The following is a 258,445-nucleotide window of genomic DNA, read 5'->3' on the forward strand; positions in this document are numbered from 1 at the left end:
TTTTAAAATGTGAAACTTTTCTTTAAACACATTTCTAAAATCAAAACTTTCTAATACATCTTTTTCTTTAGCTTCTTAATGTACAAGCTTTGAACTTCAGTATTAAATATAGATCACTCCCTCCAAATTACCCTTATAGAATAATATTTTTTCTTTTATAAACATCCTTTTTAAAACTCAAAAATTTTCTTTAAACTATTACAACATTTTCTTTAACTTTCTCTTAACACAGATACTCTTAAATGCATTTTCAATAACATTTTGCATGTTATGTAAGCATTATATATATATAAATTATATTTTCAAATTTTGGATTAAGACTTTTTTTCAATTACAAATATCAAACAAATAAAAATCCATCCTAGATCCAGTTAACTCATTAAGTTTAAATCACTCCTTCCAGCTTGTCTTCATGGAGTAAAATCTTTTTCTTCTCTGGAAAGTGTATCAAGTAATTACAAGCCTCTCTTTTTATCAAGGAATTCTTGACCTTGTTAATGTCCTTAAAGAAAAAGTCCCAAACTTGTCTTTTTAGTTGCAGATTTTCTTGAAGCTCTTCTTTCAGTTGTGTTGAGAGATTTATGTTTAAACCATAATAATAAAAGTTAGTATCAGATTTATATTCCAAAATTGCAGTTAATTCCTGTGCATTTTCAGCAATTTGTAAAATTGCCTTAGTAATTTGGTAACTTTCTACACGTTTGCATCTCTAAAGTAGTTTGAGAGGGTTTTTTTATCATCCTTGGAGCACACAGCTGGTCAACAAACTGATGGATTTTATTTAGAGAATATCTCTAATAATTTGCTCCTCCATCTTAACTCTCTCTTTGGTCAAAGAATAGCTTTATTTTATAAGTCACTTAGGAATTGCTAGCAGTTCAGGAATCATAAAAATTAGAAAGTTTTAGCCACCCACAGCAAAGCAGACCAAGCTACAATTTACTGCAATAATAAACTAAAACCACAGCTTTCAGTCTTTATGTTTCTCCATCAGCTTTTCTTTTCTTTCTTTGCTCCATACTTCTTTATTTTTGCTTCCCTTCCTTGTTGTTTAACACTAAAGAAATCTGCAAAATGGTGCAGGTCTTCAAAAAAGCATAGCACACTATGACTAAAAAAAAGTCTCTCCTAAAGATTAATAGTCCTTAAAGGTGATTAAGAAATGAAAGGCACAATTTACTGTCCGTTTGAAAGATAAATTTCAAAACAGCGGCTTCTTCAACAATGAACAGATTGCAGCCACTCCCCTCCAACATTTGGCATGCAGTAGCTTCAAAGTGCAGCTCCTGAAGTTGCTTGCAGACCTCAGCTGTATCAGAAGCTCTTGAAGGATAATTCTTAGACTCTCCCTGAGAAGGGTGGGTCATAAAAACTGAAGGAATGCCAGTCCCTTCAGTTAGTAGTTGAAGAGCTACCGCCCAGGAAAAACCCTTTACGCATCCATCCCTGAGCATGTATATAGTTGGCCATCTTCGTGGGAAGTTGTTTTCTATTTTCAAGCAGATTCCCCCCTCCCCGATTCTGTAATATTCAGAACCTGAATTGCCTATTGTAAGTTAAAAGACTACTTTTCTGTCTGTGACTTCAAATTCCATTCTGTGCTATGTATATATGCATGTATGGATGTATGTTAATCTATTGGAGAATCCAATCTAACTCAGGAAAAATAAGCATTCCCTTTAAAAAATGAAGGGAAGAAAAGGAATCCAAAGGTCATGGTTCCGATAGATGAGACCAATAGAAATAAGAACTCTTGAGGCAATTGCTTTCCTCAAAGAATACTTTTAATGGCTACATAGTATCAGCATGAACAAAGGTGAAACCAAGACTGAAAGTTCCCTCCCCCAAGGTACAATGTAACAAGTTGAACTTCCCACCCCATAATATGTCATAAATCACAATCCCCAATTAACTACCTTGGCAGGCTTTCTAATGGAAGCTCCAGCCCGCCAAGACTCATATAACTTGACCTTGGTTCCCACAGGAAAGTTATTGTTATGGCTAAACTAGAAGAATACATCTCCTTTCTCCCATTGCTGTGGCAACCAAAAACGATGTAAAGATGGTTGCAGACAGAATCATTTGAAAGTTGACAGTCGGATCCCCTAAAGAAGAGAGAAATCCTGTAGGTAGAAAAGGAATTAGAGTCATGTATCATCCCTAGGCTTATTTGGATGTTTATCATAAAAAGTATGTATTAATCTATCAGTTTTTACATCAGCACTTTTTACCCAGGTGGCCTCTGATAGTGGGTAACCTTTCCACTGCACTAGATATTGTAACTTTTCCTTATACAACCTAGAATCAAGGATTCATTTTATTTCATAGTGAATCTCTCCCTCCATGATGAGGGGACCAGATGCCTGCTTTGGCAGGGGTCGCAATGAAGTCTCTCTGTATGGCTTCAATAAGCTGCAGTGGAACACAGGGTGAACTTTCCCTAAAAGGGGAAGGAGCTTTAGTTCCACGGTGACTGGGTTTATGATCCGCATTATGGGGAAAGGTCCAAGGAATTTTGGTCCCAATTTTTTACTAGGCAATTTGAGTCTTAAATATTTTGTAGAGAGGTAAACTTTTTCACCCACATGGAATAGCCCAGTGATGGCGAACCTTTTAGAGACCGAGTGCCCAAACTGAAACCCAAAACCCACTTATGCATCGTTGGGTGCCGGGTGGGTATGTCCCATTGGCTGGATGTGGCCAATTGGGTGAGTGTGGCCCATTGAGTGGGCGTGGCTGCAGTGGTAACGGCAGACTGGGTGGGACTAAAAAGTTCAATCAATCAATTCCAACTTTGCAAGATATTTTTTTTTCCTGCAAGAAGTTGAAATTAGCTGATTGATTGAAACTTTTAGGCAGAGGCCTAAAGCGAAAAGGTTTTATAAAACCAAGCTGAAGGCCTAGGACTGGGGCAACAGTGCGTGTGCCCACAGCGAGGGCTTTGAGTGCCGCCTCTGGCACCCGTGCCATAGGTTCGCCACCACTGGAATAGCCTCTGAGGGGCCCTTCTCTTGTCTGCCAGCTCTTTGTATATTTTTGAGGCTTTTGTTAGAGCTGCTTTGGCATTGTCCTAAACCAGTGGTTCTCAACCTTTTTATACGGCGACCCCCGGTCACACGGACGCGCGCATGTGCAGCACCGCCCCCTGAGGGGGAAAAATGGCGGATCGCGTTGTTTGTCAACCCCCATAAAATGGTCGTTCGACCCCAAATGGGGTCGCGACCCATAGGTTGAGAACCGCTGTCCTAAACGGTTTTCCAAGAAGTCATCCATTGATCTAAAGTTTGAGAAACAGGAGGGTCTTGTGGAAGTTCAGGCATGAGAATAAATTCCCTACCAGTAGCTATTTTAAAAGGAATCAGTGAGTCCAGTGCTGCTATGTACTGTGTTATTGTAAGCCACCTCAGCAAAGGGGAGGACGTCAGCCCATGTTGTTTGTAGGTAGTCAACATAACATCTAATATATTGTTCCATCATAGAGTTAGCTTTTTCAGCAGCTCCATTAGTAGATGGATGAAAAGCCGATGAGAGTCCCTGTATGGACCCAATAAGTTTCATAAGTCTTTCCAGAACTTGGCAATGAACTCCAGCCTCTATCTGAAATAATCTGCTTTGGAGCTCCATGGAGTCAATAGATATGCCTGAGAAACATTCTTGCTAGTTTCTTTGCAGAAGGAAGATGAGTGCAGGCAATGAAATGAGCTTGCTTAGAAAAAACATCAATCACAGTCCATATTACCATATTTTCCCTACTTTCCGGTAATTCCATAATAAAATCCATGGTAATTTCTTCCCAGGGTTGGGAAGGGTTTATGACTCACTGCAATAATCCAAGGGGCTTACCTGGATGTTTTTTTCATTGTTGCACAAGTTGCACAGCTTTTCACATAATTCTCAATGTCTTTCTTTAACCCTGACCACCAAAACTGACGTCGAATTGAATGTAAAGTTTTTAGGTAGCCAAAGTGGCCTGTTTGTTTGCTATTGTGGCTGCATTGGAGGCCCTGAACTCTGAGGGTTTCTGGTAGATACAGTTTTGACCCTTTCCAAGCCAGCCCATCCCAATAAGTCAGTATGGTTGTCAGGGCCCACTTCAATACCTCATCCCAACAAAGTAGAACTCGTGGAAGCGATTTCTTCCAAAAGGAGCTTTTATTAGGAGAAGCTGATAGTAGACATAATAGACAGGATCTGAGGGTTTCCCGCCAGATCAATAGGTAAAAAGTATCCCCAAGCACAGTTCATCTGGTCGGTTCATATAGGCCAATCCCAAGGTGTTAAGTTCGTTGTGGGAAAAAGGAGATAACATCAGGCCATCTCTGGACTGCAGCGATGTTTAGACGGCTCTTCGCACCTTCCTTTGCAAACGCGGAGATAACACAGTTGCCAGAGGTACATTCCATTCTCCTCCCCCCTTTCTAGCTGACAACAGGGGAGAGAAGTTCACAGAAGACGAAATGCAGGAACAGCAAAGTGTTACATTGTAGCGATAGATGAAACAAGGCAATAAACCCCAAGTGCTTCCCCCTTCCCTTCCAGGTGTATGGCAGAACCCAGGGAGAAAAGAGAATGTAACATGGGTAGAGAAAGAAAAAAGGAAAGGCCCTTTAACATATGGGTTCTGGCAATGGTTTTATTTGTCAGGAATCAGGAATCGTTTTTTAACTCCTTCTTTAGCCTCTTCATTAATGGGCTATCGGGTTCAGTTGATTTTGCCTGTGATGCCCCCCCTGTTGTTACTTGAGTGATCAACTCTGGTTGTAGAATAATGGCTTTTGTATTGAGGCAACCTGGACAGGACATCAGCTAGCTAATTTTTTCCTCCCGGGATGTATTTTAGTATGAAGTTGAAACGGTTAAAATACTGCGGCCACCAAACTTGTTTAGGAGATAACTTACGGGGGGGTTTCAATGCCTCTAGATTTTTGTGATCACTCCATACTTCAAAAGGTAAATTGCTCTCTTGAAGGAAATGATGCCATGTAAACTGAGCCCCCCTAACCCCGAAAGCCTTTTTTTCCCAGACCGTCCCCCTCTGTTCAGTGTCTGTTTATTTTTTGGAGGTATAGACGCAGGGCTGCAAATCCCCATTCTCATTCTTTTGCAAGAGAACGGCTCTTACAGCCACATTGCTGGCATCAGTTTGGATGATGAATTGTTTTTCAGGATTGGGATGTTTTGAGAATGGGTTCTGCTGCAAACAGTCTCTTTAAGTTCTCAAAAGCAGTTGGCATTCAATGGACCATGGCAGTGGCTGGCAGGGTCATGGCTTTCCCCTGGTTTTCCTGTTTTTAACAGTTCAGTAATTGGCAGAGCAATCTCGGCAAAGGAGGGTATAAACTGCCGGTAGAAGTTTGCGAATCCCAAACAACTCTGGAGTTGCTTACGGGTTTGTGGGGGCTGCCATTCTAGCACCGTTTTCACTTTAGCTGGATCCATCTCAACGCCTTCACTGGAAATTTACCCTAGGTCAGGGGTCTTCAAACCTTGCCCTTTTATGACTTATGGACTTCAACTCCCAGAATTCCTCAGCCAGGCATGCTGGCTGAGGAATTCTGGGAGTTGAAGTCCACAAGTCATAAAAGGGTCAAGTCTGAAGACTCCTGCCCTATGTAATCCAGGCATGTCTGATGGAACTCACATTTTGAGAGCTTAGTGTAAAGTTTAGTGTTCAACGATTTTCTGAGCACTTCCCGCACTAATTTGACATGCTCTGTCATTTCTGTGTAGATGAGGATGTTGTCAAGGTAAACTAAGACCCCCTTATATAGGTGATTATGCAATATTTGATTTATCAATTGCATGAACACAGCAGGGGCCCCCTGCAGGCCAAAAAGCATAACATTGAACTGGAAACTCCTCAAGGGGCTGTTAAAAGCAGTTTTCCACTCGTTTCCTTCCTTAATTCTTACTCGGAAATATGCCTCTGTTAGGTCTAATTTGGTAAAAACTTTTCCTTTTGCCAAATGGGCTAACATGTCCTTCATCAAGGGGAGGGGGGTATATATTCTCCACGTTGACACAGTTTAACCCTTTATAGTCGATGCACAGCCTCATTGACCCATTTTTTTTCCTTAAAGAGCACTGGGGCGGCTACCCAGGATTTTGCTGGCTGGATGAACCCTCTGGCCAAGTTCTTATCAATGTATGCTCTCAGTTCCTTCAGTTTGTGTGTGGGGGGTGTCACTGAGTACATTTTTGGCTTAGGTAATTTGGCTCCCGGTAAAATCTCAATAGTGCAGTCAGTGGTTCGGTGGTGAGGCAGGACATCACATTCTGCCTCGCTGAATGCTTCTGCTAAGACTCTATATTCACTTGGGATGATTGGCTCTCCTGGCGGGGAACTCACAGCGGATTTCAGGGTTTCCAGGGGATGCCTTTGGCTCTCAACTGGGCTACTAATTGGGGTAGGAGAAGTCGGTCCAGTTGCTAATCTTAAAGTCCTCACTCTGTTCTCCCATCAGATCATGGGGCACCATTTGTCAAGCCAAACCAGCCCCAGAATTACTTGCTTCTGTCATTTTCGGGATCACCACAAAATGGATTAGCTCCCAATGCTCCCCTATCTCTAGGTGCACTAGTTTGGTTAGGTGAGTAGCTGGGGCTCCTCCTATGAGAGATCCATTGGCCTGCTCGAACCTCATGGGCATAGGTGGCAATTTTGTCCTAATGCACAGTTTTAGTACAGTAGGGAGGTTGATCAAGCACCGGGTACATCCCAAATCAATTAAAACGGTCAAGTCCATCTGAACCCCTAACTTTGGCACCAATAATTTGGCAGAAAGGGCAAAGGAGGGGGAACAGGCACCAGCTATGGAATTTTTATCTATTCACGCATGGGCTGAGAGCCAGATTTGAGGATGAATCCCAGGCAGTACAAGCTGAAAAGGACATTCACGATGTGAAGCAGAGGGGTCGGCCTGCAAGAGAGTACGTAAGGGAGTTTCAAAGAGAGGCAGGGCGGATCAGGCAGTGGTCCAAACAGTTATTGATCCACTACTTCAAAACGGGGCATGTCTGGAACAGATTGCGGCCAACCTCTCTGCTTCACATTGTGAATGTCCTTTTCAGCTTGTACTGCTGGGTGTTGGTGGTGATCTGGGCTGGCCGGGCACCACCAGCGCTCAAGGTTGGCATAGCACCGATAGTGGTCAGGGCTTACTGGGCATCGGTAGTGGTCAGAGTTAGGAGAATGGCATTGTCGATCTGGGCTACTGGGACACCTGTGTCGATCAGGGCTGATAGAACACCAGTAATATTCAGGACTAACCTGTTGCTGGGGTCGATCTGGGCTTCCGTGGCGTCAGGGCTTCGCCAGTGCACTGGGTTCAACATTAGGTCAGGCTTCGGCAATGGGGAGGCAGCCTACTCCACCGCTATGGGACTGGGACTTCGCCGGAGTGGCAGAGGCTCACAGGATCTCCTATCTTCTCACCCACCTGAGATCACCTGGTGTGTGGCCTGACCTCCTTCACCCATCTCCAGCCTGTCAAACCTCTCCCTCAGACATTCCATTGAGTGGCTATAGTCAGATACTTCCACTCCCCAAACTCGTCCCAGGCAGCCAGTCGCTTTGCTTTCATTGCTACAGGTGAATGGAAGCCCTGCGATGAGATCAGTAGGAACTCGACCTTCCAGCGTGCTCTTGAGCAGTAAAGTAGCGTGTGACTGCCAGATCCTCCCGAGGACGATCACTTCCTCTCTCTGAGTCAGTTTCTCCAACAGGACTTTGTGGGCCTTTGGTCTCACTCCAGCTGCCAAGACCATGCTCTCCACCAAAGCAGCAGCCTACATCCCATCTGCCGCTGTCACTCCAAGGCTCAAGATTGATTCCCCTTTCTTTTCCATCTCTGCGTCTTCCCTGAGTCTTTGTCATCCTCCCAAGGTGTGGCTAGGCGACCGGGGTTCAGGACCCCGTTGGTTAGTGCATTTTGGAGTCTTGGTTTAATGTCATGGTTCTGATAGACGAGACCAATGGCTACATAGTATCGCTACGAACAAAGGTGAAACCAAGACTTAAAGTTCCCTCACCCCAAGGTACAAAGTAACAAGTTGAACTTCCCACCCCTGTAATATATCATAAATCACAATCCCCAATTACTTTGGCGGACTTTCTAATGGAAGCTCCAGCCCACCAAAACTCCTATAGCTTGACCTTGGTTCCCACAGGAAAGTTATAGTTATGGCTAAACTAGAAGAATACATCTCCCCCCTCCCATTGCTGTAGCAACCGAAAACGATATAAAGATGGCTGCAGACAGAATCGTTTGAAAGTTGACACCAACTTCTTTAAGAAAAGAAGAAAAAAATCGTATCACCCCAATCATCTTTTAATTCTCTTAAAACCTATACCTTTTATTACTACATATAAAAACTATGGATGAACCAGATCATACTTCCCTAATGTAATATAAAATAGCCCATACCAGAATAGGAATTCTTGTTTTTTAGCCTAGGTAAGTTATACAACTATTTGTACTAAGTCAGGCTGTGGATTAGTTTGAAAATCAGTATTATTTGGATAATTACTGTTTATGCAAACTAAGTGTTAATACACTATATCTTGCATGCTGTATGCAAATGTGACCTTTTTGATAATGAGCCCAGAAAACTGAGGAAAGCTTGAAAACCAAAACTAAGCACATCAAAAAAATTTTTTTTAATTATTATTTATTAAAGCAAACCTATGACGAATGAAAACTCAGAAAACTTGGATCATACATACAAAGGACATTAAAAAGCATTTAAAAAGCAGAGATCCAGAGGAATTTAAAACTATTTAATAAGAATCTTAATAAAACCAATTCTTCAAGGGGGAGACAAATAGTGGACAGGGATAAAATACAGATAAATAGATAAAGAAAAGTAGCAAAAGGAAGTAGGGATATCTTAAGAAGTATTAAAAGGAAGAAAGGAGAAAAAACTATTAGTAGAGGATGCTCTTTTGATTGAAGAAATCCTAAAATCTAGTCATTTGTAGCATTTTTATCTCCATTTGTACAATTTAATAATTGAAGAAAATGAAAATTCCTTTAAAATGCTTCATTTTAGCATAAGAAGACATTCTGAAGATCATTGAGAAAAAGAAAAAAAACTCCTCCTCCCTGGTGTAACGTGTGTGTATGGAGAGATATTTCAGTGCATCTTTGCCCAAAATGGTGAACAGAACTGAAGAAGCTTCTTGGATGAGAAGTGAAACGTCTTCAAAGAAAAACAAGCAGGTCCAGTTGCTCCTTGAAAAAGCATCTTTGCATCTTCCAGCCCTATGATTCTATATTCTAATTATGTCAACAGGGTATGGAAAATAACAATTTTAGGAATAGCAAGTTATATCCTCTTTATGAGACAAAAGTTAGCACTTTTTCTTCCCATTTCTATTTTGTCAAGTAGGGCATAAAAATGACTGGACAGAATAAAGGTGGCTAATATTTTTCCTTCTATTTCCACTTAAGAAAGAGGAACTTCAAGCAGCCAGAAGAGCAAAATCCCGCAAGCCTTCAAATTTACATTTCTTCCTCAGATGTGTTTGTCTTTGCCAGATTAGGGCTTTTTTTTTTTCCAAATGCAGCTGACTTTCCCCAAAGTAGTAGAATTTAGGGACACCTTATAAGGATCAACAACCAGTAGGGCAGCAGCAGGGTTTCACTGACTTCCATCTTCACTGGTTCGTAGGAAAAGAGTCCCTTGACTGACTTCAAGTGAGTGCCTCAAAAAGAACCTCAGACAGATATGTAGCACATTCCTTCAAGGCTGGTTACAAGTCCCACATTTATGAAGTAGCAAATGCTAAGCTATGTCCATTGGTCATTTCTGCAGCCAGTTCTTCCCCACCCCCATTTCTTATTGCCTTTGTTGAGCATTTGCCTGAAAGGGGGCTGGCAGGATATAGGGAAGAAAAGCGCCCCAGGGTCCAGATGGGGAAGACATTTCGATAGGAGCTATAGCTGATAGCACAAGTCTTGTTGAATACACCCGCAATATTTTCCTGTAAGCAAAATAAGAAATACAATGTAAAGCTTCCCTCTCATCTTTCCTGTGCATTACATAGCACAAAAGATCCTGCAGGAAAGGAAAATAAAACATGTGAGTCACCTGCCACCTCACATACATGACCACACATATATTAGAAAGCTTCTGACAAGTTGACTTGCCTTGTATATCAAAATAAAAAGTCTCTAGAGACTTCCGGTTAGGTGTCGCGGCGTGATGGGCGCAGGAACACGGAACTCTGTCTTCCGCGTTTGATTTTGCCCCGCTGGGGACCCTAAAAAGGATTGAAAGTCACCCAGGAGAGGCGACAAAGGAGTGGACCCTTGTTGATCGCGGAGGGGCGGCGGCCCCTCTGTTTGATCTGTGGAAGCCCTCCAAACCAGCGGGGGAAAGACTGGCTACATTTGTGTGGCCAGTCAGAAGCTGCTGACAACTGAAAAAAAACAGATTTTGAGCAGCATGGGTAGAACTGGGTGAGACTTTATCCTCTCTTTATGACTTCAAGACTTTTTCCTGGAAAACACCGCCCAAAGCAAAGAATCCTCCCTGATGAGAGGGGGAAGAGGAATTTATGCCCCATTCCCTTAGGAAAAGAAAAGCAGCGAACTAATTGCTTGGGGGAAAACAGAGAAAATTACAAGATTAATTTGGAATCAAAACAGATATATAGCTTTGAAATTTGGGGACTAAAAGTGCTTTTGAGACTTTTTTTAGAAAAGAGACTTGAAAAGCTTTCAATATAAGTTTGGATTTAAAAAGCGGGAACACGGCGTCAATGACATCTAGCGGCAAACCACAGCACTACAATTTATTATGCTTAAAGGAAATATGGCTTGAAGCCCAGACTCAGATAGGACTTTTGTTGTCCTTGGAAACTTTCACTTCTGAAGACTGTAGCTGGGAAAAGTTAAAAAAATACCTCTTGGGCTGCTTACTGTGTGGCAGAGACGATAAACTATTTTGAACTGGCGTGTCTGGATTACGAATACAAATACTAACTGATTTTTAGAGCTGTGTTGTGGAACTATTTCCCTGTAGAAGAAACACGCATTACTGATTGAAATGATGGAATACTTCGTATAAATCTTTGATTGATCAACAACTTTTAATTGCTTTTTTGTCTCTGGACAGAAAGGATATGTTCTTCATTGGACAGAAAAACTTATATTGCTTATATTTGTTTAGGGGAGGCTTAAGAACGGACTGACAGGCTGGTTGGATAATTTGGAGTTCAAATGACAATTGACTGAAACTTTTTAAATCCCTAAATAGATTGGACTATAAAGACCACATACAAAAACAAAATGGATATTTCATACTTAGCCTTAAATGGTAAAAAAAACATCCCTAACATTTGTCTTCAAAGGTCCCAACAAGAAAATGTTGATGAATCTCAGAAAAAAATTTTTTCTATGTTGAAATCAATACAAGAGACAATTGCCTTAGCTCATGATGAAACTAAAAATAATGCAAAAGAGATAAAAGAACAATTTTCTAATCTAAACCTACAAATTCAGAAAATGACTACAAAGAAGGAACTAGTAACCCAGAAAATAGAAGGAAAATTAGAGGAAGCAGATCCAAAGATGGAGGACCTAAAGGAATGAATCAACAGACAGACTCAAACAAATGAAGAATTAGAAGACATAGCAATAATACCGGAAATGGAAAAGATATCTTACTTCTCAAGATCTCACATTTGTGGATAAGGAAGAAGAGCTAATCAAATGTAAGATAAAGCTGTTAGGAGAACTGTGGAAAATTGGAGAAGGAGGGAGGCTGTTTAATGAATATAAATGGGCTGAGCGTTCTTCCAAAAATACCTTAATCAAATTGTCTTTCTTATTCCAAACAATATACACAAAAATAGAGGAAGAACTACTTGATGATTCAAATGCATTGACTTGGAAAGTTAGTTGGCAAAGGAAGAAAGCTAGAGTAAGACTGAAGAAAATAGAGATTTTGACCCATTAGATGGGATATTATACTATTAAATAGATGTTTGAACATAGTTAAGAGAATAGATAATTGTTAGAAATAAAGGTATTATTATAACTAGAAAGATAGGATTTGTAATCAGAATAATATATTTTGGTATGGGAAGGAAAATATGAAAATGCCAAGAGGGTCTGAATAAGGGAAGCTTTTGGTTACCCAAATATAATTTATTATGAGAAAACTATAAGTGATAGAGACACTTTGAACATTGATGGGAAATCAAAATTTTAAAAAAGCAGGAAAAACAGGATATTGATTGAATAAATGGATTTTAAGTGCAAATGCAATTAAGATATGTTTTGGTTAGAAAAGATATTTTAAATTGACACTATTGATATTATGTATAATATTAGAAAAATGTGATAAAGATGTTGATATTTAATTGTTAACAGCAATAAGAACTGTATTGCCTAGTGTGGAAAAATGTATACCACTGGAAGAAGAGAGGAAGTACTGGATGGTGTAGTACTAGATCGGATCTAGATTGAGAAGTTAATATGTACCACTGAATTACTAATGGACCCAGACAACATGTTGTTTGTTAAGTACTTATGATTGTAAAACTAGAAATAAAATATTTATAAGAAAAAGAATAAAAAGTCTGCACATTTTAAGGATAATGTAGGAATTCAAAAAGGAGGGACTTGCTGCTGTTGAAATGGGCTGAACCAAAAATTTTAATGTGGAGAAAAGCAAAGTTTTACATTTAGGTAGGAAAAATCAAAGGTATAAGTACAGAGTAAGCGGGACGTAACTCAAAAACAGCAACTGTGAGAGGGACCTGTCAGAATCCAATTATATTTCATCTTTAATTATCAAATATAGAAACTCCCAATTCTGCCTTCTCTGGATTCTGCCATCAGAGGGAGAGAAGGGGGAGAACAAAGGGGCTTTATGGCCCTCACTTCCTTCAGTACACTTCAAAGAGCTGAATGCTGAATGTGTGGTTATTGTAACATCAAAGCGTTAGCACTAGAGGACCTTATCATAACAAAGCAGGGTATTTGCCTTTCATGTAGTTACCTGAAGTCTCCATCCAGACGGAAGAAAGAAGAAAGGGGGTGGAATTGTGATTCTTGAAACTATCACTGGAAGGGGGGTTGATTGGGTGGGACTACTGGGGAACCCTTTAAAACCTTGAATGGGAGAGCTTGAACCCCAAGTCCTGTCTAGCATGCCTGCAACCATTTTCTCTTAATAAAGGATTCCTGTTGGAAGAATTATTCCAAGAGTTCTGTCTTCTTAAGAGGCAAAGTGGGGTGGGTCCTTACATTAGACAGGACTTGCAAAATTAATCCACCTGGAAGGGAGACCCTTGCCGGGGGATTTTGCAAAAAATTACCATGTCAGACAATGGAGCAAGAGAGGGGGAAAACTCCCTGGAAAGAGAGCCGCTGACACAGTTGGAACCTTGCCATAATGTTGGATCCTGACGAGGTCAGATTCCTCGGGAGAAGAAGTTGTGGAGACACAGGACCACAAGCCTCGCGGTGGGCGATGAATGTTGAAAGAAAAGTGAGTGGAGAAAGGAAATCAAGTAAAGGTTGACCTGAGAACAGTGGACCAAACACCATAATGGAATCAGGAGATGGAGAAATCCCTGCACGCAAGTGAATAGGGAGGACTGGTAACCCAACGCCAACGTAACTCAACTGGGTCCTAGAAGAAAGCTATTGACTCTATGAAGAGAACTCTCAGCTCCTAGAAGATGATAATACTGAGCCTACGGCCGCCCCAGTTCCTGGAGCCGCAAAGGGAGAGACACCGAGGGGGACATGGAACCTGCAACCCCAGGGACATCTACTGATCCAGGAGCCCCCACCCCCTACCGGACCACAGATGGCAATCTGGACGGAAGACCCTACCACCCACAACGGAGGCACCGATCCATTCCAAGACGTCCACCGTTGGAGGTGAAATTCAAAGGGGAGCCAACACGCTTGGGGTTTTTCCTAACCCAATTCCTCAGCTACATGTAGGAATATGGGCAGGACATCCCCAGCGACAAAGCCCGCATCCGGATCGTGCAATCTGCCCTGGATGGACCAGCCGCGGATTGGGTAGTGAACTTGCATGACTCCAATGCCCCAGAACTCAGTAACTTCAACCGTTTCATGTCCTCTTTGAGAAGACGATTTGAAGACCCCCTAGCTGATCGCAAAGCCCGTGAAAGAATAACAACGATGAGGCAGGGCAAACGCCCAGTGGCCGAGTATACACAAGAATTCCGGGCCATTGCCAGCAAACTGAATTGGCCAGAAGACCTCCTCCTTGGCCATTTCAAAGACGGACTAAACTATGATCTATATGATGCTTGCCTGCCCCGAGGGGACCCACATCGACTTGAGGAATGGTACGTCTTGGCAGAGGAAGCAGAGATCGACATATTGAAGAGGCACCTCCGAGGAAAACAATGGAGCCGCCCCCCGCCTGAGCTGACACACCAACCGGTGAAATCATCGGATACAGCCAAGAAGCAAATGGGGTTTTTCAAGTGCGGAAGAGAAGGGCATCGAGCTGTAGAATGCCGCTCAAAGGCCCCCCAGCACAACCCAGACAGATCCCCAATCAACAAACCCGGAAAGTATTCAGATAAGCCAAAAGAAACGGCCATGAGAATGATGGAAATTGCAGAAACCCCCACCTCTGCTACAACCAAGGGAAAAGAACTCCAGCCTACACAACTATGGTACGTTGGAATGCTCATATGACAGCTCGGAGGGCGAACCCCTGTAAGTTGATGCAATCACACCCATCTTCAAAAACGTGGACTATATTAATCCCCCTCCCATGCCCAATCTGTGAAAGGTGAAATCACTTAATATAGACTCTGGCTGTACCCGCTGCCTCATTAGCCCAACACTAGTGGGGAATCTGGGCATCCCATCCAGGAGACTGGAACAACCAATCTCATTTGGCCAGCTATATGGATCCATAGCAGGGGGGGTGCCAGCTACCCTAGCCACTTTGCCAATACATCTCTCCCTGGGCAACCATGAAGAGGACTTAACGTTTGTGGTGACCCCAGGTATGGAATGCCCAATGATTCTAGGGATGGAATGGTTGAAAAAATGGAACCCCTGGGTAAATTGGAGGACGACAGAAATCAAATTCCCGAAGGGGGACCCTATGGACTTAAAACCCCAAGGGAGGCTACCACAATCAAGAATAGAAAAAAGCATCCATAGGAGAGGAAAAAAGATTAACAGAAATACCAGAGGAATATAGAGACCTTGCTGAAGTCTTCAGTGAGGAGAGGGCGAATGAGCTCGCCCCCCCCCACTGACCCACAGACTGTACCATTGAATTCAAGCCTGGGGCAAAACTCCCGAAGCCCAGATTATACTCCATGAGCCCAAAGGAGAAGGAGGAAATGGAAAGATTCATTAAAAAAAACCTAGAGAGAGGTTTCATTGAGCCACGCAAGCCTAAAGTGGCTGCCCCAGTCCTTTTTAGAGAGAAGCAAGGATGGCTCTTACGTTTATGCGTGGATATAGGGCCACTGAATACATCAGTGAAAGCAACCTATACCCGCTGGCCCCTGTCATGAAGGACATGCTGACACACCATCGAAAAGGGAAAATTTTTTCTAAACTAGACCTAAGGGAAGCTTACTATCACGTGAGAATTAAGGAAGGGGACAAATGGAAGACTGCATTTAACTGCCCCATGGGGTGCTATCAAATCAAAGTCTTGCCATTTGGATTACAAGGGGGCCCTGCAGTCTTTATGCAATTAATCAATGACGTTCTAAGGGAGCACCTGTTTAAGGGGGTCCTTGTTTACTTGGACGACATTCTTATCTGTACTGAAACAAAAGAAGAACACGTCAAACTTGTCAGAGCGGTTTTAAAGAAGCTGCGAGCCGCTCACCTATATGCCAAACTCTCAAAATGAGAATTCCACCAGGAAAGGATAGACTACCTAGGCTATCGCATATCCCCACAGGGTATTGAAATGGACCCGGAGAAGGTCAAAGCAGTACTAAATTGGGCACAACCCCGCACAAGAAAGCAACTACAAAGTTTCCTGGGCTTTGCAAATTTTTACCGCCAATTCATCCCCTCATTTGCACAGATAGCCTTGCCCCTCACTAACTTACTAAAAACGAAGGGAACATCCTCCGTAAAACCTAGCCAGCCACTAACATGGACAATGGAGTGCCAAGCAGCGTTTGAGAGACTAAAGAGACTTTTTTCTGCCGAACCAGTACTAAGGCACCCAGATATGGACAAGCCCTTCATAATACAGGAGATGCAAAGTGATGTGGCAGTGGGGGCTGTGCTATTACAAGAAAATGATGATTGCAGTTATTGCAACCCTGTGCATTGTATACATCAAGAAACTCACGGAAAACAGAACAGCGCTGGCCCGTATGGGGGGAATGGAGGTTATGAGATACGTTGGGCATTTACTACGTGGCGACAGTCCTGGAAGGCAACAAAATCCCCTTCCAGGTGTGGACTGATCACAAAAATTTGGAAGCCCTGAAAACTTCCAGGAAACTCAATCCCAAACAAGCCCGCTGGTCACAGCATTTTCACCAATTCCAATTTAAGCTCAAACATTTACCAGGAAGAAAGAACTTCCTGGCAGATGCTCTATCTCGCATGCCCCAATATACCAGCGCACGAACCACAGACTCTAGACCAATAATGGCAGAGTCACAACTGGCAGCGCCAGTAACCACAAGAACCCAAGCCAAAATAAAACCACAACTGGACAGCCAAACTGGGATTGAATTCAGAAAAAGCTTGGAAACAGATGAATGGTTCCAGAAAAACAAACATGTGTGCACAATGAGAGACAGATTGCCTTGGGTAGGGGAAAAGTTATATATACCAACAACTCAAAGACTAACTTTCATGCACCTTTGCCATGACACAAAATCAGCAGGGCATTTTGGATTTGTAAAAACTTTACACTTAATTAAACGGCAATTTTGGTGGCCATCAATAAAAAAGGAAATAGAAAGTTATGTTGCCAGCTGCCCAACCTGTGCATCAGCAAAGAGGTTGCAAGGGAAATCGCCAGGGCTGTTACAACCAGTGGCAAGTCCCTCAGCCCCCTGGAGGGAAATAGCCATGGATTTTATAGTGGAAGTGCCTGAAAGCAATGGGAATACTGTTATCTGGACAGTCACGGACCTATTTTCCAAACAGGTGCACTTTATCCCTTGCCAAAAAAATTCCCACTGCAAAGGCCTTAGCAAAACTTTTCATCCAGCACATTTACAGATTGCACGGGGCACCCCAACGCATCATCTCTGATAGGGAAGTGCAATTTACGTCTGCATTTTGGAAGGAATTTTTATCCCTCTTAGGGACCACTCAGGGATTGACATCTAGCCACCACCCTCAAGGAGATGGACAAGCGGAACGCTGCCAGTCGGTACTTGAGCAATATTTGAGATGTTTTTAAAATTTCCAACAGAGTGATTGGACGGACTTACTTCCTTTTGCAGAAGTTGCCTACAATAATGCAGTCCACTCCAGCACAGGCTACACTCCTTTTCAAATAGCCAACGGCCAAAGTTTCAACCCTATGCCAGAGTTGAACCCCAAAAGAACCAACGATCCCTTCACTGAAAGAATGGATGGAAAACCTACAAAACACCTGGCCAATAGTCAGAAAATCACTAGATGAAGCTAGGCGGGCATACAAAGCACAAGCCGATAAAAAAAGGGTTGAGCCTACACCATTCATTATAGGAGAAATGGTGTACTTATCTACAAAATACCTAAAGTCCCTACAGCCCTGTAAAAAACTTGGACCAAAATATATAGGACCTTTTCCAATTAAAAGAATCATAAATCCAGTAACAGTAGAATTAGAATTACCAAAAAACCTCAGGCAAATACACCCAATTTTTCATTGCAGCTTGCTGAAAAGAGAGCATCAGTCACCTCTACGGCCAAAAATCCCCTCCTTGACTCTAGGAGATATCATGGAGCAACTCAGTACCTAGTTGCCTGGAAACACCTCCCTGCCTCACAAAACGAGTGGGTCCATAAACGTCATGTCAGAGCCCCGAAACTATTGAAGAAGTTTCACACAGAGTATCCCAACAAGCCTAACTAACTTTTATACCTGTTTTGTTTTCTTGCAGGTGGATCTCTCTTATTTTTAAGAGGGGCCGGATGTCAGAATCCAATTATATTTCATCTTTAATTATCAAATATAGAAACTCCCAATTCTGCCTTCTCTGGATTCTGCCATCAGAGGGAGAGAAGGGGGAGAACAAAGGGGCTTTATGGCCCTCACTTCCTTCAGTACACTTCAAAGAGCTGAATGCTGAATGTGTGTTTATTGTAACATCAAAGCGTTAGCACTAGAGGACCTTATCATAACAAAGCAGGGTATTTGCCTTTCATGTAGTTACCTGAAGTCTCCATCCAGATGGAAGAAAGAAGAAAGGGGGTGGAATTGTGATACTTGAAACTATCACTGGAAGGGGGGTTGATTGGGTGGGACTACTGGGGAACCCCTTAAAACCTTGGATGGGAGAGCTTGAACCCGAAGTCCTGTCTAGCATGCCTGCAACCATTTTCTCTTAATAAAGGATTCCTGTTGGAAGAATTATTCCAAGAGTTCTGTCTTCTTAAGATGCAAAGTGGGGTGGGTCCTTACAGGACCTTGGAGTCCTAGTGGATGATCACTTGACCATAAGTCAGCAGTGTGCAGCAGCAGCCAAAAAAAGCTAATACAATCCTGGGTTATATAAACAGAGGCATAGAATCAAGATCACATGAATTATTAGTACTGGTTTATAAAAACCTAGTAAGATCACACCTAGAATACTGCAACCAATTTTGGTCACCATACTACCAAAAAGATGTTGAAACTTTGGAAAAAGTTCAGAGGAGAGCAACTAAAATGATCAATGGCTGCAGGACTTGGGTTTGGCTAGTCTAAAGAAAAGAAGAAACAGGGGTGACATGATAGCAGTATTCCAGTATTTGAGGGGCTGCCACAAAGAGGGGGTCAAATTATTCTCCAAGGTACCAGAGGGGAGGACAAGAAACAATGGTTGGAAACTGATCAAAGAGAGAAGCAACATGGAATTAAGGAGAAACTTCCTTACAATGAAGACAATTAACCAGTGAAACAGCTTGCCTCCAGAAATCGTGGGCGCTCCATCATTGGAGATTTTTAAGAAGAGACTAGACAGTCACTTGTCTGAAATGGTATAGGTTCTCCTCCTTGAGCAGGGGGGCTGGACTAGAAGACCTCTAAGGTCCCTTGAAGCTCTATTCTATTCTATAATTCTGTTTTATAAAAAAGATATCAGAATAAATCAAAACTGAACTCATGATATTATTGCAAAGTAAAAAGCAATAGTGGCAGATGCTTTTTGTTCTCCTTTGATATTTAAGCATATTGTCAGCAACTTCACGAGAGTTTGGGGACAGCCCACTTTAATGTATTTTAATTCATGTATTATTATTTGGCATATAGCAATAGCTTTTAGGGATGGTGTGGTTATCCACTGACTGAGCTGTTTTGTTAGGCAGGGATAATAGCAATAGATGGAAGCCAGATTCTCTGCCTTCCTGCTCAATAATGCCTGTCCATTAAGGTGAGGGACAAGATCCAGGTATCAAGTTATTCAGGAATGCTTTTAGTGTAGGAATATTATTGATAAAAGTCTTAGCAAACCTTGTTAAGTTTTGGTTGAACTGTGTTATTACTGAAATGTATGCATGATGTTACTTTTAATGATTGATTCACAGTGATGTGTGTTTCTGTGACTGATTCATAGCAATGTATGTTTTTCAAACATGTGTAAAAGAGAATCCACTGCAAGCGGGGATATGCCCATTATGGAACTTGCTTCTGAGCAACCTTTTATTTGTAGACAGAAGTCTTACTCCTTTCCCACCTGTCTGCTGTGGTTCATTGGGTTCCAGGTAAAAGAGCCTAGACTTTCTGGAACAAGAGGACTCTGAAAACTAGACCTTTTAAGCATTAATAACTGCTGGCATGACGGTTCCTTGTGAGCAGTCTAAGAGCGAGAAAGAGCACGCCACCTAACCAGCATGAGGCTCTGCAGAAGACAAATAAGAACTTATCAGTAGGTCCTACATGGCAACAGCAAAGGAACTCCTTTGCTGCTGAAAAATTTGCATGCAACCCAGGAAGAAGGTTTATAAGGGCTAAGTAATTGAGGCATGATACTCATAAGCAAAGACAGGTGAACTGAAGAAAGAGACATTTTACCTGAGGCCAGTCCCCATTAGGCAGCTGTTTTTCAATCAACAGTTTAATTCCCTTTTCCAGAACTCCGACATCTGGGTACCTGCAAAGCAAAATGAACCAATCTGAGGCTGGACAGAAACTGGGAGCCAACGAGTTCTAGTCCTCCCTTAATCATGAAAGCTGGCTAGATGACTCTGGGCCGGTCACTCTTTCCCAATCTAATTCACACACACACACCCCCCCAGGGCAAGCGGAGGAGGTTGGAGCATAATGTGCATTGCCTTGAGTGCACCACATAACGGCAGGATAGAAATCATCCTCCTCCCCTCCTCCTCCTGCTCCCTAGAAAAATGCTACAGGCAGGTTCAAGGAACTTCACATGCAGTTAAATTTAGAGAAAGAAAAGGTAGCACAGGAATCATCTATGTTCAGAAAAGCTCTTTCTGTGTGTTGCAGTATCCCAACTGTAAAAATCCAGGCCAATCTCTTATGAGAATTTCCATTAGAGGCCTGTGATTTGTTACCCAGTTCACAGCAAACAACTAGAAAGGTGGCTGAGGGCATTGCTGAATGGTCTTGTGTGTCTAATAGGTTTTCAGATTCCCATTTCCCTTGAGATTCTATTCTCAGCTCAGCACATTTTATTTGGAATTATAGAAAATGGAATGTGGATGTGAGACTATGGAGAAAATGCTGTTTCAGGAGACATCCTAAGGATACTGTTTTGCATAATCAGTTACAATACCTATACTGGAAGTTCTTGCGTGGACCTGGATGGGAACTCTGTCCGTACAGCTGCCAGATAATTGGAGTATCAAAATAATTGGTGCTACCTGACTCATGATTAGAACAGAGGCCACCAGCCACTAGAAACAGGAAGCTGGAGGCCAGGGGTCCTGCAAGTTCTTACCTAGCAGCCATGAGTCCCAAGAGAGCCCAACAGGTGTTGTGGATCTGCGATGTGGTGCTCTGAACATATCTGCGTTGTTCACAAGACTCAAAGTCCTCTCCCCAACCACCATCCTCCATCTGCTTGGAGACCAAGAACTCACAAGCCCGGGACACTGCCTGACAGGCCACTCTAGGAGAGGAAAAGCAGAAGGACGGAAATCCAGGGCCGCTCTTGCCAAAGGAGGGATTGGAAGAGCAAGGCCAAAAGATTTTACCCTACGATGTTCCTGAGAAGTTTCTTCCATTGCCAATTTTCCCTCCCAGCCAGCAGAAACGAAAGGAGAAGGGGGGGGCGACTCACCCTCCACAGTAGGTCTGCTGCATACAAGCATGTGCTTCCAATCCAAACCATGTGCCATAAGTGAAGCACACACCCCAGCTTCTGAAAGGGAGAAGAAATCAGACAGTATGAAGCAGAAGAGGAGGGAGGGTTAGAGTAAAATACTGGGCAGTCTGTTGTTCATTCTTCACAGCAGTCTGAAAGAGAGGGAGGGAGGGAGGGAGGGAGGGAGGGAGGGAGGGAGGGAGGGAGGGAGAGACCAAGTGCAACCCAGCAAGTGCAACCAGGGACCTCAATATCTGTGCTGAGACATTTTCCTATCCAAATAAATGTCTGAAGTGGACAGCCCTAAAACTGTCAAGCTGCATTTATTCAGAAGATACTCACCCTTCCCAGGACCCATCAGCTCTCTGCTTTTTCTGACAATACCTCAAGCCCTTTTGCAGTATCTCTCTAAGTAAAAAGGAAAACACAACGGGAAACCATTTCAACATATCCACTCTCCATTCTCTCCCTCCTAAGCAATCAAAATTTTCTCTCCCTTTAAGGAATAATGATGTTTCCTCCCCTGGCCCGATCCTGCAGTTTGTCCTCTAGCAGACTTTCTCAGAAGGAAGGTTCAGTAAACTAAAAGTAAACTCTGAAAGAGTCCTTCCTTCCACCCTCACTCCCCTTTGTTTACCTGATTTCCAGGGTTCTATGTTCCGGGAAGAACTTGTGGAAATGCTTCAGTGCCTGCATCACAGCTGAGGTGCATTCCACATATGTATAGTCAACCATGATATCACCTAAACACCACACAACAAGTAGGTCAGCACAGAGTGGTCTGGATGTTGGATGCACGATATACTTTCCTTTCTTCCAGTGAAATTCTGACATGTGATTTATATGGTGAAGCCACCAAAAGCCAAGGAAACTTTTTATTCTACAAAGGCAACAATCCCCTTGGCCAGAATAAACAGTAGCCGAGACTGACATCAATTGTCCAGAAGGGGAGCTGAAGACTCTCTAGAGAAAATAAAGAAGCCATACAAGTCTTTATTCTTACCAAATATCTCTGAAGGATTCAACAGCTCCAGCAACCAGCCCCCGCGCATGGTTTCGTAGGTTGAAAAGCCACCATCAGCATTTTGCATGTTCAGCAACTAAAGAGAGAGGACAAAGAACAATCTGACTTGGCCAAAGAGGAATCTTCAGGAAGCTAAAAAAAAATCAGAAGTTATCTGCCTTGAAAATCTTCTCTAATGGAGCCATCATTCCATCTGGATGTATATTCAGCCCTTATTTCTCTTTATATCACAAGGTATAAATTCAGCCTAAGCTTATTGTTTAGAATAGAATACAGCTGGAAGGGACCTTGGAGGTTTTCTAGTTCAGCCCTCTGCTCAAGAAGGAGAACCTATACCGTCTCAGACAGGTGAATGTCCAGTCTCCTCTTGTAAATCTCCAGTGATGGAGCGCCCACAATCTCTGGGGGTAAGCTGTTCCACTGGCTGATTGTCCTCACTGTAAGGAAGTTTCTCCTTAATTCCATGTTGCTTCTCTCTTTGTTCAGTTTCCAACCATTGTTTCTCATCCTTCCCTCTGGTGCTTTGGTGAACAACCTGGCCCCCTCTGCCTTGTGGCAGTCCCTCAGATACTGGAACACTACTATCATGTCTCCCCTATTTCTTCTTTTCTTTAGACTAGCCCACGGATCGGCAACCCATGGCTCCGGAGCCGCATGTGGCTCTTTCAGCCGTCTCCTGCAGCTCCCTGTCCTCAGCCACAAAGTGCAGTCTGAAAAAAAAAAGTGGGGCTAAAAAAGTTCAACCAATCAATTCAGACTTCTCTTTCCTTCTTCGGACTGCAGCAGAGACAGGCAGCTGTATGTAGGCAAGCTACCTAATCACTTAGCATTTTAACTCTGATGACGTCAGTAGTTTGGCTGATGAAAGCTCAGTAAGTAACTTTTTTACTCACAGGCTTGTTTATATTAAACAGTCCTGTTTATTTTTATCCTGGTGTTTGCTTTTCTTATATTTGTGTGTGTGTGTGTGTGTGTGTGTGTGTGTGTGTGTGTGTCCCAGTGTTTTGTTTTCAGTGAGAAACATGTCCAAGTGGCTCTTTGAGTGTTTTGGGTTGCCTACCCCTGGACTAGCCAAACCCAAGTCCCGTAGCCGTTCTTCATATGTTTTGGTCTCCAGGCCTTTGATCATCTTAGTAGCTCTTTTCTGAATTTTTTCCAAACTCTCAACATCTTTTTTGTGATATGGTGACCAAAATTTGCTGCAGTATTCCAGGTGTGGTCTTACTAGAGTTTTATAAAGCGGTACTAATACTTCGCGTGATCTTGATTCTATGCCTCTGTTTATACAACTAAGGACTGTATTAGCTTTTTTGTTGCTGATGAACACTGCTGGCTCATAGTCAAGTGATCATTCATTAAGACTCCAAAATCCCTCTCATAGTTACTGTTTTTAAGCCAGGTCTTCTTTGTACCTTTAGTTTTTCCTGCCTAACTGTAAAACTTTGCTTTTCTCCACATTGAAACTCATTTTGCTAGATAGGGTCCATTGTTCAAGTCTGTCAAGACCTTTTTGGATTCAGAGTTTGTCTTCTGGGGTGTTGGCTATTCCTGTCAGTTTGGTGTCATCTTCAAATTTAATGAGTTCTCCTTCAATTCCCTCATCTAAGTCATTTATGAAGATATTGAAGAGTACTGGGTGTCAACACTGTAAACATTGGATGTTCCCGCTCTGACAACTGATGAAAATTGCAGTCATTTTCTCTTTGCTTCTAACATACTTTTTCTGGTATTTAGAAACCAGGTGCAGAAGGGGGTGGGTGGGATGAAAGCTTGAGCTCAGCTAGCCATAATAGTAATGCTGCTTTGTGGGAACCCAAGGATGAGCTGATAACATTTTGGTGGGCTGAGGAGCTGGGGAGAAAGCCCACCTTTTAGGCTAATTGGAGAATGTGATTTATGACAGCTTATTGGGGGTGGGAATTACACTTTGTTACTTTGTATCCAGGGAAAGGGAATTTAGTTTTTGGGTTCGACTATGTAGTGCCAATACTTTGTTTCCTGAATAAAATATTCTTTAAGGAAGAATTTTTGCCTTGAAGTTCTTTTGATGGGTTTCATCTATCGGAACCATGACATTGTGCCTAAGACGGAACCTTGTGGTACCCCACTGCTTACTTCTCTCCATGTGAATGTAGTACCATTGAGGACTACTTCTTGAGTACAGTTTGTCAGCCAGCTACAGATCCATCTGGTGGTAATGTTGTCTAGTCCACCTTTTTCTAGTTTACCAAGTAGTAGGTTGTGGTCTACTTTATCAAATGCCTTACTGAAATCTAAATGTATTACATCCACTGGGTTTCGCTGGTCTACTAGTTTAGTCACTTTATCGAAGAATGAGATGAGATTGGTTTGGCATGATCTGTTTTTAACAAACCCATGCTGCTACTAGTTATGACTTATGGTTCTGAGATAACATCTGCCAGCTCTTTCAGAACTCTGGGTTGTAGTCTGTCGGGTCCCAGTGATTTATATTCATCAAGGTTGGATAGGTATTCCCTTACCATTTTCTTGCTTATTTTAATTTTTGATTCTAATATGTCTTGCAATGTTTTGGGTTTTTTTGGTGTGTTGGGCTATAGTTTCTTTTTGTGTGAAGACTGATGCAAAGTATAAGTTAAGCAGCTCTGCTTTCTCTCTGTTGCATGTAATTTCCTTGCCATCTTCTCTCTTTAGTGGGTCTACAATTTCCTTGACTTTTTTCCTGTTAATGTATTGGAAGAAACATTTTTTATTATCCTTGATTTCTGTTGCAAGTCTTTGTTCGTTCTGAGCCTGTGCTTTCCTGATTTCATCTTTGCATGTTCTGGCTGTCTGCTGATAATCGGCCTTTGTTATGTGCCCCTCTTTCCATTTTTTGTATTTGTCCTTTTTATCTTTCAGTTTGTCAGACAGATCTTTGTGCTGCCATGCTGATTTCTTCTTGGATTTCTTGTTTTTCTTTCTCAGTGGTATTGTGCTGGTCTGGGCTTTTGTGATCGCATTTTTCAGGGTTTCCCACGCTTCCTGGATTGTTTTCCCCTTTAAGATTTTCATCCATGGGATTTCTCTGAGTTTGTTAAAGTCGGCTCTTTTGAAGTTCAGGACATTGATTGGATCCTTTTCTATTGCTAGTGTTTGCATTATATTAAATTCCAGTATGAAGTGGTCACTTTCACTCAAGGTTCTGATAATTTTGATTTCCTCTATCACTTCTTCTCTGTTTGTAAGGATTAAGTCCAGTATAGCTTTACGTCTAGTTTGTGGGCACACCTTGTATTGTTGCTTTTATTTGGCTATTATTATTTCTATTTTCTTTTGTTATTTACCACCTAAAGTCATAATTGATCAGGGAAGCCTAAAAATACAGTTAAGAGAGAGCATATACATAACCCTACTTCTTGTCTGAAAATCTCTACATGTAGTCCTCGGGTTATGACCCTAATTGGAACTGGAATTTCTGTCACTAAGCAAAACAATCATTAAGCAAAACATTATAGGACCATGCCATTTAGCAATGGTCATTAGGCAAGGACTTCACACTTCTCTGCCCTGCATGAACTGCCTCTGCTTTAACTCCTCCCCCCCCAAGCTATCTCCTCAATATCTCTGCCCTTTTGGTCGCTCTGCAAAACATGACCAAGATGAAGATAGCTGGGGGAGATGGATTTACAGGAAGAAGTTTACTTTTCTGTGCTCACCACATTTACAGCATCAAAGAGACGAGTGGATGGGATGTGTTCCTTGATGAATGGGCACTTTTCCTGTAACAGTATCACAGACTTCAGACCTTCTGCAGTACAGTCAGCAACGATCCAGCCACAGTCACGAGTACTGAAGGGAAATCCACCCTAGTGATTATTAGACAATAGTGGTTTAGTTTGGTTCGAAGCATAGAACACAAAAGAAAACAAATTTGCAAACTAAAATAGCAACATTTATCAAGAAGAAATAAATGAATTACATACCCTGGTTAACTAAAGTTTATGAAATATGGTGAAAGACAAGTAAATACTTATAAAAAGCTACTGATTAGTATGTAAACTATTAGGAGGAATGAATAAGTTGACTGAGGTGGGAAAGGTAACCTTGAGAAATATGTGTCCTAAAACAAAAAGAGAGAAAATCAAGAATGTATGCTTAAATGAGTATTAATTGAATGCAAAATAGTTAATACAAAAGATGTACATTGAGATTATAAAGAAAACGTCAGCGAGCTGTGAGAAAGAGAACAACTAAAAAGTTATTGTATGTCTTGATGGAGTTGATGAGATTGTATAAAGGAAAAACAGTAAATTACACAAGGCATCTATGTAGCAGTGTCAGAACATGGAATTAAGGATGAAAAAGTGAATGGTAGTGTTGTTGTAATCTAGGCTCAATTATTTTCCCTTTTTTCTTATTCTTATGTTCTAATTTCTCTGACTTACTCTTTCTTTCTCTCTTTCAGCACCTTGCATAGCACTGTTTACCCCCAAAGAGGCGTGTACGCATATAAATTACCTGCATGGCCACAAATGTTGATTTAAACACATTGCTCTAGCACTCAGACATTAGCAACAAGGTCATGAAAATACTGGAAATCTCCAACTCCTTCCTTGAGGTAAAAATTACCAGGCAAGATACTCTATCTGCCTCTGTTTAACATGTATAGCTGCAAGTCTATATATTTATTGACCTGTATCTAGAAGATGGCAGCAATGAAACTCTGCTTCTGTAGTGATGATGCAGATTTTGGCAGCATGGATCTGATAGCTTTGCTTTAGATGCCTTGAGTGAATGAGAGTCAATAACCTATCATTACAATCAATTCCAATGCCACCATATTTTGCCCACTGGGGAAAAGAGAACAATTCTTCCACATCTAAAAAAAAATATGCCTCAATGGCTACAGCCTTTCACTGAACAATCTCATGCACAATCCTACAGTGTGACTGTCCCTGATGTTTTACACTGTTAGATCATTCAGCATAGAAGCAGGAATGCAGTAAACTCCTTCAAACAAAGCAGAAAATCTACTCAACAATTACAAATCTACCTTGCTCGTTTCAGTCTTTTTAATCACCTTAGCTGTTCTGTTCTAGGGTACAGAGAAGCTTTTACAGCTAATTTAAGATCTTGTTTCCACTTTCTGTCATCTTGTATAATCATACCTTGTTCATCTGACGGTAGTACTTTTCATAATTAGGTGGATTATCTGGAATCTGGAAAAGACAGAAAATTATAATGAAACACATCTTGCAGGCATAAACCACAACAAAGCTACTTAGTTCTAGCTATTGGCTTGAGGAGAGAGAACCAGTTTGATGTAGTGGTTAAGATGGTAGACTAGGAACCTGGAGACGGTGAGTTCTAGTCCCACCATAAGCATGAAAGCCAGCTGGGTGATTTTGGGCCAATCGCTCTCTCTTAGCCCAGCCCACCTTACAGGGTAGTTGTTGTGGGGAAAAACCTGAGCTATTTACAAAAATAATAAAGGCAGGATATAATAATAAAATGAGAAAGGATGGGAGGTATCATTTGCTTTCTCCATAGTACTATTTCCAGATTCAGGGTTTTCATTTTTAAGAAGAGCTATGGACTTAGAATTTTTTATCCACTTATTGAGTACTTTCTAAGGATCTGGGATAGGCAGATGTTGTTGGGACTATCAGAAATGGTTTGTTTTCTGATGTGATTAGTTCTTTTTAATCAAATGTGCAACTAGACACAATGTCTGCAGTATGTAGTTTGAAGCTCGTTGAGAAGGAATCCTTCAAGTATAATCAGGACTAGAATGTGACATTTTACCTGTGCGATTCTGAAGTGCTGATGTGCATGTATCAGACAGCTGTCAAATTCAGGGTTCTCCTGGGCACCAGCCTTTTAAATAAAAGAGTTTAACTTGAAGTAAAACAAGGAGATCACTTTAGATTCCGATCAATTTCTACAATTTTTTCTTTAATATTTTATTACCATTAATTTATGTTCAGGATTTATGACTAGAGTGCTATGTACAGTCACTGCAAATCATAGCCAACATAATTATATTAATTATATCCAGTTTAAAAATGTAAATAAAATAAGGAAGGAAAAGAAGCAGAATAAGGCTATCAGCACCCTGAGTGGAAGGTGATGCAGTTTCATTCGTTTCATTTTTCTCTCACAATTGCAACGTGAAACTGAAAGAGCAGCTTTGGGGCAGGGTTCTTTTTTAAATTATGATACAGGAAAGTGCAGCTAGTTAACTTCTCCACAAAGTACATCAAAATTAACAAGAAAAACTTGTAAAAAAGGCTATTACCTCCAGAAAAGCTTGAACAGCAAATGCTGTATCCCAAACCTGTGATCCATTGGTACCCTAAAAGAGAAGATAGTTTGCAATGATGCTTTTTGGCTGCATTCTGAAATATTCAGCATGCATACTGTTTCAGCCAGCAGACTACATGCAATCAATTTCAATTCCAATTCCTTCCCAGAGAACAGTATGCTAAGGGATATTCTTCCAGGAACCCTTCCTCTAGCACAAACAGCCTTCTACCTGGAACCTTAATGTACTCAAGACACTCTCTCTCTCCTGCAATATAACCTTTGATAATCTTTTGCCACTTAGGAATTGCTTTTTAAATATACTCCTTTCCAAACACGGAGCAAGAAAAAAATGTTTGTCATTCCTGCTCTCATAACTTACTTTATCACTCTTATTTTTTCACATTTAATGGCTGGGGTGGAGAGAGGGGCGAGGCTGAGGTGTGGTAGGAATTTGTCAGAAGAAGATCAATCAGAAGAAGAGAAACAGTTCTCCAAATCCCTGATCCCAACTTTCTCTTTGGAAATGATTTTTAGACAGTCACTCATGCCCAGTTACATCCTGGCTTGACTACTCAATGCACTCTAAATGGGGCTCTATTTAAAGACTACCTGGAAGCTTCAATAAGTCCAGAATGTAGCAACATACATGCAGCGATGGGCATGCCTCAGTATGCCCATCTAAAACTTCTGTTTTATAAACTGCACTTGTTGTTTGTTTCCAGGTGTGATTTAAGCTGCTGTTACATATAAAACATTACATGGCATAGGGCTTGCTTGCTTCAGGGACTTCCTGTCTCTTGTAGCATCCGCCTGGCAGATTTCTTCCTGCAGGATTTGCACACTTTAGGTTCCTTGGATTAAACAATGACCATCTATTGGAACTATAGAAGTAGATCTTCCCAGTGGCAGAATCTGCCCTCTGGGAACAGGTTCCCTCAAGATCCAAATGCCCCTACTCTACTATTATTTGAAAGACCTAGGAAGACATGGCTTTTCACTCAGGTCTTTGACATGGGAGACCCTTCCTTTCATCATGCTTGCTATCTTTTAGCTTTTTATTTTTTATTGATTTTATTGTAATTTTTCATTGTTATGAGCCCCCCAAAGTTGATAGGAGTCAGACGACATATAAGTTTAATGAATTACTATTGTTACTGCTAATTTTAAACAGAGCTCTTGGCAGACACTGCAGCAGTCATTACCCTGTGAGATGGGTTCAGACCTCAGCAAAATAAAAATATGCCAGGAATTATTACCTGCATCTTCATGCCATCCAGACCTAGCCTGCAAGAAAAGAAAAAGCAAGCATGAGAGGCATGGAAAAGCACAAACAGGTAAGAGGTCTATAAGTTTCCCTACCATAAATAATGAGTCCACTGCTATAGGCAGCATGAACATTGGGCTTCCAGCCATTCCTGGAAAGGCCTTGTGAATAAGAGACAATGGCTGAACTAGGACTGGATGTGAAGAAGGAAGCAGACTTGGGCTAGATCACTCACCTTACCTACTTACTGACCTATTGCTCAAACTCTGCAGTGATTTCCTACAGGGGTGGGCCACAACACAAATATAAGGACCTTGTAAGATTTTCTACCTGTACTTCAAGAGATATCTCTCTCCTACGATAGCCCTTGACTTACAACCACAACTGGAACCAGAATTTCCATTGCCAAGCAAGGTGGTTGTTAGGTGAGTCATACCAGATTTTATGACCTTTTTGTCATGGATGTTAAGCAAATCACTGCAGTTGTTAAGTGAATCATGAGATCCTTAAGTGAACCCAGCTTCCTCCATTGACTTTGCTTGTTGGAAACTAGGAAGGTCACAAATGGCAATCATTGGACCCTGGGATGATGTAACTATCATAAATGCATGCCTGCTGCCAAGGGCCAAAATTTTAATCATGTGACTGTGGGGATGTTATGATGGTTGTAAGTGTGAGGACTGGTTGTAGTCACTCTTTTCAGTGCTGTTGTAACTTTGAACAGTCACTAAACAAATGGTTGTAAGTCAAGGATTACCTGTATCACCTTAGATAATCCATCTCTATCCAGGAATTACTTTCAAAATGTACTTTGGAGTAAAGTATGGTATCTCCTAAATGATAGTAGGCAGTGGAAGTATTTAAAAGAGTCATATTGCACTTTCAAACTACATAACAGCTTTCATAACATGGTATCTTTTAGCTGTGTTGCACTAGAGTAGAATTCACACTTTGCAAAATAAACTCCAAGATACCTAACCAGAATGGCTAATTCTATAGTCCAACACATCAAGAAGATTCCAGATTGACAAAGTTTGCTAGACAAGTTTGGATTTCAACAAAGCTTTACCAGAGATAGTCAGAGATTCTGGAAACGTGTCCCTGGAATGCAGGAGACTTCTCTCCTTCCACATGCCAGCACACTAGCATGTTAATTGTTTTAGATATCTACAAAGGCAAAGAAAGAACAACTATTATTTTCCTCCTAAAGTCTAAAGTCATCTGAGAGTAATAGCAGTGCTTCTTCACAAATGTAGCTCTTCATTGTTTCAAAAACTCCTAAGAAACCAGTATCTTCTGTTTAAGTGTAGACATAAATGAGAAATATTTCAAAGTACAATCTTTTTCATAAAATCAAAAGGATGTGTTCAACATAGTTTAACTCTGAAGTTTAACTCTGAAGGACAAAAATATTAAAGAAAAGTACCTTGAAACATGGGATCTCAACAAATGCATTCTGGTTTTTTATTTACAAAAAAAAATTTCATTTGTTTTATTTAGAAGTGGATGAAATTTCTAAATATGGAATATTCCCATTCAATGAAAAATGCATGTGCCTACTGACACATTTCCTTTCTTCAGGGTTGTAAGAAACCAGAAATACAGCTGACACCTTCAAGCCACAAAAGAGCCCATTCAGGCTGATGTCCAAACACCATCATGCCTTTCTGGTGTGAAGGATGTTCAATTCAGTTGAATGTCTCATCTCCCTTAAAGCATCCTATGCATCCTTTCCATGCCAATTCTTTCCACACCGACAGCACATACTGAGTAGCAACCAACAATACCATCCCTTACCCCACTGTGGACTGGCCATTACTAGTGTTTCCCACCACTCATCACAGAAAAGTTTCCTCCTCAAAATCAACATTTCTCTTAATTATTGCTATGCCTAGAAGGCACACCGGGGTGGCTGCAGAAAATAATAGAGACAGAAAGAGAGTAGTGGATTAGATGAGATTGTTGGGCAGCCAGAATGTTCAAATTGCTCCTCCACATTTGCAGGAGAAAGAAAGAAAACATTCCCCTTAAGACACACTCATAGCCTCCAGACTTTGGCTAGGGCTGCAGGAGGCTGCTATTTTTGTGGAAGGCGAACACAACAATTGACTGTCAAGAACAATGAGTCTTCTCAAGGGATCTCAGAATTTGAGGCAAGTGCAACCTGATCCCACCAGCAGATACTACATCAATTTCTTTCACTTTCAGTTTATTACGGTCTATAAACAAGCAGAGTGCTCTGTACATATATATCTAGACATCTAGATATAGATACATACTGTATATAGATACAAATAATGATTAAGATGAAGTTAAAATACATTTATAAAACAACCTAACCAACATTTATGAATTTACTACTTAAAATTGGGGAACTTTCTTCTTCCAAGATAGTCAGTTGGATAATTGAATCCAAGTCTAGGTAAGGATTAATATTTAGGTTCAATGGCTAGACGTAGACTTTATAATATTATAGTTCATGATGTGGAGGAGACAAATGTTCTCCTCTCCCTCCACCTCTTTCTAATAGAATATGTACTATCAACCTGATTGCAAAGCATAGTACACTAGGAAAAATGTTTTCAAGAAAAGTTGATAAGAATTCCAGATATTTTCTAAAAACCTCTCTGTTCTGGACAGGGCTAGTGCTTGGGCAAGATAGCACATATTTGCTCCTCTACATTCTTATCAGAAGAAAACAATATCCTAATCAAGGAATAACCAAGGAGAAAATCACACCCCCACTGCTGTATAGAAACAGGGCGAAAACCCCACACTGACCAGCACTGATGATGGTGCTTGCTGAGTAATGAAACTTGATTGCAAACAAAAAATACCAAGCTCAGAGAGCACCAAGGATTCCACAAACTATGGTGTCTCTGATTTTCTGCAGAGCAATTCATGATACAATACAGAACTATTGAGTTAAATGATGCTTAAAAACAACTTACAGGGCCAATGCTGATAAACTTGGTAAATTGGTCATCAGCCTTGATGTGATCATATAATTCCTCCACAGCTCGCTGTCTCAATTTTTTGCTGTGGAATTGCTCATAGATATTGGCTATTGCTGGAATAGAAGCAGAAAGAGACCTATGGAAGACTCAGTTTACCTCCTGAAAAATCGGAAGCAAATACAACAAAAACTGTTATTCAATCTATTTGCAATTTCAACATATACTTCCATCGTAATTCAAATTGTAACTGGGAAAATACAGATTTCTAATTCCATTTAACATATTGCTCCAGGCAAACAATGCTTAGTTTTTACACCTTTCTTAATCTTCATTCCTCACCACCCCCAGCAAAGGCTTTGGCTTACAGTTTTGCCATTCCCTGTTAAATTTACAGGTAGTCTTCTGGTAATGATGGCAATTGGGGCTGAAATTTATATTGCTATACAATGTGATCATAAAGCTTAAGTCACATGACTGCATCACTTAGCGACAGCAAGTCCCTGTTGTGGTTTCTTAAACAAGGATCATGGATTTTTAAGTGAGCACTTCCTTGCAACTTCCTGCCAACGTCCAATAATCAAGATCAATGGGGAAGCCAGCAGAAAGCTGCAAGTCCCAGGTGCTCACAAGGTAGACAGCAGGTAGATAAGTGGCTGCTGCCAGGTGGGGGGAGACAGAGCGAGGGAGCATGCAGGTGAGTGAGGGAGTGCACAGGTGGTCAGGAAGGCGTGGTGCAAGTGCAATGGGACTTGGGGTAGCTGCTGCCGGATGGGGAGGTTGTGCGAGGGTATGTGAGTGACTAGGGAGGTGCTGTCAGGTAGGAGAATAATGTATCTGTTACGCTCACTGTTATTTTGGGGAACCATTAGATACAATGAAATGTTAGGAAAAATAACTGTTAGGCTTATCTTTCTTTTGGAATTACAAAAATGTTTCCTTGACAGCATTTTTATTCTGCAGTGAAATGGAATCCGGCAAGAAGAAAGGAGGGGGCCCCTTCAGCAAGAGGCAGGTTCACATACCGTAGATCACTTTCAGTAGCCAGCTATGTGGTGTGTATAAATCCCCAGAAGCAATATTATTTTTTTGTGCTGGCCAGTCAATACTGTCATAATCTTGTACATAGAGTTCCTACAAAAAAAGCCCGGAAGAATAAAGAATTAGCACTTGAAAATCCACAAGAAATCTCAATGGGTTTCCAACAGGCAAAATTGTTCTTTAAGGAACATGCCAAGAAGCACTGACCTCCAGAATGCCTTCAGGCAGATTCCACCTTACTTTACTCTCATGAGACCAGAAAAAAACAATTGTGCCTGCCCGTTATTTATTTAACATTGTATCCCAAGAGAGATTGGACAATCATTTGTCTGAAATGTTATAAGGTTTCCTGCTTGAGCAGGGGGTTGGACTAGAAGACCTCTAAGATCCCTTCCAACTCTGTTATTGGCTAACAATAACAGAGTTGGAAGGGACTTAGAAGTCTTCTAATAATCCAACCTCCTGCTCAGGCAGGAAACCCCATACCATTTCAGACAAATGGCCGTCCAGTCTCTTTTCAAACTTCCAGTGTTGGAGCATTCACCACTTCTGGAGGCAGGTTGTTCCACTGGTTAATTGTTCTAACTGCCAGGAAGTTTCTCCTTAGTTCTAGGTTGCTTCTCTCCTTGATTAGTTTCCATCCGTTGCTTCTTGTCCTGCCTTCAGGTGCTTTGGAGAATAGCCTGACTCCCTCTTCTTTGTAGCAGCCCCTGAGATATTGGAACACTGCTATAATGTCCCCCCTAATCCTTCTCTTCATTAAACTAGACAGCAACCGTTCCTTGTATGTTTTAGCCTCCAATTCCCTAATCATCTTTGTTGCTCTTCCCTGCACTTTGCCCCACTCACTCCAGCAGAAGAGCCTTTTTTGGATCCCGTCTGCCAAATAATTTCTTTGGCAGGGTCTAAGAGAAGAGCCTTTTCTGCTGTGGCCCCCAACCTCTGGAATATTCTTCCATTGAAGGTAAGGTTGGCCCCATCTTCCTGGCCTTCCAGAAGAGCCTTAAAACCTGGTTTTACCAGCTGGCCTAGGGCTCCAATAGGAGTGCTTAATGCTGGGGATGGCTGACAGTGCAGAAAGAATATCCCCACTATGTCATACTCTTGTTTTTTTAGTCTGTATTTAATATTTCTTAATTTTTAAATTGTTTTATATTGCCTTTTTATTATGCTGTAAGTTACCCAGAGTCACTGTTACAGCGAGATGAGTGTCATATATATTTAATAAATACATTTAATAAATAAATTAGATTAGCCCACTGTAATGCCCTTTTACCTGCTCTTTTCGACAGCCAATTTTGCAGCACCGCTAAAGAACAGGTGAAGGAGAAAAAAGAAACTATGGGCCAGGTCCTGCTGTGCTGCCTCTTGGTAGCGATATCTGGACTACAGCTTACAACCATTAGTTTAGTAACCATTCAAAGTTACAATGGCACTGAAAAAAAAGTGACTTATAACTGTTTTTCACACTTACGACTATAGCAGCATCCTGATGGTCACATGATCAAAATTCAGTTGCTTGGCAACTGGCATATATTTATGACAGTTGCACTGTCCCGAGGTCATGTGATCACCATTTGTATCTTTCCCAGCTGGCTTCCAAGAAATAAAGTCAATGGGGGAAGTGAAGTTCGCTTAACAACCGCATGACTCACTTAACAATTAACTGTGCTAAAAAGGTCATTAAATGGGGCACAACTTACTTAACTGTCTTGCTTAGCAATGGAAATTTTAGGCTCAATTGAGGTGGTAAATCAAGAAGTACCTGTATGTGTATTTTCCTAATTACAACACATTTAGGCAGAACTAAGGATGATTTTCTCAACCAACACCTATTAGTTGATCAAGTGGAAATCTCAGGTAATATAGCGAGATTCTGTATACTGCCTATGATGAAATGTAAACAAATGCTTCATGTCTGAGTATTCACATAAGATTATATGTATCTTGATATAGTATTTCAGTTCAGCATGCTTCTGTTTGGTACATTTATTTTATTATGACTTTTTTTAATTCGATCTCTAGTCTATGACTCTAATAAACTAAAATAGAATAAACAAACAAGCATTATAAAATCAAAGCTGGAAGCAACTTAGTGCAGCACTGGGTTAGTAGTATTCTGTCACAAACTATTATTTTGATAAATGATTTTATCCAGGTAGAGACAAAATCATGTTATTTGCACTCTAGCTCCCAATTTATCACACACATTCAGAAGATTCCAACATTAAGGATTATGCAAAAATTAAAAAATAAGCATTACTTGTCAATACTGCAGTATAAAACATCAGATGTAAAGTACCACATTATAAATAAAGAAAAGTGACAATGCAGGAACTTTTAGAATCACAAAACTTTCTGTGTGTACAATTATGTACTGTAGCTTTAAACATGGTATTGTTTAAAGAAACTGTTGAATTTGATCTTTGCTTTATTTCTTTTCAACCTACGAGGCAATTTGGAAATAAATCTCCATTTGGTTATCAATGACAAAACACTCGCAGATACAGAACTTTTATTATACACATTAGAAAACATTACATTACTTTTTGACATAATCGCCATTCAAACTGAGGCACTTGTCGTATCGTCTTACAAGTAGTAGTCACTCGGTGCCAAATCTGGGCTACGGGGGGTTGGTCAAAAACATCCCAACGGAACTGTTTCAAAAGTTCTTGGATGTATCTAGTGGTGTGTGGGCGAGCTTTATCGTGAACCAACACTACATCGGAAGGCAGCATGCCCCGACACTTGTTATGGATGGCTCGTCTGAGTTTTAGTAATCTTTCACAGTAGACTTCTGAATTGATGGTTGAACCACGCTCCATGAACTTCACTAGCTGTACTCCTTTGGCATCTTCACATTTGGCGGGATTTTCTATGGCACCACTTCCAGTGTGGTGTTGGTTCATGATAATGCTCACCCGCACACCGCCAAACGCACCCAAGAATTTTTGAAGTAGTTCCATTGGGTTGTTTTTGATCACACCCCCCCCCCATAGCCCAGATTTGGTCAATTAGTTTTCTAATGTGCATAATAAAAGTTCTGTATCTGCGAGTGTCTGTCATTGATAACCAAACAGGTTTATTTCCGAATTGCCCTTGTACATAAAGTAACATGATTAAAATATGATTATAGGGAATGACTTTTGACATCGCTTTTCAACATTGTAATGTATTCATTTTAATGGGAGTTTAAAATAAACACACTTTGATGTGACAAATGGTGTGCCTGGTGGGAGTTATATTTTATAAATGGAGAATCACAAGCTATAAATATTAAGGCTGTGTATTCTTTGAAAACTGTTTGGAAAAGATGCTTTGGAATATGAAAGAGCACAAGCACAGCATCTCTTTAAAACAGCACTAAATACATGGGTGCTTTAATGAATGTGTGGAAGCCTGAAAAATGCAGCTGCTTTAAAAAGATGCCATAATCCCATGCATTTTATGGGAAATAAATTTTTGAAGCATGTACACCGCTTCTAAATTGGTCTAATACAACTCTGAAATATATATTTGAGAGCAAAAAGAGGAAAAAAGTCAAAAGGACATTTTCCTATCAAATTTCAATTTTGGAGTGCTTTGGGGACTATAAACTGGGAAACTGGAAATTGGCCCAACTCTGCATCTTAAGCAAGATCAGAGATTCTATTAATTGAAAGTCATTGGATTAATATGAAAGCTATGCTTTGGCAACTACCTGTCGAAGGTTCAAGATAAGTTCATCTTCTTCTGCAGTGAGGCGGATAGCATAGCAGTAGGCCATTGGCAGGTAAACCTGGCGGCAATGACACCAAAGGGTGGAAGGATTAGCTGGCATCCATGAAGGAAACAACCTATGGTGAAGTAGAAAGAAGGAAAAAGCTTGTAATAGTGGATTGATGCTTGCAAAGACAATGTAACAACTTGACTGAAGGAAATCTGCAAAAAGACCATAACAAAACATGGAGTAGCTGCCTATACACACTTCATCCAACAGGCTTTGAAAAATTGGCCACCGGCATGCCCATCTCTAGCATCTATCAGACCTCAAAGAGTCTCCATGAAGTTGTTCAATGTATAAATTTCACACTGGGGACAGTATCAAAAATTCTGGAATAAGATTGTACTCTTTTGGTCTTAGATGAAAACTGTGATATAGTGAACTCCATAATACCAATTTACTCTTACTACTCTAATAGGTATACAAGTTTAGAGAGCCATTTGGTTTAGTGGTTAAAGCATCAGTCTAAAAACCAAGAGATTGTGAATTCTAGTCCCACCTTAGGCATACCTAGTGTCATTCTATGTCTCTATGATTCTAAGGTAGGGACAATAGACATTCCACATGTTTGCTTGCAGATAGATAGATAGATAGATAGATAGATAGATAGATAGATGTTATGTTAATGTTATGCCTATTGTCTCTACCTTAGTATCATAAAGTCATATATATATTCTTTCTTGGGAGTGGGAAGGTATCAGTTGCTTATCTTAAACTTTGAGTGAATTTTTTAAAGTAAATATAGGAAACTTCCTCCTCAGCTTGTAGTAAAAAAAAAAACAGAAGAGAAAGTCAAGCAGGCATTTAGAGGATATTCAAGAGCCCATATCAGGGGGAAAAAATCCAAAAAATGCCATAATGAAATACTACTTTCATAGTAAATATTGAAATAGATTCCACTAATAATGTGACTTCCTAATTCTCACAATGAAAATACAACTAAGAATTCATTGTGAAGCTTTCCCTATAACTCTTACCTCATAAATATTTTTTCAGCAGTTTAAACCTACAAGTTGTCTGTTTTAGAAGGAGATAGGAGCCATAATCAGGGTTGAAAGGTGGTAAATTGATCTGAATGAATAGGAAATTAACTGACTGGCATACAGCATGTGCAAATTCTAAGAAACATCTGTCTTTTGGGAGGGGAGATGATAAACATTTTGGGGAGGTCAGGTGTATCCATACATGTAGTGAAGACAGACAGAATTTTCTTGATGATGATTTACACACCACATCTCAGGAAGCAATGTATTCATTCCTTCCCAACTGTAGACATTCAAGACAGCCAGCCAAAATTTACCCCAGGAAGCAACGCCTACAGCACCACCTGAAGAATTCCAAAATAGAATAATATCAAAACAGCTGTCAACTTTATAAAACATAAACAGTTCATAATTATTACAGAGGAGAAGAAGGGGGAGAATTGATCACTCTAAGAGCTAGGGTTCTCCTTTTTCCCTCTGCCTGTATGATGTTTCTTGTCCTCTCAGTCCAGAAAAGACTCTGCTATCTAATAGGCTGGCTTCATCCTTCCTCTTCTTCTATTAGTCCTGATCATAACAGCAGTTTTTCTGTGGGTCACTCTCTACAGACAGACTTTCAATATCTCCTGGAGTTTCTGGCCAGGAAAATATAGAACATAGAAAATAGGAAGTAAAAGGGTGACCTCAATTTCCCCAGTCAGAGAGAAAGAATAGCTAGTGAGTATTTTTTGATCTCCATTAGAACTAATACAAATATCTACTATTCATTGGACTTGGAGCAGACATCAGAAGAACAAGCCTATTCGCAAGGCTAAATAAAGCAGGGGAACTCTTAGGAAAGAAGAGATGGTGCTTCCTAGGAAAATTGGAGGGTATAAATAACATTTAATTCACAAGAGGTCACCGACTCCCAAAAGTATTTCCTGCAAATAGGAAAATATTAATCAATCAACAGCATTAGCTATGTTAATTACTGAGCAGCTTCAATTAAGCTGAGCATACCATCAAAAGGACAACCAGAGGAACCTGTTAGCTAGCTATTCGGAAAAGGAGGTAGGTTGGCTCATCTCCCCCGGCGGTGGTGGCGGCAACTGCAGAGCCATCTGGTGGTGTTTACACGGCCCTCCACGTGACTGAGATAGGCAGCACTGCCCCGTTCCGCCCCACCCTTGTTTCCCCGGAGCAGAATTGGGGCCGCGCCAAAGGAGCCGGCTGAAAGTGGTGCCTTGGACTACCCCTCCAAGGACGGTGCTTTGGAGGAAGGCCGAGCACGGCACCCTTGCCAGAGAACTAGTCAGCCCCACTAACTAACATGTGAACCCCACGCTAAGAACGGCCCTGCCTAAACTAAGCTCAATCGGACAGGAAAGTTCCAATCCAATGGAGGCTCCTGCAAAGTCAGCTTGGTCATTGGGATCATGCAGTTCAGTGGGCTTCCCCCCCGAGCTATTAATTCAGAACCAGTCAGCGCTTGGCTTGCAATCGGTTGCACAAAACTGGTAGATAGGATTGCAGCCAACAATAGTAGGACGTTAGAGCCGCCAACTTTGGTCTCCACCCCGGTGGGCGGATGAGCAAAACCCCCAAACCTTTTGCATTCCTTTGCAAAGAGAAGACGCCAGTGGCACATGGCCCGGGGGGGAAAGACAGCTCCTGAGGGAGGCAGCCACGTAGCCAGAAGCCAGCGGTCCCAGTGGAGCGACACAGAAGACCTACTGGTTGGTGTGGGAGGCTCCAGCGTTGCCGTGGCGTCCGCAGCCCAGTTCTGCACACCGACGACCAGCTGGACCTGCTTTCACTGCTTCTTTGCAAACAAACGCAAAAGATTTCAGGGTTTTGCTCGCCACTTAGTTCGTACTGCCCAGCATCTGCCTGCCTGCCTGCTTGCAGGCTGCTGTGCTCCTTCCCCGAAGCATGCAATTGCTCAGAGCCCATCCCAAAAGGTGCTGCTTCCCTGGCAGGAGCCGAGTTTGCAAGCTTCGTTGGCAAGCCAGGAAAACCGAAGGTCCGGAGGGTTCCCTCCTGCTGCAGAGCTGCAGTGCCTGGCCCTGGGGAGGGGGTGGGGAGGTATCCAGGGCCTAAAAGGTCCTCCAGGACAGGCTCGGGGCCGGCCCTCTTTCCCTGGCCGCAGAAGAAGGGGAGGTGCAGGCTCTCCACCCGGGCGGGCAGGCGAGCAAAACCCCGAAAGCAGGAGGGAACCCTCCGGACCTTCGGTTTTTCTGGTTTGCCAACGAGGCTTGCAAACTCGGCTCCTGCCAGGGAAGCAGCACCTTTTGGGATGGGCTCTGAGCAATTGCATGCTTCGGGGAAGGAGCACGGCGGCCTGCAAGCAAGCAGGCAGGCAGGCAGGTAGGCAGACACTGGGCAGCACGAACTAAGCGGCGAGCAAAACCCCAAAACCTTTTGCGTTCGTTTGCAAAGAAGCAGTGAAAGCCAGTCCAGCTGGTCGTCGGTGTGCGGAACTGTGCTGCGGACACCATGGCAACGCTGGAGCCTCCCACACCAACCAGTAGGTCTTCCGTGCCGCTCCACTGGGACCGCCGGCTTCTGGCTGTGTGGCTGCCTCCCTCCTGAGCTGTCTTCCCCCCCCCCCGGGCCATGCGCCACTGGCATCTTCTTTTTGCAAAGGAACGCAAAAGATTTTGGGGTTTCGCTTGCCCGCCCGCCCGAGTGGAGACCAGAGTTGGCGGCTCTAATGTCCTACTATCGTTGGCTGCAATCTTATCCACCTGTTTTGTCCAACCGATTGCAAGACGCTGGGCAGCATGAACTAAGTGGCGGCAGGAGGGACGCGGGGCCTTGGCTTGTTGCTTATCAAGACTGTACTCAGTTTGTGCTGCCCAGCGTCTTGTTCTGCCGCCGCTCAGACTCCTTTTTCGCCACTGGAAACATGCCACATTAGCTGGCACCGCAGGGGGTGGTCCCATGGCAACACTGACAGCCCGGGCTGTGCGCCACCTGTGTCTCCAGTCCCGAACCGTGAGCCGCAGGAAATATCCGGACCCAAGTTGTCTGCTGCAAGGACACCCCGGCCACGGCAGCGCCGCCAAACCGTTTTCTATGCAGTTGGCGTCCCCGGGCTGGAGCAGTGAAAGCCGATCCAGCTGGTCGTCGGGGTGCGGAACCAGGCCACGGAGGCCAAGCCTTACTCACCAGCAACGCTGGAGCTTCCCACGCCGACTGGTAGGTCTTCCATGCAACTCCGCTCAGACCGCTGGCTTCTTGCTACAGGGCTGTCTCCCTCTGGAGCTGTCTCTCCCCCCCCCCATCTATGTCGAGACCATGGCGAACAGCGTCCCACAAACCAAAGAAGTTGAACTAACAATTTAAACTTCTTTCGTGAGAAGGTTGAATTGATTGGTTCAACTTTTTTAGTCCTATTTTTTTGGGGCACTGCACGTGGCTGGGAGCCACAGGAGACGGCTGAAAGAGCCACATGCGGTTCCGGAGCCACGGATTGCCAACCCATGCTCTAGGCTGATTCCTCTTTTGACTTCGCCCCCAGGTTCTGCCACTTCTTCTCCTACAAGAACAGAACAATTTACCAGTTTCTGCCAATCCTATTACTTCACTGCTATCAAAGTCTTCAAACAACAAAAGTGTTGGGCATCATAGAAGGTGAGCACAGAAATGAAACTGACTATGTTATTGGCAGAAGGATGTGGAAGATTCAGCTACAAGAGCAAAGATGTGGCCAGACGCAGCCTATGGAACAGATCATGAACTGTTCATTTACAAGTTCCAAACTAAGCTAAAACAGAAGAACAAAGCCAACTTGTTTCTATGATACAATCTTGAGCATTTATCCACCATTTTCAAGGAGAATATCAGGAATTGCTTGGAAGCCTTGAACCTAACTTGACAGAGAATCAGAGGAAATGTGGAACAATATCAGAGAAATAGTTAAGAATGAATGTGAAAAAAGACTGCCAAAAATAGAAGAAAATTAGATGTCAGAATAAGAAGTGGAAATTGCCAAAAAAGAAAACAGAAACTAAAGAAAATACAGGCAAAGAGCTCAGGAAGCAACTTAACAAAGAATTTCAGAAAACCGTTACAAGAAGTGGCATTAATACTAATAAAGACATTGAAGATGGAAAAAGACATGGGGAAAAAAGAACAGTCTTTCAAATATCCCCAAACCCAGAAAGTTTCTAACTTAAAATTGATATGGCAAATGACATCAACGTCAGATAGTAACTGGCTCCAAAAAGATCAAACAAAGATGGAAGGAGATATTGAAATGTCAACTTCCTTTTAGAAGATGAACCCTGTTTATGAGAACATCTAGAATTAGAAACCAAAGATAGATCAGCACACCAATCATTACCCAGTTGGAAGACTACAGGAATTGATAAAATATCTACAGAAACATGGCAAGCAACAGAAGAAAAATCTTTACAGGTCATAACCAAATTATCCCAAAATTGCAACTTTGGAAAAAGACATATTGTCCAACAGATAGGAAGAGGCCAATCTATATATCAAAGAAAAGAAACTTAACATAATATGCAAACTAATATATTATACCTTTATTTTCACATGCTGGCAAAATAACGCTTAGGATCAGCCAATATAGATTAGGGCCTGATATGGAAAGCTGGCTTTAGAAAAATAGAAGAATAAGAGACAGTTTTGCTGATGCAAACTGTATAATCAAGACAGCCCAAAAGAAGATAATAAGTCATCCATGGCTGGGCTTGATTACTGTGACAATAGACACATCACTGGAAGGCCTGAAGGGTCAGAATTGGGACAAATATTCCTGAAAACGGTGTACCAACATGGTCACTAAGAGCTGACATCAACTTAATCCATGAACACAAACCATAATGTATGATTATTCTATAAGCAGAGAAAGTCCTTTTTTCCAAAGCAAATGATGGTAAAATGAAAAATAAAAGCGACATTTTTTTCCAGGCTCCAGCTGTTTTATTCACCTTTGCTGTGGAGGTTATTTCGAGCCTTCACTAAGTCTGGATCATCAGGGCTGACCCCAAGAATACGCATGGCCGTGTAGTTCAGAGCAGTAGAAAATACCTTGGATAAATCCTCAATGTGTCTAACAGACAACAAACAAGAAAAGTGTTAGGTAAATGTGTTCACATAAGAAAATCCAACTGTTTTTCAAGTTCTGTGAATTTTTGAGAACTGGTTAAGCCAAAGAAGGCAAAATAAAAGAACATGGAGTAATTTTATTATAACTTGACTAACAATGGCTATATTTTAGAGCTTTATTTTAAATGCATAAAAGAGAAATATAATGGTACAGATTGAGATTATGTTGAATTACAATTTGCTTGCAGAATCGATTCACCTGAAATTGAAAAAATTAATATTGTAATCCCTAGGCCCGTGGTGGCGAACCTATGGCAAGCATGCCACAGGTGGCACGCAGAGCCCTCTCTGTGGGCACATGTGCCATTGCCCCAGTCCTTGGCCTTCAACTGGGTTTTATAAAACCTTTTCTCTTTAGGCCTGCGCTGTGTGGAAAAAAAAAAAAGGTTCAATCAATCAATTTCAACTACTTGCAGGAAAAAAAAAGATCTCGCAAAGTTGGAATTGATTGCTTGAACTTTTTAGTCCCACCCAGTCTGCCATTACCACTGCAGCCACACGCACCCAATGGGCCACGCCCACCCACCTGGCCACACCCACCCAATGGGCCATGCCCACCTGGCACCCAACGATACATAAGTGGGTTTTGGGTTGCAGTTTGGGCACTCGATCTCTAAAAGGTTTGCCATCACTGCCTTAGGCATTCAGATGATAAATCTGAGGAGCAAAGCTTAATGAGCACTAGCAATAACAACTCTATGGATTTGTTTCCTATTCATCCAGGATGCCATATAAAGATTAGAAATATGATTCTATTAGATACATGGGAGATAATTTGGGTTAGGAATGTTAAGTTTACCCAAGCTCAAAATTTACGAGAAAATTTTTATAAAATGTTTTATAGATGGCACCTTGATCCACAAAAGATGTCTCGTATGTATTCTAATTTACAGCCCAAATGTTGGAGATGTGGTTGTGTGGATGCAACTTATTATTATATTTGGTGGTCTTGTAGAAATATAAAGGCTTTTTGGATTAAGATTTGGTGGAATATTCAAAAAAATTTTAATAGAAAGATAAAATTCACACAATTATTTTTGTTAGGTATTATTGAAGATTGTGATGGTAAAGAGATTATTTTAATGTTGAATTTTATTACGACAGCAAGGTTATTGATTGGGCAATATTGGAGAAAAGACTCCTTGCCTACTTTAGAGGAATGGTTTCTTAAAGTTTCTTATTTATCAGAAATGGCAAAAATATCGGCTTATCTGAAAGACCATTCACAAGATAGATACAACTCTGTATGGAAAAGATGGGTAAATTTTGTTCAGAACAAATATGGGATTAGAAAGTATTATTTAGCTTTTGAATAACTTATTGTATAAAGTTATGTTTAGATTTGTTGATTTTATTGTAATGGAGTTAAAGGGGTTTAAAAACTTTTTAGGATTTATGTACAATTCTTTGATGTTTATTTAATTTTTTATGGTTTTTTGTTGTTTTTAGCTCTGTATTCAGCTCTGGGAAGGGGGGGGTTAGTGGGAGGGGGGAGGGAGAGAGGTGGGGAGGGATTTTATTGTAAACTGTTTATAAAAATTTCAAAAAAAAAAAAGATTAGAAATATGGTGTTATCTGGACTATTTTGTGTTTCTCTCTATCTTCTATTAATTAAAAATTCTAAACAATGTGAAAGACAGAAGGCAATGTCTTTTAGACAGAAAGTAATTTTTCAGCCACACTTGGGGAAGAAAACTATTAGCCCATTTTAACAACGCAGTAAATCTAAAACTTCTTTCCAAGAAATATAACTATATGAAGGACAGCTTTCAAAAGAACACAAGTCTGGACATTTCACAATCCGTAGCTAAGATTAATGTATCTGTTAAGAGAAGCATTGGGAATGACTGCAGGAACCAGCCAGAAGAGGAGTTCCCAGCCCACAGCCGGATAGGAAGCATTTCAAAATATTAATTAACCTGCTATGAATTTGTCTGGAACTTATTTTTACTGTTTTCAAGACTACATGTTAAACTAGCATTAAGTAGCCTTCCTGAAATTCATGTCATTCTCATTTGTTGAGTTTTCAAACTTTGTGGAGCCTGAGAAACATAAATAGGTCTAAGCAACAGAATTTTCACCTATTCCAAACAATGCCAATGTCTGTTTTAAGCCCCACATTCGTACACTTTTTAAATTCCCTCTGCCTTTATTTTCTATTATTTTGGTAATAGAACATAAAATCATAGTGCTGGAAAGAACCTTGGAGGTCTTCTAGTCCATGCCCCTGCTCAAGGCAGAAGCCTTATGCCATTCCAGTCAAATGATTGTCCAGTCTATCCCCTCTTGGCTTCATAAAAAAATCTGTCAATTTGAAGCTAGAGTTACTAGATGGTTATTAAGAAAATAGTGTTTTATGTAAAGAGAAACCTATGCTTATGCTTGAATTAGTGTAGATTATAACAGGACAAATGTTATTAAAAATAATAAACATAGATGTGAACTATGTTGGACCTCAAAATTAATAAACATTAGCCAACATGACCAAAGACATATATGAGATACACAGTAGAATAAGCTAGAGCAGTGGTTCTCAACCTGTGGGTCGGGACCCCATTTGGGGTCCAATGACCATTTCACGGGGGTCGCCAAACCATGCTGTCCGCCATTTTTTTCCCTTTTCCCTAACTGTCCTACTCCCTCTTATTGCTGGCCACACCCACTTGGGGGTCACCACAACATGGGGAACTGTATTATGGGGTCACGGCATTAGAAAGGTTGAAAATCACTGAGCTAGAGGTTATTGCAATAGCAAATAAATTGAATAAAACAAAGTATTGGCAGAGAAGAAAATAAGGGATAAAGAACACAGATAATGTACAAGGATTAGAAAACAGCTTTTTGGGTTCAAGTTGATATCTCCTAGAAATAGAAGAATGTTAGAAATAACTATACAAATAATTCTCAACTAACAACCATTTTTAGTGACCAATCGAACTTACAGCAGAACTGAAAAAAGTGACTTATAATCGTTTTTCACACTTATGACTATTGCAGCTTCCCTGTGGTCACCTTGCTTGGCAACTGACTTGTATTTATGATGGTTACAGTGTCCCGGGGTCACCTTTTGCGACCTTCTGACAAGCAAAGTTAATGGGGAAGCCAGATTATGTTACTAACTTAACAACTGCAGTGATTTACTTAACAACTATGACAAAAAGGTCGTGAAATGGGGCAAAATTTACTTAACAATGTCTGACATAAAACTGAGAAAGATTCTCCAAGGCTTTATAAAATCTTTCACTGTAATAGTAAATTTTTGCAAGATAACAAATTTCTACCACCTTTTCAAAATGTAGTTTTCTTAAGGCATTAAAACCACTCTTGGCCCATTCCTGAAATAGGTACCATCTTCTCCTTAGGAAATCCCAAGGCATTGATGCCCATCAGCAAGAAGAGCCTTTGCTTTTTTATGCTGTTGGCTCAAACATGTATGATATGCCAATTGTGTAATACGCTTACAAATTCACACTGCTCACACCAAGAGCAGCATATCAGTCCCTTCTGAGCCAGGATGGCATTTGCTAGCTGGAAAAAGGAGTGATTGTCAGATATTTACAAAATTTTGGGGGCCATCTCTATTTAGCCTGAGGAGAACTGAACTGTTGCTGATGGTGGTGGTGCTGCCGCCGCTGACACCCTGATCATGAAATAGCAGAAAGTTGCAAAAGTCGCTCTGAAGCACCGGCTTTTGGGTTCTACTCACAGGCCCCATCCTCCATCTGGGAGTTGCACTGAACGCAAGTAGCGCACCATCTCCTTCCTACTTTCTTCTGGGACTGGAATCTTAGCAATATAGCACACAATCAGAAGCCCTTTGGAAGAAGACCAGAAGGAAGGTAAGGTAAGGTAAGGTAAAGAAAGGTAAGGTAACCTTTATTGTCATTTTTTACTGTGGGCACAATGACACACATCAAAAATGAAATTTAGTGAACACATACATGACATACACCTAAGCATACTATATACAACATATACATACTATATACAACATATGTATAGACATACACCCCTACACATACATATGAATATTAAACACTGTCCATCTTGAATATATAACGGAAGGAGGAAGCTTGAGAGTTCACAAGGTTTATACTGTATGGAACGAAACCATCATTTAAACTCACCATTGTCATGAGCCAATTTCTTCTAGTTATATTCTACATTAATGTAATAGATCCCTCTATTCCTTTTAAACCATAATCAACAGTAATGGGTAGCATGTAGAGAAACATTTAATTCTGATGTAGTTTCAGCCAATAAAGCTGAGCAGATTTTTTGCCTTTAATACAAACTGATCATCTGACCAATGCATGACCATCTGTGAGAAGAAGCTCTTGGGATCTTTCTGGTAATGATACCTGGCAACAGAAAGAGAGGTCCTCCGTAATCCTCAGCCCAATGACCATCCTCTGCTTGTAGGCTTGAAAAAAATTTCATCCCATTTAGCGCTGCCTCCGCTGCAGTACAGGCTGTAGGGAGGATTGGGAAGAATTTAGTCTGCAAAATAGAAAGGAATTGGAATAAGAAATGTACCGTATTTTCCGGCGTATAAGATGACTTTCTAAACCATGAAAATCTTCTCAAAAGTCGGGGGTCGTCTTATACGCCCAGTTGTCTTATACGCCAGAAAATACCGTATTTTCCGGCGTATAAGACGACTTTCTAAACCAATGGTACTTAACCTGTGGGTCGCGACCCTTTTGGGGGTCGAACGACGCTTTCACAGGGGTCACCTAAGACCATCAGAAAAGACATATTTCCAATGGTCTTAGAAACCAAGACACCGCTCCTCTATCCGGCCCCCGCCACCGCCGCCCTCCTCCTCCGCCGGCTCCTCCACCTCTAGGGTGCCCTTCTCCTCTGACAGCGCCTGCTCCTGCCGCCGCAACCCCATCACACACGCCTCCCACGCCGCCCTGGGCTGGCTCAGCGGCCGGTCTGAGCCCTGCCAGGTCTGGGCCGCTGCTGGCGCTGCTCCGCCGCTGCTGGCTGAGCTGGCGTCCGGCATGGCTGTGGGGCTGCCGGGCAGGAGCGGCTCCTTCCCGGCTTGCCGGGCTCCGGGCCTCGGAAGCAGCCAGGGGGTGGAGAAGAGGCAAGGCAGCAGCGATGCCCGCATGTGCATCAGAGGCCAGCCGGCTGGGCCAGGAGGGGAGAAGCAGTACCTTCCGAGCGGGAGCTGGCGCTCTGGCCGCACCCCTCTTGCATGCGATGGGCTGCGCGGCGTGGAAAGGGGCTCCCGCGACCCCACTGCTGCGATGGCGCTCAGGCGGCTGGAGGGGCGGGCAGGTGCCGGGGGGGCGGCTGGGAAAGGGCAAGAGGTGCCAGGATGAGGATGGGGGGCTCCAGGTTGGCGGGTGTGAGTGGGCAGCCGACGGCTCCGAGGCGCGTGAATCCTCTGCGCAGCTTCCGAGGCCCCGGATGTGCCGCTGCTTGGCTCTCCACCAGACTCTCCGCCAGAGCCTCCCCCCCCCGGGCAATTGTGCGGAGCTGCTTGTGCGTCTTTGGCAGCGCCTCCCCCCTTCAATCTCCTTCCTTCTCCATCTCCTTCCTTTCCCCTTCAATCTTCCTTCCTTCCATCTCCAACTCCATCCCTTCCCCTTCAATCTCTCTCCTTCCTTCCTTCCTTCCTTCCCCTTCAATCTCCTTCCTTTCCCCTTCAATCTTCCTTCCTTCCTTCCATCTCCATCCCTTCCCCTTCAATCTCTCTCTCCTTCCTTCCTTCCCCCTTCAATCTCCTTCCTTCTCCATCTCCTTCCTTTCCCCTTCAATCTCTTTCCTTCTCCATCTCCTTCCTTTCCCCTTCAATCTTCCTTCCTTCCTTCCTTTCCCCTTCAATCTCCTTCCTTTCCCCTCCAATCTTCTTTCCTTCCTTCCATCTCCATCCCTTCCCCTTCAACCTCTCTCTCCTTCCTTCCTTCCCCCTTCAATCTCCTTCTCCATCTCCTTCCTTTCCCCTTCAATCTTCCTTCCTTCCTTCCTTCCATTTCTATCTCCATCCCTTCCCCTTCAATCTCTTTCTCCTTCCTTTCCCCTTCAATCTCCTTCCTTCTCCATCTCCTTCCTTTCCCCTTCAATCTTCCTTCCTTCCCCTTCCCTCCTTCCCAACATTTTTGAGCAAGGAAGAGTAAGCTTCTCCAGCGAGCATTGTTATATTGTTTTTGTGATTAATCACTATGTTTTAATTATGTTCAATTTGTAACAATGAAAATACACCCTGCATATCAGATATTTACATTACGATTCATAACAGTAGCAAAATTACAGTTATGAAGTAGCAACAAAAATAATTTTATGGTTGGGGGTCACCACAACATGAGGAACTGTGTTAAAGGGTCACAGCATTAGGAAGGTTGAGAACCACTGTTCTAAGCCATAAAAATCTTCTCAAAAGTCGGGGGTCGTCTTATATGCCCAGTCATCTTATATGCCGGAAAATACGGTAAATGATTGGACTGCAGATTCATAAAAGTTTAAAAAAAGAGAACTGGCATATGTATAAAGATATTCACTGACGTCTCCTGTTTTATTCAAGCAGTGCTCTCTCTCCCTGTTTCTGGTACAGCAGAAAGGATAGCAACTGAAACAATGGCTTTGGATTTGCTCCCCAGGCAAACCAAAGACAGACAGAAGTCTCAAGATATCAGCCAGGAAAGATTCATAGTGAATTTATTTATTTACTTGTATCCTGCCTTTATTATTTTTACAAATGACTCAAGGAATTGAACATATCCAACATCTTCCTCCTCCTATTTTCCCCACAACAACAACTCTGTGAGGTAAGCTGGGCTGAGAGAGAATGATTGGCTCAAGGTCACCCAGTAGGCTTTATTGGCTAAGGCAGGACTAGAACTCAGACTTTCTACCCTGGTGCCTTAAGCACTAGACCAATCCTACTGTATGATCAGCCACAGAATCTACTATTTTATGGAACCAGCCAGTATCTGCATGCTTCCTAAAGGGCAATATCCTCCTTCATCCTGTGAGAATTTGCCAAGATCCAGCATACTGATGCCTGAAACACTAAAATATACTCGTAAGAGAAATATGTAGAATATGAGCATTCTTCAAACACTTTTTTGTATATCAGTGGTAGTCAACCTGATCCCTATTGCCCACTAGTGGGCGTTCCAGCTTTCATGGTGGGCAGTAAGGGTTTTGTCCGATACCGAAGCACTTTCCTTTTTTTTAATTTAATTGACTTTTAAAAAAATTTCCATAGCATTATTTAAAAACATTTTCATTAGGTTTTCATAAAATTCCCTGTGACAATTTAAATTTCTGAAAATATACTATTTGTATTGCCCACGCATAAGTTTAGTTCACGTTATGTAAGTGAAACTAAATGGCGCTATAGTGCGACCGCAAACAAAAAAGCCTCGTCTCAGAATAGCTTGCGTATCTCCCCCCATACCACCCAGCTGTAACAGACAAGCAGAGCTGGTAGCCGGCACCCCCCAAACCCAATCCACGATGCGCGAGAGGCATGCGCAGACGACGATACATGGTGCAGGCTCTTTTGTTTGCGGTCGCACTGGTCAGTACGCAGTTAGATTTGTGAGAGTGAGCACTTGTCTACAGCTTCAAACAAAATATTGTGAGTCCATGTCTCAAAAAAAGAAATATGCTCGTGGCTATTTGCCAGAGTATCTGAAGATGGGTTTCATAGAATCTGTTGTAAATAAACAACATCCAATATGTTTATTGTGTCATAAAACATTATCCAATGAAGCAATGAAGCCAAGTTGATTGCGAGAACATCTTTCTACAAAGCATCCAAATGATAAGGACAAGCCCATTGAATATTTTCAGGAAAAATATTTTCATAAAAAATTTCAAAATCGTTCAACAATCATTGCATCATTTAAGAAACAACATGCAGTGAACGAAGATGGATTAATTACCACTTATCGCATTTCACAATTAATTGCAAAAAGTGGTAAAAGCTATAATATTGGAGAAACTGTAATAATACCCTCTATAAAAGAATTTATCTCAACAGTAATGCATCAGGATATACCTGAAATTTTAAAAACGTTGCCCCTAAGCGATAGCACAGTAAAGCGACAAATTGAAGAAATGGCAGTTAATGTTGAAAAAAACCTGATAAGTATTCTCCAAAACTTTTCATTTTCCATGCAATTGGATGAGTCTACCATTGCAGATAATAATGCTTTATTAATGGCATATGTACGTTATTTTGATAAAAACAATACATTATGAGAAGAAATGCTATTCACAATAAATCTCATTACAGATACAAGAGGATTATCTATATTTAATACTGTGAAATCATACTTTACAAAAAATAATACAAATAATACAAATAATATTTGAATAATTGGAGCACCATCAATGGTAGGTCGCTATTGTGGATTTGTTGCTTATTTGAAGGAAGAAGTGCCAAATATTTTATGTATTCATTGTGTGGTGCACAGACAACATCTTGTAGGAAAATATCTAAGTACAAGTCTCCATTCATCATTAACTATAATAATTCGAGCCATAAACAAGATCAAATCCAATGCAAAAAATGATAGAATATTTTGACAGCTTTGCCAGGACAATAATGAAGATTCTATTACGTTACTCTTGCACACACAGAAGTTTGTTGGCTGTTAAAGGGTACATCTTTGGCTCGTTTTGTAGCATTATATGATAGTGTCATACAATTTTTTGAAAGTAATAATGAGACCAATCTGTGTGAACAGTTAAAAACAGTAAAGAATGATGCCTTTTATTTGGCAGATATTTTCAAGAAATTTCATGATGTCAATTTGCAGCTTCAAGGAGCTAATAAAACTCTTATAGGTTGCCAAAGTATTGTGTCATTATTTATTGACAAACTTGAACTACTTAGTTATAATCTATTGAAGGGAGAATTTCATCAGTTTCCTGAATTATCGTCTATAAAAGATGATGTAACTCCAGAGGATATTGACAGATTCAGTAGCCTCCTCAACGAACTTAAATTGGACATGGAAAAACAATTTGAAGATATTTTGAAATTGAAGGTGTATGACTGGATGAAAAATCCTTTTACCACAAATATTGAAGAGGCTGATACAACTTGCCAAGAAGAACTGTTAGAAATTAGATATGATGAAAAAAGTAAACATAAATTCGATAGTGGTGGATATGAAAACCTATGGCAAAGTAAAAAAATGCCTGTCTTATATCCAAATATGTGGAAAATGATATTCAGTTTATTGATATCTTTCCCTACCTCATATCTTGTGGAATCAGACTTTAGTGCTGTTAATCATATTATGACCAAAGAAACTGCCTGAATATTTCTGAAAGAGGAGACCTTCGTTTGTTCCTTACAAAAATTGAGCCAGATATCCAGTATTTAGTTTCGCAGCATCAGCCTCAGGGATCTCATTAATAATTTAATTAATTAAATGTAATTTCATCAGACTTCATGCTTCTATGTATGCAAAGTATAAATAAAAAGATAGGTTTAACTACAGTAAGTTGTTTTATAAAGATTTATTCTGCCAAACTTAGCGAAAGTACGACATAAAGTATTTGGTAAGTAATTATTATTATATGCTTTAACTTGCTGTAACTCTGCTTTATAAATTTTATAAAATAAAGTTACTTCCCTACTTTATAAATCACCATTACTGTGGAACCAGTGGGAGGTTGGAAAATTTTACTACAAACAGAGATACAAAAGTGGGCAGTAGGTATAAAAAGGTTGACTACCCCTGTTGTATATACTGGGAATTAACATTTCTAATCACAGAAGACTAGAAATAAAAAATGAAGTTTATAAGACTCATGTATTTCAGATGGTATCTTTCTAAAAAGAGAAATCTAACTCACTTTTGCATCCTTTCTCCAATTTACAGAGAGCCTGCAATGACATGTTTACATAAATCACTCTGAATCTTCCACAGCTTCTTACAGTTTTGTAGTTTCAGAGGTTTTTGCTAGGCAAATCAGTCTCACCATATTTGCCCCTCCAAAAGAAACTGAATAATAATAGACAAGCTCCCCAGAAATAGGGAGCACTCTCCCACCATTATTATTTTCCCTTCTGCAAAGACTGAATCTGCTTCATGGCACAATTCCTGGATACTTGGGTAACAGTAGAGCTCCACAGATCTTCACAGTGCCTCACATGATCCAAAGATGCACCGTGAAGTTGCTCTCTTCATGTCTGCTACAACACAGACATGTTTTGTAACAGACAAGATGGTCTTCTTCCTAAAGACTGAACTTGAACGAAATTGCTGAGAGTTGTGCAAGTTGTCTGTCCCCCTCCTATTCCATATTCACAACAGCATCAGCCACTTACTGTGTCCAGCCCTAGAGAATGAGCCTCCAGTGCAGTCTGCTCCCGCTCCACACCCTCACCATCTGCAAGATATCGCCACTGCTGTCGACCTTTTTCATTACTCAAGCGCCAGCGGGTTAAATCTGTGGCTGGTTCTGTCTTATATGGGCCTCCTCTTCTCCGCAAATATCTAACAGGAGTGAAAAGCAAACAGAGAGACATCAGCTGAAGCATTCATCCTAGCATGCAAATGAAAAATATCCAAGCATTAGGATCCAAGCAGTGTGTGATGGCTGTTGTTAGGATTCCAACTTTAAACTATGGATTGACTGTGGATAAACTAAAGCTAGCTATAGCCACATGAAACAGAAAATGTAAGGAAAGAAATCCATTGGATAATTATCTGTTTAAATGTGTAATATCAACATCCAATAAAAAATTAAATCAGGAAATAAAACCTCTACTGCTTCTCCCTGCATGCTTCCACCTTATTCAGCTGCTTGGCTTATAGATAGTTTAGCCCCACTCCTGCTCCTCAGCATTTGCATCTCTTCCCTTAATCATACTATGACATGCAAACAGTCAATTATGGGTTATTCATCCAATGGTAATTCAATATGCCTTGGCTTAGTTCAATTGTTATACTCAGCCAATATCCTTAAACTTTTAAGAGTAAAAATGCATCAGTAATCACTTGCACACATTCTGATGGTGTGATATTGTGGATTGTGTCAATTTCCAAAGATGCTATGGGAAAGCATTTTAATTTAAAAGGGACAAAGTTGTTGGACAAAGTTCTAGATACCTCATGAGTAGATGACCGAAAGAAACATCTCCACTGACACCAAACTCTCCTCAAGAAGGGCAAAACGGCTGTTTCCTGGGACTGCCACTTAATGGCCTACATTGGTGACCTTTTTACATGTTTGGGAATGATCTGCTTTCCAATAGCTGAGAATATATGTAACTCAAGGTTAAACTATTGGGTTCTTAATGTTTTCTGAGCTCAGAGTACCAGGAATCCAACAACAGCTTTTTTCTGCAGGATACCAGTCTCCAAGCGGATGTGCTGCAGGTATTCTTACCAAACCAATCTTCTTTGGTCACTAACTCCCTCAGCACCTCTATTTAATGGATTATTTTTCCCATATATCTTTTTCTTTTGCTATTTATACGGGATTTGTCAATTTGACTATGTTTAATCTAGAAAAAGATTATGATTATTCAAGATTTTCTATGACATAGTAGAGAAATACAATACAGTAGAAGAATAAAGATATATAAAGATTCAAGAAAGAATTTGAATGAATAGATATTATGAAACGTTATCAAAATTAACTTGTTTGTGAAACAAAAGGACAACCAAACCAAAAAATCCTCTGCGTGATTTAAATTGTGTAACACAGAGAAAGAGCACAGGGCAAATAATTTATGTATCACAGAATATATCCACTGTACAAATATGTGTGTAAAACATTACATTTTAGGGACTTCCGGTTTGGTATTCAATGAGACGGGTGGAAGAAGCCAGGGCTCTGGTTTCGTTCTGCCCAGCGATCCCAAGGGGTCGGAAAGTTGCCCTGCAGGGGCAACGAAGAAGGGATGCCTCAGGAGTCCAGACCAGATGGTGGTCAGTCCAGACAAACTGAAGAAATGCTCTAAAAGGATGGAGGAAAGGCTGCCTTGTAAGCCCAGGCAGGCCAAGTCGTCGCCAGCCGGAAAAAAAGTGAGGAGCTGCAGCGCTCTGCTAAGCAGCTAATTGTCAACAGCATGCTGAAACTGGGTGAGCCTGTTCTTTTTCCTTTTCCTTTTGGACTTAAAAATGTTGATCCCCTGATTAGGAAGAGCTATAAAGTAAAGACCTCAGAAGGACTAGAGAAGAAGAGAGTTAAAGGTGGCAAGTAACCACAGAAGGGGGAAGGATTTTAAGGAATATAAAAGAACTCTTAAAAACTGAACTTAGACTGACTCAAAGAAAGACTACTTAACCCACAGGATGTGGAAAAAATTTTTTAGCTATAATTCCAAGGGTAAATAACCTATAAAGAACTTTAAAAGAAAAACTTTATAACAATCTTTTAAAACCAGATATTGACAAAACAGTGTACAAGGATATCTAGTGGTGAAAGAAGATACTACAGTAACACTAAATAATAAAAGAATCTGAAAGCGTTTGACCTTGAAACAACACCTGATGTAAACAAAGTGCCTTTGTGTGAGTGTACAAGTGAAAAGACTTTCTACAATTATATTTGTTGACTCTGGATATAACCAAAACAGGAATTACTTGGAGACAACAGACGTTTTACATCTGAGATTCGACTGGAGGATTTGGATTTGGCCTAAAGTAGTTGGCTCGTTCTTTTTGGCTGGATTTTAGCCTAAGATAGTTGGCTGGAAAAATGAGTACATCAAACTTCACCAGACTTATGAAAAAGACGTCCTCTGCACCCTCTGTTGGAACACCTAGCCCAACAACCCAGGAATCTATTGAAACAATGTTGCAGCATGAGAAAATAAACACCACTCAAAATGAGATGCAAATTACATTAAAATTGATTCAAGAATCAATGCAAAAAAATCATGAAGAGACAAAAATAACTTTGATAAATTAAACGAACAAATCTCAGACATAAAGACACAATTTGAAGTCCACTATCAAATGATTGTCAAAAATGAACAAAGAATTCAGAAAATGGAAAATAAACCAGATGATATTGACAAAAATGGAAATACTAATGCAAGAAAATGAAAAATTAGAACAAGCAAATCAAAATGTAGAAGGAGTGGTTGCGATCTTAGAAATGGAGAAAGTGGAACACTACTTAAGATTTCAAAATATTCCTGAAGACAGAGAAGAAAATATAGCAGTTGTGATTATTGATCTCCTGGCAGAGGCTTTGAAAGCAGACAGAGCAGAGATGCAAATGGAGATAGATGAAATATTTCGAATGAATTCAAGCTATGCAAGGAAATACAAACTACCCAGAGAAGTGCATGTAAGATTTATAAAGAAAACAAGAGATGAAATACTGAGAAAAGTTAGAGATGAGCCATTACAACACAGAAATAAAGAAATTGTGGTCTTAAAGCAGTTACCCAAGAGAGTAAGAGATACTTTAAAACAATATCATTTCTTAACTACAAAGCTGATTGCAAAAGGCATAAATTTAGATGGTTAATGCCAGAAGGGATTTTAATTAACTGGAATAATACAAGATACCGATTGGATTCAGTTTGGAAAGCAGAAGACTTTGATGAAAGAAACCGAGCATTCTTAAATGAAGGAGTGCAACATCGACAAGAGAAGAGAAAAGATCAGAAACAAATATAAGAAGCAACTGAAGAATTAATTATACACACAAGAGAACAGAAAGAGAAATCTGATCAAGAGAGAGAAGGAATTTCCAGAGAATAGGATCACAAGATCGACTAGATCTAAATATAAATAACTGAAATGGAGAAAGAAAACGGAATTTTTTCAGTGAATATAAATGGACTAAACTCCCCATCAAAAAGAAACAATTTTTTTTAGAAAACTACAGAAATTAAATATAGATATATTTTGTTTGCAAGAAACACATATACAAAAACAATATTATAAGCTGTTGGAATACCCCAAAATTAGGAAACTTTATCATGCATCAGCACAACAGAAAAAAAGAGGTGTTGCTATATATATTAAAGAGACAATATATTCTAAAATGATTTATTTAGACCAGGGGTAGGCAACCCAAAACACTCAAAGAGCCACTTGGACCCATTTCCCACCAAAAACAAAACACCAGGAGCCGCAAAACCCTTTTGATATCTAAAATGAAGATAACATTGCATATATCCTTTTTTACCTTTATTATAGGTGTGTGTGTGTGTGTGTGTGTGTAATACACACACACACACACACAATTAAAAATAAAAGTAAAAATATGATTCTTGGGAATATCCATACTATTAAAACAATGATCACCGAGAGAATGCTTTAAGAGAATAAAATTATATAAACACACAGATAAAAAAAGGATATATGCAGTGTTATCTTCATTTTAGATGTCAAAAGGGTCTCTCTCTCAGAGCTTCCGGTGGGAGGCGACGGCGATGGCGGCTAGCTTTTAGCCGTCCAGCTGGGGAAGTGTCAGAGCCGCGGAGCGCAGCGCGCATCAGCTGGCCCGCGGCTCGGAAATCCCTTCCCGGGCAAAGGGAAGGGATAGAGAACGCAAGAGTAGAGGTAGAACCCCTGAACCCCCTCTGGATTTATTTCTAGAGGGGGTGAAAGGAGTGTTCCCTCGGAGCTCTTGCTGATCTCCGCCTCCCAGCTGTTTTTGCTTCCTTGGAAGCAAAAGAAACCGCCGCTTCTATCTCCGTGTTTACAGTATTTTGGTGAGTAATTTTTAAACGGACGGAGCAGTTTAAAGGACTTTTTCTTATATTTTAGGTGTTTATTTTTTTATCTTTTGATTTTTACTATTTTTCCTCCTTTTCTTTGTTATATTAGTGAAAGGACTTAAGATGGCGTTTTGAAAGTGTCGGAGTTTTTTTTTTCCTTTCTCTTTTGTTTTACTTTCCCTTTTTAAGGATTGTTTTTTGCTTTTGCTTTTGCTTTTGGCTTAGAATTTTTTTTTTTGAATTGTTTGCTCTTTTATTACTTATTCTTGGGATTTATTCTGGACTTTTAATGATTATAGTTTGTCTCTTTTTAAAAATTCTTTTTTTCTTTTTTTCCTCCTCCCTTTTTGGCTGGAGGGGAAAGGGAAGTGACAATTGTGCTTTTTAAAATGGCTTCAAAGAGGCAGCAGCCTTCCTCAGTACCCAAGGTTATTTCTTCTCCTATAACTTCCACTGCACAGCTACAACAACAATCTAAACATGCACCACCGGCTCAGCCACCACCCTCCCCTCCTCTACCTGGACTTTCAGTGCAAGAGGTTAGAGGCATAATGGGAGAGATTGTAGTTCAAATGAGAGAGGAAATGACTCAATTTGTTTCACAGATTAAATCAGAAATTAAATCTGATCTCAAAGAAGAGATAACGGGGATAAAGTCTAAATTGCAAGAAAATAATAATGAATTACGACAAGATATACTGGCAGCTGTTTCAGGTTTGGCTACTGTGGTGGTTAAGCTCGATGCAAGGCTTGAGGAAGTGGAAGACAAAGTTGACTCTTTAGATGACAAAATTCAAGACGTGGAAAGGAAGGTGGACTCCTCACAAGAAGATATTTTGATGTTTCAATACAGACAAATGGAGTATGCTCTGAGGATTAGAGGCCTCAAGGAAGATATGAATCAAGATTTGATGGAGGTGGTTCTTAGTGATCTGGCGCTGGCTTTGGATATGGATAAAGGAGAATTACAGAGAGAAGTAGAAAAAATTTATAGACTCAACTCCTGGATTGCTAAGCAGAAGAATTTGCCCAGAGATGTGGTGATTTACTTTACAAAGAAGTCCCTGCGGAATGAGATTATACAAGCTTTTTACAACAAAAGATTTCAGATTGCCGCCCAAGATGTCATCATTCTAAAGGAAATCCCATCTAAAATTTTAAGAAGTAGGAAAGACTTTGCTTTTTTAACCAATGAGCTTAAAGCTAGATCGATGCCATTCAGATGGGAAATTCCGATGGGTATCGTTTTGAGCCATGCTGGGACACGTTACAGATTGAACACAGTTGACAAAGCTAGAGATTTCTATACTTCGGTCCTGAGTGCAGGCTCAACTTCATCTGGTCGGAAATCTTTGAGTGCTAAGGAACCTGAGCAGCAATCTGAGGCACTAGATTTGGTTTCCGCAGGGATGATAGAAGTGGCAAAGCAACGCCAAACGGAGGCTAAAGAGCAGAGGATGACTCGTGCAGCTTATAAGCGTAAAGAGAAAGAGCAACGTAAAAAAGAGCCCAAAGAGAATTCTCCTGGAAGTGCATCACCGCCGGTGGGAGGAGCAAGACCCAAGAGTTATGCAACACACGCAGCTCTGTCAGAGTTTGATGGTGTCTTCTCCAGGCTGCGTGCCAAGGGAGATGGCAAAGTTTTTGACCTGGAATGTTAATGGATTGAATTCTCCTCAGAAACGGAAAAAAATCTTTTATTACTTGAAACAACATACCAATGATGTTATTTGTTTACAGGAAACTCATATTCTACTTAAAGATCAGAAATATTTAGTTAATGCTCGTTTGGGATCTCATTTTATATCTCCTGCACCTGGGAAGAAAGGGGGAGTTGTTATATATGTCAAACAAAACCTGCCAGCTTGTCTGGTAGAATCAGATCCCCAGGGGAGATATGTGATGATTGAACTTGGTATTTATGGTAAGAAAGTACTTATAGTTGGACTTTATGCTCCAAATCAACAACAGGAACAATTTTATAAACAGTTACACCAAAAAATAACTTTGCTTGATTATAGATCGGTGGTATTAATGGGTGATTGGAATGGTGTCTTAGATACACAAAGGGATAAGAAAGGTTCCTCTCCTTTTCTTAAACAAGCAAGGCTACCTAAAGCCTTTTTTGATATGAAAGAAGACTGGGAATTAAGGGACTATTGGCGGGAACGTAATCAAGAGGAGAGAGACTTTACTTTTTTTTCTGACAGACACCAATCTTTTTCAAGAATTGACTTTTTCTTGATTACCACGGATTTGTATAATAAAGTAAAGAATGTAAAGATTTTTCCTAGATCACTGACGGATCATAGTCCAGTTTGGATGGAGTTGATTCAAGAGAAAGAGGAAAGAAGATCCTGGAGAGTTAATGAAAATTTGTTTAGACAAGAGAAGAATGTTCAAAAACTAAAGGAGTGTTTAAAGGACTATTTTGCTTTGAATATGTATAAGGGGACTTCAATGTCAATGGTATGGGATGCAGGTAAAGCATTTATGCGCGGTGTTTTGATAAAAATGAATAATTTTTATAAGCGAAATCAGATTCAGAAACGTAGAGAACTTGAAGATGAAATTAAACTAAAAGAAAGGGCTTTGATTCTAAATCCTTCTGATGAAAGTACTAAAGAATCTGTAAAGTTATTAAGGTCACAATTTAATATGTTGATAGCAGATCAAGCTGCAACCAATTTATTATTTATGAAACAAAATACATTTTGTAATGCTAATAAGCCGGGGAGATGGTTGGCTTATCAATTAAGAAAGAAACAGAGACTGAGAATAATAGAGAAAATAAATTATAAGGGTAAACTAGTTTCTCAGAAGGAATTAATTAAAAAATCTTTTTTGGATTATTATCAAAACCTATACAAATCTACTAATGTACAACTGTTAGATATAAATAAATATTTAGCTGAGGCAAGTTTTCCTAAACTGACTGAGGATCAGAAATATGAAATTAATGGTTTAATTACTAAGGAGGAAATCGCCTCAGCAATTCAACAATTGAAATTAGGGAAAGCACCGGGTACGGATGGGTTAACAGCTGTTATTATAAAGCTTTAATGGAGGAGATGATTCAACCATTAAATGATCTTTTTAATGGTATCTTACAGGGTTTAGAGATTCCTCCTTCATGGCGTAGTGCTTTTATATCATTGATTCCAAAGGAGGATCAAGATCTTACTTTACCAAAAAACTATAGGCCTATATCTCTTTTAAACGTGGATTATAAGATATTTGTAAAAATTTTGGTAAATAGGCTTATGAGGGTGGTGCATCATCTTGTGCATAAAGATCAATCAGGGTTTATAACAGGAAGGTATATGAAAAACAATGTTAGACAAATTATTAACTTATTAGAATACTTAGATAAGAACAACCAAGTTCCTGCAGGGCTCATATTTTTAGATGCTGAAAAAGCATTTGACCAACTGAATTGGCATTTTATGCTAAGAGTAATGGAAGAAATGAATTTTGGTGAAAACATATTACAAGCCCTTAAGGTAATATATCAAAAACAAACAGCACAACTTATTGTTAATGGAGGTTTGTCGGAGGTTTTCACAATAGAGAAAGGTACTAGACAGGGGTGTCCTTTATCGCCATTGTTGTTTGTTTTAACATTGGAAATATTATTGATTAAAATTCGAGAGTCTCAGGAAATTAAAGGAATATATGTTAATAAAAAAGAATATAAGTTGAGAGCTTTTGCGGATGACTTGGTTGTTACTTTGTCGCAACCTGATTATTCTGTAGTAAACTTATTACAGTTGATTCACCATTATGGTTTGGTCTCGGGTTTTAAGATTAATGTAAATAAGACTAAAATTTTACCTAAAAATTTGTCGAGTCAGGAGAAGCAGATTTTGGTTAACTCGACGGGTTTTGAGATTGTTAATAAGGTAAAATATTTGGGGGTGATGCTGTCTGTTTCTAATGCAAAACTATTTAAAAATAATTATGAAAGGTTGTGGGTCGGGGTACAGAAAGACTTGAAGAATTGGGAAAAGCTGCAATTATCCCTAATGGGAAGAATTGCAGTGATAAAAATGAATATTCTACCCAAGTTTCTTTTTTTGTTTCAAATGTTACCAATTTTGAAAAATGAGATTAATTTAAATGAGTGGCAGAAGGGTCTCAATAAATTTATTTGGGCAGGGAAAAAACCAAGGGTTAAGTTCAAAATTATGCAAGACTTCCGTGAGAGGGGCGGACTCAAGGTACCAAATTTGAAATTATATTATGATGCGGTGGTTTTAACATTAATTAGTGACTGGGTAAATTTGACAAATTCTGAGATACTTTATCTAGAGGGATGGGATTTACTTTATGGGTGGCATGCCTATTTAATATTTAATAAAAAAATAGATTGGGCTTTTAAATCTCATATTTTAAGAATTTCTTTACTTAGGATTTGGAGAAAATATTATAAAAGTGATTTTAAAGTACCATTATGGGCTATACCTTGGCATGCGATAGAAGGAATAAAAAGAGGGGTTAAAATGGATATGGTGTCTTATAGACAGTTACTTAAATGGGATGGACAAAACTGGCAATTAAAATCACGGGAAGAATTAGCACAAGAAAATTTTACTTATTCTTGGTTCCAATATAGGCAACTACTAGATAGATGGAAGATGGATTGTAAGGTGGGTTTTCTTAGAGAAGATGAAAATCTTATTAAGCAACTGAAGGATCAAAGACAAACCCACATTAAGAGAATTTATGGGGTTTTAGTTGAATTGGACTCAGAAACGGAACTAATTAAAGATTGTATGATTAGATGGGCGCAGAACTTTGGTGAGCCAGTTTCATTGGACACCTGGGAAACTATTTGGGTGAGAAATGTCAAATTTACTCAAGCACAGAATCTAAGGGAGAATTTTTATAAAATGTTTTATAGATGGCACCTTGATCCACAAAAAATGTCTTACATGTACCCTGACGTGCAACCTAAATGTTGGAGATGTGGTTATAAGGAGGCTTCCTATTATCATATTTGGTGGTCATGTAGAGAGATAAAAGCATTTTGGATCAAAATATGGTGGAATATCCAGAGAATTTTTAGAAGGAGGGTAAAATTTACTCCGCAATTATTTTTGTTAGGTATTGTTACAGATTGTGATACAAAGGAGGTTGTATTGATGTTAAACTTGATCACAGCCGCGAGGCTGTTAATTGGACAATATTGGAAGAAGGAATCTTTGCCTACACTGCAGGAATGGTTTTTTAAAGTAGCTTATCTGGCAGAAATGGCAAAGATTTCGGCTTTCTTAAAGCAACAAACGCAAGAGAAGTTTTTTGCTATCTGGGACAAATGGATAAAATTTATACAATTTAGATTGGGTATACAAAAATATTATATAGCTTTTTCATAAGTTTTATTTTTATATATATTATAGATATCTTTTTATATATATAAATATAAAGTTTTTAATTTAATTTTTATTTTTATTTTTTTTTTTTATTATTATTTCTTAAGCCTATATTCTGCTCTGGGAAGCTCAGGGGGGGGGAAGGGAGGGTTTTTGGGAGGGGTGTGGGGTGGGGGGTTTTTTTTATATGTATTGTTTAATTTTTTTTTTTCTCTTTTGTATATGTTGTTTTTTGTTCTGTATTGTTCTTGTTTTTTTTTGTAAAATTTATAAAACTTTTAATAAAAAAAAAAAAAAAAAAAAAAAAAAAGGGTCTCTCTCTGTCTCTCTCTCTAAAAAAAAAAAAAAAAATTTTTAAAAATTTTAATAAAAAAAAAAAAAAAAAAAAAAAAAAAGGGTCTCTCTCTGTCTCTCTCTCTCCCCCTCCCTCTCTGTCTGCCCTTGGTCTGCCACTCCTCTTCCCCCACTCTCTTTCTTTCTCTTTCTCTCTTTCCTCTCTCTCTTTTTCTCTCTCTCTTTCTCCCCCCCCCCTTCTATCTGCTGCTCACCTGGCAAGCTTCAAGCTGTTGTCCAACAAACTCAGGGGTGGGCAACCTCGTCTCTTTTATGACTCATGGACTTCAACTCCCAGAATTCCTGAGCCTAGCTGGGCTAGCTAGCTCTCTCCTGTGCTTCCTGCTTCCTGCAGAGACGCAGCAAAGGGAGGAGCTCCACCCAGTAAGCTTTTCAGCTCCTCAGAGAACACTGTGAGTGCACTCTTTTACACATACACACAGACACACAAAAACACAAACACACACACACACACAGAGAGAGAGAGAGAGAGAGAGAGAGCAGGGAAGCGCAATTGCCTGTCTCTATCTCTCTCTGCAAAGGCAGAGAAGGCTGGGAGCCACAGGGAAAGGCTCAAAGAGCCGCATGCGGCTCCGGAGCTGCAGGTTGCCGACTTGTGATTTAGACGAAGAAAGAAAAATTGTGATGGTAGAAATATACTTACATCAAAAACAAACATTGTTAGTAGTAATCTACACACCAAATAATAACCGGGAAGAATTCTATCAAAATCTCCATAGAAAAATAATAGAAATGGAGTACCAAAATATTGTTTAGTAGGAGACTTTGATGCGATAGTGGATGGAACATTAGACTATAAAAGCAGTAAAACAGGAAAAACTGTAAGATTACCTAAGACCTTTTTTAATATGATAGAAGAAATTGGAGTATAAGATGTTTGGAGGGAAATTAACCCACGAAAATTACAATACACATTTTATTCAAACAGTCAAAAATCCTGGTCCAGAATCGATATGATCTGGATGACATCTGAACTGAGGATAAATATGCAGGAAATTGAGATAGAACCAGGTACATGGGCAGACCATTACCCTTTAAAAGTGATGTGGAGAGGAATACAAAAAACATCAAGATGGTCTTTGAACCAATCTATATTAAAAGAAAGAGAATTTATAGAACTAGCAAAAAAAATGCAGTTTTTCTTCAAAGAAAACAAAAAAGAAGATACAACATTACAAAATGTATAGGATACAGCCAAAGCATACTTTAGAGGTATAGCTATAACATACATGGCAAAAAAAAAAAAAAAACCAGAAAAGACAGCAGTATATACTATTAAAAGAAAAATTTGGAAAACTAGAATCAGAACTGCAAATGAATCCGCAAAAGAAGATTCTGAAAAAAGAAATGGAAACAATAAAACACAAACTAAATCTGTTGGATTCAGAAAAATTGGCACAGCAAATAAAAAGAGCAAAACAATTTTTTTTTTTGAAAAACCAGGAAGATGGTTAGCTTATAAACTTAAAAAACAGAAGAAGAAAATGATAAATAATTTAGTAGATGAAAAAGGTTGCCTACAATTTAAAAACGAGGAAATAAAAAGGTAATTAAAGAATATTACAAGAAATTGTATGACATAGAAGTAATTCCAAGAGAGAGAATGATCCAATATCTGGAAGAAAATAACCTTCCAAAAATTCCAGAAACCTGTAAAATTATGCTACAGGAAAAAATAACAATGATGGAAATAACAGAGGCCATAAGAAGACAAAAAAATGAGAAAACACCGGGGCCATATGGACTACCGGCAGAGTTATATAAAGCTTTACAAGGTATACTAAGTGAACCGCTGAAAGACGTTTGCAATGAACTTTTGTTGGAGGCTAAACTCGCAAATACATGGATAGAAACAAATATTAGCTTAATATCAAAAGACTCAAATTTGACACAGATAAAAAATTATAGACCGATATCGTTACTGAATGTGGATTATAACTTTTATTTCAAAAATGGCAGAGAGACTGAAAAGATACTTAACTGAATTTATACATTCAGACCAAAATAGTTTTTTGCCAAAGAGATAAATTAAAAATAATTTAAGAGTGATAATGGACATATTAGAATATTATGAATTATATCCAGGGAAACAACTGGCACTAATATTTCTAGATGCCCAAAATGCATTTGATAATGTTTCCTGGCAATTTATGATTCAGCAATTACAAATAATGGACTTTGGACAGAACTTTACAAACATGATAAAAACAATATACAATAAACAAACAGTGAAAGTGATAGTGAATGAAGACTATACTGAGAACTTTGAGGTAAGAAAAGACACAAGGCAAGGATGTCCATTATCTCCATTGTTATTTATTTTTACTCTGGAAGTTTTAAATAGAAAATATTAGACAAGATATAGAAATTAAAAGGCTAGAAATATAAATTACAAGCATTTGCTGATGTTTTGGTATTTATTTTAGAAGAACCTTTGGAGATAATTCCTAAACTATTGGGAAAGATAGAACAATACAGAAATGGCTGGACTGAAAATAAACAGAGAAAAAACCAAAGTAATAGTCAAAAACCTTACAGATAAACAAAAAAAAAAAATGTCGGAAAAAAACAGAATTGCAAATAGTTAAAAAAGTCAAATATCTGGGAATACATTTAACAGCAAAATGTTCAACGATAAAAGAAGATAATTACACAAAACTATTGAATCAAATAAAACTGGATCTGGAAAAAAATGCAAAAACTTGCAATTAACAATACTAGGAAGAATTGCTACAGTGAAAATGAACATACTACCAAAAATCTTATTCTTATTTCAAACAATACCTATAAAACTTGAGAAAAAATTCTTGAAGACTTAAATTCACTAATTTTGAAATTTATTTGGCAAGGAAAGAAAGCTAGAATTAAGATTAAAATATTACAAGATGCCAAGGAAAATGGAGGACTTGGTCTACTGGAGTGGGTTTTATATTATCAAGCATCTGTATTAACATTGTAAAAGAATGGATAACTCTTAGAAATAAAAGGCTGTTATATCTGGAGGGACATGATTTACAATTGGAGTGGCAATTGGTATAGAAAAAATAAAGTTCATAAATATTTCCAAAATCATTAGATAAGAAATGCATTATTAACAACGTGGGAAAAAATAAAATGTAAAATATATTTGAAAATTCCAGGGTGGTTGTCAACAATGGAAGCATTTGGACAAGTTAAAGAAACAATGATAAGATGGGCAAAAATTTTTGGATATAATATAGAATTAGAAAAATGGCAAAATTTATGGGAAAGAAATAACAAACTGACAGTGTCAACTTCCTACAAAGAAAATTTATATAAAATGTTCTATAGATGGCACTTGCCACCAGCAAGATTAGCAAAAATATTTAAAAACATGTCAGATAGATGTTGGAAATGTAAACATAAGTCAGGCATGCATTATCATGTTTGGTGGACATGTGACAAAGTAAAGAGTTATTGGGAAAAGATACATATCTGGCTAGAAAAGATGTTGGGAGAACATGTAGATTTTAAACCTGAACTTTTTTTATTAGGTATAAGCCAGAAAAGACTAACAAACAAAGCTTGTATTTGATTTTGCATGTCACAACAGCAGCAAGAATTACATTTGCGCAATACTGGAAAAATGAAGGAATACCATCAGATGAAGAAATAATCAAAAAATACTGGAATGTGCAGAGATGGACAGACTATGAGACTGAAAGAAAAAGAAGAAACGGAATATTATCAAACTTGGGACTTATTTTATTGATGGCTAGAGGAAAGAATAAAGGATTAGGAATTAAATATGTATTAGCAAATGTAAACTCAGACAGCAGGTTGGTTGAAAAATTATTACTGAATGTATGGGGGGAAAACTAATAAAAACTTTTACAAAAAAGTATTACATTTAATTATTCCCGTTTTTTTTAAAAAAAAAAATCAGCGGGTAAGATGATCACAGAAGATTCAAATCCCTTGTCAGAGCATAGAAAAATAGGTCATTTTTTATCATCAATTATATACTGGACTTTGTTTATTTGTTTGTCTTGCATCGCCACAAGTAAAGCATCCTACTAATTTTTCCAAACAAAACTAAAGCTAAAACGACCCGGAAGAATCCTAAAATAGAAGAGATTCCAAAATACTCACGTCCCATCCATCCTGCCACTGAGCTAAGGTTGAAGCCTACAGCCAGTAGCACAAGAGCCGGTATAAAGTAGAATACTGTACAGCCAAGGCTGGACCTATCACACGCCTCATATTTCGACTGTTTCAGCGGCACGTTGGGATATGAAGTCTTTTGTGTGTCTCATGGGCCAAAGCACTTCCTTCTTGAGGACTACAATTCCCAAGAAACTACTCGAAACATCCGATCTGAACTGATATAAGCCCATGAAAGTGCGAGCCAATCCAAGAGAGTTTAGATACAATTAAAGGCGGGGACAGTTTCCTAGTAAAGCTGTTGGTTTTAGCAGTCCGCGGGTATAGAGAAACCTTTGCAGGGGGAGTGGCGTTTGTAAAACAATCGAATAAAGTCCGGTCTCGCAAAGCGAAAACGGAAAACCGAATTATGGCTGGGGTATTGGCTGTGGAACAGTGACGAGGGCGATAGTAGCTTTACCGTAGCAAGCGGGAGGATCCAGAGAAATGCAGGGACTCGGCAAGTCAGAGCGCGCCGCTGACACTATTGCAAATTCAAGGCCGAGGCTACCGAGGAGCGCGAGCCCTTCCGGGCTTTTCCTGACATTCCTTCCTTGGAGCTTCCGATAGGTGGCCTGCCGCGGAGCTTCCATGCTAAGGAAGCGAATCTGGCTCAGATCAGTGACAGGAAAATGGGGATGGGATGAAAGCCGCGAAGAGCACAGAAGGGACGCTTCTAAATTAAGACGTGTAGCGAGAGGGGACTCTGTTAAAGAAGTACAACAATCATGGTTTGGGGCTATAGCCCCTTAGGCAGGATATGATTCAAAACTGCCCAGAAAAATTGCTTTCAAGCCAGCCTAACCAATGAAACTCCCCAGATACAGACAATTGTAGGGCATTAATACCAGATGGAAATCTTCCGTGAAATATCGCATTATGCTGGGGATCTCTTTGTAGACTTTAAAGTGATTTACACCTTCACAATGTTCGTGATGGAACCAAATTTGTGTTCTTGGTTATGTCTAATTCTGACAAGATTGGAGGGCAGTTAACAACGATTGAAACAGTTTGGTTAAGTTACTGAAATTAGCCTGTGGTGTCATTGAACAAAGTTCAGTGTTGTTCCCTATTAATGAAACTGACAGCTTTTTCCATTTAAAGAAAATCATTGTTGACATCCAATGAGAATTTTGTATGTTGGTGGTAATGAGACAGATGTTCACCATATCACATGATTTCTGTCAAAGAACATTTGTTGAGTAAGACTACCCAAATCTTTCCATAAAGTGAACTGAAAAGACTTCTGTATCAGTCAGTATGTATGGTCCTTGATTTATGACTACAACTGGGATCAGAATTTTCATTCTTAAGCAAAGTGATTATTAAGTGAGTTATATAAGTTTATGACCTTTGCCATGGTTGTTAAGTTCATGGCAGTTAAGTGAATCACATGGTCATTAAGTAAATGCTTCTTAAAAGCTGGCTGGGGAAGTAGCAAATGGCAATCAAGTGACCCCCCCCTCCCCATGTTCCAACCCTCATAAATATATGCCAATTGCCAAGCACCTAAATATTGATCATATGACTGAGGATGCTGCAATGATTGTGAGTACTGATTGTAAGTCATTTTTTTCAGTGTTGTAATTTCAAATGGTCACTAAACAAATGGTTGTAAGATGAGAACTACCTATACTTACAGGGGCCTTATTAGGCACGTCACAACAGGGTCCAATCTAAGAAGCAAGAATTACACTAACTGCAGTAGGAACTTCTAGCTCTTATTTATTAGTGAGTTTAAGGCAGAAACTGAACATTTTTAATCTTCCTGAGCTGCACTGCCTTTTGCAAGATAGCTGCTAACAAACTATCTGCTGGTTGATCATGTGTAAAACATTGGTGATTTGATCCAAAATTTTGGGTTTAATATCATAAAAAAACCTATATGACTGATCAATTTGGTTGGTCTCAATATCTAGGAAACAGGCATGGCAGTTTTTTTCCTGAAATAACATTTCCCCAAGAAGAGAGAACAAAGTTTCAATGGAAGACTTTTTTGCTACATCAATGATTTCTATTCATATAAGCTGGCAAGTTTGTTTTACTGGGAAACATGTTTCAAGTTCTTTTCCTGAAATATATTTCACCAGAGCAGAGAATTATTCTATGGGAGTGCTGTATTTCAAGAACCATTTTGTGACAGAAAGCTATCTTGCTTCACTTTGCATGTCGAATGGAACATACTATACAACATAACTGTAGTCTAAACTAGGATTTGGGAAATTCTTTTGTTCAAGGGCCAGATCCCACCTCTGCCTTTGTAGGTGTAGATGGCAAGTCTGCAGGCCAGACAGCACGGTGCCCTTGGACATTGCCAGCTTGTCAGCAAGGAGGCTGTTGATAAGCCTTTACTGCCACCTAGGACATTCACCCATACACGGCCCTCGGCTGAGATATGGCGCTGGTAATCTGCCGCACATTTGCCTGTCTATTCATGGCTCAGGGGCTGTATAAAAACAAATGGCAGGTCAGATTTAGCCTATGGGTCAGAATTTGAAGAAATAAAGCCTTAAAGTTTGGTATCAATATATTTATTACACAGTTTAAATATAAGTTGGAAACTTGTCTTGGTGCATTCCCTCAAACAGAGCACCTTGACATATCAATAAATTGTTGTATGCCCCATTCATCTTGTCCTAATTGTTTTTAACTATACATTTCCTGCATAGGTTTTGGCATCAAGACTTTCTAGTTCTACATGATTGATTGGTTTGCCTAGTTCTTCATGATCTTGACTATTAAGGAGTTAGTAATAGTATAACATTGAGTGACACTGTTTTTGTGTGCTTATTAGTTTCAGAAGTGTCTTTGTGTAAGACGAGCAGATTCTATACAATCTAACAGCAAAAGGATGCACCAATAACCCAACTTGAAAAAAATAGGGTGTATGAGGTGACTGAGACCAGAAGATTGACATTCTCAGTAGTATCCCACTACCTCTGGAAAAACTTTCTTACTAAGCAGAGGTATATTCCTACTCCAATGTTTCAGAATATAATAAACAGTCCTCTTTAAGACAGCATACTGATGGGGCTTCCGGTTTGCGACTGCGGTGCTGGCAGACGTGCGGGGCGATCACTCTGCCGTCCAGTTTTCTCCTGCCGGGGGACCCTGAAGAGGGTCGAAAGTCGCCTTGTAGGGACGATGAGCACAAAGAGGACCCCCAAGTGATTGCGGAAGGGCGGCAGCCCTCCTGTTTGAGGAGGACGGGGAAAAGATCAACCATCAACATGGCCCATCATTAAGCTGCTGACAGCCGAGGCCAAATTCACTAACAAGCAGCTTGAAAGCAACATGGAGGAATTGGGTGAGATTTTACCTTCTCTGTACCCCAAGTATTTTTCTTATTAAAAGCTTCCTGAAAACTTTTCCCCTAGCAAGGAGAGAGGGAAGAGAATTTTTTTTCCTCCCACCCTCTAAAATAGCAGTGTCTGACTACCTGGGGAAATAAAGCACTGAAAAGAACTTAATATAATTGGGCTTACGTCCTTTGGGAATTTGGGGACCCAAAAGATTCCTACTCTTACGGGGACCTCCTATTTATTTACTTGTAAAAAAGAAGAAAAAGAACTTAAATTGGATAAAAACGTAGCCTGGGATTTGAAAAAGACTTTAAATGCTATCGGGGACATCTTGTGGCGAAGCTTGGTACAGCAATTTATTATTTTTGACAAACAGACTTGCTCATAGCCCAGATCTGACCTTGGTATTATCTAAGAGAGATTAAAAACTGAGAGAGCAGCTGGGCAGTGAACTTGGTTTTTAGGAACTGTGAAAGTGAACACTTACTGACTCTTGTTTAATAAATAGCCTTCACTAAAAGACCATCTATAACCATGTCAGAAATGGAGGAGGAGCAGCAAAAAACTTCAGCTATGTTTAAACTTATACTTGAAAAAATTCTTGAAGCCACCGAGATAATCAAATCTAGACTGAAAGACCAAGGTGCCAGCTTAAATCTACAAAGCGGAACCCTGATTGCAACTACAATCCAAAAAACAACAGATGTGGAGGAAATTAGTACCAAGACAGAGGGCCTTAAAGATCAACAAGTACAGTTCACTGAAAATCCAGACAATGAAACAACAATTTTAAAAATGGAAATGATTTTCTACATAAATCAGAAGAAACCTGAGAAAGAAGACCAGATCGAATGGAAGATAACGATACCAGAGTAAATATGGGGATCTGGGCCACCAGGGCGACAACTTAATGATTATAAATGGGCCAGTTCTTCCAGAAAATTGGCAACTAGATGGTCTCCTTTAATTCAAGTAACATACACAAGAATGAAGGAAGATCTATTCGATGATTTAAAAGGATTGGTATGGAAGCCTGATTGGCATAAGAAGAAAGCTAGAATTAGGTTGAAAAAACAGGGTCTTTTGATTTATTAGACAGGATCCTAAACTGCCAACCAGTGAGCTAAAGGGAGACTTTGAGATAAGGGGAAATTTGATTATTAGATTTAAAATAGTTGGAAAATAGTAAAAAATAAGGGATTAATCTGTTTAATACTAAGGACTTAGACTTACAAGGGAAATGAAACTATTAGGAAATAGGTTTGAACTATTGATTAGCCCAGATAATATAGATGATGGACTATCTATACTCGATTATTAAGGTGGTAATGTACTAGGGTGAAAAATAGAAAACGTTTACGAAATAGAAGAATATATTTAAGTAATATGTGCATTTTAGATATTATAATTTTTACGAAGTGAAACAAAGGAAATTTGGGTTACCCGAAACTCAAATACTATGGATATTAAAGTTTAAATTGGAGTATTGTAATTAAAAACTAAAAATTAGGTAAAACTTAATAACAGGATATGGATTATTTATGAAGATTTATTAAGATATGTATAAGCAAAAAATGTATTGATAAATGTGATAATGAAGTTTTCACTGAATTTGGTACAATTAGAAATTTACTAGCTTAAATACAATATAGCAAATGTTAAGGGAAACAGAGTAGAAATATTTGATGATGTAACGAGATATGTACTAAAGATTTTGTTATTGAACTATTGATTAACCCAATCACCACGTTGCCTTCCAAATACTCAAATGTAAGACTGGAAAACCAATAAAATATTATTTTAAAAAAAGACAGCATACTGACTTGTTTGATAGCTGCTATAGATTTACAGTTTTTTCCTCATGTGTTGCAAGTTGCTTAGAATAAAACAAGTAGGTGGCAAATCAGTTTGAGACATCACACGTGGTTGTATCTATTTTATCTGCTCCGTTCCTGCTTTCCCTTAGAGAATATAAGTAGTCCTCAAATTACAACAATTGAGCCCAAAATTTCTGTTGCTAAGCGAGACAGTCAAGTGAGTTTTGTCCTGTTTTACAACCTTGCCACAGTTAAGTAAATCCTGTTATTAGTAATGTTAAGTGAATCTGATTTCCCCATTGATTTTGCTTGCCAGAAGGTAACAAAAGGGGATCACACGATCCTGGGACACTGCAACCATCATAAATATATGCCAGTTACCTAGTGCCTGCCCATGAGGATGCTTCAGTGATAAGTGTGAAAAATGGTCATAAATAATTTTTTTTCAGTGCCATTGTAACTTCAAATGGTTGCTAAACAAATGGTTTTAAATTGAGGACTATGTATATCAGACATGTCAAACTCGCGACATCACATGATGTCACGCAACGTATCGGGATGGTTTTGCCATTACCGGCAATGGGATGGCTGAGGCTTCCGGATGATGCATCCGGCTCATGGGCTGGCAGTTTGACACCCTTGATGTATATAGTAGAACTTTTTTAAAATGGGATTCACCTTTTACGATCTTCTCACAAGCAAAATTCAATGGGAAGCTAGATTCAGTTTACAACTGTGTTACTAACTAAATAATTGCAGTAATTCACTTAACAACTGTGGCAAGAAAGGTCATAAGATGGGGCAAAATTCATTTGGCAACTATCTCACTTAGCAACAGAAATTTTGGGCTCAATTGTCGTAAGTTGACAACTATAAAGTCTGAAGTCAATTCATAAAATTATTCCAAAAGAATGAGTTGAATTAGTCAACTCAGATTAGGGTTTTTATAGATCTCAGAAGACAAAGAACATTTATGATAAAAAAAATCTAGTCTCAAGAAACAGAGGTTGCTAATATCCCACAGCAGAAAAAAATCAAGATGCCAAATGTTCTTGGATCCCCTAGGCCAGTGATGGCAAACCTTTTAGAGACCGAGTGCCCAAACTGCAACCCAAAACCCACTTATTTATCACCGGGTGCCAGGTGGGCGTGGCCCACTGGGTGGGCGTCGCTGTGGTGGTCATAGCAGACTGGGTGGGTGTGGCCAAGGTGGGCATGATCACCTCAATGTTGCTCATGGGGAGGGATGCCTGTGGGGGCCAGGTAGGGTGGGGGGTCTCTGGAAGGTGGGACGGTGGGCAGGAGGCTCGTCCTGCTGGGTGAGGCGAGGCAAGGCAAGGGTGCCATTGTCACAGAGCAAGGCGAGGCAGGGGCTGGGGTGGCTGCTGCCTGACACCATCAGTCGCTGCACACAGAGGCCAGTGAGTGCATGGGTGCTGGGATGCATCTGGCCATGTGGGGGCAAGTTAGTGGGCCGCTGGTTGAAGAGGGACGGTTGCCATCTCCAGGGCATGGCATGCGTGCCCACAGAGAGGGCTCTGAGTGCCGCCTCTGGCACATGTGCCATAGGTTCGCCATCACTGCCTAGGCTTCAAATCTCTTTCATGACTGAAAGTAACTCCATTTGAGATTCAAATCAATCTCTTTTCAACTATGGAAATTTCAATACAAATGTAAACTATACACTAAGGCCACAAATTCATTCCAATATTCATAAAATTCATATTGGCAAATCCTAATATAATTGAACTTAAGTCCATAAAAGAAAGTTTTTAGCCGCCTCTTCTGCCACATTCCACATTGTCCAGAAGACCCTTTTCCAACTCCTAGGTGAAGTGAAGTGAAGAGACAGGAAATGCTCTGTCCATGAACTTCTTTATATTAGTTTTTCTTAGAATTCAAGCCTTTGCCTACATAGCACACATTACATGTCCATAAGGTAGCAACATACAATTTACGGGATACAGTAAATTCTTACATAGACACTATGGCTATGTAAAAAGCAACCATTAGAAATTGTTTATAATATAAGTTCTATAAAATAAAATTCCCATAAAATGTATCATGCATAAAATTGCCCCACTTTTCACAGCAGAGTTCCAGATAAAATCCAGAACCTGAAAATATGATTTATAATGTAGACTACAAATAAGAACTTCATTCTGTGTTGTAAAGCAGAAAAAGAGGTGCACAATTCAATTTAAAAAAGTAACTGAACTGGCTTTCATGGGAATAAATCCTATTAAGATTAATGGAACATCCCCAGGAATAGCAAACTAAACGAATCAAAGAGCAAGACCAAAAGATGCATTCAACTTCATCAAGGAAATATTATCCATCCAAAAATTATCAGACAAAGCAAAGTCTTGTTATTCAGGTCTGATGTCATACATCATCAGTTCTCTTGTTCTACAGTTTAAGAAAATGCTTATTAAGCATCTACCATGTCTAGCAATGCAGACATGTGGAATTCACAAGCTATTTCTTCTTCTTTATTAACTTTAATCAGTTCTTTCAGGGATGCCAGTCTGCTGAATAAAGAGGTATCTCTGTCTCTCCTTTCTGTCCCAACCTGAATAGAGAGAAGCAAAAACATTTTCAAAATCAAAGTACATAAACAGTAATAAAAAGTGACAAATACCTAGAGACTTGAACAGGATATAATGGTTGTAAGAAACCTGGGCTATATATGTTGGATCAACCCAGTTAATCCTAATATTCCCAAACATGCTGAGTATTTTTTGCAATCAAACAAATGTAAGAAAAAATAATTTCAGCTGCTTTTGATGAGCACAGAAAATACGGAACTAAGGAAGCAGGAATCCTAAATCAACAATTTGTTCCATTATAATGGTTGATTGCATAATCAGCCAGATATTTAGACTGGATTTGGCAAAGACAGAGATTGTTGTTTAATAATATTAAAGCTATTCTTGCAGGATGTTGTTATTATAGTTCAGTGATGGCGAATCTTTTAGAGACCGAGTGTCCAAAAACTGCCCCCGCTCTGCCTCCCGCCCTGCCTGCTCCGGCCCTGCCTACCCGCAGGGCTATGCACCGCCTCCATGGCCTGCCACAACAGATTGCCGAGGCAGCCCTGCAGCACCATGGAAGCCACACCCTCCGCCCACACCCCGCAGCATCATCTGCACACTATGGGGTGCAAGGGCAGAGTCTTGTTCTTGCTGCCTGGCTATGTCTTTAGCTGCGCTGCTCCGTGCAGGCCGTGCCTGGGGGCAACTCTCCTCCAGGGGGGGCTGCTGGTGAGGAGGGGACTGTGGGCGGAGGCAGGGCTTGGCACGCATGCCCACAGAGAGGACTCCGATTGCTACCTCTGGCACGCATGGCATAGGTTCGCCACCACTGTTATAGTTGGTCACACAATTAACCAGATATTAAAAGTGGATGTGGCATTTTTATCCATCTACAGAGTCCTTCCCAAGGACCTGGGTTAGGCAGAAGTTGAATGTTTGATGGTGTTAAAGGTATTGCCACAGGAAGTTAGCAGTTCCAAGTTAAGCTGCCTTTTGCAATTGACTGATGGTGATTTTGTCAATGCCAATAGTGTTCAAATGATGTTCCAGTTCTTTTGGGAATGCACTCAAGGTGCCTATTACTATTGGTATTATCTTTGCTTTCTTTTGCCACAGTCATTCTATCCATCCTAAAATGTTATTAATATTGATTATATTATATTAATATTAATTACATACTACAATGCTCATTAATACTACATAAATATTAGTTCAATGAAATCTGCATGAAATAATACAATGCATCAAGACCTAAATATTACAATAAAGGAAAAAATATACCCATTAACCAAAAAAAGTGAGAAAAAAATTGACCCTAAGTAGTAGAGAATGCCAACATTTCAGCCAACCACCATACCTTTTTTACACATTGCCATATCCTGTATTAGTACAATGCCTAAATAAGATTTTAACTGGAAACTAAGCTTGATCAAATGTCTAAAATAAATCATATTTGGATTAGGGAAATACATTAAAAATTACTATGAATGGTGAGGTCAAAAAGATTAAGACAGTTATTGTGGCAGCATTATTCAAGCCCTATCCTTTTTTAATGTGTGTGAAACACCAACTCATATAAAACATGTGGGACATCAATTGTTATGCTGTTATGGCTATCTTGACATTTTACTCTGCCTGGGGATGTGCTGACTACTAAATAATATAAGCTATCATAAAAAATGCAATTCTATTTCTAGAATATAGAAATGTGCTTGGATTATGTCACAATTTTATATGATTTTACATTATGTTGATTCCCACATCTTTCCCAAATAAGTCAACCATCAAGTATTAATTGACAAGAACAGCACTATGGATTAAATACAGTGGCTTCACCTGATCTATGAGATTGCTCTTGCAGGTCACATCCAACTCAAATCTGGTGGTTTTGATGCAGCCACAATACAAGGCCTAATCATAGCAGTTCCACTGGAATAAAAGTGCCAGGTTTACAGTTTGCTGGGGATATGTAAGAAGCTGATTGGGCAGAAATTAATGTTATTGTTTTTGGCTCCTTCCTGTAACTGACTTACACCAGTTCTCAAAAATAGGAAGAGGGTGGTTAAGGGAAGTGAATAGAGTCCAATATTGCAGCCCACCACCATTATATTTTAATTTATAGGTTACCTCTGGACTTCTTGATTTTGGAATTCTGACGAATGGTTGAATAATCTGAGGCATAGATACTAAAGATTCAGGAAGATAAAGAGGCAAAGACAAGGTGTCCTGGAGTGTCTCAGAATCTTTAACTAACAACCGCTGCAGTTGTTCATCAAATCTAGACAAAACAAAATGAAACATATAAACAAAAAATTGATTACTTCCCATGACAGTTCAACAGAGGTTCAAAAAGATTAATAATGAATTTAGACCATCATCATCATCCCAAAAAGGCAAAGATCACATGACATTTAAAAATAGATATTTAAAATTTAGCATCCTGCAACCTAACCTTCAATGGCCAAGAATAAAAAAGAGACCAAAAAAGGAAATTGATATGAAAGGATGCAGCAATCCTAAAAAACTGAATCACACAAACAAGGGTATGGTTTAAGTTTTCTCCCTCAACAAAGAAACCAAAACCAAAATGACCAATGAATTGGCAATAAAACCCTACACCATACATCATATAACTCTTCTTCAAAATAAAATCTATGGCTAAGCTAAGGAATTTACTGGAGTTAATCAAATAATCACCCTTCAAATCTGTAGAAAAATGGTAATAGTAGGTGATGTAGCGAATGTAGCAGTGGAACTTGTAATGAAAGACCTGCAGGAGTCATCTAAGCCAAGAAGATGCAAGCCAGCTTGCTGGACACCAAAGCTGTCTTTGGAATTAGGATGAAAGAAAACAGCATTTGTTTGTTTGACAACATTTTTATCTACGTTCAGTCAATGCCATCAAAGAAAACAGACTGTCTGGGATAAAAGGAGAGAAGATTTCAGTTTCTCCATGCAGCTGAGCCCACAGTTTATTAGAAATAAATGATAGTGAGGACAATTAACCAGTGAAACAGCTTGCCTTCAGAAATTGTGGGCGCTCTATCACTGGAGATTTTAAAGAAGCGACTAGACAGTCACTTGTCTGAAATGGTATAGGTTCTCCTGCTTGAGCAGGGGGCTGGACTAGAAGACCTCCAAGGTCCCTTCCAACTCTATTCTATTCTATTCTATTCTATTCTATTCTATTTTATTCTATTCTGTTCTACTCAATCTTCAATCACTGTAGAAAGAAAGAGCATCCATTTAAAGAGATTCTGCTGCTCAGTGGGACTGCCACTAGGAACACAGGTTTTGGTAGCATGGAGGAATTTATGCCAAAGTGCTTGGATAAGAATTTACAACACTAGCTGTAGATTCTATGATGTGAAATAATGCAAACGAGAAATGAGTAAGGATGTTTTTCTGGAGAATACTGTTGAATCACACATGTGAATTTCAGAGTTTGGAGAGCATTAAAAACATGGATGAAATATATTAGTTCAACCACTAATCAGGAGCTAATAGGATAGGAAAATACTTCTTGAGACCCACTTCTGTACATTAAACAGCTTGGGAAGGGAGGTTACCAGATTTTCTTGTGTTAATGCAGTGCAATATTTCTTGCGGTCAATAGCAAGACGTCGCAATTTTGCCCTGCTGGGGACCCTACAAAGGGTCGAAAGTCGCCCCAAAGAAGTGACGAAGAAGGAGGGGACCCTCATCGATCACGAAAAGGTGGTGGCCCCTCTGCTGGATCCAAGGAAGCCCTCCAAACCAGCGAGGGTAAGACTGGCTACATTTGTGTAGCCTGTCAGAAGCTGCTGACAATCGAATACAAGCACTAACCAGCAATTTCTGACCAACATGGATGGAACTGGATAAAACTTTATCCTCTCTTTATGGCCCTAACACTACTTTCCTGGAAAAAAGAATACCCAAAGCAAAGAATCCTTCCCGATGAGACAGGGAAAGGAAGTTATTGCCTTGCTCCCTCAGGAAAAGAAAAGCTGTGAATTAATTGCTTTGGGGAAAAACAGAGGAAACTACAAGATCAATTTGGAACTAATACAGATCTATAGCTTTGAAATTCGGGACTAAAAGTACCTTTGAGACTTTTTTTTAGAAAAAGTATTTGAAAGTTTGCAAAATAAGCTTGGATTTGGAAAGCTGGAAGACGGTGTCAACGACATCTAGTGGAGAATCATGGCACTACAATTTATTATGCTTAAGGGAAACTTGGCTTGAAGCCCAGACTCAGATAAGACTCTTTGTTGTTCATGGACACTTTCACTTTTGCAGACTGCAACTGGGAAAAGGGAAAAACAAAAACTCTTGGGCTGCTTATCTTGATTGGGGACCTTATTGGACTATAAAGACTACATACAAAAACAAAATGAGTGTTCCATTCTCATCCTTAAATGGTAAAAAATCATCTTTAACACCTGTCTCCAAAGCTCCCAGCTTGATATATCAACAAGAAAATGTTAATGAATCTCAGAAAGAAATTATTTCCAAGTTGAAATCAATCCAAGAGACAATTGCTTTATTTCAGGATGAGACTAAAAATAATGCAAATGAGATAAAAGAACAATTTTCTAACCTAAACTTACAAATCCAGACAATGACTGCAAAGAAGGAACTAATGACCCAGAAAACAGAAGGAAAACTAGAAGAAATGGATCCAAAGATGGAGGACCTAAAGGAAGGAATTAACAGACAGATACAGACAAATGAAAAATTAGTGATAATACTGGAAATGGAAAAGGCATCATACTTGTCAAGATGTCAGAACACATTTGAGGATAAGGAAGAAGAGCTGATCGAATGGATGGTAAAGCTGTTGGAAGAAATGCTGAATTTTGACAAACAAGAAATGAAAAGAAAAACTGAAGGAGAAGGATGGAGGCTGTTTAATGAATATAAATGGGTTGAGCGTTCTTCCAAAAACACTTCAACCAAATTCTTTTCCTCATTCCAAATAATATATACAAAAATAGAGGAAGACCTACTTGATGATTTAAATGTACTGACTTGGAAAGTTATTTGGCAAAAGAAGAAAGCTAGAGTAAGACTGAAGAAAATTGAGGTTTTGACCTATTAGATGGGATATTATACTACTACACAGATGTTTGAATATGGCTAAGAAAATAGGTAACTGTTAGAAATAATAGTATTATTATAATTATAATTGTAACTAGAATATTATACTTTTTATGAGATGGGAAATATGAAAATTCTAAAAGAGTTTGAAGCTTTTGATTACCCAAATATAATTTATTATGAGAAAACTATAAGCGATAGATATATTTTGAATATTGATGGGAAATTAAAATTTTAAAAAAGTAAGAAAAACAGGATATTGATTGAATAAATTGATTTTAAGTGCAAATGCAATTGAGACGTATTTTGGCTAGAAAAGATATTATAAATTGATACTATTGATATTATATATAATACTATAAAAATGTGATGAAGATGTCTATATTTAACTGTATATGTATTAACAGTAACAAGAATTGTATTTGCCCAGTATGGAAAAACGCATACTATCAGAAAAAGAGATGACCAAGGAAGCACCGGATGGTGTAGTATTGGATTAGACTAAGAAAGTTAATATGTACCAATGAATTACTAATAGACCCAGACAACACATTGCTTATTAAGTACTTGTAAAATTAGAAAATTAATAAAATATTTATAAAAAATATATTGAGATTCTGTTCTCTAAATCTCAATTATACTTGGCAGGATTTAATTATAGTTGGCAGGATGAAGTTACAAAACTAGAGTTAAACTGCATTAACTGAAAGAAATCAGCCCATAGGAAATACAGCTAATGAAGCAACTGCTGAGAATTATGGCTAAATGAAATCTTGGCCTAAAGGAAAAATGGGACTCTCCCTTGTTCTTTGAAAAGGCTGGGGAGGGGGGAACCTGCTTTCACACTTGCAAGATTCAACTACTGTAACCTTACAATAAAAGTAGTATCGGTACTCATGGCTTTGATTTCCTGTCTGAACTATCTCGAAGAACTGATATACAAACAACTAATATTTGGAGATTTAGAGATCTGCTCAGAAGAATTGAGGTCACCAAAAATTAAGTTTAAAAGATAAAATCTCGAGGAAAATAGAAAGTGAATTCAAATGGAAGTTTCATTAGGACTTTGAAAATGTATAGTTTGAAAGAACATAATGACAGAAGTATTCAACATACTCCTCTAAGGAATCTGTAGACTTTCCAAGTCTAGATCAGGCTAGAGGGCAGTTCAATCAATGTATATAAAGTATGTTAAGTCTGAGTTTAAAATATGTTATGTTTAACCCACTATGTAGGAGAAATATCTATGCCTGTGGAATCAAACTATATTACACCTGTACCACTGGAAAATGGGCCGTTAGGTGTTTCATAAATTTGATGGAGAGCTTGAAATTTCATTAAAGAGAAATCCAACCTGGAACTAAGATGTTTTCTGACAGCAAGAACAATTAATCAGTGGAACAGCTTGCCTTCCAGAGTTGTGGGTGCTTTATTGCTGGAGATTTTCAAGAAAATATTGGACATCTATTTATCCATGATGGTACAAGGTCTCCTACCTTGGCAGGGTGTTGAACTAGAAGACCTCCAAGGTCCCTTCCAGCCCTATGATTCTGTTTCCATGGTTTTTCTAGATTTTTTAATTTTACCTTTATTCTATTTTTTTTTTTACAAATAACATCAGTCAACAAAAACATGCACAACATTCTTCCTCCTATTTTCCCCACACAAGAACCCTGTACATTGAGCTGGGAGACTGACTGGCCCAAAGCTACCCAGCAAGCTTTCATGCTTAAGGTGGGACTAAAATTCATAGTTTTCTGTTTGTCATAAGAGTCTTGATAATCTTGTGATTTATAAATCTCTTAAGTGTGGGAATGTTGCTAAGGCCTCAGACAGTTTGAACCTGACTGTACACCCAAAGTTCTAGGACAATGGTGGCGAACCTATGGCACAGGTGCCAGAGGCGGCACTCGGAGCCCTCTCTGTGGGCACACGTGCCATTGGCCCAGCCTAGCCTCCGCCCGCGACCCCCTCCTCACCAGCAATCCCCCTGGAGGAGAGTTGCCCCCAAGTGTGCCCACATGGAGCAGCGCAGCCAAGGACATGGCAGCCAGGCAGTGTAGTCAAAACTCTGCCCTCACGCCGCAACACAACACAGTTGATGCTGCAGGGTGTGGGCAGATGGCATGGCTCCCATGGCACTGCTGGGCTGCCTGAGCGATCTGCAGTGGGCCCTGGAGGCGGTGAGTGGCCCTGTGGGCAGGCAGGGTGGGGCGGAGTGGGGGTGGGGGTGGGCAGGGGCAGGACCAGGTGAGCAGGGCGGGGCAGAGGGTGGGCAGGGGCAGGACCAGTTTTTGGGCAGTCTTTAAAAGGTTCGCCATCACTGTTCTAGGAGGAGCTGTGCAACTAGATGTCAAGTTTTCAGATGTGTATATATTACGATTTGTTGAGCATCTGATAACCTGAAAAGATGCAGATTGGTATATCTTTCTTTCTCTGTAACTGTAACTCTCTTAAGATTTATTCAATAAAATACTTTTTGGCATTTCACCAAGGATTGAACCTATTATTTTAAATGAAAAATATGCAGTCTTCCAGCTGGCAATACCCTATCATGACAAATATATGACTACTGATGAAAAAGAAGTTCAACATATTATTACAGCCCTCAAGTCTAGGTAACTGAGATTGTGATTTCTTTCTTTCTCCTCTGGCCATACCCCCAAGATTGGGGTACTGGTGACAATACCTTATGAATTGAAATGATGCTCTGGTAGAGAATTTAAAGTAAAACCCCTATCTTATTTCACTTTCTATTTCGCATATACAACCTGTTTCCATTTAATCCAACTAATATGTCACACAGCCAGCACAGACTATTTGTATGAACCCTTTTCACACTTTTCTAATATATATTTTCTCCTTTATCATCTTTCTCAACTTTCCTTCTTCCTTTCATATTATTCTTCCCTTATTCCTCTTGTAATTGATTGATTTGATTTGCTGCCTCCCAACTCTAGCCAACTAGAATATCAGAACTATAATTAAATGAATGAATACTGAATCCCATCATTTTATGTTTTTTTTTCTGTTCTTTCTACCCACTCATATCCCCATTCTTAGTACTTCTCAACATTTGTAAAGAAAGAAATCTTACCTCTTGCTCTCTGCTTTCTCCAACTGTAGCTTAACAGACAGGCACTCTGGCAGAAGATCTGCTTCTGAAACTGCCAGTGTGAGACCTCTACCAGAAATATTGAGCTCCTTGTTGTTTTTAATTTCTTGACTGACACAATGTTCCGTTGGAGATAATAAAGGAGAATACAATTTTGCCATAGTCTTTAATTTAGACCTAGAAGGCAGGAAAACATAGCTGCTATTGTTGTTGCTATTATTATTACAGTTAAACTGTGTATGCCATCCAACTCCCAAAGACTCTGGGCAACTCACAAGTAAAAACATTTAAAAAGAGAGAACAAAATAAAATAATAAACGATGGCAAAGGTTATGAATACCAGAGGGAAGGAAAAAAAAACCCAACCCACGCAATCTAAGAGGCCTTCGTTCACTCACCAAAGGACTGGATGAAGAGTCAGGTTTTTAAGGCCCTTAGAAAGGTAGGTATCCAAATTTCAGGGAAAACCTCATTCCAGAGGGCAAGTGCTGCTACAAAAAAGGCATACTTCTGGGGTCCTGATAGATGTTGTTTAATTGAATTGGCTGGGGAGATACTATGGGAGACAGGCAATCCCACAAGTAAGCAGGCCAACTGCTATGTACGGCTTTACAGGTAACAACTAGCACTTTGAATTACACCTAAAAGCAAATAGGTAACCAGCAAAAGTATTACATGAGCATATTGAGACATTTTAGTATGTTTGTATATCACTAAAATACCAAATTCAGAACAGATAGGTTTTTATTAAGTCTCGCAACATAAAAAGCAGCAGCCTATTTAGAATGATAAGCAATCCAATTCTTTTTTTTTAAAACAAATTTTATTGGTTTTTTAAATTTTTTAAAACAAAGTATTCAGGACACACCGTGATACTGGGGTAATCAAACATCCTGGAACAAAACATATATACATAGTACAATCAATACATCAAGTATTCCCTTTTTTTTTCCCTCTAATAGCATAGTATATTTAAAATATCCAATTCTAGCTTAAATTTATTCAACCTGAATACCGCAATTCAACCTGAATACCGCAATCAAATTAACTTTAAATAAAAACATTTTCAATTCAGATATCCCTTCCAAATACTGTATATTCCGGCATATAAGATGACTTTTGAGAGCGTCGAAAGAGCCTCCGAACTCGGGGGTCGTCTTATACGCCGAGTCGTCTTATACGCTGGAAATAACGTAATTTCCGGCGTATTAGATGACTTTCTAGGCATGCAACTTGGCATCGATCGTCTTATACACCGGAAATACCGGTAGTTTCCGGCGTATAAGACGACTTTCTAGGCATGCGACTCGGCATCGATCATCTTGTGACCCGGCGTCGATCGTCTTGCGACCCGGCATCGAACTAGGGGGTCGTCTTATACGCCAGGTTGCCCTATACGCCGGAATATATGGTATGTTCCACTTAAAATCTCATTTTTAAACAAAAATATTGATCTATCCTAGACATATCTAAATGTATATATCTATCTATCCTATACATGTCTAATCTATCAATTATTCAATCTCTTTAAGCTAACCGAATAATGTCCAACCTTAAATCATTTCAATCCATTGAACAGAATTCAAAGTTCATCCAGTTAGTTATCATAGCTCAGAACATCCCTATTATAAAACAAGCAAGTCATCTTATTTGATTAACATTCAATTAATTATTAATTCAATCCAAGTCTGAAACATCTCTTTACTTCAAACTCATAACCTTAATCCTTACATCAGTCCATAATTCTAGGTTGCCTTTAATCCAATGCCTGAAATTTCAAATTTCATTTTTCAATCTTATTCTAGCTTTCCTCTTCTGCCAGGCAGGTTTCCATAGCAAAGCTTCCCTTCCAGCTGATGAATCTCTTTTTGTTGTTTGTAGTGTCTTTTGATTCGATAAAAACCTTCTTGGTCTCTGCATTGGCTCTCTGTTTCTCTTGTCCATAAGGCCATGTTGCTTCAGAAGTTCAAAACTCAGTCTTTGCTTTTCCTGGTCCTCAAAATCATAGGTTAATTGCTTATAGGGCAAGATAGAATTCTCTTTATTATCAGTTAAGTCCTCATCTTGTATAATCTGTTTTGTAGAGTAGTCAGGTGTAATCTGAAAGTCAGTTTTAAAGTTTAAAGTAGGAATTCTGGCTCTTAATTCTGTAGTAAACTCTTTTATTGTAGTACATATTTCTTCTTTGGCCTCATAGATCTTTTCCAGTATAAGTTTACAGTCTAAATGTGATTGAGGCTTCTCCATTTTAAGAATAGTTGAAGAAAAAATCCTTTTTCTTTTTTTTTTCTTTTTTAGTGGAGGCTACAGTTGAAAAGTATCCAAGCCCACAGATCCCACAGCTGGCTCAGATTATCTTTTCTCTTAAAAAAATAGTTTGAAGGCCAAAACCATCTCATCTCCAAATAGTCAATAATTCCAATATTAACTTTTGACCAGTAGATGTCCTCAGTAAGCTAACAAAACTTTTTCAAACGCCATTTTTTCCTTTTTTCTATTTTTTAAGGAAAGAATGGAAAAATAAATACTCTACCCATATAATACCGCTCCAAAAAGAAAAACAATAAACAAAGGAGATAAAATATAGTCTTTAAGAAGGTTTTAATTTGTCCTTTTGTAAAACGTCTTTGTTCCCACACATACAAAAGCTGCTTTTTCCAGACCAGGAAATAATTCCAAGAAGTTTTTGCAGGCAAAAAAAAAAAAGAACATAGGGTGAAGAGAGGAACAAAAAGGGTCTCACCCGGATCATCCGCGGTGAGTCTATTGCACTTAGGTGTAAGTGTGACTTTCGGCTGGTGCAGCAGGGTGATCTGCCATCTTGCAGGCTGATCTTTGCTCCTTCAGCCCTAAGGAGATAGCTGGAGACACAGGGGAAGCTGCCGCCCTCCCCTATCTACCAGCCAGCCTTCTGCTCGGTGGTCGCCCCTCCAGGGCGTCTTTTGACCCCCTAGAGGGTCTACCAGTGAAGGAAACTCCGGACAGTGCAGAGAGCAATCTCCAAGCACGTCCGGCGTCTCCGCGTACCGGAACTGGAAGTCAGCAATCCAATTCTTACCAAAATCCCAAGTGAGAGAGCAGGAAACTAAGAACCTTCTTTAATTATCACCACTATCAGATATTTGCAAGCATCCTGGCTTTCAAGAGAGAAATTCCATTAATTTACCACCATTAAGTTAAACATTAAAACACTTCCTTTTTGTCTTTCATTTAATCCAACGGCTTTCTCTTGAAACTGAGTTATAGCATTAAGGCAACCAACCAATTATAAACCATAAATATCTAATGTGAAGCCAGAAATAGAAAGGCATCATAAACAATATGGCAGTGCATTTTCTGTGAGGCTAGTTTGCATACTACTGTGTTTTCCCGAAAGTTAAGACCTACCCCAAAAATAAGCCCTAGCTTGATTTTGGGGGGTGGATCTAATATAAGCCCTATCCTAAAAATAAGATCTAGTTTTGGAGTGAGGTGCATGCCTAAAAATCAAACTAGGGTGGGGGTATGGGGGTAGAGCTTACCACTGCAGCCAGTCCTCCTATGATCGACACTTGCCTCGCTAGAAGGAGCAACTTCATAGTCAGAGACCTTTCTGGAAGGCCACTGCAGCCAAGAACAGAGCTATAGATGCATAGCTTGGTTCTCAGCTGCAATGGCCTTCCGGAAAGGTCTTTGACTGTGAAATGCAGGCCGGAGCTCCATTCTCAGCTGCAGAACGAAGCTGCTCCTTCAGCCCCAGAAGAAGTGGGCCAGCTGAGCGGGGCTGTCAGTGCTACTGCTGTGAGGTGAGTAGAAAAGACATCCCACCCTACCCCGAAAATAAGACCTGGTGCCTCTTTTGGAGGGAAAAAAAATAAGACCGGGTCTTATTTTTGGGGAAACACGGTAAGACAATATCAGTGATGGCTGATAACAATATTGAGATCTTAAATATGAAAATAGGAAAGACCTTTGTCTTACAAGGAAGTAACAGGAGTAGAGAGAAAGCAGAACTGCTTAACTCATTCTTTGCATCAGTCTTTATACAAAAAAAACTATAGCCCAATCTCTCAAATACATAATGTATTTGTGGAGCTGCCACAAAGAAGAGTGAGTCGACTTATATTTTCTCCAAAATCACCTTTGTGGCTCTTCACACTTTGTTAATTTCAGAGAAAAATTGGAGAGATAATACAGGTAGTCCTTGACTTACAACCATTCATTTAGTGACTTTTTGAAGTTACACCACCAGTCAAAAAACAACTTATGACCAGTTTTCACACTTACCACCATCACAGCATCCCCGTGGTCATGTGATCAAAATCCAGGCACTTGGCAACTGGCATATATTTATGACAATTGCACTGTCTTGGGGTTGTATGATCATCATTTGCAACCTTCCCAGCCAGCTTCTGACAAGCAAAATCAATGGTGGTAGCCAATTTCACTTAACCACTGCATGGCTCACTTAACAAATGGAGTGATTCGCTTAATAACCATGGCCCAAAAGTTTGTAAAATGAGGTCCCACTCACATAATAACTGCCTTGCTTAGCAATGGAAATTTTAAGCTCATTTGTCGTCATGAAGTTGAAGACTACCCGTATGCATAAATTACTTAGAAGGAGGTGTGCAGGAATAGTTCAAGAAAATAAGATACAACTCTGTTTTTTTGGGAGGGGAGATGTGAATAAAAAGTGCAAAATAACTCCATCTTAAGTCTGTGTGCTAGAAGAGGGGAAGTGGGGAAACTATCAGAATTTTAAAAACCTGTTACACCCTACAATAAAGTAGTCTTCCTGGAATTCCTATACAGTCTACTTCTTGACCTGGTTGTAGGAAGGTGTCCAGGAGAAGAAAGAAATGTTTTCTCTAGAAAAGCATGTAAGTGGAGTTATACTGCTGATGCTGTGGGTATGTCTGATGTCGCTCACTCTATTCCAGGTGACTTAGAAAGTTATTGTAACTCCTATCTACATTCCTGAGATGACAAAGGGTTTTAAATTTTCATTTGCTGACAAAAGCATTCAGCTATCAAGGCAATCATGCAGAAAATCAGCATATGTCATAAATATGAGAAAGAGTTAAACATGATGACTATAGTCTCATGAGACAAGGATTGATTAATCTGAAAACTTTAATAAGAATTGTAGAAAGAAATGGAGGTTCATCCAAGCCTTTTAATGTAAAGCAAGATCAGCCTCTACTGTAATAGTGTTTATGGAAAAATGAATTTTAGTGCAATTTGCATATAAGCTGGAATATATAACATATATGTGTTTCATTCAAAATTGAACTCCAAATCACATCAGTTAAATTCCTTAAATCAATCATCCAAACCAATATAATTAATTAATTAATTTAGTGGCGTTAATAACACTGGAAAGTTGAAAAAAAGTAGTTAAAAAAAAGATGAATCACTAGCAGAGACACTTACATGCAAGCATACACACATATAAGAATACCTATCTCAGAAATTGAGACCAAGAAAGTATAAGTTGAAAAATAACCAAGGAAGATGGACACTATCACAATATAGCAACTAATATTGTTGGCAATCACAAAGGTCATACATTTCTTGTAATTGGCCACCAGGTTTGCACACACCTCAGGAGGGATTTTGTCCCTCTCCTCTTTGCAGATCCTCTCCAAGTCATTAAGGTTTCGAGGCTGACATTTGGCAGTTTGAACTTTCAACTCCCTCCACAGATTTTCTATGGCATTAAGATCTGGAGACTGGCTAGGCCAGTGGTGGCAAACCTATGGCACGGGTGCCAGAGGCAGCACTCGGAGCCCTCTCTGTGGACACATGTGCTGTTGCCCCAGCCTCACCTCCCCCCGCGACCCCTCCTCTCCAGCAGCCCCCCTGAAGGAGAGTCACCCCTGAAAGTGGCCCACCCGGAACAGCACAGCCATGGACATGGCAGCCAGGCAGCATAGACAAGACTCTGCCCTCACACCCCATCGTGCACTGTTGATACTGCAGGGCACGGGCAGAGGGCGTGATTGCCACAGCACTGCTGGGCTGCCTGGGCGATCTGCGGCGGGTCCTGGAGGCAGTGAGTGGCCCTGCAGGCAGGCGGGGCAAGAAATGGGGGGCAGAGCAGGGGCGGGGCCAGTTTTTGGGTCTCCAAAAGGTTCGCCATCACTGGGCTAGGCCACTCCAGGACCTTAATCTGCTTCTTCTTAAGCCACTCCTTTGTTGCCTTGGCCATGTGTTTTGGGTCACTGTCATGCTGAAATACCCATTCATGACCCATTTTCAATGTCCTGGTAGAGGGAAAGAGGTTCTCACCCAAGATTTGATGGTACGTGGCCCCGTCCATTGTCCCTTTAATGCGGTGAAATTGTCTTGTCCCCTTAGCAGAAAAACACCCCCAAAGCATAATGTTTCCACCTCCGTGTTTGATGGTGGAAATGGTGTTCTTGGGGTCACAGGCAGCATTCCTCCTCCTCCAAACACGGTGAGTTGAGTTGATGCCAAAGAGCTCGATTTTGGTCTCATCTGATCACAACACTTTCACCCAGTTCTCCTCTGAATCATTCAGATGTTCATTGGCAAATTTCAGATGGGCCTGTACATGTGCTTTCTTGAGCAGGGGCACCTTGCAGGCGTTGCAGGATTTCAGTCCTTCACGGCGTAATGGGTTACTAATTGTTTTCTTGGTGACTATGGTCCCAGCTGCCTTGAGATCATTGATAAGATCCTTCCGTGTAGTTCTGGGCTGATTCTTCACTGTTCTCATGATCACTGAAACTCCACAAGGTGAGATCTTTCATGGAGGCCCAGACCAAGGGAGATTGACAGTTATTTTGTGTTTCTTCCATTTGCAAATAATCATACCAATTGTTGTCACCTTCTCACCAAGCTGCTTGGTGATAGTCTTATAGCCCATTCCAGCCTTGTGTAGGTCTACAATCTTGTCCCTGACATCCTTGGACAGCTCTTTGTTGTTGGCCATGGCGGAGAGTTTGGAATCTGATTGATTGCTTCTGTGGACATGTGTCTTTTATACAGGTAAAAAACTGAGATTAGGAGCACTCCCTTTAAGTTCATTACCTGTATAAAAGACACCTGGGAGCCAGAAATCTTGCTGACTGATAGGGGAATCAAATACTTATTTCACTCATTAAATGCAAATCAATTTATAACTTTTTTGAAATGCATTTTTCTGGATTTTTTGTTGTTATTCTGTCTCTCACCATTAAAATAAACCTACCATTAAAATTATAAACTGATCATTTTTTTTGTCAGTGGACAAATGTACAAAATCAGCAGGGGATCAAATATTTTTCCCTCACTATATATTATTGACAGTTTTAAAAGTACTAAGTCACAATTCTCCGCTTGTTAAACTCTCAGCAGCATTCTCTAATATTAACAATTGCATGTTACTATAGGCATCACAGGATGAAACTAATACAATTGATTCAGGCGTTCACTGAAAATATTTTTTATCTTGACCTTGGAGACAACTGCAGCTAGTGGCCTATTCATCCAGATAGTTTATCTCAACAATTCCCCATGAAAATAGCAGATCAACAAAACTGCTTTTGAGAGTTAACTCCCTAGCTAGGATGAATTCAAAATTGTCTAGGAGCTGGAGGTGCAACAAGTAGAGCCTCTAGTAAGAAAACAAACATGCACTGAGGTTCAATTAGATAAAAGATGAGTTTTATCCATATCTTGAGTAAGAGGGAGAAAAATCAAATGATTTTTTTAAGCATAAAAAGGTGCTATGGTTTTTCAACATGTGTATCACATCAATGCTGATTTGTAGATAACATTGTGTGATTATTGAGGGTTCATGCAGTTGAAGAGATGAGAAACACAGCTGAGTATCATCAGTATATCAATGATATCTCAGTGCATGGTGAGGGATGATCTCACACAACGGCTTCATGTATAGATATTGAACAGAGCAGAGAGAGAGTACCGAGTCCTGGGAGACCCCGCAAAGCAGTGAATGAGGGCTGGATCTCTCACCTCCTATTAACACAACTGAGAGCAGCCACAGAGGAAGGAAGTGAACCAGGATAGCACAAAACCCCCACTCCCAACCCTTGAAGCCGCTCCAGAAGGGATACCATGGTCGATGGTATTGAAAGCCATTGAGAGGTCAAGTAGAGCAAGGATGAATGAGCTATCCCATCCCATTCCCGCCACAGATGATCACAAAGCGTGACCAATGCCATTTCTGTTCCATACCCAGGCCTGAATCCTGACTGGTAGGGAATCTACATAATCTGTTTCATCCTCTGGAGCTGCCGCACAACCACCTTCTCAACAACCTTCCCCAGAAAGAGAAGATTGGAAACAGTCAGAAATTATCCAAAAGGGTGGAATTCAGAGATGGCTTCTTGAGAAGAGGGTGGACCAAAGCCTCCTTAAAGTGCTGGGGCACTACCCCCTCCTGTAAAGAAGCATTAATCACTTCTAGAGTCTGCCCGCACATCACCTCCCGGGAAGCTTTCACAAGATATGGATCTAAAACACAGGTCCTTATGTGCATACTCCCTAGGATCTTGTTCGCTTCCTCAGGAGCAACAGGGTCAAACTATTCCTAGATAACAGGGCAGAATCTGCCCCAGGGGCTTCCACCGGACCAGCAACCATGATGAGTGATTTTGTCTTCCAGAAAATCCGCAAATTCCTCAGCGTGCCCCTTCAAGTGGACCTGCTTCCTCCTTTCCCAGGAGGACGCAGTTCACCTTAAAGAGGGTTGATGGTCAATTATGGTGGCTTAATAATTATAATTTCAACCCCCCCCCATAGATATTTACACATTTTGCCACAAAGTACCGTATATGCCGGCGTATAAGACGACTTCCGGAAGCGCTAAACTCGGCGCCAAAGACGGAGGTCGTCTTATACGCCGGAAATACTGGTAGTTTCCGGCGTATAAGATGACGTTCTAGGAATGCGGCTCGGCGATAAAGACGGGGGTCGTCTTATACGCCGGGTCGCCTAATACACCGGCATATACAGTACATCATATTACATTTTCTTCTGTTAAGGATATTTCTTCTGTTAAGGATATTCCCTGTTAAGGATATGGAATCAAGAAGAAAGGAAAGGGACTCAGGACAGTAGTAATAATAGAAAATAGCTTATTTCCAAGCCCAGCTACACTTTCTAGGATAAAAGGCAATTAAACAGAAATCTGTTGTTCGTAAATACAATAGTTACACAAAAAGACAATCCTACCTTTCTTGATTTTGTTGGATCTCCTTCTGAGTTTTTAATCTGGCTTCCTCCCATGAGAAAGGACAAATGAATTTTTGCAATTGTTCCTTTAAAAAATATACATGTATCTGTCCATCTTTACTAACTGCTTCTAAAAGATGCAAAAAAACACACACAGAACCATCAGGAAATTAACAGCAAGCAGATTTTTTCAAGTTCACCACAATTTATTTATACTTACCGTATTTTCCGGTGTATAAGACGACTTTCTAAACTCTGAAAATCTTTTCAAAAGTCAGGGGTCGTCTTATACGCAGGAATATACGGGTAGCTGTTCTCTGAATTTAAAACCAATCTGCCCCCTAGTGGCTAGCCCTATTTTTTTTACAGAAATAAGCACTAACAGGACAAAGCTTTCTAGCAGCAAAGGAGCTCCTATTGTGCTCATCTATAAACAGAAATTCAACATTGTACTGTATTTTCTGGCGTATAAGATGACTTTCTAAACCCTGAAAATCTTCTCAAAAGTTGGGGGTCGTCTTATACGCTCAGTCGCCTTATACGCCGGAATATACGGTATTTATGCTTATTTATTTACACTGGCCAACTCCCAGTGACTTTATTCTTAAAATGAAAATTGCATCCATTTATATAGAATGCTAACTTAACTAAGCAAGGAGATGAACAACAAATCTATCTTTCCTTTTATTTTACTTTTTTCCTTTTATTTTTCCTTTTATTTTAGTCTATGGGTTTAGTGCAGATATAGAATATGAATTGGAGAGCTTATTTGTTTAACGTTTCTACCCTATCCATCAAATTAAAAGGAAACTTTAGAATACAGGAATTAATAAAAAGTATTTAATATAATATAAAAAGCAATACAAACTTTTACTTCTTCACTTAAAATGAAATGTATAAAGAAATCTGAGTACACTTAACAATTTTTATAGAAAGAATACAGCATATTTTTTCATGTTTTTCATTTTTTTCAGATTTTTTCTTGCACAAAATAAAGTAGAAAAATTAATTAAAAAGAAATGAATAAGCTCGGAATTTTTAATGTAAGTTATTCTTTCAGAAATTTTTATTAACTTATGCTACAAACTAGTTGATTTGACTTTCTCTTAATGGCATAAATACGTTTTTCTCGATGTGAATCCAACTAATATTTGATATTTTAAAAAATATCAGCATCTAAAACAGGTTAAATTAAAAGACTGAAAACATAAAACTTTCTTTATAAAGAAGCACAATGAGACTTTTAGAGCATAAAAGGAATGTCCCCCCCCCCATGAAGCTTCCAGAGTTGCTTCTGAGATTATTTTTAAACTGGGGTGGGACTAGTAAATAATAACTAAGTTTAATATTAAATTTAAATAAGATTGTGTCTCAAGCCCATGCATTTTTATGAATATTAACCTGAAAAGAGTTTTGCACCCGATTATCATAAGCATTTCGCAACCAGAGCATTACTACCAAAAATATTATCTCCAAACTGGTGGTAACACTGAAAGTTCAAGAGTCTTTGAAGCCCTGGTGGGAGAAACATTTGAGAGAAAAAAATCCACTCTGCCATGCACAATTTTATACATCTTGTTCATGTCTCCCCAAATAATGTTTTACTAAACAAAACAAAAAATAAAACTTTTTCTAAAGTATAGGGTTCCAAAACTAATATATCAAATACAATATAAGAAGAAATCGGTAACAAAACTGAAAAATAATTGCTCAAAGAATCTTTATTACCTGGTGCTATTGAAAGGTGAGGAGGGTTCCAGTCTCTCAATTTATGGTTAATGCACAGTGCCAAGATATGATCCCAAGGAATTTCCCAAACAGAAGGGCCATCTTTTTCTGTGTTGGCATGTTTCTGGTCCTTCCACTTCAAGTAAGTATTGCTCAACACATTTTCTACCTGAGATTGGAGTATTTCCTGGGTCTGAAGAGAGCTAGCCGTTTGGGACACATACTGGAAAATCATGGCACAAACAGGAAGCCAGGGAGCTAGGAGAAGGGGAGTAGAAAAACATTTATTTTACTATGCCAAATTATGGGGAAATCAGTTCTTGTTTTACATCCCAATTTTATTCAGATAAAATGTCTACAAGAAATCTGAGAATGGCCCAGCCTAATCAATGGCAATTCCTTCAAGACACATTAACCCTTGCCTGCTTATTCAATTTTAAATCTGTATGCACATTAAAATTGCGATTGCCCTTAAATAGAGGTTCTTACCACCGAAAGGAGGAAGATCCATTTGAGGAATCTGAAAGGACAGCAGAGCCTTCTTTAGCCATGCAAGATGGCTGGGTTTGTTCCACTGGAGGTGGGGAAGCCACCTGTTGCCTCCAGCCTCTGCAAATTCAGTTACAGGCCAGGACAAATCCCTGAGATCTTCCGAAGAGGCAACTTCAGCCAGGAACTGTATCATACTGTTGTATAGCTCTATTATGATGCTAGGGTCTTGAGAGGGTAACCCAGCCTTATGTCTCTCCCACTTATCTTGGTAGAAAGCCTGGGTGAAATTATATTGAAGGCCATCTTCAAGGTATTGCATGATGGTTTGGCAGCAAAGTTTGATAGATTGTGGACACTGAGAGACCAGCCACTGTACTGCCTCAGAGAGCTGTGGTTAAAAGCAGAGACAAAAAATTCACAACCTGACAAGAGAAAAGGTAAAGTGCAATCCTGTGTCAAATCCTTCCCAGATTAAGATTCTTGCTTAGACTGAAACATTTTAGTCCACCTCTTATTTTGTACTATTTTGTTATTAGATTTATATTTGTTTAGAAAGTCAAGGCACCATACACAGCAATTCCTTCTCCCATTCCCCACTCCCAACAGCAACATTTTGAAGTAGCTGGACTGACAGAATGACTGTCAGTAATGGCTCAAGTCAGTAAGTCACTTTCCATGACTGAGGGTGGATTTCAACTTGGGTCTCCCCAATACCAGTCCACTGGCATTAGTACTACACCATTATTTTTAGATCTAACAAAAAAGTCAACCTTTTAGCCAACATCTTAGACTTTTGTTCCCATGAAGAATGGAGCAGAAGTCATTATGCTGACCTGATCATTTCTAATATTGTCTAGAGCCGTGGTGGCAAACCTATGGCACACGTGCCACATGCATCAAGCAGAGCCCTCTCTGTAGGCACGTGCGCCATCACCCAGTCCTAGGCTTTCAGTCCCGTCCAGGAGCAACATGCATCAAAATCTCCCCGGGCAAGTGGCTTTTTCAACTGGATATTATAAAACCTTTTTGCTTTAGCCTCCGCCACCATGTACAAAAAAAAAAAAAGTTCAATCGATCAATTTCAACTCTCGCAAAATTGGAATTGATTGATCGAACTTTATTTTTAGTCCCACACAGTGGCGGAGGAAGTGACGTGATGGAGCTGGAAAGAAGGTGCCACTTTGGGGTGGGGAGGAGCAGCAGTAGCAGGGCACTCCATGCGGGGGGGGGGCAATGGTAGCAGGCCATTCCGTGCAGGGAGTGGAGCAGAGCGGCAAGAGTAGGCACTCCGTGCGAGGGGTGGGGTGGGGTAGCAATGCGGCGGTGCTAGCGTGGTGGTAGACCAGTTGCTTCCCTCCCCCTGCCAGACATTTGCCGAAGCCAAGCAACGTAAGGTTGCCGCGCCCACCCCCGCCCAGATGCCCTCGCCTCCCCCAAGCAGTTTTTTTAAAAAATATATTTTATGGGTTTTTTTTAAAAAAAAACAAAACATGTCAATAATTGGTGAACAGTGTGTTGTCTGGGTTACATTTATAAAACAATCATTAACAATTAATTTCTATAATCCATATTCCACATATTAATTTTAGTTGATTTCCTCTTTCCCTAAAGTAACCTCTTTTGCAAACATTGAGTTAATACAATTCTTATTGTTTTGATAAATAACAATTGAATGTATAATTTTTTTCCAATATTCCTAAAAATAATAATCATATTAGTATAATATTACTTTTCTATTCAATCATTCTGGTTGCCTTATCGTACTTCATGTTAGAATCCTTATTTTAGTTTATTTTTCCCATCAAATTCTAGATACTCTTACTGGTGAAGATTTTCTCAAAAATTAATTACATTTACATTTACAAATTTAACTCTATTTTTTCCATATAAGCCATCTCACACTACATTTCTTAAGAAATAGATAAAACAATGAAAAGAAAAAAAGCAAGAAGAGAAGAGAAAAAGAAAGGAAAACAAGTGTAAAGAAACGTAAGAAATAACATACTACTTAAAATATATATCTCTCCTAGACTAATATATATTTATTTCCTTAATTTCTTATTCATTTTAACCATAATTAAGAATATATTTAATCTTTAATCTTTAAACATTCCATTCAATACATTTAGTCATCTAGTCCTTTAACTCTTATTCAAAACATTTTTTTATAATTTTCTTAAATTCAGTCACATTTAAGTATCTAAAACATTTCCTTTATTTAAATCATTTCAACTTTTTTATATTACTCATATCAAGAAAAAGAACAGAGAAGAGGAAAAAGCATACTATATTGTTTAGAGAATTCATCCCTCTTAAAATAGTATATTCCAAAATTTTTCTATTTCTTTAACCATATTCAAACAAATTCAAATTCTATTCTTTTTTAAGTATTCTCTCTGATAAGTCCCATCATCTATTTTCTTGGTTTCCACCTTAATCTTTTTCCTTTTCCCAGTATCTTTCTTAATCAATGTATTTTGCTGAATCAAAAGGTTTTTTCATATGTTCACAAATGTTGCTGTAAATACAAAAAGTAAATCAGTATCTTTGTTAGGGGCATTTGCCCACTCCTTTTTATTTGGAATCTATTTCCTTCTTTTTCTCCCTGCTTTTCTTATTCCTTTTTGTCTCTTCAATTCTGGTGTTTTTCCTGATGTCTCTGTAGCACGTTTTATCCACTCTTTTTTCTTGTCCTCAAGTTTATTTTGTAGTGTTGAAATATGTCTTTTTCAAATCTTGTATTTCTTGTAATTTTTTTTCCACTTGAATTAGATCATACTCCTTTGTTTTGTAGAATTTCATCTTCAAGTCTCTATCCTCGAATTTATGTTCAGTCATCTGTTTTGTCTGTTCCTTCTCTGCTGTATTTTCCTGAGGGGTTTTTTGGTATAAAATTGAATTGGAGATGAGTTGATTTACATTTTCGAGGTTATTCTGAGTTTCTTTGTGATTTGAAATCATTGTTCTTTGAATTAGTTGCAACTTAACATATCTCCTCTTGAAAAATATTCATTTTTTCTTGATAAGTATTTCCTATAAATCTCTGATTTTCCATGATGACCAAAAGTCCAGATTTTTTTTCTCCCCCCTCCCTTGGAAATAGCTTTGGAGTCAGAATTGAATGAATAGTTATAGTCCAGAGAATTTAAAAAAACAGTTCTTTTTTTGTTTTGTTTTTGTTCCTTCAGCTGTTCTTTGTTTTTAAAGCTTTGAAGGTCACAGGCAAATTAGTTTTCCCCTCAGATTTCACCATGACTGTCATAATCCTCATCCACCAGTAGGTGTCAGCACTGGTTCATTTTTCAGATTTTATTCCTCCATGAAAGGTTCTATTCGCTGCTTCTGTTAGCAAAAGGGTGAGGCAAAAAACATCCCTCCCTTCACTCTCGAAGGTTTTTGTTTTGTTTTGTTTTGTTTTTTTGCTTCTTGGGAGTTTCTCCCCTTCAGGAAAGTAGGTAGAATAGAGAAAATCAATGTTCTTACCTAGAGTCAAGCACACTATTTATGATCAGCTTAAAATAGTGCTTTTGACTTCCGTTGCTTGCAGCTTGGGCTGGACTCTGAAGTTAAGCCAGCCTTTCTCCTGTTGGTTTCTGGAAGGCTTCTCCTGGACTGATCAGGTCAACCGCTGTCTCTCCTAGGTCCCTGGGACTTCCTTCCTTCATTGCCACCTCTCTGGGGTGGCTTCTGGCCCATTTAGGGTCCACTAACAGGAAGAAACTCAGCTGGAGGGCTCAGAATCCCGAATCCCTCAACTGCTTCACTGGGTGAAGGAATCGGAAGTTCCCAAGCATTTTTTTTACTAACCTGCCTTTCAGCTGCTCCGTTCACCTTCACTGCTGAGAAGATCTCGTGAGAAGTTAGAAAGTCTGATGGAACTTTTTTTTTAACCGATAGTCCCACAAACACGCGGCAAAGGCTGAGAAGTGAATGGAGAAATGGAATGCAGCTAAAAGGCAGGTTAGTAAAAAAATGCTTGGGGGAGGCGAGGACATCTGGGCGAGGTCAGGCACGGCATCTTTACCCTGCATGGTGGTGGGAGGGTAGGGCGTGTGCCCTTCCCGTGACAGGCCAGCCGCTGCAGCCCCAGGGTGGCCGTGCTGGGCAGCGGTGGGCAGGGGGTTGAGGTGGGGGTTGGCAGGCTGACCAAAGCAGCAGGTGGAGCGCCAGAGGCTCAGGGAGGGACGGTGCTGAAATGGGCGGTCAGGCCATTGGCAAGAGCAACGCAGTTGAGAGGAAAGCGGCCTCTGAAAAGTGTGACAGGTAAGGAAGCTGGGAGCTTGACATGCAAACGGGGACGGGGGGAAGTGGACGGCAACCTACCGACCCTGGCAACCGTCGAGCGGCTCGGTGGAACACTCGGTAATCGGCCCCGGCTGGGATACATGGCGGCCCCGCCTCCCCGCGCAGCCGCACTGACGAGAGCAGCCGCCGAGCAGGAGACGGGCCGGGATGGTCCCAACGGACGGCTGGCGGCGGCCCCGCCTCCCCGCGCAGCCGCACAGACGGGAACAGACGCCAAGCAGGGTACGGGCCGGGGAAGCCCCAACGAATGGCTGGCGGCGGCAGAGCCGGGATTCCCCGCAGCACAGCTGATGCCGACCACCCCGGGAGCCCCCGAATGGCCGGCGAGGCAGACACCATGGACTGGGGACCTACCGAGGGCTCCAGCAGGGTTGGCAGGGGGGGGTTGCTTACCTGACAGGGGGCCCAGTAGGCAGGGAAAGTGCGGCGACGGGAAGGCGGCGCGCAGGCTGGACACACGAGCAGGGGGGTGTGGGGGCAGGGCTCCGTCGGCGAAAGGGAGAGCACAGGAACAGGGTGGGACATTTATCCAATGTGAGCGGATGTCGGCTTGGACCTGGGGGCGGGAACACGGGGCGTGGCACATAGATATAAGACGCTGGGAGGAAACCACTCCCAGTGCTGACTTTATTCTAGTTTCACAATAAAGTGATCGGTGAGTTCAATGTGTACCGGCGTTCCTGTTGTTCTACCTCTCGGACGACACCGGATACATTTGACAGTAAGTCAGCACTCTCCATTTCGTTATCCGGCTCTGTGCCTGCAGAGGAGGTGAGATGGCGGAGGGCACGCAGGGCCTTTCCCCGGCCGAGGGGGAAGTGGAGGATGGAGCTGGGGGTGAGGCCGTGCCAGCGCTGGACCAGACGGTTGAGCAGCCTGTGGTACGGCCGAAGCTGCTGTTGGCAGCGAACCCGGGCCCCGGAGTGGACGAGACAGGGGCTGCGAAGTCACAGGAGGAGTGGTGGCACAGCCCGGCGTTGGCCGGGGTGCAGACCGGCCAGCCCCTGACGCCTAAGCCAAAGCCCGGCCACTCGGAATGGAGAGAGAGGCGTGTCACCTCCGAGGATGATGAGGACTGGAGCTACTCAACGCCCCGGGTCACGATACGATGGAGGTTTTGCGACACCGGTTTGGCAAGGCCAGCTACAGGGGTGCGTCCAACATGTGGCAATCAGAGGACGATTCTGCGGGCCGCACCCCGTCATCCAGATTCCGCCTGAGTAGTCCACGGCTGCGGTTGCCGCCTCCCGCGGGTGGGTCGAGTGTTACGGGTCTCCCGTCGGGCGGCCCGACGGGACAGCCGCAACCATCCCAGGCTGGTCCCAGGAGTGGGGCTAGAGGGCCTGGAGTGAGAGGGGGTAGGGAGCAGCAGGGGCCTGTACCCGGATATGCCAACGTCGGGTCAGGTCAACCCCTGGGGCCATGGGGTCCGGGGAGTTTGTGGGGACCTCCTCCTATCCCTGTCACATTTGATGGAAATGCGGATCATCTGGCGATGTTCCTAGGCCAGGCTATAAGTCATTTAGATCAATATGCCCAATTGTATGCCTCCCAATGGGCCATGGTTGGAGCCATCACCGCTGCACTACGTGGAGAGGCAGCCGCCTGGGCAGCTGACCTTTACAGCGACCATGCCCGTGAGTTGGGGAGTGCGGGCCAATTTTTGGACGCCCTGCATGGTAGATTCGAAGATCCTACCCGGGCGCAGAGAGCTGAGGCAGACCTCCTAGCACTACAGCAAGGGAAGCGCCCAGCTATCGAATACGTACGGGACTTTCGCAGGTTAGCCGGCCGATTGTCTTCATCGTGGCCGGAACGACTACTGGTGCATCATTTCCGGGCCGGGATGGATCCCGACCTGCGCCAAGCTTGTGTATACCGGGGGGTCCCGAATAGGCTGCGGGACTGGTACAAGGTGGTGGTTGAATTAGAGGCGGGCCTTAAGGAGGTACATCGGGGTGTGGGAGACATTCTACGGCCACGGCGCTCAGGAGATAAGCCTCGTGAGGGATTCCAGGAGCCGCCACGAGGAACACCCAAGTCGTCGGGGCCAATTGGGGAAACCAGTTTCCGGTGTTTCCGCTGTAATCAGCCGGGTCATCGAGCGGCCGAATGCCCAGCACCGAGCCCGCGCAAACCCGCAACGATTGGTAAAGCCACCCCCCAGAGGAAGGGGGGGAGAGTTCAAGAGCTATCACCCAGCAGGCAACATCGGCAATGAGGAGGGGCGTTTCGGCCAATCCAGAGCCAGCAGCAGTGGCCTGCTACCGGCCTGGGGACGACGAGAATGGCCCGGAGGATGGGTCCGTCGACCCGATGGTAAGTGGGCCCATTAGGCCATTCATACTACCCATAGTTCTAACGAGTCCGGTGACGGGGGTACAGAGGCCGTGCCAGGCACTACTAGACACCGGATGTACCCGTTGCCTGATCAGTAAGAAGGTCGCGATGGATAGTGGGTTCCGGATATATAGATTGGCACAACCCATTCGATTTGAACAGGTGGATGGGTCACTCTTGGGGGGCATCCCAGCTACTCACGTCACCGAACGGGTACGCATGGACTTAGGAAACCACTGGGAGGTACTACGCTTTATCGTAGTGCCCATTATGACAGAGACTGTCATACTGGGGTTGGCATGGCTAGATAAGTGGACCCCCACGATATGGTGGGAGGGGGGTTACCGTAAAGTGCGTCTGGCCATAGGCCCAAATCCAATAGACGTGGGTACGGAGGAGCAGACCCCGGTGGTCCCAGCGTTGGCAGCCCAGCCTCGGGAGGAGGGGGGGGCCTTTTCGTACCCTGAGGAGTACAGGGACTTAGCAGACGTGTTTAGCGAAAAAGAGTGTGATACCCTGCCCCCTCACCGAACTACGGACTGCGCTATTGAGTTACTGCCAGGAGTTAAACTTCCGAAACCGCGAATGTACGCTATGACACCACCCGAGGTACAGGAGCTCCGTAGGTATATCGACCAAAATCTGGCAAGGGGTTTTATCCAGCCAGCCCGTTCCCGGATAGCGGCTCCCGTGCTTTTCAAAGAAAAGAAGGACGGATCATTGCGCTTATGCGTCGATTTCCGGGGCTTGAATGCGGTGTGCGTCGAACATCTATACCCCCTTCCCCTGATGAAGGACCTGTTGGCACATCTAGGAAAGGGCCGCATCTTTACCAAATTAGACCTTCGAGAAGCCTATTATCGGGTACGAATTAGGGCTGGAGACGAATGGAAGACGGCGTTCAACTGCCCGTTAGGCAGTTTTCAATTCCGCGTTATGCCATTTGGATTACAAGGGGCCCCCACGGTGTTCATGCAGTTGATAAATCAGGTGTTGCATGAGCACCTATACCGAGGGGTCCTCGTCTATTTAGATGATATCCTGATCTATACCATGACGAGGGACGAACATGTCCGACTTGTTAGGCAAGTACTACAGAAACTTCTCGACGCCCAACTTTACGTAAAGTTGTCCAAATGCGAATTCCACCGAGAGCGCTTAGATTACTTGGGGTATCGCATTTCGGGGACCGGGGTGGAAATGGATCCGAGTAAAGTACAGGCGGTACTGGGTTGGCAAGCCCCCAAAACCAGGCGTCAGCTGCAGAGTTTTCTCGGTTTCGCGAATTTCTATCGCCAGTTTATTCCATCATTCGCCACCGTAGTTCAGCCCCTCACAGAGCTGCTGCGCACAAAACACCTTCCAGGGAAACCCCGCCCGAGTCAACCACTGATATGGACCATGGACTGCCAAAAGTCGTTTGAGACTTTAAAGGCATTGTTCGCTAACGAACCGGTACTGCGCCACCCAGATTTGAGCATCCCTTTTGTAGTGCAAGTCGACGCCAGCGATGTTGCTGTGGGGGCGGTGCTACTGCAGAAGAACGAAGACAACGCATTACAGCCCTGCGCCTACACCTCTCAAAAGTTTACGACGGCTGAACGGAATTGGGCCGTCTGGGAAAAGGAGGCCTTCGCGATCCGATTGGCTTTGACGACATGGCGACATCTCCTAGAAGGGGCCGAACGGCCATTTGAAGTGTGGACGGACCACAAGAACCTGGAGGCTCTGCAGTCTCCGAGGCGCTTGGCTCCCAAACATGTCCGATGGGCCCAATACTTTAGTCGGTTTAAATTCATACTAAAATATGTGCCGGGAGGAAAGAACTTCCTGGCCGACGCACTATCGCGGATGCCGCAGTATCATAGTAAGCGTGAGGAGGTAGTTCAGGCACTAGTACCCCGCACACATCAGGAGGCAGCTAACGGTGCAATTCACAACCCACACGGGGATGAGTTAGATAAGGTTAGAACTGCCATGCTGACAGATAAATGGGCAAACGAACATCCAGAGTGGCTGACCAGGCGAGATGGCATAGCCTGGAAGGGCGATAAAATGTATGTGCCTGAAGTTCTACGCAAGTCTGTCCTTCAGAGGTGCCATGATACTAAGCAGGCAGGCCATTTCGGGTTCCTGAAAACCCTACACTTATTACGTAGACAGTTCTGGTGGCCTAAAATGAAAGTCGATGTAGAACGATACGTAAAAGAATGCCATGTGTGTGCCAGTGCTAAGCATCGAATAGGAAAACCCATGGGGCTGTTGCAAACCGTAGCCAATCCAGCCCGGCCTTGGGAGGAGATCGCCATGGATTTCATCGTGGAGTTACCCGAAAATCGAGGCTATAATACAATCTGGACTGTGGTCGATCTGTTCTCCAAATAGGCGCATTTTGTCCCGTGTAGAGGTCTACCGTCAGCACGACGACTATCACGGATGTTCATTCAACATGTCTATAGGCTCCACGGCACACCCAGGAGGATTATATCCGATAGGGGGGTGCAGTTTACGGCACAGTTTTGGAGGGAGTTCATTCGTTTGCTGGGTTCGTCCCAGGGACTAAGCTCAGCGTATCATCCTAGCACTAATGGGGCGGCAGAAAGAGCTAACGCCATGGTGGAACGGTATCTTCGCAGTTATGTGTCATTTCAGCAAACGGACTGGGTGGACCTACTTCCGTTTGCTGAGGTGGCCTATAACAACACCGTTCATAGCAGCACTGGATATACCCCATTCAAAATAGTGCATGGCATCGAGTTTAACCCCATACCCGAATGGTCGCCAGAGACAGGTAACAAACAGACACCCCAGGCGTGGTATGCCCAAATAACAGGGTTGTGGGAACGGGTGAAGGCAGCCCTAAAGAAAGCCGAGGCGAGTGCTAAAACCCAGGCTGATAAGAAAAGGGCGGGGCACACACCGTTCAAGGTAGGAGATTGGATGTACCTAGCCACCAAATACCTCCGATTGCAGGTGCCATGCAGGAAGCTGGGTCCGAAGTATGTGGGCCCTTTCCAAGTGACTAAAGTGATTAACCCAGTCACGGTCCAATTGCGGTTACCTGCCTCATTAGGTAGAATCCACCCTGTGTTTCACTGCAGCCTCCTCAAGCCTGCACATGGGAGGCCCTACCCCACCCAGGCACCGGGGCCAGTCTCGGGGTCCCAGTACGAGGTGCAGGAGGTCTTGGACTCCCGAAAACGGTATGGGAAGCTCCAATACCTCTTACGATGGAGGGGGTACCCACTCTCGGAAGCAACGTGGGTAGGGGAGAGGGATATAAATGCCCCCAAACTGATCCAAGCGTTCCACCATAGGTATCCAGGAAAACCAGGGCAAGACGGGTGTAATGCTGTGTACTCACGCTCTCTCCTCTCTTTTCCAGGAGGAGACATGGTAGAAGGGGCCGCATGTCAAGCTCCCGGGAGCTTGACATGCAAACGGGGACGGGGGGAAGTGGACGGCAACCTACCGACCCTGGCAACCGTCGAGCGGCTCGGTGGAACACTCGGTAATCGGCCCCGGCTGGGATACATGGCGGCCCCGCCTCCCCGCGCAGCCGCACTGACGAGAGCAGCCGCCGAGCAGGATACGGGCCGGGATGGTCCCAACGGACGGCTGGCGGCGGCCCCGCCTCCCCGCGCAGCCGCACAGACGGGAACAGACGCCAAGCAGGGTACGGGCCGGGGAAGCCCCAACGAACGGCTGGCGGCGGCAGAGCCGGGATTCCCCGCAGCACAGCTGATGCCGACCACCCCGGAAGCCCCCGAATGGCCGGCGAGGCAGACACCATGGACTGGGGACCTACCGAGGGCTCCAGCAGGGTTGGCAGGGGGGGTTGCTTACCTGACAGGGGGCCCAGTAGGCAGGGAAAGTGCGGCGACGGGAAGGCGGCGCGCAGGCTGGACACACGAGCAGGGGGGTGTGGGGGCGGGGCTCCGTCGGCGAAAGGGAGAGCACAGGAACAGGGTGGGACATTTATCCAATGTGAGCGGATGTCGGCTTGGACCTGGGGGCGGGAACACGGGGCGTGGCACATAGATATAAGACGCTGGGAGGAAACCACTCCCAGTGCTGACTTTGTTCTAGTTTCACAATAAAGTGATCGGTGAGTTCAATGTGTACCGGCGTTCCTGTTGTTCTACCTCTCGGACGACACCGGATACATTTGACAGAAATCCTCGCTCCTCCCAGAAATTGCCTTTCTTTCCTTACCTGACTCCCAGCCCCGTGCCGTTTCTCCTTTGCGATCCGCCATTGCCGCGTGCAAGTAAACAAAGGAAGGGTTTTTTTGGGGAAAAAAGATCAATCAATCAATTCCAACTTCGCAATCTTTCACAAGAAGTTGGAATTGATTGATTGACCTTCCCCCCCCCAAAAAAAACTTCCTTTGTTTCCTTGCACGCAGTGGATCACAAAGGAGAGCAGCACGGGGCTGGGAATCAGGTAAGGAAAGAAAGGCAATTTCTGGAGGGAATGAGGATTTCTTTTCTTACATGCCCCACTTGTTCCGAGGCTGCTTTCCACTCAGATGCATTGCTCTTGCCAATGGCCCGACAGTCAACTTCAGCACCCTCCCTCCCCGAGCCTCCGGTGCTCCACCTACTGCTTTGGTGGCTCTGTACGCAGAGCTGCGAAGTTCTCTTCTCTTCTCTGCCTACAGAGCCACCAAAGCTGTAGTTGAATGGGCAGATGAGGGGGTAACCTGCCCAACTTGTTCCATGGCTGTTTTCAGCCGAGCCGCATTGCAGCAGCATTGGGTGCGACACACAAGATGGTAAATGGTGAAGTTGGTGGCAAATGGCTGCAGCTGGCGGCAAACAGCCATGTTGCGCAGGTCCACTAGGCCGCCACCCAGAGCTGCAGGCCCACCCAGCATGAAGGAGGTAAAGCGGTCAGCTAGGAAGCCCCATTTAGAGGTGGTAGAGCACGCCCAGGGCCAGCAGGCAAAAGGCCACTGGAGCAGGGAAAGCCGGATGCCCATCGGCATCATGGCAGCCCAGGCCCAGCAGAGATGGGGGGAGGCACGCAAGCCTAGCTGGGACTGGGGGGCCATGGCACCAATGGAGATCCGGCTTTCCCTGCTTGGGGTGGCCTTTGGCTTGCTGGGCGTGGGCGTGCTCCACCACTTCTAAGCGGGGCTTCCTAGCCAGCCGTTTCACCTCTTTTATGCTGGGCATGCCAGGTGCTTCAGGCAGCGGTGGTAGCCTAATGGACCTGCACAAGCTGCTGGTGGCGGCGGCCCGAGGAGTGGGTGTGTGAGGGGAAAAGGTTCCATGTGTGGGCCAAGAGCAAGATCTGCAAGGGGGCCAAGGAAATGACTAGCAGCAACCTGCTCTCCAACCGCAAACAAAAACAGATGGGATGGAGTAGGTGCATCCAGCGGTCTGCATCACGCGCTTCCCCCCTCTCCTATTCTGCCTGCTGGAGGGCTGTCCCGATATTCGCAGTGGGCTACGTAGCCCCAAAGTGCACCGGTCGAGGGGCTGGCAGGCTGTGGCTGCTAACAGACACAGTTGGCCCCCATGCACTCGCTGTGTGTGGGGGCTGATGTCAGGCAGCAACCGCCCTGGCCCCTGCCTCGCCTTGCCCTGCAGCAATGGCACCCTTACCCTGCCCCCTGCCTTGCCTCACCCTGCAGGACGAGCCTCCTGCCCACCTCCTGTTTCACCCACCAGAGACCCCTTGGATCTCCTTCAACCCTGCCCTGCCCCCATAGGCATCCCTCCCCATGAGCAACATCAAGGTGGCTATGCCCAACCTGGCCATACCCACCCAGTCGGCCATGACCACTGCAGCCATGACCACCCAGTGGCCACACCCACCTGGCACCCGACGATAAATAAGTGGGGTTTGGGTTGCAGTTTTGGCACTCGGTCTCTAAAAGGTTTGCCATCACTGGTCTAGAGTATGAAATACTCCCTTTAAAAGATCAAATAATCAACTACAGAAAAACAGAAAGTAAATCATACGTCCAAGAGCAAAAATCATAAATATGTGAAGAAACAAAAATAAAAATATCAATATCATTTAAAATGTTAGTTTCCAAGAATCAGAAACAGATGACACATTTATTTCCAGGATTCTTTATAAGAAAATTTTGCTTTGTTCTAAAAAAACTGATATTAAATACAATATTTAAAATGTAATCAAGAATAATGTGTTCTAATTATAACAGCTGATAGACTTGTGCAAGACAAGGGTGTTTCAGTTCCATGGACGGGTGCCTATGGAATATCTGTCAATAATTCCTTAAAACAACTGTGATCTTTCCAGGAATCATTCAGCTGCCCTTTGCTGCTGCAATGGGTTCCTGGGAAAAGACATGTTAGTTCTGAGCATGGATTAAAAACTTCATCCATAGAAAGTTCTTACCTTGATGGAACCCTGCAAATCATTGACAGTATCTGGGATTTCAACAACACTGTAGTTTGATATAAGTTTAGCTGAAATCAAATCAGGCAGCATCAAACCTTTGAAAAGAAGAAGTTGCACTTTAGTCACAAAATGCAGAGAATAAAGAGGACGATCTTGACGAAGGAAGAGGAGTTTTACTGCCAAGCCAACAGGTAAGCACTGCTTAAACTCAGATGAGGAGGGAAGGTTATGAAAATGTCTAAAACAGGCACTTCCCTAATTCCTATGAAACATACAGGTACTCCTTGACTTATGACCATAATTGAGTTCCAAATTTCTGTTGTAAGCAAACAGTGGTTAAGTAAGTAGCACCCCATTTTATGACTTTTCTTGCCATGGTTATTAAGCAAATCACTGCAGTTAAATGAATCATGTGGTTATTAAGCGAATCTGGCTTTCACCCATTGACTTTGCTTGTCAGAAGTCAGCTAGGAAAGTCACAAATGGCGATCACATGATCCTGGGATTCTGCAACTATCATAAATACATGCCAGCATCCAATTCTGATCACATGACCATGGGGATGCTGCATTGGTTTTAAGCATGAAAACCGGTCATAAATCACTTTTTCATTGCTGTTGTAACTTCGGACAGTCACTTAATAAATTGTTGTAACTCAAGAAGTACCTGTAAAAGAGGGAGGAAGGGAAGCACATTTAGATTCACAAGATTCTGTTGCTATAGCAATCTTAATAAAAATAGTTTTAGGTCTATGTGGCATCTAGGACTGACACACAACTTCTTATTCTCCCCAGACATGCACAGGAGGAAACAGGGACACCTATACAAACAGTCTAAGCTAGGGGGTGGTAATCTTTAAAGACTTAAAGTATATCAAGTGCTTAATTTGATTAATTAGCATGTTTGTGTACATGTTTATGTAATTTGCTCTCCCCCACATATAGATGCACATAGAAAACTTTTCATACACAGTCTCATACGTAGCTTCTCACTATATGAACCGCACTGCTGAACTAACTTTTCCTCTGCTCAAGATAGAGAACTAACTTCATCTGAATGAGAGCCATAGAACTTCCTTTTCTCTTTCCCAGTCCCTTGCAACCTTCAGCACTTAAAAAAACAGCCCTAGCAGGTAAAGGATGAAACATGAGGGCCTCAGTAGGTACTTATGCAGGCTTAGTACTAGCCAACTCCTTTTTTAGGGGAAAATACCAACCAACATTATCATCCATCTACAAAACAATTTATCCTGAGAAGATTCGGGTCTAGCTTTTCTTGACAAAAGCCTAGATTTTCTATTTAGAGTTCTAAATCTACAGTATTTATAAGCTAAATAAATGTTTCTATATAAATTAGTTCAAAGTTCTTTACATACCTTCCTCTACTTCCTTTTTCACACTCTCATTTCCAAGACTAGGGACAAGAACCACAAGAGGTAGTTTTGGTTGGAAAGGTATTACTTGAAGGAACCGTTTCAGCTGAAGTAAGGCTGAAAGCCAATATACATCTTCCTCTGCAGGATCATCACTTCTTACTTGAGGAGATAGAAGAAGGATAAGCCCACTAGTTCCAAGTAATTCTTTCCCAGTTTCTGGGTCTTCAAGTTCAGAAGTGCCAAGTGTTCCACAAGCCACCTACATAGGACATGGAAAACAATTTATTTCCATTTATAGAAATAGCATGTATGTGCCCACCTTAAAACTCAGAAACATTCTTCAAAATCTGCAGTAAAGTTTTGTGAATAAAAGAGTTCTCAAATCATTACAGATCCAAGGATTCAGATTTTTAAAAGTTTCAAATAGAATTTTTTTTAAAACATTCAGATGGCAATTTATTTTTATTTTATATTTCTAAGCCACCCATCTCCCTCGAAGAGGGGCGCTAGTTGCTGAAATAAAGCCAGGGGCAAACTCACTGTCTTCTAGCCTCATATTTTTTATTAAGATTTAAACCAATGTTTCCCAACCTTAGCTACTGTATTTCTGGGAGTGTGGACTTCAACTCCCAGAATTCCACTGCCAACATGGCCATTGATTCTGGCAGGTGAAGTCCATACCCCTGGAAATGGCCAAGGTTGGGAGATATTGATTTAAACCCACCAGTCTTGAAGTGAATCAAAATTCTCAGAGTTTCCATGGCTTAGATCACGGGTGTCAAACTCATGACATCACATGACGTATCCTGACTTTTTTCCCATTTTCGGCAATGGGGTGGGCAAGGTTTTGGCGTGACACATCCAGCCTATGGGCCGGCAATTTGACACCCCTGCTGTAGATGGACTTAAACCTGAGTTTTCCTAGTCCTTAACTATTAACCTAGATTTAGGTTCTGTTTCTGAACCTTTCTTTCACTCTGGCACAGCTGAACTAAAAGTAACAATCAATCCACAGGCTCTGTTTAAGATCCTATTCTCTTGATTATGGATTTCATTTCTTTCCCTATGTCCTGCCTTGCCATAATTTTTGAATTACTGTAGCTACTTTGAGTACAGAATGGAACTGCCCTTACTCAAAACAGAACAGCAATATGTTTTATACTATCTGTGAAGACAGTGGCATCAGAAAATTATCACTTGAACAGACCTTTATGCACACACTAAGACAAGTTTCTTGATCTTCTCGTGCCTGGAGAGATGTATGCAGTGCAAGTGTCTGAATTCTGCTGTTTGCCTGAGGTGCAGATTCCTTTTCATTTCTGTTGATTTGAAATTTAGCTTTCAACCATTCCTTTAGAATTCTATAACCAGAAAAGAAATACTTTCAAAACTGCAACACATATTTGATTCCTAGCACTATGTTCAATTAAAATATTTGTTATTATACAATAAAACATTAATTTATCAAAGATTATAATGAAGACATATTTACTTAATATTAGTTAGACTTTGAACCAATGATTAAAATCAATTAGTTTATAAAAATAAATCCATAGAACCTGTAACAGAAGCATGCAGTGTGAACAACGCTAACCTTTACATCCAAACACCCAGAATCACTGAAGAGGCTCAGCCTTACATGGACTATTCATAATTCTATTCCACACTGAGGGAGATTTCCTCCTAAATACACTGTGTGCACAATTATTAGGCAAGTGAGTATTTTGACTATATCATTGTCATGCATATTTTCCACCTCCAAGCTGTATAAACTTAAATGCTTAGTGGATATGAGTATATCAGATGATGTATATTTGTGTAATGAGGGAGGGTATGGCCTAAGGAGATCAACACCCTATATCAAGGTGTGCATAATTATTAGGCAGCTTCTTTTCCTCAGGCAAAATGGGCCAAGAAAGAGATTTAATTGACTCTGAATAGTCAAAAATTATAAAAACTCTTTCAGAGGAATGCAGCATTCCTGAAATTGCTAAGATATTGGGGCATGATCACAGAATCATCAAACGTTTCGTTGTAGTCAACAGGGTTGCAAGAAATGTATTGAGAAAAACTGCCAAAGATTTGAGAAGAATCAAACGTGAACCTACCAGGAAGCCATTATCCTCCAGTGCTGTCATATTCCAGAACTGCAACCTCCCTGGAGTGCCCAGAAGTACAACGTGTTCAGTGCTCAGAGACATGGCCAAGATAAGGAAGGCTAAAACCCGACCATCACTGAACAAGGTAAGTTGAAATGGCAAGACTGGGCCAAGAAATATCTGAAGACAGATTTTTCAAAGGTTTTATGGACTGATGAGACAAGAGTAACTCTTGACAGACCAGATGGATGGGTCCGCAGCTGGATCAGTAACGGGCAGAGCTCCACTTCGACTCAGACACCAGCAAGGTGGAGGTGGGGTACTGGTATGGGCTGATATTATTAAAGATGAGTTAGTTGGACCTTTTGGGGTTGAAGATGGACTCAAAATCAACTCCCAAAACTACTACCAGTTTTTAGAAGACACTTTCTTCAAGCAGTGGTATAGGAAAAAGGCTGCATTTTTCAAGAGGACCATGATCTTTATGCAGTACACTGCTCCATCACATGCATCGGAGAACTCCACTGCATGGCTAGCCAGTAAAGGCCTCAAAGGTAAAAGAATAATGACATGGGCCCCTTCCTCACCTAAACCCTATAGAGAACTTGTGGGCCCTTCTTAAACAGGAGATTTACGGTGAAGGAAAACAATGCAGCTTTTTGAACAGTGTCATTTTTTTGTAATGTCAGAAATGTTTGTTTATACATTTTGAGTTGTTTATTAGTCTCACTTTAATAGATGCAAATAAACGAGATGGGCAATTTTTCATTTTTTATTTAGTTGCATAATAATTCTGCACACTAATAGTTGCCCAATAATTGTGCATACACAGATATTCTGCTAAGAAAACCAAAACTTCACTTTTTCTTTCTTAAATATTCAGGTTTGAGGTTTATTAACATTTTGGACTGACTGAGAGCACTGTAGTTGTTCAATAAGAAAATTAATTCCCCAAAATACTTCTTGCCTAATAATTTTGCACAACAGTATATATATTTTTTGTATTATAGCAAAATCTTAGAGCAGGCGTTTTCAAACTTGCCCCTTTTATGACTTGTGGACTTCAACTCCCAGAATTCCTCAACCACCCATGCTGAAGAATTCTGGGAGTTGAAGTCCACAAGTCATAAAAGAGCCAAGTTTGCAGACCCCTGTCTTAGGGTTTCTCAAGCTTGTTTATAGTTGTCATATTAGCAACATCTGTTGTTAAACAGAATATAAATAACATGATTTGCAGTTGCAACATGTGTTTTCTCTGCTGTATTTTGTATTTTTGTGTATTGTTTGCATTTTCTCAATCATTTCTTCATTTTCTGAAGTTTTATTTGATTAAAAAAGAGTCTAATCCCATACGTGTTTATGCTGAGAAAAAAATCTCCTTTAATGCGATTTAAAGAATCCTAAGCTAACCAACCATTTAGTATTACTTGACTTGATTTTATATATGGTATAAAGATACCATAGCCCAGTGATGGCGAACCTTTTAGAGACCAAATGCCCAAACTTAAACTCAAAACCCACTTATGTATCGCCGGGTGGGTGTGGCTACGGTGGTCATGGCAGTCTGGGTGGGCCTGGTCGGGGTGGGCATGGCCACCTCGATGCTGTTTGTGGGGAGGGACACCTGTGGGGGCTGGGCAGGGTTGGGGGAGATCCAGGGGGTCTCTGGTGGGTGGGACGATGGGCAGGAGGCTCATCCTGTGGGGTGAGGCGAGGTGAGGCAGGGGGCAGGGCAGAGGTGCCATTGCCACAGGGCAAGGCAAGGCGAGGCAGGGGCAGCTGCTGCCTGACACGATTGGCCCCCGCACACAGCGAGTGCATGAGGGCCAACTGTGTCCGTCAGCAACCACAGCCTGCTGGCCCCTTGAATGGCACACTCTGGGGCTCTGCAGCCTGCTGCAAATACCGGGCCAGCCCTCCAGCAGCAGGCAGAGTAGGGGAGGGGGGAAGTGCATGATGCAGACCACTGGATGCACCTACTCTGTCCCATCTGTTTTTGCTTGTGGTTGGAGAGCAGGTTGCTGCTCTTAGCCCACACGTGGAGCCTGTTCCCCTCGCACACCCGATACACCTTAGCCCCGCCTCGGGCCACCGCCACCAGCAGCTCATGCAGGTCCATTAGAGAAGTTGGAATTGATTGATTGACCTTCTTTCCCCCCAAAAAAACCCTCCTTTGTTTCCTTGCACGTGGTGGCAGATCGCAAAGGAAAAACGGCACGGGGCTGGAAGTCAGGTAAGGAAAGAAAAGCAATTTCTGGGGGGAGCGAGGATTTCTTTCCTTACCTGTCCCACTTGTTCTGAGGCTGCTTTCCGCTCAACCACGTTGCTCTTGCCAATGGCCCGATCACCCACTTCAGCACCCTCCCTCCCCAAGCGTCCAGCGTTCCACCTGCTGCTTTGATCGATTTGCTGGCCCCCACCTCAACACCCTGTCCACCACTGTCCAGCACGTCTGCCCCAGGGCTGCAGGGGCTGGCCTGGCATGGGAAGGGCATGCACCCCACCCTCCCGCCATCATGCAGGGTAAGATTGCCATGCCCGCCCCTGCCCAGATGCCCTTGCCTCCCCCAAGTGTTTTTTTACTAACCTGCCTTTCAGCTGTTTCTCCATACGCTTCTCAGTCTTCGCCGCATGTTTGTGGGACTATTGGTAAAAAAAAAAGTTCCATCAGACTTTCTAACTTCTTGAGATCTCGCGAGAAGTTAGAAAGTCTGATGGAACTTCTTTTTTTTTTACCAATAGTCCCACAAACACGCGGCGAAGGCTGAGAAGCGAACGGAGAAATGGAATGCAGCTGAAAGGCAGGTTAGTAAAAAAAGTGCTTGGGAGAGGCGGGGGCAGGCACGGCAACCTTATCCTGTGTGGATATTGATGCAGATTGCTCATGGACAGGACTGAAGGCCTAGGACTGGGACGATGGCATGCGTGCCCACAGAAAGGGCTCTGCATACGTTCGCCACCAGCCTTTAATTTTCCAGTCTGAGAGTTCTATGCTAAGGAGACAAGATAAGAAAGAAAGCATTTTGCTGTTGTTATAGAGAAGAAAAAAAGTGCAGTATAGAGAGAGAAGCCCACAGTCAAAGATAAGCTCACTGGGATATCTTCACCTAAGCCACCTTTAATGCAGCTGTTGAAGTTTATTTATATAAAACTGATAGCACTAATTTAACCTACAGGCTATCCAGAGACAACTGTCTACATTGGCTAGTAACTGGCCTCTAAATTATAATCTCTCCTCCCTGCTCTATATTTACAAAGCAGGAACTATATTCCCAGAGCTAGCCTGCAAACTGTAAACATGCAAAAGGCAATTCACTTTTCCAGGGCATAATGATTTTGTCCTAGAAAATTTCTCTAGATTTTATCTAAGAATATGCAGAAAATGTTTTTCCAAAGATAATCTGCTCTTGCCATTCTAATCTAGGAGCATATAACCTGAAGAGTTTAATCCAGTGATGCACAACTATTTGGAGTATAGTCTCCACAACCCCTCCAAAATTTGCCATCTAAAGGTAATGTTCAATGTGATAACATTAGGATATTAAATATATGGGAGGAAAATAATATCCTTAATTGAACATAATTTTCATTGAATACAAATATAAAATAAATATGATTTACTTTTTGAATCTGCCCCCTAGATTCAAAGGTGAAATGAGGATATGAAAAATTTAAGCCCTACTGTTGGGCAAGCCATCCCTAGTGGAGGTCAGACAGTATAATATCTCTTCCTGTTCTTCATCCACAGTTTGGAAGACAGGAGTCAATAGGGGGAATTAACCTCTAAATAGTAAAGATTTTTCTCCCAACAGGAAAACAATAGGCAAGGGGGAAAAAGCACATGTGCTTGCTTCCTGCAGCAAATGAAAAAGCTCTCCTCTGGTGAAAGAAGAGCTCTGAGGAATTGAAAATGTGGCAAATGGGCCAAATAAGTGAGAAATTAGTAAGAAGTTGAAAGAAATAGCAAAAGAGGTTTTAAAAACAGAACAAAACTTGTCCTAGAAGACTGAAGTTATGAACAATGTGCTTAGGAGCATATTTAGATAACTTCTTGCATGTTTAGATAACAACAAATTATTACTGGCAAGATATGAGTGGAACAATATCATATTCAATCCTGAGAACTGCACAATCAACACACTAACTCTGACTCTCTTGCACTGTCTCAATTAAAGCAGTACCTGCTGGGATCTTCTGCAGGATAATCATCATAACTTGGCAACACCAGCAGCGCTTTCCAAAAGATCTTTTCTTGTTGCATAGGAATGTTTTCAGCAATTAATGATGGTAGATCTAAAGGGCTCCATGCTGCATCTCTAAGACATACAACATAATATTAAAATATGTAACCATGTTCATTGTAGATTATATTTCCTAAAGAGTGTTTCAGGAAAAAGTAGATTACTTTAAACCAAGGCCATTTAAAATTAAGATGATTGTTGTAGCAGCTATTAAATTAATAGATAGGCTTGTTCTGGAAACAAGTTTTAAAGGGATTTATTGTTCTTTGTTATTAAAGAACAATAAGTACAAAATAAATTCCTTGAAAACTTGTTTCCTTGTTTTAACTGCTACAACAATCATCAAAATGGTTTAATAAACATAACAGTTAAAACATACTAGTTTATAACTTTTTTCTAAAAATATACTCCAAAGTCTTAGGGCAGACATGTCAAACCCACAACATCATGTGACATTGCACAATGTATCGGGCCAGTTTTGCCATTGCTGGCAATGGGGTGGGCGCGGCTTCCAGATGACGCGTCCGGCCCACAGGCTGGCAGTTTGACACCCCTGCCTTAGAGCATGTAAAAATCCATTCTTATAAAATCTTGTTAAAAAGCACTTTTGCAGGTCATGCACTATATCTGTGGTGGCGAACCGGTGGCACACAGAGCCCTCTCTGTGGGCACGCTGGCCATCGCCCCAGTCCTAGACTTTCAGCTGGGTTTTATAAAACCTTTTCGCTTTAGGCATCCGCCACCGTGTGCAAAAAAAAAAAAAAAAAAGGTTCAATCAATTTCAACTTCTCGCGGGGAAAAAAAAGATCTCGCAAAGTTGGAATTGATTGATTGAACTTTTTAGTCCCACCCAGTCTGTCGTTACCACCACAGCCACGCCCACCCATTGGGCCACACCCACCCATTGGGTCATGCCCACCCGGCACCCGACGATACATAAGTGGATTTTGGATTGCAGTTTGGGCACTCGGTGTCTAAAAGGTTCGCCCTCACTGCACTAGATGAAACATACAATAATATAATATTATAATAATAGAGTTCGAAGGGACCATGGAGGTCATCTAATCCAACCCCCTGCTCAGGCAGGAAACCCTAAACCATTTCAGACAAATGGCTGTCCAGTCTCTTCTTTAAAATTTCCAGTGTTGGAGCATTCACAATTTCTGGAGGTAGGTTGTTCCACTGATAAATGATTGTATCATATATATAATTAGCAGTTATCTAAATGCATTTTAAAACTCTTTGTACAGAGACAAATCTGAGGAGCTCTCTGGGCAGGGCAGTCAGTTTTTGATTTTTCTCCTGCATTTTGTCCAGTAATCCACTTCCGGTGACATATGTAACTCAAGCATCTCTTCTCTGTTCAAGCATCACAAAACGTATTTTGCATATAACCAGTATGGATTTTTTTTTGGTTCAAAATATATTTAATTCTTAAATCTCTCATGACTTTAGTCTCAAAGCTTGCAACCTTTATTGTAACATAATTTAATTAAAATTCAACATACTGTAATAATTGTTGATAAAAATGCTGTACTTTCATTTGGTGGATGGTCTTGTTCCGTATCCATTGAAACCTGAAAATAAATACCACTTTATGAATCACTTGCCTGTATCAAACAGCAAACTTTTCTCATTCATACTTAGCCACCACCTGGCGCCCTTTGATTTGTCAATTTATAAGGACCTACCTCTAACGTTCAACCAAAGTCAAGAATAGCTTCCTAGTTCTTGTTGATACAACTAAAAATTGTTACAATGCTGTTGTTTATGCTATGAACAAAATCTGATACATCTTACAAAAAAATCTGCTAATTGTCAAAACATTACAGACGTAGATATAAATTAGAACTAACCATTATTTGCTATGCAAACAACATCCATCAGTTTAAATAAAGTCCTCTTGTAATATTCTCTTTGATAGAATAATACAGCTGCTGGAGCTTGCCGTGCTGGGGGAGAAAGTGACCCTGTTGCCTCCGAAGCTGTTCTGGGGGGCAGCAGCTTGGAGGCATGCAGAAGTCCCCCCCAACCTCTGTTCCTGGCGCAAACGGCTAGGAAAAGGCCTCCGAGGCTTGGATCAGACCCTTGAAAGCTCTGTTCAGGGCGGCGGCAGCTTGCAGCAGTCCTGCAAGGGCTGGATCCAAACTCCGGAGGCATACATAAGTTCTCCCCAACCTCCGCTCCTGGTGCAAATGGCTAGGAAAACCCCTCCGAGGCTTCGATCAGGATCTTGGAAGCTTCCGCCCCTTCCCCCCTGCTGCCACCCAGATTTGAGGTCGGGGAATGCTTCTGCAACCCTCCCACAGCCCGATCTGGGCTCTAGAGGCCTTTTCCAGGCTGCTGCCGCCCAGATTTAAGGCTGGGGGACACTTCCGCGCCCCCCCGGCCCAATCCGGGGCACTTTCCAGGCCTGATTGGGCCGCAGAGGGTGCGCGGAAGCATTCCCTGGTCTCTAATCCAGGCCACAGCAGGAACCACGGCAGAGAGGAGACAGATCTTTTCCAGGTGAGTCCACTGCGGCAGAAAGGGAGGGGGAAGCATGTGGTATCTTAGTGGGTCAGGGAGGCCTCGGGGGCCTGTTCCAGCACTAGGCCCTCCATGGCCTTCCCCACCTTGAGATACCTCATGTTCGCTTAAAGAGCCTCGTGCGTTTTAATGAGCAAGGGAGTGATCTCGTACCTCAAACGAGATTCACTCTACAAGTTTTCGAGTTATGAGTGGAATGGGCAGGCTCCATTACACTCATAACTCAAGGACTACCTGTACTCTATCCTTCCTGCCGTAATCCAAACAGGATTTTCAGCTCCTGAGCAGACAGGTATGTGCAGCTTCTGTCAGACCTCCCAGGACCACTCCCACTGGCCTGAGACACTCTGGGCTCCTTGCCTTACTGTGCTGATTCTCCATTCTCTGCTTGGTTTTTGGCTCCCTCTTGACTCTGGGGCTTACTGAAAGAGCTGCCTGCTAAATAAGTTCAGCTCCTCTCCATGCATGAAAAGGAACACCTTCAATGGGCTGCAGGAATGGAGTTGAAATCTTTAGGAGTTCAGCTTCCCTTGGGAGACAGTTCTATGCAGAAACAAAAGGAAACCTCTTGCTAAGTGGCAGCAGTTTGCAACCTTCCCTGCCAGTTTGCCCATAGACTTTCTGGGAAAGCTAACAGAAAATTGCAAATGGCAATCATATAATTGCAGGCCACTTGGCAAGCAACTGTAAATGATAAGTCAAGGTGTAGCTGTATCAAGTTAGATTAATTGATTTTAGATTTAAACTTAAATAAATAGAAAAAAAGCTGGACCTTATTTAAGAATATATATTTTGAGGTAAGTAAGATTTAAACTAATCAACCAAACACAGGGATTAAGAATTTGTGGCTCTCTGGAAATGAAGAATTACAGTTTTCAGCATCTCCCATTGTTAGCCAGCAGCATTGCTGTAATGGGATCCTCAAAGAAATGTATCAGGAAATAGTTACAGCACTTCCCTATTCAATCAGCCACCTTACAACTTATCAGTCTGAGAACTCCCCACTTGGATCTCAAAGTGTTTACACAAGCAGCAAGCAAGATGCTTGATATAGATGCATCAGAAATGACTGGTCCTAATTCTCTGCAGCATATATCCTCCACTATAACAGGAAGACAAGGGAAGTGATCGGAGAGAAAAAATGTGCTAATTCCTCAGGATAACATACAAAGCATTGTGAGAAGGAGTGAGGATGATAATGCATCATTTGCATGATGACATCGTACTGCACACATCATCATCCTGATACCATCATAGCACATGTATATGGAGAAACACAGTACTTACTGCAGGCAGGCGGTACCAAGATTCCCGGCATGTCCCAAGTTCACAATTCTTTTAATTAGATGCTCCCTGGCAATTGGGCACTCTGCAGAGGGTGAAAGGGCTTTCAATTTATCTTTTGGATCTACATAACAGGGTGCTGCTGGGAATGCTCTCATCTGTCGTTTCAATTTCTTTCGGGCAAAAACAGCTTCCTTCCATCTTCAAGAGAATGTACAAGCAAGATTCATTGTCTGCCAAAATACACAACTTGCTAGAACCATCCTTTCAGATAGACTGTATTCTATCTGCCTGATACCAGGTTATAACCAATTCTAGTGAAAAAGCAAATGTTTTCTGCACTGTCAGAAGAGAGGGAAAAAAAAGCTGTACAGCCCTCTCTGTAGAACATAGCAATTATATGTACTCTTCATTCAATTGCTCACTTGCCCTATACTTTAAAAAAAAGAGAAGTGATATGTGTTCTTTCTTATTGCCTTCCTATTTTAGTCACCTTAGAAGAGTCACCTGCATGAGATGGATGAGAATGAATGAATGAATGAATGAATGAATGAATGAATGAATGAATGAAGTCCCCAGCTTTTTTCTCTTAAACCACACTGCATTTAGGAGAGCTTTGGAGTGGGATAGGATGTTGCTGTGGTATTTAGACAGACAGAAAGAGCGGTCTTCTCTTGGCACTGATTACTATTTGACAACAATTGCACAAATGCCACATCTCTTCACAGCATTCTTGGTGTATGCCTGAGGTCTTCAAAGAAGGGACTGATGGCAAATACTAGTTACAAAAGAAGTCTTCTGTTGAGGAACTTTATTGAAGTAAATAATCCTAAAGCTAGTTCAGAAAGGTTTTGTCTTTAAACTATAATGTTAAGCTTATGGTTTCACAAGCTATTTCTGATACATAACATTGGTGTCCTTATTGACCAAAATACATTCTAAAAAAAACCAAGACAAAAATAAAAGGGAGAGGGGAAAAATAAAGAATACTCAAGTAATAATTCTTAATATTACATTGATCTTATAATGATTAGCTACAATGCATATATAATGCTGTAATAAACTATGATTGCTTGGTGTTATTACAACTACAGAATTAAAACAATTCAAAAAAAGGAAGTCCAAATGCTCCTTTCTCAACCATGAAGTGAAGACTTTTTTTTAATCAACTCTCCTTCTGACAAGATTATCAGAAAATAGACGTGTTCTATTGTGAGGATGTGACATTGTGAGAAGATGCTGGTGATCCTGTTTTTCTTCTTTCATCTTCTTTGTTACACTTTGGTGCAGTCATTTGTTACTGTCCAGCTGATCTGCACTTATAGGCTATCGTGATACCTCTGGCAGACTTACTTACTTCAGGAGTTAAGGCCTATGGCCTGCCAGACATTGCAACTTCTAGCATCTGACACCCTAGATTAAGTTAATTGGGGCTATTGGTAAATATGGTCGAGCAATATTCAATTTCTCACTCTGGCTTATATAAAGCTTCATCTTTGGATTTAGTCCCAAATCCCATTTAGAAGTTTATCTTGGATGGACTTGTTAGGCAAAAGTAAGAATAGTTAACTTAATGTATAGTACCACTATAATATAGTACCACTATAAATTCAGAGTAGACCAGGCAAACACATTAGGATATGTAAACTATAAATGACAGGCAGAGATCACAGGAGAATTTGAAAGAAAAGTACTTCCAGGATTTAAGACTTAAACAGTAGAACACTGACACTGATATCCCCTAACTTCCCTGAAGTTGTTACCTAGCCTGGTAATGAAATGTTCGGAAACCAACCCACAAGCTCGGAGAATGAAACTTCACCCTCATCCTATACCTGAGCTACAGATATTCGCCACTACTGCAGACAATTTTGTCCTGTAGAATAAAATCACAAGAATAATGAAAAGATTTTACACATTCTATCCTGAGCTAATTAGTGGAAGAAATATAATACAAATAAGCATATAATTAAACTTCTTAAGAGCCAACTTTAATACAGTTGACATACCTTTGTAAGTATTTGCAGAAGCACTGAAGTTCTTGCAGGGTCTCTTTAGCATTTTGGAAAATTTCATCCTCCAAAAATGCATCCATCATTTCAGCACAGATTTCCTGTGAACATCGGACAATGCGTGCCTTTTGATCTATCTCCACAGCACATCTAAGATACAGTAATTCATTTAATTTAACAGCTATCTCAAGAACAATTATAACACTTCTGGCTTTCGGTCATACAACAGAAGGTTAGAAGATTCATTTCAAAGAACAATTCAAGAACTATTTAAAAGCAAATGTTATCACATATAAATTAAATAACTGTTGATAAGAACAACAGTATAGTTTAAATGAAAATTATTGATCACTGCATATAAAATATTACGTCTCTAGTTCTGCAAAACAAAATAAATTAATAAATGGACATCTAGGTTGAACTAAATTATCATTTGTAAAATAAAAAGAAATTATTTATTACTCCTGCACCACCAAAAATATTCCAGTTGTACCTATTTATAGACAAAGGTTTAAAACCATAAAACCAACAATTAAATCAGTGAAGTCTTGGACTGAGGAGGCAAAGTTAAAGCCACAGGCTTGGCTTGATTGCACGGATTAGAACATTTTTGAAGATACCGCTGCAGACTCGGATGAACTCATAGATACTGTAACATCATATATTAGTTTTTGTGAAGACCTATGTGTGCCGACAAGAAACCTATGAATATACAGTAACAACAAGCCTTGGTTCACAGCTAAGCTCAAGCAACTACATCATACCAAAAGGGAAGCCTAAAGAAAGGAGATAGAATGCTGAACAATCAAGCCAGAAATGTATTAACAAGGGAGATCAGAGCAGCAAAAAGAAGCTACTCTGAAAAGCTAAGGAATCAGCTCTCAAAAAATGAACCAGCAAATGTGTGGAAAACTCTTAAAAATATCACCTTTCCATGGTGAAGGAAATCGACAACTGGCAGATGGCCTGAATGTGTTTTACTGTAGGTTTGAGAGGAACCACTATCACCTATCACCACCATCTCCATCTCAGATACACCAGCAATAGCCAAGCCTCCTACAACTGACCCCCCATCTATGGTGCTCACAAAAAAATGTGCAAAGTCTATTTCACAGACAAAAGTCTGGAAAAGTACCAGGCCCAGACAAGATAACTCCTTCTTGCTTGTACTGACCAACTGGCCCCCATTCTTACCCACATCTTTAATAAATCACTAGAGATGTGTTATGTTTCTTCTTGCTTCAAACTCTCTACTATCATCCCAGTGTCAAAGAAACCCCATCGAGGTGCTGAACAACTACAGACCAGTTGCTCTGACATCCATAATTATGAAATGATAGATTTTAAGGAGAAACCCTCTTATTCTACCACCTCTTTACAATATTAGACAACACAGTATCAACAGTAGAGACCAAGTTTCTAAGTTCTATAATATCTTAAGACTTAAAATGGACACCTAACATCAAAAATGTGATCAAAAAAGCACAATAAAGAATGTTTTTCCTGCGCCAACTCAGAAAGCTCAGACTGCCCAAGGAGCTGCTGGTAGTTCTACAGAGGAATTACTGAGTCTGTCATTTGCACCTCTATAACTGTCTGGTTTGGCACTGGAATCAAACAAGACACAGACTTCAACAAATAGAACCGCAGAAAAAACAATTGCTACCAGTCTGCCTTCTATTGAGGACCTGTATATTGCACAAGCCAGAAAGAGGGCTGTGAAAGTATCTACAGATTCCTCACATCCTGGACTGTTTTAATTTTTCCCTCAAGACAATGCTATAGGGCATTTTGCACACCAGAACAACTAGACATAAGGATACTTTTTCCCCCATGCCATCACTCTGCTAAACAACTAATTCTCACAACACAGTCGAACTACCTAGTAAGGCTGCATTACTATTATTCTTCTCATCTTCCTATTACCTATCTCCTTATCTTATGACTATAATTTTGTTGCTTGTATCTTACGATTTATGTTTTATTTAGTATCGTAGTATGACTTATGTTGTTTGCTTATTTAGAATTCTATGACTATCACTAAGTGTTGTATCTTATCATTTATCATGAATGTATTTTTATAATGACTATGATCATGACTGATCACTTGTTGCTTGCATGTAGAATGAGAGTTTATGCACCGGAGACAAATTCCTTGTGTGTCCAATCATACATGGCCAATAAAGAATTGTATTCTATTCTGTTCTGCTCCAAACAGTGGCTGTGTGAGAAGAAAACAACTCAGAAAAGAACTCTTTCTTCTCCAGTTTCCAATGCCTCCCCACTTCTGAACAACTTGCAAGGCGAAACTGTTGAAATCAAGTCTGAGGCAATTTGAGCCAGATTCTCAGTTTCTTATAAATGGTTATTTAAAAGTCTAAATCATTATGTTATTAAAGGCAGGGAAAGCCCTAAATTTAAGAAAGATATTTCTTTATTTAGATGCTTACTTACAGAAAAGTAGCCTAAGATATCTAGAAAACAATACACAGTTCTGAGAAAAGAAATAAAAGTCCAACTAGCTGCTTGGAAACAGATATACATTTCATTTCTGGAGCCAGAGTGTTAGAAACATCCACGATAAGAAGAATGACAGATCATAAAGTGGCAGTATACAGTGACAGCAAAAAATATGTTATTCATTCTAAAAAGAAAGTGTTTTTATTTGATCTTTCATAGCAAAGAATCCATTGCAAGAAAATATGCATCTTTAATTATTTGTGGAACAATTATAATAAAACTAATAATGATAAAGATGTTACAATCGGCAAAGAAGACAGGCCTGCCACTTACGTACTTTAGCTCCTTAACTGAAATTTCTTGTATTTCTTGCTTTATTACTTCTGCCATCAGCTCTGCGCCCAGCGACTTGCTTAACATTTGTGTCCTCTCTTCTTTTTCCCTTTTTTGCCTAAGATGGTGATGGAATGAAATCCAATCATTATGTGTTAGGAAAACTTCAGGTACTTAACTTACATAACAAAGTAAATAAATAAATAAATAGCTGCCTTAAAAATATTAGTATTAAGTATAACTTACAGAAACATTACTAAGATACAAGTAATACTAAGTATGTTCTATTTAACTTACATCTTCTGGTTATGTTGTATTATTTATTACATACATCTGTCTGTGTGTCTGTCTGTCCTGAGTTGGACCAAGAACCATCTGCATGCAATCTATTGCCCTACAGATATATTAGTGGTGTTTAAATAATTCTCACACCACTGGAGCAATGTATACGAGAGAACATAAGAGCCTGCAATCTACTGTTACCATTAACAGTAGATTTCCCAGAGTATGAAGGGGTTCTACATGTTAACTGACCTACATATGTATACATTGGCCAAATGAATAACTAGCAAGGTGCATGGTGAATAATTACTATAACAGATTCAGGCAAGCCTGACTATAGAGGTGCTCCTCCAAAAGTCTATTATGTATCATTGCATGTATAATTGAATGAATCTCTCTCTCTATCATCACATCTGATTAGTTCAGAGAACACAATACTGCAGTATATTGTACTACTGCAATTTGTACACACTGAAATTTTAAACTGTGTCAGAACAAATGTTATATAAAAGTTACTTCTCTTTTTCGGCCTGACGCTTTTCTTCTTCAAATCTTTCCCTTTCTTCATTTATTACAACAGATGCAATTTGCCTCAAAATTCCAGACATCACTTCTGTAATTAGTTCATTTATAGTAGCATCAGAGACCCTATAGAAGAAATAAAATTCACTGTGAAGCCTTAATTGAAAGAACCACCTGCACATTTAATGTAGCCATGGCGGGGGCTGGTGCAGCGCGGGCTGCTGGCCCTGGCTGCAATGCTGCAGCTGCTCTGCTTGACCGGCCCCTGCCAGCCCCTCCGCCGGCCGGGCTGGCTCCCCCAAGTGCCCCTCTTGCCCCGGCGCCTGACCGAGCTGCCCAAGGGGCAGCAGAAGGAAGAAGGGGAGAAGGAGGGCGAGGAAGCTGCCCCAGCTGGGACTCCGCGCTGCCCAGCCTTGCCCTCCGCCCATCCGATGTAGCTGTGGTGAGCCTTGGGGGAAGCTGTTGCTGCGTGGGCCACTGGCCACAATGCTGCGGCTGCTCTGCTTGACCGGCCCCTGCCAGCCCCTCCGCCGGCCCGGTGGCCCCCTCCGGGGGCCCCTCTTGCCCCAGCACCCACCCAAGCCGCTCATTGGCAGCAGGAGGAAGAAGGGGTGGAGGAGGGTAAGGAAGCCGCTGCCGCAGCCGGGACTCCGCGCTGCCCGGCCTCGCCTTCTGCCCATCTGATGTAGCCACGGCAGGGGCTGGTGCAGCGCGGGCCGCTGGCACTGGCCACAATGCTGCGGCTGCTCTGCTTGACCGGCCCCTGCCAGCCCCTCCGCCGGCCTGGCTGGCTCCTCTGGGTGCCCCTCTTGCCCCGGTGCCCGCCCGAGCGGCGCAGGCGGAGAGGGGAAGCTCTGGAAGACCCCTGGTGACCCCCCCCCAACTAATAGGTGGCGGCAGAGCAGGGCGAGGGGAGACCTGCCGGGCAGGAAAGAGGCACTCCGAGACCGGCCACCCGCAGCTCCTTACCAGGGACACCTTTCCAGCAATCCTCCCGGCCACCATGTGCAGTATGAAGAAGGAAAGAGGTTTGTGGGCAGTCCCACAAGCCAAAGAAGTTCAACCAATCAATTCAAACCATGAGAAGTTTGAATTGATTGATTGAACTTTTTTAGTCCCACTTTTTTTTTTCAGACTGCACATAGTGGCTGAGGACAGGGAGCCGCTGTTAGGCTTTTGCAGCTTCAGCACAACTCTTCCCATACTTGTCTGACAGAAGGTTCAAGAAAGAATGCTAAAGGAAGCTATAATTTTATGGGTTTTATGGTATCATGGTTTTATTGTGAGCTGCTAGAGATGAGCTTGAAGGAGAGGCCGCCTGCTCCCACCTCCTACGGAGCACAACTGCTACTTCCTCGCCCTCCCAGCAAAAGAAAGAAGACATCCTTTTTTCCACTTTCCACTTCTCATCCTCTCTTTTCCGCGCACCTCTTCCAGAGCGAGCCAGAAGCCTCAACTCCAGCCTCCCGCAGCAGGCTGAGATAGGCGAGCCGGCAGCTCCTTCTCCCCGTCGGCCTCCTCCTCTGCTCCCTGGGAACCTTCGCGCCAAAAGGCAGAAAGAAGAAAGTTCCAGAGAGGGAGAATGTGGGCTGGGGGGAGAGCAGTCTTTTGCGAGGAGAGGAGAAGCCAGGACGGAGCTGGATGGGGGGGGGGCAAAGCCGGTGCAAGTCTCGCCTTAGGCTCCACTCTTTAAATCAAGCCTCCTGTTCTGTGCACATGTGTATGCGTGTGCGCGCGCACAGGCACACACACATTATGCAGCTCCCAGTTTTTTCTTTTGTGAGGGAAACAGATCCAAGTGACTCTTTCAGTGTTTCAGCTTGCCAACCTGACCTATACCATCTCAGACAAGTGACTGTCTAGCCTCTTTTTAAAAATCTCCAGTGATAGAGTGCCCACAATTTCTGGGGGTAAACTATTCCACTTATTATTATTATTATTATTATTATTATTATTATTATTATTATTATTATTATTATTATTATTCAGGATATGCCTACAATGACAAATGAGCAAACACCAACACCTGCTTCCAAAATATCATTAAAAACAATAATATTTATACATACCATATTGCTGTTTGTACATAGTTGGCTCCTACACTGCTGATTTCTTTGCATTCTTCTTCTAGTACCTCATACATAAGGCCTTTAGCTACCTCTAAAATGTCCTGAAATTAAGAAGGAGTAAGAATTAGCCTTCAACACTGTTTTTTAGCACATGCTTTGCAATATTTGTAAAACCAAAACAAATAAAACGGTACAGTATATGGTAGCACAATATTAAAACTCAAACATTTGATGAAATAGAGAATTTAAAGCAATATTAAAACACAATAGGAGATCACTACTCAGTCTCTAAATATCAACATTCATATCAGGGTGGTGTAAAGGCCTAGAAAGTTTGCCAGTTTCTATAGGAAAAACTGTAGTGAAACTTTCTGAATTAAAGAAAGGGTAAGTGAAAAGAAATGGAAAAGAGGGTTAAAACAGAAGACAGGGTTCTGCTTATGGAAACACATTTTTCAAGGGCTGGAAGACTGTTTTGTCTTCCAAGTATTCTACAGCAGTGGTTCTCAACCTTCCTAATGCCACGACCTTTTAATACAGTTCCTCATGTTGTGGTGACTCCCAACCCCCCATCCAGCTGGCCGGGGAGGGGGGCAGGAAGGCCGCTCCTCCAGCTCCGCCCAGCCTGGTTGGAGAAGCGCCATTCCTCTCCCTCTTTCCTCTCTCTCTTTCTTTCTCTCTTTCCTCTCTCTTTCTCTTTCCTCCCTCTTCTCTCTTTCCGCTTTCCTTCCTTTCTCCTTCTCTCTTTCCTCTCTCTTTTCCTGTTTCTTTCTTCTGTTTCTCTCTCTCTTTCCTCTGTTTCTCTCTGTTTCACTACCCAGCCTCGCCCTCCACCCACTGATGGAGCCACGGTGGGGGCTGGCGCCGCACGGCCCCTGCCAGCCCCTCCGCCAGCCCGGCTGCTCCCCCCAGGTACCCCTCTTGTCCCAGCGCCCGCCCAAGCCGCCTGGGGGGCAGGAGGAAGAAGGGGAGGAGGAAGAAGAGGGCAAGGAAGCTGCCGCCAGTGCCGGGCCCCAGGAGGAGACTCTTCTCTCCTACCATTGCTGCATCTCCTTCTTCCTCCCCAGCAGCCTGGATTCCAGCGTGCCTTCCCAGCCAGCGGGGCAATGGTCGGGCTGGCTGTGGATTGCAGGGACTGGTCTCCCTTGGGCCGCGGCTTGCGGGAGGGCTGGCCCACTCAGCGGAGCCTCTAGCAGAGATCCCAGGGCTTCCCCGGGCGGCTCCAAGGCCACGAGGCTCTGGCCGCGCTTCTCCCAGGGGCTGGGACACCTGGGCGCAGGGCCAATCAGGAGCCCTGCAGGAGGTAAGTCCGAGAGAGAGAGAGAGAGAGAGAGAGAGAGAGAGAGAGAGAGAGAGAGAGAGCGGGGGGGGGGGAGAGAAGGGAAGTGAAAGTGCCTCTCTCTGCAAATGGCGGAGGCGGCCATGCGGAGACAGATGTGGAGCAGTGTCTTGGTTCCTAAGACCATCGGAAATATATGCTTTCCGATGGTCTTAGGCGATCCCTGTGAAAGGGTCATTCGACCCCCAAAGGGGTCGCAATCCACAGGTTGAGAACCGCTGTTCTACAGGGAAAATTTCTCCTGATTTCAGGATCAGCTTGATTTAGTGGTTAGGAACCAAGCTAGAAACTGAAAAACTGCAAATTCAAATTCCACCTTAGCTCATGAAAGCCAACTGAGTAACTTTGGGCCAGTCATTCTCTCTCAGCCCAACCCACTTCACAGGCTTGTTCTGGTGAAAACAGGAGGAAGATGTATTAGATATGTTTGTTGCCTTAGTTAAAAAAAAATGAAGATAGGATGCAAGCAAACAAACAGCTAAAATTATCCTTCCATTTGTTATCCCTATCAAAACCCAGATTTCTAAGCAGTGGTGGGATTCAAATACCTGAACAATTGGTTCTCTGCGTGGACGCCACTTCCAGAGGTCCACTCACTTCCGGCGGTCCATTCTGGGCCTTGAGAAAAAGGGCTAGAGCATCAACCGGTTCACCAAAGTCAATAAAAAATTAGCTACCGGTTCTACTGAACCAGTGCGAACCGGCTGAATCCCACCACTGCCTCTAAGGCAAGGATCAGAATCAAGTAATATAAAACCTTTCAGCTGAATGCGGAAGCTTTTCTCACACCTATTCACTGGGAAGACTGGGAACAGGAAGGGTTACTGGCAAAGTTCCATAGGAGGAAGAAAGTACAAGTGCCAGGAGAAGCTGTACATTCTGACGGATTGTATGCTCAGGTTTGAGGGCAAAAAGATCATTTTTTCAATCACTAGTATTATTTTTTCACCGCAGTCCACCTTTAAGCATTTCTAACTGTGGCTCTCGTATCAAAAATGCTTATGTTAAAACAAAAACAGAGATATAAAATTATTTTTTGAAAAAAAGGCATGATAATTTAAGAAATGTCAGATGCTTCTCACCATATCACTATATTCAGGCTGATGCTTTGGTGTGGGAGACAACGGTTGTGAAATGGGCTGAAAGATAGACTCTGCAGAGGAAGACACCAGTGCAGAGGGGAATGGTGGAAGTACAAATGAAGATTGAGATTGAAGTGCTTCTATTTTTACATTTTCCTCTCCGATTCTTGGTTCTGTGGGCAAAATAGGAGGTAAAAGCGATTCAGCAAGAGAAACAATCTTTTCATAACTTTTAAAAACATTTTTTTAAGGCAGGACAGACTTTTCCAGGATGGTTTCTAAAAACAAAGAGTAAAGGTATGATTAAATGCAAAGGTTCAAACTCAATCTCTTTATTTTCAGAGGTTTCAGGGGAATTACCTCAGAAAACTGAAATATTTCTACCTCTAAAGAGACACTGTCTATAACAGAGAATACCCAGCCAGATGAATTAATACTCAGATTTGGTATGAATTATTTTCACATTAAGCATTTATGTTTAACAATTTAAATCAAAGAACAGTCATATGATAAAATAACTACACCCCATTGAATTTTTTGACAATTTCAAATTATTTCAAAATACAAATATTTGCTCTTCATTTCAGCAATATTGATAAAGGGGATATAAAATAACAAATATGTCCCTTTTATAGGTAGTCCTTGACTTACAACCACAGAATCTCAGTCATTGAGTGAAGCAGTTGTTAATCTCAAGTAGTCCATTGAAAGCCATTGTATAATTGCAATAAACATAAATGCAAATTTGCCTGTGGAAAAAGTAAGTATCCCTCCTAGATTTATTACAACCTCCAATACCTACTATTAGAATCCAGTGCACCAGAACAGATGCATCACTGTTTTTGATGTGAGTGATATCACCATCCTTAGCTCTCTGAGGTCGGCACAAAAAAGTTTACAGATGATTATGTCTCTGGAAAGGGATTTAAAAAGATTGCCGAACAATTGGATATCAACTATCCCATTGTCCAATCATCTACAAGAGAAGAAAGCTGCCAACTTGTCTAGCCCAGGCCACCCCCGCAGGTTCATGAATACCTAGGCAAAAGCCAGGATGGACTTAATTCTCACTAACAGAGATTAAATGACAGAAGATGTTGAAACTACAGGAAACTTGGGGGGGAGAGTGACCATCCAATATTGGAATTCAATATTATGCAAGCACACAAGCAATAGAACACAGTCAAACTAGAGTCTTGGACTTTAAGAGAGCTAATTTCAACAACCTTAGAGAGAGCTTAGGAAGGATTCAATGGAGCTAAGGCTCAAAATGAACTAAGGCTTGCAACAAAAGTCAAAAATAACAAAAAAAAAGCTTTCAACATGTAAAAAACAAGAAAAAGGTTAAGGAAATGATTGGTCCACTATTGAGAAAAAGTGGCATGAAGGTGACAAGCAACAGGGAGAAAGCAGAACTACTTAACTCTTTTTTTGCATCTGTATTTACACAAAAGGAAAAAAAACAGTCCAACCTATCAAAAACAATACTGTAAAAAACAGATTAGAAACACAAGTTAAGATAAATATGAAAATGGTAAGTGAGCATCTATCCACCCTAGACGAGCTCAAATCACCAGGACCAGATGGACTACACCCCAAGGTTCTGAAGGAACTAAATAAAAGATGTGAACTCAGAATCACTGAACTATATCTTTCAAAGATCCTGGAGCACTGGAGAACTACCAGAGGACTGGAAAAGAACTGATGTAGTCCCCATTTTCAAAAAAGGGGGAAAAATGGATCCAGGAAATTACAGACCTATTAGCCTGACCTCAATACCTGGGAAGATCTTGGAAAAGATAATCAAGCAACGAATCAGCAAACACCTACAAGCAAACAAAGTTATTACCAAAAGCCAACATAGCTTTGTCAAAAACAGATCATGCCAGAAAAATCTTATTGCATTCTTTGACCAGGTGACAAAATTAGTGGACCAGAGGAATGCTGTGGATAAAATTTACTTGGACTTCAGCAAGGCATCTGATAAAGTAGACCACAACCTACTACTTGATAAGACAGAAAAATGTGGGTTAGACAAGATCTCCACGAGATGGATTCGTAGCTAGCTGACTGGCTGTACTCAGCATGTGGTCCTCAATGGAACTGCATCTACATGGAGGGAAGTGTGTAGTGGGGTGCTCCAGGGCTCTGTTCTGGGTCCAGTGCTCTTCAACATCTTCATCAATAATTTGGATGAGGGGATAGATGGGGAACTCATCAAATTTGCAGATGACACTAAGCTGGCAGGAATAGCCAACACTCCAGAAGATAGGCTTAAGATACAGGATCTTGACAAGACTTGAACATTGGGTGCTATCTAACAAAATGAAATTCAATGGTGAAAAAAGTAAGATTCTACATTTAGGCAAGAAAAACCTAAATGCACAGGTATATTATAGGTGGTACCTTGCTCAATAGTAGTAAGTGTGAGAGGGATCTTGGAGTACTAGTGGACAATCACTTAAATATGAGCCAGCAGTGTACTGCAGCTGCCAAAAAAGCCAAAACAGTGCTAGGCTGCATTAACAGAAGGATAGAATCAAGATCACGCAAAGTGTTAATACCACTTTACAATGCCTTGGTAAGGCCACACTTGGAATACTGCATCCAGTTTTGGTCACCACAATGTAAAAAAGTTGTTGAGACTCCAGAAAGAGTACAGAGAAGAGAAACAAAGATGATCAGGGGACTGGAGGCTAAAACCTATAAGGAATGTTTGTTGGAATTGAGTATGTCTAGCCTTTTTTTAAAAACAATATTTTATTAAGTTTTATAAAGGGGAAACAGGGATCGAGGTAGGTAATGGGATTAAGGGTAGGGCTCAGGGGTGGGATTGGTATAGGGATAAGCACAGAAGGGGGTCAATATAGGTAACAAGGGGTTCAGGATGGGGTTCAAGAATAGGGTTAAAGACAGGGGTGGGTACAACAGGGGGATTACCCCCAATAACAATCCAAGTGTTAGCAAACAAACTATCATCTGGGTACAAATATTCAGTGGGATTAATTAATCTATAAAGATAGCAAAAAAATAACAAAAATAATTATGGTTATAAAACATATCAATTAAAGTAAACATCAATCATCTTAATAAATTTCACATTCATTTCTCGCTATCGTTTTTCTAGCCATTGATAATTTTTTCCCATGTTTTAAAATAAACTGAATCTTCTTTCTCTTTAATCTCTAAAGTTAATCTATCCATTTCAGCACATTCCAAATTTTTTCTAATTATAATCTCATCAGACGGTGCATTTTCATTTTTCCAATATTGGGCAAATGCTATTCTCGCCGCTGTCAAGATATGTAATATTAAATAGTTGTTCTCTTTCCCATTGTTAGGTCCTAGTATTCCTAACAAAAACAGTTCTGGTTTAAATTCTATCTGTATTTTAGTCATCTTTTCCAGCCATGAATGGATCTTAAACCAAAATTTCTTTGCACTAGGACACACCCACCAGATATGATAATAAGTGCCTGGTTTTTGTTTACATTTCCAGCAATTATTCGAGACATTTTTAAATATTTTCGCTAGTCTTACTGGTTCATATGCCATCTATAAAACATTTTATATAAATTTTCTTTATATGGAACTGCTTTAGTCAGTTGAATGTTCCTATCCCATAACTTTTGCCAAGCATCTAATTCTATAGAGTATCCAAAGTTTTTTGCCCAAACTATCATTGTCTCTTTTACTTGTTCTTCTTCCATCTTCAGATTTAACAAGAATCTATAGTTTCTTAATCAGATTTTTGTCTGTTTTCAAAAGTATTTGATCAAGTTCTGTCTGTTCTTTATAAAATCCCATTGTCTTTAAGTCTTTCTCATAACTTGTTTGAATTTGTAAATAAGGCCACCAAGATATATTAATGCCTTGTTGTTGTTAAGTCTTCCCTATCTTTAAGCTTTCCATCTTTGTCCAAAATCTCTTTATATGTAACAAGTTTATCGTAATTGATTAAATTTGGGTAAGCAAAGGCTTCCATTGTTGACAGCCATTCTAATATTTTAATGTATTTTTTTTTTGTTTTATTCTCTCCCATTCTAAAAGCAGTGCATTCCTTACAGCATGATTTTGAAAATATCTATGTATTTTATTTTTTCCATACCACATAAAGGCATGCCTAGTTGTAAGTTATGCCCCTCTAGGTAAAGGAGTCTTTTATTTCTCAGTGTTATCCATTCTTTAATCCATGGCAAGATAGCTGCTTGATAATAAAGTCTCCAGTCCGGGAGTCCAAATCCTCCACTATCTTTAACTTCTTGTAACATTTTTGGCTTTAATTCGTGCTTTTTTCACTTGCCGTATAAATTGTAATATTATTGTATTTAAATCATCAAAAAACATCTTTCCCAATTTTACAGGAATTGTTTGGAATAAAAAGAGTAATTTTGGTAGAATACTCATCTTCACCGTCGCTATTCTTGGGTATGTCTAGTCTAATGAAGAGAAGGATGAGGGGTGACATGATAATAGTGTTCCAATATCGCAGGGGTTGCCACATAGAAGAGGGAGTCAAGCTATTCTCCAAAGCGCCTGAAGGCAGGACAAGAAGCAACGGGTGGAAACTAATCAAGGAGAGAAGCAACCTAGAACTAAGGAGAAACTTCCTGACAGTTAGAACAATTAACCAGTGGAACAACCTGCCTCCAGAAGCTGTGAATGCTCCAACACTGGAAGTTTTTAAGAAGAGACTGGACAGCCATTTGCCCTAAATGGTATAGGGCAGTGGTTCTCAACCTTTTTAATGCCGCAACCCCCAATCGGTCATAAGTCGAGGACTACTCAACCGGTCGTAAGTCGAGGACTACTCAACTGGTGCAGCACCGTTTGCAGAATGGGACTTTTGGCGGGCTCAGCAGGGCAGAGACAGCCTGGACAATTACTATTGGCTTTGGAAAGCCAATAGAATTAGACTCTATTCAAGAGAGTCTATTCTATTGGCTTTCAAAAGCCAATAGAATAAAAGGGAGGAGCACAGCTAAGGAAAAGGGGGAAAAAAATGGCGGACGGCGTTGTTTGGCGACCCCCGTGAAATGGTCGTTCGACCCCAAATGGGGTCCCGACCCACAGGTTGAGAACCACTGACATAGATAGATACATAATAATAATAATAATAATAATAATAATAATAATAATAATAATAATAAGAAGAAGAAGAAGAAGAAGAAGAAGAAGAAGAAGAAGAAGACGAAGAAGAAGAAGAAGAAGAAGAAGAAGAAGAAGAAGAAGAAGAAGAAGAAGAAGAAGAAGAAGAAGAAGAAGAAGAAGAAGAAGAAGAAGAAGAAGAAGAAGAAGAAGAAGAAGAAGAAGAAGAAGAAGAAGAAGAAGAAGTAGTAGTAGTAGTAGTAGTAGTGGTAGTAGTAGTAGTCCAGAACAACATGCTGTGGACAGTTGCGGCAAAGACATAGTATTTGCCTACAGAATGGCGAAAACCAAAGACAGAATTTTACCTGATGCCATAATGGCATAAATATTATAGTTTGGGTCTACTGTGCTGCAACAGGGCCTGGGCAACACACTATATGAATTCTTTGTTGTACTAGAGCAGGGGTCTTCAAACTTGGCCTTTTATGACTTGTGGACTTCAACTCCTAGAATTCCTCAGCCAGGCATGCTGGCTGAGGAATTCTGGGAGTTGAAGTCCACAAGTCATAAAAGGGTCAAGTTTGAAGACCCCTGTACTAGAGAGTGCTTGAGGATAATGTGAGACTAATCTATCGGAATGAAGCTCAAAATAAAATAGACCTCACAACATGACAATGACTCCCCAACAATCCAGCACATCCACCAAGGAATGGTTGAAAAAAAATATGGAGGACTTTGGAATGGCCATGTCAATGCCCAAATCTAAATCCCAGTGAAATGTTGTGGGGTGATATGAAATGGGCTATGAAATCAAACCACAAAAATTCTGCATGGAGGACAATGTACAAGTTCCTCCTAATCCGTGTAAAAGGCTGATATAAAGTTACAAGATATGGCTACTCAAGATTGTTTCTGCCAAAGGAGATAATACAGATATTCAAACCAGGGATATACTTACTTTTTCCACATAGGGATATCTGTTGATTTTTTGTTGTTGTATAAATGACTGAAAAGTTAATTTTTATAGTTTTGTTTAATTACATTATCTTTATATGTTGTTTGAATGAAATTATTGATACGTCTACATGTTAAAAAAGGGAAAAAAACTTTACATGGGGTGTACTTACTTTTTCTCATTTTATCCAGAGATAATATATATTTTATATTCACTGGCTGTTTTACAGTTACTTTCATTAGATTTAATAGATACAATTTATGCTAATTTATTAAAAGTCATTTATGGAGCATTGGGAGAAAAAAAAAATTAATGCAGTAGGAAACAATCTCCCTTCCAGAACAGGTACGACAGTTCTGTTTATTGCTATTTAAAGGAATGCATTTCTTTTAAAATCACCTGTAATTCAGATACTTCTCTAAAAACAATATTATTTCAAAAAGACAGGGATTAGATCTAAGGCAGCAAGAGACGAGAAAAAGTGTATCACTGTCCAGAATTCTCTTTTTCTCATCCTGTTAATAATTCATAATATGAAACATTGATCAAAGATTTCTATCAGAAATTTTCTTCTGCTAAGAATACTTTTAGATGACCTTAAACATTCTATCTGTCTACTGGTTCTATAGTACATAATAATAATTTATAACTGAGAGATTATTAGTATGTGAAACACTTTAACATTAAAATGTGGTAATTATATAATTAGTTATACTTCTAAACCTGCGTTCTTTCAAAGGATAGGATCAAGTCAAAGCATTGAACTAAGAAAGAATTGGACTTTTCTTAAGATGAATTAGCAGCAATTCCATACAAATTATTACAACCTTGATGAAAAAATGCCATGCAAGAGCTTGGGACCTCCTACATTAATTCATCTTGCTTTCTACAAATAAAGAATATATCATTTCGATCAGATGAATTTGAAAAACATTAAAAATAATCACTCTAACAAGACTTTGTTGTATTTAATATTAAAGTTTCAGAGTGATGAAATATCTATATTAAATGCAAACTATGGCAAGCTAGTATATTTTTTATAATAGGTTCTAGGAAACAATCATATTTCCTATTGTCATTTTGTGACTGTAGTTTCTTACCTATTATATCAACACTGACTTTCTGAAGATTGCTGGCTGAATCCACTACTGAATTCTCTCCCGTGTATTTGTTCTGAGGATTAAAACTGCACAAAGGTACATGAGGAGTCATGTGCTGTAGAGGCCCCCCATTGACAATTTCTCCAACAGGCAGAATGAGCTTCTGCCCAACAAACAGTGATTTCTTTGGCTTGGGCAAGCTTTCTGGTTCCAAAAAGGCAGACCGATTCAACTCCACAGAACTGTGTAGAGAGTTAGGTACAGAACAAGATTATAATGAACTATTTTACAAGGTTTTTTTCAAAACACATCTATAATAAATCATAATAGTGTCTTAATTCATACCTCCTTTGATGTGACATTTGGGGCAATGAATTAATATGAATCCCATTTAAAAACACAAAAGCCCTGGCACAAACTGTTGCACTGTCCAAATATAGTATATTAAGTATATTATATTTGTAGGAATTATGTATATGAACAAAAAAAACATCTCTTTGTAGAGTTATTTTAGGTCAGTTTAAAAAAACATCTGTGAAAGTGCTTTCCAATAAAAACCTAGGGCCCAGTGGACTTGGCATTTGATGGCAAGTTATAGAAATCAAATAAATAAATCTGCAGATTCTGTCAGATATCAGGTTTATCACAACATTTTTACTATTGTATTGTCCAATCATCTGTCAAAGACCAGCTCAAACAGTTACAACATCTGGGATCTTGAATCATGGTCTATGCAGGCAGATGATACCAAAAAGATCGACAATAATATTTTATTATACAAGAGGAACATGTGGCCAATATTAAAAATTAAACTAGAACAAGTTTCTGTGTCAGATACTATATAATGCATAAAACTGAAACAATAATTTAAATTGGTCTTTGGAAATTACAGGAGTCCTCAATTCATAACCATAATGGAGCCTGCCCATTACTGTTGGAACTGTGATATGTGATAACCTCATTTAAACTGCCCATCCTGTAATGCAAAACAACCACTTACCCATCAGACACCACCAAGCCATAATAACTTATAAAATCAGTTGCTTCTTCAAGGTTTCTAAACAGCAACATGCGAACTATATTCTCCAGTGGAAAGATAGTGGATCTCTGATAGTTCACAGTATAAGCAAAATTGAGACACTTTAGAGCATCTTTACGAATCTGAAAAATATTTTAAAAGATATTAACATCTTTACTACTTTATAATATTCTATTACATAATCATAACATTAAAAATATCTTATCTTATTTATATTCCCCATATCAAAAAAAGAAAATGCTATTTTAATTCTAAATCATATCTCTCATTATAAAAATCTAATTATGTCTAATGGTCATCTGTTCTTTTAATTATATTCAAACAGATATTTAATCATATAATGCCCCCTCTAATAGGTCAAATCTTCTGTTTTTTAAGTCTAATTCTCACTTTCTTTCTTTGCCAAGTAGTTTTCCAGGCCAAGGCAATTAAATCGCCCAGGAATTTTCTTTCTATTTTTGTAAAGGTTGCTTGGCATGAGGAAGACAATTTGGATAGGGTATTTGGGGGGGGAGGGGGAATTCTGCCCATTTATATTCCTTAAGCAACTCCTACTTTCCTTCTCCCTCAATTTCTCTTTTCATTTTTTGTCTTCCAAGTTGTGACATTTTCCCTGACAGCTCTAAATTCCATTTTATAAAATCATCATCAGGTATATTTTGCAGACCTAAGGGATAAAGCGCCTTTTCCATTTTTATCGTTATAACTAAATCTTGCAGTATTTTATTTGTATATGGTAGTTTATATTTCCCTTCTTTTATTCTTCTGTCTCTGGGTCAATTTCCTCTGCTTCACCTTCTGATTTCTGGTTTATTTGTCCATACTTTGTAGTCATTTTCTGGGAATTTTCTAACTGTAGATTTAATTTGGAGAATTGCTCATTTATATTACCTAAATTGTTTTTAGTCTCATTATGTTTCTTTCTGTGTCCTCTTTGCGTGCGATAATTGTTTGGTGAATTAGTTTAATCATAGAGTATATTTCCTTCTGAAAGGTGTTTATTTTTTCTTGAGGCATCATTCCCAGAGATCCTTGGTTAGCCTGGGTGGGGGCTTCAAATGGAGGTGCAAGGTATATTTTCTTACCACTTTTAGGTATAAGAAACAAAACATCAATTTTGTTTTCCCCTTCCAGATAATCTGTCAAAACCTTCATGTTCTCCAAATACAAGTCTTGTCTGGTATCACCAATCTTAGTAAGAGTAGAACAAAGTTTCATCTAGTTTTCTGATCTTTATCTGTAGCCTTTATAATTCAATAGGTTCCAGAATATAGGACCAGTCTTAAAAGCAATATTTTGTAGTGATTCTTTGTCTCAAGTATCCAAGAATTGTCGGTCAGGCAAGGTTGTAATCTACAATGTTCAAAGTGTTCAAAATGTTCAACCACCCTGAAAACAGTTCAAAAGTGTCTCCCAGCCAGACGTAGTCAAAAGTCAAATTTTTCTTTCTCTCCCAATAGTTCTTGAAATTAGCGGTCCAAGCTCAATAGATGTTTATAATCCAAGGTCAGGGTGATAAGTATTCCAAAATATTTTCCTTTATTGCCAGCGATTCTCTATTAAGCTAGGAGTCACCAAACAGCCAGGAAATTAGTTGTAGTGCTATACAAGATGTCATTTAAAATCCATTTTCCACTCTTAAAACAAAGGGTTGATTTCTTATATTTTACCTCAATTTTTTTTTCCAAAGAGAAAATCTTAACAATTATCTCAGTTCTCAAATTTATCCAAACTGTAGCTTTATGTAACTTCCACTTCAGTATTATGTATTTCTGTCCCCCAAAAAAGAAATTAAAACGTTGCTTCCATTCCTCTGGAAGGGTGGGGTTATTCCCCTTCCTTCTCACATTCGGAGGTTTTTAGCCTCTTGGGAGCCTTTCTCAGGAAATTCAGTTGTAAAATAGTAAAGAAACAATCAATATTCTCACCCAGTTCCAAACATGCTGTTTACGATCTGCTAATTGCTGCTTTTCTTCTTCGGTTGTCAGTGGCTAATGGCTGGTCACAGGAATGTAGCCAGTCTTCCCCTGCCAGTTTGGAGGGCTTTCCTCAGATCAAACGGAAAGACCACTGTCTCTCCGTGATCGACAAGGCACCCCTCCTTCTTCATCGCCTCATCAAGGCGACTTTAGGTCCTTTTAGGGCCCCCAGCAGGGAGAAATCGGGCATGGAAGGCAGAGCCTTGCCTTCCAGCATTCGTCTCGCCACGACGCCAAACTGGAAATCCTTGATGTTTTAAAGCAGTGGTTCCCAACCTTTTCTATACCCTGCACCCCTAGAACGCTTCTGATATATTCTCAAACCCCTTACAAAAGTTCAAAATGAATTATGCATATACACTATAATTTTGCACCCCCTGGAATATTGTCTCGCACCCCCAGGGGGTGCAAGCACCCCCAGTTGGGAACCCATTTTAAAAAATAGCTCAGTACTAACTCATAAAAATATGTCTACAGTTATCCTTGAAAAACACCAATCATGGAATCATATTTGCTGTTCTGAAACTAGCATCAGTGGAGAAGACTACTTTTAAAACCAAAGTCAATCACTGCCCACTAATGGAAATACTTGGTCTACTACCCTGCTTAGATCTGTAATAAAATTCACATGCTTAAAAAACTAAGTGGGAAATCATTACTATATCAGCATTATCAGGATTTTATCTGTTTTGCAAAAGGCAAATTAATTATCCATCAGGATGCATTGGAAATTTAAATAGTCTGATATAAGAATACAGAAGTTGTCTGTTATGCAATGTAATGTAATACAAAAAAACCTTTGTACTGCATAATATTATAAATATTAAAATGGCTGTTATTTCTTACCTGATTGAAATAGCAATGAAGTAAGCATGCATTCAGATAAGATGCTGTTTGAACAAGTTTGAAAAATTTAACAAAATTATTGCTGTTTAATGCAGCAAAAGCTTGAACTGCAAATCTAACTTCAGGGGAGTTTCGGACAGATGGACGAAATTGTTGCACTTCTCTGTCGAGATAAAGATTGAAAAGAGCTCACTTACTTTTTTATTCACAATGGAAGTTATCTGCATGGAACAGGTGCATTAAAAGAAGTTGCAAAAACACTGGGATAGTTGAGCTTGAAATTCATACAGAATTATGCATTTAAATTTAAAACTGCCACAATATATTTGAAATGTTTATTCCAGTATCTAAATACTTTATTTTAAAATATATGCATTATTAATGATAGATGGATAGCTATATTAATGTACTAAACAAAAACAATGGCTGGACTAATTATTTTTAATTCAAGGTGCTATGAATCAGTGATCTGATCCTCAGATAACACTAACTCACACCACAGCAAGCCAAAAGAAATCACATTACAGCTAAGTAAAACATGTGAATAAATTTACAATTATTATTATTAAAATAGTCTTTAGACCAGAATCTATTTCATGATAGTTTTCCCTGGCCTGCAAATAAAAACAGATATGGATAGATATAAGGATTTGATCGAACAATCAGAAGGCACAGTAATGAAGTTAATATAAAACAATGAAAACAATCTCTTGTACCTCTCAACTTTTAGGTCAACTTACCATCTTTTAAATCAATATTACGACAGTAATCAACTTTTTCATGAGTCTGATGAAGGAAGTTTAAGTTGATGAAAGTACATGTCATAATTAACCTTTAAGGTGCTTCAACTCTTTGCTTTTGAACTAGTTAACTTAGAACTGTTTTTTTCTGGTTTCAAGAGCATATTTTTGCAAAAAGCCTTCTCAGTAAATTTATGAAATGTATGAACTATTCAACCTTACTTTTAAGTACTTCTCTTTATTATAAAAGAGAAATGGACTCTTGGGGATAAATTATTATCAATGTCTATCTACTGAGAAAAACCTACTACCTGGACAATTTAATACTGCTGAACAGAAGCAGCTATCCTGTTCATTTCAAAAACAGGATATAATTTGTCATTACCAGCCAGCAAGAAACACTGTCTGGGCTAGATGATAATTTAAAAGAACTAATGATAGATGGATGGTTTTGTCTTTGGCAGTGTTAGATGATTATAAAACTTTGGTCTCTTCTAATTTTGCACTATGAAAATCTGGAACAAGTTCAAAGGATGTCCAAAGATCCTTTGAATATGACCCACAGAACTCTTATAAATGTTCCCATAAAATTGTAATAATTAATATATTATCCAATGATATTTTAATCAATTTAAAATAATAAATATTTTAAACTGCATTTTTGCTCTTACCTACTACTGTTCTACTTCTTAACCCTGGCTTGTCTTATCTTTTGGAATGCAAATCCTAGCCAAAATTCACTGAACACCCCATCATATAATTACACTTCTCTACATTAAAAGTGATTACATCTTATCGTTTTGAATTCATGAACAATGCACTCAAATGTTTGCAGTGAAAAAAGTTAAATCAATGTTGTAAACATTTAAAAAGTCACCTGAGAATATCCCCCTTGTTGAGGTTCAGGAGGACATTGTATCCCCTAAATTCTGCTTCACCCTTGCAGTAAATACCCTTATTTGCAAGGTCCTGATACATCTCCTTCAGGCTCTGGAGACATTTAGTCATGTTTTCGTTGTTAATCTTTGCATCAAATGATGACATGGGTTCTTCACACAAATGATGGGAGCAGTGAATATGAAAACGGGCACATTTTTCAATCAAGGAAACAGTCAGAGGAGAACAGAGATGTTGTTGAGTTATATCCTAGCCAAACATAAAAAGGCAAAATGTTAGAACAACAAAATTCAACAAAATAAAACTCACCAAAATCTACTTACAAACTTGATGCGGCTATTCTTAATTAAATATTTCTATAAATCTCAGTTAATGCTTTATATAATGCAACTGAAAATATTCCAAACACTTCCTGATCCCAACCCAAGAAGTGTGCAGTTAATAGGGATCACTTTTTTCATTGGTGGAATAGCAGAAGATGAAAAGGTGATGCAGATTAACCAATAATTCCAGGTACAAGAGGAAGTGGAAGTGTAAAAAAACAGAGACAAACAAGAAATCAAACAGTATAAATAGAATTAATGTTTAAAGACAGCAAAAGAGACAGAGAAAGATCGAATCTCAATACCTTTCATATGACTGTAAGCCGCCCAGAGTTCCCTGAGGTTAGATGGACAGCCTATCAATTTTATAAATAAGCAAGCAAGCAAATAAATAAATAAATAAGTTTGAGAACAGGTAAGCATTATCTTACTATCTCCACAATGTGTCCCTCTTCCTTGCCTCACCTTTTATTTCCTTCAGTCTTACCCTTCTATTTGTATTTATTCTGGTTTTTTTTAATGGTTACCTTTCTTATCCCTCGAGTTCTGTTCCAGACAAAATCATACCACTCCCTGTAGTTCCCTTCTCCTTTGTCCATGATATGAGATATTAAATAGTCCATGGTCATGCTTAATACTTCCGAAGGCCTCAGTTCATGTGGTAAAGGTTCTTCCTGATCTGCAGAAGACCTACTATATTCTTTTATTGCTGCTGCATGGTCAACCTCAAAGAAAGAAAAACATTTGCTCAGTAAAATTCTGGATTGAAGTTTATATCCCACTTTTTCTTCAGCAATCCAAGGTAGCTTAAATAGACATCTTTCGTTTTTCCTTTGCAATGACTACCTATAAGAGAGATTGGGCTGAAAGACAGTGATTTGTTCCAAGTCATATAGTGAATTTTCATTGTTCAGAATGGACTCAAAGCTGGATCCTCACAATGCTAAGCAGCACCCTATATAAGAACAGCCTGGTCTTCACGTTTCAGTTGTAATATAAGAGAGGAACAGGAAAAGATTTGCCAGTTTACGGAAATTAATTCATTATTGTAAAGAATGGTTAAACAGTAGGATGGTTTACTAAAATATGGTAGATTGCTGGAGATTTTCAAACAAGATCTGGTAGCTACCTATCACAGATACTGTAGTGTAGTAGAATCCTGTCCTGAGTAAGGGTCCAAATCAAATCATTTATAAGTATTTAATCTAGTATGTAAAAATGTGCTTACATCTTCTCCAACAGAATCTAGATTTTGATTGATATGGCATAATTTTCAAATAGTATGGACTATAAATTATTTTATAATTAGTGAAATGAAGAATTTTATGTCAGAAAGAACTTGGGAGAGGCATATCAAGTTCAAATTCTGGAACCTTTTCCCATACTTTTAAAAGATTTTCAAGAGTTTTGTATTTAATATTAAATATTCTATTTTGATGGTTTTGATTTTGGATATAAACCATTCTTCAGCTACTGTAAATCATCCCACTAATGATATATAATCAAGCTTCATAAGATATAATTGAACTCATATAAAATCAGATAAGAATTTGTTACTTTTAACAAAACATCTCAACAGACTACCTATGATCTTTTTTCAAATCTGATTAATCAAGAACTAAAGAAGAAAAAAAGAATCAAGAACTAAAATGTATTCACTTTTTTCAAATTTCTCACATATTTTGTAAATGCAGATCTGTAACAAGAAATAATTTTTTAAAGTGGAAAAGAATGGAACTCACAGAATAAAAGCATACTCCTAAATTTAATTTGAGTCCAATAAATGTTATTTGATTACCTAATCTTCTAAACCAGGGCTTTTCAACCTTTTCACCCATTGTACCACTTTTAGGATAAGGCAATATCCAAGTACCACCAGTCGCCCACCAAACTTGATGACCCCCCAAAAAGGAAAAAAACGATAAAGTACAGGTAGTCCTTGACTTACAACAATTCGCTTAGTGACTGTTCGAAGTTACAATGGCACTGAAAAAAGTGACTTATAACCATTTTTCACACTTATGACTGTTACAGCATCCCCAGGGTCATGTGATCACCTTTTGCAACTTTTTGACAAATGAAGTCAATGGTCAGAGGGTCATGGCCAGCTCATCACTCAGGTTGCAGGGTACCTGTGGGGGGTGCAGGCAGGGATGTGGGAGGGATCCGTGGGTCTCTGGTGGAGGGGGTGGGACAGGCATGGGAGCCTTCCTTCCCTCCCTCTCTCCCTCCCATTGTCCCTTCCTTCCTTCCTTTCTTTCTTCCTTCCCTCCCTTTGTCTCTTCCTCCTTCCCTCCTTCCCTCCCTCCATCATTGTCCCTTCCTTCCTTCCCTTTGTCCCTTCCCTCCCTCCCTTCCATTGTTCCTTCCTTCTTTCCTTCCTTTCTTCCTTCCATCCCTGTCTCTTCCTTCCCTCCCTCCCTCCCTTCCATTATCCCTCCCTCCCTCCCTCATTGTCCCCTCCTTCCTTCCTTCCTTCCCTCCTTTGTCCCTTCCTTCCCTCCCTTCCTTCCATTGTTCCTTCCTTCCTTCCCTCTCTCATTGTCCCTTACTTCCCTCCCTCTTTGCCCCTTCCTTTCCCCCCACCCTCCGTGCCCAGGAAGGGACAAGGGGAGGGGGACAGGCTGCCAGCGTGGCTGGTGGCTGAGCTGCCAGTGGCCACGGTGACATGCCAAACCTACCTGTGCAGAGGCAGAGGCAGAGGCAGAGGAGAGCTCTGCCCAGCTCACTTGCTCGTGCTTCGCTGGAAAACATGCTGCTTGTTAATTTAGCAGAAGCGCCAGGATTAGCGCCGGGTTACAGCTGATTCGCGCTTCTGCTAAATTAGCAAGCGGCATGTTTTCCAGCAAAGCGCGAGCAAGTGAGCTGGGCAGGAGCCCAGGAGAGCAGCTACAGCTGATCTGCGCTTTTGGGCTGCTCTGCAGAAGCGCGGATCAGCTGTAGCTGCGCACCCCGATCCTGGGCTCTTACTTCCAGCTCGCTTCCACAAGAGGGCAGGGGCATGGAATCGGCGTTTCTGAACACACGCCGATTTGCGCCCCTTCATTCTTCTGAATGAAGACTTTTAGGGGGTGTTGAAAGCGAAACAGACTTAGGGCTGTATTAAGGACCATAGATGTAAGGAGAGTGGAAGGGAGGCGAATTCGGAGTGGAGCAGAAAACACAGGGGGAAGGCCTTAGGAAATAAGCACCAAAGTATATGGTGTCTTGCAAGGGATTTCCGAGTGTTCCGCAATTGTTTTTCCTCTCTCCTCTGCACGAGAAAAACTTTTGCGGCGTAAATCTGAAACCAGGTGTTCCTGTGAAGTGGCGCAGGAGGTCCTTGGGAGAGGCAAGGACAACCTTGGCGTTTCCTCTCTCTCAATCTCCTTCCTCTTCTTCACCCCCTTCCCCGGCCTGCCTTTGATCGTAGTTTGCAGCTCCGTGGCTTTTCTTTGCCGAGCCTAGCCAAGCTTTTTTCCTCCCGCCCCATTCCCGGGAGTGCCGAGGAGGTACGGCAGAAACACGTGAAGATGAGAAGTAAAAAAAAAACAAACGCAGAGTTCCAGCCAACAGAGGCTTGGCAGCTCAGCTGCCGAGAAACAGGAGAGCACAAAGCCGAGGAGAAGAAGATGGCGGTTTCCTCCCAAAGGGGGCTCCTTTTCTTTACCCCTTCCCCTGGGTTTGTGGGGGAGTTTCTCATCTCCGATGCTGACAGGTGCTCCTTCGAGCCGATCGCGAGCTTTCTCGCCCCCTTTGCTTCTCCCCCCGCTTTTGTGAGGATTGTGGTGCCCTTGGGAAGCTGATCATGCTTTGAACCTTAGGAGAGGAGGAGGAGCCCCTTCCTCCTTCACTCCCTCTCTCCCTGTCAAGCCCCCGCGGGCTTGATATGAACGGGCGGGGGAGGGTTCGAGGACATGTGGGGCAGCAAAGAAGACCAGCGGCTGGCGCCGTTCTACCTGACAGCATGGGTGTCGGCTCCGTGGGCATCCTGACCAACAGCTGAGCGGCTCCGACTTCTGGCTGCCAAACAGCTGAATCCTCGGGAGACAACGTGAGGGCCCTGAGGGGTATCGCAAGCTCGCGGAGGGGAGGAAAAGAAGATGGAAGACAGTGAGGCCGCAACAGAGAGGGGGGGAAGGGGGAAAAGAAGGAGGGGCAGTTGTGATGTTGGCACTCAGGGCCGCAATGTGAGCGGTCTTAAACCCCTTCCTGCGGTCTCAAACTCATTCCTGCCAAGGGAGTGGATGGTTCTGTCTCCTATCAGGCTAGCGCTTACTGTGAAGTAAGAAGAGAGAGGGGAAGGACGATATGGATCCCGCTGACCTGCGTGCACGAGAAGAAGTCAATCCGGTTGCTGCATAATGAATCCCTGGGAGGGCGGGGCCTTGCTCTACGCCTACGCTCTTCACACGCCCTCCTGCAGGGCACATTCGGTAGGGTTCATGCAGGCTGCCACCAAGCAGCATGTTTTCCACAAACAAGTGAGCTGGGAAGAAGCGCAGCGGGGGGAAGGCGACGCCACGGGGGGGGAGGGAGGCGATGGTATGTGCCACCAGCCAGGTGGTCGCGTATCACCAGTGGTATGCATATCACTGGTTGAAAAGCCCTGTTCTAAACTGTCTTAAGTAAAAAGCAGTAAAATAAGGTTCGGATCTGGAAATGAAAATCTTCATTATGGTTTTGTTGGTGCTACAAAATCTATTTTTTTATATTTGTGTAAGAAAGGAGACAGCTCTTTACCATGTGCAGAATTAAATAATAGACAAAGGAAATGGGAATGAATGAAGTATCTTTAAAATGTGTCAATAGCTTTCAGCAGGTAAAAAAGAGCTCTAAGTCAAAGACATGCTTAAGAGTTTGGATGTAAGACCTCGTTGTATCCAAACACAAATAATAAATCTGAAGTTGGAGAATTTCTGCATGGAAAGTATTCAATTATTTTTACCTTGTCAGTTCCTGGTATCACTTCAAAAGAACTAAGTTGGTTCCTTGTTTCTCTCATGTAACGCTCTTTTTCTGGGCACATATCTGGACATGTGCCAACAAAGGTTTTAGCTTTGCCAAGATGCATTTGTTTTACTCGAGCTAAATAGATAAGTTATAGAGAATTCATTTCACTAGAACTACACATGCAAAGACAGGATCAATATTTATAATGATAAAAATACAAGTAGTTCTTGACTTATAACTACAATCGGGCCCAGAAATCCAGTCATAAGTCATTGTGGTCATACATCGAGGCAACCACATGACCAGGCCCATTTTTCAAACACGATGGTCATTAAGCAAATCACCATGGTTATTAAGCAAATCATGCCGTTGTTAAGTAAAACCATTCTTCCAAATGGGTGTTTTTTGCAGAAAACAAAAAACATCATAAATTATGGTCATGTGATCATGGGACACTGCAACCAATCGTAAATGTCAAGCACCCAAAGTGCAGCCACATCCCCTTGGGAGGGGTGCAATATTTTATAATGACCAAAAATGCTTTACTAGGCATAAAGCACCCAATTTCAAGGCCATCTTAATTCTGAATGGTTGTAAAACAAGCTGTCATAAGTCAAGGACTACCTGTGGTGCATGGTGCCACTTTCTCTGCCTTATATATACAAAGTGGTATAAACATAAACATTTTCCAAAAATAAACTTGCTACATTTTCATGGAAAAATGTCCATATTTAAAAATGCTTCATAAAATGAATTGATAACATATCCATAAGATGTACAATTAGTAAAATGGGAATTTTTAAATTTTAGCAACTTTTTTATTATTCTAGCTTTATTCTGTCCATGTATAATAAAATTGAACTGCAATTACCAGTGATGTCCCACAATAGCTATTTACGAAGATAAGGAAGCTAAAACAGTTCTATGTATCTGGCACTAATGAACCCTTGCAACTCTAATTTTTTTAAAACCACATTACATGTGCATTATTGATTTTCCTGCTAGGAATTATACATGTGTATCTATATAGCTGTCCAGGGGATACTTTGTTGTTCAAGTGGTAATCAGGATGCAGAAGAACAGTCATGCTCAAACCTAGCAAGACTTAGTGGTTGTGGTATCCTGCAGTCTTATTCTACCATCCTGAGTATTGACTGGACCACTGAAAGCTATTCAAAAGCTACAATCTCCACAATGCATTTACTGATGGATGAAGACTACTATTTACACAAAATATTGGTGCAGCAAGCTTTATATTGATTACCAGTAGGTTTCCAGGTCCACTTCAAAGTGCTAGTTTTGATCTTTAAAACACTACATACGGTTTAACACTCAGGTATCTAGAAAACCACCCTTTTAAATAGATTCTGCCTATGAGCATGTTGTAGAAGTAGATGCTTAAGGTTCTTCGCACTATGTGATCCAGAGAAAAGCAAGAAACTCCTGTTTTTCATCAATGGGACCTACTTTATGGATATCCTCCCATTAGAAATCTAGATGACTCCATCACTGACTTTTAGAAAAGACTTAAAAACAAGGTTGCTCGGAAGATCCTTTAAGACCTGTCATCAACACACTTATTTTTTTTGCTACAGTAACTTAAGATACGATTTGAAGCTTTAAAAGTTATTATTTCTGTATTATTTATCTATTACTGTTATATTTATTTTGGTTTATTATTATCTGAGTAAATTTTTGCATTTCACAACATGCAGTACATAAGCATGTCCCCCTTAGGCACATAACCAGCAGAAAGATCTTGGGCCAATCACCTTCTTCCAGCCCTAGGAAGGAGGCAAACCAAGAAAATTGCAGGACTTGTACAGATAGTCTCTGGAAATTGCATATAACTGAATAACAAAAAATGACTGAAAGAAAGCTCACCTGATCTGATTTTTGTTTACTGTACACTGTCACAAGTCCAACTGGAAATTGGCAGAATGAAATATAAAATAAAATACTATGGGGAAAATACAGGAAGTATTACAATTCTATATTCCTGAATAATGTAGAATTGTATATCAATAGTTAATATCTTCATTGTTGTGTAATAATAGTTATAAGGCTTCATGACTTCACAAATCCTCTTACCCAATTTACATTTCAAGTATCATTATCCTAGTGCTTCAACAACTCTTACCTTGACGCATCATTTTATCTCTCTGGTCTAAAAGGCGGTACTTATCCTCAGAGGTTTCTACCACCATTCCTATAAGATTGTTGAACGAAGAGGCTGACACTTCTGCATTCTCTGAGCCCTGACCTTCAGATCCACAATCAAAGGCATATGGCTCAAATTGCAAAGACTTTTTAAGGCCAGATTTCTTAGCTGGAGAACTATAAGAAGCAAGACATAAAAAAGTAACATTTCTTTACCTAGTGCACAAGAATACATGACCTTTTTTATGCCAACAATATAGTCAGTCTCTCTCTCTCTCTCTCTCTCTCTCTCTCTCTCTCTCTCTCTCTCTCTCTCTCTCTCTCTCTGTGTGTGTGTGTGTGTGTGTGTGTGTGTGTGTGTGCAGAGTATCTAGATCACCTGGTGAAGGAATAGCTTTATTTCTTTTGTGTTCCTTGGATATGGCTGTCTGCTTGTAATGATGTGATTTAGCTGTAGTCTGGAATAATATAATTAAATCATGCTAGTTACTTCACAAAAACATTTTACTCTTGAAAAAATATTTACCATTCCTTGGGACTAAAAAGTCTAAAAATGAATGTAATGTCAAATTCATCTGTAAAATAGTGTGGAAGTTATCGTTCAAAATGTCTGAAGAATATCAGGTTGCCTATGACTGGTCAATTTCCATCTTCCATGTTCCCCAACATACCTGTAGAATTTCAGCTTTTCAGTTAGCGTTTAGCATGCCGCTTGTGAGATCATGAGTGTTATGTAGTACACCTAGCAGGTTTTAAATTTAATACATCACTCCCATTCATCAACTGCTTCTTTAATAATACAGAACAGTGAAGGGATTCACCTAGGGTCCTATCTTATTTCTGGTGCTATTATGTACACAAAAGGATTAAAGCTGGACTAATCAAAGGCCACTTCCTTTGGAATAACCCATGTTAATTACCCATAGCAAATTTAATTATTTTTACAGTGCTTAGTCAACAAATAGATAATGTAATAATCAGCAAATAAGCAATTACAGCAATATTAGCCATAACATTATTTCCAGTGGCTTTGGAAAGCCCTGGATGTAATTGCAAATAAGCAATTACAGCAATATTAGCCATAACATTATTTCCAGGGCTTTGGAAAGCCCTGTGTCCTTTTGATAGTTATAAAAAATAACATGGGCAAGAATTTACATTATCTATATATGTTCCATAGAAGAGAATATATGTAGCTCAAAACTGAACTGTGAAATCCTTGCTATTGCTTGCTTGCAGATGTTTCATTACCCAAATATGTAATATCACTAGTGTAAGTTAAGTGTGGGATTTACTCCCTGTTTATATACAGTAGATTGCTCTGCCAGTGTTGGTAAGGGCATGGTTTTCTCTTTAGTAGATCCTTGATTAGGATATTGTTTTCTGTTTGTTTGCCTGGTGTTAATTCCTGCTTATGGATGTTGTCACTGTAGAAAATAGAGTATGTCTTGTTTTTTTGTTCTCATCTTAGCTTTTATATTGTGTCTTTTGAATGTTATATAGATATTTAATTGGTAATGAAATGTCTGCAAGCAATTAACCAAGCTCAGAGAGATACATATATTCTCTTCTATTGGAAATAAATAGATAATGTACGTTCTTGCTCATAGTTCATGCTTCTTTCTTTCATTGCTTCTGCTTGCCTTTTATCCCATTTTGCCTGTTAACTGTTTTGAAGCTTGTTGGTATTTAATACATGAATAAACAAACATCAATTATATTTCACTGAGTAATATGTGTGCTTGCTTTGATCTAGATGTAGGGATTAACTGAGAGTGTACTAGGTACCAACTAACAGAAAATTACTCACATGGGGAATGGGAAAACTACTACAATCTCTTAATACATAATGATGGAAGCTGGTGAGGTAGGAATCTCCGTTTCAAAAGGGAAGGGGGTAAAGCTATATTATAAACGAGGGACAGTTCACAGAAAGATACTATGCAAATAATATGGAGATTTTCAAACTGGGAAAATATCATGCTTAGTGAAATAGGACAATCTTACCTAGCATAGGACAATTTCTTCTGTTCAAATTAATTATATCCCTATTTTTTTAAGAAGTGATTAACCAAATTACATCTTCTTTATCACTAGAACAGCAAATTATTAAAGAGTAAGAAATATCTTCTCTGTATATTTGAGTGAATAATTATAATGGCAACTGCCTTAGAAGCTGTAATTATAAATATTTCCCTAAATATCCAAATTTTTCAGAATGTAATATAAAAACAACACTTGGTTTCTTTCACAATTAGCTTGGCATCAGTCTTCTTAGTTTTCAACTGACCACAAATATCATAAAACAATCACTCCCAGTGGCAGTTCTATTCAACACTACCAAGCCTACAGCAAACTCAAAATGAGTATGACAAATAAATATATAAAGGCATAATACAGATAGCCCACAGAATTGCCCTTCTAAATGTTAAGTTATAATATAATTTACTAAATATATAAAGTATCTATTAATTTTATTTCACAAAGACTATTGAGAAATACATACCTCTTGTTTGACAGATTTCCACTTCCAGTGGGACGGATTAAGGATTTAGAAAATAGAGAAGGCTGATGACTCAGTTGTTCATTGCTTTGCCTCCCATCACTTTCATCTAGCTTCTCTTCCTTAGGTGAATAGTCTTTCTTATTAGGACCTTTCCACATTGAGAACACAAAAAATTAACTACTTAACACTACCATTGATAAATGTACAGCAATTCAATGTTTAAATATAATCTCACAGAATCTATCCCACTAATGACAGAAAGAAATATATAAAAGCAGACATATGAAGATGAAAAAAAATGTTATGTTCCCTTTTTTCTTCTTTTAGTACAGATACACTTCAATGGATTCACTGGACAATGAAAATTTTGCTTCCTGAACACTTTTGGGACTATCTTACAGATTTTTGACTTCTAGTCATGAAAATAACCTGTAATTTAACCTATTACGAACTGTTGTATAGAAATCTTCTGTTTTTACACAATAGTAATGTATACCCTTCAGTATCTGTGAGCTATGTTCATACATGAAAGAAACATACAGAAACATGGAATTATTGTTGAAGCACATTCAGTACCCCAAGTACACCTGGAATATCCCTGGAGATCTAAAAGTAGTGGCTCTGCTGCTTGGAAAGCAGCTCAGATATATCAAGTACTATTGTGGCATATGCAAATGGGACAATGTTGCAAGAGAGTCACATTACATTAAAAAGAAATGGCCACTCTGAAAGAATTTGGTTCCAGGACAGAAAAATGTGGCACATGAAACACTTGTTGACCTGAGAAAGGTATTTTTGCCTCCATTTCACATAAAACTCTGACTGGTGAAAAAATTTGTGAAAACAATGAATAAGAATAGAGAAGGTTTTTGTTATTTGAGACATGTTTCAAGAATAACTGATGCCAAGATTAAGAAAAGCATTCTGTTGGTCCACACATCAAATACATCATCAGTGACAAGTGGTTTGAAGATCTGTTACTGGGGGCCAGAGAAAATCGCCTGGAAAGTATTTAAGGATGTCATTGAGAATTTTTTTGCTGAACTACAGAGCATCAAACTGCATTTAGCTGATCAACAAACTTCTTATAGCATACAAAACCATAAAATGCAATATGTCACTGAAGATTCTTTTCTACATTCACACTTGTGGACTTCTTTCCCAAAAATCTAGTCAGTGATGAACATGCTGAAAGATTTCACCAGGACAATGACACAATGGAAAATCAGTGTCAGGGCAATTGAAATCCATTAATGCTGGCTAATTATTGTTGGACACTGTAGCTAAATGTATCAGATACCGAGTAGAAACAAAAATCAGCAGCAAAGCACTTTTAACCCTGTTGAACTCATGTACTGAGTTGGAAACATTATGTGATTAAATACATTATAGTCATTAAAAGTTAATTTCATATTTGTCAAGACATCTACACATTTTATTCTAAAATTGTATTTGTGTTCAGTTTAAAGGAGTCTATCATATCGCCAAAAGTTTTCAGGAAGTCAAACCTTCAGGGGGGAAATGTGGTCCAGTATTACTGATAAACTGAATTTATTTCAGAAACATTATGAAACATAATCTAGAAAATGAAATACTTTGGAATTGATTTAAAATGTAAACATATGCAGACATTGTTAAGGTAAGTTAGTTAACAGTACAGAATGACAACCACTGCTTTAAATATTACTTCTAGTTTAAGTGGTGAATTTTGTACCTGATTTACTCACTCTACCCTTATCCTTCTTTTTAAGACAAACACTGTTTCCCAAACAGTATCATAATTAAAAGAGAAAAAGACTTTCTGATCTCTTAATGCTGTGCTATGTAATTGTTCATCCTGCCTATGTAAAAAATAAGACGGTTTTGAGAATAAAGGAAATGTCAACATTGCAGTTAGATTGTGAGCTCTAGTTCTGCACTCTTGAGGACTGAGGCCAGAAAACCTATACCAGTGTTTTGGGTTTGTTTGTTTTTGTTGTTGTTGTTGTTCTCTTGTTTTAATTTGTATGTGGCAGGATTAAAACATGCTCATTTTGCTATAATCCCTCCAACTTTCCCCTCAATCCCTTCTACTTTCTCACTTATTTTAACCCCAGTATTTTTCTGGGATGCAATTTTATTGCATAGCACAAAATTAATATACCTCTCAGACATTTCTCATGTTCAGAATGAGTAATACTAGATTCTCCCCATCCCTAGCTTAAACTTTCCTTCTCCTGGCCTAAAAGAGGGCAAAGGAGAGTTCAGAAACACTAACCTTCAATTCTGAGAAGCTGCAACTTTTAGTACAGCCAATTTAAATAAATCATTTTAATAAACCACCATTGATTAAAATTAACCACTGCTTTCTAGTTTCAAATGACATAACAAGTGATAATTAATCAAAGGCTGAACTGAAAGCTTTTCATACAGGAAGAAATGATGTGGGAAAGCTAAGGAGGTAACACTCTTCATGCATGTCTCACTAAGTCACAAATTCTAATAAAAAGTTCAGACATTGCCAATGGACCGCTACAAAGAATCCACAATATACAGCACGTAGAGTCTCTATGAAACACAAAATATTTACAATATTTTAATATTTGATCTTTAAAACAAAGTAGCTTACTTGGTTTCTTTTTATGCCAATTTGTCACTATATCTTTGTGTAAGTCTTTTACTTTTTTTCTAGCCAAAACAGCAGATGCCTAGAGGGGGGAAAAGGTTAGTTAGGAACAAAGTGGCAGACAAAATGTTATATAACTTGATTTAATGACAGCATCTGTTTCTTATATAAGGAAGACTTTTAAAAATTGCTCATCCTTGTGGGAAACAGGATATTTTTTGTGAGAGCAAATATTCCAATATAACACTAGAGGCAGGATTTACATGAAATGTCCATCTTCTCTAATGAAATAAGAGTTACAACTGGAGATAAGTTACATATACATTTCAGGCACAAAATAAAGCAAATTATTAGAATAAGGAAATCAAGAAGTAAAGTAGTGAAAAACTGCAACAGAGAATATATTTATTTAATGGAAGAAGAAGATGGACATAGTTTTAAAATCTGAAAACAAAACATCAATAATCTGCACTATGATAATGATATTAGTCTCATAGCTAAAAATGTAAAAGATCAGCAACATCTAATAATAAAAGTCAAGGAGCACAATGAAAAAACAAGACTAAAATTAAATGACCCCCAAACTATATATACATAGGTTGGAAACCTCTCCCTTTCCCCTCAGCATGGCTGGCTCAGGAATTCTGGGAGTTGAAGTTCACAAGTCATAAAAGAGTCAAGGTTGCCTACCCCTAGGTTCATGTATTTAAAAAACAATAAGTAAAAATTAATTTCTATATTATCGTAATCAATATGTTAGTTAATCGCTCAATAGTCTTCTTACTAGTATATATTCAATGTCACACAGTACATATCACGTTCCTTTCTTTTTAACTCGCTATCTTTAATGTCAATCTATTCATTTCTGCACAATCTAAAATTTTCTTAATTAGTTCTTCCGTTGGTAGGTTTTCATTTTTCCAATATTGGGCAAATACAATTCTTGCTGCAGTTAATACATGTAAAATTAAGTATATACAATCTTTCACATAGTTTCCTCCTATTGTGCCTAACAGGAATAGTTCTGGCTTGAAATCTATATGTTTATAATTGATGCTTTTGAAATTTACTATTGGAGTAAACTTCTGAGAATACCATGGACAGCCACAAAAACAACTAAATGGATCATCAAACATCAAATGACCAGCTCAAATTATCTACTTTGGATACATATGTGAAGACCTAGATTTCTGGAGAAAGCTCTAATTCTGGGAAAGACAGAAAGAACAAGAAGAAGAGGAGAAGCAGCAGCAAGTTCAATGGACTCAGTTATACTAGTGATGGGTGCATCATTGGAAAACCTGAAAGACCAGATTAAATACAGATTGTTGTGGAGAAAATCTATCCATGTGATCGTTAAGAGTTCACACTGATTTGATAGCACGTAATCAGTTAATTCAGTTTATATATTTTAATATCAGGTATCTATCAGGGAAACCAGATATGGGTGCAAAAAATATAAAGCATTCTAAAACCAGGATCCCCACCTTTAAAGTGAAGTGGGAATATTTGGAATATGCAGTCCAGGTTGAAAAATTATTTGCTCTTTGATCCCAAAGGGATAATTGAAAGGACATAAATGCCATTGAGTTCTTTTGTGAGAAGGAAGGATGAGCTTACTGCTGCAATACTAAGAGATGTATAAGCATGAAGAATAATTTAGGACAGAGATTTGTACAAGTAATGCTTTTTCCAATAGGAAAAAGAAGTAAATTATAGATTGGGGCAGGATAGAAATTTGAAGAAAAAATTATATATTATATATATTTATAACTGACTATAATTATTCATTATTATTATGCTATGAATTAATATAAAAGTTCCTACAGTTGAGGTGTTTTTACAACATTTATTTTCAATTAGCCAAAAACATTTTACTGTTTCATATAAATATCAAAAATGCATACAAATGTAAGTTGAGGAACTCTCATCTGAAATTATATGAACTTTCTTTCCCATAATTTGGAGGCTGAATAAATAATGTGGAATGAACTCGATACAGGAGTCCCTTTCTTGCAGTGGAACATTTTCTAATCCTGGCAATCTCTTATAATCTAAAACAATGCAAAGATAATTTTCTTGAATTTTTAGTGAAATCTGATGAGGAAAATGGCAGAGCAAAAGAGAATAAATTGTGCATCAAGTTTCTCATTCAGTGAAATGTGAAAGATAACCAGGCTTGATAATATCCTGGAACATTTTGCTTTACCATAACATGCTCTTGCAATCTCCCCCCCCCACACACACACACACATATATACACACACAAACTAAACACAAACAAGTGCAATAATGCCAAATAATTAAAATGTTTTAGAAAAGGTCCAATGAGGTTTGTTTGTCAAAGTGTAAGAACTGAGAGGAAGATTTCATATATCTTCTGCCATCAGAAGCTATTGGGAAAAGTCATCTGCTCTAGAGATTTTTCTTCGTTCTCCCCCAGAATTCATATAGTATTGAAAATTATACTTTCCATCTATCCTATATTTATTAAGTACATGGATGTCTGGAGTACAATGAAAAAAGTTGTATCTGTAGTAACAATTATAGTATCTAATTAGCACATGTACAGCCTACATCTTGTATCAAATCCACTCTCATTCACTGAATGAGGAAATTAATTCCTCAAGAGGGCAAATGTCTGTTTGATATGCCAATAGTTTTTTTGTCTCAGTTTTCCACAATAATTTAATTTTTCCAGGAATTTTCCATTTTGAAGGATAGCAATTTCTACTATTTCTACTATTAAGAAAATGTCAACATGCAGACCTGATATCATCGATTAGAAAGTTTTATGTCATGAAGTTAACTATTTGGAAAAAAATATATGTTTTTTGAAAGCTAAGTAAAATAATTATTTTATAGTCACCATTTCTATAATATATATTATAAACTGCAACTCAGAATAGCCACTGATATCCCAATAATTTTAATGAAATTTGTGTTTAATTGCAATTAAATTGCAAAATATGATAGTAGCCAACCAACTTTAGAAGCATATGGAGTAAATTTCCCAGTAAGTCTAATATATATCCTCTATAGATATTAATCTTCTGATATTTTAAAACTCACATGATCAAAACAGCGTACAATGGCAAGCTTTTTGTTACGGTTGGTACGGATTTGTTGGATTTTAATAAACTTCTCAAAATGTTTGTGAAGAACATTTCTGTCATTTAGATGATCAGGAATATTTTTACACTGGATGGCTGTCAGTTCACTTGGTGAGCATCTGAGGCTTTCTATGCTCCCAGTGCTCCGATTTCGACGCAAAGGGTTTGAGGCAGCAGAATCTGGAAGTAATTGAACAGTGATTAAAAATAAGCACTTATATTTCAAGGTCACATCTATCAATTAAAATGCAAAATGCTCTACTTATAAGCAGATCACTACTTACAATGTAATTAATTGCAACCATTTCCACTTTCATTTGATTATTTTTAAACTCTGCTACCTACCATGTTTCAATTTTCCCTTTTCTTCTTTTCTTAGTGTTGACATTGGCTTAGCCATTATAAAACCAGACTGACTTCCCGCTGCCACATTCGTTGCTACTGTTTCTCCAGATTCAATGGGAACACGCTCAATTTTAGATTCCTTTTTGTTGCTTTTCAGAACATCTTGTAATACTCTACCAAATAGACCTTGTGTAGGCGGACGATTCAGTCTAACAGGACGCTTATTAGAAGCATGATCATTCCTTGATGGAGGTTCTAGTTCATCAGTGTCATAATCATGATGCCTTGGGGAATACTCTTGTTCTTCTTTCCTTTTCATTCCTTTTCCAAGAGTGGGAAGTGGCTCACTTGGGATTAACAAATCTTCATGTTCCATCTTGTTAGTTTTGTTAATTTGGAAAGTATCTCTCAAAGGCAAAGGTGAGTTTGAAAAAGAAGAAAAACTACCAGGACTTGTAAAGAGAGCCATAGGTCTTTTTTTATCATCTGCTAGAGTCTTACTCGGTAAAGAAGTACTGAAAGAAACTGCTGAAGTACTGCTACTACTGACTGGTTTGGAAAAATTGAAACCAGTATTACCTGAACTGCTGCTTTCTTGAGAAATGACAAAAGGGGTTAATTTTCCTGCACCGCCTGGAAAAGAAAAAGAAGAAACAGCCGAAGTTGGTATTTTCTCTTGTTCTGAATTAGTCCCAAAGATAGGTTTGAACACTGCATTTTCAGGACTTTTGAAACCAAAATCTGATCTCACAAAACTATCACTTGAAGTTTCTCCAAGCACAGTTCCAAAAGCAGAAGTACTCTGAGAATTGCCAAGATTTGCAGGTGGTCTGAAACTAAACCCAGATTTGCTGGGAACAGAAGCAGTCATTGGTGCAGAAGTCACAAATGTTGTTGTTTGTCCAAGAGAATACGACTGTGTAAACCCTGGAAGTTGCCCAAATCCCAAGCCTTGACCTGAAGAATTATGCAGTCCTGAAGTAATAGTAAAGTCAGACAAGTGAGTAAATCCTGGATTCTTTACTCCTCCACTGTTCAATCCAAAGAGAGAGAGCTGATTAAACTGGAATGGTGGCTGACTTGAAAACATTCCAGTTGACACACCAGATGATGCTTGAAACACTCCTGATGGATGTCCACTGAAAGGAGTATTTGGATTCATTTTTGATGTTAATATATAAACAGCTTTTGTCTAGATTCCTTTGGCTTTCATCTTTTAGCCCTGGAATATACAATGTAAGTCATAAAAATTAATAAACAAAAACAATCCTTTTAAGCTGATTTTAAAAAAAAAAAAGACAGTACTGTATTTTTATTTGTTTCATTTCTATCCTACTTTAATCCAAAGCAACTCTTGGGCTGATTTGCAATGTTACTTTTCCAACAAGACATATTCCAATTTAAGAACTGAATTGTGCTATTTAAGGCAGGGCTTTTCAACCAGTGGTACGGGTACCACCTGTGGTACATTGGCATCTGGCAGGTGGTATGCGACCATCCTAGAAAAGTGGTAGCGGGGGAGGGGAATGAGCTGAACCAGTGGCAGCACCGCACAAGCCTGAGCAAGAGATGGCTGCAGCTGCAGGGCTCAGTGGAAGCGCCAGGATCAGTGCTGCTTTCCAGCTGATTGGCGCTTCTTCGGGGCTGTCAGGGCTCAGTGGAAGCACCAGGATCAGCACCAGGCTCCAGTTGGAGCTCGGCACTGATCCTTGCACTTCTGCTGAGCCCAGAAGAAGCACCAATCAGCTGGAATATTCAGCATCTCCAGGGTCTTGTGATTTACATTCAGATGCTTGGCAACTGATTCATATTTATGATGGTCACAGTGTCCCAGGGTCATGTGAAGTGACCAAAACCTACTACAACCACCCAGCAGACGGGGGGAATAAAAACCAAACACCCCCCCACCCCACCCCTGTTGTCAATCCTCAATAGAAATGCTCACAACAATGAAAACCTTGAACAGAAGGAAGAGCGCTGCTGGGTGGGCAGGTAGGTGTCTTGCTTGGCTGTGGCTTGGGGGGCACTTTTTTCAGTGCCATTGTAACTTCGAACAGTCATTAAGCGAACTACTGTAAGTCGAGGACTACCTGTATTTTATCACTTTTTTTCTTTTTTTGTCATCATTTTGACAACTTGCTAGGCAACTGGTGGTACTCGGATATTGCCATATCCTAAAAGTGGTACAATGGGTGAAAAGGTTGAAAAGCCCTGATCTAAGGTATACCTCAAATGCATCTGATATGTATCTAAGATACAAATGCAACATGGCATCTCATTAAAACTACACAACTCATTAGAAAACACTGAGCAGTTCTCTCACCGTCAAATCTAATTTGAAACTAAACTACAATTTTAAATACAAGTATCTCACCATAAATCACTTGTGGAATAACAACTAATTATTCTGATTAGAGGCCCAAATCATTTAAGATAATGGTTTAAAAATCAAGTTATAAAGAAAGAAAAATGTTAATCAAATTTACACAAATATATATGGTTTTATTCTCACAGAAAATACATCTTCAGTATGTAAGAAAATACCACGCCTGGGTTAGTTAACTGCCACAATGATAACTAAACCTATTTAAGTTGGTCGTTTGGCCTTCCATCCTCTTCTGAAATATCTTGTTTTCAGTATTGTTACCTAGCATGAAAAATGAAACAGATGGACTAAATAGGACACTGACCCAAAAAGAAGATATGCTAGGCTTCTACACTGTGTGAGCAATTATTAGGCAAGTGAGTATTTTGACTATATCATTGCATTGCATATTTTCCACCTCCAAGCTATATAAACTTAAATGCTTAGTGGATATGAGCATATCAGGTTATGTGTATTTGTGTAATGAGGGAGGGTGTGGTCTAAGGAGATCAACACCCTATATCAAAGTGTGCATAATTATTAGGCAGCTTCTTTTCCTCAGGCAAAATGGGCCAAAAAAGAGATTTAACTGACTCTGAAAAGTACAAAAATTGCAAAAGGTCTTTCAGATGGATGCTGTACTCCTGAAATTGCTAAGATATTGGGACCAATTTCATCAAGCGTTTCATTGCAAATAGTCAACAGGGTTGCAAGAAACGTGTTGGAAAAAAAGACTTATATTAACTGCCAAAGATTCGAGAATCAAACATGAACCTACCAGGAACCCATTATCTTCCAGTGCTCTCATATTCCAGAACTGCAACCTACCTGGAATGCCCAGAAGTATAAGATGTTCAGTGCTCAGAGACATGGACACTGTAAGGAAGGCTGAAACCCTTCTACCAATGAACAAGACACATATGTCGAAATGGCAAGACTGGGCCAAGAAATATCTGAAGACAGATTTTTCAAAGGTTTTATGGACTGATGAGACAAGAGTAACTCTTGACTGACCAGATGGATGGGTCCGCGGCTGGATCAGTAACGGGCAGAGCTCCACTTCGACTCAGACACCAGCAAGATGGAGGTGGGGTACTGGTATGGGCTGATATTATTAAAGATGAGCTAGTTGGACCTTTTGGGGTTGAAGATGGACTCAAAAATTTTTATGCAGGACAATGCTCCATCACATGCACTGTGTGGCTGGCCACTAAAGGCCTTAAAGATGAAAGAATAATGACATGGTCCCCTTCCTCACCTGACCTAAACCCTATAGAGAACTTGTGGGCCCTTCTTAAACGGGAGATTTACGGTGAAGGAAAAGTGTTTGAAAGACTGTGGCTGCTGCTGCACAAACACTGTCAACAGATCAACAAAGTGACAGACTCGATGAATGGAAGGCTTATCACTGTTATTGAAAAGATGGCTATACTGGTCACTGATTTGTTTTGAAATGTTAGAAATGTTTATTTGTACATTTTGAGTTATTATTCTCACTTTAACAGATGCAAATAAACAAGTGAGATAGGCAAATTTTCATTTTTCATTTAGTTGCATAATAATTCTGCACACTAATAATTTCCCCTCTAATTGTGCACATATATTCTCCTAAGAAAGCCAAAACCTCACTTTTACTTTCTTAAATATTCAGGTTTGAGATTTATTAATATTTTGAATTGACCGAAAGCTCTGTAGTTGTTCAATAATAAAATCAATCCACCAGAATACTCACTTGCCTAATAATTGTGCACACAGAGTACAGCAGATGTGTATATGAACTAGAATAGAATAATAGAGTTGGAAGGACCTTGGAGGTGTTCCAGTCCAACCCCATGCTTAGGCAGGAAGCCGTATACCATTTCAGACAAATGTTAGGACTCTCTCACGGCGCAGTGTGAGAGTCCTTGGGAGCTGCAGGGCTGCTGGGATGAAAAAAAGGCCCCAGGATAGGCTCACCCACAAGAGAAAGGAGGAGGAAGGCAGATACAGAAGAGGCTATAAAAGGAGGCAGTTTTGGCAGAAGGAGAGAGGGGGAAAAAAGAGGAAGCCTTGGGAGGAGGAGTCAGCTAGAGCTGCACCAAAGGCAAAAGGAGGGGGGGGGAGAGAGGAAATAAAACAGGCCAGCCAGGAGCAGATCTACAACCTTGTGCCAGGCGCGCAGGCAGGTGGCAGCAAAAAACAGGCAAGAAATGCAGCAGGAGAGGGGTCACCCTCCAAGAGGAAAAAAGGCACCATCCCCAGAAAGAGACCAGCAAATGGCCTTCGCCAGACCACAGCTGCATCATTAGCCACTTTAAACCCCTCCAATCCATACATGAAGCAAACTGACACCCACCATGAAGATGAGGCACGACCACGAACGAACACGAAGCCAAAAAATAGCAAGGCAGCCCACCATCTTAAACCCCCCTGCAACTCAGACTAACCTGAGCACAACAAAGCCCCCACCCAAACAGAACACTCCCCCAGCCAATCAGAGCACAGCCAACCCCCCAGCCAATCAGAGCTAACCATTCAGAACACACCTCCACCCAATCAGAACAAGCCAAGCTCCCACCCAATCAGTTCATATCCCCACTGGCAGTTAAAAGGAAGAAACAGCTAAGACCACACATTGCTGCTCGAAAGCACGAAGCTGAAAGCACCAGCCTGAAGATGACGAATGGGACTTCGTCGAAACGTCGCCAAGACACTTCCAATTTTACGTGGGAGAAAACCCGAACAACCAAAGACCTACATACAAATACCCGCGAAAACCTCAGAAAATATATATATATATATATATATATATATATATATATATATATATATATATATATATATATATGTATATGTATGTATATGTATGTATATGTATATGTATATGTATATGTATGTGTGTGTGTGTATACACACACACACACACACACACAATTTTAGATTGCCAACAAAGAATAAAGCTATTTCGAGCTTTTTAACTCTCTTAAGCCAGACATACCCTTCTGAGATTTGAACCTGGGCTGTGTGCAGATTTCTTTCTCCCATATTTGGGCTGACAGGGTGCATCAAAAAAAAAAAAAACACTCAAGGTATATATATATTAAAGGTAAAAAAGGATATATGCAGTGTTATCTTCATTTTAGATATCAAAAGGGTTTTGCGGCTCCCAGTGTTTTGTTTTTGGGTTGCCTATCCCTGGTATAGGAAAAAGAGGCATCCATTAAATAAGCTATCAAATACAAATGAAATTTTACCCATGCATATAGGCAGATTTTGTCTATTGTTAAAACATGGCCCATTAAGTCAAAATTTATAATAAAGTATTCAACTACAAAGCATACAAACATGGGAACATCTGATTAATCATAATGCCACCTTGAATAAAACAGCTCAGATAAATGTAACTATTCTATAACATCTCCTTAAATTAACCACTCTTTCCCATAAAAGTTAATACTGTATTTTTTCAGGAAATAGTTAGGATTTAAAAAAATAGGTTAAAAATAGAAGCATGGTAGAATAGTGTTGGAACTGATGGAAGATCTATCTGTCCCAAAACTGTTTCCACAATAAGTAGTCATATGTCTATGGAAAGCCAACAGGCAGATCATAAGGGAAGAAGTACCCTCCTGTTTGTTTTCCATCATCTGACACTGAGACAAGTTGCCTGTGATACTGGTGATAATAATCATTATCAACATTAATTTTCAATGGAGTTTAAAAGTCATTCAAATTCAGAATTATAACTTGTGGGGAAAATAAGCAGTTTATTGTACTGTATTTATTTGACTTATATATCACCATCGAGTCAGAAAGAAAACCTCACTAAACTGTGGAGAGGTACATAAAAGCTCGTTTCTGCCATCCCTCATCAATCATCCCTAATTACCATCTTGGGATTTCTGAAAAGCCACATTTTCTATTCCTTTCTAAAGCAGAGCAGGGATACGGCTGAACAGATCTCTGGGAGAATGGTAACCCAAAAGACAAGAACGATGGCAGAGAAGAAAGCCATCCAGAAGCTCACAAAATGGCGTTGTCAACCTTCGCAGCTTAAACTCCCCAAATACCCCAGCCAATCGAAGTTGAGAACCACTGGTTTCAGCGATGGGACTCAACCTGCCAGATTTGTAGCATGGGCAGAGACAATTGAAGAAAGATGGTGCCATCGCTACTCCAGCCCTGAGCCACGTAGCTTTTTATGGTTGAGAACCCAACACCTGAAACTGCAATTTAAACTCGATACGCTTGATACTGCATAAAGCTGAACTTCTTTTAATCTGTTCTGAATCTTACGCCAGCTTCACTGAATAACCCTTTATTTATAAATGAATAGAAGGGAGAATTTCTACACACGTTAACCAAAGTTGAAAACTAGCCCTACCATGGAAGTGCTCCCCTCTCTTGATCATTATGCCTGCCTTTTGTAGTCCCAGCAACATCCATCGTAAGTACAAAGCAAGTGGCATACCATTACTTCCCTTCATCAGTCCGTAAACCTGAGATTTAACTTAGCCTCCTAGTTTCTATCTGCGTTGTCCGGGCCCAACAGTGAGGAAAAGGAGACGGACGGACGGACAGACAGAAGATACCTCTGAAGATGTACAGAGGACACTTTCCTCAACACTACACAATTAAGCGTGAGTCCCGAATTCCTTCTCTCTGTCGCATAAACAAACCGCCATTGACCCGAAGAGGCGGAAGAGTTCAGCTCCACCCACAGAAGAGGGTCCTTCGCGCAGCTCCCCGGCTTCTCCCGCGCAGTGCGGAAGTGACGCCACGCAGCGGGCAGAGCATCGCATGCTGTTGCAGGACCCCTCCCCCTATGAATAGAATTGCAGAGTTTCTGCGGACAGCCTAGATAGGACTTCGTTGTATACCTCTCACCGAAAATGAAGAGTCCTGAGAACAAAACAGTTTTAAAATTTAAAGGTTTCTTTTAATGGAGCTTCGTCCCTCTTTTTTTTTTTTGACGAATTCTCTCAGGTTTTTTATATTGATGCGAGAAATCGTGGCATATTTGAAACAGCGACTACGTCCACTTGCCGATGTGTATATGAGGAAGGACCTGGAAGTAGCTTTTTATACAGAGTGATTAGGGAAGTGATTAGCACGGACGAGTTTTGCGGCAAAGGTATATTCACGAATGTGAATGTTTGAATGTTTTGTTCTGGATTAAAGCAGGGTTTCACAACCTTGACAAGATGGGTGGACTTCAGCTCTCAGAATTCCCACGACACATACTGCGACCACTTATCTTAAAGCTACCAAAATTGCGAAAGCCTGGGCTAGGGCATTCACAACCACTTTCTAAATTACAATGTCCCCTCACAACTTACAATAACGTGTTCATAGCAGTTGGTAGAGGGAAACGTGTCTCAACATTAAGTAAGTAACATTTCAAAAGGGGTGGATGGGCACTCCTGTTTTTTCTGTCTCTGCTTTTTTGGTGGAAGAGCAGGGCTCAGGCACAGCAATCATAACACTTGGGTTTAAATTCTTTTCTTGCCTATAGACTCACAAAAGCTGGGGAGGATAGAAGTATCACCTCTGCACTGTAATACATTTTTATGTCTCTATCTTAACAGTCTGTCATTACAGATGCTATCTTCAATTGAAAATGGGTCTAAAAAGGGCTCTCTGGGCACTGAGCTCTAGTGAAGAAGCAGTAACCCCACAAATTTTATTGTTTAGCTTGAAAAGTGTTTTTGCTGTTACTTTTGCTGTTAGTATATCAACTTCACCTCAGAGCCAGTTGGGCCATTTTATTCTTGATCATCCAGGTTTCCATTCTTTTACTTTGCAAAAGCTTTTTAGGGGGTGCCTTTTTTGTCTTGAGAAACCTGGCAACTCCAAAGAAAATAAAGAAATATGCTACATTTCTTTTGTTATCTAAAATACTGCATTATTTCTCATTTTAAGTTGTTCCACCTGCTAGTAATTGTCAGTGGTTTCTAATCATAGTCTACTTTGCAGGACTGTGTAAAGTTCTTCACCAGTTTTTATGAGATGAGCCTGATCATACGTAATTTTCAGAGAGCTATTCCAATCAGGAGAGTCCCACTTCGCAAGAACATAGAACTACTCCGTTCTATTTTGGGTGTGCAAAAGTTTGATCTTGGTGTAATTTGTGTTGGTAATATGTACATACAGCAACTCAACAAAACTTACAGACAGAAGAATATTCCTACTGATGTGTTATCTTTTCCTTTTCATGAGGTATGTGTTTGCTCATTTATTCCTTTAGAGCTTTGCAGTAATTTTATCAGAAATCAGGTATTAATACATAGAACAGTATCTTCTTTATTTATATATGAAGACAATGAAATCAGACAAATTAGGGATGATTTAGGCCCTACCCATAAATCTTCATGTTAGAGCAGCGGTTCTCAACCTATGGGTCGCGACCCCATTTGAGGTCGATCGACCATTTCATGGAGGTCTCCAAGTAAGGCTGTCCACCATTTTTTTTCCCCTTTTCTGGCGGGTGCCTTACCTCCCTTGGGCTGGGCCAGCTGGTGGCCCAGCCGGTGGTCGGCCTGCTCCGTCTCTGCCGTTTGCCAGCTACGCCTCGGCCGGCACAGGGGGCAGCACCACGCTCCCGGGCAGGGAAAGTCCTCAACTTACGACCGGTTGGGTAGTCCTCGACTTACGACCGGTTTAGTCCTCGACTTACGACTGGTTGGGGGTCACGGCATTAAAAAGGTTGAGAACCACTGTGTTAGAGGAAAGGACAATTACTGTGGCACATCATAAATGAAGGCCCTGAAAAACAGCAGGGCTCATTACGTAAGGGTACAAACAAAAATGCATCAGTATTCATTACTGGATATTTCAGAATGTGTGAATAAATGTATACATAAAATATTACTTTTTTTCAAGCTCTATTTTATAACTATCGAAATTAATACGTATGAGAAGAAAGTAAATGTAAATTTTAATGTTAATATTTATCTTAATATTTTGATATTTTATCCTGTTTTACTTTCTAGAGTAAGTACTGGACAAGATGAGCTATATATAATAAATAAATAAATTTTTTATTATAAGTTTATGTAGGGGATAGCAGTACGACTGATCTCCGCATTCTCTGTAATTTACTTCTAGAATTCTTGTCCTAAGCATGTTTAGATGGAAATAAATCCCATTGAAAACAATGAATTATACTTCTGAGAGTGTACAATTGGGCTTATATTATTATACCCATACATACAATCCTGATATATACCTAATACTAAGTCATAATATAGTTTGCTTTTGGCTTAGTATGAAATGGAAATTGTTCCAAGAAGGAATCCATAGCTTATAAATCATAATGCGTAAGTGTATATTTATTGAATAAGAAGCAACCAAGTATATGTCAGAAATGGATGAAGGAGAGCAAATTAAATTCACATCTCCCTGATTCAAGTACAGTCATGTTATGTCTTTTAATACCATAAAGTGTTTAGAAATAAATATTGTATGGCCTGTTCTTAACACCCCTATTTCATTTTCTACATGGCATCTGTTTTACCAAATTGAGAACATGTATGTAACTGAATTTTCTTTGGGGATATCATAGAATCTGAAAGGTGGAGAGTTACCCCAGCCCTGTATTCAAGATGACTACAATTTGGGAGACATTTTTCTAGGAGTAGAATATATCTATCAACAGTGTGGACAGAACCACAGAGATTATAACAGTATTCTTACAGTAAGCGTACATTTATAAAAGTATTTTTATTTGAATAAAGTTCTGAAATGTTCAATCAAATGATGTATAAAAATGAAAATATTTTCATTGTTATTTCTCCAATTATGAAAAAACCTTTTGGTATCAGAAAATATGACGTTAATGTCTCAGTCCCACTCACAGAAATCTTACTGTTTCACATTTAGAATAACATACATGTAGTACACAAATCCAAATGATCACTATATGGCAGAAACAAGTTGTCTATATCCTTTTGCTGCCATCTAGTAGTTGTCCAGATTTTGGCAGCACAATTCTGGTAGTCCTTTGTTTTTTGAACCACAGTACTCCTCAAGTTAGCCCATAACATGCTTGCTTTGAGTTTGTTTTTAGCTTTCTCATTTTTTCTAGCATGTGTTTATTGCAAGATTTTTTCTTAAACAAGTCACTAGCCTTTTTCCTTTCATAGTTAAGCTACTTAAATCATTATGCCAATTCAAAATATGAATAACTCATTAGTGAAAGCTTATGGTTACCACTCTTGTGCTTGTCAGTTGACCTTGCCAGCTCCAGGAATGTTGCCAGCTCAATTCTAAGATCCCCGCACAGCTGGTCACATGACTCAGTGGAGCTATTATTGAGTTGGTAAGAGTTCCAAAAGTCATGTTTTCCCTACCCATTTAACCTTGCTGAAATCTAGCATTGTTTAAAAATGATGTGCTATGAGGTTCTAGGCTAGAAACAAGGAGACATTGTGTTCTAGTCCCACCTGAGGCATGAAAACAATCTGGATGACCTTGGGCCACTCATTCTCTCTCACCCCAACCTTCTTTGAAGTGAGGAAAATAAGTGAATGGAGGAGTATTAGATATGTTGGCCAACTAGAGTTATTTTTTAAAAAATAATAATAATAAAGGCAGAATAAAAAAATCTAAAATAAAATATGGGAATAAGGTGAGTTGACAAGCTGAGTTCTCAGCAAAACCTCTTCTCAAGAAAGCAGAACTCTTGGAACCGAATCATCCCAAAAGAAACTTTTATTAGGAGAAGTTGACAGCAGGCATAGAAGGCAGTATCTGAGGGTTTCCCACTCAATAGGTTAAAGGAGCAAAAAGCAAACCCCACCCCAATAGGCCAATCCCCAGGTGTTATGTCTACTGTGGGAATGAGGCTAATAAGACTCCGTTCTCTTCAGCAGCAAGAGATAAGCCAGATGGCCAAAGGCACATTCCTTTCTCACCCCAGGTTGGCATCAAGGGGAGAACAATTCAAAGAACAAGCAGATAGAGGAAGCAGAGAGGATACATTGTAGCACCTAAGCAAAAAGAAAAAATACACAATTCCCCAAGGGTCTCCCCCTCCCCACAGGAGCATGGCAGAACCTGCAGAAGGGAAAAGAAAAAGCCCATCTAATAAAATGTTTCCCCTCCCCCAAGGAAAGGGGTTCTGACATGGGCAGATGGCATGTCCAATGTCTACCATGCTCCTTGGTCTGCCAGCTGTGTCCATTGAGGCAGAGGAGGGGTAGGATCTTACTCTTTATGGAAAAAAAAGTTTGCCAACCTCTTTAGTAGAATTGCTAGCAATACAAAATGCTGTTTAAATTGAATGGCATACATTGAATAACTGTTCACTCTACAATTCTAACTCCTTTCCACTGACTAGGGAGAATTCACAGTGACATTTTCACAGTATTCTTTATAAATGATGACCGTTTCTATTATGATTTTAAACTATTGTGATGTGGGATTTCTCTAATAGTCTATTTTGCCTGTCAATTAGGAATATGTGAACCATTTACAAGCTTTTTTCCCTTAAATAGGTGACAATTGCCCATGGCATGTGCCACTTGCTTGGTTATAAACATAATACAGAAACAAACTGGCAACAAGTAAGTATTCTAACTGATTTGACAAATTCTATTTTTTCAGTTTTCTTTAGTGTTCAAAGCTTCCAAATGTAAGCTTATGTAAATGCATCATAAGATTTTCTGATTGACTTGTTCAGTACGTTTAAATTCCAAATTTCAAATCCAAGTTTGTAAGATCAGATGTTGTATTATTTGAAAGGAAACATGCATTCACTGTGGCCTTGCTCTTTTTCAGATGTATGAAAAGGAAACACAAATTCTGCACAAGTTAAGCAAATTGACAGGCACAAACTTTGAACCTCTGTCAAAACACCAATTCTAAATGTTATATTTATATGCTGTTTCATTAAAATAAATTTTCTCAATTTCTCCCTCTTCCTCAGTCAGCCGAATATAATTACCCCCTGAACTAATTTTGCTAGAAAAATCTAGTAATCACACCAGCAAAATACTTTGAAAGCTCCTAATTGCCCTCCTGCTTCCTTTTCTACCTTCACCATCACTGCTACTGCTCCCTCTTGAAAGCTGTGTTGGCCAGGTAGTTGAACTGCTTCAAGACTAAAGCTGTTTTTCTCTTCCAGCCCACCCCTACCCTACAGTTGCACAGCCAAAATAAAACCCAGCAATAGCCTCTTCCACTGAAGATCACAATTATAGCTCCTCTAATCTGAGTCACACCATCCCAAATGTGGTTGCTTTTGATTATTTTTTCCCAGAAGCAGTGAAAGTCATCACAGTTCCTTAAGCACATTTTGCGCTAGCTACTAAAGGAACCCTCCATTTCTTCCTGTATAACTGTCCCAGAAGAGAAGAACACGAAGCTGTAAAGTGGATTCCATATTGTGGGTTAGGGTTGAAAAGTCCTGCACTCGAAAACGCCGATGCATGCCCATTTCTCCATCAAGCACAACAGCCTCGTCTTCCAAAATTCAGCCCAGGTTTTGCATCGGACCTTCTCTGCCCGCCTCCAGACCAATTGAGCCCGCCCCTTCTCTGCAGCAGAGGCCCCAGATGGCGCTGCGCTGGAGCTGCGGATTTCTCCGCTTGTCTCCCGTCCTCGTTCTTTTCCTTCTCGCCACCGCCCAGGCGCCTTTCGAGGCCTTCCAGGCGGGCCACAGTGCTTCCTCCCTGTCCGCTGCTGCCGTGGCGGCTCCTTTCAGAAGGTGAGAGAAGCAGCGCAGGCGCCGGGCCCGATAAGCGCGTTTGCAGCCCGCCCGCACTTCCTTGACTGACGGATCGAGGAGGCGGAGGGCCTGGGTCATCCCCTGTGACTGAGGAGGCCCAATCCGCGTTCTTTGGCCGCTTCATCTTTTGCAGGGAAGAAGCCCGAAGGAGGCCTCCGAAAGGACGCCTGCGTCTGTTTGTGGGGATGCGAGAGCGCGGCCGAACTTGCTCCGGGTTGTGGCTTCTTACCCTGGCTTTAATTCCTCAGAGTCTGATTCTGTTCCCTGGGTCAGCTTCTTCTCTGATTCATGACCATGTCCCCAATGCGGGAAACTTTCAGCCTCTTCAAAAGTCAACGTTGTTTCTGATTTGGACTATTTTGTTTAATCTTGTTAGTATATTGAGGAAGTTTTAAAGTAACACGATGAGATTCGCCTGCTTTCCATCTCCATCCCACCCTCACAATTGCCTCTTCCAATAATAAATGGATTGAAGGTGTGTACCAATAACAGCTAACTAAAAGTGTGTCCCGAGAAATACAGGTAGTCCTCGACTTATGACTGCAATTGAGTCCAAATTTTCTGTTGCTAGATGGGACGTTTGTTAAGTGAATTTTGCCGCATTTTACAACTTTTCCTGCCACAGTTGTTAAATAAATCATTGCAGTTGTTAAGTTAGCAATGTAGTAGGTAAGTGAATCTGGTTTCCCATTGACATTGCTTACCATAAATACACAAAAGGTGATCACATGGCCCTGGAACACTGCAACCATCATAAATATCAATCAGTTGCGGAGCATCTGCATTGTGATCATGTGACCACAGGGATGCTACAATAGTTGTAAGCGTGAAAAAGGTACATAACTCACTTTTTTCAGTGCCGTTGAATTTTGAATGGTCAACAAATGAACTGTTGTAACTTGAGGACTGCTTGTATTAACATAGTAACTCTTACCTATATAATATAGACATACAATACATATTTAAAGGAAGTGGTTTAGATAGGATTATTGTTTATATGCAGTAGCTTGTACATCTCTACTGAAACAAGTACTGCACATAAAGATGGCAAATCCCACACTCAATTCATAGTGCTGTTACCTGTTTGGGTAACAAAATGTCTGGAAGCAAATAACCAAGCTCAGGGAGCACCAAGAGCGCCACAGAGAGACTTAAATTTTCAAGAAAGCCAGGCTTATTGAGAGGAATAAGATATCTAGTGGTTTTGAACTAACACTTTGCTGTAAAGATGTAATCAGAGGAACTAGCAAGATTTGAGGGGGTAGGGTGGGAAGAGAAAGTACAAGCTATTGGACTCATCCATAGTCTAATCCCACAGACAAGATACGAGGGGAATTTGGAAATAAACCTCCGTTTGGTTATCAGTGACAGACACTCGCAGATACAGAACTTTTATTATACACATTAGAAAACTACAACATTACATTGCTTTTCAATATAATCACCATTCAAATTGAGGGACTTATAATGTCTTACAAGGTTTGAAATTCTTTAGTAGTTGCTCAGTGCCAAATCTGGGCTATATGAAGGTGATCAAAAAGATCCCAATGGAACTGCTTCAAAAGTTCTTGGGTGCATCGAGTGGTGTGCGAGCGAGCATTATCGTGAACCAACATCACACTGGAAGTCAGCATGCCCCGACACTTGTTACGGATGGCTCATCTGAGTTTTGGTAAAGTTTCACAGTAGACTTCTGAATTGATGGTTGAACCACGCTCCATGAACTTCACTAGATTCCTTTGGCATCTTCATATTTGATGGGATTTTCTATGGTACCACTTCCGATTTGGTGTTCATGATAATAATGCTTGCCTGCACACTGCTAGACACACCTAAGAACTTTTGAAGCAATTCTGTTGGGATGTTTTTGATCACCTCCCCAGCCCAGATTTGGCGCCGAACAACTACTACTAAGGAATTTCAAACTTCGTAAGACATTATAACAAGTGGCTCAATTTGAATGGCGATTATGTTGAAAGGTAATGTAATGTAGTTTTCTAATGTGTATAATAAAAGTTCTGTATCTGTGAGTGTCTGTCACTGATAACCAAACGCAGGTTTATTTCCGAATTGCCCTTGTATTAGCAAAGTGAGGTTTAGCAGGCTGAGCCATGCTGCGGCCCCTGCGCACTCAGCCTGCTAAACCTCACTAAATCGGACAGAACTTCAGCACCCAACATACACCAGGCTGAAAGAGAGTCCATCCATAAGCCAATCACCAAACTAGGTGGAGCTCTCCAATAAGCCAAAAACCCATGGGCAGTGCTCCCCTCTCATTTCAGAGTGGGGCATGTTCTGCTGCTGTGAAAGTAAATGAGCAAAACTTTTGCAGTGCAGCAGACCTGTGGTGTCGAGATGCCACGCATAGTAATTGAAACTCACCCAGCTGCTGCCTCAAAGCCATGTTTGTAGACCCTCTGAAAAAAAACAATCTGGAGAAGAACAAGCAATGAGAAAGAGACTGTCCCTTGCGGGGGGAAATAAATGAGGAGGTGGTAGTTGAAGGAAGGGGGTCGGGTTAGGATTGAATGCTGGGAAGGCGGGGAAAGAACTGAATCGCTGAGGATTTGAGACAAGTAGAAAGAAGCGCGGAGAGCTTGGGCCATGCTGAAGGAAAAGGAGAGCGATCCCTGAATTAGACCCGCTATTATTCTAGTCAAGGGACAGGTAAAAGCTGAAACAACATTCACTGGTCACCTCGGACTAAATGGCTTTGGTGCAATAACGGTATCTTCTACCTCATTTGAACCATGCAAAACTTCAGAGTTCCTATGCCTCCCTCTTTCTTCCATGCCTCTGGCTGCTGACAGTGCTGCCCTGTGGAGCAAGGTGGGGCAGGGGTGGTGCCACGCAGCCCCCACTGGCCAACCTCATCAACCAGCGAGCCTACCACCCCACCCACGATGACCCCGGTGAACAGGAATTACAGGGAGCTCCTGTCCCCAAGAGGCAGCTGGGACTCCCTGCCCCACCCAAGCCCAGCCCCAGAGCTGACCCATGCGACCCAAGAGGGTCGGCAAGGCTCCTCCAGTGGATCAGGCCCTGGCGCCCACCGTGGTTCCACCCCCCTTCGCTAGGACCCCTGGATTCCCCCCCAACTCTGCCTGGAGTCCCCCAGGTGCCCCTCCAATGCAAGTGATGTCAAGCTGGCCACGCCCCCCACCATGCCCCAGGGCAACCACAATGTTGGGGCTTATTTTTGGAGCAGGGCTTATATTACGATCATCCTGAAAAATCATGCTAGGGCTTATTTTCTGGTTGGGTGTTATTTTTGGGGAAACACGGTATATATCACTGTATCAATACCACACCAGTAATGTTGTTTAAATTTTTCTTAGGATTACTGAATAGTCACAAATAGTGTGTTTTTGAATATCTGAAAAGAAAATTGTTTTGATAACGATTAATGGACAAGGATAGGAGTCATAGACTTAATTAGCTTGCCTTAGTGCAAAATATGTCTATACCAAAGCACACCCAGACAATGACAATCCTTCCTGAGCATATATAAAAATTGTTTATTTGGAGCTTTCTTAGCACTAGGAAGAAAGAAGCATGAAAGCATAAAAAAGAAACAATGGTTTTTATATAACCACGGAGATTTATTTTTATATCATACAATAGATGTTACATTAAGAGAAGCCGTCATAGAATGTCAAAGCAGCATGTCATTATATTCTCAAAGAACATTCCAAGTTGGGGAAAAAGTTTATTTGTCAACTAAATATTTACGCCTCAAACTGCCCAGCAAGAAATTGGGACCAAAATTCTTGGGGCCTTTCCCCATAGTAAGGATCATCAATCCGGTCACTGTAGAACTAAAACTCCCTAGACTTTTAGGGAGAATTCACCCAGTCTTCCATTGCAGCTTGTTGAAACTTTATCAGGGCTCCACTTTAATACCTCCCCCAAAGAAGGCACCTGGGCCCCTCGTAGTTGCAGGACAGACCCACTATGAAGTGAAACGTATTCTTGGCTCTAGAATTTTTAAAGGGAAATTGCAGTACCTAGTACAATGGAAGGGATACCCGTTGTCTGAAGCCACCTGGGTGAAATCCAGTGAAGTGAAAGCTGACAGGCTCGTCAAAAGGTTTCATGCGAAATACCCCAACAAACCGAGAACTAGTCATTAACATATGCTTTTGTTTACATTACAGGATCTGTCCTTTTTGTAAGGGGGGACGGATGTCAATGCTGCTAATATTGAATATTCTTGCTTTGACAAAATATGCAGAACTGTCTGGTACTTTTAGAGTTAATACAGATGAGAATGAGAGAGGAGAGAAAAGCCCACGGAAGGGAATGGAAGTGAATCTTTGCCCTCCAGGTTAATTTTTCCAAATGTCTGAATTCAGAATCCTTCCAAAAATATAGCTGCGTGGCTTTTTCTCTGCTTTAAAATTGAAATGATTATAAATCATAGTTTAACTGTTTATTTGTAATATTTCTTTTCTCTAGGTACCTTTTGTATGATGTTAATCCACCTGAAGGTTTCAATCTACGTAGAGATGTATACATACGAATTGCATCTCTTCTGAAGACCTTATTGAAGACTGAAGCATGGGTGTTGGTTCTGCCTCCTTGGGGACGTCTTTATCATTGGCAAACTCCTAAAATTCATCAAGTCCAAATTCCTTGGTCCAGTTTTTTTGATGTTCCAAGCCTCAATAAAAACATACATGTTATTGAATATGAACAATTTCTTGCAGGTAACATATGCTTTAGAAGAACCAGTATGATATGAAATCTTAGTGTAGTTTCATTTGGCTTTTTCTATGCATTAAGATAGGTGAGGTGTATTAAGATACTATTTCAACATTTAAACTCTAATGCACATCTTTTAAGTTTTTCAGTAAATCATATGCATTCCCCATTTAAAACTTTTTGGTATATATTTTCACTGTTGAAAAGCACAATGATTGCAAGCAAAGTTCATGAATTTAGTAGTTACAGGCTTGTTATTACATTTGTGTGGGGGGAAAGAGAATACAATTTTATTAACTGTTCAAACACTTTGCAATTTTCTTTCTGATCTAAGTTATTCGGCTCTCCCCTTAAACATACATAGATTCCATTTCATTGTACATCTATTATGTGTAACAAGATATATGCTTATATTTGTGTATTGATTTATGTTGAATTGTCACTCAGAATCAGGTGGTCCTTTTATTGATGAGATATATGTCCTGCAAAACTATGCTGAAGGATGGAAAGAGGGGACATGGGAGGAGAAGATTGAGGAGAGACCATGTATTGACCAGCATATGTATTCAATAGATAAAGATAAATATTACAGGTATACTAATCTTTATATTGTTATATTAACATAGTCTCTAGCTAAAAATTATTTCCAACCATGTTTTCTGGGGAGGAGGGAAGTATTTGGGAAAAAGGGAGAAAAACGTTTCAAAATTGAAAATTGGCCTCTTGGGATAGGTATAGTACAACTAAAGTCAAAATTCAAGTGATACTTACAATCACTCTCCTTAAAAGACATATCAAAATGAAAGCATCATAACTGAGAAGATGAACTTCTAATTCCAAAATCTCAGCCAGCAGGGCCTAGAGCCACAGAACAAGCAGAGCAACATGAAGGGATGGATGTGAGGATGTCTACGAATTACCTAGCCTTTAGGCCAGACATATCAAACTCGCGACATCACATGACGTTGTGCAACGTATCGGGACAGTTTTGCCATTGCTGGCAATTGGGTGGGTGCGTCTTCCACGTGACGTGTCCAGCCTACAGGCCGGAAGTTTGACACCCCTGCTCTAAGCTATTAGGGTGTTAAAAGTCCTCATCTTCTTATATTGATAGATAAATCATGGTAATTTAATTGTGAAACATGATTCTCTGTTATTTTGTGATAGGAAACATGTGAAACTATTAACCTTAAAACAAACTTAATACAGCTTTTAAAAATTCATTCCAAAAACTGAAAAAATAAAATTTCAGCCCAATTTACAGACTCTCCTACCGAACATCCATGTTCCACAAATTGCAGCCTTCTTTTTCTCTTATCACCTGCCCTTCTCCACTTCGTCTATTTGGAAGCCAAAAGAATTTTTCTGCCATGATCACATCAGAAAGCAAAATGAAAGTGAGATTAGTTATTTACTTAAATTTGACTTTTTAATATACAATTTTCTTTACATAAGCATCTTTCCTCAGTGTGGTCATCTTCCATCTAATTGCCTTAATGATTTAGAAAAAAGAAAAAAATCCATGGGAAATGGGTAGCAGCAGTTTTATCTACAAAAAATCAGGGATTGATGGACAGAGTAATATATGCAAAACCAAAAAGGAATATAAAAAAAATGTGGTTCATGTAGTGTGTTTCCTAGAGTTAGAAACCCACTTCTCCCCAGAGGATCCAAATTTGTACTGTTTTCAGAGAATGAATGGTAATTTTAAAATGAAGTTAGACTATCAACTTATATTGAGCTATTATCAACATTTATTTCAGATTTATTACTACTTTGTATTCATGTATCTATCAACTCAACTTGTTTTTATAGGGGATGGTTCTGGGGTTATGAAGAAACTCGAGGCCTTAAGGTAGTTTGTTTATCTGTCCAGGGTTCTGCCTCTGTTGTAGCCCCTTTGCTTTTGAATTTATCCAGCAGGTGAGACTTCCTGAATTAATTTTTTTATTCCACATATTTGCCATATTATTTTAACTTAGAAGAAGAAAGTAGGGAATTGTATGTTTTCTCATTTATCAAATTTAGTAATGATGATATTTATTATCCCAATTTACAACTACTGTAAAGGGAAGAGAATATAAATTGGAAATTGGGGCTGGGGAGCATCTTTTGGATTTGTGAATCTTTCTTATGGTTATAATTGAGCTGGAAGGGACTTTGGAGGTCTTCTTGTCCAACCCCCTGCTCAAGCAGGAAACCCTACACCATTTCAGACAAGACACCATTTCAGTCTCTTCTTAACAACCTCCGGTGTCGGAGCACCCACTTCTGGAGCACTTATAAAGAACACTTTATATTCTGCAACAAAAGTTGACTCCCATTTGTAATTCCATTAACAATGAGAAAAAGTGTACTGTTAGAGTTTTAAATTGTAGTTAATATCAGAAACAGTTTTTCTTAGAGCAGTTGAATTTAGCTATATGGTAATGTTCAGTTCAGAAGCCCACCATTCCATACTGTTAACTCTACTGGCTGAAAGCAATGGGTGTTTGGAAATGTAGTATCATCTGGAGGTTTTCTGACCTAGGAAATACATTATATTGAAGTAAGTGGTGTTGCCATATATATCATTCACTAACAAATCATGGGTTCTGGATTTTGGACACATTCTGTAAGTTAGCCTATTTAAGGTAACTTCATTCAAAACCTGTTTTGCCCAGATAAAGATCATGACGAGAGTTTTAGTAGTATATAGCTGTATGCTGTCCTATTTCTTGAATACGTTTTGAAATTTATATTTATTATAGTATACTTTTGTTGAAATCTTAAAAAGTTAAGCAGGTTAGTTAATAAGTAATTAGAAAGTAGGTTCTGGTTAGTAGAAGGTGTAAATATTTCAAATTTATTGAAAGACTTATCAGTTTAAAGTTAAGTAAGTTAATTTTAAGTTTAAAGTTAAAGTTTAAAATAGCAATTTGGAATTCAATTTAGATGGGAGAGTAGGAAGCGACAGGGCTGTAGATTAGATTGGGAAGTTAAAAAAAGATTCCACCAAAGGAAAAGTAAATCCACTTTCTTACTGTTATTAAGAAAATGCCATGGATACATAGTCAATAGTTGTGGAGCTCACAGAGGAAATCTATCTTAATGTATCTTTACCTTACTTAGTTTTCTCATTTTAATAGGTCAGTAATGTTAGACAGAGCTGAACATCTTCTTCATGATCATTATGGTGGCAAAGACTACTGGAATGTGAGAATAACATAATTATTTTATTTATATTATCTGCATAATAATGGAGTAGTCATTTTAATACACAATCTGTTAAATATTATTTTTATTTATGAGACCAACTCCTCCCATTCTATGATTAGCTATGCATTAGCTTTAGCAGCTGCTTGTAACTGACCATATCTCAGTAGTAATCATTTGATTTGATTTCATAGTACACAAAGTTTCAAAATTCAAAATGCACCCATCACTTTAAGGGATTCAAGGAATATCTGCTATAATGTAATTAAAATCCATTTAAGAAAACATCTCTAGAATTCTGCATTCAATGCATCTTTCATTTGTGTCACAAGAACCTGGTGGCATAGTGGTTAGAATACAGTATTGTAGGCTAACTCTGCCCACAGCCTGGAGTTTGATCCTGACAGGCTCAAGGTTGACTCAGACTTTCATCCTTCCACAGTTGGCAACATGAAGACCTGGATTGTTGGGAGCAATAAACTGACAATGTAAACCACTCAGAGTGCTATAAAGCACTATGTGGTGGTATATAAGTCAAAGTCATATTGCTATTGCTAATGCTATTGTTAGTTAGAACTTTGTGTTGTATAAAAAGAAGATATATACTACACCTGAATTTTCAATTTAATTCCTTTAAGTCAGTGGTTCTCAACCTTTTTAATGCTGCGACACCCCCCCCAACCGGTCGTAAGTCGAGGACTACTCAACCGGTCGTAAGTCGAGGACTACTCAACTGGTGCAGCACCGTTTGCAGAATAGGACTTTTGGCAGGCTCAGCAGGGCAGAGACAGCCTGGACAATTCCTATTGGCTTTTGAAAGCCAATAGAATTAGACTCTATTCAAGAGAGTCTATTCTATTGGCTTTCAAAAGCCAATAGAATAAAAGGGAGTAGCACAGCTAAGGAAAAGGGGGAAAAAATGGCGGACTGTGTTGTTTGGCGACCCCCGTGAAATGGTCGTTCGACCCCAAATGGGGTCCCGACCCACAGGTTGAGAACCACTGCTTTAAGTATTCCCATAAAAATTGAAGTGTTTCCACTGAAAGGAGATCCTTTTTCTTCAGCAATTGTTAGAACTTCTAATTTGTCCAAACATGTCCAACTGCAAGCTTGTTGTTTAAATTGTTCTTAGGTTAATGTATTTATTTATAATTGCTAATGTAATGAACTACAATTTAACACAGGCATGCCCAACCCGTGATCTAAGGGCCACATGAAGCCCTGGACAGGTAGTAATATGGCCCAGAAGATTGTAAACTTTGAACATTATTATGTGGTTTATATACAATAACTATATTATATGTGTTATATGTTCACTCAGTGCGTCCCAGGCAAGCCAAAAGTTTGGTCCCCTATTATTTAACATGAAACCACTATTCTTTTTTTTTTTTTAACCAACAAACTAACACTTTATCAGCCTGACTGATAAAACAATTATTTCTTTCATTTTCATTTTCCTGTAATTTTGTGTATTCTAGGAGACCTTTGTAATTATGCTGAAATACGTAAGCTAGTTCTCAATAACATGTTTATGTCAAACAGACTCGTCGAAGTATGGTATTTGCCAAACACCTCCATGTGGTGGGAGACACGTTTAGAGCTAAATATTTAAATTCTTCTGATGAAAAGGACAGAACATGGTACTCTGAAGATTGGAGAAATATGAAGGTAATTTTAAGTAATGTACAGATTGATTTTGAATTTAACAATATTGCAGGCCTTTGTTTTATGTTCAGTGGTCACTAAAATTCAGGTAAATGGCTTAAACTGTAATATATAGAAAATGAGCACTGGATGAATGTGTTATTGATGAAAAGTATACTAAATATTTCTTCTACTTGCTCCAAATTTTCTCAGTATTGCTTATATTTCTATGGAAGTATCTCAGCCCTTTTCAGTGATATAATGGAGTAGACATTTAAAAAAAAACATAATTAAGTCAAACTTAATTTAAAAATCATAATAAAATTCTATCAGGAATTATAGTTAAAAGGCAAAGAGACTCATGGTTCGTTTCTATCCTGAATCACCTGCAACCTGAAAACTGACCCTTAGCAATTTAATAGCAGCAAAACTGACAGTGGGCAAAGATTCTTTACTTATTTCTTCAATAATGAAAAGGGAATAAGTCCAGTGGTTTTATTTATACCCTCAATGATCATATACCTTCTTTGATTTTTTTGTTGATGTATGGAATTGGAATTTATGAGTAAGATATGAGTAATATCTGATGAAAAAATAACAATGATTCAACACTAATGTGTTACCGTGTTTCCCTGAAAATAAGACCCAGCAGCAAGTCTCATGTATGGGGAATCTGCACTGCCCACCTCCCCCCGTGCCTTTGCCTCTGTGCTCGGCCTACTAAACCTCACTTCTAGCCGTGTGATTGATTGAGCGAAGTGAAGGCACTGGGGGAGGCGGGTGATGCAGATATGTGAGGCCAGGGAGATTTTGCCACTGCTGGATTTTTGCTACCAGATTATTTAACTTTCTTTAAAGTTTACTTGATGCAAAATGTGGATCTTTCCTGTTCAGCAAAAGATTGAAAAAAAGCTTTGGAGGAACCTTCCTGCAATTCCGCTCTGCTGCTGCTCCCGATTTTCCAAAGAGGCATCTCTGCAGGAGATCTCCCTCCCTCCCTCTCACGGCGGCCTCCCCTCCCCAAAGTCATGCTTGCAAGCAAATGCCCCGTTTCGGTTCATGAGCAACAGCAGCGCCTGGCACTCCTGCCGCCTCCCCGAGCTTTCATGCCATGCTTTGGGTCATGATTACAGCTCCTGCGCTTTCTGCCATAAGAAGCACCACTGCCCAGCAGCCTTTGTTTCCCTCAAGCATTTCTTTGCTAATCTGTTTTCCATCTCTGTCACGTTTCTCCGTCTCCTTCACATTTCTCCGTGACGGAGATTGAAATCAGGTTAGCGGAGAAATGCTTGGGGGAAGCAAGGGCACCTGGGTGGTGGTGGTGGGGCAAGCTCTCCAGCTCCGCGGTGGCAGAGAAATGAAATGGAGCTGGAAAGCAGATTGCAAGGCAAACCTCCCCAAGGCACCAGGCACTGAAACGGGCCCATCTCTCACCAGCAGCTGCCCAGACCCGCCAGAGGGAAAGCTGGCATCTACTGAAATGTGGCAGGAAAGGGACAGCTGGCACAGGCACTGCAGGCAGGACACCCACTCGCTTCAGCACCCTCCCCGACCCTCTGGGGCTCCACTTGCTGTTTTGGTGGCCCTGTGGGCAGAACTGCAAAGGTGGCCGGGGGCCTAAACCGCCAGTCTAGGGACTATGCAGAGCTGCAGGCCTACAAGAGCTACTGCCATTGAAACGGCGAACAGGGACCAGGTGGCGCAAGGCAGTGCCGCAGGACCGAAACGGCAGGTGGAAGAGGTAGCAGTGGCCACCACCGGGCAGGTGATCTACGAGGCAAGGATGGCAGCTCCATTCCCCCACCTGCCTTACCTCAACTCGTGGCAGCAGCACCGGTGCAGACTGGGATGGAGTGAGCAGGGTCTTAACTAGGGCTTATTTTGGGGGTAGGGCTTATATTAGGCCCACTCCAAAAAATCAGGCTAGGGCTTATTTTCGGGGGAACACTGTATTTACCAAAACATCATTCCTATTGTTGTAGACATGCACTCTCCCTGAAAGTGAATGGTACAATAAGCAGTATGTGATGAACAGTCAGGGTACTTGGGTTTACACACATTGTCAACCCCCCTTTTTTAGCTTGTTTAAGTTTTCCAACTCTAATGACCAAACATTAGTGGCATGCTTTCCTACCGTTTTGAGATGCAAAGTGCACCAAAATTGTTGCAGAAGGCCTAAAATAGAGTTTTAAAATATACTCCTCCCTACTCCAGTGGTGGGGACAGAAAATCTCAGTCTCATGCAGCACCACTGCCTACAAGTGGCCTTCAGTCACTTAAAAAATGTTAATCCCAGGCATCAAAGATTGCCCATTCATCCCATTCTTGTCCTAGGCTAAGTAAATGTAGGCTTTAATCTGTCTGCCTATGATAACCAAATAAACTTTTCTTTTGAAACAGGATATAAATTGTTAGGCTGCTGTGTATTTCATTTAAATCTTTGATTAATCCTAGAAGTTCATGATATGTGATTCCTTTTCCTTTGGATATTTATGCTCTTGTCAGAAAAATAGCTCTAGAAGGAATTCTACTGTTTGAAAGATAGTCCTTTATGTATTTACTTTATTTATAAAAAAAGAATCTGATTTAAGGACATGTTATCATGAAATCTGAAAAACAGACTGCTATCAGTTCTGTGGCAATTATAATTGCAACAAGGAAAGTAGAGAGTATTTTATCTATTTAATAACATTTTAAATTTCTGAAATGAGGTTTATCCAATAATAGATGCTTAAAAATTATATTCTTGTTTAAACATATTTATGGTAAGAGAAACAGATTGAATGCTTCTTCTGTCTGAGGAAAGGAGATTAGCTTGGCACAAGCATGATTAAATAAAGGCAGTATTCAAAACTAGAAAGGAAAAGTGCCATAACTTTCTCATGTCTGTGAAAATTAAGTACCATTTTTCTATTTTCCTCAGGAAAGTAATACAACTTTGTGAATGTGTAAGTAGAGTCCTTTTTTAAGACTCTCTGTACCATATTTTTCAATGGCCAAGTTTCTCTAGATTTTTCATTTGATTACCAATTAAGAAATTGAACTATGATTAATCTGCAATGTTAGAATGCGCCCTCACTCAAAAGACCATGGAATGCAAGACTAGGATTATCTATGGAAGCAGAAAAACATGCCCATACCTGATAGGTAGGTGCAAGAAGGGTTCATATAAATGCTTACAAAAAATCAGATAGACAGCCTTGATTCAAAAGATATCACTCTGTTGATAAGAATTTCTTAACTTTGAGTAATGTGGCACATACCACTAGATTCATAAACATAGAATTCTTGCAAATCTATATGGCTTTCAGCTCTGGAAATACACACATATGCTGAGGGACTCATTCTTCTATCAAAGGCTTGTTACCATTGAAGACTGTATATGAAAAACAGCATATATGAACACATCCCAACCACACTTAACTGATAAGAGTATAGCTGGGTAGAAGTGCATGCATTGCTGAAGAGTGGACACCAATATCACTTGCGGTTTCTTACTAACAATTGATTGTGACATTTTTATATTTCCCTACTTCTCAACTGAAAGTGGTTTACATAATAAATAATATACATATATTATGTATACCTAGGACAAAGTAGGTGCACGTGCTGTATGCACATAAAATCTTGAAGTATGAAATTGTTCTCCATGTAGACAAAGGATATAAAGGATTTCTCTATTAAATATGTATATTTATATATTTGGGAGCAATATACAGTTTCCTAGTTGAAACTATTATTAAGAACTTATTTACAAACCCAGTATGTATATTGACACTTTATGAATATTGAAAGCTTTATCAAATACACATTTACTAAATATATCAAATTTATCCTTAAGCAGTGTTACAGAAAATATGCTCATGAGTGGAGATATATTCTTACTGAATCAATGCCATTTTATTTCAGTTTCAGCATGTACTGGTTCTTATGTGCTAGGTAAAACTGGGCACAGCCATTGGTGGCCCATATCTTGGTGTTCATCTCAGACGAAAAGACTTCATCTGGGGTCACAGAAGTGATGTGCCCAGCATTCGGGGAGCAGTTAAGAAAATCCACAAACTCCTGAAGTTGTACAAGCTGGAGAAGGTTTTTGTGGCTACTGATGCCGTCGTGCAGGGTATGTATTTTTTCTCTAATTAGTAAAATATTCATTTAGCATTATACTAAATACATTAATCTGTATCAAAGATAAAATCACTGCTGGACAAAATAATTTGCAAGACATATTTGAAAAGTTTTAGGTTGAATCTAAGTTCAGGAGCACAAGAGACTACCATACCTATTGGAATATTTTAAGTTGCCTCTCAGTGGACAACAGCTGCCTCCACTGTCACTTCCTTACTTGAGTTAAACAGGATAATGCAAGAAATAAATCTGCGGCCTCAAACACATGGTAATCTCTAGACCATGCAATTCATAGTAGTCTTGATATACAATGAACTAGGAAGTCCTAAAGGGATCCATATTTGATTATTCATAAGTTATCACTACAGTGCTTACTCCTTCAGGATATTAATCGTGCCGTTTCTGTTGTGTTTTGTTGCCGCTGTTGCAATTCAGCAAACTATTGAAGAAGAATTTAATTTTATTTCCTTTGAGAACAAAACTACAGAGAAATTAATTATTTAATGAGACAATGATCTGCAATATTCTTTAGAGCAGGGATCCATAACCCCAGGTCCATGGACCGGCACTGGGCCGTGGCATGCCAGCAACCGGGCTGTGCAAACATGCAAAGTCCCATCCACAGCACATGTCCACAGCACATAAAACCATGTCCCTTCTGGTCCCTGGAATAATCTTTCTCCACAGAACCAGTCCCTGGTATCCAAAAGGTTGGGGGCCGCTGCTTTAGAGAGATCCAGTCTGTAACATTTAATCCACTTATAACTTTGTTTTATATTGTACACTTAAAACTTAATGCTGTAAAACTGGAAAAAGTGTAGAAATGGACAACAAAATTTAGCATGGTTTAGCAGTTCCCTTGTAATGAAAGATTCAAATGTTTACAACTTTTTATTGTAGAAAAGGAGCCGGTAGTAGAGTTCCATTGCATAATAGTTGTATATAAAATTATACACGTCATGGATAATAAATGTAAAGAAAAAAAATTAACTCGTCTGATAATATTAGCATCCAGAATCATCCAGGAAAGCTGAACATCAGAAGATCTAAGAAAGACAAAAGTAAATACTGTGAAATACATTGTTACCCACCTGGATCGATTTTAGTAGGAAAACAGGAAAAAAATCATTCTAAGTAATGCACTAGTGTTCTTTATTTATTTATTTATTTGATTTGATTTGTATGGCTGCCCATCTCACCTAAGTGATTCTGGGAAACTCACAACTGTCTGTCTGTCTACAGTATCTATCTGTCTGTCTGGTCAATGACCAGTTAAAATGACAATCCAATAAAAAAGTTAAAACCAATAAGGAAATATATAAAACATCAGAAATCACTTAGAAAACAAAAGTATCCTTAGTCAATGGCTGCAGTCCATCCTTGCACCAAGCTCAAGAAGCAGTTTAAAAATTGGACACCCAAGCTTGCTGGCAGAGCCATGTCTTTGGGGTCTTCCTAAATGCCAGCAGGGTTAGGACCAGTCTTAGTTCCAGGGAACAATGTTCCAGTGGGTGAGTGCCATGGCAGAAAAGATTGTCTTCTTGGCTCCCGTCAGATGACACTCTTTTAAAGACAGAACACGTAACATGCTTCTCCCAGTACTCATGGGTCAGATAAATATAACAAGACAAGAGGCAGCCCTTCAAATAACTCAGTCCCATGCCAGTTATTTCTATCTCCAATATTAGAAGCTCAGTGTCTCTGAATACCACTTGCTGGAAAGTAAGAAAGTGTTGTTTTATCTGTTTCCTATTGTCAGGTCCAAACAACTAAATACACTCCTAAAGAGTTCAATACTTTATTGCTCATGCCTACTTTGCCAGACTCTTCCCAGATTGGTAATATGCACTTAGGCCGGAATAGATAAGGTTCAACAGCATTGGGGGATGGGGGGGGGCAGAACTTGCCCTCTTGTGCCTATGTAACAATCCCAAACTAATTTCCTACTTCACTTCTCCCCCTGGCTTGGTCAACCCCTCTCCAGTACCTGTTGAACTTGAATTACAAGTAGTCCTTGGGTTCTGATAGCAATCAGGACTGGATTGCTTAGTGATGAAAAAGCAATGGGGGCAACTTGTGACATTTTGCTGGTTTCTCCATTAACTTTGCTTGTGGAAACCTGGCAGGGAAAGTTGCAAATGGCAATCATATACCTCCAGAATGCTGCAATTGTCATAATTGTAAGCCAGTTGCCAAGTGTCCAAATTACAATCACATGACTGCAGGGACACTACAACAGCTGCAACTTGGCAGACCAATCATAAGTTGTCCTTGTTTAATGCTGTCTTACTAAACAAGTGCTTGTAACCTGAGGACTATCTACAGTAAAAGACAAGCATGTAAAGATAAATAATAGACAGGTCAGGATCACCCCAGTTGATAATTTAAAAGTCAGAATAATTTGAAAACTCAACACTATAAAATTAGATGATATATAAACCAAGACTAAGTAGAAAGAAGAAACAGATAAAACTAATATCACAACATAATTTACCAGGGTAAAATATTCTAAACAGTGTATAAAACAGGTAGGTTATATAAAACAAATTAGTAGAAAGCCAAGAAGAAAAATGTACTTACTTGTTTATTTATATTATCAAATTTTGAAACCGTCTGTCTCCTTCACCAGAGGGACTCTGGGCATACAAATAAAATAATAAAATATAAAAACAGTATATAAAATTTAAAAACAGAGAAGGATGATTAAACTTCAAGGTTAAAAGTTACTTTAAAAGTGTGAGGAGGGCTTTAGGGAGCTAACCAGCCTCATTGCTACATGTTTCTCTGTGAGCCCCAAGCAAGGCAGCAGAATCATGTTTTCAAATCTTTCCAAAAGACCAGGAGAATGGGGAACTGCCTTACCTCTGGAGAGGAAAATGTTCTAGAGGTCGAGGCAAGCAACGGAGAAGGCTCTCTTCCTGGATCTTGGCTGATGGGGGTCTGTAACATATCTTCCCTACCTGATCAGGTTAAGACAGGCTGATGTAATGGGATGAAGATGATTCCATATGTAACATGGGCCCGTGCCATGTAGGACTTTAAAGAACATAGGTAACATCTTGAACTTGGAAGCAAATTGACCCCAATGCAGCTGACGCAGCATATAAAAAACATAAAAAGCAATTAATAATTACCAAAAAACCCAATCTAAGAAGAGTAATTATTGCTAACTGTATGTATGTATGTATGTATGTATCTAAAATAATCCTGAAAATGTGAGTCTCGGGTATATTCATATTTAAAACTAGAAACACAGATCACCAAGATTAAAAAAACCCAACAACTACCTCCCCGCCACACGCACAGGGGAATAGAAGAACGCAACTTCTCATCAATGAATACATCGTCACAAGAAGAAACAATAAGGATGAACCAACAACCACCTCTCCCCCACACGCACAAGAGAATAGAGGATCGCAACCTCTCTTTGACGAATACATCGTCACAGCAAAAGATAATGAAGAGACAGACCGGACCCATGGGCAGCAGGAGAGGACAATTAACCAATGTGGATAGCAATTCTAGCATTAGAGAGGAACGAACGGCTGAGACGACAGCAGCGCAGACAGAAATGTCAGGCGAGCAGCGAGATGATTGCATGCGGCAGGACGAACGCTCCCAGCAGGCAAGACGAGTGGAGAGAGGCAGAGCGCCAAAACTCAAACAGACATCAGTGAACCCGACGGAAACAATGCCATTGATTACGGGAGGGCGGGGACCGAACAGACCCGTAACACGCTCATTAGCTAAACTAATGGCTTCACAGAGACTATAAGAACTTGTTCTCCAATCCTGGCTTAAACTCTGACGATGTCAGCAGGTGCTGAAGAAAGCTCAGTTTTAATAAATTTTTAGTCTTGGTGATCCGTGTTTCTAGTTTTAAATATGTATGTATGTATTTATATTTGTATGTATGTATGTATTAAATTTCTGCACCATTCATCTCACTAATACAGCAACATTGGACAGCTTACAATATAATAAAGAGTTAAAAGTGCTAAAAACAATTAACATTTTAAAAAATGAATAGAAAAGCTAAAATCCAAGATGATGGGTGATCTGGGGGTGAGAATCTTCTCTATACTGTCAGCCACCCCAACTGTCAGAAGCCCCATTTTGTAGGAACTAACATGTTCCTGATTTACCTGCTGCCATAATAAACTTTGCCCTAGTTCAGGATAAAGGAGAAGTGGCTGTTGTCATTCAGAGTTCCTTACAGTCTCTTAGGAACTCTCCTTCGCAGATCATCTTAGGCAAGACTTTCTGGGGGCTGAGGAAACTGATTGCTGGTGGTTTACTGATCTCCCTGCTAGCCCCACTTAAGCTACTGGGTTCAATTGCCAGCTTGAAAATACAGTCTACTAGACTGGGTTTGGCAATTTTAATTTGCCATTATATGTTTACTCCTAAAAAATATGAGAGATACATCAAAACGCTTGGGTGATCTGGAAATATTCCAACAATGTAGATATTTCATATGACTTAAATTGGCAAGCAAGTAGTTTCTACTCCATTGTTTCTATCTTCCCATCCTTACTGGGGCATAATCATTTTTGATAACAGGCTTTTTATATCTTCTCTTTAGGACCAAGGGAAGGGCACCACACTTTGCCAGAATAAAGCTCTTCTGTGCCCCTAATATGCCAGTTATGTGAAATATGAAGCATGTTTAGGAGATACTTTATATACTGGTCCATCATTTTGGTACCCCGTGTCCATAATGTGGTTTAATAAGCAATGTGGCCTGATCATAGTCCCTTTTTAAAATCTCTGTCAGGCGAAAAAAGAGAATGTCTGTAGTTTGCTTTCAACTGCACTCATCCAGAAAGATTTATATGTATCAAACAATATGAAGGGAGCAAGACCCTCAGGTGAGAAAATAAGTTTCAGTCAATAGGTAACTATTAGGAGCCAAACTCTGGCCTCTGCATTTGTTGTACCTAATTTGAGGCATATATGCACTAGAAGCACAACAAGGCACTTAAATGCTGTCCTGAGAAATTTAGACTGGGCTAGAAACCCTGCTCCATTGATGAGCTAGATTAAAGATTTAACCTGAAATAATTTAAGGGCATCTGGAAGTCAACATCCCCACCTCATCCCATTCAGTGGAATTTCAAATAACTGCTGAGCCTTTTTGTGCACTCAAAGCAACATGGCTTTTATGTGCCCGTTGACTGCCTGAGGCATTAAATATCTCTCCCAGGTATTTAAAGTATGAGATTTGCACATACTGTGTTTCCCCGAAAGTAAGCCTCTTTAAGTTCTTGAAATATCTCTCCCATGTTTCTGGAAGAATAAAATCACATAATAGTAACAACCTTTCAATCAAACATACACCAAGCGTCAAAAAAGGAAGATTTCTTAGTCCTAACAGCTTTGCAGAACTGGAACTGTCCTTTCATGTTTTCATGTTTTCTCTTTTTCATCACAGTAATTGTTCACACGGGGCCTTTTGTCTTAAGAGATCTTGGCCAGAAAAAGATTCTTTATTTGATCTATATATCTTAGCAGAGAGAAGTATCTTTGCCATCTGCATTTTCTATAGCAGAAAAGGTAGAGGGTCTTATCTTTGAAAGTGGGCAGACTGCTGTAGTCATTCATCCATGAAATTCAGAAATATGTTTTTCATACTCCAGATTAAATAAATTCACTCTTCTGAAAGTATTTGACTGAAAATTCTCCACAAGAGTTTACGTGTTTTTTGAAACCCTTTCCAAATGTACATACAATTTAACCCGGCAAATTCTCCCAGCAGAGTATAGATTGGAATAATATAGTTTTTTCATTCTCAAAAATAAAGAGAGAGAAAACAGCAAACTGTTGGCCAGAGCTGATTTCTATCAAAGTATATGGAAACCCCAAATAAATGGATAAGGAGGGGGATGTTGGCTTTATTTGTAGTATTTATATCCACAGTTATGGATATTGTTGGCAATTGGCAAAAGAAAGCTCAGGATTGTATAGGTTGGAAACATACAGAGGAGACCTTCATCCTGCAGTGGATAGACAATGATGGTGATGGTGATGATGATAATGATGATATCCACAGTTAACAGTGAGAAAATACAATGGTAGCAGCTGTGCTTGGTTTTATGCTCATTCCAACAATAGTTTTAGCTATTGCAGGTATTTAAAAATCCATTGATGCTTTACGTCCTACACTTGAGAAATTGCAGCCTTCTTCACCTGTGTTAATGTAAAGGAGTTTTATCCATTGACACCTGATGGTCACTCACATTCTGCCTAGTCTTGTTTAATTTTATTTATTTTATTTAAGAAGGACACAGAAGTTCATTGTCATAAAAGACTATTGGAATTAAATTAAATTCTATTGGAATAACTTGTGAGAAATACCTCCTCATATTTATCAACTTAAGTGGCAAAGTGAAATTCACCTTGTGAAGAGATTACTAGAAAAAAAGGAAGGCGAGTGTTGGTAATAGGAGTTTCTATCCTCAAAGGAACAGAAACAGCCATCTGCAGACCAGACACATAAACCAGGGAGGTATGTTGTCTCCGTGGAGCAAAAATCAAAGATGTGGCCAAGAACCTAACCAAAACAATTAGGCCTACAGATTACTACCCTTTCCTCCTCAATGGGAAACATGACAGAACAAAGAACCCGAGTACAATATTGAGAGATTATAAGCAACTAGGCAGTAAAGTTAAGGCACTAGAAGCATAAGTAGTATTCTCATCAGTACTCCCTCCCATTGAGGGAAAAAAGAATTGTAGAAATAAACCATTGGCTAAAGGGTTGGTGTTGCCAAGAAAACTTTGGTTTCCTGGATCATGGATTGCATTTTGAAGGACTCTTGGCAAAGGATGGGCTGCACCTCACTAAAACAGGGAAAAAATGTACTCAGAAAAAGACTGGCCCAACTCATCAGGAGGGCTTTAAACTAAAATTGAGGGGGAAAACAAATCAATGAGGTTTGGAGTGATGAGAAAAAAGAAAAACTCCAACAACAATCAGGAGAGGCAGGAAACATACCCATGGACAGGCATAAAGGTCTTAAATGATTATATACAAATGCTCAAAGCTTGGGGAACAAATAGGTTGAACTAGAAGCAATAGTACATGAGGGCAGGCATAACATAGTTGGCATTACAGAAACCTGGTGGGATGAAACCCATGACTGGAATGTACAAATTGTTCAAAAGAAATAGATCCACAAAAAGAGGAGGGGGAGTTGCACTATATGTAAGAGAACACTACATATCTACAGAAATGCAGGTGATCAAAGATATAATCCCTCCAGAATGTATATGGGTCAATATAAAAGGGGGGGAAAGTGACATTGCCATAGGTGTATATTACAGGCCATCCAACCAATCAGAAGAAATAGATGAACTCTTTGCCAGTCAGTTAACAAACATGTAGGAAGCATAACATAGTAGTAGTGGAAGAGTTCAACTATCCAGATACCAACTGGGAGACAAACTCTGCAGCAAGTGGAAGATCAAACAGATTCTTAACCAACCTAGCTGACAACTTTATCATCCAAAAGGTAGAGAACGGAACTAGAAGTAAAGCTATACTGGACCTAATCCTTACTAATCGAGAAGAAGCGATAGAGGGAGTTGAAGTTGCCAGAATCTTGGGTGAAAGTGACCACATCATGCTGAAATTCAATATAATGCAAACACAAACAATAGAAAATAATCCAACCAAATTCTTAAACTTCAAAAGAGCTGATTTTAACAAACTCAGAGAGAACCTAGGAAAGATTCCATGGATGAAAATCCTAAAGGGGAAAACAACTCAAGAAGCATGGGAAACACTGAGGAGTATGATCATAGGGGCCCAGTCCAGCGCAATACCACTGAAAAAGAGAAACAAGAAATTCAAGAGGAAACCAGCATGGCTGCACAAAGCTCTCTGACAAACTGAAAGACAAAAAGGACAAGTACAAAAAACGGAAAGAGGGACACATAACTAAGGCTGATTATCAGCAGACAGCCAGAACATGCAAAGATGAAGTCAAGAAAGCAAAGACCCAGAATGAATGAAGACTTGCAACAGAAATCAAGAACAATAAAAAAAGTTTCTTTCAACGTATTAATAACAAAACAAAAGTCAAGGAAACTAGGTCCACTAAAGAGAGAAGATGGCAAGGCAGTAACAGGCAACAGAGAAAGAAGAACTGCTTAACTCATTCTTTGCATCAGTCTTCACACAAAAATTATAGCCCAACATACCAAAAAAAACCTACTACAAAAGATAAACTAGAAACAAAAATTAAAATAAGCAAGAAAATGGTAAGAGAACACCCATCTGAACTTGACAAATAAATCACCGGGACCCGACAGATTACATCCCAGAGTTCTGAAGGAGCTGGCAGATGTTATCTCAGAACCATTGTACCATATCTTTCAAAAATCTTGGAACACCGGGGAATTACCTGATGATTGAAAAAGGGCTGATGTGGTTCCCATCTTCAAGAAAGGGAAAAAACAGACCCAGGAAACTACAGACCAATCAATCTAACATCAATACCTGGGAAGATCTTAGAAAAGATAATCAAAAAACAGATCTGTGAACAACTAGAAGCAAACAAAGTTATAACCAGTAGCCAGCATGGGTTTGTCAAAAACAGATCATGCCAAACCAATCTTATTTTATTCTTTGATAAAGTGACTAAATTAGTAGACCAGCGAAACGCTGTGGACATAGTATACTTAGACTTCAGTAAGGCATTTGACAAAGTAGATCACAACCTGATGCTTAGTAAGCTAGAAAATAGTGGGATAGACGACAATACCATCAGATCTATAGCTGGCTGACAAACCATACTCAGCAAGTAGTCCTCAATGGTACTACATCCACATGGAGAGAAGTAAGCAGTGGGGTACCACAAGGCTCCATCTTAGGCCCAGTACTTTTCAATATCTTAATTAATGACTTAGATGAGGGAATAGAAGGGGTACTCATCAAATTTGCAGATGACACCAAACTGGCAGGAATAGCCAACACCCCAGGAGACAAGCTCAGGATCCAAAAAGATCTTGACAAACTTGAACAATGGGTCCTATCCAACAAAATGAGTTTTAATGTGGAAAAAAGCAATGTTTTACATTTAGGCAGGAAAAATCAAAGTTTAAGTACAGATTAGGCAAGACCTGGCCCAAAAACAGCAACTGTAAGAGGGGCCTTGGAGTCCTAGTGGATGATCACTTGACTATGAGCCAGCAGTGTGCAGTAGCAGTCAAAAAAGCTAATACACTCCTGGGTTGTATGAACAGAAGCATAGAATCAAGATCACGTGAAGTATTAGTACCGCTTTATAAAACCCTAGTACTGTAAGACCACACCTGGAACACTGCAACCAATTTTGGTCACCACACTACAAGAAAGATGTTGAAACCTTGGAAAAAGTTCAGAGACGCAACTAAAATGGTCAAAGGCCTGGAGACTAAAACATGAAGAATGGCTGCAGGACTTGGGTTTGGCTAATCTAAAGAAAAGAAGAAATAGGGGTGACATGATGGCAATATTCCAGTATTTGAGGGGCTGCCACAAAGAAGAGGGGGTCAAACTATTATCCAAAGCACCAGAGGGCAAGACAAGAAACAATAGTTGGAAACTAATCAAAGAGAGAAGCAACCTGGAATTAAGGAGAAACTTCCTAACAGTGAGGACAATTAACCGGTGGAACAGCTTGCCTCCAGAAATCACGGGCGCTCCATCACTGAAAAATTTTAAGAAGAGACTGGACAGTCACTTGTCTGAGATGGTATAGGTTCTTCTGCTCAAGCAGGGGGCTGGACTAGAAGACCTCCAAGGTCCCTTCCAGTTTCTATTCTATTCTAGTCTATTCTATTCCTTTTATTAAAATCCTTAGGCAAAAAAGATGGTTTTGTTTTAATATAAGTTGGGGTAGGCTGAAATTTGCCACTTGAAGAATGTTGATTGAGTGTATTTTTCCAGAGATTGAAGAATTAAAAGTACTTCTTCCAGAGATGGTGAGATTTGAACCTACTTGGGAGGAAATGGAGCTCTACAAAGATGGAGGAATAGCAATTATTGACCAATGGATTTGTGCACATGCCAGGTAACTCTCTCCCTCCCTCCCTCTCTCTCTCACACACATACACACACTATCTTGCTCCAGGTCCTGCCATCCTTGCAAATATAGTAGATAAACATGTACCACTTCAGTAGAAAGATAACAGCTCTCCATGACATCATGGTGGCAACATGACCACAGAAAAGTCTTTGGAGAGCGCTGGCTCAATGGCCTTGAAACAGAGATGAGCATCACCCCCTTAGAGTTGGCAACAACTAGCAGAGTGAAATCCACAGAGACTCCCTTACCTTATTCCTTGAGTTTTATAGTGTGTTGTATATAAGACTACAGATACACATTTGAAGACTACCCAGAAGCAGTCCAGAATGTGGTGGTCTGGGTGCTAGCTGATACATACTAACCCTTGTACTTGTGTTTGCTTGTTTCTACACTATCAGCTTTCCATAGGCTATTTAAAATGAGATTTTTCAGAGAGCATTTGAAGTAGGAATTGATACTCTTGGTTGTAGTAGTTTGATTCATTAGGATTGGTCTATTTGCTTTATTATTATTATTATTACCATGATCACGTTATTTTGTATTGATGGATGTGTGGTTAAATCTAATACATGTATATATGTGTTTGATTTAGCAAAACTGAATGATTTTATTATCCCCATAGCATTAATGGAGATCCTGAGGTAAAATGGGTGGCCAATAAATTTTATAAATAAATAAATAATGGATTATAGAAAACTGATAGCAAATTTTTTAGGAATATGTTTTTTTACCCACTGATATTTTCTTTTCACAGATATTTTATAGGAACCTCAGTCTCAACTTTTTCTTTCCGCATTCAAGAGGAAAGAGAAATTCTGGGTTTTGACCCCAAAACAACTTACAACAGATTTTGTGGAGATGATGAGAAAACCTGTGAACAGCCAACTCACTGGAAAATTGAATATTAATATATTCAGTCAGTGAAGACAGCTGCCACTTCACCAGAGAAATTAAACAATTATCTTTGTGGAAAGAAACTTAAATATGTTTCCTTTTTTTTCACTGTTTCTGATAAACATGTGAATGGTGCTACTGTAGCTTATTTCTTAAACAATTTACAGTGGTCAGTATTATGGTTGTAATTCAAAAAAAAAACCCCAAGATGTTCAATTTGCCTCTAATCAAACCTTCAAGTTGGACCAGTTCACTTCACCCACTACTTTGCTTCACTAGAAGATCCAGCAAAAGTGACCATTAAAAGCTCTCAAATGGCATGGCAACTTGGCTGAGCTGAACCTTTGGAACTACAGATCCCTGAACACTTTGCAAAACAGCCAAAGTCAATAATGGTTTTGATTAAAGCAAAAAACACTTCAAGGATTCATACATTCCTAGTTTTAACTGTTGACTCTTCTGTGAAGTCCCATTTTTATCTGATCAGATAATATATTCTAATGCAATTAAATTGTTTCTAAAAGGTTTGCTGGAACTAATTTTGTTTATAAAAACAAAATATGTTAGATATAACTAAAGTGTGTAAGAACTTGCAATTCCATTTTATTTGTGAACTGGGAAGAAAGTGTATGTGGCTAAGCAGAAGTTAGATGTCCTAGTCAAGTTGATTATATGAGAAATATTAAATTGCCTAAATTGGTCTCTTTCATTTATGTCATCTTTCTTTTGCCTCAACTTAATTTACTAAACTATGTCCTGCTATCCATGCATGTCTCAGAAAATCAAATGTAAACTTACCAGTTTATTATGACTAACAGAATTGCTTCACCTTTGTATAAAAAGATACATTCCTGTGTAGAAAGTCAGCACCCCCCCTGCTAGAGAATGAAATATTTTTGGGGATATTAAAAGAGGCAGAATATTATATTTCCCCTAAAAGAGAAATAATAATAAAAAAAAATCTTAGAGGAGGCAGAAACAGCCCAAGGTTCCACAGGCAGAAACTGAGCAGGCCAGTTTTTAGAAATGCAGATTTGGGGCACACCATTCATAAGCAAAAACCGCCTTCAACCTCCACAGCTGATGGGATTAAGAATTTACATTCCCCCACCCAAAATCTAAAGCACATGACCTTTAGAACATAAGAGGATTAATCCTTCACCCTCTTCATTCTAGCAAAAGACACAAAAGCCCACCTCATTGCACAACCCAGAAACATTTCCATTTCAAAGTCTCAGAGCCCTATAAAGATCCATCCATTCTCAACTCCATTGGGTCAGCTGTCCCAGAACTGCATGATGTTGCAGGTTCTGCTTATCATTAAACCTTTCCAAACAGCCAGCCCAGTGGTGGGATTCAAATATGTGAATAACCGGTTCTCTGTGTGGATGCCACTCCCGGAAGTCTATTCTGGGGCTGGGCAACAAAAAATTAGCTACCGGTTCTTGAAATACCACACTGAATGTGTTTGTGTTCATAAAAAATCAGAATTATCGGAAAAATGTACAAGTTGTATTCAGCGCTGCAATGATTAGGAACATCTCTGAAATTCATGGAACCAATACTTTTCCCCTCTTTTTTCCTCAGCCTTCTTTGACTCTATAATTTCTAATTGTTTTATTCAGCTAGGCCAGTGGTTCTCAACCTTCCTAATGCCATGACTTTTTAATACAATTCCTCATGTTGTGGTGACCCCCCAACCCCACATCCAGCTGGCCAGGGAGGGGGGCAGGAAGGCCGCTCCTCCAGCTCCGCCCAGCCTGGTTGGAGAAGTGCCATTCCTCTCCCTCTTTCTCTCTCTTTCCTCTCTCTTTTTCTCTTTCTCTTTCCCTTTCCTCCATCTTCTCTCTCTTTCTCTCCCTTTCCTCTTTCTCTTTCTCTTTCCTCCCTTTCTCTTTCCTCTCTTTTCCTGTTTCTTTCCTCTCTCTCTCTTTTCTCTCTCTTTCCCTCTTTCCTCTCCCACTCTTTTTCCTCTCTCTCTCTCTCTCTCTCTCTCTCTCTCTATTTCCTCCCTCTTTTTCTCTTTCTCTCTCTCTCTCTCTTACGGCAGCATCTTTGGGGGTCCCTGCCACCCCTGGCCCAGCCTCTGCCACATTCTCAGCCAAACAGGTGGGGGGAGCAGGACGGGAGGCAGTGGATCCAGTGGCAGTGGCAGAGAACGGCTATATCGTTGGTGGTCCCCGCCGCCCCCGGCCCAGCCTCCACCGCATCCTCAGCCGAATGGGTGGGGGGGAGCAGGACAGGTGGCAGTGGCTCCGGTGGTGGCGGCGGTGGCACAGCTGCATCATCGGGGGTCCCTGCCGCCCACCCACCCCGCCGGGACTCCACACTGCCTGGCCTCGCCCTCCACCCATTGATGGAGCTGCAGTGGGGACAGCGCCCGACCGAGCCGCCTGGGGGACAGCAGGAGGAAGAAGGAGAGGAGAAGGGCATGGAAGCAGCCACCCCAGCCGGGACTCTGCGCTGCCTGGCCTTGCCCTCCGCCCATCGATGGAGTCACGGTGGGGGCTGGTGCCGTGCGGCCCCTGCCAGCCCCTCCACCACCCCGGCTGCTACACTCCCCAGGCAACCCTCTTGTCCCAGCACCCCCCCGAGCCACCTGGGGACAGCAGGAGGAAGAAGGGGAGGAGGAAGAGGAGGGCAAGGAAGCCGCCGCCAGTGCCGGGCCCCAGGAGGAGGCTCTTCTCTCCTACCATTGCTGCATCTCCTTCTTCCTTCCTGGCAGCCTGGATTCCAGCGCGCCTTCCTGGCCAGCGGGGCCAATGGTCGGGCTGGCTGGGGATCGCAGGGGCTGGTCTCCCTTGGGCCGCGGCTTGGGTGAGGGCTTGCCCGCTCAGCGAAGCCTCCAGCGGGCCACTCCCAGCAGGGATCCCAGGGCTTCCCCAGGCAGCTCCAAGGCCACGAGGCCCTGGCCACGCTTCTCCCAGGGGGTGGGGCACCTGGGCGCAGGACCAATCAGGATCCCTGCAGGAGGTAATTCCGCCTGAGAGAGAGAGAGAGAAGGGAAGCAAAAGTGCCTCTCTGTCTCTCTCTCTGCAAATGGCAGAGGAGGCCATGTGGAGACGGACGTGGAGCGGTGTCTCAGTTCCTAAGACCATCGGAAATATGTGTTTTCCAATGGTCTTAGGCGACCCCTGTAAAAGGGTCATTCGACCCCCAAAGGGGTCGCGACCCACAGGTTGAGAACCGCTGCTCTAAGAGGTGGTGCCATCAATGGTTGCTGGCCTCCCCACTGTGGGTGTTGCATCCTCAGTTGTTGCTGGTGCCCCCATGGTGGCTGCCACACTCCCAGTTGCTGCAAGCCTCCCAGCAGTTGTTGCACATCTGGGGGCTTTGGCCATCCCCACAGTTGTTGTTGCATTACCGATGGCTGTGGCACCCCCAATTGCTTCGCAACCCCCATCAGTCTTCACGGTTGCTGTAATGGTGCCCCCAGTGGTTGAGAGCCTCCCAGCAGTTGCTGCATAGGTAGGGACTGCTGCCATCCCCACTGCTGCTGGTTTACGGAGGTTTGTGGTGTCCCCAGTTGCTGCAGGCCCTCCTGCAGCCCCAGAGGTGGTTGTTGCTGGACCCCCATTGGTTGCGGGCCCCTCAGCGGTTGCTGCACATTCAGAGGCAGCGGCCAGCCCCACTGCTGCTGTAGTGCTCCCAGTTGTTGCAAGGCCCCCATCAGCTGTTGCATCGTCAGCAACTGCTGGCTTCCCACCTGGGAAGGTTGCGGCGTTCCCCATTGTTGTACGGGTCCCAGGCTGGGTGGCAAATAAGCATGTCGATCTGGGGTTAGACTGTCTTGGTGATGGCTCGGGCTCTTATCCCATCAGTGGCGATCTGGGCTTTGGGGATGGAGATCTGCACAGGCGGGACTGGGGGTTTCCCTTGGTAGGAGTTGGTGGCTGCCTCACCGATCATCATGATCACTCGCATGGGGGAGCAGGAAGGTTATTCTCCACTCTTCATCTCTAGCTCCTCAAATCTTTCCACCAACTCCTCGACTGACTGACTATGGGCTGTGGACAGGTATTTCCAGTCACCCGAGTCCTCAGTGGCAGATGATTTTGTGATCTCCACCGGTCTGGGGAACACAATGTGCAAGAATCCTCTATTTGCAGCCCAACCTCGTCCATCTTTGAAGCACTTGATGGTGGCAAGGCTGTCTCGAGGTGTCTGGAGTCTCTGCTGTGTTGGATCCAGTCCAATGACCAGATCAACTGTCCTCGTGGCTTGGGATTTGCCCCCAGCTGGGAGGCCTGAAAAAATTCCTTCTCCACTGGTGCACTGGCTGTTGCTCCCCCCTCTGGGGTAGCAGCCGCTGCCGTGGTACTGGTTTCAGGCATTCTCTCTTTCTCCATGCTGAGATCTTCCCCAAATCTTTGTCAACTTACCCCTCCTTTGTAGGGACAGTGACTGGGGCTTGGGACCCCAAGATAATTAGGAAAAGGTTTGAGTTTTTGCCTTAATGTCATGGTTCCAACAGATGAAACTCTTCAAAGAACTTCGAGGCATTGTTTACCTTAAAGAGTCTTTATTTTGAATACCATAACATCGGCATTGCATAATCGAAGCCAAAAACTGAGTTCCCCTCCCATGAGCACATACTATCAAAGCACAATTCCTTCCTCCAATTAACAGTCATATTCCCTAATTAACTTGAAGCAGGGGCTTCCTTTCCCATTCTCCAGCCCGCCAATTTCTTATCAGCTCTGGTTACAATAACCTTGTTTCTCACACTGGGTCCAGTGTTGTTATGTCTAGCTGTATTCTCGTTCACATTCCCCCTCCAAGCATCATCTAAGTCTAAAAGCAAAAGGTAAAAGATGGCTGCATTTCCATCTGTTGTCAATGCAAAAACATCTGATGTTAGCAGCGTTGACAATATCATGCTTTCTTATTTTAATTTCTCACTATTCAGTTAATTCAGTGGTTCTCAACCTTTTTAATGCCGCAACCCCCAACCGGTCGTAAGTTGAGAACTACTCAACCGGTCATAAGTCGAGGACTATTCAACTGGTGCAGCACCGTTTGCAGAATGGGATTTTTGGCAGGCTCAGCAGGGCAGAGACAGCCTGGACAATTCCTATTGGCTTTTGAAAGCCAATAGAATTAGACTCTATTCAAGAGAGTCTATTCTATTGGCTTTCAAAAGCCAATAGAATAAAAGGGAGTAGCACAGCTAAGGAAAAGGGGGAAAAAATGGCAGACTGCGTTGTTTGGTGACCCCCGTGAAATGGTCGTTCAACCCCAAATGGGGTCCCGACCCACAAGTTGAGAACCACTGAGTTAATTGGATGATCTTTGGGTGTTTTCTGATCAATTTGGAGCTCTGGTTTGGAGCTACCGTATTAGCAGAGCACTGAGCAAACTAGGTATTATCAGACACTAAGCAAAGCAAGGCAAGGACAACATAATTATAGAAATAGTTATGTGCCCAGAAGACTGTTGGAAAGTACTAACTTTTCATTACTGAGAAAGAGTGCTACTGAAAACATAGATAGACACCCAACATGCTAGCATCAGATATAAAATCACCAGTGGTGGGATTCAGCCAGTTCGCACCAGTTCGGTAGAACTGGTAGCTACTTTTTTTGTTGCTAAGGCTCAGAATGGACTTCTGGAAGCGGCATCTACAGAGAGAACCAGTTGTTCACATATTTGAATCCCACCACTGAATATCACCATGTAACAATGTGGAAAACCTGAGAAGATGAATGTGCCATGTGTTGTAAATAAGCGGATGAAGACTGTATCTAGCAGAAATGTCCTTCTAGAGCCCTGAAGAGCTGAGGAATCTGCTTACAGAGGAGAAACTACAAATACTTGTTTCTTGTAGAGCATCTCATTTTGAGGAGCATACAGTGAACATTGCATGCATTATAACTCTGGAAAGCAAATGTGCTGACTTCAGTCTGACGGCATTAATTGTTATCTATGATTGGAAAACTGCGATTATGAACACTATTTAAAAGCAACTTCTGCAGCTATATTTTATGGAAAAGAGCCAAAAGATGGCCAAAATGCTTTATATAGAAATGCCATTTTCCAACCCTTTTTCACCCTGTATTTCTACATTTTTTCACATATCAACTATTCATAAAATAACTTTATTAAAAAGTTTTGAAGCTTTATTTCAAATCATAAGCTGGTCCCACCATATTACACTGGAAAGAAATACAAATAAAAATAACTGAACACACTATCTTATCTTTAAATGTTCTGTGTAATGCGACTCTTAATCTTTCCCTTTCTGCCCCTTTTTCTAACTATGCTAATTTGAAAACAAAGGCCAGATTGTTTAAAGTCATCTCTGCCTAGCTCAGCAGTTCTCAACCTGTGGGTCATGACCCCTTTGGGGGTCGAATGACCCTTTCACAGGGGTCGCCTAAGACCATCGGAAAACACATATTTCCGATGGTCTCAGGAACCGAGACACCGCTCCGCACGGCCTCCTCCGCCATTCGCAGAGAGAGAGAGACAGAGAGGCACTTTCACTTCCCTTATCTCTCTCTCTCTCTCAGGCAGACTTACCTCCTGCAGGTCTCCTGATTGGCCCTGTGCCTGGGTGCCCCACCCCCTGGGAAAAGCACGGCCAGGGCCTCGTGGACTTGGAGCCGCCCGGGGAAGCCCCGGGATCTCTGCTGGGAGCGGCCCACTGGAGGCTTCGCTCACCGGGCAAGCCCTCACCCAAGCCGCAGCCCAAGGGAGACCAACCCCTGCGATTGGACCCACTGGCCGGGAAGGCCCACCGGAGTCCAGGCTGCCGGGAAGGAAGAAGGAGATGCAGCAAAGGTAGGAGAGGAGAGCTGCCTCCTGGGGCCCGGTGCTGGCAACAGCTTCCTTGCCCTCCTCTTCCTCCTCCCCTTCTTCCTCCTGCTGCCCCCAAGGAAGCTCACGTGGGCACCAGGGCAAGAGGAGTGCCTGGGGGGAGCAGCTGGGCTGGCAGAGGGGCTGGCAGGGACCGTGCACCACCAGCCCTCGCTGCAGCTCCATCGATGGACAGAGGACGAGGCCGGGCAGCGCGGAGTCACTACAGGGGTGGTGGCCAGGCTGGGGGTGGCGGGGACTCCGGCCGATGCTGCTGTGCTGCCATGCTGCCGCTGGAGCCGCTGCCTCCTGTCCTGCTTCCCTCCCCGCCCATTCAACTGAGGATGCGGCGGGGGCGGCAGCCGGGACAGAGGCGGTGGCGAGGAACCCCGACGATGCTGCCGTGTCGCTGCCAGAGCCGCTGCCTTCCATCCTGCTTCCCCTCCCCGCCCGTTCAGCTGAGGATGCGGCGGGGTGGCAGCCAGGCAGGGGCGGCGGCGAGGAACCCCGATAATGATGCTGTGCTGCCGCCGGAGCCACTGCCTCCTGTCCTGCTCCCCCTCCCCACCCGTTCTGCTGAGGATGCGGTGGTGGCCGGGCTGGGGGCAGCAGGGACCCCCAACAATGCTGCCATAAGAGAGAGAGAGAGAGAGGAAAGAGAGAGAAACAGAGGAAAAGAGAGAGGAAAAAGAGAAAGAGAAAGAGAGAGGAAAGAGAGAGAAAGAGAAAGGGAGGAAACAGAAAAAGAGAGAGGAAAGAGAAAGAGAGAAAAAGAGAGGAAAGAGAAAGAGAGAGAGAGGAAAGAGAGAAAGAGGAAGAGGAAAGAGAAAAAGAGGAAATAGGGAAAGAGAGAGGAAAGAGGGATAGAGAGAAGAGAGAGAGGAAAGAGAGAGAAGAGAGAGAGAGGAAAGAGAAAGAGAGGAAAGAAAGAGAGGAAAGAGGAAAGAGAAAGAAAGAGAGAAAAGACAGAAAGAGAAGAAAGAGAGAAAGAGAAACAGAGAAAAGAGAGAAACAGGAAAAGAGAGAGGAAAGAGAGAAAGAGAAAGAGGGAGGAAAGAGAGAGAGAAAGAGAAAGAGGAAAGAGAGAGAAGAGAGAGAGGAAAGAGAGAAAGAGAAAGAGGAAAGAGAGAGAGGAAAGAGAAAGAGAAAGAGGAAAGAGAGAGAGAGAAGAGAGAGAGGAAAGAGAAAGAGAAAGGGGAAAGAGAAAGAGAGAGGAAAGAGAGAAAGAGAGAGAGAGGAAAGAGAAAGAGAAAGGGGAAAGAGAAAGAGAGAGGAAAGAGAGAGAGAGGAAAGAGAGAGAAAGAGAGAGAGGAATGGCGCTTCTCCAACCAGGCTGGGCGAAGCCGGCGGAGCAGCCTTCCTGCCCCTGCTCCCTGGCCAGCTGGATTGGGGGTTGGGGGTCACCACAACATGAGGAACTGTATTAAAGGGTCACGGCATTAGGAAGGTTGAGAACCACTGATTTATACAAAGGGGTTCTGGTGTATCTTGATGACATCCTGATATACAGCACAAATATGACTGACCATGTAAAACTAGTAAGAGAAGTGCTAAGGAAACTGTTGAATGCCAAACTTTATGTCAAACTATCAAAATGTGAGTTTCAACAGACCCGATTGGATTATCTTAGCTACAGAATTTCCAGTGAGGGCATTGAAATGAACCCGACCAAAGTGAAAGCTGTAATTGAATGACTTGCAAACAGCTCCAGAGTTTCCTAGGATTCACCAACTTTTACCGGCAATTCATCCCCTCCTTTGCCGAAATCGCCCTACCCCTTACGGAACTACTAAAAACAGGACAAGTGGGAGAAAAGCCATGACCAGGCCAACCACTAATATGGACTATTTGCTGTTGAACCAGTCCTAAAGCATCCCTGCCCAGGGCAGCCCTTTGTAATTCAAGCCGATGCTAGCGACATGGCCATTGGAGCTGTACTGCTACAAAAGAACCAGAGTGGAACCTTAAAACCTTGCACCTACACCTCGAAAAAATTCACTGAGTGCGAGAGGAGGTGGGCTGTGTGGGAAAAGGAGGTGTTTGCAATCTGCTGGGTTCTATTAAACTGGAAACACTATCTCAGTGGTGGCGAACCTATGGCACGTGTGCCAAAGGCGGCACTCAGAGCCCTCTCTGTGGGTACACACGCCATGCCCCGGAGATGGCAACCATCTCTCTTCAACCAGCCACCCGCTAACTTGCCAAGGTCCCACATGGCTGGATGCATCTCAGCACCCATGCGCTCACTGGCCTCTATGTGCAGGGGCCAATGGTGTCAGGCAGCAACTGCCCCGGCCCCTGCCTCACCTTGCACTGTGACAATGGCATCCCCACCCTGCCTTGCCTCGCCTTGCCTTGTCTCACTCCGCAGGACGAGCCTCCTGCCCACCACCCCACCTGCCAGAGACCCCCTGGATCTCCCCCAACCTTGCCTGGCCCCCACAGGCATCCCTCCCCACAAGCAACATTGAGGTGATCACACCCAGCTTGGCCACACCCACCCAATCTGCCATGACCACCACAGCCACGCCCATCCAGTGAGCCATGCCCACCTGGCACCTGGCGATAAATAAGTGGGTTTTGGGTTGCAGTTTGGGCACTCAGTCTCTAAAATGTTCGCCATCACTGCACTATCTAGAGGGGAGGAAGGTGCCTTTCATGGTATGGACTGATCAAAAAAATCTAAAAGTGCTGAAAATTCCCCACAAATTGTCCCCAAAACAAGTGTGATGGGCGTAGTACTTTAACCATTTTAACTTCACTTTAAAGTATATACCAGGAGGAAAAAACTTCTTAGCTGATGCTCTATCCAGACTGCAGTACTATCCAGTACAAAAGCCAGCATGAAGAGGTTAATGAGGCAATTATCTCCAATCCACAAACAGCCTCCCAACTCACGCCGCACAGAGTCCCACCTTCAAGAGCCCCTAACCCTGATGACTCTGGGGCATAGAAAATAAAACAAGAGCTCCTCACCGACCAATAGTTCAAAGACAATCAAACATCCCTAACGTGCAGGGATGATTTGGCTTACAAGGGGGGAAAGTTATACTTGCCAGAGACCCTCTGCCTTAATGCTCTCCGACATGGCCATGATGTGAAACAGGCTGGACACTTTGAATATTTTAAAACACTACACCTCATCCGCCAGCTATTCTGGTGGCTGGGTTTGAAACAGGATGTGGAAAGATATGTTAGGAGTTGTGCTGTATGTGCCACCATGAAAAGAATTCCAGGGAAACCCCCTGGGTTTTTGCAGCCAGTGGCAGACCCTTCCCAACCATGGAAAGAAATTGCTATGGATTTTATAGTAGATCTACCTGAAAGTAGAGGAAATACAATCATCTGGACTGTGATAGATCTGTTTTCAAAGCAGGCTCATTTCATCGCCTGCAAAGGGCTTCTGTCTGCCCAACAACTAATCAAAATGTTTTTGAAACACATCTACCAGCTGCATGGTGCACCTAAACAAATAATCTCAGACAGGGGGGTGCAGTTCACAGCTAGGTTTTGGAAAAGTTTCCTTAAACTAATTGGTTCATCTCAAGGTCTATCATCTGCTTTTATCCGGCTACTAATGGGGGGGGCCTGAATCCGTGAACTTAATGGTGGAGCAATATCTCAGATGCTATGTCAACTACCAACAAACAAACTGGACTGACCTCCCTTTCGCAGAGGTGGCTGACAATAACTCTGTTCACAGCAGCACTGGCTTCATGCCTTTTAAAGTGGCCACAGGAAAAGATTTCAATCTGATACCCAAATATCCCCAGGTGCCGTCCGCTTCCCAGACAGTTGATCAATGGGTGAATGGGTGGGAAGAACTTTGGAAAAACATGAAAATTGCTTTTAAAAAGGCTTCTGAGACATATAAAAAGCAGGCGGATTAAAAAAGGGCTCCTCATTCCAAGTTGGGGAAAAGGTTTATCTGTTGACTAAATATTTACGGCTCAAATTACCCAGTAAGAAGTTAGGACCGAAGTTCTTGGGACCTTTCCCCATTGTAAAGATCATTAACTCAGTCACAGTGGAATTAAAACTCCCAAAGCTCCTAGGGAAAATTCACCCTGTTTTCCATTGCAGCCTGTTGAAACCTTATCGGGGTTCCACTTTAAGACCTCCCCCTAAGAAGGCACCTGCACCCCTCGTGGTGGCAGGACAGACTCACTATGAAGTAAAGCGTATTCTTGATTCTAGAATTTTTAAAGGGAAATTGCAGTATTTAGTACAATGGAAAGGATATTCGTTGTCTGAAGCTATTTGGGTGAAGTCTAGCGATGTGAAAGCTGATAGACTCATTACTAGGTTCTATAAGAAACACCCTAACAAACCGAGAGGCAATCCCCAGTCTGTGCTTTTATTTATATTACAGGATTTATCCTTTTTGTAAAGGGAACTGGATGTCAATGCTGCTAACATCGGATGTTTTTGCATTGACAACAGATGGAAATGCAGCCATCTTTTACCTTTTGCTTTTAGAGTTAGATGATGCTGGAGAGGGAATGTGAACGAGAGTCTAGATAGACATAACAACACTGGACCCAGTGTGAGAAACAAGATTATAACCAGAGCTGATAAGAAATTGACAAGCTGGGGAATGGGAGAGGAAGCCCCTGCTTCAAGTTAATTGGGGAATGTGATTTATGACTGTTAATTAGAGGAGGGAATTGTGCTTTGATACTATGTGCTCAGGGGAGGGGAATTCAATTTTTAGCTTTGATTATGCAGTGTCGATGTTATGCTACTCAAAATAAAGGCTCTTTAAGGTAAACAATGCCTCAAAGTTCTTTGAAGAGTTTCTTGGAACCATGACAGATATTCCATATCCATTATACAGGGATCATTCTTTACACTCATGTCTTGCAGTTGATAAGCCTCTCTGAATAGGGGAAGGAGATGTAACGGTTGCAGACATCCCTCCTGAAAAATGTATAAACCTTTGCTTAGGAAAGCTGGTTATCTTCTGAACTTAACAAAATTGACAATGCTTCTCTTACATTTCCTTTTATTTTTTCCTGTCCAGTTAGTTCTCCCCTTATACCATTTCCGCTTGGAAAAGCTTAATTTAAATTGAGGGCAGTCTATGAAGGAGGTATGATAATACATAAACTACAGAGACTATTTCACTATCAGAAACAGGATGGATTTACAGCATTGCATACTAAAGGTTGATTAGATTGTATATCTGATGTGTCAACACAGCATATTAAGAGCTAATTACATTAATTTATATCCAAGCAGATCTTGTTATGTCTACTGATTTGATGGAATGTAGTCTGGATTCCCAGGAGGGAGAAGCTGCTTTCCAGAGGGCAAAGAGGTAGGAGAACTTGGAAAGTTTGGTTGGCAGGAAGAGGATTAAAACGGTTGCACCCTAGTTATTCCCAAAGTATTATTTATGCAAATAGTGGCTTTAATTTGGTAAGATTCTGTCCATAGGTGAAGAACAATAAACTATTCATACGCAACTCCAATGTTGACAATGTCATTGTCAGTTCTTGCAGTCTGACAACTATAATTTCATTCACACAAAATGCTAAGCCAATGGCTGTATCCCTTCATATGCTGAACCATACATTATTAATCCTTATTATATCATATCTTAATGTATTATGTGAACTCTAGACAAAAGCAGGAAACCATGGTTCAGGATTAACAAGTTGCTATGTTAGATGAACACTGCTACATTATATTTCTCAGTATCAATTGCTGATACACACAGCTAGGAAAGTGTTATTACACTTTCAAGAGGCATTTGGTTGGCCACTAAAGGAGGGAAATTTATTAGTTTTGTATTCTGCTTTATGTGTACAGCTTGGGACAACAAACAAAGAACTACTGCATCCTCTTGCCTAGTGAAGAACAATCCAGCTGGTGGGTTGAATTGAGAGTGAATGAGTGGATCAGAATCATTTTTCCTGTCTTAGGAAGGACTAAACTCACTCACAGTCTCTCATTTTTTTAGTCCAGAATCTTGATCATCGCTACAAACTACTTAAACCTTTGTCAGATCCAGCACAATTCTTTAATTGTGTTCTTAGAAATGGGAGAAGTTACTGGAATCTCAGAACAAGTTATAAAATCTATTTCCTGGCAATTATTCCATCAGATATAATTTTCTAATGCTGCTAACATTAAGCTAAATTATCTAATGTGAAATGCGATACTTTTATTCCAGACATATTTTTTAAAACAGCAGGTATCACTTTCAGTCTCCATTCAGATTGCACACATCCTAAATTTCAGTATTATTCTCTGAGCATTCATTTAATTTCCAAAACATTTTCCTGATAAAAGTCTACAATGCTGGAAAATATGGAAGAAAAAAAGAAAAAAATAAACAGCAGCAAGGTGGATGGACTCACTTATAATGGCAATGGACGTACAACTGAAACATCAAAAAGAGTGGATTGGGAACAGATTGTCCTGGACAACATTTATCTATGTACTTGCCAAGAGTCAATACTGACCTAATGGTACATACCGTGATTGGTCAAAGCATTGGGGTGATGCTGCTTATTGCAGGACAAGTTTTGTTGCCCTACTCACTGTTACTTTTTTAACTCACTCAGTGCTTATTGCTATCACAGTAGTTTGTCCTTAATATACTTGCATTCAACTATTCATTTGTAATAACTTTTTTCTCCATGATTTGAGGTGTAGCATAAGCTCACAAAACAAATTACTTAGTGTCATAAATTCTTCCAGCATCTGCATGTTTTAGTACAAGTGATATCTAGCAGTCTCAAGTTGATTATTCTGATACCAGATTCATCCATCATGTTTCATTCATGCTCAGTCTTAAAAGTTACTTCTATTCCACTCATAATATATGCTTGGATACTCTCCAGATTATAATGTTTCCTCTGGTACTTCCACAATCAAATTACTTTGATTCCAAACCATTCCTTAATAGTATTTTTCAAATTCAATTAGTATTCTGACATTATTTTACATTATTTTATATCTAAACTTGTAAGGCATAAAAAAACCAGGAAAAAATACAGTAAAATGAGCTAAAATATAATATATGTACAAAGCAAATTGCCAAACGAAGTCAAATAAACTTGCCACCAAATTTCAAAGTGTCTCTGCAAGTAGATAGCGTACATAAAAATCATCCAGAGCACCTGGGAATTTTTGAAATGAGACTATTATACCACTTTGGCTGTCTCAATAGTACTACTTTTTTAAAGGCTGTTTATACACACCTCACCACATGGGCAGTGTCTCACTTTAGCAATGCATTAAAAGGCACAAGAGAGAACATTTGGCAGTGCCTTAGAACAGTATGTTATGATACCATGCTGCCTAGGATAATGTAAGCAGATCCCAACTTGAGGACTTTTCTCCTTTGTATTCCTATCTGTAAGTCTGCTTCAGCAGCTCTTTTGCTCTGTACAGTCTATTCCCATCAATATTTGGGATATCTTTCTCTGCAGCATTTTCCTCCTCCAAAAAGCATGGAGAGGATTTACCTAAATTGGAAGGACTAAGCCTTATAAGGAGGTCAACTTTTAAACAAAAATTTAAAATCTTCATCAATCCTCATCTAGACTCCACAACTTTTAGAGTTACATGATCTGCCATATTAACCTATAAAGTTTTATCCTTACCTCATCTTCCATGATTCCTGAATTTGGATCATACTGGAAGGTGAAACTATTATTTCATGTTACTATTAAAATAAAAATTAAGTTTTAAATCTAAAAAAATCATAGGATCTATCTTCATCTTATTCTAATAACAATCCTATGGGGCTGACAAGAGTGACTGCCTCAAAGTTATCCATTAGTGACATTTTATGGCAGAGTCTGGATCTCCCTGGATCTCACCACCTACCCCGTCCTAGCCCAGCATTTTAGTCATTGCATCCACACTGGTTATTTCAAATTAGAAAAACTACACAGTTCTTCCCTGTTTCAGTGAAAGATCTTTGATTTTAAATTATATGAAAAAAAAATCCATGAAGAGTGACATTATAGATTTTTTTTTAAATCATCTAAATTAGGAGCCTTCACATCTAATGCTCACAAATCTCATACAGTAGTTTAAACTTCTTTCCAAGCATCTGTAAAGAAGGATTTTGCTTTTGCAGTCCTGAATTGCCTCATATTAATATAAATAGACATCAAACATTAGGACAAGAGAAAACTGACCTACTTTTTACATTATATATATATATATATATATATATATATATATATATATATATATATATATATATATATATATAGTTTTCTGAGGTTTTCGCGGGTATTTGTATGTAGGTCTTTGGTTGTTCGGGTTTTCTCCCGCGTAAAATTGGAAGTGTCTTGGCGACGTTTCGACGAAGTCCCATTCGTCATCTTCAGGCTGGTGCTTTCAGCTTCGTGCTCGAGCAGCAATGTGTGGTCTTAGCTGTTTCTTCCTTTTAACTGCCAGTGGGGGTATGAACTGATTGGGTGGGAGCTTGGCTGTGTTCTGATTGGGTGGAGGTGTGTTCTGATTGGTTAGGGGCGTGGCTGTGCTCTGATTGGCTGGGGGGTTGGCTGTGCTCTGATTGGCTGGGGGGTTGGCTGTGCTCTGATTGGCTGGGGGAGTGTTCTGTTTGGTTGTGCTCTGCAACTCAGACTAAGCACAACCAACAGAACACTCCCCCAGCCAATCAGAGCACAGCCAACCCCCCAGCAATCAGCAGCCAACCCCCAGCCAATCAGAGCACAGCCACGCCCCTAACCAATCAGAACACACCTCCACCCAATCAGAACACAGCCAAGCTCCCACCCAATCAGTTCATACCCCCACTGGCAGTTAAAAGGAAGAAACAGCTAAGACCACACATTGCTGCTCGAAGCACGAAGCTGAAAGCACCAGCCTGAAGATGACGAATGGGACTTCGTCGAAACGTCGCCAAGACACTTCCAATTTTACGTGGGAGAAAACCCGAACAACCAAAGACCTACATATATATATATATATATATATATATATATATATATATATATATATATATATTCTTTTTACAACCCTGTAATCTCTTAATCCAGGGTACAGTCAGGGCAGCTGGATGGAGCTGAGCATTTACTAGCTGGATACCCTTTCTGATGCCTACGTGGAGTTTGCAGCAGTTTTCTTTGCACCGTAAGAGAGAAACATCTGCCACTACTTAGGACTGAACTCTCAACCTTCCAAATGGGAGGTTAGCATCTTCACCTCTAGGTATGCTGCTCATACCATACATTATAATATAGACTTCAAATCAAGATTTTCTGAGGGGGAACTGCTTTTACCACTTAATTCTGAGGAGGGGTTGCTTTTTTTACACTGTTTAAATTATTCAATGTCTTTTCTTTTTTCAGTTTGGTAACTAGAACTGTGGATAATACGCCAAGTGTAGTCTCACTCTAGATTTATATAAGGCAGTCCTGTTTTATTTTCAGTTTCCCTTCTAATGGTTGAACCATAGACTATGCCTTGCTTTACGGTAACTATCCACTAGGTTCAGCTTTTCATTGATATGTGAGGATTCCAAGATCCCTTTCCTGGTCCCTTTTTTCATCTCACATTCTATTAATGTATCAATGATTTTTTTTTTGTCCTTTCAACCAATCTGAATGGATTTCTTGGGAGTTCTTCACAGTCCCTTTTTGATGTCATCACTGAACTTCGCATCTTACTGCTCATCCCTAATTTTGGATCACTTATAAGCAAATTGAAAAGAACTTCTCCAGACTTCTTCAGTTTTGTGTCACGGTGAGATGGATGCAGAAAGGCAAGGCTCTGCCTTCCACACCCAATTTCACCCTGCTGGGGCACTAAAAGGGCTTAAAGTTGCCCCGAAGAGACAATGAAGAAGGAGGGGCACCTTGTTGATCATGGAGAGATGGTGGTCTTTCCGTTTGATCTGAGGAAAGCCCTCCAAACCGGCAGGGGAAAGACTGGCTACATTCTGTGGCCAGCCATTAGCTGCTGACAACTAAAGAAGAAAAGCACCAATTAGCAGTCATAAACAGCATGTTTGGAACTGGGTGAGAATATTGATCCTTTCTTTACTATTTTAAAACTGAATTTCCTGGGAAAGGCTCCCAAGTAGCTAAAAACCTCCAAACATGAATGGAAGCAGCATTTTAATTTCTTTGATAGAAATACATAATACCGAAGTGGAAGTAACATAAAGCTACAGTTTGGATAAATTTGAGAACTGAGATAATTGTTAAGATTTTCTCTTTGAAAAAAAATTGAGTGAAATATAAGAAATTAATCCTGTCTTAAGAGTGGAAAATGGATTTTGAATGACATCTAGTGGTGGATTTGAGTATAGCACCACAACTAACTTCCTGGCTGCTTGGTGACTCCTAGCTTAATGGAGAATAACTAGCAATAAAGGAAAATATTTTGGCATACTTATCACCCTGACCTTCTTCGATTATAAACACTTACTGAGCTTGGACTTTTAATCTCAAGAACTATTGGGAGGGAAAGAAAAATTTGACTTTTGACTACGTTTGGCTGGAGAGACTTTTGAGCTGTCTTCAGGGTGGTTGAACATTTTGAACACTTTGAACATTGTGGATTACAACTTTGCCTGCCTGAAAATTCTTGGACGCCTGAGACAAAAGATCACTACAAAATATTGCTTTTAGGACTGGACCCATATTCTGGTACCTATTGGATTATAAAGGCTACACATAAAGACCAGAAAATTAGATGAAACTTTGTTCTATTCTTATTAAGGTTGGTGATACTAGAGGATCTTCAGGAATGATGCCTCAAGAAAAAATAAACACCTTTCAGAAGGAAATATACTGTCAACAATCCTACCAGACTCCTGGGTAAAGAAGGACACAAAGGCAAACAGACTCAGGAAGCAGCAGGTTTACTTTAAGGCATCGTTGGCAACAGCACAGACTTACAGCACAAAAGATCCTTGCTGAACAAAGTTTCCACTGGGAGCAATCGCCTCCCAGCGCAGCTTAAATGCACTTGCTTCAGTGCCACCCCACCCTGGCCCAACTAGCCAGCAACTCCATTCTCCAATCACCCAATCAGCATCCGACTGTAGTTAGTCCAAAGCGCAGCAGCTGTCCCAGCTTGACCCCATCCCTCCTGTTCGTCTGTGTGATCTTTGGCCTTCTGGGAAGTCCCACCCTGACAGTGCAGCTCTCCCGCTCATCAGCTGTCCAGCGGCCGCTCGTTAATTGTCCCAGCATCTCCACCGCGTGGGCGCGGCTCCCAACATCGTCCGGTGTTCCGCTCGGCGTCCACTGCACAGCAACAGCCTGTCAGCTGTCCGGCAGTTCAAATGCGCCCCCCCGGAGCACCGCCGCTCAAACTGCTTCGCCGAGCTGCTTAGCCAAGACAGTGAGCTGCATGGAACCGGTTCTGGCTGTCCTCTCCCCCAATGTGTTGTCCTTCACCTTCCCCCCTCCTGTATGTTGAGCCTGGGAGGGCTTGACATATACTCTATGCTACAATTAACTCACCAAAGTCACATACAAAGAGGACATAAAAAGAAACCATAATGAGACTAAAAATAATTTAGATAATATAAATGAACAAATCTCCAATTTAAATCTAGAACTAGAAAATTTCCAGACGACTACAAAGTATGAAGAAATAAACCAGAAATCAGAAAATGAAGCAGAGGAAATAGACTTAGAGACAAAAGAGATAAAAGAAGGGAAATATAAACCACCACATACAAATAAAATACTGATAACAATGAAAATGGAAAAGACATTTTACCTTTTAGATCTGCAAAATATACCTGATGATAAGGAAGAAGATTTTAAAAAATGGAATATAGAGGAAATGTCACAACTTCAGAGACAAAAAATGAAAAGAGAAATTGAGGGAGAAGGAAAGTGGGAGTTGCTTAAGGAACTCAAAAAAAATACCCTATGTTTTCCTCATGCCAAGAAACTTTTACAAAAATAGAAAGAAATCTCCTGCACAACTTAATTGCCCTGGCTTGTAAAGCTACTTGGCAAAGAAAGAAAGCAAGAGTTAGATTTAAAATAATCGAAGATTTGATCGATTAGAGGGGGATATTATATCTTTAAATATTTGTTTGAATATGATTAAAAGAATGGATGACCCTTAGATATAATTAGACTTTTATAATGAGAGATATGATTTAGAACTAAAATAGCATTTTTTTTCTTTTGATATGGGAAATATGAAAATAAGAGGATGCCTGGTATAAAACTTTTAGCTATATAAATGTAATTAATATTGAGAAAATCATAACTGACAAAGATATTTCAAATATTGGTGGGAAAACAAACCTTAAGAAGAGCATGAAAAACAGGATATTGATTTATGAATTGATATTATTTGTATATTAGTAAAATATGATGAGGATGTTTATATCTAACTTTGTACACATCAACAGTAGCAAGAACTGTAACTGTGTAATGGGGGGGAAATGGAAAAAATATGGGAAAGAAAAGGAGGATCAGGGAAAAAATACAGGATTGTGCAGTACTGAACAGATTTATATTGAAGAAGTTAATGTTAAATATTTGAACCCAGATAACATGTTGTTTACTAAGCATTAAAGACTGTAATTCTTAAAAATCAATAAAATATTTTTAAAAAAAGAAAAAGAAAAGAAAAGAACTTCTCCAAGTATTCAAAACTCACATGTTTGCCATCAAGTATCTCAAGGATTCAATACTGACATCTTTAGAAAAGATTTGAACTTTAGGTGACACAAAACTTCCTTTAGTCCTTTTTAGTAAATCCCATTCTTCTGTATATTTGAATGTTTTTATTTTAAATACCTTGTAGCATTTTATGCAGCAAGGACATTAAGCTAACATGTGTATAATTTTGTATCTTCTCTGGCTTTTTTTTTTAATTGCACACTTTACAGACTTTGGGAACAAATGCTAGTTTTTGCAAAAGAATTATTTAACAACTCTCAGGATAATACTATTTGGATATCGGCATGTCCTTATTTTTAATTTGGCAGTAGGCATGACTTCATATTATATGATTAATGTTTTTCAGCTACTTTGATTCTCTTCCTGAAAAAAACTATTTCAGGCATAAACTTATATTATATATCCTCCCCAACAAAGATGAAAGCAAATACTTTATTAACTGTGTATGCACTATCTAGCATATTTTTAATGTTCTGTCATTTAGCAGCTCAATAGTCTCCTTGGCAATTTTCTGTTGGCTTATTTTAATAGTTTGGTGTAGTGATTAAGGCACCAGGTTAGAAAGCAGGAATCCTGTCTTAAGCATGAAGTCAGCTGAGTGACTATAAGCCAATCACTCAACTCTAGGAAGGAGACAATGGCAAAACCACTTTCAAAACCTTAAGAAAACTACAGGAACTCAACAGGAGTAAACACTAATCAGCAGGCACAAATATGTATGTACCTATTGAAGGTATACACATACACAGGTGTCTTTGTGTGTATTTCTTCTTGTTGTTAATGATTTTTCCCCAGGATGAAATTATTCTTGCTTGGTAGTAATACGTTTAATAGCTATGAGCCAGCACAGCAGTTCAACCCAATTTTTTTAAAAAATAGGGGGGGAACAGATTCTGAAATTTTGCAACTAGTTGTTGATGCCATGTATTCAGAATGACACTGACTTATGAATATTAATAAGACCGCAACCAGATGGTTCCAGGCATCTCGAAACAAGTCCTGGGAGGAACAGTTGAAGTAAGTGACATGTTTCAGTGCAAGAGAAGATTTGTATAAAATCTTTTTTCCTTTTTCAGCTTCCGTTTTCTCCTTGGTCCTTTCAGAAAATGTCCAATTGCTCTTTCCTCCATATTATGGCTTGCTGTAATATTCCAGTAATATTCCAGCTTTCACGTGATGTTGTAATTTACGATGAATTCTATTATGTATGTGCGTGCCTCCAAACACAAATTATTACGTACAGCTCTATCAAACTATGCTAAAATAAATAATCTAGAGTTTAGGTCTTCGGAGCGCCCTTGGAGCTAGGGCCATCAAGGCAGTTTCCTGAGGACAGAAACCGCAGCTCACTGCGCAGGAGGTGCTCTGCCCGGAAACACGGTTGCAGAGACAGGTATGGAAAAAAAACCAGGGGGGACTGATAGGCGTGGCAGGAAAAAGACGTCAGCCTCCAATCCAATAATATCCTAGAGGCCTGGGGGGGGGACTTCTATCTTCCACGCTATTGGTGGAGCAAGCTGCCTTTTACGCGGTGTGGCACCCAATGTGGAGCGCAGTGGGATGAAAGGCCAAGAGGAGGCATCTCCCGGCAACCCCATCCCTCCGTGTGGGTGAGCGTCTGGGTAACTGCTGGGTAACCGGCAGTTCACGTGTTGTTTTGCTCTTCGCGGGGACGAGCAAAGTGCGAGAAGTAACTCGCTGCGTCCGTGGTGCTGAAACTGACGGAGCTTGCGCAGTAGCCTCGGGCGGACAGAGGCGAAGGAGCGCGAGTTGACAGTAACGAGCAGACCCAGAAGATACCAGGGACAGGTGCCGCACACCAAGGAAGCCCGGGGCTCGCCCTCCTGGAATACCGTCCCATTCTGGGGGATGGCGACCGCCCCCGCACCGGAATCGCCCAGCAGCTCCTCGGCTGGCCCCAATCTCAACAACAACAACAACAACCAGCAACAACAACAGGAGCAGCAGCAGCCACCTCCGGGCGTGCGCAAGTGCGGCTACCTTCGCAAGCAGAAGCATGGCCACAAGCGCTTCTTCGTGCTTCGCGCCCCCAGTGGCGGGGCGGCAGCGGGGGAGGAGGCGTCGCCGCAGCAGCCAGCCCGACTGGAGTACTACGAGAGTGAGAAGAAGTGGCGGAGTAAGTCCACGGCTCCTAAGCGGACCATTGCCCTCGACGCTTGCCTCAATATCCACAAACGAGCCGACGCCAAGCACAAGCACCTCATCGCCCTCTACACGCGCGACGAGTACTTCGCCTTGGCGGCTGAAAGCGAGCCTGAGCAGGAGGCCTGGTACCAAGCGATCACGGAGCTGCTTCACGAGGGCCAGGCCGCGGCACAGGGCTCTCCTCGGCACCCGTCCCAGTTGGCCTCCTGCGAGGACTTCAGCTACGGGCAACTGGGCTGCAGGCCCCCTTCGTCCGCCGCCTACAGCGAGGTGTGGCAGGTGACGCTGAAGCCGAAGGGACTCGGGCAGAGCCGCAACCTCACGGGCGTGCACCGCCTGTGCCTGGCGGCGCGTACGGTCGGGCTGGTGCGGCTCAACTGCGACCGGCCTTGCGTGACGCTGCAGCTTATGAACATCCGCCGATGCGGTCACTCGGACAGCTTTTTCTTCATGGAACTGGGGCGTTCCGCCTCAACGGGGCCCGGGGAACTCTGGATGCAAGCCGACGACTCGGTGGTGGCGCAGAACATCCACGAGACCATCCTGGAGGCCATGAAGGCGCTGCGGGAGCTCGTAGAGTTCCGCCCGCGGAGCAAGAGCCAGTCCTCGTCCTCCTCGTCCGGAGGCGCCACCACAGTCGCCGTGACTGCGGGCGGCGGCGGGGGATTATCGTCTATGTGCAGCCGGCCCATCTCAGTTCCCGGCCGCCGCCATCACGCCCATCATCACCCGCTGGCGCCTCTGCCCCCCAACCAGACCGGCCTCCTCCGCCGTTCGCGCACTGACATCTTGACTGTAGCAGGGAGTAGCAGTAGCAGCAGCAGCAGCAGCAGTAGTAGCAGCAGCCATAGCAGCCGGGTGCGGACGGCCAGCGAGAGTGATGGAATTAGGGCTGACTCGCTGTCTGGCAGCCCCCTGAGCCCCGAAACGGGGCAAATCTCACATCGCCTTGGAATCAGAAGGGTCCCTAGCCCACTAGGAGGGCCAACAGCAATCCATTCTGGTGGCTCCCTAGCTTTAGGGCATTCTTCCTCCCTGGGACCAAAGTTGACCACAGAGCCAAGCTTGGCCTCTCAGCGCTTATCTAGTTGCAGCGCTTCTGCTTCTGGTTCCCCCAGTGACCTAGCTGGCTTCATGACTTTTGAGGAAATAGACTCCAGTCCAGCTGGAGAGCTACTGCCTTTCTCATCTTCTTCAGCAACAAGCCACCATAGCAACACACCTGAAACTCCTCCTGGCTGGCAGTTGGATGGTTACATTGTGATGGAGCGGGAACCTGTCCACCACCAGCTATATCTTTGTGGAGAGGACAAGATTCCCAGGAAGCGCACTTACTCTTTGACAACACCAGCACACCAAGGCTCCTTGCCTCCTCCAGTTTCCTCTGCCTCCCTCAACGAGTACACACTCATGCAGGCCACCTTTTCAAGAGCGGGATATTCACCAAAGACAACCTATACTCCTTATCCCGAAGATTATTGTGATGTGGACATTGGGTGTGGTGGCATCAGCAGTGATAGGTCACACATAGGTTGTATTGTGCCTAAGGAGGATGGCTATATGCCCATGAGTCCCAGCATATCATCTGCCGTGTCATTGCAGACTGATTCTGATAGCTATATGTCTATGCATCCCACCAGTGTGTCAGCCCCACAACAGATTGCACAGTCTTATTCCTACAAAATCAACAGGGAGAGTTCTCCAGATGATTGTGGTTACATGCATATGTGGGGTACCAGAACCAGGCTGCCTGGAGAGAGTCCAGAAGAGAGATTGGCCAACAATGACTACATCAGTATGTCCCCTTTGCTTTTGCCCCCTTTGCATGGACCTTCTGCTTCAGATTCACCTATGCTCTCAACTGATCATTTCAGTGCTTTGAGGCTTGGAAACCAGGCTGGTTACTTGGGTAGCCTGTTGCATGCATGCCAACAGCAGTCAGATTCCCACGGTGAGAGAAAGGACAGTGACCAGTACGTGTTTATGAGCTCTCCAACAGGCAGACAGAATTACGCCCCCAAAGGGAAATTCTTTCTTGCTCCATGCAACAATACTTCAGTGCATTTATCCATGCATCACAATCAAATTGAGAACTCTTTCAGCCAAAAGACAGGCAATACCCAGTCCACTCACCCTTCTCTGGGGCTTTTGCTACCCAGCATGAATGAACAGCCTCTTCTAAAGGAACCTCAGAGTTCCAGTGGAGATTATGTTGATATTGGCTACTCACTGGCGCCAGACTGTGAGGATGTATCTTCTCTGCTTAACCCTGGCTTAGGTGGGCATAATGGCTCAAGGATTTCCAGTTATATGAACCTCGACTTTGATGGTCCACAGACAAGTGCCATCTCTCTGGGGTCCTTGGAAGAAATACTTATGCCAGTATCTTGCCCTAACCCCGGGCAGCTAGACAAGCATTATTTAAAGGTTGGAATGCAGATGGCTTACCTTTCCAGCCCAACTTCTGAAGCTGGTGACTATGCAGAAATGATTTTTAACACTGCCACCGCACCACCCCAGCCCATCTCACACAAGCCAGAAAGTGCTTGTGTGACTAGCTCTGGCCCTGGAATGAAGCAACTTACCCTTCCTGGGGTGAAGGCTTTTGCCTTTGCTAATCCTTCTTTTGATCCCAATCATGGAGCCAAAGTCATTCGTGCTGATCCTCAGGGGCGTCGAAGGCACAGCTCAGAAACTTTCTTATCTACTACCACAGTGACTCCTGTTTCTCCTTCCTTTGCACACAATCCTAAGCGGCAGAATTCTGCCTCTGTAGAAAATGTGTCCCTCAGGAAAAATGAAGGTTTGGGAGAGGAACAGAACAGTAGCCCCATGTGCCGGGAAACCTCAGCTGGCTTCCAGAATGGCCTCAACTACATTGCTGTTGATGCATTGCATGGAAGTAATCTTGCAGTTGGAGACCAAGTTGAGTACAAAGACATGTATCCTATCAATGGAAATATCAACAGTACTTATGCCAGTATAAATGTTCTGGCCCACAATCTGAAAAAAACATCTTTAGTGAAAGGTGAGTTTGCACACTTACTCCAGATTTAAATATGTGAGTCTCAGCTAGTGTGTTGTTATTTCTTAGTCCAGTAACATGTTGATGCTCCAGTTCTAAAACTAATTCCTACTGAAAAAGGATGTAATTTAGAATAAGTAGGTAAATTCTCCTTACCATGGAGTTGGATTCCTGGTGATTTCATAAATATGACCTTGAAGTTTTCTTGGCAGCAGAATAGAACTCATTTACTACTTCCTTCTTCCAGGTTGTTTTTTCAACTTTTTAATCTAATCCACTGCATTTGCAATATCCTCAGGAGAACTCTTGCCCAAATATTAATCTTGGGCTACCATATTATACCAGACATCAGGACAAGTATTTGAGGGAGTTCAGAGATAGGGAAGATGAATACTTTGCTGCCGGATTAAAAGCCCAGATTTTTGCCATCTAGATACCATAGTCTTAATGGACCAGGTCTTATTCTGTTTTGATTTTGGAGATGAGCCAAGCTAGCTACATTCAGAGTAAACATAAATAAAATTGGGCTATTGACATTTTTATCCATGTAGCTTTTTATTTTGCTATAGAGATCTTAAATCAGTCATGCTTTTATTCTCTCTCTTGTATGTTTTCTCCCATTGGGGAATTCTTATTGCTCTACTCTGTTATGGAATGGTAGCACTATTTTTATTTATTTTTCTGAAGAAAAAACACAAGAGAAAAAGAAACATGTCATGTACTATGAATGAACAATATGTACCCCATACATAATATAAGAGATGTAAAACAAACCCCAAAAATGTATATCAAAAAATAAGACTGCTCAAAAGTCCTCTTCCTTGGCCCTTTAAAAAAAAAAGACAAACCCAATAGATTCAGATGTTGACAAAAAATGGGTCTCAAGCATCCACTGCTGTGAACTGTGTATATATTTATTAACCAAGGGTTACACGATCATTACTTTGGTGCCCTCCCAAATGTTGAAGTTCATGTAATTCCTGATACTTTGATAAATGCAGTGTGGTTAGTTATTATGGAATAGTTACATTATTTTTATGTGCAGTGGTATTCATTTTTGTTGCAACTTTCAAAAAAACCCAAACAATAACAGGTCTATAAATTTGAATTGTTTGTTATGGAAACCTAGAATAGTTGATACAAAATACACTTTCAGTGTTATCTATTGATGTTAACTTTAAAATTATACCCATCCCAAATAATAATAAGGAAAACATAAGGAAAATGCTAGCATTTAACAGAATAACTGTAGTAATCAATAACAGGAATGGTAACCTTGGTGTATCTCACAAAAATCAGCAGTTATATTTTGTTTGGCACAAAATTTGTAAACGATAAAGAGCTGAAATAACCGTGATCTTGAAAGTGTATAAAATAATATCAAATCTGGTGTGTTTGCCTTTTCCCCAGCTGTGTGTTACTTTGCTCCTCCAAATTCCCTCTTGATTCAACAATGTTCAAGTTTATTCTTTGAACTTGCTGAACCAGATAAGGTCAAGTATATTTCACAAGATAAGCAAAACACTGAGGCATTCACCTAGTATTCTTCAATCCTAATCTGTACAATTTCATGCTGTTTTTAGTCACTTCCAAATGACTAAGGGCTGTGCATTTGTTATTTAAAAGAATCTTTGTCTACTGTAATTTTTAAGCTCTGCACTTTCTGCTTCAGTTCAGCTCAAAAAATAAAACAAGTGTCTTAACATCTAGAATATCTAAACATCTTTGTCAGCTAAAAACATACAAAACAGGTGTGTATTCCTCAACTTACAACCATTTATTTAATGGTACTTCAAAAAGAACCAATAAAAAGAAAAATTGTTGTTTCATAGCTGGCAAGAAAATGTGGTTAAATCTGTGGATATAAGTAAAAGGTTGCATTGAAAGTGGAAGAACTATATAATGGACATTTATGCCTAGTTTTGTCTATGAATCTTGACAATATATACATAGGTAACTGAATTTCTAACACTGAAAAGTGCCAGAAATTAAAACAGTTAATACAGTGGTAAAATAGATTCCTAAATGACCACAGCCAGAAAGATCACAGACCACATGACTTTATGTCAAGTTGGAGACATCAAAGAGAATGCTACAGAGCCCTTTCCTCTCATCTCCAAACCAGAGCCAAAACCATAGCTGAATCAGAGTTTTTCTTCACCTTCTATTGGCCAAAATGTGGCAGTAACTGAACTAGTAATATGGGGGAAGTGAGTGGGAGGGGGAATATCCCTCTCGTGCTGGCCCTTTATCAGGTGGGCACACTTCCACCCCCTTTCTACTGCATGCATGTCAGAAGATTCAGTAATGGTTAAACCAGCAGAAACTTCCCTTAACTTTGCAAGTAATCATCTGAGCCATCAACATGCATGAGTAGCCAGCATAGTTATCAATATAACCAGGGGCTGGGGTGCTTAGCAACTTATCAGCATTGGCCTGCAACACAGCATGGGGAATTCCCACTTCATTCAGTACCAGCCCTGCCAGATGTGCAGAATTATTATAACAGTAATTATAATTAATATAATAATTATATTAATTATAGCAGTAATCAACTCACAAACTACCCATTGGTGTTAGGGGACTCCTACCTCAGCTCCTAGCAACTGCCTACAAGTTGCTGAGGACCTCTCACATACAGCTTGTTGGTAGTCATGCCATTGGGTTGCATCATGGCAGCTGTTGTAACCCAGCCATCACACCATGTGGGGCATCTGTTGGATTCTCCTCACAGTGTGTAGGCAGTTGTCAGCTTTTCCAAATAGATCAGACTGGAAAGCAATCTCCGCTGGAGGACCAGAACTATACTTTATGAGAAAGGCTGCAATGACAGAATCTTGCAAGTCTGCCCATGTCTTTCCTTCTCTCCCTCTTTCAGCCAGAGGAGTGAAAAGAGTCTGAGTTTCTTTGTGATGCTCTTCTGCCTCTTTGGACCTAATGCACGTTTCCTCTGAACCTGGTATTTCTCTAACAGTATTTCAATTCTTTCTCCAAAGTCATTTCCATGGCTTCCTACAATAGGTCATATGGGGGTGGCACTTGCTGAACCAGGACTCTTTGCTCAACCTCTGTCTACTCACATAGTATGGGAAAGTCATGTGGGGAATCTTGGAGGAGAGAATAGATACTGCTGTTCCCCAAAACCCCACACACAAAACAGGAGATCTAGAAAGAAAGCCTCTCCTATTTTCCTGGAATTCCTCCCCCAGATCAGCTTCCTTTCCAAGTCCCAGCCTCAGCCCAAATTAGGGGGAGGGATCAGTAGATCTTTTCTATTAGCAGAAAAATGCACCAATCACTGCACCTTAGCTTGCCCTACAGTAAATTACTAAAACAGCATCATTCTCAATTTTTGTTAACACTGTACATCACAGTCTGGTTATTTTGACTGAGTAAATTTATGCTGGCATACTTTATACTATCTTAAGGAATGGAGGTTAGTAAATTAAACTGGCTAGCACAATGTCTCTAGTCAACCACAAGAGTCTTCACAACATGAAGTTCTAATATAGGAAAACATATTATAAAATATTGTGAAAATAACATCATTCAGTCCAGTAAATTCAATACTGCCAGCTTTTGTCCATGGTAGTGCTATCAACCTGTTTGGCTGCTTGCTCTTCCATAATGCTCTTGATACCCATGGGATGAGTGGTGCTTTCAGTCAGTCTGTTGATAGGTTGATCATTACAGCTGAATGATGCTTGGGTGACAGCTGAGAAATTATACAGCTGCTTTAAAGAGTTGCTGAATGATGCAATTTTCTTTCTACACATTCCAAGTATATTTTCTAAATTATTCCTGATGCATTGTATACATAATATTGGTGTCCCAATACTTATAACTTTGTTACAAACCATGGAAATGGATGATTTCTAGTCCCTAATATCATAATAGTTTAGTTAGTTTCTAAAGTAACCCAGTTTTGCTTGGGTTGTTGTTTTATTATCTCTCTTGGAACATTCATCATATTTCTTTTCTTTATCAAATTGTCCTTTGCAACTATAATGAAAAAAACTGTACTAAGCTTGAGCAGGGGGCTGGACTGCTTGAGCAGGGGCCTGGACTAGAAGACCTCCAAGGTCCCTTCCAGCTCTATTCTATTCTAAAAGTAAAACAAGAAGAAAACTGTGAAGGAGAATGTCAGGGCCCAGTGCACTATAAATCTGCATTTTCTCTTTTCCAAATATCATGTAGTAAAGAGCTCAGATAATTCAGAGAAGAATCTTTTGTGTGCCCTGAAAAATTGCTTGCTTACATTTATTCTAGCTTTAATAGAGGAAGTGGATAGTTTCTTGTCTGATCTCCTATTCCTGGTTCTAGGAGAATTGTGGCAGTGATACTGAAGGGAAACTTAGCAGTGTAATGTTAATGTTAGATGTGCAGCATCTTCTGCGGCAGCTAATATTTCTGGAGCAGCTCTGAATTCCTAAGAAGGTTCCTTAGAACTAAGAAGTTCCTTAGAATTTAGAAATCAGCTATGCCTACGTTAATCAGTAATTGAAAAAAACAGTAAATTAGCACATAAGGATAGTCTGTACCTTTGCTTACTTTTGATTAGAACTTACTGATTCATTTTTTCCCCCTTCCAGAATGAAGAAACAAGTTTCATCCTTATACTTGATAGAACTGTCATCATTTTAGATTTAAGCTGCTATAAGATCCATTTTTCTCCCTACTTCACATAGCTTTCAGAACATTTCTTCATTATTATTGGAGGAGAAGCAACCTGTCTCATTTACCAGGATCTTTTGCAACACCGTGCCACTGTTTGCATACATTGTGCTCAGCGTGATATCTTTTAGGACTTTGGACCTCTGCTGATGGATTGTGATCATTGCATTTTCAGTACCAATGAACTGTACTTACTCTTCAGCATGTTAAGAGGTTCTGCTTGCACATGCTACAGCAGTACAATTTGGTGTTTACTAGCATATTTTCAAACCTCTACAGCACTACCTCAGTTAAAAGTCAAACTGGATTTGTATTGTGGCTTAGGATGGCTGACATTTCCTTTCTCTCAGTGGCATAGTACAGTTGTCAGCCTTACCGAATCTATCAAGAACCCTGCTACTGGCTGGCTGCTTCTTTTACTTACATGCAAATGGAAAATGGGACCTGAAAAACTTAAAGCCAAGATGAAGCTTGATAGATTAGATTTCTATCACTATATTTCTGATAAATATAAGATCTGCTTTGGAAGCAGCAAAACTTGGTACCATTAAACTGTACTGGGATGTCACTCTATACCTCTGACACATTTGTTTGATAGTTTCTTTTAAAGTTTTGCAGACTTCAGAGATCTTTTATCCTATTTGTATGCTTAGGTTTATCAGCCTATTCTTGGTATTAGCTTATTTTCTTGCAACTAAAATTTAGAAATGAAGGGTAATACATGTCAAAAAGATGGCAAACTTTTGTACAAAATTCAGCATATTATTCAGTAAAGCTGAATATTTTTCTTCAACAAGAAATAATAATTTCCATTAAAAAAACCATAATATTTGGGGAGAGAACAAAATTTTCAGTCAGTCTCCCAAAGATAGTTCATAAGAACATACATATTCAGTATTTTGAAAATAACAGTGTCAGAGCTGCTATTTTTACATATCTTATCTTCAAAGCTTTGGTGGTCCTCTTCTTGTTGCTTCTGATCCATTTTTGATTCAAGAGACTTTTAAAAAATGTATTACTATCATTACTAAGAGCAACTGTCTGTGTTTAAGCAATGAACACAACATCATCAGAAGCAGTATTTTCTATCTTTACTGAGCTATTGCTCAGGATAATTCAAAATTCTCCTGCTTTCATGCTGAGCAGTGGGACAGAAGACTCTGTAGAACGATGCATCTGAATATAATCTCTACTCACTCAAGGTTTTTTTTGAGGGAATGGGAGGAGAGTATATGTTGAAGAATGGAATTATCAAATAAAAGCAAAAAAAAAAAATTACCCCACATTTCTGCAGAAATTTTTGACTGCAATTTCTAATATTCTGATTAATGCCCATGCTGGCTTGGGTTGTGGAAATTGTGATCCAAAACACCTTGAAAGCATTAAGTTATGGGGGAATGTCATAAATTAAATTAATGAAGATAGCTGGATATCATGTCCTCAAGTAATGGAGCACTGCATCTAATGACTTCAGGGGGAAAAGTAAGTCCCTGAGTCCATAATAATCAGTTTAGTTAGTTTCTAAAATAAATAAGCTTGAATATATACTGACATTGTCAATAATTTACATTTCACAAGGCATATGCAAATAATTACATTCTTAATCTAGTTTACAATCTGAAACCAAAATGTATAAATGTTAAATTTGCTAACACTTTGCTATGTATATTGGGTCTTTGTAAATTCAGCCTAATTTTACCTTAAATTTTAAAATATTTTTTGCTATGTAACATTAACAGTTATAAGCAGTGTTTTCTTTTTAGAAATATAATTGTTTCTGGACATTGAGATAGTAAATATATTTCTTGGCATTGTGCTAAGGCAAAATACTTAATTTATCTTGCTGTGTCTTCCAATGCACACCATATATATAGAAATAATCAGTGATGCTGCTGGGGAACAGAAAACGTGGAACTAAAATTTAGTCTTTAGTCTTTACTGATCTTGGCTGCTATCCTTAATAGCCATATGCAATAAAATATTATTTATTGAAGCATTAAAGTCCTTGAAGGCCTGTTCTTTTTTTAAAATCAAAAATGTTCTGTATTATATACTTTTCTGCTATGTTTTGGAGCCTCTTGCTCAATCTACTTCTCTAGTCAAAAACTCCATTAGTAAAAATGACCAATTCTGTCTTTTGCTTGAAAATGTGCACTCTAATCCTGGGAAAATACTTTCAGGTTTATTAATAACAGCACTTTTAAACAGATATTTTGTCCCATCAATCTCTGTAGTGATTGTCAACAACCTTTTTGGCAAATAAACTGCTAGTATTACCACGTGGGGTAAGTAATATCTCTAGAAATTAATATTTTTTCATCTTAATGACTTTTTATTATTTATAGCCATGTATTTTAATTGTATTTTGAGAAGTTGTATTTAATAGCTATCTGTTTGATAGCTTGTTTAATATTAGGCTTCTATGCCACACATTTCACCAAGGTGACTCTAGGCAGCTTACAATTATAGTACCATTTAAACATTAAAACTATGAATACCATGCAGTTAAAAATTCAGATAAAATTTGATTAACCATAATGAAAGGAAGGGAACAAAGTGTGCGTGGGGAGGAGGTGGGGTCTGACTAATCCATTAACTTCCTCCAAGACTATTCCACTATCAATTTCATCCAGATATCAGGGTTTGACACTAGAAATCTTTGATCTAATAAAATATTCATTTGTAAAATCTTGTTTTATTAAACTTTAATTAAGTATAAAATATTTACTTTTTACAAAGTGCAAAGAGACCCATCATTTCTGCCATCATTATACCAACCATAGAAAATTCTGATCACTTTAGAAAAAAAATGCTGCAAAACAATTATCTCTAAGAATCAGCATAATAATGTATTTTCAAGCATAAACTGGGCGCAGTGGATTCTGTGAAAGATTAAGGAGGGGAGACCACAAACATGGTCTCTGACATTCACTCAGCCATCCATTTTTTCCTTGATGCTGTTCTTCTCTTCTCATTGGCTATAACATCATCACAATTTGTCATCAGCAACATTGGCAAGGGCTCTGGCCGGTGGCTGTTTTTCTCTCCCCACAGACATATAAAATTAAACTCTGCCTACCCCAAAGTCAGCCTAACCCATGTAACTTGCTTACCAGCACAAGAAAAACAATAGTGAGTTCTTCCTTGCTCTTGTCGACACTGCAGATCAAATTTGTGTGTATGCATGCACATGTCCCAAGCTACATAGGACCAAATGCCTTTATAAGTGTGTAGGAATTAATAAAGAAATTAAGATTGCATCGCTCAGCTGTAAAGCACTGTGCTGTACCTCAAATCTCTTTGGGGTGGGATTTCTTCTGGAGTAAACACAACACTAAAATTATATTTGCAAATCCAGGCAAGCAAGGGGAAGGTAAGTGCTTAATAGCTTCAACAAAGCATTCACCTTGGAAAAATCCATGGCACCAACCCCTGTCCTAGAGGTATATCACTCAGACTATTTTTATTCTGGGGTTTTTTTTTGTCAAGGCTTAATAAATATTGATGCATTGTGAATGTTTTTCCGGATATGAATCATCGCCTACAAATTGGTATAAATGCAAATAATGCAGAAAAAGGTGAAGACAAAAAAAGGAAAACAAATGCCAATGCTTCTGATCCAAAAATTTGAAGGCTATTGTACATGAAATAGAATTAAGTTTAGTTAAGATTTCTTCCGTGATTTGTAGTGTATGCCAGATAGTTCTGCACATGACTACATTGAGTTCAGCAGGGCTTACTCCCAAATTATACCTTAACTTCCCCTTCTTCATAACAAAGCTATCAATACATTTCAATCTTCTAAACAATGTTCTGTTGTATCTAACTAATACTTTAAAATGGTATTACATTTGTTTTTTTTTACAAATTCAAGTGCCTAACCTGATAATATTAGAACAGACATGTCAAACACAAGGCCTGGGGGCTGGATGTGGCCCATGAAGTGGTTTCATGTGGCCTGCAAAGCCATCCTGGAAACAATGAGGGAACGGCCCCCGCTGCCTTGGCCCTGGCCCAGGCCAGCCAGGAGCCAATGTACAATTTTGTGGTGGCCATCTATGCTGAAACGCATTCAGTCTTAGCTCCACAAGGCCGTCTGGAAACAGCAAGGAACCAGCCCCTGCCGTGTCGGCCCTGCCCCCTGGGTGTATGCTGGGGAGGTGTCACCCTTTGTGAGGAATGAAGAAATGGACCATGCCTTGGCGCTTGTCCCAGTCCCACTCCCTTCTGCCAGCGACCCTCAGATCTGTCCCACTCCTGCCCAGGCCCCCACAGACACCCTTGATGCGAATGATGTAGAGCTGGCCATGCCCATCCAGTAGGCTACACCCAATCCATATATACCCACCCAGTAGGCTGTACCCACCCTGACCACACCCACCCAGCCCCCTGAGGGCAACCGCAATGCTGATGCGGCCCTCAATGAAATTGAATTTGACCCCCCCTGTATTGAAAGGAAGGAAAGAAGGAAGGAAGGAAGGAAGGAAAAAAGAAAGGAAAAGAAAGAAGGAGGAAAGGAAGGAAGAAAGGAAAAGAAAGAAAGAAAAAGAAAGAAAGAAAGAAAGAGAAAGAAAGAAAGAAAAAGAAAGAAAGAAAGAAAGAAAGAAAGAAAGAAAGAAAGAAAGAGAAAAGGAAGGAGAATTGGACGCAATTATCTTTAAATCAATCAAACTCTTAATCTTAATCCTTAATTCCCTATACCTCTATTACTTAGATACCTAAGGTAATAAATAATTCCTAGTAGACATTTTTCATTTAAATTTCTTTTTTTAAAACATTGATAATAACTTATTGTTTTATCAATGTATAAAATACAAATAAAAATAAAAATAGGAAATTAAGGGAACAACAAATCTATCTAATTGGCAAAACCAAAGTTAAAGTTTCATTTTTTTTTAATCACGAACATAAAATCCCATAAATATATTTTCCTCTTTGAATAGAACAACCAGTTTAATCATTATTGCTTTATCTTGCTTGCTGTTGAAATATGTATTTCTATTGGCACTTAATAATTTTTATAAAATATCACCATTTATATTAACAAAATTCACTGTACTCTTTCAGATTCTTTAACTTAAAAGAAAATATTTTTATCCATTTTAAAACACTAAGCTTTTCATTAAAAACATTTCTAAGATTAAAACATTCTAATGCATCTTTTTAAAAACTCTCTTAGCATACATTCTTTAAAGTTCACTTTCAGACCAATAAAACTCCAACTAACTCCAATTAATTCATTAAATTTTGATCACTCCCATCAAGTTACCCTCATAGAATAAAAATTCTTCTTGTATACATCCTTTTGAAAGGTCTAGATTTTTCTTTAAGCTAATACATCTTTTTCTTTAACTTGTTCTTAACATATTTTCAAATACACTTTCAATATTTTACAAACTTTAGGAGTTATTTAAGCATTAAATACCTTTTCAAACTTTAGAATAATACTTTCTTTCAATTATAAATATCAAACTGGTGGAAATCCATCCTAATTCCAGTTGACTCATTAAGTTTAAGTCAGTCCCTCCACCTTATCTTTATGGAGTAAAGACTTTTTCTTCTCTGGAATGTTTGTCAAGTAGTTATAAGCTTTTTTTTTCTCAAGGATTTCTCAACCTTGTTAATGTCCATGAGGAAAAGTCCCAAACTTGTCCTTTTAAATGTTGCAAATTTTCTTGGAGCTCTTCTTTTAATTGTGTTGGGAGTCTTGTATTTAAGCCATCATAATAAAAATTGGTATCAGGTTTATATTCCAAAATTACAGTTGACTTCTTTGCATTGTCAGCTACTCGTGAAATTGCCTCAGTGGTTTGGTGATTTTCTACACAAATTTACATCTCTGAAGTAGTGTGAATAGTCTTTTTAACATCCTTGGAGCATAGCTGATCTATAAACTGATGTATTTTATTTAAAGAATTTTTCAAATACATCTCTAATCATTTGCTCCTCCATTTTCTTAACTCCCTCTTTAGTTAAAGAGTAGCTTTTTTGTAAGTCACTTAAGAATTACTGACCAATCAGGAATCAAAAATTGGAAAGTTTTAGTTTTAGCCACCTACAGCAAAGCAAACTAAGCTACAAATTACTAAAAATAATAAACTAAAATTCAACTTTCTGCCCTTATATTTCCTCATCATTTTTTAAGGGATAATCCACACTTCCTTATTTTAGCTTGCCTTAGCAGCCTTCTTCCTTATTGTTTAACAAAAAGAAATCCACCAAATGGTGCAGATCTTCAAAAAGAAATAACAAGCTATAGCTAAAGAGATCCTCTTATAGCTTAATAAAGATTAATCATCCTTTAAAATGGTTAAGAAATGAAAGGCACAACTTACTGTTTATTTGAAAAATAAATTCAAAATGGTTGCTTCTTCAACCACAAACTGATTGTAGCCTCACCCCCAGTTTTCGGCACACAAGCTGCTTCAAAGTGCAGCTCCTGAAGCTACTTGCAGACTTGTTGCTATATTGGAGGCTCTTGAGGGGTAATTCTAGGACTTTCCCTAACCCAGGAGAGTCACATAAACTAAAGGAATGCTGGTTCCTTCTGTTGATAGTTGAAAGAAGCTACATTCCAGGGAAAAACCCTCTCAGGGATCCTTTCCTAGGCGTGTATTTAAATTTCTACTATGTCCTACAGTACTTCTTCATGGGAATTTTATTTTTTTGGAAGCCCTCATCCAGATCCACACTGTTTAGCTAATAAGCAGCAGGTTTCTGCCATAGGTCATGTTAGAAACTTTGCTGTAGCACTTGAGTATTAATTTTATTATTTTATTATTTATTACTAGAGTTTACTTTTTTTCAGGGAAGAAGCTTCCTTGCAACCCCAAGATGGCCTCATAAGTCTCCTTCTGAGTCTGATTGCCAAAGGAAGAAGCACATGTAGAAAGAAGAGGATAGATGCACAACTTGGGTATCTCTGACATGCAGTTGGACCCCAAAGGCAGCCAAAGACCCATGGGAGGTCGAGAGGCTAAACAATTCTTCCTAAACTCTGAGCAAACAGATGTTCAAGGAGGTAAGTTTCAATAATCATTTTTATTTGGGAGGAGGTGGTATTCCAATCCTGTCTCCCTCACTTCTTTTAATGTGAACTTTCAATATCCATCCCCATTTTACAAACAAACAAAAGAGACCTGTATAAGTAGCAGCTGCCGCACTGCATACAGTCCAGCTTAGCCCTTAAATCATATGTAAATGATACTCCCACTGTTAATGTGTCTATGGTAGTAAACATAGTTATGTTCCTAAACTTGAAAAACTGAAGAATACCATGTTGAGAGAAAGCAGCCCACCCATTCAACGGTGGCCAATTTTCTACAAACAAACACCAGTCTGACATATATACTGAGTCCATTACTCACTTTATGAAAAAGCTTTAACTTCCATGGTCTAGATTGTACTATTCAGACACAAGTTTATCATCCCATTCAGGACCAATCTAATATTGATAGGATAATATTTTTCTAGTTAACAAAATGCCAGAGCATTGGAACCATTGGAAAGATGTTTAATTTAATTACACCCTGGTGGGTGTGGTCCATTGGGTGGGTGTGGCCCATTGGATGGGCGTGGTCCATTGGGTGGGTTTGGCTGCGGTGGTAACAGCAGACTGGGTGGGACTAAAAAGTTCAATCAATCAATTCCAACTTTGCGAGATCTTTTTTTTCCCCGTGAGAAGTTGAAGTTGCAGATAACTTGGTCTGAAAGAAAAAAGATTAAATGTACTGGAAGTTTGTTAAATCAGTCTTGTATACATATATATGAAAGAAAGGGCTCGTTGCCAACCAGTCAAGCTTCTAGGCAGAAATGTAGCCAGTTCTTTGAGGAACCTTCATAGTTTTGGGAACTATTACAAGGAAGGAATCATCAGAAATATGAACTTCCTACAAGGACAGAATCACTAGATGATACTGGTTAAGTCCCTCAATTGACTGCCCCCAGTACTGCTTCCTTTGCCTACTGAATTATACAATAACCACATTGTTTTGTTTGTATATTTAGTTGGAAACCTTCTTAGCCAACAAATGGGATGGGAAAAGTTTACTTTAGAATGCACTAAGACTGAAAACCACAAAAAATTAAATGAATAAACATATATTTATTTATGAATTCAGAACAAGTAATCCAGAGAAAAATAAACAACGAGCTCAATGATCTAACCACAGTAACTCCCACTTTCATCTCTGTCCTTTTAGTAATCCTTTCTGACATTCTCATCTGAGGTCCTTTATCACAACTTAATTGTACCCTGACAATACAGATCTTCAAGCCACAGTTTTGTTCTCCTCTCATTTCTAGCATGAATGTTTTAACTTTAAGCTGTTGCAATGTGTACCTTAAACTGATATATCTCCACAGATCTATAGTAATGGTTGGCCACCAGTATCTTGAAGAAAAGGTTAATTGAGGTTGCTGTGTGTGAATCTGCTCTTTGTGGGGGAACGAACTACAAGCTTCATTTTCTTCCCTGATCCAACTTTCTCTTTCCCAACAGCACCTCTATCTTACCTGGATTTAACTTCGACTCTTCTTCCTTTTCCAGCCTATTATCAAGATTATCCATTGCTAAAGGGTATTGACTGATTCCTTGGAGTTAGATGCTGGGACAGTGGTAGCACTCTAAACCCCTAAATTATGTCCTCTATCTGTTTCATATAGATGTTAAAAACATAAGGGGACAACCACTAATTACCCACTAAGTCAGTGGTTCTCAACCTGTGGGTCGGGACCCCATTTGGGGTCGAACGACCATTTCACAGGGGTCGCCAAACAACGCAGTCCGCCATTTTTTCCCCCTTTTCCTTAGCTGTGCTACTCCCTTTTATTCTATTGGCTTTTGAAAGCCAATAGAATAGACTCTCTTGAATAGAGTCTAATTCTATTGGCTTTCAAAAGCCAATAGGAATTGTCCAGGCTGTCTCTGCCCTGCTGAGCCCGCCAAAAGTCCCATTCTGCAAACGGTGCTGCACCAGTTGAGTAGTCCTCGACTTACGACCGGTTGAGTAGTCCTCGACTTACGACCGGTTGGGGGTCATAGCATTAAAAAGGTTGAGAACCACTGCACTAAGTGTACTAGGATAATATCTAGATCAATCACTCAATCTAAAGCCCTCTCCAAGTATTAGTACTGTGATGACAGTGAGCACCATGACTTCCAAGCATCTCCAGATACTCTCTACAAATTCCAAATATTAAATCTATTTTAATTGATAATTAACCAAAATCCTGCATCTATAATGTTGTATTTTTCATATAAGAATATTGAAAACTTATGATATTTCATGTGAGATATCATTATCTTGATAGATCTTGAAGATAATATTACCTTGCATACTCTAAACCAGAGTTTTGATTCAGAATACAAAATAACAGAGTTGAAAGGGACCTTGGAGTTCTTCTAGTCCTACTCCCTGCTCAGTCAGGAGATCCTATACCATTTTGGACAAACTTATTCTTAAAAACCTCCAGTGATGGAGCACCCACAACTTCTAGAGGCAAGCCATTCCACTGATTAATTGTTTTCATTGTCAGGAAATTTCTCCTTAGTTCTACGTTGGATGTCTCCTTGATAAGTTTCCAGTTATTACTTTTTGTCTTGTCCTCAGTTGTTTTGGAGAATATGTTGAAACCCTCTTCTCCATGACAGTCTCTCAAATATTGGAAGACTGCAATCATATCACCAGTGGTGGGATTCAGCCAGTTCGTGCCAATTCAGCAGAATCGGTAGCTAATTTTTTGTTGCCCAGGCCCAGAATGGACTTCAGAAGCGGCATCCACACAGAGAACCAGTTGTTCACATATCTGAATCCCACCACTGCATATCACACCTAGTCTTTTTCTTCATTAGATTAGACGTACCCAATTCCTGCAACCATTCATTGTATGTTTTAGCCTCTAGTCCGCTAATCATGTTTGTTGTTCTTTTCTGCACTCTTTCTACAGTCTCAACATCCGTTTTTATCACGGTGACGAAAACTGCATACAGTATTCCAAGTATGGTCTTACCAAATCAATACAAAATGGTACTAACACTTCATCTGACCTTGATACTATTCCTCTGTTGATGCAGTCCAAGACTGCATTGACTTTTTTGGCAATACTGCTGGCTCATATTTAAATAGTTGTCCACAAGCTCCTCTCACAGTTACTGCTTTTGAACCAGGTATTACCTGTTCTATGCCTGTGCATTTGGTTTTTCTTGCCCAAAACCTTACTTTTCTCAGCAGTGAATTGTATTTTGTTGGATAGGGCCCAATGTTCAAGTCTTTCAAGATCCTTCTGGATCCTGAGCCTATATTCTTAAATATTGATTATTCCCTCCCAGTTTGATGTCTGCAAATTTGATGAGTTCCCCTTCTATCTCCTCATCTGAATCATTTATGAAGATGTTTAAGACAGAACTTTGGGCATAAGACAGAACTTTGGGGTATCTCACTGCATACTTCCCTTCATGAAGATGTAGTTCCATAGAGGACTACATGTTGAGTATGGTTGGTCAGCCAGTTACAAACCCCTCTGAGTAATGATGTTATCTATCCCACATTTTTCTATCTTACCAAGAAATAGGCTGTGGTATACTTTGTCAAATGCTTTATTGAAGTCTAAGTATACCATGTCCATAGCATTTTGCTGGTCCACTAATTTAGTTATTTTATCAAAGGATGCAATAGGTTTTGTCTGGCATTATCTGTTTTTGACAAAGCAACATTGGCTTCTATTAATTGCTTTACTTATTTCTAGATGTTCATAGATCTGTTGCTTAATTATCTTTTCCAGGATCTTCCCAGGTATTGATGTGAGGTTGACTGGTCTGTAGTTTCCTACATCCATTTTTTTCCTTTTTTGAATATGGGAATCATAGCAGCTCTTTTCCAGTCCTGTGGTAGTTCCCCAGTGCTCCAAGATCTTTGAAAGGTATGGTTTAATGGTTCTGAGATCATGTCTGGGATGTAATCCATCTGATCCTGGTAATGGGTAGGTGTTGTCTTACCATTTTCTTACTTATTTTGACTTGTATTCCTAGTCTGTCTGTTATGGTACTACTTTTAGTAGGTTAGACTATTTTTTCCTTTTGTTTAAAGACAGAGGAAAAGAATGAATTAAGCAGTTTCATTTTCTCCCTGCTGCTTACCATGTCCTTGCCATTTTCTCCCATTAGTAGACCCATCGTTTCCTTGATTTTTTTTTTCTGGTTTTTATATGTTGGAAAAAACTTTTTTATTATTATTTTTGACATTTGTTGCAAATCTTAGTTCATTCTAAGCCTTAGTTTTCCTGACTTCATCTTTGCAGATTCTGGCTATTTGCTGGTATTCTGCCTTAGTTACCTAAGGCAGAATACCAGCATATAGCTGGAATCTGCAAAGATGAAGTGTCCCTTTTTCCATGTTCTATACTTGTCCTTTTTGTCTTTCAGTTTATTAGAGAGCTCTTTATGCAACCGTGCTGGTTTCTTCTGGGGTCTCTTTTTTTTCTTTTTCAATGGTATCGTACTAAACTGGGCTTTTATAATCTCATTTTTCAGAGATTCCGAAGCTTCTTGAGTTATTTTCCTCTTTAAGATTTTCATCCATGGAATCATTCTCAAGCTCTTTCTAAGTTTGTTGAAATCAGCTCTCTTAAAGTTCAAGACTCTATTTTGACTTTGTTCTCTTGCTTATGCTTACGTCATGTTGAATGCTAATTCAAAGTTCTTGCTGCTTCAACTCTTTCTATCATTTCAACTCTATCATTTTCATTCTAAATTATCTATCACAACTATCATGTCTGTCTGTCTGTCTGTGTCTGTCTACCTGCCTATCTATCTATCTATCTATCTATCTATCTATCTATCTCTATTTATCATCTATCTATCATCTATCTATCCTATCATTTCATCTTCAGTTAGAGTTTTGAATGAAGGCTAAATAAATAAGCTTACCAGGATCATTGGCAGCTTCCTCCAGAACAAGAGATTTTATATGATGCTGAATGATAAGAACAGTAGATGGAGGATGCCGAAGAATGGGCTGCCACAAGGAAGTGTATTATCTCCAACATTGTATAATATATATATGAATGATCAACCAGTCCCCAACAACACATGTCTATTCATCTATGCAGACGATATAACAGTGGCCATACATGAATCAACTTTTGATGAGGTAGCTGAGAAACTTATGGTAGCACTTAGGACAATACTACACCATCAATCATTTAATCCCAACAAGACCCAAATGTGTGTTTTCCACTTCTGAAATCAAGATGCAAGGGAAGAGTGGGATATTATGTGAAAAGGAAGATGTGTCCTTCCTGCTTCCCAGGGCTGAGAGAGAGAGGGGGAGGGAGGGAGGGAGGGAGAGAGAGAGAGAGAGAGAGAGAGAGAGAGAGAGAGAGAGAGACTGGGGCCAAGGTTACCCAGCTGGCTTCATGCCCAAGGCAGGAATAAAACTCACTGTCTCCCTGTTTCTAGCCTAGTGCCTTTAACCACTACACTAAACCAGCCCACGTAGTAAGCATACACAAATGTACATATTATGTATCCTCCCATATAAGACCATATATGGAAACAACACAAACACTTGACAACCACTATCTCTATCAAGTCCTCTTAAACCTGTCAACTGTAAATTAAACCTCAGAACACAACCTTTGGACCTGGCAGGCTAATCAGATCTGAATGACCTGTGATGTTCTTTGCAAGTGTTGCCCAGGTGACTTGAAGCTGCCCATTCAGGTACACTGAACCAACCAGTTTGATAAGTGATGCTTCCTAACGCAGGAGGAAGTCCTCTTTTTATGCTGTTCCGTGATATCTGCCTAAGGTTGTTTCCCCATCAGCAATGGAAGAATCTGTTCTCCTGTTTTGGATCTTTTGTAGATGTCTTTGAATTCTTTGTAATTTCTGAGTTTATTTATTTGTTTTCTTGTTCTATTTATTTATATTCTGCCTTTGTGATTTAAGGTTTGTCTGTTTCTGTGTTCATGTTTTGTCTGTTTATATTTGTAATTCTTATAAAATCAATATTTTTCATTACATTACATCGTTATATAGGTTTATCAGCTGCCTGAGATGTGAGTGAGTATCCTTGCAGATTGTGACTTTCCAGAGATGGAGAGTTAGGCAGAACAGTTTTAGAACAGCTCCTGACCTGCCTGATTACCAGAAGCTCTAATTGTTGATCAACATTTAGTTGCACTTTGTATCTTGCCCTTCTAGGACAGATGCACAGTTCTGGGTAAGATAAATTACAAGGTAAAGAAAACAGGAGTTCCAAAGATGTCATAAACGTTCCAAGAAAATGAAAACCAGCTTGGTGGGGCTAGGGAAGCATATAAGAGAAAGAATTGTCCAATATGTTTAAAAGGTTTACTTTATTGAACCAGAATTATTCATTTGCTTCTAATTTAAAGCTAGCTTGCTGAAGATTGCAGCATTATAATTAACAATAATCATTCAGTACCTCCACCCCAGTCAGTATCACCAGCCTACTTGACTCTCTGTTTTCCAAAGACTGCTGATTTGCTTTGGTTCAAAGTTGACTCCCACCGTTTATTATGAGATGTAATTACCACTGACAAATTACACCTGTAACAATTGGAACTTATTATGCACATCACTTTTGTATCAAATTGCATCGTATGATCTCAGGACTGTAAACAAATAAAGCATTTTTCCCTAGTGAAAATTCAAGTCCTGAAAACAAAGTGTTCTACTTAATTAGTACTGAATCTCAAGCAATTTTGGCATTACATATTTCACATTTTCATTAAAACAGGTCTAATAGTTTCTAACAGCATTCATAGTAAATAAAGTCAGTGTTTATTGTATTTCTAACCCATGGATGGATATAAGGAACAGTTGCTGGAATTGGGTATGTCTAGTTTTAAAGACCAGGAGCTGACTGTGGCTCAGATCATGAGCTTCTCGTTGCAAAATTTAGGCTTAAATTGAAGAAAGTAGGGAAAAGCACTAGCCACTCAGGTATGAACTAAATCATATACCTGATGAATATACAGTAGAGATGACAAATAGATTTAAGGAATTAGATCTGATAGACAGAGTGCCTGAAGAATTATGGACAGAGGTTCACAACATTATACAAGAGGTAGCAACTAAAACTATCCCAAAGAAAAAGAAATGCAAGAAAGCAAAATGGCTGTCTGAGGAAGCTTTGAAAATAGCTCAGGAAAGAAGGGAAGCAAAAGGCAAGGGAGAAAGAGAAAGATACACCCAGTTGAATGCAGAATTCCAGAGAATAGCTAGAAGAGATAAGAATGCCCTCTTAAATGAACAGTGCAAAGAAATAGAAGAAAACAATAGAATAGGGAGAACCAGAGATCTCTGGTTGGAGATATGAAGAGAACGTTTCATGCAAAGATGGGCATGATAAAGGACCAAAATGGCAGAAGAGATTGAGAAGAGGTGGCAAAATTACACAGAAGAATTATACAAGAACGAGCTTAATGTCCCTGATAACCACGAGCCAGACATCCTAGAATGTGAAGTGAAATGGGCCTTAAGAAAGCTGAGCAACAACAAAGCTAGTGGAGGTGACAGTATTCCAGCTGAGCTACTCAAAATCTTAAAAGACGATGCAGTAAAAGTGCTACACTCAATTTGCCAGCAAATTTGGAAAACTCAACAATGGCCACAGGATTGGAAAAGGTCAGTTTACATTCCAATTCCAAAGAAAGGCAATGCCAAAGAATGTTCAAACTATCACACCATTGCACTCATTTCACATGCTAGTAAAGTTATGCTTAAAATCCTACAAGCTAGACTCCAGCAGTATGTGGGTAGAGAACTTCCAGAAGCACCGGCAGGATTTCGAAGAGGCAGAGGAACTAGAGATCAAATTGCCAACATATGCTGGATCATGGAGAAAACTAGGGAGTTCCAGAAAAACATCTACTTCTGCTTCATTGACTATGCAAAGCCTTTGATTGTGTGGATCATAACAAATTGTGGCAAGTTCTTAAAGAGATGGGAACACCAGACCATCTTATTTGTCTCTTGAGAAACCTATATGGTCAAGAAGCAACAGTGAGAACTGGACACGGAACCACTGATTGGTTCAAAATTGGGAAAGGAGTCCAGCAAGGCTGTATTCTGTCACCTTGCCTATTTAACTTATATGCAGAGCACATCATGAGAAAGGCAGGGCTAGATGAAACAAAAGTTGGAATTAAGATTGCCGGGAGAAATATCAACAACCTAAGATATGCAGATGATACCACTCTAATGACAGAAAGTGAAAAGGAACGAAAGAGCCTCTTGATGTGGGTGAAGAAGGAGAGTGCAAAAGTAGGCTTGAAACTCAACATTAAGAAAACCAAGATCATGGCATCCAGCCCTCTCAATTCCTACCAAATAGATGGAGAAGAAATGGAGGTAGTGACAGATTTTATCTTCCTGGGCTCCAAGATCACCACAGATGGGGATTGCAGTCAAGAAATTAAAAGATGCTTGCTCCTGGGGAGGAAAGCTATGGCAAATCTAGACAGCATACTGAAAAGCAGAGACATCACCCTGCCAACAAAAGTACGTATAATCAAGGCCATGATTTTCCCAGTTGCAATGTATGGCTGTGAAAGTTGCACCATAAGAAAGGCTGAGTGCAAAAGAATTGAGGCCTTTGAAATATGGTGCTGGAGAAGACTCCTGCGAGTCCCCTGGACTGCAAGGCATTCAAACTGGTCAGTCCTAGGGGAGATCAACCCTGACTGCTCTTTAGAAGGCCAGATCCTGAAGTTGAAACTCAAGTACTTTGGCCACCTAATGAGAAGGAAAGACTCACTGGAGAAGAGCCTAATGCTGGGAAAGATTGAGGGCAATAGAAGAATGGGACAACAGAGAATGAGATGGCTGGATGGAGTCACTGAAGCAGTGGGCCTGAGCTTAAATGGACTCCAGAAGATGGTAGAGGACAGGAAGGCCTGGAGGAAAATTGTCTATGGGGTCACGATGGGTCGGACACGACTTCACAACTAACAACAAAAGTTTAATGAAGAGAAGGATGAGGGGTGACATGCTAACAGTCTTCCAATATCTCAGGGGTTGCCACAAAGAAGAGGGAGTCAAGCTATTTTCCAAAGCACCTGAAGATAGGACAAGAAGCAATGGATGGAAACTAACCAAAGAGAGAAGCAACCTAGAACTAAGGAGAAATTTCCTGACAGTTAGAACAATTGATCAGTGGAACAACCTGCCTCCAGAAGCGGTGAATGCTCCAACATTGGAAGTTTTTAAGAAGAGACTGGACAGCCATTTGTCTGAAATGGTATAGGGTTTCCTGGCTGAGCAAGGGGATGGACTACATTAGTGGTTCTTAAACATTTTTGAACGAATCGCTCCCTTGAGCCAATGAGGAAGTTGTCATCGACCCCCTCCCCCAACATAACCTCTCAATCACAACATAGGAAATAATTCTTCAATTTATGCAAACCCTTTTTTTGTTTTCTTTAAAATTGTCATCAGGACATATCTATGCAAATAATTTATTTCCAGTCTTTTTCCCAATATCTCAACTGTGTGAAAAGTTTTGGTGCCACCCGTCACTTTATTCCCAAACTTCGTGATACATGTATTTCATTATTATCTTATTTATTCAAGACACTTAAATGTAATGATCACTGAAAACAAAACACTGGGAGCCATAAAACCCTTTTGACATCTAAAATGAAGATAACACTGCATATATCCTTTTTTACCTTTTATATATATATATATATATTTTCAGTGTTATCTTCATTTTAGATGTCAAAAGGGTCTCTCTCTCTCTCTCTCTCTCTCTCTCTCTCTCTCTCTCTCTCTCTCTTTCTGCCCTTGGTCTGCCAGTCCTCTTCCTCCACTCAGTGTGTGTGTTTGTGTGTGTGTGTGTGTGTGTGAGAGAGAGAGAGAGAGAGAGAGAGAAAGGCACTTGTGCTTCCTCTCTCTCTCTTTCCTCTCTCTTTCTCTCTCTCTTTTTCCCTTCTCCCTCTCTCTTTCTCTCTTTCCTCTCTCTCCCTCCCCTTTTTTCTCCAGGTGAGGAGAGAGAGAGAGAGAACGAAAGGCAAAGGGTGACAAAGGGGCGGGGAGGGGGGCAGGAGGCAGCAGAAGACCCCCTGTTGCAGCTGGAGGCACCCAGCTCCACTACCCACCTAGCCTGTGGGGAGGCCCCGACTCACAGTCAGGTTGGCAGGCTGTCCCACATGCTGCTGGCGTCCCTGGGCTCAATTCGGGGCCACGGGGCATCTGCGGAATGCCCCGCCTGTCGGATGCATCGAGAAGCCTCCCCTCACATCCGTGGAACACCCTCCCGTCAGCTGCTTCACCAAACCTTCTCCTGTGCTGCCCGGCGTCGGTCGGAATTGGAGCAATGATCCGCCTCCCGCCAGGACCAACACTAGAGCCTCCTGTGCTGCCGGTAGGTCATCGTGCTGGAGGAGCTGGGGCCACTCCTGGCGATCCGCGACCCACCAGCATCGCGCTGGGAGCAATGGCCCCGCCAGCTGCTGCCCCAGCCAGGACTGCCACCCGGGGGGCAGCAGGAGGAAGAAGGGGAGGAGGAGGAGAGCAAGGAAGTTGGCGCTGGGCCTCAGGAGGAGGTGCTCCTGCGGGCCCGGTCGGGGCTCTTCTGTTGCTGGTTGGAAAATGCCTCCCCCCTCCCTTTCTATCCCCCCCATCTGCTCACCTCACATTTTTCACCGACAAAGCAGCCGGGACTCTGGTGCGCCTTCCTGGCCAGCTGGGTCAACGGTCCCACGGCTGGGGATCGCAGGGGCTGCTCTCTCTCGGGGCCGCAGCTTGTGGGAAGGATGGCCCCGCAAGCTGCTCCTAGCAGGGATCCCGGGGCTTCCCCGCACGGTTCCCCGGACATGTGCACCTCGGACGGGGCCAGCCAGGGAAAGAGACTTCCTGGCCGTGCTTCTCCCAAGGGGCAGGGCTCCCGGGCGCAGGGCCAATCAGGAACCCTGCAAGGAGGCAAATCTGCATAAGAGAGAGAGAGAGAGAGAGAGAGAGAGAGAGAGAGAGAGAGAGAGAGAAGCACAAGTGCCTCTCTCTGTCTCTGTCTCTCTCTGCAAATGGCAGAGCTCGGAGCCGCTGGGGAAGGCTCAAAAGTGTCCCCAAAACCTCTCGCTCCATCGCCCCCATATCACCCCCTTTACGTTCTTTGCCCCCGCGTCACCCCTTTTCATTCTTTCACCCCCCTGAAAAACAAAATCACCCCCTGGGGGGCAATATCACCCAGGTTAAGAACCACTGGACTAGATGACCTCCAAGGTCCCTTCCACCACCACCACCACCACCATGATGATGATGGTAGTGGTGGTGGTGGTGATGATGATGATGCATGGAGATCAGAACTGATAAACAGGTCCTGTGCAATCTGTAAGTTTTGATTTTGTGGTCTGATACTCAAACAACTAATGAGGAAAGTTATTCCAAAAGTCCTGTTGAAAAAGGTCTGAGACATTTATTTTCTTAATTCATTACAATTTTTTTACAAGATTTTAGCATTTACTCTGGTTTTAGAAATGAGAAGAGTCCACGTTATCTAAATTTTCAAGTTGCAGGATAAAAGATGTTGCACATCAGCAGTCCTGAACCTTTCCAGGTTGATGGACTGGTGGTGGTAGCGGTGGCTGGAGGGGGAGGGGGAGGGGATTCCACATGCAGGTTTGCCCGCCCTTGCCTCCCACCTGTGCATCTCAATTCCCAATGGGTCGCAGATCGGCTCCAGCTGTGGACCGGGGATTGGGACCTCTGTTATACATCTTATAAAAAATTAAATTGCAAATAGTGGGGAGAGCATGAGGACATAGGTGTTATATCTCCATATTAACATGAATTGCCACTAGAAAATTATATCAATGAATGCAGCATGTTTCACATGCCTAGAGTCATGATCTAAACTCTGCAAGTCCCTTCTAACTCAAGCATACATATTCTGGGGCAAAGTGAGGCCTCCTTTGATTATGGCAATAAAAATCATCGGCCAAATCTAACAATTTTTCTTGTAATAGCAAGTGCTAAAAATTGGCTTGTTAACAATTTGTCCAGAACAATAACAAAGTTGTCAAGACAAGGCAATTTTCATTTCATATGGAAACTGAGTGGCATCATTTGTTTTTCTTAGCTGACCTTCTGTGCTAATAAATGCACTCTGTGTTTTCTGTTTCTGCTACATTCAACATTCAGGAAACTAATAAAGTACAATGACTACCTTCCTGTATCCAGTTCCTAAATGGAGCCAAACAGATGGATAGCAATCAGGCCTCCCCAGCAGTTCCTGTGAATCAGTGCTGAACACAGCAAGAAAAACAAGTGGATGCTTGATATGGCTATTGATCTGACAGTGTTAATTATGCTCAAATAGAGGGTCAAGCACAAAGAAGGGGAAAAGGAGTGTATGTACAAATTGTTGCCATTTTAAATTAGGCCTTCAATTTAATATGTTCAATCAGTGTATTGAGCTGTGACTCAATAACTGAGCTGTGACTTAATAATTATTACTGTAAGGTCCCAGTCCCTTACTTGAACTTGAAATATCATATCAATCTAATCAGATAACCCAAGCAGAGACTTCTTGATCAAGCAGCACTTTATATGATCAAATTAAACAGCTAGGTGGCAAACAAACTGGAATTCTGACAGAGTTACGTCCAGAAGTGCCACATCTTAGAAAGTTAGTAGCATTACTTTATAAACTTTGTTAGCCAATGAAAATCAGACAACAGAGCTATTTATTGCATCATAAGGAAAACATCAATCATTCCTGTATACTCCCTTATTCCATCCTTCAGTACATCGCATCCATGTATATGTTTCCCACGTTTTCATGAGATTTCCCTGGTGCAAAAGCCGATTACAAAAAGCAAGAAAGCAACAGTTAGACTAAACAATTTCCCTTTGTTCGAGAACCCTTCGTTCCTCCCTTTTAATTTTGTAACAGAATGTGTTCTGTTACTTGGTGACCAATGATGTATATTCCGTTGTTATTGCGGTGATAATCAGGACCTTGGCTAGCTTACTGGGTTTATCACTACTTACAGAGGATGCTATGACTGTCATCCCTGAAATAGTAGAAGTAACTGTTCTTTGAATAACAAGAATCAAAGACTGGAAAACCGAAAGACCTCCAAAAGCTAACACAACAGAAAGTTTTCCCTTTGCCAATCACCAAAGATCTCTCCAAACCAGCTTGTGTCCATGGCAGCTGTCCAGGTTTCCGAGGGAGCTGGGTGAATTTTCTCCACACACAGGCAGCAGCATGTAAAAGGAAAGCCATATCCCCCTTGTTTTCACAAAACTTTCTTTTCTAGTATTATTTTAACCAATTAAATTTTCTTTATCTTTCTGTATGTGTACTTCTTGCCTCGGGCTAATGGAGGTTCCTGCGCAAGCATAGCATAGAGAAGCAAAGCAGCATTATGTTATTCTAAATGCCCTTCGTTTGTAGTTATTTCTAATACAGCTTGCAGTCTAATAATTCTATTAAGCATAAAAAAAGACTCCTATAACTTATACATTCTATCTTCTTGCAACATAGTTGGTCCGTCTGGGGCAGTCCAGTTGAGGGTGGCATCTGTTAGATTGGTCCATAAGATAGGCAGTTGAGGAATGTTTGCCAGGGGATTTTGGGTTGGGCTGAATTGGTGGTAATCCACCAAAAGGATGCTGAGGTGTTCACCTACAAGAGATGTTCACACCTAAGTCTCCCCAAGGTCTTTACCAGAACCTTCTCTTTTTAAAACAGAGGTTTCCCACTATGGAAGTGGTCAGAGTCCACATATTGGGTCTATTGGTGGCTTTTCAAGTGAGATTTTGACTAGTCAGGGCAGTTACATTTATTTCACATGCTTCCGAAGGCCATTGTTCATCCATGTTAGTACCCACACACATACAACAGTTGTCACATTTAGAGATGAAGCAATTCTTTTGGGCCAGATCAATACAAAGAGTCTTTGATACTGATTGTGGTTTCCAGTTCATCGTAAAAAGAATGAAAAACTCTAAAAAGTTTCTGGGATGGTGGTATAATAGTGTCAACTTGAAGCCATATTGTGTCCGGTTCAATTGATAGCTGGTCCAAATGATGCTGAGAAGTCTGCTGGTCTGGTTATCTTGAAGCACACTGTATTGCAGGAATCAGCATTGCACTGGGAAGTGCTGACTCATTTAATCATATTGAATATTCCTTCCTTCGATTGTGTCAGGTTAGGTAGGATGTATAAATGTATTTTGCGTGAAATGAATAGGTCTGTTTCTATCCCATTGCTCCACACTTAGTCCATTTGGCTTGATTATAGTCAATAACTTTACATGTATGAAAGGAGATTCTGGCATTTGTCCATAAGTCTCATATTATTCTTCTCAAGAGGTATAGTCTGTCCATCCTTCCATATGTCCAGGTTTGAAGTTGTTGGTGGAGCTTTACTGTATTGATAGAAACATAACAAATGACCCTATTCCTCCACTTTGCAAGTGGAATACGTAGTCTTGTTATAAACACATCTCCCTTTTGTTCCTTTAATTATTGGGCCCATGGTCTGAAGAAGGTGTGGGAGAAACAGCAGCAGCAAAGTAAAAAAAAATGTAGCAATACACAGTCTATATACTACAAACCCAAGTTCCAGGGTAGTCCAGTCCATTTAAGTTTTTCTCCTAGTTAAATGGAAACAGTTCAACAGGCGAGGCAGGTCAAAATTTCATTTTCAGGCCGTCCAACTGCAAAGCTTGTCACTGGAGAGGGAATAATGGGACTTTCCATGGACTCACGCCTTGATTCCTTCACTCTCACTGCAGTTAAGGTCAGGAGGACTTGGCATGGTTGGGACTACTCAGCAGCAAATCTTTGAAAACATTTACAAATCTAAGCAAAACAATTCAGAATCATTTCCCTAAGGTTCTTCCTTTTAGCAGAATACTGGGATCCTAATTGGAATAAAATTTCCTAAAATTGGTGGATTATAAGACTTGTAACTTTCTACTCTCTATTTTTTTTTCTCTGATTTTTACTCTAACTATTATTGAAGATTTGGGGGGGGGAACTAAAAAGATCCAACTAACTCTGAAATGACATCTGGTGGCTAAATTTGAGACTGTAACCTGCTATTCTTTAAGAGAGACTTGTTGACAGTTTTGAAAATAGATAAGATATAAAGCAACCTTGAAGCACCAGCTGCAAGAAACTCAGCTCAGCTCCTCACTTGGTGGACTTTCTGACTGTAAGTTTTTTTAGTTTAATATACTGCAATGGAAGAAGAACAGGAATGGATTTCCCATCACAGAGGAAGTACAGGAACAAATTCTTTATATGTTAAAAGCAATTATCCAAACTCTCCATATAAATTGGATATGCAAACTCAAACAGGCTCCAGAGCTGCCACAAAGTCAACCAAAGGATCATCTATACAGAGAAAGTGAAACAACCAAATGCTGTGGCAGAAGACTTAGAAACTCAACAAATACAGACAATGGAAAACACAAAAAAGAAACTGATAATAGAGAACAAGGAAAGGACTTTTCTTATAAACCAGAAGGAATTTGAAGATAAAAAAGAAAAACAGATGAAAGAGAAGATAAATACTTCCGGACAACTGCATCTAATTGGAAAAACAAAGAGACGTCCTGCTAAATCAGCTAGTCCTCTTAAGAAAACATCAACTGGATGCTTTTATCAACATCAAACAATAGCCACAGCAATACAAGGAGATCTTTTTGATGTTTTAAAAGCAAAGATACGAAAGATGACTTGGCAAAGAAAAAAAGGTAGAATAAGACTGAAAAGGATTGGGGTTATGATTAACACATGAGATCTAAAATAGAATATATTCAAATGGATAGAATATGTATTCTGAATACAAGATATTGTAACGATTTGAGATAAAGAAAATTTTGGTTATATAAAATCTAGAAATATAAATATTGAAATAAGAATATTGTTTTATTAGTTTGTTAAGATAGATGGTAGAATTTATATATAAGGTGTGTATTTTAAATATTAGATTGTATGAGGAATTGTGATAAAGGAATTGATAGAGTAACATCCAGAACTATCAGGAACATTGCCGCAGGGAGCTCGTGAATCGGCATTTCTTTATATTGGACCGGCATGTTCGCTCTACTACTAGGAGCACAAGCCAACGGGTGACGGAGAAATTCCAACATAGAACTGAGAGACTGCGTGGATTAAGTAAGAACAACTCCCCGGAAAGATTGGTACACAACTTATCTAACAAGGTATTGACCCACCCGCAACTTACCCTCTTGCAATGGGACGCGGGGTGTAACCTTATGGACGCCCACGCCCTGGACTTTGTGGCAGCTCTGGAGCCTGTTATACACCGTATTGGAGTAGAGGAGGAGACCAAAAGCTCTATCAAACAAGTAACAGGGGCTACCGAACTTTATCTAGTAATGAAGGCTTTAAACCAGCTTAAAAAAGATGACACCATCCTCATAGTGCCGGCTGATAAAGGGAGAGCTACGGTCATTATGGACAAGGCGCAATACGTTAGTAAAGCATTGTGCCTGCTTAAGGATACCACAGCCTATAGAGTTGTAGAAGGTGACCCCATGATGGCCCTTAAAAACCATACTAATAAGATAATACCCTCAAACGTAGTAAGAGGCTAGATGACACCACCCTTAGAAAGTTACGCCCTAGTGACACTGCAATGCTCAGATTTTATGGGCTTCCCAAGGTTCACAAGGAGGGTGTTCCCCTTCGTTCCATCGTGTCATTTAGGAACACCCCGACCTCAGGCCTGGCCAAATGGCTGAGCGATCGTATCAGCCATTTGGTCGATGGCAGTCCTACTACTGTCAAATCGGCTGAAGAGTTCCTTGACAAGATCAGACCCTTGAGGATAGAGGATGACGAGGTGATGGTGTCTTTTGACGTTGTCTCCCTCTTCACCTCTATCCCACAGGATCTTGCTGTCAAAACAGTAAGAGAGCTTCTTGAACAAAGGGGTTCAGGGCAGCAACAGGAGTCCCTTCGGCCCCAGGACCTTGTGAACCTATTGGAGGTATGTTTAAAAACATACTTTACATTCCAGGGTGCTACATTTGAGCAGGTTAAGGGCACCCCCATGGGGTCACCAATCTCTAGCATCATAGCAGAAGCTGTGTTGCAGCAGTTGGAACATGTGGCGATGGCCCAATGTTTTCCCAAATTTTGGGTCCGCTACATGGATGATAACTTTGTCATCATTAAGAGGAGCCAGAAAGCTGACTTTGTGGACACACTTAACTCAGTGTGCATGGATTTGCAATTTACGGAAGAAGAAGAACACCAGGGTAAACTAGCATTTCTTGATGTTCTGGTTCACCATCAATCAGACAGAACCCTGAGGACTCGAGTTTATCACAAACCCACGCACACTGACAGAATTCTTCATTATGATAGTAATCATCCGGTGTCCCAGAAGTTCAGCTGTATTAGGACCCTCTTCAAGAGGGTAGACTCTCACTGCAGCACGGCCAAGGCTAGGATGGATGAGAGAAAACATCTCCTTAAGGTGTGCAGACACAATGGATATCCTATGAAATTCATCAGGTGCCTTAGCCTACCACTTAGACCCCCTGTTAGGTCTCAAACGGAGGAGCCAACACCACAGATTGCCCGGGTTCCTCTCCCTTATATTAGTAATGTCTCGGAAGCCACAGCTAGGTTATTGGCACCCTACAATGTGAGGGTGGCACATAACCCGAACCAGACGTTACGATCTAAGGTGATGAGGCCAAAGGACCCACTTCCTATCACAGAGAGCTCAGGCGTCATTTACAAGATTAATTGTAAAGATTGCCCCATGAATTACATGGGAGAGACGTCCAAACGCGTTAAAACCAGGATCCACGAGCACAAGCTGGCTGTAAGGAGAGGCGAACAATACTCCCAGATAGGGGCACATATGCTAGAGTCAGGACATAGGTTCGACTTCGACAATGTCCAGGTGATGGCTAATGACAACACAAAGGGGGGCCGGCTCCTTAAGGAAGTTTGGCTTTCTAATGATGAGTCCATCAACCGGCATATAGACTTATGCCCTGCGCACATAGTGTTAAGAGCATGGGCCAGGAGTAGTCAGTCCCCCAGAAAGAAACGATTTAATACCACAATGTGCCTTCTGGGAGGAGGGTTGGTGGAGAAAAAGAGCCCCGAAAGTGCCCAGATAGAGAATAGCCTGCAACTGATCAACCCTCCGAGTGTGGAGGCATGTGCTGACCCCCAACAAGTGGAAAAACGTATCAACAGCAGTGAGCCTACTGCCGATGGGTCTGAGGTCTCTCCGTGCCATATGAGCAATTGGGTAATGACGCGGTCCCGTACCAACACCCGGATGTGGAATGGTCGTGAATGGAAGGGCTGTAACATCGCCCCCACCCCGTCAGAGATTCCGCGATTAATCCCACCCACGATATTATTTCAACAGCGTGTTTTCGCTTTGGTAATGTGAGTGAGCCATGGGAGGGCGATGAGGCAATCGTTCACAACGCTATAGCCTCCGCACGCTCCAGGAAACACCTAAGAGGGGCGACCTACCCTGGAAGCATGCAAGGAGTGAGAAACTGAGAATTGGAAAAGCTGCCCCCTTCCTTCCCCCTGAAGACGATCGTGCACCCCCAGGGAACGGAAAGGGGTATGAATCACGGAGAGGGGATGACCCCCATACCGAGGACTCTCGGTGGAGAGGAGACTGGCAGACTCTATGTGGAGGGGAGACTGGCAGTCAATCTAAAGATGTTACAAGCCCTAGCAATGCCATTGGAAACGCTCCCAATGATAAGAAAATGAAAGTTAGTGGAGCAACATTGGAGAACAGAGGTTACGATAGGATAACTACAATGAAATCTGGTGACGTAGGAGAAAGCAATGAGGTGGCAACTGTGAAAAAGGACTATGGAAAGAGGGAAGGTGGGAGGAGAATGAGGAGGGAGAGTATCAGGAAGGAGGATGAGGAAAACAAACAGCAAAAGCGTACAGGCTCCCCCAATCCACGGCCATGTGAGGAGGGGGGTGGGGACATAGATACAAACAAGGAAAGCAAGGAAATAACGATCAGCAACACGGAAACTACGATCAGAGTGCAAGTGGATTGGCTGGGACCTGTAATGAGGTCCAGGAGCCGGGCACAAAGAATGCCATATCCATAAATAGCCTCCCCCATCGACTGGAAGCTACCCTGACGATGTTGGCAGTTGCCGGCAAAAGCTTGGTATTTTAACTTATTAAAAGTTTTTATAGTTTTATAATTTCCTGGTGTTCTTGCATTTTTGCTAGTTAAACATGAGTCTATCCAGGAATCACCTTTTTGTGTTTAGCATTCTTAAGAATATACATAATGGTTGTAAAAATACGAATCCCAGGCATATTTGTTCAATGATGCAATCTTCGATCTCCGGGAAGAGTATACTCCAGTTATTTATTGTTAAAACAACATTTAAAAACAATAAAAACAGTTATATACAAGGTTAAAACAACTTAGCTTTCGCTGGTCCTCTGCCAGCGTCCTCAGAGTGGGGCTTAGGGGGTGGGAAAGTTCTTTTTATCCCCTTGCTGATCCAACTGCCTACTCATTGCCCTCGTGACAGGGCCACTCTTCCTGATTGCCTGTGTCTCCAACACAGACTCCATCAACCGATGTATAGAACTGCCCTCGGGATATCAGGCACTAAGGGTGCAGGAAGAGCATGTCAAGAGACGGATGCTGATTGTCAGAGGCGAAACCAGGACTGGGGGGGTATTCACTACATGACCAGGCATAGGGAGGATCCCATAGACACGCTAAAGATAGAGACAGAAGAGGAAGCATTAGGGTCACAGACAGGTAAGGGTAGTAAGGGAAGAGGAGGTGGGTATGATGAGGGACTGCAAGAAGAAGGGGACCAGGGAAGAGGCTTGGGAACAGCTGAATTGATCGTGCGACCCAGAACACGGGGGAGGGGTATGCCCGACCCCAGGGGACTGATCAAAAGGGAAGGGGAGACAGAAAAGAACAGAAAAGATGAGGCACGTAAGATTGGAAGCATATTCACAGGGGGAGAGAGGACGTTTGAGAAGGGAGTAAAAATGGAGGAGAATAGTCAGGAACAGCAGGCAGAGCTGCGGATTAGAGGGGGGGAGGAAACAGGAGAGGGTGGGATTGACAGGAATAGAGAAGGGCAGGCAGGAATAATAGGCAGGATGGCAGTTTGGGGGGGGAAGTTTGGGAAGGAGAGTCCAACAGGAACACATGTCGGTAGGTGGGAACAGTACGTAGGACAGCAGGTAAGGGGAGGAAGAATGCTGGAAGGAACAGTGAACAGAGCAGTGGATTGGAGAGGGGGGGAGGAAACAGGAGGGGGGGGAATGATAGGAAAGGAGAAGGGCAGATAAGAATAACAGGCAAGACGGCAGATGGGGGGGAGGAAAGCTTGGGAAGGAGAGTTTAATAGGAACAGATGTTGGCATGTGGGAACAGCATGTAGGACAGCAGGCTAGAGGAGGAGGAATGCTAGAAAAGAGAGGATGGGCAGAAATGGATGAACAGCAGGCAGGTCAGCAGATTACGGGGGGGGGACATTGGAGAGGGGAAGATGGACAGCAGTGGAGGAGGGCAAACAGGAACAGCAGGTAGAGCAGCGGACCAGGAAGGGAAAGATATTGAGGAAGAGAACATCGATAGGAATGGTTGACGAAAGGCAGGAGGAATATGTTAATCAACAGGTGGGAGGGTTGAAGGAAGGGGGATTGACAGGAATGGATGACGCAGGGCAGGACGGGCAGGTTAGAGATAGAGGAGAAATGGAGAAAGAAGGGGTGATGGGAATGAATGATGTAATACAGGCATGGACGGATTGGCGGGTGGGGGGGAGAAGTGTTGAGGGAGCAAAGAAGGACAGGAATGGATCAGGCAGGACAGGAACAGCAGGGGGATCGGCAGACTGAGGGGGTAGACCAACTACCTGAGAGAGGAAGGTTGATAGGAAGGCAGGATGGGAAACAGGAACAGCAGGGAGACCGACAGAAGAGGAGGAGAGATAATTTGGAGAAGGGAAGAGTGATAGGAGAGGATGATGGTAGGTAGGAATGGTACACAAGTAAGCAGGTTAGGGAAAGGGAAAAATTGGAGAAGGGAAGAATGACAGAAATGGACAACAGAAGACAAAAAGGGTGTATGAATCGGCAGGTTAGGAGAGGGGGGGAGTTGGAGGAGGAAGATGAGATAGGAACTGGCAGTGGAACGCAAAAACGGCAGGTAGACCAGCAGCCCAACAGGGAAAATAAAAAGGAGGAACTCTGTGATAGGACTTGTGTAGTGTCGAATCGGAGGAGGCACCTTGCATTGGGTAGAGAGGAGGGATTGAGGAGTGTGTTGGTAATAACAGCGCAGGGAGGAGGAGGCAGCACAAGGATGACAGAGCAGAAAAAATACAATATTAGAGTGCAAAAAAGAGAGGGCGGAACAGTTAAGGCAGTTACAGGCAATCAGGAAGAGTGGCCCTGTCACGAGGGCAATGAGTAGGCAGTTGGATCAGCAAGGGGATAAAAAGAACTTTCCCACCCCCTAAGCCCCACTCTGAGGACGCTGGCAGAGGACCAGCGAAAGCTAAGTTGTTTTAACCTTGTATGTAACTGTTTTTATTGTTTTTAAATGTTGTTTTAACAATAAATAACTGGAGTATACACTTCCCGGAGATCGAAGATTGTATCATTGAATATATATATACATATATATATATATATATATATATATAGATATATATATATATATATACACACATATATATATATATATCTATTAATATATATATATATATATATATATATATATATATATATATGAGGTTTTCGCGGGTGTTTGTATGTAGGTCTTTGGTTATTCGGGTTTTCTCCCGCATCAAATTGGAAGTGTCTTGGCGACGTTTCGACCAAGTCCCATTCGTCATCTTCCGGATGGTGTTTTTGGCTTCTTGCTTCTAGGAGCAATGTGTGATCGTAGCTGTTTCTTCCTTTTAACTGCCAGTGGGGGTATGAACTGATTGGGTGGGAGCTTGGCTGTGTTCTGATTGGGTGGCGGTGTGTTCTGATTGGTTAGGGGCTTGGCTGTGTTCTGATTGGATGGGGGGTTGGCTGTGCTCTGATTGGATGGGGGAGTGTTCTGTTTGGGTGGGGGCTTTGTTGTGCTCAGGTTGGTCTGAGTTGCAGGGGGTTTTAAGATGGTGGGCTGCCTTGCTATTTTTTGGCTTCGCGTTCGTGGTCGTGCCTTATCTTCATTGTGGGCGTCAGTTTGCTTCATGTATGGATTGGAGGGGTTTGAAGTGGCTAATGATGCAGCTGTGGTCTGGTTTCTGGTTTGTGGTCGTGCCTCATCATCAGTGTGGGTTTGGGTTTGCTTTTTGCATGGATTTGTGGTGGTGACATCCTGTGTGGTTTTCATGAGTGTGGGTCTGGTGTCAATCTTTGTGTTAGGGACTCGTTTGTCAATAAGGGTGGGTTTCCAAATGGCTGGTAGGTGGGAGGTATCATCTCGTTTATTCATGCTGTGTGGGCGTTTTTCTATCTCGATGGCTTCTCTGATTATTCTTTTATTAAAGTGTTCAGTTTTGGCGATAGTTTTGGTCTTTTTAAAGTCAATTTCATGTCCTGTGGCTTTAAGGTGTTGGACCAGGGAAGAAATTGGTTCCTCTGTTTTGACTGAGTTCTTGTGTTCTTCAGTGCATGCACTTATTCTTTTGTTGGTTTGTCCGATATATGTGGTGGGGCAAGCGGTGCATGGGATTTCGTATACTTCTTGATTTTCTAACTCAATTTTGACTTTGGGGTTTCTTAGGATGGTGGATATTTTTCTGTTTGTGCAGAATGCTGTCTTGATGTTGTGTTTGTGGAGGATCTTGCTGATTCTGTCTGTGGTGCCTTTTATGAAAAAGTCGAAGTCCAAAGAGCTTCCATTTTATGTGACCTTGCATTCCTACGCAACTGCCGAGATCAAAATTTAATCCCCACATATATATATATATATATGTAGCGTTATCTCCTCAGAGGCTGCCAAAAACCAAGCCCTCCCAGCCCCAGCCCCTTTGTCAAGCCCCCAGTAGTGTTCTCTAGGGGTTGATAAGATGTCTCTTCCAGCCAAAGCTCAAGCAGAATTAATAGGTAGCAGGCTCTTGTCGTCAAGGAGGGGTTTCCAGGAACGAAAATAACCAGTCACGATAGTCAATGCTATAATAATATCCAACAGCCCAAGGCCGGTATAGCAGCAGGAATAAAAGATTCCTCAGCGATCATTCAGAGTCAAGTGAGATGGAGGAAAACCCCGGCTCCAGATAATAGTAGAAACAACAACAGTCAGTGTGCTATAGCAATAGCTCATCCCCCAGGGCAACTCCCCCACAATGTCTAAAACCTGTACCAGCAGCAACGGTCACAGTCCAAATAGCCTCCAGGCTTCGCAGCAACAGTAGCCACCACCAGTCTCTCCTCTCCTTCTGTTGCTTCTTCTTCAGTCAGGTTTCAGTGTCAAAGCCCTCCGCCCCGGAAGTCGCAATGTTCTAATATTTGATGGCTGCCACAGAGAAGAAGGGGTCAACCTATTTTCCAAAGCATCAGAAGGCAATAATAGATGGAAACTAATCAAGAAGAAAACCAGCCTAGAACTAAAGACTTGTGAAAACAACTAACCAGTGAAAAGGCTTGCCTTCAGAAGTTGTGGATGCTCCATCACTGGAAGCTTTTAAGTAGAGATTGGATATTCCATTGTCTGGAATGGTATAAATCCCCTGCTTGAGCATGGGCTTGGACTAAAGATCTCAAAGGTCTCTTCCAACACTCTTTGAGAGAAGTGTTGCCAACCTCTCCCCTTCCCCTTGTCAGTTCCTGGGCATAGAGAGAGGGAGGGAGGGAAGGAAGGAAGGAGGGGAGGAAACAGAAAGAAAGAAAGGGAAAGAAAGAAGGAAGGAGATGGGAATGAAAAGGAGGGAGGCAGGGGGAAGAGGGAAGGGAGGGAGGAAGAAAGGAAGGAAGGAAGTTGGAATAAGAGGGAGGGAGGGTTTGAGGGAACTTCTGTCTTAGCACTTGGCCACCAGCAGTTTCTGTTGCCTTTTCGCCATCCTCTGGTGGTCTCCCATCCTATTGCTGAGGATGCTTTGGTTATAAAGCCAGGTCTCCTCACATGGAGAGGGAGTGGGCTTCCCTCTGACCCACGCACTTTGCCCTCCTGCACCCACCATGAGCAACCTGGCCAAGGAGAGCAAGCACAGAAGCAATAGCCTTAAGGAGGTAAATGCAGCTAGGCACCCTCTCAGGAAAGTGCAGCTAGGGTAGGCAGGGCTGTGGGGTCCTGGTGCTGTGGGAGCTCAAGAGCCGGGCTGGGCGCTTGACCTCTGCTGCCCAGGGCTCTAGGCAGTCCGTGCCACCATCCAGGGGCCCCCTACATGGCCTGAGGCTCAGTGAGGCTCCTCCAGTGGACCATGCCCCGGCGCTCGCCCCAGTCCCACCTCCCTTCCGCCGGAGACCCTCAGATCCGCCTCAGTCCTGCCAGGCCCGCACAAGCGCCCCTGACACGAGTGACATTGAACTGGCCATGCCCACCCAGTAGGCCATGCCCATGGCAACCACACCCACCCAGTGGGCCACGTCCATCCGGCCCTCGATGATAAATAAATGTGGTTTGGGTTGCAGTTTGGGTACTCGGTCTCTAAAAGGTTCACCATCACAGCTATATCTGGTAAAGATGAATATATCTGTTGATTTCTTTTCAGTATGTCTGAATAATTGCTTAATTCTACAATTCAAAGCATTGCTTCTATAAACGTCTCTTTTTTTCAAAATGCATGTTTGATTTGTTTAAATTATCAAAAATTAAATTGAAATATTCAGATAAATATGAAATGTTAGACAGCTACCAAGGAACTATATAGCAGGAAGATCTCCTGGACAAAGAGAAGGCTGGAATGTGTAATTAAGTGTCAGAGTATTGGCAAATACATTGCTAGAACAACTGAACATGGATGCTATAGAATGAATCATTGTTAATTCTTGGGATGATTTGGGATAGTTAAGAAGCCGTGGTAAATTTTCTGAGTTGATTATAATAAGTTTGTTAACAGAGGTGTTTGAACTTATAACCTTGTTTTATTATCATTGTTCTTCTTGCTAACTATTTTGTCATTAATATAGTATATAGTTGACAGATAAATAATTTGCAAATAGAATTAATAGTTTAGTAGTTTAAAATATTTTGGGCCTGTTTCACAAGGGGTAGGAAGCTAATATTGTTGTAATATATTAATCACTATTCAACTGGGGGAAATATGTGTATATGTGTTAGTTTTTTATGCATATGTTTAGTGTCTTGTTTGTTTTGTGTTTTTTCTTTGTTACTTAATTTTTTTGGGGTGTATTTCATTTTACCTTTTTTAAAAAATAAAATTAAAATAGATGGAACAAAAAGAAGAAAGTGGCATAAACAAAAGCACCAAGTTCCAAAC

At 40.8% G+C, this 258,445-nt stretch overlaps 5 protein-coding genes across 12 annotated transcripts; 3 read left to right on the forward strand and 2 right to left on the reverse strand.

The window, feature by feature from the left end:
• Positions 1–8,653: 8,653 nt before the first annotated feature.
• Positions 8,654–68,542, reverse strand: LSS (lanosterol synthase). The gene is made up of 22 exons (XM_039326287.1): positions 68,391–68,542; positions 54,187–54,355; positions 48,242–48,380; positions 47,587–47,695; positions 43,703–43,824; positions 39,010–39,106; positions 37,717–37,852; positions 33,998–34,106; positions 32,970–33,088; positions 31,088–31,185; positions 30,011–30,038; positions 28,747–28,803; positions 28,254–28,325; positions 27,617–27,667; positions 26,165–26,314; positions 22,467–22,563; positions 22,101–22,206; positions 21,806–21,871; positions 21,440–21,520; positions 21,098–21,268; positions 20,209–20,287; positions 8,654–9,985 (listed from the first exon to the last, which is right to left on the reverse strand). The coding sequence occupies exons 1-22, from the start codon at positions 68,399–68,401 to the stop codon at positions 9,770–9,772; spliced, it is 2,283 nt and encodes a 760-aa protein (XP_039182221.1). The 5' UTR covers positions 68,402–68,542; the 3' UTR covers positions 8,654–9,769.
• Positions 68,543–75,418: 6,876 nt separating this feature from the next.
• LOC120300398 (minichromosome maintenance complex component 3 associated protein) lies at positions 75,419–166,057 on the reverse strand. 3 transcript variants are annotated; one of them, XM_039326351.1, is made up of 29 exons: positions 165,912–166,057; positions 158,976–160,197; positions 158,590–158,810; positions 155,521–155,599; positions 152,913–153,060; positions 150,387–150,583; positions 148,242–148,381; positions 143,842–144,039; positions 142,972–143,240; positions 141,355–141,517; positions 138,491–138,651; positions 137,491–137,732; positions 130,348–130,520; positions 127,927–128,027; positions 125,852–125,983; positions 125,058–125,171; positions 122,258–122,410; positions 120,252–120,449; positions 117,944–118,012; positions 116,376–116,510; positions 111,303–111,456; positions 110,096–110,354; positions 108,718–108,815; positions 95,695–96,085; positions 95,206–95,463; positions 93,478–93,607; positions 84,274–84,468; positions 78,222–78,372; positions 75,419–76,132 (listed from the first exon to the last, which is right to left on the reverse strand). In XM_039326351.1, exons 2-29 carry the CDS (start codon positions 160,135–160,137, stop codon positions 75,992–75,994), a joined length of 5,832 nt encoding a protein of 1,943 aa, XP_039182285.1. In that variant the 5' UTR covers positions 160,138–160,197; positions 165,912–166,057; the 3' UTR covers positions 75,419–75,991. The 3 variants fall into 3 exon arrangements, with proteins under 3 accessions (XP_039182285.1, XP_039182286.1, XP_039182287.1); XM_039326352.1 differs by having other exon boundaries at positions 165,791–166,004; XM_039326353.1 differs by having other exon boundaries at positions 165,704–165,992.
• Positions 166,058–166,149: 92 nt separating this feature from the next.
• Positions 166,150–171,239, forward strand: YBEY (ybeY metalloendoribonuclease). Of its 2 annotated transcripts, none has more exons than XM_039326359.1 (5): positions 166,150–166,707; positions 167,296–167,538; positions 168,884–169,015; positions 170,817–170,885; positions 171,100–171,239. In XM_039326359.1, the coding sequence occupies exons 2-5, from the start codon at positions 167,329–167,331 to the stop codon at positions 171,184–171,186; spliced, it is 498 nt and encodes a 165-aa protein (XP_039182293.1). In that variant the 5' UTR covers positions 166,150–166,707; positions 167,296–167,328; the 3' UTR covers positions 171,187–171,239. The 2 variants fall into 2 exon arrangements, with proteins under 2 accessions (XP_039182293.1, XP_039182292.1); XM_039326358.1 differs by having other exon boundaries at positions 166,153–166,453.
• Positions 171,240–171,381: 142 nt separating this feature from the next.
• POFUT2 (protein O-fucosyltransferase 2) lies at positions 171,382–197,395 on the forward strand. Of its 4 annotated transcripts, XM_039326354.1 has the most exons (9): positions 171,382–172,027; positions 176,507–176,757; positions 177,200–177,344; positions 178,568–178,675; positions 179,881–179,947; positions 181,490–181,615; positions 185,531–185,711; positions 195,654–195,777; positions 196,547–197,395. In XM_039326354.1, the coding sequence occupies exons 1-9, from the start codon at positions 171,750–171,752 to the stop codon at positions 196,698–196,700; spliced, it is 1,434 nt and encodes a 477-aa protein (XP_039182288.1). In that variant the 5' UTR covers positions 171,382–171,749; the 3' UTR covers positions 196,701–197,395. The 4 variants fall into 4 exon arrangements, with proteins under 4 accessions (XP_039182288.1, XP_039182290.1, XP_039182289.1 ...); XM_039326356.1 differs by lacking the exon at positions 181,490–181,615; XM_039326355.1 differs by lacking the exon at positions 178,568–178,675.
• A 16,333-nt stretch (positions 197,396–213,728) lies between these two features.
• IRS2 (insulin receptor substrate 2) lies at positions 213,729–246,326 on the forward strand. Of its 2 annotated transcripts, XR_005554645.1 has the most exons (3): positions 213,729–221,328; positions 232,808–233,020; positions 245,168–246,326. XR_005554645.1 is itself a non-coding variant. In XM_039326285.1 (2 exons), the coding sequence occupies exons 1-2, from the start codon at positions 218,004–218,006 to the stop codon at positions 225,920–225,922; spliced, it is 3,330 nt and encodes a 1,109-aa protein (XP_039182219.1). In that variant the 5' UTR covers positions 213,730–218,003; the 3' UTR covers positions 225,923–228,000. The 2 variants fall into 2 exon arrangements, 1 of the variants encoding a protein (XP_039182219.1); XM_039326285.1 differs by lacking the exons at positions 232,808–233,020; positions 245,168–246,326 and adding an exon at positions 225,918–228,000 and having other exon boundaries at positions 213,730–221,328.
• The last annotated feature ends 12,119 nt before the right edge of the window (positions 246,327–258,445 follow it).

Source organism: Crotalus tigris, unplaced genomic scaffold, assembly GCF_016545835.1.
Source record: "Crotalus tigris isolate CLP2741 ecotype Arizona unplaced genomic scaffold, ASM1654583v1 scf7180000024340.7048381, whole genome shotgun sequence".
Lineage (NCBI taxonomy): Eukaryota > Metazoa > Chordata > Lepidosauria > Squamata > Viperidae > Crotalus > Crotalus tigris.

Bases quoted from the DNA above. Each gene is read 5' to 3' on its own strand.
- LSS (XM_039326287.1), bottom strand. The intron at 33,089-33,997 runs GTATGTGAACCT...CTTCTATTCCAG, and splicing joins GCTACTGAAAGTGATCTACG to CAATAGCCAATATCTATGAG. The intron at 21,269-21,439 runs GTGAGTCGCCCC...TTCCTCTCCTAG, and splicing joins CAGCAGACCTACTGTGGAGG to AGTGGCCTGTCAGGCAGTGT.
- LOC120300398 (XM_039326351.1), bottom strand. From the start codon at position 160,137: ATGAATCCAAATACTCCTTTCAGTGGACATCCATCAGGAGTGTTTCAA. The intron at 137,733-138,490 runs GTAAGTGGTTGT...CTCTCTACACAG, and splicing joins GGCTTGGTGGTGTCTGATGG to TTCTGTGGAGTTGAATCGGT. The intron at 108,816-110,095 runs GTATGTAAAGAA...TTCTTTTCAAAG, and splicing joins GAAAAAGGAAGTAGAGGAAG to GTTTGATGCTGCCTGATTTG.
- YBEY (XM_039326359.1), top strand. From the start codon at position 167,329: ATGAGCCTGATCATACGTAATTTTCAGAGAGCTATTCCAATCAGGAGA. The intron at 167,539-168,883 runs GTATGTGTTTGC...GGGATATCATAG, and splicing joins TATCTTTTCCTTTTCATGAG to AATCTGAAAGGTGGAGAGTT. The intron at 170,886-171,099 runs GTAAGTATTCTA...GCTCTTTTTCAG, and splicing joins CAGAAACAAACTGGCAACAA to ATGTATGAAAAGGAAACACA.
- POFUT2 (XM_039326354.1), top strand. From the start codon at position 171,750: ATGCCCATTTCTCCATCAAGCACAACAGCCTCGTCTTCCAAAATTCAG. The intron at 177,345-178,567 runs GTATACTAATCT...TTGTTTTTATAG, and splicing joins GATAAAGATAAATATTACAG to GGGATGGTTCTGGGGTTATG. The intron at 195,778-196,546 runs GTAACTCTCTCC...TTCTTTTCACAG, and splicing joins TGGATTTGTGCACATGCCAG to ATATTTTATAGGAACCTCAG.
- IRS2 (XM_039326285.1), top strand. From the start codon at position 218,004: ATGGCGACCGCCCCCGCACCGGAATCGCCCAGCAGCTCCTCGGCTGGC.